The sequence below is a fragment of the Leucopleurus acutus genome (genome assembly GCF_964270905.1).
Source record: "Leucopleurus acutus genome assembly, chromosome: 3".
Lineage (NCBI taxonomy): Eukaryota > Metazoa > Chordata > Mammalia > Artiodactyla > Delphinidae > Leucopleurus > Leucopleurus acutus.
Genome location: NC_139145.1, coordinates 4385725 through 4598902, shown reverse-complemented (window position 1 = coordinate 4598902; position 213178 = coordinate 4385725). Strand labels below are relative to the sequence as shown.

Here is a 213178-nt window from a genome sequence, read left to right as displayed (position 1 = left end):
CGCTGCAGTTGGCCCGGGGGCGGCAGGAGTGGGCCAGGCTGGTCGCAGCCCTCACGCACCCCCTCCCTGGTGTGTGGCCCGTCCCTCCTTCCCCTTCCTCCTCTCTTGGGGGCCTGGACGTGGTTGAAAGCCAAGCTTGGAGCCTTGCTTTCCTCCTCTGTCCACCCCAGCTAATAACTCATCCGGGTGTTAAGCAGAGCACAGGGCCCCAGCCCCACGGCCATTGGCTGGGCTGGCCTCACCACCATTTCCTTATGCCCCCAGCCGCCGAACAGCCATGCAGGTCCCTCCCAGCCCAGGCCCCTCAGCCTCCCCACCTGCCACCCTGAGCCTCTCCACGCTGACACGGCCCCTCGTCCAGCACGCCCTCCAGGGAGTGGGCGCCAGCATCCACGTGCGGCCTGGGACCGGCCACCGGCTCGGGGTCACGTCCGGGCCTAGCTACCCGAGCCTGGACTTGGGGGTCTTTGAGAGAGGGTGGAGATGCCCCACCGGCCCATGGACTGGGAGGGGATGGCCCAAGAGGGCTCTGGGCTCCGAGACCTGCGATCGAAACCCAACACTTGGTTCTTTCCTGGCTCTGTCTTCAGTTTCCCCGCCTGGGAAGTGGGGATGACCGGGTCCCTCCCTCAGAGATGTTCCCTGAAGAGGGAAAATAGCTACACCCCATGGAAGCGCCCTTTCCCTGCCCTCTAGGCGGCGGCCAGGGTCCCCTGCTCCTGCACCAGCCTGGTCTGTCCCTGCGGTGGCTGGCAGGGGGCAGAGCCCACCGTGCTCGGGTCCCCCCCCAGGTCCCCGGCACCCTGCCCCGACCGCGGAGAAGTCAGGTTCCATCCCTGCTGCCTGCCTCTCCCTCCTTCCATGGCTTCCCGCCTGTCCCGCCCCGCAGCAGCCCAGGCAGCAGGGGCGACAGGTTTGAGTTGGTGGCGGGTTGGTAGCGTGGCCCCGTCGTCACCGTAAATAGGGCCTGTGATCGTCATCGGGGCCGCCAAGGGCTGGAGCCAGGAGGACCTGTTCAAGGCCCCGCAGCTGGTCACTTCCCAGCCCCTGCACAGCAGTAGCTTCCAGAATCAGATCTGCCCAGGGCCCCCCTCCCGCCTACACCCTTCCTCAGCCCCCGCTCTCTTGAAGCCCAAACCCTGTGCCGGGTCCAAGGGCCCACGGAGCGGAGGAAGAGCTCATTCACGGCCAGCCAGCCCCAGCCCACTTCCGGGCCTCGGTTTCCCCTCTAGCTCAGGCCAGGGCTGTGCTGCCGCCCACCCAGCCCTTTGGGGGCTGGCGGCCAGCGTTGGAACGGTGCCCCCAGCAACGACGCGGGCCCCCCCAGAATGGGGCAGGAGGGAGCAGCTGCTCACCGGGCTCCAGGCAGCCCCAGACCCCTCAGCCGTTAACAGTACTAAGCTGTGAGGGGCCCGCATCATCCCCACACACAGGCCCCGGGGGCACGGCCCCTGTCCAGTGGATCCAGTTCCCCTGCTTCTCGACCTGGAACCCCACATCCTGCCACAGCAGCCCCGACGTGGGGCAGTGGAGGACCTTTCCAGAGACACTCATCCCCCGCCTCGACGAGGCCACCCCCAGCCCCAGACAGTCTGGACTAGCGAGGGGAGGGGGCGACAGGAGGGCTTTCTGGATGAGGCAGAGAAGGGAGGACCTGGGCATGAAGGGGTCTTTGCAGACGTGCACAGAGGGGAAGGGTGTCCCAGGCAGAGGACAGAGCAAGATCAAAGGCCTGGGGGAGGGCACAGCAGGTGAGCCATACAGGCCTGGGGTCAGTGGTGGGGCACTCCCTCCCCGAGGACCCTAGCCCTGGGGACACTTGCCAGTGGGGACAAAGCTGCAAGGACTGACCCAGCCCTCCAGGCCGGGCCGGGTCTCTGAGCTCTTAGCAAGCCAAGAAAATGTGAGCCATCCAAGTAAGAGAAAAGGAGAAAACCCTTCGAGCCCTTCCCACCTGCCAGCAGGGCCCATTTGTCGATGGTGATGTTGCTGTCATTTTGTGGGCTTGTTGCATCCTGACAACAGCCCCGGGAGTGAGCTCTTGACATTAGTCCTGTTTTACAGATGAGGAAACTGAGGCCCCAAGAGGTGATGTCACAGGGCCTGGCTCACAGCAGGCACTCAGTGTTAGTTCTTTATTTTATTTTATTTATTCTTTTGGCCGCACGGCATGGCATGCGGGATCTTAGTTCCCTGACTAGGGATCAAACCTGCACCCCCTGCACTGGAAGTGCAGAGTCTTAACCACTGGACCGCCAGGGAAGTCCCCAGTGTTAGTTCTTTTATTATTATAGCTATTGTTGGCAAAGAGCATTGTAGACTGTCTCTGAAAGACTTCCCATGTGGTCGCCGTGGGACAAGGGAGGTGTTTTTGCGGCCAAGTGATCTTAAAAGCAAAGTTACACCCTCACAAATTCCTGTAAAAAGTTATGTTGGACGTGGACTGCAGGACACACGACGCTTTCGAGGAGGCCCCACAGGCCTGCCGTTTGCCCCTGCTGGACCTGGAGCCTGGTCCTCTGCCCTCTCACCCCTTTTCACACCCTTCTGCCTTCAGAGTCCATCCTGGGTCTGTCCACATCTCACTCCCTCTGCAGCTCGCACCCAGGTCCGGCCCTGCCTGGACCTGGGTACTCACCCCCATCCTGGTCTCCGGCTCCACCCTCACCCCCAAGTCTGTCCTCCCCACAACAACCAGTGGCAACACCAGAGTCAGGTCATGTCCCCCCTCTGCCCACAGCCCTCCAGGGCTCCCACCTCCCTGGGGATAAAAGCCCAGGTCCTCCCCGCGGCCCACAAGGCCCTGCACGACCTGCCCCGTCCCCTCCCTGCCCTCCCCTCCTCCCTCTCTTCCCCTTGCTCACTCTGCTCCAGACACACGGGCCTCCTGGCTGTTCCTCCAACACGCCAGGCATGGTCTTGCCCCGGGGCCTTTGCACAGGCTGTGACCTCTGCCTGGACATCTCTCCCTGCAGATGTCCCCTACAACTCGCCAACTCACCTCCTTCAGTTCTCAATTCAAATGTCACCTCCTCATTGAAACCTCCCTGACACACCACTGAAATGGTGCCCCACCCAGCCCGCAGCGCCCCACATGCCGTTCACCCTCTTCTCTTTTTGTCCATCACACTTACCAGCTTCCAAATCCCCCATCATCCTCCTGTGTACTGTTTAGTGGAGCATGGGACATATCCTGGTTGTTATACCCTTGGGTCAGCACCCAGCCTGGGAACACAGCAGAGCTCTGTAAATACATGGCCCAGCCCTGCTCTGGGCGGGGTCCCACTCACTTTACCCCCATAGATGACGGCTGCTGGGGGGTGGGGGGAGGCGGGGACAGGTAGGAACCGTCTGTGTTGTGAGGGTCTCGAAGCCAAGACTTACAAGTGTTTACCGAGCACCTACTTGTGTCAGGCAGAGACTTGGGCCTGGGATCCCATCAGCCAGCAAGACCAATGAGGCCCCCGCCTTCCTGGAACTCAGCCTTTGGTCTAAAGGAAGAAATAGTAAAACAGTAAAAAAAAAAAAAAAAAAAAAAAAACAGTAAAATGAGCAAACATGTAAATGAAAAAGAGTGATTTAGACAAAACCGTGCTTCACAGAGAAAACCAAGGTGACGCGAAACCCAGCCAGAGGGAGGAAGGGCCAAAGCCTGGCATGTTCCCAGGTGGACACAGCAAGGCAGGGCAGACACTTTGGAATCCATCCTGCGTCCACCATAGCAGGCGCTTCGGGTCCTGGCCCATCTGAGCACCCTGGAAAGGGCCGCTCCAGGAGGGAGCAGGGGCCCTGAGTGCCTCGGGGCACCCACTGCCGCGCCCACACCGAGGGGAGGGTAGAACGAGCAGGAAGGAGACTGGAGGGTGGAGTCTCGGGAAAGGGAGAGCCGAGGCTTCCTGGCTGGGTTCTGGTGGGGGTGTGAGGCCCCGGCCCACCCTCACCACCCAACCCTCGAAGCCCGAAGCCGGGTTAGTCGTCGCGTCAGGGCTCTGGAAGTGGGCGGCAGAGCTTTGCCCCCTCTCACCCTGTCTGGCTCGACATCCAGGGCTCAGAACCCAGGGGAACCCCCAGTGCCCGGGATACAGACCATCTCCAGCATCCTGGGCCAAAGAGTGACTGCCTGTGGGGAAACTGAGGCACACGGCAGCCACTGGGCTGCCCGGGGGCCTCCAGTAGCTCCCCTCCAGTCACCCACCCTCCATCCCTCCACTCTGGCCCTCCTTGGATTTGGCATCCAGAGAGGTCTGGCTGGGCCCCCAGCCCCGCATTGGCACTCACAGGTCCCTCCTCGGAGCCAGCCACGCCTCCCAGGGCCTTCCCGGAATGCTGGGTGGTCGGCCCAGGTGTGAGGGGCTCAGTCAGGCCTGACCCCAGACCAGCCAACATCTCACCTCTGGGGGCCCCGCGGGCTCCGAACACTCCGGATGCAGAGCAACAAAGGTGTGAGCCGGGAGTGGCCAGGCTCCGGGAGCCGAGGGAGGCTTTCAGCTCAAACGGAGTGGCTGCAGGCAAATCCATGGCCTGGCCTAAAATTCCCCCCACGAACCCACCTTCTTTTAAAGTCCATCCAAATGCCTTTATTTTGCCTTTTTTTTTTTTTCACAGCAGACTTTTTTTTTTTTTTTTTTAACTTTTTGGCCGTGCCTCTCAGCATGTGGGATCTTAGTTCCCTGACCGGGGATCGAACCCATGCCCCCTGCAATGGAAGTGTGGAGTCTTAACCACTGGACCACCAGGGAAGTCCCCATAGAAGTCTTTTTAAAATGTATTTTTTTTTTTTTTTTTTTTTTTGCAGTACGCGGACCTCTCACCGTTGTGGCCTCTCCCGTTGCAGAGCACAGGCTCCGGACGCGCAGGTTCAGCGGCCATGGCTCACGGGCCCAGCCGCTCCGCGGCATGTGGGATCTTCCCGGAATGGGGCACGAACCCATGTCCCCTGCATCGGCAGGCAGACTCTCAACCACTGTGCCACCAGGGAAGCCCTTAAAATGTATTTTGCAAGTTTATTTTTTTTTTCAGTCGGTAAAACAGACTCAGGCCACACAGTATAAAATATACCAAAGGGTGTTCAGGAAAGACACCAGCCACCCAGCCTCCCCAGAGCCTGCCGGCCAGTTTCTTGTTTCTCCTTCCCACAGCGTTTCTCACCCAAACAAGTGCATCTGTGTATTTTTCCTTTCCCCTCACAGAAACCATCACACTGTCAGTCCCTGCTGTTTTGCAGCCCATCTGATTTCCTCCCAACAATAGGTCCCAGATTTCTTTCCATTAAGAAGTGTCTCTGGCCTTTTCACGGCTGTGTAATATTCCCTCCTGTGGCTGAATTGTTATCTGCATTAAAGCACATTCCCTGGTATAAACAGCGATGTGATGCAAAACCTGTAATGAATGTCGCTGTGCATGTGGGTCAATATACTCACACCCTTCCTGAAAATTTTTTTTTTTTTTTTTTCTGGCCGTACCCTGTGGCATGCAGAACTTCCCCAACCAGGGATCGAACCCATGACCTCGTCAGTGGAAGCGCGGAGTCTTAACCAGGACCACCAGGGAAGTCCCTGAAAGTTTTTTTCAGTAATAAACTTGATATTTTTAGAACAGTTTTAGGCTTATAGGAAAATTGAGCAGAAAGCGCAGAGTTCTCATATAGCACCTTGCTCCCCCAGCGGGCACGCACCGTCTCCCCTATTATTACCGTCTCATAGTAGCGTGCTCCATTTGTCACATTTGATGAACTAATATTGGTACATTGTTATAAGCTGAAGTCCATAGTTGGCATCAGGGTTCACTCTTTTTCTTTGGTTATCTAAAGATACGATTTTTTTCTGTTGAAGTATAGTTGATTTACAACGTTGTGTTAGTCTCAGTGTACAGCAGAGTGATTCAGTTATACGTATATATTCGTTTTCATATTCTTTTCCCTTATAGGTTGTTACAAGATACTGAGTATAGTTCCCTGTGCTATACAGTAGGACCTTGTTGTTTATCTGTTTTATATTTAGTAGTGTGTATCTGTTAATCCCAAACTCCTAATTTATCTCTCTTCCCCTTTTCCCTTTGGTAACCATAAGTTTGTTTTCCATGTCTGTGAATCCATTTCTCTTTTGTCAATAAGTTCATTGGCATCATTGTTTTAGATTCCACATATAAATGATATCATATAGTATTTGTCTTTCTCTGTCTGACATGCTTCACTGAGTGTGATCATCTCTAGGTGCATCCACGTTGCTGCAGACGGCATCATTTCGTTCTCTTTTTTTATGGCTGAGCAGTATTCCACTGTATATATGTATATACCGTATCTTCTTTATCCGTTTATCTGTCGATGGACACTTAGGTTGCTCCCGTGTCTTGGCTACTGTAAACAGTGCTGCTATGAACATTGGGATATGGGTTCACACTTGGTGTTGTACATTCTATGGGTTTGGACAGATGTGTGATGACAGGTATCCACCATTGTATCATCATGCACGGTAGTTTCACTGCCCGAAAAATCCTCTGTGCTCTGGCTCCTCAGCCCTCCTTCGGCCACCCCTGGCCGCCACTGATCCCTTTCCTGTCTCTGTAGTTTCGCCTTTTCCAGAATGTCCTGTAGTTGGAATCAAAGTCTGTAGCCTTTTCAGATCAGCTTCTTTCACTTAATAACACGCATTTAAGCTTCCTCCACGACTTGTCATGGCCTGATAGCTCATTTCTTTTTAGCACTGAATAACATTCCCGTTGTCTGGATGTGCCACACTTTGTTTATCCGTGTACCTGCTGAAGGACATCTGAGTCGCTTCCAAGTTTTGGCAATTATGAATAAACCCGCCATACATATTCACGTGCGGGTTTCTGGGTGGACGTCAGTTTTCCACTCCTTTGGGTGAATTCCAAGGAGGGTGAGTGCTGGGTCCTATGGTCAGAGTACGTTTCATTTTGCAAGAAGCCGCCAAACTGCCTTCCAGAGTGGCAGGACCATTTCGCACCCCAGCAGCAATGAACCTGAGTTTTGTTGCTCCACATCCTTGCCAGCATTTGATGTTGTCAGTGTTCCAGATTTGGGGCATTTCAGTGGGTGTGTAGTTGTACCTCATTGTGGTTTGTTCTTTTTAAATTTATTTATTTCATTTATTTATTTTTGGCTGCGTTGGGCCTTCGTTGCTGCACGCGGGGTTTCTCTAGTTGCGGAGAGTGGGGGCTCCTCTTCATTGTGGTACACAGGCTTTTCATTGCAGTGGCTTCTCTTGTTGCGGAGCACGGGCTCTAGGCAGACGGGCTTCAGTAGTTGTGGTGTGTGGGCTCAGTAGTTGTGGCTTGCGGGTTCTAGAGTGCAGGCTCAGTAGTTGTGGCACACAGGCTTAGTTGCTCTGCAGCACATGGGATCTTCCCGGACCAGGGCTTGAACCCGTGTCCCCTGCATGGGCAGGAGGATTCTTCACCACTGCGCCATGAGGGAAGCCCCCTCGTTGTGGTTTTAATTTGCCTAAATGTTTAGATAAACCTTTGTTGAGCCTCCTGTTGGGAGCCAAGCATGGTTCCAACATCTCTTGTACGATTCAGGCTAGGAAGGAGGTGCTAGTGCCTCATTTTGCAGATGGGGAAACCAAGGCTCAGAGAAGGATAGCTGTTTGCCCAGGGTCACACAGCAAATGGGGGTAGAGCCAAGGCCCTGTGACTAACTCCAGAGCACTTCTACCTGCAGCGTCCCAGGCCCTGTGCTGGGCACTAGGGACGTAGCGATGACCAAGACAGACCCAGTCTACCCTCCCAAGGCTCACAGTCCAGTGGTGGATATGGACTCGTGAGCAGGCAGTTATAGCTTGTGCTGACCAGGGCTGTAATGTGGTTGCACAGGCACAGGGCAGGGGGGACCCAGAGGAGGCACCTGACCTGGCCTGGGTGTCCAGGGAGAAAGGGGTGCTGAAGCATGTATAGGAGCTTTCCAGGAGAAGGGCAAAAGAGTGACCCAGGCCAGAGGAACAGCATGGAAGATGGCTCAGAAGTAAGAGAGAAAGGGACGTGGCCAAGAGCACCGACTCTGGTGGGAGAAGGTCCTAGGTTCCAGTCCCAGCTCTGCCACGGGTGGCCAATCAGCCCCTTCTCCTGGCCTCGGTTGCCACTCCACAGCGTAGCTTGGCTGTGAGGATTCAGTAATCCCCATGGGTACCGCACTGGGCCAGGCAGGCACGTGGAGAACCAGAGGGTGGGAGGAAGCCAGGAGGGCCAGAGCAGCACCCCCTCCGCCCCACCCCTGAGCATCTGGAACTTGGGGGTTCCAGGAGGACCTGGCCCGGGTGGTGGTGGAATCAGGTAAAAGCATCCAGAGATGCAGTCCCTGGTCTCCCATCTCAATGCAAAAGGAAATGGCAGGGTGCAGTGGGGGTCTGCTTCCTGCCCCTGCCCCTAATTGGACACTTCCTGCCCCAGGCTGGACCCCTGGTGGGCAGGGACTGCCCCCCACCCCCGCCCCCGCCCTCACTCACCGTCTAGTCCCCATTAGTGAGGCCGCCAGCTGCGGGAGCCTCAGGCCCAGGTGTTCCCTGCCCACACTCTGCCCCAGTGACCATCACTAAAAATGAATAATGGGCGGAGCAGGCAGGACCTGGAGGGGTGGGAGTGGGGAAGACAGGCCCCGACGCTCCTCCCACACCTCCTCCCCCAAGCAGTCCTCCCTCTACTCCAGCCCTGAGGAGCTGGGCAGGAGTCCCCTTCACCACCCAGCGCCTCCTGTGGCTTATCTAACCTCCTCTTAGCCTGCCTGCACGTGTTGGCGAGCTAAAGTTGTCAGATTAAGCAAATAAAAATACAGACGGCCGGTGAAGTTTGAACTCCCAATAAGCAATGAACCACGCAATACGTGGGATATATTTACACTAAGACATGATTAATTTTCTACCTGAAGTTCAGATTCAGCTGGATTCTCTGTGGCAGCCCTTTCCTGATCCTGCCTGGGTGAACAGCAGGCCTCGGCTGGCCTTCCTGTGTTATGGGCAAACACCCGGATGCTGATCCACACTGACCGATCAGAGGGACCCCGGCCCCACGGGACCCTGGGGGCCTCCCTGTCAGGTGTGTCTCCCTCTGAGGTGCTGGACCTGGGGCTCCGGGGGGCCTGGGATCAGGGCCCAGGTGTGGATGGGGGAAGTTGAGGCCGCATCTAGCTGCCAACATATTTGGCATATTTGACATATTTGAATATGTCATATTCAAATGGACATATTTGAAGTGGACATATTTCAAGTGGACATATTTGAATTTGGATGCTGAAATTGTGGCTCTGAAGAGATCCCTGGGGGAGAGGAAAAGGGGGGGGCGTGTGCCCACCACCCCCAAGTACCCACTGCGTGGGGTCTCTGTTGTGTCCCCCAGCCCTCAGCAAGGCTCCGATGGTGAGAGCCCCGTCCCCGGAGCCCAGGTTCGAATCCCAGCCCTGCCCCATGCGAGTTGTGAGAACGCCAAGCGTTCTCTCGGTGCCTCAGTTTCCTCACCTGTAAAATGGGGATTAATAACAATACTGCTAATAATGGTACCAACTGTCGCGGTCATTGAGAGGATTCAATGCATTCATGGAACAGAGGAGCTTGGCCTGGCACAAAGCTAGCGCTCACTGAAGTGATGGCCTGTCCCGGCCTCCCGGCCCAGGAGGGAGGGGTTAAGCGGGAATCGGAGGCTAATTTTAGCCTTGATGACACCACCTGGCCGCCTGCCTTGTCCAAACATCCTCAGCCAAGCATGAGGTTCAAGGCCTCCGCCACCCCCCAGCCTCTGACATCCAAGGAGCCTGTTTATTCATTCCTGTCGGCCAGAGCATTCCTCTCCCGCCCGCTGCCTGCCTGTGCCTGCCGTACGGCTCCCTCCGAGCCCCATGTCGCCCGCCGCGTGTTGCCCAGGGTCAGGACCACCTCACCTGTAGGCCCCTTGGAGACAGCCCGTGGCCAGGGGCAGTCGTGGGTGGGCACAGGGAGAAGGGTGGGCAAGAGTCACTCCTGCTCTACAGTCCAGCGTCCCCCGGAGTCTCTGTTTACAGTTCTCCGAGTAAGAGTCCAAGCTTCGGGCTGTGGGGACTCCCAGCGCCATCATTCGTTCAGCACCTATTTACCGAGTGCCAGGTCCTGCTGGAGACCCAGGCCTTGCCTCCACAGGACTCCCAGTCTTGGGTACGACAATGACAAGCCAGGAAACAGGAGAGTTTTTCCACCGTGCTTAATACTGTTCATTCATTTGTTCATTCGAGGCGTGTTTATTAAGACTGTCCTGTATGTCAGGCACTGTTCAGGGTGCTTGGGGCTCAGCAGGGAACAAAGCAGACCAGGATCCCTCATGGAGCTGACATCCTGGTTGGGGAGAGAGGCAAGAGACAGGAAATCACAGAAATAAGTCAAATACATGGTCCAGTTAAATGGTAGTCATTGTTGTGGAGAAAAATAAAGCGGGAAAGGGGATGGGGAGTGCTGGCAGAGGGCAGTTAGCAATAAAGTGATTTGAGAGGGAGTTATTTGAGGGAACCAGGTGGCTGTCAGGGTGGAGGGAGTTCCAGGCAGCGGGAAGAGCACGTGCAAAGGTCCTGGGGCATGAACAGTGAGGACACGAGTTGGGGGAGATGCAGCAGAACCTGTGGGCTCCGCCTCGGGAATCGGTGGGGGCCGTGAGAAGGTCTGGAGCAGAGGATGAGCCCGATGTGGCCTGACATTCTCTTGTCTGGCTCTCCCCTCGTTCTGAGGTCAATCCCCGGAACTGTCACCCTGCAGGCCGAGGGGCTGGGCCAGGGGCTGCAGCTGGTCTTTTGAGACCCAAGTGGCTGCAGGTGGGATTCCAACTGTAAATGAGGACTTCCGGGACATTTGGAGAGCCTGCACTGGGGGAAATTGCTGCTCTCTGGAGACCGCCAGTAGTGATGGGGGCAGGGGGGTGGGGGAATTCTGGGTACACCTTCCCCACATGGCATCTCCATATGCTTCCTGCAGGGCCGGGCCCGGTGCCCAGGTTGCCAGCATTCCTGGCTAAGTGTTTTGCCAGTGGAGGGACAGGTGTCTTAGAAAATTGGAAAACATCCTCTGACAACAAACCAACAAAATGTGTGCTCTTCTGGCTCCTTGTCCCGACAGATCTTCTCCGAACCGTTTTCTGTCTTGCAAAATACCTTCATTGGCTTTTCTGACCCCGAAACTGCCACACACACTCCACCAGACTTTCCAGGGAGAGAGAAAAGGCCCTTTGTTCCCCGGCCCGCGTAGCCCCTGGAATTCTCTGTCTCGGGCAGCAGCAGTGCACCTAGGCGCTATTGTTTTTTTTCTCACACGGTTTTGCAACAGGCTTTTTTTCCGCTCGACAATAGGTGGCCCTACAGCTTTCATTTCCAAAAATTGGAAAATGAAGCGTGTCCGGCCCGCACCTCCTCAACCCACCACAGGCTGAAATTGAAGCCCCACGAACCCGGCCGGGCTGGGGTGCTGGGGAAGGCAGACCCCAACGTGCCAGGGGGCCCAGGTGAAGAGAGGCTGGGGGCGGGCAGCACAGGGATGCCAGGTTTCTGTCACCTTGAGTTCCCACGCTCCCCTCTGCACACAGCAGCCTCATGCACCATGACGCCAGGCAGGGAGAAGCCATATCCTTTAAAATACCATCAGAGGGGAAACTGAGGCCCGGGACTGTGGGTTTCCAGCCCCTGCCCACAATCCCGCCTTGCAGAGAAGGTGTGGGAGGATAATCACCTGAAGAGGATACCGGCATGGGCTCCGTTTTGCAGATGACACGACTGAGGCCCAGAGAGGCTACGCCACTCACCCAAGGTCACACAGCTGCCGGCCAGAGAGACTCCAAAGCTCCTGGAGTCAAGGGGGCTGAGGCCAGATGGCAGCCCAGCTCCGCCACTTAGGGGCTGCAGGTGGATTCTGATGTTAAATGGGGCCTTCCTGGACACCCCAGAACCTTCTGGGGCTGGGGGAGATTGCTGCTCTGCCAAGGGAGGCTGAGGTGGGCACAGAGGTGAAGTCCAGGCACTCTCTGAGCCTCAGCGGGCACCCGGGGACCCCTGTGATGCCTTTGACTGGAGCCAGGCCCCAGGATGGGGGGTGGGGGCACTGGTGGGTGAGGTGGGCGGCTGCAGTGCCAAGCCCACCAGTGAGCCTGGGCCTGAGCCAGCCTCGCCAGGCCCACGGCTCCCCTGCCACACACACCTCGCACCTGGGGCCCTCCCAACGGGCTGGCTACAAGCCAGGATCTTGGGAGGCAGACGGGGCCCTCAGGGGGCCGGGCCAGGGTTTCCTTGCAGGCTGGGGCAGGGCCAGTGGGTACAGTGTGGTCGCCACCTCCAACTGAGATGATGCCTGGCAGCTGACTACCTCTCTGTCTCCCTCTTTCTGGAAGTTTTTATGAGGCTCAGAGGGGAATGGGAACCCTCCTTGGGCCCCAGCCACCGGGGACGACATCAGGAGACACCAGGGCGCCCCTCCTCGTACCCAAGCGCCATCCCGGTCCCACATCGCACGTGTGGTTCGTCTCTCATCCATCCCAGGCTGGGGCGGTGTTGGGGGCCTCCTCTCGAGCCGCCAGTTGCCCCTTGGCTCACAGCCTGAGGCCCCAGGGAGTGCATTTTCCAGCGGGCTGGCAGCTCCCTCACCCACCAGCCCAGGCTGAGCAACGCGCTAGGGGTCCGGCGTGAGCAGAGGCCAGGGCTGGGGGCGCAGATGGCCCACCTCAACCCCCATGCTGGCCCTCAGGTCAAGCCTGAGGTGGGGGGTCCCTAGGGTCCCCCACTCCTGGCCCTGGCACCAGCCCCTTTCCAGGGAGGCTCCACCTGGCATTGGCCAGGCGAGCCTCCCCCAGAGAGAGTCAGGAAGTCTCTTGTCTCTCTCTGGCTTTAGGCAGGGGGTTCCTCTGGCCCCCAAAGGCTGGACCCCAGGGCCTGGTGTTTGGTCCAGCTACACATCCCGAGGCCAGGAGGCCTTGGTTCAAATCCCAACCCCCTCCATTCCCACCCTGTGCTCCACTTCCCAGCTCTGTGAGGCAGGCAAAAATGTCAACAAAGTCTGAAATGAAATTGTAGGCAGGGGGCTTCCCTGGTGGCGCAGTGGTTGAGAGTCCACCTGCCGATGCAGGGGACACGGGTTCGAGCCCTGGTCCGGGAAGGTCCCGCATGCCGCGGAGCAACTAAGCCCATGCACCACAACTACTGAGCCTGTGCTCTAGAGCACGCGAGCCACAACTGCTGAGCCCACGTGCTGCAACTACTGAAGCCCGCGTACCTGGAGCCACTGCTCCACAACAAGAGAAGCAACCGCAATGAGAAGCCCACGCACCGCAAAGAAGAGTAGCCCCCGCTCACCACAACTAGAGAGAGCCCGCACGCAGCAGGGAAGACTCAACGCAGCCAAAAATATAATTAATTAATTAATTTTTAATATAAAAAAACAAAAATCGTAGGCAGAACAGGTGGATTTGCGGCCATAAAACTAAACGATGGGAGGGACAGTGGCAGGAGGACTCAGAAGGAGGATGTTAGGGGCGGTAGGGGGAATCATCGGGTGAGGACACGGTCAGGTGTGCCCCTCGGCCGCCGGGGGTGATATCTGGGCGGGGCCGGAACTCACTAGGCTGGTCCAGCTGGGGGTTTGGATGGGCAGCAGGTAACCTGTGTTTCAGTTACACACATGGGTTTCATCACCAGTCCCTGTGAAGTGACAGGACTCGCTGCAGGGGTGTGGGTGGGCAGAGTGTCGGTGATCAGGAGCCCCAAATGCCCCCCATGAACCCCAGTCACCAACTTTCCCTTCTCTTCAGTCAGGATCAGGGCTCAGCTGGGACTGGGGCTCGGCCGGGTCGGGGCTCTGCCTGGCTACATTTACTGACCATCCCCGACCCAGCCTCCTGTTGCCTCGTGGAGCCAAGTTCAGGCTGTGACAGGCCTGTGGGAGGCTCAGGCAGGTGGGGTAAGAAAGATCCTCATCTGCGCCCTCCCCCACCCCCGGCTGCCCCTGCCCCAGCCTGCACCCCACCCCTGACCTGGTGACAGATGGCTAGAACTCTGTAGGAGTCTGGGGGTCCTGAGGTGCAGATGTGTGTGGAGACCACCCCCATCACCCAGCTGCCACACAGGGACAAGTGGGTCTGAAGCACAGGGCCCGGAAGCAGGTGGGAGAACAGCACCAGGGCCTCCCTCTGGCTGCAGACCCGGCCCACCAGGAGCTGTCAGACAGAGGCCTCCTGGAATCTTCCTGGCCCGGCCCCAGGGCAGATAAAGGCCCTCCTTGGCTCCTTTGGGGCATCTCAGAGTGCCGTTGAACAGCAACTCTTTCCACAGAGGAACCTTCCTGCTTGGATCCTCCCCTTGACGGGGAGCTCATTCCCTCTAGAGCCAGTAAGGGAGCATTGGCAGTGCTAGCACAGGCCCTGTGTTATATAGGGGGAAATTGAGGCTCTGAGAAGGGCAGTCCCTCTCCTCAGCTCTCTCAGTGAGTAAAAGGCAGGACCAGGGTCCCCACCCAACATAGTTGCAGACAGAGCCAGCCAAACTCTGATCCCAAACGTGGAATAATAGGCAGTGCCCCGCCCACAGCCAGCCCTCCACAAGAGACCTGCTTTGGGGTTTTAAATCCTTGAGATACAGCCCAAGTTCTTTTTTCTTTTATTTTTTTTTAAGTGAATAGAGTTTTTTCTTTTTGTTTTTCGTTTGTTGGTTTTTTACTTTTGGCTGCATTGGGTCTTTGTTGCTGTGCGCGGGCTTTTTCTCTAGTTGCGACGAGTGGGGGCTACTTTTCGTTGCGGTGCATGGGCTTTTCACTGCGGTGGCTTCTCTTGTTGCGCACAGGCTCTAGGCGCGTGGGGTCAGTAGTTGTGGCGTGCAGGCTCTAGAGCGCAGGCTCAGTAGTCGTGGCACGCGGGCTTAGTTGCTCCGCGGCATGTGGGATCTTCCCGGACCAGGGCTCGAACCCGTATCCCCTGCATTGACAGGCGGATTCTGAACCGCTGTGCCACCAGGGAAGCCCCAGCCCAAGTTCTTACTCTCTCTTTCCCACTCTCGTGCTCTCCCGGCTTTTCTGTCCTCATGGGGCTGTCAGCCCAGCAGAGGAAATGACACAGGGTGGCCAAAGCTATGATGGGGGACACCAGGCAGCTGTGGGGGGCCAGAGGAGTGATCTGATTCAGCTCAGGAGACGGGAGGAATCTCGGGAGGCTCCCTGGAGGAGCTCTGCAGGATGACTAGGGATTAACAAGGTGGCCAAGGGCGGGTGGGGGCGAGCAAAGAGTGTTCCTGGCAGAGCAGCTTGTGTAGCTGGAGACCCCGCTGTGTCCTTGAGATTCTGAGTGACCATCTCTGGACCTCAGTTTCCATATAGGCAGGGCGACTGTGTGAAGGCTGAAGGTTTGCCTATCAAGGTTTGGCCTTGGGCTGAGGACACAGTGACCTTCATGAGTTATATTTTAATAAGTCACCAGATAATTCTGCCTGTCAGGAGCGAGCCATGAGCAGCTTTGGGTAAGCCTCCTCTGTAAATGTGCTACCCACCCAATGTAAGTCCACGTGCCCAACGCACAGTGAGGTCAAACAGTACCGAAACATCGTTGGAGTTTGGAGCAGAGAAATGTTTATCGCAGGGCCATGCAAGGAGATGGGTGGCTCGTGCCTTAAAAAGTCCAAACTCGAAGGCTTTCAGCAAAGCACTTCTAAAGGCCAGGTGAGGGAGGGGCGTGGTGTCAGATCCTTTGTTCTTGCATCTGGCCATGTAGGTCACGTCAAGGTCGGGTCACGGTGTTCCTGTAAAGCTCCAAGAAAACAAATGTTATTCTCTGTCAGGTCAGGTCACGGTCAGGCTATTCTGTATATTTCAAGCTATAGGCAACATGCTTTTACAAAAGGTGCAGTCAGTATGTCTAAGCACAGACAACAGGAGCACAGAGTTAAGGTAAAAGGTCAGAACCAAAGGGCTTCCCAGGTGGCGCAGTGGTTGAGAGTCCGCCTGCCGATGCAGGGGACACGGGTTCGAGCCCCGGTCTGGGAAGATCCCACATGCGCGGAGCGGCTGGGCCCGTGAGCCATGGCCGCTGAGCCTGCGCGTCCGGAGCCTGTGCTCCGCAACGGGAGAGGCCACAACAGTGAGAGGCCCGCGTACCGGGGGAAAAAATAAGGTCAGAACTAAAATGGAGTCAGATTTTTCTTTTTAATGCTTTATTGCTATAACTTAGATATTATAAAAGGCACATATCTTGTTGTACAAATCAAAGGTGGTTGTTGCTGTTGTTTTGGCTGCGCCCTATGGCATGTGGGATCTTAGTTCCCCAACCAGGGATCGAACCCGCACCCCCTGCGTTGGAAGTGCAGAGTCTTAACCACTGGACCGCCAGGGAAATCCCGGGTCAGATTTTTTTTTAATCAATACTTTTTTTAATTGAAGTATAGTTGATTTACAGAGTTGTGTTAATTTCTGCTGTACAGCAAAGTGAATCAACGATACAAATATATATGTACATTCTTTTTTTTTAACATTCTTTTCCATTATGGCTTATCATAGGGTATTGAATATAGTTCCCTGTGCTAGACGGTAGGACTTTGTTGTTTACCCAGTCTATATATAAAAGCTTACATCCGCTAACCCTAACCCCCCAGTCCATCCCTCTCCCAACCCACTCCCCTTGGCAACCACAGGTTTGTTCTCTCTGCCCATGAGCCTGTTTCTGTTTCATAGATAGGTTCATTTGTGTCATATTTTAGACTCCACATGCAAGTGAAATCATATGGTGTTTGTATTTCTCTTTCTGACTTACTTCACTTAGTATGATAATCTTTAGTTGCATCCATGTTGCTGCAGATGGCTCTGTTTCATTCTTTTTTATGGCTGAGTAGTATTCCATTGTATATAGGTACCACCTTTTTTAATTAATTATTTTTTTAACATCTTTATGGGAGTATAATTGCTTTACAATGTTGTGTTAGTTTCTGCTGTACAACAAAGTGAATCAGCTATATGTATACATATATCCCCATATCCCTTCCCTCTTGCATCTCCTTTCCACCCTCCCTATCCCACACCTCTAGGTGGTCACAAAGCACCGAGCTGATCTCCCTGTGCTATGTAGCTACCACTTCTTCTTTATCCATTCATCTGCCGATGGACATTTAGGTGGTTTCCATGTCTTGGCTATAGTGAATAGTGCTGCTATGAACATAGAGGTGCATGTATCTTTTCAAAATGGAGTTGTCCAGATATATGCCCAGGAGTGGGATTGCTGGATCATATGGTAATTCCATTTTTAGTTTTTTGAGGAACCTCCACACTGTTTTTCCACAGTGGCTGCACCAACTTACATTCCCACGAACAGTGTAGGAGGTTTCCCTTTTCTCCACACCCTCTCCAGGATTTGTTATTTGTAGACACTTTTTTTTTTTTCCTGAGGTACGTGGGCCTCTCACTGTTGTGGCCTCTCCTGTTGCGGAGCACAGGCTCCGGACACGCAGGCTCAGTGGCCATAGCTCATGGGCCCAGCCGCTCCGCGGCATGTGGGATCCTCCCGGACCGGGGCACAAACCCGTGTCCCCTGCATTGGCAGGCGGGACTCTCAACCACTGCGCCACCAGGGAAGCCCCATTTGTAGACATTTTAATGGTGGCCATTCTGACCGGTGTGAGGTGGTACCTCATTGTAGTTTTGATTTGCATTTCTCTAGTAATCAGTGATGTTGAGCATCTTTTCATGTGCCTATTGGCCATCTGTATTTCTTCTTTGGAGTAATGTTTATTTAGGTCTTCTGCCCATTTTCTGATTCGGTTATTTTGTTGTTGTTGTTGAGTTGTATGAACTGTTTGTGTATTTTGGAGATTAAGCCCTTGTTGGTCGCATCATTTGCAGATATTTTCTCCCAGTCTGTAGGTTGTCTTTTCTTTTTGTTTATGGTTTCCTTTGCTGTGCAAAAGCTTGTAAGTGTGATTAGGTCCCATTTGTTTATTTTTGTTTTTATTTCTTTTGCCTTGGTAGACTGACCTAAGGAAACAGTGGAACAATTTGTCAGGGAATGTTTTGCCTATGCTCTCTTCTAGGAATTTTATGGTGTCATGTCTTATGTTTAAGTCTTTAAGCCATTTTGAGTTTATTTTTGTGTATGGTGTAAGGGTGTGTTCCAACTTCATTAATTTACATGTGGCTGTCCAGCTTTCCCAACACCGCTTGCTGAAGAGATTTTCCCCATTGTATATTCTTACCTCCTTTGTCAAAGATTAATTGACTGTAGGTGTGTGGTTTTATTTCTGGGCTCTCTATTCTGTTCCATTGATCCATATGTCTGTTTGTGTGCCAGTACCACGCTGTTCTGATTACTGTAGCTTTGTAGTATTGTCTGAAGTCTGGGAGGGTTATGCCTTAATATACAGTCAGATTTGTTCTTCCCGGGACTTCCTGGTGGTCCAGTGGTTAGGACTAGGTGCTTCCATTGCAGGGGCATGGGTTTGATCCCTGGTCAGGAAACCAAGATCCCACATGCTGGTGGTGCGGCCAAAAAAAAAGACTTGTTCTTCCCTATTACAAATGGCCTGGGCTTCCCTGGTGGCACAGTGGTTGGGAATCCTCCTGCCAATGCAGGGGACATGGGTTCGAGCCCTGGTCCGGGAAGATCCCACATGCCACAGAGCAACTAAGCCCGCATGCCACAACTACTGAGCCTGTGCTCTAGAGCCCGTGAGCCACAACTACTGAGCCCACGTGCCACAACTGCTGAAGCCCACGTGCCTAGAGCCTGTGCTCCACAACAAGAGAAGCCACTGCAGTGAGAAGCCCACACACTGCAATGAGGAGTAGCCCCCGCTCGCCGCAACTAGAGAAAACCCATGTGCAGCAATGAAGACCCAATGCAGCCAAAAATAAATAAATGTATGTTTAAAAAAGAATCAGTGCATTTAAAAACAAACAAACAGGGTTTCCCTGGTGGCACAGTGGTTGAGAGTCCGCCTGCCGATGCAGGGGACATGGGTTCGTGCCCCGGTCCGGGAAGATCCCACATGCCGCGGAGCGGCTGGGCCCGTGAGCTATGGCCGCTGAGCCTGCGCGTCCGGAGCCTGTGCTCCGCAACGGGAGAGGCCGCAACAGTGAGAGGCCCGCGTACCGCAAAACAATCAAACAAACAAACAAATGCCCTGCCCTGGGGGACCCCAGCCTCCTGGAACCTCTGCCAGCCTGGAACTAACTGGACACTCAGATGGTAGATGTCCAGGCAGCGTGAAGCAGCCTCACAGAAGTGATTTCTCATCTGGGAACAGGGGAATCATGGTACCTGGGAGCTGGAGCTCGGGCTTTGGCCTGCCCGAAACAGCCTCCTCCTCCCCAGCCTCCCTGCATCTGCCCTACTGTCTTCCCTGTCCCCCGGTGGCAGGCTGAAAGAGCATCTCAAAACAGGAGTCTATGTGGTGGTGACTGCTCTGCTGGAAGCTTCCCATGGCTCCCTGTCGCCATTGTGTTAAATATCCATCATTGACCACAGCCGGACGCAGCTCACCGTGGCGTGGTGACCTCATCTCCTACTCCTGAATACTCAGCCTTCCTGGATTTCCTCCAATGCTGCCATTCCTTGCTGCCTCAGGGCCTTTGCACAGGCTGTCCCTTCTGCCTGGAAAGCTCTTTTTTTAAAAAAAAAAACAAAAAAAAAAAACAGACATTTTTGTCTTTTTTGTTTTTTAATTTATTTATTTTATTTATTTTATTTTTGGCTGCGTTGGGTCTCCATTGCTGCACGCGAGCTTTTTCTAGTTGCGGCGAGAGGGGGCCACTCCTCGTTGCGGTGCGGGGCTTCTCATAGCGGTAGCTTCTCCCGTTGCGGAGCTCTGGCTCTAGGCACGCAGTCTTCAGTAGTTGTGGCTCGCGGGCTCTAGAGCGCGGGCTCAGCGGTTGTGGTGCACGGGCTTAGTTGCTCTGTGGCATGTGGGATCTTCCCGGACCAGGGCTTGAACCCGTGTCCCCTGTGTTGGCAGGCAGACTCTCATCCACTGCGCCACCAGGGAAACCCCTGCCTGTAAAGCTCTTGCATCCTCCTTTTTACTTAGAGAATTCTTACGGGGCTTTAGCTCTCAGCTCACACATCTGGGAAGTCCAGACCAGGCCACAGCCTCCTTTTTTGCAATTTATAATTGATGTTTGTTTACAAGTTTCCTCATGGGTTATCTGTCTCACCCACTTGCTTCGTGCAATATCCCTGGGGCCCAACATGTAGCAGGTACACAAGAAATGTTTGCTGACTGAGACGGAAGAGGGGGTGGTATCTGCTGGGAGGGAAAGTAAGAAGCTCGAAATTCTGCTCACCTGCCCCTCCCCATCCTCCACGGAACCCCTGGTGCCCCCACGGAAACCACGTTGAGAACCAGTGGTTTGGGTCAGCCCTTTCCCCTTTATGGATGGGTCAACTTTACGCCCAAAGCCATGCGTGCTTCGAGGCCACAGGGGAGGCCAGAGCGGTGACTCTAGTCCCCAACTTCCTCCACCCCCTCCCTCATCAGGTCTTATGGTGGAGATTAGCAGAGTCCCACCTTTGCTTTTAGATGATGACCCAGCTCATGGGACAGGACACCCTGTGTCATCTGATGGCAGTTGTGGTGGTGTTGGGCTGTGCTGTGCTGCGTCTATAAATAAGTCCATTTCCTTCTCCTCCCTGGTGTTGCCTCATCCACACCCTGGGTGACAAGCTGTGACTCGGCCCTAAACTTCCTAGTCAGCTGCTTGCCATCCTGCACAGTGTCCATCCAGGTAAGGCCTCCTGGGGAAAATGTCCCCTCTCCCAGGAGGCATCGTTGCCCCCTGGGAAGGGCCTGCAGCCTGCTATCCCCGGGGTCTTTCTGGGTACCAGGTGCGCCAGAGGTCTAGCAGGTGTGGGAAGTTCTGATTGATTTGCCAAACCAGGAGGAGCAGCATTTCTCTCCCGGTCTGTTTCTGTCTGTCTCTCTCTCCCTGGCAAAACTCTGGATTAGAACCCCCACTGCTTCCTGGCCCCCATCAGCAACGCAGAGCCGTTCCTCCTTCCCACCCTGTCCCGTGGGAGGAGGACCTGAGATGCAGGGGAACAGGGGGGATTTTGTTTTGTTTTGTTTTTCTGATCTTTGCGGTGTCCTAGCATCATGGCATTTTTCAGTTCCTTTCTAGGAAAAAAATGTCTCCGGTTCCACTTGGGTGGGATCTCAGCCCCCGGCCTCCCACAGCCCCGTTCCTGGATCCTCGCTTCTCAAGGTCCCTGCCAAGGGCCTCCATGCCTCCTAGGAGGAGCCACCATAAACCCAGGACAAACAAACTATATCCATCTTAAGTACATTTCCGCATATTAACCTTTTGTGCACGGCCAAAATCCCTGGCGGCGCAAAGTAGCTTGTGGTCAGAGTTCAGCCTCCATCCCGCTCCTGCTTGGCGCTGTCTCCCCAAAGGCCTGTCTTTTGGGTCTCTTTCCAGAAACTTTGGCATGAACGTGTAATTCCAAATCGCGCTCCCTTTTCATCACACAAGGCCACCTGCCAGCTTCTCCCTTCTGCATTCGGAGGGTTACGCCAGCTCTGCCCAGTAGAAGGAGCCCGCCAGCCATCAGGGTCTTTTTATTTTTATTTCTTTATTTAAAAATTTATTTATTTTATTTATTTATTTTTGGGTCTTCGTTGCTGCACACAGGCTTTCTCTAGTTGCGGCGAGCGGGGGCTACTCCTCGTTGAGGTGCGCGGGCTTCTCGTTGCGGTGGCTTCTTTTGTTTCGGAGCGTGGGCTCTAGGCGCGGGGGCTTCAGTAGTTGTGGCGCACGGGTTCAGTAGTTGTGGCTTGCGGGCTCTAGAGCGCAGGCTCAGTAGTTGTGGTGCACGGGCTTCGTTGCTCTGCGGCATGTGGGATCTTCCCAGACCAGGGCTCGAACCCATGTCCCCTGCATTGGCAGGTGGATGCTTAACCACTGTGCCACCAGGGAAGCCCTATTTTTTATTTTTTAATTTTATTTTTTGGCCACGCCGTGCAGCATGCAGGAGCTTAGTTCCCCAACCAGGGATTGAACCTGTGCCAGGGGCGCGGAGTCTTAACCACTGGACTGCCAGGGAAGTCCCACATTATTTTTTAAACTGTGGCAGAATATATGAGACACAAAACTTGACATTTTAACCCTTTTTAAGGGTGCAGTTCAGTAGCATTAAGTATATTCCCAATGGTGTGCAACCACTGCCAATATTTCCAAAAATTTTTCATCACCCCAAATAGAAACTTTATACCCCAGTAAGCAAAAACTCATTCTCCTTCCAACCCTCCCAGCCCGTGGTAACCGCTAATCTACTGTCTGTCTCTATGAATTTACCTATTCTAGGTATTTCATAGAAGCAGGATCATATAATATGTGTCCTTTTGCATCTGGCTTATTTCACTGAGCCTCGTGTCCTCAAGGTCCATCCCTGGTATAGCGTGTGTCAGAATCTCTCTCCTTAAGGCTGAATAATGTTCCATTGTATGGATGGACCACATTTGTTTATACGCTCATCCTTCGATGGACATCTGGGTTGTTTCCAACTTTTGGCTATTGTGAATCACGTTTCTATGAGCATGGACATACAAATATGTCTTAGAGTCCCTGCTTTTCAGTTCCTTTTGGGTAGATATCCAGGAGTGGAATTGCTGGGTGATATGGAATTATGTGTTCAGCCTTCTGAGGAACCTCCAAACTGATTTCTGCCACATATGTAATTTTCAACTTTTTACCAGACACATTAAAAAGAATAGAAAGGTACCAGTAAAATTAATTTTAATGCTATATCTTATGTCACCCCATACATCCAAAGCATTATCTCAATATGTAATCGACATAGAAAATTACTAATGAGATACTTTACATAGGATATTTTACATTCTTTCTTTCATATGAAATCTTGGCAATCTGGCGTGTATTTTACTCTTTAAGGACGTTTCTATTTGGATGCTAAATTTTCAACGGCTGGAGTGAAAGGGGTAGTGTTTAATTAAAAAAAAAAACTTGTTTTACGTTGTTCAGTTTTTAAATTTACATTTGAAATTTACTGACATTCACAATTTCTGTTCCTCTGTTGCATTAGCCACATGGGGCTAGTGGCCCCCATATTGGATGGTGCAGATTTAGACCCAGCTACTTAATTCTGGAACCTGTTTTTTATCAGGCAGACATAGATTTACCATGAAGTGGATGAAGCTTAAGCTTCAGGGACCCCTAAATAAAGATTACTTTCTGTATCTAAGTCTGGACTCAATTTTCTTTGCCGTTTCTTAGAGAGGCTCCCAAAATATGGAAGTTCAGCTTCCAGAAAACCTGGATCCACCCTGCAGAGCTGTGCCAATACAGTGGCTTTATTCATTTTTTAAAAATTTTATGTTAATTTTATTGGAGTATAGTTGATTTGCAAAGTTGTGTTAGTTTCAGGTGTACAGCAAAGTGATTCCGTTACACATATACATATATTCATTCTTTTTCAGATTCTTCTCTCATATAGGTTATCACAGAATATTGAGTAGAGTTCCCGGTGCTATACAGTAGGTCCTTGTTGGTTATCTATCTCATATATAGTAGTGTGTGTGTGTTCATCCCAAGCTCCTGATTTATCCCTCCCCACCACGTTTCCCCTTTGGTAACCAGAAGTTTATTTTCAGTATCTGTAAGTCTATTTCTAGTTTGTAAATATGTTCATCTGTATCATTTTTAATTAGATTCCACGTATGAGTGATATCACATGATACTTGTCTTTCTCTTTCTGACTTACTTCACTTAGTATGATAGTTTCTAGGTCCATCCATGTTGCTGCAAATGGCATTATTTCATTCTTTTTCATGGCCGAGTAATATTCCATTGTATATATGTACCACATCTTCTTCATCCATTCCTCTGTGAATGGATATTTAGGTTGCTTCCATGTCTTGGCTATTGTAAATAGTACTGCAATGAACACTGGGGTGCGTGTATCTTTTCAGATTATGGTTTTCTCCTGATATATGTCCAGGAGTGGGATTGCTGGATCATATGGTAGTTCTATTTTAAGTTTTTTCAGACAAAGATACCCTAATACCAAAACCAGGCTTTTATTCATTTTTCACAACTGCATAGTATTCCGTTGTCAGAAGGGACCGTAATTCGACCAGTCCCGCATCAATGGACAGGTAGCTTATCCAAAATGCCCTTGTTTTGTTGGCATGTCTGTGGGCATTTGCACCAATCCCTCTGGCCAGAGGGTGAGTGCATTTCAAATAATGAGTCATTATCCCTCATTTCCCTTTTTTAGAAATTCTAGAGCAGCACATGCTGTCCAGTAGAAACAGAACACAAGCCACACGTGTAATTAATATTTTTCTAGTAGCCACGACTTTAAAATGTAAAAGACGCAGGTGAAATTAATTTTAATAATATGCTTTCTTTAACCCAACAGATCCAAAGTAGTATTATTTAAATGTGTAATGAACAGAGGAAGTATTGAGATAATTTTACTGTCTCGTTCTCATCCTAAGTCTTAGAAACCAGGGTGTATTTCACACCCCCAGCACACCTAATTCGGACACTCAGTTTTCGTCGTAGATCCTTGATCTGTAATTAGACTCCATAAAAATGTCTCATTGGAGCAGATTTGCCCTTCCAGGAGGTCCCAAATGTACTGTCAAGTTTTTCCAATCATTGAATTGGCTATCAGAGGCTGTTTTTGGCTTTGCCTTTACTTTTTATCTTGAAGTTGTCTTCGATTTACAGAAGGGAGAACCTTTTTCAAATTTAATTTAGCATTAAAAACTCTGTCCAACACAACAGCTGCATTTCAAGGACTCAAGAGCCACAGGGGTGCACGCGATGGTGCAGATACAGAACATTTCCATGATAGCAGAAAGTTCTAGTGGACAGTGCCAGGCTGTAGATCAGAGCTCCACCTGCAAAGAGGGAGAGGAGTTTGGAATTACATTAAGAGGAGAGAGTTTGGATTCTGGATCGTAAGGGCTGTAGCTGTGTGTATTTGGCCACGAGACATATCTATCGCTCAGAACCTCCGTTTTCTTATCTGTAAAATGGGTGTCTCCAGGGCCGCAGGAAGTGGAGAGGGGCAGGGCCGAAGTCCTAGATTCCGCTCTGGTGGTTGGGGTTTGGAGTCTGGGAGGACTTTGTGACCGCCTGCAGGGACGGAAAGGACCGGGGAGTGGAAAGACATCGGCCAGGCCAAGAGGCCGCCCAGGATCCCCCAGTGCGGGACCAGGGGGGCCATCTTTGGACCCTTATTCCCTGAGCACTTCCTGTGCTCTCCCCATAAACTTGTCAGGCTCTCCGTCACCTCCGGACCTTTGCGTTGGCTGTTTCGTCCACCAGGAATGCCCTTTCCCCCAACTCCTACACTACCTGGTGAGCCCTCAGATAACCTTCCAACGTAATCACATTGTACCTCTCCCAGGCAGAGCCCTGGCTCCAAGCCTCAGCTCCAGGGCACTGGGGAGCATCTTGTAACCAGCTCTGTCTTCTCCCTAGGCTGGGAAAGACTCTGGGAAAGCTGGGAAAGGGCAGGGTCAAGGTCAAGGTGGGACCTGAGAGCCATCGGAATCTATCCCAGGTCCAGAGATCATGTAGCCTAGTGGGTAGGAATAAGTGGACTCTGAAGCTAGATGCTTTTTGTTGGAATTACAGTTCTGCCGTTTTCTTGCATTGAGTCCTTGGCCTCAGTTTTCTCGTCTGTAAAATAGGGATGAGAACAGTGCCTCCTACCTCAGGACTCGTAAAGATGAACTTGGGTGACCTGCATCTGCCCGCTAGGCATGTGTTATTATTTTTGTTAGCAGTGATGCTGTGTTCACTGTCCCCTCCTCCCAGCTCCTCTCTGACCCATGGATCCACCTGGCTGGGCCAAGGTAAAATGTTCCTGCCACCACTGTCTCCCCGGGCTGTTGCTGCAGCTGCTTCTGGCTCCGTGCTTCTCCTCCTACCTGCGTGTGTCCCGAGACAAGCCCACATGGGTCCCCGAATTGGGGGCCCCCTCCCAGGCCACTGCGGGGCCGTCCACCCGCCCGCCTCTGCGTCTCCTGCTGTGGACGTGGCTATTCAACACCCCCAGTGGCTCTGTCCCACTGCTCGGAGATGTGGCCCGGCACAGCCGACTGCCACCTGACTGTCAACCGCAGCGAGTACCCTCGGGCGGATGCGGTCCTTGTGCGTCACCGAAAGGTCAGCTCCAGGCCTAAGGCACAGCTCACGCCTTCCCTGCGGCCCCCCAGCTAGCGCTGGGTCTGGTTCAGCATGGAATCGCCCAGCAACTGCCCCAAACTGAAGGCCCTGGACGGATACTTCATCCTCACTGTGTCCTACCGCCAGGACTCAGATATCTTCACGCTGTACAGCTAGCGTGAGCCATGGCCTGGCCAGCCTGTGGACACACTGGTGAACGTCTCGGCCAAGACCAAGCTGGTGGCCTGGGTGGTGGCCAACTGGAGGGTGGACTCAGTCAGGGTGCAGTCCTATCAGAAGCTGCAGCCTCACCTCCAAATGGATGTGTATGGACGCTCCCACATGCCACTGCCCCAGGAGGTCATGACCAACAGGCTGTCCCAGTACAAGTTTTACCTGGCTTTCAAGAACTCCTTGCACCCTGACTATATCACAGAGAAGCTGTGGAGGAACGCCCTGCAGGCCTGGGCAGTGCCAGTGGTGCTGGGCCCCAGCAGGAGGAACTATGAACAGTTCCTGCCACCTGAAGACTTTCAGAGCCCCAAGGACTTGACCCATTATCTGCTGGCGCTGGTCAAGGACCACACCCTCTACCCGAGCTGCTTCCGCTGGCGGGGGGAGACGCTGCGGCCCAGATCCTTCAGCTGGGGCTTGATGTTCTGTAAGGCCTGCTAGCGGCTGCAACAGAATCCCAACTACCAGACGGTGCCCAGTATCACGTCTTGGTTCACGTGAGCCAGCCAGCCTGGGGCCTGGGCTGCTGGGCATCTGGGGACCTCGGTGGGTGGAGCGCTCCCTTACCTGGGGCTTCCCCTGCTGGGCCCCTCTGCTGCCGGGAATGTTGCTTCCTTGGGACCTCGCTTGCTAGGAGCTTCACCTGCTGGGGGCGGGGTGTCATCTACCAGGGGCTGTGGCTGCTGGGCACCACCAAGACACCCCCTGGGGAACTGGCCTTGGTGCCCCGCCCACTGGTGATGGCTCTGGTGGATGGGCCTGTGAGTACTGCTGCTTTGTCAATGAACCGCCTCGGGGGTATGCAGGTTGGCAATACTGACACCATTTTCAAGGTGGGAATGCTCTGAGGAAACTGGTGTGTCCTCCCTTACTCCAGATCAGCGGTTCTCTGTCCGGGACGATTCTGCTCCCAGGGGACACTTGGAGTGTCTGGGGACATCTGTGGTTGTCACAACCTGGGGGTGGGCTGATAGCATCGAGTGGGAGGGGGCCAGAAATGCTGCTCAACAGCCTACGGTGCCCGGGAGACTGGGGTGCAGAGGGGGTGGGACTGGGGGCGGGGCTGTCTGGGGGTCCACGTGGGGCAGGGCTGGGACAAGGGGACGTTCTACACCTAGCGCAAGGACAGAGGAGGGGCAGGAACTGCTCCCAAAGGAGGGCAAGGGGAGAGGGTGTGACGCGGCGCGTGTGACTCTGAGAGCGGGTGTGACAGGGGACGACCACGTGGGGCTTGGAGTGCGGGTGGGCATGGCCGCGTGTGACTGAACAGGCGGCCCCTGTGTTCTTGCAGGTGACCTTGAGGACGCCCCTCTCTGAGTGTGCCTGACCACTGAGCATGTAAGCATGTGGACCGTGGGTCTGCGTGTGATCCTAAGCCCTGTGTGGGTGGCAGTCTCTGTGCCGTGTGTGTGTGTGTGTGTGTGTGTGTGTGTGTGTGTGTGTGTGTGTGTGTATGTGTGTGTGTGGCGCGCACTGCTGAGAACCCCAGCCTTGGGGTCTGCGGGGGCACCTCTGTTTACATTCCAGTTCTCTGGTGGGATGGGCCAGTGCCCTGTGGTTGGATCTGGGTGGGAGATGGGAAGGCCGAGGTCCCAGGAGGCTGCGTGCACGCGCGCACACACACACACACTCACACTCACACCAAGGCAGCCAAGCTTCAGGGACCACAGACCCGGGCTCCAAGGCCAATTTTCCTGCTGTGTGTCCTGGACTGAGCAACTTCCCTCTCTGAGGCTCAGGGCCTTCTAGGATGGGGAAACTGAGGCTCAGCTTCCCCAGCGTCTGGGAACTCTGGCTTTTCTGCATGGCTGGGCTGAGTCAGCCCAAACAGTGTAGGAATCCACCACCCCAAACCTCAGAGTCAGAAGATTGCGGGGATGGGTGGGGGCCCCAGCCAGCCAGCCTGTTCTGAAATTGCCTTCCAAGCAGGCCACCCACGGTTTGGTACCTGGCTTCCAAGCCCTGCTCTCGGAGCTCCCTGGAAGTCCTGCCTGTTAGCTGACTCCAGTGTCTCCAACTGCAGCCTGGGGGCGTGGCGGGTGCTGGGGAGCAGGGAACTGGGGGTGTTCCTGCCTGACTGGGTGAGACTCCCTGGGGGCAGCTTCTGAATCGAGTCCTCCAGCTTCAGGATGGGGGTTGGGTCTGGGAAGGCCAGAGCGCAGATGTGTGGGAAAAGGGGGGAGGGGGCCAGTGTAGGAGACACAGCAGTAAAGGAGGGAAGGGTCTGTTCTCTGAGAGCCCCGGTCTGGGGTGGGGGGAGGGAAGAGGAGAGACGACTATGCCCTAGGGAAAGCTGTATGGGAAGGGGGAGTTGCGCCTTCGAGACCACCCCCCCCTAGTCTGAGGGGAAGAAGGGGAGAGGTCCACGCCGGCTGGTCTCCCGGGTGCCAGCTCCGTGCTGGGAGCACCCACTCTCTTCCCCGCCCCTCCTCAGCCCGTGCAACCTGCCGACCCCTCCCCGCCAGCTGGGAACGCAATTCCCCGGCGCAGTCCTGGGCTTGCCAGGCATCAAGGTGACACCACAGGCAAATCTAAACACCGCACCGTACTTTTTCCATCCTCCACAGGGGCTTGTCGTAAATTCTCCCTCGGGCTCCGGCCAGAGCTTTTATGGCCCCAGGACCTAGGTCCCTGGGGACCCGGCTCTGCCGCAACAGGCGCCGGTTTCGGGCTGGATGGGGTTGGCGCCCGCCCCAGACCTATCCCCGCAGGGAGATGGGCAGCGAGCTATATTTTTAGCTAGTGAAAGGAGATAGTGGCTCCGAGTTCACCCTGGTGAGAGCTGCCCAGGCCCGAGGAGGCCTGTTGGGTGAGGGAGACCTGGTCCACCTGGACCTCAGTCTTCTCATCTGCACTGTAGTTACACCTTCCCTCCCCAGAAGGACACCTTGCAGGGAGGCGGGGAGGGAAGGGGACCTGTAGAGAGGTGGGAGAGAAGGTCCCTGCCGACATACCCCCATTCACCCCAGTTTCCTTTTTGTACCCCGGAAACAAGACCCTCTTTGCATCTACTTTCCTCTTACCCCTAAGCAAATGGAATCCTTCCACCATCCTGCAGGTGGTACCCGCACCCGTCCCCCTTTTCCCAATGGAGATGGCGCCTCCTCCATGTACGCCCTCATGTGGGCACCCCCCGAGCGCGTAATCACAGCCGGGGCTCGATTTTCCACACTTTATCTTGGTACAGTTATCGCGAGAGTCCTGAGCTCTCGACGGCATTTTCTGTGCATGGGCAGTCTGTCGCGGGGCTTGCCAGGCGGGACGGTGGGTGCTGTCGGGGCGGGGGGCGTGGCCGCCGTCTCGCCAGGCCCGGTGAGGTAGGGTCACACGCAGGCGCACTCGCGCGCCGACAGCTCGTGGACCGTGTGGTAGCGACTGTGCGTGTCCAGGAAGGACACCTCGTCCTCGTAGGCCGTCGGGCGGCAGCAGGGCTGCGCTCGCACCCGCTCTCGCCGCACTCGCCGCCGCTGGCGCAGGCGCCGCAGTCCCAGGTCGTAGACGCGCGCCGCCGCCTCGCACGCGCCTGCGCAGTAGCGGAACAGCACCGTCTCGTCCGACGCGTAGCCCAGGCCCAGCTCGCTCACGCGCACCTCGAGCTCGCGCAGCCCGCACGGCCGGGTCCCCGACCGCGCACGCGCGCGCCGCCGCCGGGGACCCGCCCGACGGCGCGGACCCGGGGACCTCCCGGCCCAGGGCGTCAGTTCGCGAAGCTCCACCGCGTCCGGGGCGCCCTGCAGCAGTGCACGGTCTGCGAGGGGATGGAGAGAATGGGGTGGGGGTCAGTGGGTGGGTGGGTGGCAAGGAGCCCCCTACCCTCGCTGTTCCCTGAGAAAAAGGACCCTTGTGGAGACTCAGAGGTGCTAGTGCACCCTCTCCCGACCACTTATCTTGCTCCAGGATTCCCGCTCATGCACCCTCTCTGGGCGGTGTCGGGGGGTGCATATCCACGCCCGCATGCTGGGTCCCCAGGGCTACTGACACCCTTCTCTGGACCCTGCACCTACGGTGGACTGCTCAGAACCTGGCACATACTGTACCACATTCCAGCCTGCCCCACCTTGAGCTGAGCTGACTCGAGTGTCTGTCTTCCTCTGGACACCCCCTGCCCCCAGCACCCTCTGTGGGCCCCATCCCTATGCAGAGCAGCATGGGATTTTGACCCTTTTCACTGAGCTGCTCTCACCTCATTGTAGAAAAGGGAGGGCTCAGCAGGGGGTGTGGTGACCCAAATCCCTGTTTCTACTCAGCCCCAGCTGCCCCCGCCCCTATGCTGGGCCACCCCCATGTTACAGGTGAGGAAACTGGGCATCCAAAGGGGAAAAGACGTGCCCGAGGCAGGTGCAAGTGGCAGAGAGAGAGAAGCCCAGACAGCAGTTTTGCTTCCATCGTGTGCCCAGGTTTGGCCCAAGTCCGGCCCTCTTCTCCCGCAGCTGCTCGTGCCTGGAGCCATAGATCCCCAGGACCCCACAGTCTACATTTATTTCCCAAGTGGCTGCCCCTGCCGCAGTACTCCTCAGCCCCAGGAGATGAGTGCAGACGTTGCAGTGGCAGGCAGTGTTGACAGTGGGTCTGCAGGCAGGGGGCTCCCAGCCCCTGAGCAGGTGGCAGTCACACTTGCAGTTGGGAGAGGAAATCCTGAGTTTAGCCCGCACCTGCCCCCAAGGCTGGCGCACCTGGCTGTCAAAAGAAATAGCTTCCTGGGAGATCCAAGGGAGAAGGGCTGTCTGTCACCCTGGGCGTGTGTCTGTTCCCACAGGGGGTCTCAGAAAGCAGACAAGCCCAGGTTCGGAGCCTTGCTCTGCCACTGTCAGCCTTGTAGTTTCAGGCAGGTGATGGCCCTGTTCTGTGCCCCAGTTTCCTTATTTGCTCAGTGAGACTTGCAGAGTCCCCACTTTGGCTGGGACTGGGAGGGTGGAAAGGGGTGGGTGGGGGGGCACCGAGCAGCATCTTTTGAGTTCTTCATGCCCAGGGGCAGGAGCAGGGTGGCCGGCACTGCCTGCTCTGGGGTTAGGTTGAACCTGGCTCACTTCTGATGCCTAAAATTCCACCATTTAGTGTGCCCACCCCAAAGGTGTGTATCTAGAGAGTTAACTCAAGGCATTGCTGGTTGAGATACAGATGCCAGATGCCCAGCTAAATGTGAATTTCAAGTAAACAATGTATAATTTTCTAGTATATTATCTGTCCCTGCCTTCCTCCAGCAGGCCTGGCCACGTGCACAGGGTCTGGAACACAAAGAGATGAGGTCCACACCCCCCTGGCCCAAGCCTGAAATTACACCATCAGCGCATTAGTCCCAGGGCCTAGAACATTGGGACTTCAGGGGATCGGGAGCCACTCCCTTCCCCCAGTAGGGCTGCTTCCCGGGACAGGATGCCAGGCAGGCAGGACCCAACCATGGGCTGAGATCCTCCCCGGTGCCTGAAATTCCACCACGGGTGCTTTGCCCCCCGGGCCTGGGGCGCTAGCTTTGGGGGGCACCCCCCGGGTCTCTGGGACTCAGTGTCCTGGGAAGGACTTTGCCGCCTGTAGGGGGGAGCGGCAGGGGCGGAAGTGGAGCCTGCGCCTGAGGCCACCCTTGTCCATTGTGAGGACAAGAAAGAAGGATTGTGTAGGCCGGCAGGGCGGGTGCGGACGTGCACGCAACCCCTACCCACTGGGGGCCACGCCCGCGCCCCGCCCGCGCGGGTGCACATGTGGATGAGCGCGCAAGAAGTCGAGGCCCACGCACCGCCCTGGCCCCACAGAATCTGCAGAGCGCAGGCGCCAGGGGCGAGTGGGTAGCTGCGCCGTGGCAGCCACGCCCGCCGGGGTGGGCGTTTCCATTTTTATACCTCCCAGCTTCTTCCCACGTCGTTCTCTCCCATCCTTCTCTCCTTCTGTGCCTCTCTGTTTCTGTGTCTCTCCCCATTTCTAGGACTCTTCCTATTTCTAGGGGTCTCTCTGTCTCCCTCTCCCCTTGGTCCCTGTCCACCCTGGGAGGTCACTAGGGCCTCGGGTTCGGCCTCCCTCTCCCTCCACCCCCGCGCTGCGCTGCAGTGGCCGCCCAGGCCGAATGCCCAGGTCTAATCTCCATCTGGTCCCCTGGCCCCTCAGGGCTAGAGCCTAATTCCTTGTGACAGCTGAGCCGAGAGACCCCAGTTCCTAGCGGCCATCCCCTCCGACGCCGCAGCCAGGCCGTTGTGGGGATTTGCGCCCTCCCTCCACCCCATCTAAAATAAGCCTCTGTGGCCCTGCTCCACTGCGTGAAATTCCACCATTGTGGCCGCTGCGACGTTGGGGGTATCTGACCCAAGACGGGGGGAGGGCTTACACTGGGCCAGGCGGGCGATTCGAGCGTCCAGGGTGCGAGGCGGCCGGCGCAGCGGAGCAAGCGCGGGTCCGAGGCGGTGGCTGAGGAGCAGGCCTTCCCAACACATCCAGATGGAGAGCACGGAGCTGCAGAGCACCGAGGCCAAGGCCACCGCCTTCCAGCGCTGCATCCTCAGCCTGCGTGCACGGGATGGTCAGCCACACGGCCTCCGTCTGTCTGTCAGGCAACAAATGAACGGGCACGGGGTGCTGGACCAGGCACCGGAGATACAGTGGGGCCCCTGATTTTGAACCACTCCTGCTTAATGATCAATCATAACATAGAAGTGATTCATTCAAGGAACCACTGAACAAGGTTGTGAAGAACGCTGCCAAGGACGGGGTGGGCACTGTGCCAGGGGTAACCTGGGAACCACCCCCATCTGGGGGTCCCAGAGTGCTTTCCTGAGGATTGAGGAAAGTTGAGACCTGAACAAAGGTAGGAGTTGGCCAGGCAGAAGAGAACGGCACCTTAGGCTTAGGCAGGGGAAACAGCCAGTGCAAAGGTCCTGGGCGGTGACCCCAGATGGCCAATCCAGCCGGGAGGCTGGGGTGGCTGGAGCCCAGTGAATTTGGGGACGGAGGTGAGGACATCCCCAGCAGGGGGCACCGTGGGACCATGGCGGCGAGGAGAGGTGGTGCTTCGAATACAGTCCGGGAGGCCAGAGCCCTGGGGTTGAGACATGTTGATGTCCTGGGGGTGACTTCCTGACCTTCTCTGAGCCTAGGTTTCCCCTCCAGACAAACTAATGCCCAGAAGTGGGCAGCAAAGGACTACAGCTCTCCTCGACCCACCTCCAGGCCTTTGCACAAGCGGGTTCTTCCATCCAGAACATTCTCTTCTCCACTGCTTCCCACTCCCATTAAATTTTCAGTCTTAGCTTGGACGGCGGCTCCCTCAGGAAGCCTTCCCTGACTGCTCCAACCCCCCAGCCCCAGGCCGGCGCAGGGGCACTCTCTGGGCCCCCACAATGCCCTAAGCGTCCCCCATTAGGGCACCGATTACTCAGTGTTGTGGCTGCCTAGTCGCGTCGTTCTCGCAGTAGATGTTTAATAACCCAGGCGCACCTCCACACCTCCACCCTATCCGAGAAGCTCCCCGCCACTGAGCGGCCTCCAGCCCGCGTTTACATTTCCCTGCCCGGCTGCCTGGTGTCGGCCCTCGCGGGGCCTGGCGGCCAGCCCGGTGTAAACATTTACACGAAGAGCTGAAAGCCCGGCTGGACGGCGGTCAGCGCCTGGGCTTGGCCGCGGGATGCGGGGCGCCGCCACGCGCGTGTTTCGGGCCGCGCAGCTGGCCAGAGCTGAGCTGAGCAGTTATTTGCGTTCTATTTGCATCTCGTTTGCATGTGATTTGCATGTGGTGACGCGCGGGGGTGGGGTGGAGTGTGGTTAAGAGCAGTAAGGCTGGAACCGTCTCTCCCCCGCCCCATGGATGCAGCGGCACTGGAGCTATGGCAGACAGTAAGTAACAAAGGACACCTATTAAGCGCCTGCTGTGTACCAGACCAGCTGCTGAGACCACGAAGGAGGCATTATAACCTCCATTTTACAGCTGGGGAAACTGAGGCACAAAACAGAGGGGCTCGGCCAAGGGCACAGCTAGGAAAGGATCTGGGATTCACACCCTGGTTCTTTGACATAACACACACCACATGGGGGGGAGCAAATGCTGTGGAGTTATTCCCAGGACCTTACACTATTGGTGGTATTTGATACGCCATTATTATTACTGTTGGGGGTGGTGATGGACAGTGAGCTCCCCGACATGGGAGCATGTAAACAAACCCTGGCCCAGCCTGGAGATCTGAGGACACAGCACAAGTGCAGAGGCCCTGGGACAGGGCCATGCCTGGCTTGTTGAAGGAACCATCAAGGCAGCCCCGTGTGGCTGGAGCAGAGTGAGCGCGGGAGGAGGTGAGGGCAGGGAGGGGATGGGGACAGGTCATGCACGGCCTGTGGGCTGCGGGGAGGAGATTTCATTCTCAAGGTTGTGCAGCAAGCTGAGGTCAGCCCTTGCATTTGTCAGGTGCCCAAACCCACTGCCTTTACTCTTAACGAGCCCCTACTTTATGCCAGATCCCAATCTACAAACTTAATGCGTATTATTAAGTCATTTCAACCTCACGAGTCCTTGTCCCCATTTTACAGATGGGGAAACTGAGACCCGGAGTGGTGAAGTGACTTGCCCAGGGTCACAGAGCTGAGATTAGAACTCTAGTGGCCTCACCCAACCTGGGAAGGGGAGACAGGCAGGGAAACCCACCCAGGCTCAAGACCTCAGGTGGGCAACGCCCTCTCTGGACTCTGCACCCTGCTTGTCCTCACACCCAAGTCTTGGAGTGGCGTGCCTCGGTTTCCCTGTTAGACTGGAACAAGACCTCTGCACAGCGCCGGCCTAAAACAGGGGGCTGAGAGGGTAGATGGGTCTCCAGCCCTGAGATGGCCCGGCCACGGGAGCCCTTGGAGCCGCAGACCCCCCAGAGCCTTGATGGGGGGCAGGAAAGCAGGGGGCCGCTGTTGGAGGGGGCCCGGCAGACATAGCTGATAAGCGTCTGTTAACAATGGGCCTTTCTGTATGGGGGTCACCCAACTGGTTTGTCTCTGGCAGACCTGACAGGGAGCAGGTGTGGTGGAGGGCACAGGGAGGGGACCAGGTGTGCACGATGTGTGTGCTTGTGTCAAGGGGAGGCGGGCACTCACACGGCACACTTGGGGGCTCACCCTCACACCCAGCGTTCCCATGCTTACATACGCTCTGACCCACTCACACACACACCCTCTCACATGTGCCCAAACACTGTTGCACACACATCCTCAGACACTACCCCGCTCACATATTCCGACAGGCTCTTGCACACTCAGATGCCATCCCGCTTACACACTCAGTGTTCGCACACACCCTCAAACACTCACACACCTGAACACCACCACACTCACATGCTAGTGTGTTTCACTTTCACACGTGGGCATTTTATGCACAAACATGATCACCCTCGATCAAGTGCTACCACTCACACTAGCATTTGCACACGTGCACACACACCCTCTGACTTGCACTCAGGAGCTCCCCCAATCACACCCCTTACACTCTCTCGTGCCCGTGGAAGCTCCTGCACACCCTCGATACTCACACTCACACACTCAAGCACCTTCACACTCAGAGATACATTGTCTCTTGCACACTGACACAGAGAATGGGCACACCACACACATGCCTCCTCCAAGCCCTCCTGTGAGCACTTGAACTTGAACTTGTACGTGCACGGGCGTGCCCATCATCACCTGCATCCCGCATTCCAGCCACGTGCACACACACCCGGGGGGCACACACATGAACACGCTGCCAGTGCTGGCGGGCCCCCGGCTGCAAAGATTCTGGGGGGAGAGTGAGAGGCACAGACACAGGCTGCAAGTGTGAAGAAGGGAAGTGGGGGGGGGGCAGAGTGACCCAGGGGAAAGGGCTACTGGTACCCGGCTCAGCCCCACACCTGCTGGCATTTCAGGTGCCACCCATCTGCCCAGACAGGGCCTGGCCCAGGGTCCCCTCCCAACCCAACAATGTCCAGACCCTGGAGAATCCTCACTGCCCAGGGAAGGGGGCACCTCCCTTCCTGGGGGCCAGGCCCGTCTGAAGTGCAGCAAGAGGGATCTGGGATAGACTTCCACTTCTAGCTGGAGGCCACAGAGTGCCCAGGGCTGGGGCAGGGAAGGAGGAGAAACTGAGGCTCAGGGGAGATGAGTAGCCCACAGACACAGCCAGGTGGAAACCTCCAGTTATTCAGAGAGCAGAGAAGTAGGGTTAGGGTGTGTGGGTGTTTCTGGCAGCTTCCTTGATGGTACCAGGAAACACTGCTTATTATCTTGATGTCCCGGCTAAGTTCCAGGGCTCCACCTTTCCATCGAGCTTCCCAGGGAACACCTGCCAGGCATGCCTGTCCATGGGGTCAACAGCCTTTGTCCTGCAGAGCTCCTGACCTCAGGAAGGAAACTACTTCATGCTTGTTCCCAGGAAGAGGAAGGAGGGGAGGGGAACCCTCCTTCCATCCACTCATCTCTCTAGTCTGGGGAGGCCTGGAATCAGGGCCTGGCTCCATCAGGCAAACTCCTACTCATCCTTCAAAGCCCCAGCTCTTAGAGCCCCTCCTCCAGGAAGCCATTCCTGCTCCCCATCTTGCCCCCTCCCAGCCTCAGTTCCCTCCCTCTTGCCCAGTTCTGCCAAAATAGTGTCTGGGTCCACATCTGTCTTTGCTGGACGGTGGAGGTGCTTCTGGAGGGGCACCCTGGGCTGGGTCCTCTGAAGGCAAGGGCGGGCTTTGGTAATTCCATCCACCGTTGCCAGGTGGAGCTGTGGTGCCTCCTTCCACGAGCACCGTTCTTCCTCTGCACTTCACTCCCAGACATGTCTCTGGTCCTCCTATACCTCTGTTTCCCCAACTTCAGAAAGGGCCTGAGGCGGGCTGCCCAGAACTGTGGGAATGACCGGGTGGCTTGTGGGGCTGTCATCACTGCCCACGGGCAGAGCGAGCCAGGCTGGGAAGCCACATGGGCAGCTGTGGGGGCGGCCTGCCCATGTGGGCCAGCCCTGAGGAAGGATACTTCCGAATGCTGTGGCACCTGGGGTGCAGACAGCTGAATCCGCACCCCCATCTGCCTCTTCCTGGCTGGATAACGTGGGAGCAAGCTCCTCCCCCTCTTGGAGCCTCAGTTCCCCATCTGTACAAGGGGCTGCACAGGACACCTTGCTCATCTGGAGGGCCGTTTCATTCAGCGAAGTCCTGCAGGCCTGGCCGATGTCCTGCAGCAGCTAGGCCCCGAGCATCAGACACGTGCTTGCACGCCCTTAATTCCGTTTCCTCCATCAGTGTTACAGGTCTGGGGCTGGCAGCTGGGCCCATTCCCAGGGCAGCCCTGTTCATCTCCTTTCCCCCAGGTGGCCCCAGGGGGTTCCCTAGGGTTCCATTAATGGGGAAACTGAGGCCCCATGAGGGGCGGGACTTGCGCCTCTCTCAAGACAAGATTCAATGGTTCTGCAAAACAAGAAACAAATTCCACAGCCCACAGAAATGTGCCCCCTCCCTTGTAGGGCCCAGGGCCCAGCCCCACCCCATGGTGGGAACCGGGAGGCCGGGGCAGGCGCAAGCTGGCGACGCACATCTGGGGGTAAACCAGGAACATCTGGCTAGCACAGCTGGTTCCGATGTCACATCTGCGGGGGTCGGAGGCCAGCCTGTGGGGCGGCCTCATGGGAGGGTGCAGGCACAGACACCCCCAGCAGAACCTTCCAGGCCTGCCCAAAGGTGGGAGCCCAGCATCTCCTTTTCTTCCCCCAGTCCAGGAGCTGCCTGCTGCCCAATCGCTAGAACCATTGCTGGCTCCCTGCTACTCTGAGAATCAAGTCGCGGGTCCTGAGCTTGCCTTAAGGGGATCTGGGTCTATCTTTGCCAAAGTGAGGCTGAGGGGTGGACATACAGAGAGGGTGATTTCTGGGGAAGACTGTGTTGGCTGCTTTGTGTTAATAATAGTAGTAAAAAAAATTAGCTAATACTAACACTAGCGAACAACACCATTGGTGCTGTTCTGAGCACTTTACATGTAGTGCCTCATAGAAAGGTGTGGACCATTTTATCACCATTTTGTAGACAGAAAAACTGAGGTCCAAAAGACTGAAGTGACTTCCTCAGGGTCCAACAGAGCGTAAATGGCCAAGCTGGGTTTTGAACTCAGGTGGTTGGGCAAACTCCTACTCATCCCTCAAAGCCCCAGCCTCAATGCCCCCTCTTCCACATTCTTGACCACTGTACCATTTGGCCTCCCTAATAACAACAACAAGACCAAGAATAATAACACTAACACCTGGCAGTGTTGGCTATTCCATTTATTTAGTGCCAAGCACTCTGCTAAGTGCTTTCCACATGTTTGATTATCCCCGCAGTCCCTGGAAAAGATGTTATTATTATTATTATTAGCCCCATTTACCACACAGGGAAACTGAGGCTTGGAGAGGTAGAGTGACTCACTCAAGGTCACACAGAAATTAAGTGGCTGAGCTGCAGTTGAACCTGGGTCTGACTCTAAACTTGTTCTCTCAGTGTCTCCACAACCCCAGTAACGAGGGTGATGCTGGGGGGAAAGGGAGAAGCAGGGTCTTGCTGCTTGGGAGGCCAGTGGGGCTGAGATCCAAGGAAGTAAAAGGTTTTCTCAAAGACACACAGCAGAGCAGAAGTAGCAAGTAAACAGATGGCCCACATGGCAGAAAGCCCAGTGTGCCAGGCTGGGTTCTGCTCCCAACATATTCACCCAACACTTATTGAGTGCCTACTGTGTGCTGCACTAGTCAGGGAACTCAGGATGACCAAGGCCAACCTGGGCCCCCATCTTCGCCAAGCTCACCATCCAATCAGGGAGATGGATAATAAAAAAAAAAAGAAAGAAAGAGGGTAATTTAGGGAATTCCCTGGTGGCCCACTGGTTAGGACTCAGCGCTTCCACTGCTGGGGCCCCAGGTTCGATCCCTGGTTGGGGAACCTAAGATCCCGCAAGCCACGCAGCCAAAGAAAGAAAGAAAGAAAAGAAACAAGGTAATTTAGAGGTTGACAGTGCAACAACAGCCCCCAAATAAAACAAGGTGAAGCGATAGTGACTGGTGCTGCTTTTAAGCTGAGTGGTCAAGGAGGGCTTCCCAGAGGAGGCAGCATTTGTGCTGAGCCCACATGAAGATCTAGGAAGAGTGTTCTAGGTGGAGGGAACCACACGAGCAAAGGCTCAGAGGCAGGATGATGGCTTTTCAAGGGGACCGGTGTGACCAGAGCAAACGGCCAGGGGACAGCACAGGGAGATGAGGAAAGATAAGGGGGTGTCCTGTGCCCCGCAGGGTCAGCCCTCCATTCCCCACCAGTGCCTGGAGCCCTCTTCCTGTACCGGCCGCTACTCGGGTGTGTTCTTGGGAAGGCTGGGCCGGGGAGCATGCGTGTGTGTGTGTGTGTGTGTGTGTGTGACAGAGACAGAGAGACGGGTTGATTTCCACACGGCTGAGTCTCACCTCATCCAGCTCTCGCTGGTCTGGGACCGGCCTCGCAGGCATCTGGGGCGGGCAGGGGGCCCTCCCTGGGGGTCAATAACAGGATCAGCCTAATGAGGCCTGGCATGGCTAAGCAGCTGGCATGGGGCCCGGTGGGTGGTGTGAGGGACGTGGGTCCTCCGGGAGTGGCCAGGAGGACACCACACAAAGCTGACCATCTGACAGAAAGGGAAACCAAGGCACAGACCCCAATGCAACTCAAACCCTCACACTGGTTTCCTAGGAACCAGGGGACCTAAGTCACCTCTTCCATGTCCCCAAGTTCAAATTCTGCCTTGGGTCCCTGACGCACTGAGCTCTTTCAGCACGGCCCCTCTCTGGGCCTCGGTTTCCTCAACTGGGATGTGAGATCCACCTGCTGGATTTCTTCCAGGACCAGCCAAAGCCTGAGCTCACTTGGATTTGAAGGGAAGATCTTTCCGCTCCTGAACACCCACGCCGAAGTGTCCCAGGCCCCATTCAGGCTTACTTTGCGGCTGTTACCTCTCCTGAAAGTCCAGGAGGCTGGCTGGCTGGTTTGAAAGCCTCCTGTCCACCCCCTAACCTGCACCCCTGCCCTGCCAAGTGCAGCAGGCACCGGGCCTGTCTTGTTCTCTGCTTCGTCCTACTACACAGCTTGGCACACAGTAGCTTAGGGCTTGGGAATTAATTACATTGAGCATAAGGAAAGATCCCTCCAGCTCGCTCAGCCTCAGTTTTCTCAGCTGCGAAATAGAACCAGCCTCCCATGGCGCCTGCTCAGTTGATGCTCACAGGGCAGAGGGAAGACCCTATCTCCCCTCGAGGGCCCCAGACCCCTCTGCCCCACCTTGGGGGACCAGGAAAATTGCATCTGCAGAGGAATCCCACAGCCTCTCAGCAAAGACGGCTGGGCCCAGGGATGCCAGATGCATTAAAGACCCGTTCCTCTCTCTGTGTTTCCAGCCCCCATCTCTAGGAATCCGTCCTTGAAGGCCCCAGTACAGTTCTCCCTCTGTCAACCTTTCAGAAAAGTCTCTCCCTCCCATGGTCACCCCAGGCACCCTGGATTTTCCAAAATCATCCATGCTATTTCCTGCCTCCAGATCTTTGCATATGCAGTTCCCACCACCTGGAATGCCCTTGCCTTTCCCATTTAGAGAACTCCTACTCATCCTTCATAGCCCCAGCTGCAATGCCCCTCCTCCAGGAAGTCTCCCCTGACCCTCCTACCCTGAGGTAGTGCCTTTGCTCCCCACTCTGGGCTCCACCCTGGATTCAAGTCTGGAAGGACAAGGCCCAGGAGCCTGACATCAAACAGAGTCACGCACATCATCACTGTCCAACAAACATTGGTGGAAACAATGTCTTGATTGTGTCCTTGTGCCTGGCTGCAGACTGTTTGGTTCTCTCTCCTGTTCCAGGCTCTTGAAAGCTATATCCTCTTCTCACCCCCCTGAAAACTAAGGCCTATAACCTGAGGGACAAGCAGTGATGGTGGAATTTCAGACACTGTGCCCAGCTGCAGGGGGGCATGTTTTGTTTTCTTCCCTGCACCCCTGGAACTAGCTCTTTGCAGGTCACTGGGAGCGGCTGCAGAACCCCGAACCTCAGCAGTCCTAGAATGAAGGGTGTGGGGAGGGGCGTCCAAAGGGCCCAAGGCAAGGGGCTGGGGGGTGGGGAGAAGCTGGCAAAGCTGGGAGTCTCCCCCCACTGACATCCGCCTAGACCAGTCACGCCCCATTGGGGCTTCCTCAGCCCGGGGCTCTTAAAGACAAAGAGTGTCATGGAACAGACAGAAAAGGATGCAGGGCGGGGCATAAAGGAGTGAGGAAAGTCAGGGGTCTGGCCTTCCATGCCCCCCACCTAGGCCCCTGGTCCTGCTCCCCAAATCTGGGCTGGTGGCCCAGCCTTGCAGGTAACCACAGGCCCGCTGAGCCAGGCCAGTGGCCCCATGCTATATGGATGCTAGTACTTCTTGGGGAGGGGACCATGGTGACTTCCACCCCTGGGAGAGGCCACTTCTCTCTCCAGTCCCAGCCCACATCTGCCCACTGTCTGCAGCCCCCTCGGCCTAAAGACTGCGAACTGACAAACCGCACCTTCTGGGAGAATTCTGAGACCATCCTGAGCAAGATGCCTTTTGTAAAAAGCGAGGAAGGAAGACAGCCTCCTCTCCTTCAAATCCGGTCTTTGCCGTTAAGCCCCCCCCCCGCCCCCCGCAAAGGGTTTCGCGCCCTCTTGTGGCTAAACAAGCGGCTCCAGGAGCTGAGAGAGCTAGGCCCTTACCGGAGGACACCGTGTCCCCGGCGGCAGCGGCGGCGGCGCGCAGGGAACGCGGCTGGAACGCGCCGCTGACAGATGTTTACTTCTGCGTGCAGCTGGGCCGCGACGGCAGCCCTCCGCCCAGGGTCTGCGGGATCCGGATGCCCCCCGCGGCCCCTTGTAGACCACAAGGCATAAGGGATGTCTGGGTCTCGCCCTCCTAGAGGCTGGGGAGGGGATTCCGGCTGCCCCCGCTTCCACCCCTCTCCAGACGCTCCCAAGGGCGTCCGAGAAGGCAGAAGCGCTCCCGCCTCGTCGGACAGGGAACCCCCCCTCTCCTGGCCAGACCCTGGCTTGGAGAGAAGCTTAAGATCGCCCTCCCGCTCCCCGCGCCCCTGCCACACGCGGACCTGTCGCCCCTTGACCATACCCTCATACACACGCTGGTTCTTGGCTAGAGGCGGGAAACTACCGATCTACCCGGAGTCCCTGGAAGCCCTCCCAATCTCTGTCCCTGGGGCCGGTCCTCCCCCCGTGCCGGTACCGCGCGGGGCCGCCGTCTGCCCTTGCTTACCTGCTCCGGGCGCCCGATTAGCCGTCAGTGGCAGCCGCGCCTGCCGCCCGCGTCGGCCCCAGCCCCTGCCCCTGCCGCCGCGACCGCCATCCGGGCCGCCTGGGCCCGCGGCGCCCGGGGGGCCCCGGGCCGGAGGGGGCGGCCGCGGGGCGGCCGCGGCGCGAGCCGGCCCATGGGGTTCCCCCGGGCTCGCTCAGCCGCGGGCTGCGGCCATCCCCGCCCGGTGGAGGCTGGGGCTGAGGGGGTGCCCTGGACGGCCGGCGGCTCGGAGGGCGCGGGGTGCAGGGGCGCACGGACGGCGCGGGCGGCTTCGGCGCGCGGCGCGGGGCTCCGGGGCGGCGGCGCGAGGGGCCCGGGCGCTCGGAGCGGCTCCACGGCGCTCTGTCCCGCCGCCTCCGCCGCTCCCGCCGCGGACAGCTCGGCCGGCGCGGGGACGGGGGCGGGGCCAGGGGCGGGGCCAGGGGCGGTGGCTCGGATTTCCCGGGACAGGGAGCCGCCCCCGCCCCGTCCCCCCCGACCGAGGGTGCCTGAAGAGCGCAGGTGGCAAGGGTGCGGGGCCACAGCACACCCCTAGACAGCGTTGTCCCCCGGCCCCAGAGACCCCGGCGGCGATCCTTTAGAAAAGCCAGGGCCCCAGAATGCCCCCCTCCGAGGGCCCCTTCCCAGAGGTAAGAGCCACAGCGCCCCTGACACCAGTCCCTCGACCTTCAGCGTCCCCCCCACTCCATTGAGAACCTGGTCTTACTGCCAGACCCCTCCCCCACGTCCTGCCCGGTCCCCTTCCGGAAACAAGTGCCAAAGAAGTCCCCTCACCAAGGAATCCCCTCGGGGGAATCCCCAGGACAGAGTCCCTCCAGATTAAAAGTTTCCCATCCCCGCTCCAAGAACCCCGACGGCGCATCTTCCGTAAATCCGGGACCTCTCAAGACCCCTCCTCAGATCCCCCTTCGCGGAATTAAGAGCCACAACACTCCCCTGGCCGGCGGTAATCATGGCCCACAATTTCCCCGCACCCCACTGAGTACTCTGGGGCCCCTAGTCCCTCCCCAGGTCCTCTTTCAAGAAAGCAAAAGAAGGCCCCTTCCTAAGAAAGTCATTCCAGAGAACTGAGACGCAAAGTTTTCCCCTAAAACAGCAAGTGATACCCTAAGACTGACGACGACGCCCGCTGTCCACAGCGCCCCTCATCAAGTGGCACTTCTCCCTAGTCTGGCGTCCGAGCCAGATCCTGCGGGGGGATACCTTTCCCACCCCCGGCACCCGACGGCGCTCTCCCGAGCACCAAGGCCCAGGGCTGCCCCCAACCCGTCAGCGAGCCCAAACCCACCCCGCCCCCTCCCCGACGGCTCCGCGTTCCCAATGCGCCCCCTAGCGGCCCCCAAGCTGACTCAGGGGCGGGACTGTGGTGGGGTGGGCGGGGCTGGACCCTCCATGGCCCCGCCCCGCCCCGGCCTAGTTACTGGGAAACACCCGCCGCGCAGCCCGGCCCTCGGCCCGCAGCACTTAGGCTCCTGCCCGCGGTGTCCCCGCCGCCGCCCGCGTTCCTGGGGCCGGGAGCTCTGGCTCTCACTCCCGCCGCCTGATTTCTTGGGGCCTCCTCACTCTGACTCAGGCCGTCTGCATTCCTCTGATCCCAGCAGCCTGGGGGTTTGTAAGGGCATTAGGTCTTCCTAAGACCCCCACCCCCACCCCAAAACACACACACACCCGCCAGCGGCCTGTGCAACTTGCATTACTACGCAGTGTACGTGGTGACAGGGGACACTCAGGCAGCATCACCCGCTGTGAGCGGGCTTATGCGGGTGTGGGTCGCGCTGGATGCGTGAGCAGGTTGTAGCCCGATTATGAGTTTGTGGGTGGGTGAGTGGGGGCATGAGGGTGAACGTGTGTCAAAGCGGCAGCGCGCCCGTCACGGTCCAGGCTGGAAAGAACAGGGGTCTGTGCTCGCCTCTCCGTGCCTCGTTTTCCCCATCTGTAACAGCGGGTATTAGCAGTAGATCCTACTAGGGCCGCAGTAAGGATCAGATGAGTTTAGTACGAGTAACCATGCGCTGGAGGTGAGCCAATGCCCAAGCGTCTGTCACTACTGGTGCCGCTAAGGACTCACTGTCAGTGACACGCACACCCTGGCCTGAAGGGAAGGCTGAGGCACTGGTGGCCGTTCACGCACAGACCCCCAAACCTTGTTCTAGGCAGGGTCACACCCAGCACCATCCTCGTTCTCACACATACCCGGACACCCTTCTGAGAACAGCGCCATCCCCATCCCTACACACACACACACACACACACACACACACACACACTTCCTTGTAGAGACACAGACACACGCTTAGCAGCCCACTGGCCCTCAGAGCAGCTCCAGGGGCGACTCCAGGGGACAGGGTAGGATTGCTCCTGCGCACGTGTACACTCGGCGGATCGTTACACACACACACACACACACACACACACACACACACACGCTTTTCACACAAAACCCTCTGACACTCACACTCAACCCCGAGCGCCGGGTGCCCACCCCACAGCCATGCACGCACAGGAATCGAGGAGACCCTGCCGCTGTGCACACTTGGGCGCACACGCACATGCTGGGCTGGTCCGGGAAGCACAGCCCCCCTGTATACACGTAGCCAGACCAGGAGCCCACCCCCACCCGGCCAGCCGCCATGAAGCTGCCACCAGCTGCCCCTTGGCTGCCTCTGTTTGCCCACCCTTCCCCGGCTGGGCTGGGGGCCATGGGAGAGGGGGCGTGCAGACACGTGGGGTGCAGGACACACACATGTGCCCACCATGTGGATGCTCGTAAAACGGTTGCCCTGGTAACAGCGACTTGAAAGACTCGGCTCTTCCTCCGGGGTGGGCAGGGGCAGGGGCGTAGGGGCGGGGCCCCGGGGGGCGAGTAGGACCCATGCCCGCCTTCCACCATGGGGAGACCCGGTCATACTCCGGCCTGGGAGGAGACCCCTCCACACTCAGGGACACACACATTGACCCAGTCACACACGGAGAAGCCTCCCCATCACACTCAGGCCCCCAGAGACCCTGCCTGGCTCGGTGCCGGCCCCACGTGATCACACCAGACACAGGTGTGACGCCCTCGCACACCAGTGTGTCACCTCATACAACCGAGCACCCCGGCTACTCTCTGTCGCCAACCACAGGCTTTGTCACCCCCTGGACAGGTGGTGACAGACGGACACCCTGTCACACTGGCTGACTCACATGGTAGCGGGAACTGGGGCACACACGGGCATGCCCACCTTTGGCCCCCACTCCCGTCAAGGAGCCGTCTGGGCCCAGCTGCCTGGGAGGCGGAGGGGATTCAGGGGCTGGTTCCATTTGCAGGAAACACGGGTATTTACAATGCTTTATTTTTAAACCTTCCTTGTTCCAGACTGGGTCTGCTGTGGGGCAGGGTGGGTGGAACTCAGCCTTGAACCTCCCACGCTGAAAGTGCAGCCCGTGGCCAGGGACTGTGGTCTCCCCAGTGCACGGATGGTGGGGAAGAAGCTCAGCGAAGAGCAGGGGGCACCCAAGGGCCTGTGGCCCCTGGGGCTGATTTGAGCTTGCTGGCCCCAAGGTCAAGGCTGAGGCAGGGGTGGGACAGTGCAGGGGCAGCCAGAACCCAGGCCCCGCCACTTGCCCGCCCCCACCCTGGTGTTTGCCGGGAAATTAGTTCCACTCCTTCACTGCCTCCTCACCCGCCCCCCCAGGTAGCTCCAGGCAACGCCTCTCCTTCCCCAGCGTACTTGGAGCCCATGTGGCATGAAAACCGAGGATCAGAGAGGTCAAGACACTGGCCCAAGGTCGCACAGTAAGGCGGAGATTCATATCTGGGGCTGGATGACTCCAGAACGTTCAGCCATGGCCCCCAGCTGCTCCTCCACCCCTGTCCCTTGGGGGCTGGCCCCCTGCCCTCCCCTGATGGTCACTGCTCCCCAGGGGGAGTGGGGAGTGTTCTGTTCATGTGTGGAGGCCTAGGTGGAGGTTTTGGGAGGCCAGCATCCGCTGGCCAAGACGCAGACTTGGCTGGTGGAGAAGTTTCCATCTTAGCGCCAGGAGCTGGTCCAGGCCCTGCAGGCCCAGGGCTGCACCTCGGGGACCCCTCCAGGGAGCAGCCCCATAGGGGTGGAAGTGGCCCGGCACCCTCTGTGTCCTCTGTCCCTTCAGCTGCCCCCCAACCAGAGCATCACCCCACAATAAGCGCTGGTGGCTGAGCTTTTGCTGATCCTCAGTTTCCCCATCTGTGAAATGGTGCCCAGGGCAGACCCGCGGCTGTGGGAGGTGAGTGTTGTCTTCCCATGGAGACATGAGGGGATCGCCTGGGGTCACTGGGCCAGCTCCGCACAGGGCTGCTGATTACCAGCTAAGAGGCTCCCTGAAACCAGGTTTCGGGGCTCTTGACTTGACAAAGTTATCCTCACCGAGAGCTGGGTGATGCTGAGGGCCCAGAGAGGCCTCAGCCCCTCCAGGGAGCGCAGCTGGACCCCCACACCTAGCTGGGGGTCAGAGCAAGGAGCCGGCCCGACTGGCTGGAATGGGGCCCACGAGGCCTTGGGGGTAGCAGGAAGGAGCTGGCTGGTTCCAGAAGAGGATGGGAAAAGCAAGGTTGGCAGCCATCCCCACAGGGCCATTTGCAGCCGCAGGTCACAGATCGAGGGCCCTGTCCCTGGGGGGGCCCACGTCGGCAAGGCGGGAAAGCCATCAGGCCTGGGGGCAGAGGGGTGGGGAGGTGGGTGGGGTAGGCCTTGGGGTTGGGGGACACCTGAGAGGTGCGGCCCGGGCTGAAGACCTTATGGGAGCTTACAGACCGCCCCCCCGCCCCCGAGAAGCCACAAATGCGTGGACACTATGTGTGTATCCACGCACGCACATACAGTAGACACACAGACACACGCTCACAGACTTAAATACGCACATCGACACGCTGACACACAATTACACACACAGATGTCCCCCAAAGTCAGTCATACTCTGCAAATGCGTATACGCCATCACACACACTCACACGGACACACATAGTACACACGCACACACTCAGATGCGTACGGCAGCCCCAGCCCCCGAGGCTCACAGGTGCCACATACTTCCCAGCACCCCGGCTCTTGTCACCCGCCAGCCTGGCCCTGCCTTCTCTCGTCCTTGGCCCGGGCTGCCCTAATCCTGGTCTCGTGTCCTGAAGCCAGAAGATAAGGGGCAGCTGCAGCCCCAGATAAAGGAGGCGCAGCCACAAATCCGGGGCGGCCCCGGCGGCAACGGGCAAAGAGCCCAGGCCACACCTGCCCTGTGCTTCCCCCCCTATCTGGCCTGGTTGAGAGGGACAGAGAGAGGGCAGGGGAGACAGAGACGTGGAGGGAGAGAGAGACAGAGGGGGGGAGATGCCTGCGGGGGGGCGGGCAGCAGAGAAATGGAGACAGATGCAGAGAGAGAGAAAGATGGAGAGAGACAATACACGGGGAAAAGAGAAATGCAGAGAAAGATATGAGATAGACACACAGAGAGAAGGAAATACAGAAAGAGACCCCCAAAAAACTGAGACAGAAACAGGAAGAATAAAAGAAAGGGACAGAGGCAGGGGGAGCCCCAGTGACTGGGCTGAGTGCCAGTGGCACCTTCCCAAGGCTCTGCCCACCCCCTCCTGGGTGCCTCAGTCTCTCCACCTGCTCGGGGCCCCAGCGCGACCTGCCTCCCTCCTGCTTCCTCAGATCAGCCAAGGTCAGGCATTGGTACGACTCACGCCTGGTTCAGGGTTGGCGGGGGACATCTTTCTCAATGTCCCCACGCTCTCCAGACTGAAACCCGGGAAGTCCTCAGCTTCCTGCCAAATCCTCAGTGAAGGTGGGACCCCCCCACCCAGCAGGTCCTGCCCCCTGTGCCTCAGTTTCCCTAGCTATGACAAGATGCATTCACTCAGCAAATGTTCACTGAGCATCTCCTGTGTGCCAGGCCCGGTGCTGCATGGTGGCAACACAGAGTGACCGGAGCAGACCTGACTCCCACCAGCCCTGGGCTCATAGTTTAATGGGGAAGATCCTCAATGCATCCCTTTTCCAGAGAAGGAGAAGTTGAGAACAGAAGGGTGAGTGGAATGAGCAAGGTGACTGGGTGCAGGGAATAGTGTTCCTGGGAGAGGGAACAGCATGTGCAAAGGCTGGGCGGTAAGACCGGCTCATGGAAGGTCTGGAATGAACTTGGTGCTTGAGTTTAGGGAGTGAGGAGGTGAAGAGGGATGAAGCTGGGGAAGGCAGCAGGGGCTGGATTATGCAGGAAACTTGGGGCTGTGGTACAGGGCTGGGGCAGTAGGGAGCCATGGAAGGATTGGGAGCAGGGGAGGGCCATGGTCAGATCTGTGTTTTAGAAAGAGTTTTGGGAGGCTGGGCTGTTGGGGGCAGGATGGGAGATTGAGGCCTTGGAAGGGGTGTTGGTGGGAGAGGGGATAGACTATAGAGAGACCCTGGAGAGAAAGCCGGGAGGACATGGGGACTGACAGGCTGTTGGGAGAGAGACAGGCAGGGAGGCTGATGCCCAGGTCTCTGGCTAGACGGTGGGGCAGCCCCTGGGCCAGGGGCCTCTTCAGCCCGTGGATTCGGGTAGCATTGGGATGAATACCTGTTCCCTCCACATAAGATCAGAGAGAAGAGTAACGGAGTTAATACATGAAAAGACCTTAGGATGGAGCCTGGCATACAGTAAGTGCTCAAAACTTGTCTAGCTACTAGTAAATGATTAATATTACACCATTATAATAACATAATAAATAATAACAATTAACAGGAATTCCCTGGCGGTCCAGTGGTTAGGACTTGCGCTTTCACTGCTAGGGCCTCAGGTTCAATCCCTGGTTGGGAAACTAAGATTCCGCAAGCCGCGCAGTGCGGCCAAAAAAAAAAAAAAAAAAAAAAGCAATGAATAGTGTGTCACTTATATTAATACCATAGTTGTTAATGGCCAGTCCACAGTCTCCCTTTCTCCCCCTCCCCAGAGGAAGCGTTCCGGGATTGCCTTACACAGAGGAGGCAGGTCATCACAGGGCACAGCCAGGGAGCCCTAGGAGGGTTCTCCTTGGAGGCTGAGGCTCAGAGAGGGGAGGCTCATTCCTGAGGTTGCCCTCTGTGGGCCTCGGTTTCCCCACCTGAACAGTTGTCTCCCCAGAGTGGTCTGGGTGCCCCTGGGATGATGTCAGGGAGACGATGGTAGAACCTCAGGAGGCAATGGGACGGGCACCTCAGGAAGAAGCGAGCTCTCGTCCCTGGAGGTGGGTAAGGGGGGCTGAGTCTCCCAAGGACCGCTGTGGTTGCTTCCAGAGTCCCCGACTCCACTGTTTTATTCCCAGATTGTCCTATAGAGGGCGGCAGAGGCCAGAGATGGAAGACAAGCTGCTCCCTGCCCCCATTCCATTCTCTCCCAGGTCTTGGAAAAGCTGGTGCTGAGCCTGTTGTGGGCTCAGGCAAATCCTTTCCCTCCTCAGGCCTCAGTTTCTCCATCTGTCACTCAAGGAACACAGTCCCTGCCTCACTTCCTGCTCAGGGAAAGCTTTGTCAAGTTTAGCAGTGAAATGCAGGGGGGAGCTAAGGGATTGGTTATTCCCTTTCTGCACTGTGTTCATGTAATTCAAGGCAAATTATAGTAATAAAGTAACAGTAACAATAGTAGTCATTAATATTTGTTGATTGTTACTTATTGAATCCTTACTTTCTAAAAGAGATATTTCTATCAGCCCCATTTTTCTGATGAGGAGACTGAGGCACAGAGCAGTTAAAGGACAAGGTTCTGGACTTCCCTGGTGGAGCAGTGGTTAGGAATCTGCCTGCCAATGCAGGGGACATGGGTTTGATGCCTGGTCCGGGAAGATCCCACATGCCGCGGAGCAACTAAGCCCGTGTGCCACAACTACTGAGCCTGTGCTCTAGCGCCCTCGAGCCACAACTACTGAGCCCACGTGCCACAACTACTGAAGCCCATGCGCCTAGAGCCCGTGCTCCGCAACAAGAGAAGCCACCGCAATGAGAAACCTGTGCACCGCAATGAAGGGTAGCTCCCGCTCGCCTCAACTAGAGAAAGCCCGCGTGCAGCAAAGAAGACCCAACGCAGCCAAAAATAAATAAATTTTATAAATAAAGTTTTAAAAAGGACAATGTTCCGGGACTTCCCTGGTGGTCCAGACTCCGAGCTCCCAATGCAGGGGGCCCAGGTTCGATCCCTGGTCGGGGAACTAGATCCCTCATACATGCTGCAACTAAGAAGCCCATGCCACAACTAAAAGATCCGGCATGCTGCAACTAAAAGATCCTGCATGCCACAATGAAGATCCCTCATGCTGCAACTAAGACCCGGCGCGGCCAAAAATAAATATTTTAGGGAAAAAAAAAAAAAAGGACAATGTTCCCAGATGGTAAGTGAAAGTTCTGGGATTCGAAACTGGCAGGCTGAGTCCAGAGCCCTGAGGTCCCTGTACTACATCAAGGCTCTTTCAGCAACAGGGAGCTTTAGGAGGGTGCAACAGGGCATGGTGGGGACTGTGGAAAATGACTAGATTCTGCTGTCCTTGGCTGTTTGCCCTCCCACTTCCCTCGGGGTAAAATCCCAAGTTCTCCCAAAGGCCCACAAGGCCCTGCAAGACCTACCCCCTTCACCTCCCTGCCCTCACCTCCTCCCTCTTTCCCCCTCCCTCACTCAGCAGCAATCACACAGGGCTCACTGTTTCTGCAACACACCAGGCACGGTCCTGCCTCAGGGCCTTTGCATTGGCTGTTCCCTCAACGTGGAACACTTTTTCCTCTGATATCCCTATTTCTCTCCTTCACTTCTTTCGAAAATACTCAAATGTTACCTTCTCAGTGAAGCTTTCCCTGACCATTCTATTAAGAACTGCAACCACCAAAAATGGCTTTCCCACTTCCCCTTCCCTGCTTCATTACTGTCCGACATACAGTATACCTTACTTATGTATTATGTCCATTGTCTTCACCACTCCTATCTCAGCTTTTAAAGGCAAGGAGTTTTTGGTCTGTTTTATTCACTACTATATCCTTAGCATCTAGGACATCTAGCACACAGGCACTCGATGAGTTATTTGTTGAATGAACGCCCTAAATAAAAGTAGCAGTATTTAAACAATTAAAAACCCCATCAGGAAATCAAAACACTTCTGTGGGCCGATTGTGGCCGGCGGGAAGCCAGTTTCAGAGACCCAAGCGGATTACTGAACGTTCCGGTTCCCGCAAAGGGCTCAGAGGTATAAACGGGACCCGAGGCCCCACCCACTGTTAGGCTCCGCCCAACTGCGTCGACGCGCATACAATGGCGTCACTTGGAGCGACCCAGGCATGCGCATTCCACCAGTAGACCGGGGAAGACACACGCGCGACCCGGAAGGCCTCGCCGCAACACTCCAAAGCGGGTGTGAGGGGGGGCCGATGGCGGAGGGAGCGGTGGAAGCCCCAGCAGAGAGTGGTGGCGGTGGCGACCCAGGAGCCATCGAGCCGGAACGGGGAGTAGCGTCCATTAAACTTCAGTGAGTCGCTGGGTCGGGGGAGCAGTTCACGGAGCCTTCCCGGGACCCGTAGCGCGGCCCGAGCGGCGCATGCCGGGAGCTGGGGCAGCGGCCCAGCGCGGGAAGCTCGCAGGTTCTTCTTCTGTTTGGGCCCTTCCTTCGCTCGCAGGGTCAGCGAGCTCCCGTGGTCGCGCACGTTGGGGACTGTCACATGTGCGAAAGACACCGCGGTCCATGCTGGGGTGGGCGGGGTTTGAGGCGGAGGCCGCAGTGCATGCTGGGAAGTGTAGTCCCAGCATATGGCGGGAAAAGCGCAAGTGCACCTCAGGCCAGCCGAAGTTACAGGCAGGGAATTGTGTCTGAAGTGAGTGCCCGGGGGCATGCTGGGGCTTGTAGGGCTGAAGGGCATGCTAGGAAATGTGGCGGTTCTGGACCCGTTGCAAGGCACGCGGGAACATGTAGTTTCCTTTAGCCTAACATAGCTGGGGGCATTCACACCTCACACCTGTACTTCGTCAGGCTGAGCACTAGGGACCCAGGAACAAAATACGTCCTTCCTGGGATTTCCCTGGTGGTCCAGTGGTAAAGAATCCGCCTTCCGATGTAGGGGACGTGGGCTCCATCCCTGGTGGAGGAACTAAGATCCCACTTGCTGGGGGGCAACAAAGCCCGCGTGCCACAACCACTGAGCTTGTGTGCTGCAAACTGCAGAGCCCATGCGCCCTGGAGTCCGTGCGACACAACTAGAGAGAGAGAAAACCCGCACGCCACAACTAGAGAGAAGCCTGAGCGCCACAATGAAGACCACGCGTGCAGCAACTAAGACCCGACGCAGCCAAAAAATAATAATAAAGAAAATAAACAAAATAGGTCCTCCTTGTGGCCTTGAGGTGCTCCTAGGCTGGCGGCTGGCTAGTTCTAAGTAGTGAGCACCCCATCAGTAAAAGCATGTAATCAGGGACAAGTGTTCTCAGTCCCTTTCCCCAGCATTCATTGAATCTGAGCTCAGGGGAGGGACTTCTTCCACAAGCCCTCCTTTCCCCTGCCCTTCTGCTGGCAGATACCTAACCACCAAGGAGCACTTCCATGAATTCCTGGAAGCCAAAGGGCAGGAGAAGCCCAGCCAGGAAACCGAGGCTGGAGACCCTGCTGGCAATGACCTGGATGAGCCTGAGGCCAAGCGGATCCGGCTGGAGGATGGGCAGACAGAGGACAGGCAGACAGAGGAGGCTGTTGAGCCTGGGGAGCAGCCACAGGCCCAGAAGAGGGCCCGGGGTCAGAACAAATGCCGGCCCCATGTGAAGCCCACCCACTATGACAAGAACAAGCTCTGCCCCTCCCTGGTCCAGGTGAGTGTCATTGTCTCCAGAAAGTCCCAGAGGCCTTGAGTGTGAGCCTCTCTGCCCCCCATTCAATCTTCATGACGTTATGATGTAAGCATCGTTATTGTTTCCATCTTCCAGGTGAAGAAACTGAGGTTTGGTGAGGTTACTGACTTGTCTGAGGACACACAGTCAGGAGGGGAGAGAGCTGAGGTTCAAACCCAGGCTGCCTGGCTGCCTCAGCATCTCCCTGTCCTCCCTCATTGCCTCCCTGTTTCCCTGCAGGAATCCGCCGCTAAGTGTTTCTATGGCGACCGCTGCCGCTTCCTGCACGACGTGGGCCGCTACCTGGAGACCAAGCCAGCTGACCTGGGCCCCCACTGTGTGCTCTTTGAGACCTTCGGCAGGTGCCCCTATGGTGTGACCTGCCGCTTTGCCGGGGCCCATCTGGGGCCCGAGGGCCAGAATCTGGTGAAGGAGGGGTTGGTCCAGGCCCCGCCCATCCGCAATGGCCTGGACAAGGTCCTGCAGCAGCAACTGCGAAAGCGCAAGATCCACTTCAAGCGTGCAGAGCAGGCCCTGCGCCAGCTGAGCAAGGGCCAGCTGCCAGGCCCCACTCCCAAAGCCACTGTCCCCGAGGTGATGGAGGCTGAGGGTGCCCCAGGGCAGGACAACTGTGATGCCCAGCAGGCCCCCCAGGGGCCGGGCACCGTTCCCCCTCCCAGGGGCCCTTTAAGGACCTGCGGGCCCCTGACAGATGAGGATGTAGTAAGGTTGCAGCCCTGTGAGAAGAAGCGGGTACGTGTCATGGGGTTCCTGCAGAGGACACTAGCAATGTTGGGGGCAGATAGAGATGGACACTCACTCCCAGCTCTGGTGGGTCTGGGCTGTGGCAGAGGGGGGCAGTGGGAAAGGCTTCTTGGAAGAGAGGGCATTGGGACTGGGGTTTTGACAGTTGAGTAGAAGTCTCTAGTGGAGGAGAACATGGAGAAAAGAACATTCCTGGTGCAGGGATTGGTTGGCCTGTGCAGAGGCACGGCGGTGAAAGGGATCCAGGCTGACTGGGGCAGATCAAAGCGTGTGGGGCAAAGACCTGGGGAGGCTGGAGGCTTGAGAGGCCTTGAAAGCCACGTTGGAGGATGGAGGTTCATTGTGCATTTTCTTTCCCACCAGCTGGACATCAGTGGCAAACTGTACCTTGCTCCCCTCACCACGGTAGGACCCACAGTGAGGTGGGCCGGGAGCTGGCAGCGTGGTCATCCCAGCAGTACCCACTGCCTCCCCGCCCTGGGGGCTTGAGGCCTGGGAGGGTGTCTGGGGTCCCTGCCTGCCGTGCCCTCACATGTGACTGTGTCCCCTGCTGTCGTCAGTGCGGGAACCTGCCCTTCCGGCGGGTCTGTAAGCGCTTTGGGGCGGATGTGACGTGCGGGGAGATGGCTGTGTGCATCAACCTGCTGCAGGGCCAGACGTCTGAGTGGGCCCTGCTCAAACGCCACCCCTGCGAGGATGTCTTCGGTGTCCAGGTCGGTGCAGCCCCGAGCGAGGGAGGGGGGGAAGGAGGGAGGGAGGAGGGGCTCTCAGCTGCCATGTTTCAGAGCCACGTTCAGGTCTGGGCTCTCCTGGCTCACCTCCCAGACCCCCTGCCTGAGCCACAGGCCAGGTGCCAGCCTGATGCACCTCCAGTAGCTGCTGGCCTTGGCACAGGGCCAGGCAGGGAGGGCCCCTCACCCACTGCCCGGCCACCCGCCACAGCTTGAGGGCGCCTTTCCCGACACCATGACCAAGTGTGCCGAGCTGCTGAACCGCACCATCGAGGTGGATTTCGTGGACATCAACGTCGGCTGCCCCATCGACCTCGTGTACAAGAAGGTACCAGCCGCTCAACCCTGGCGCCCCACGGAGGGCAGAATGTGGGTGGGCGGAGTCCCTGGGGAACCTGTGGGGGCCTGTGGGCCTCGCTTTCCCCATCTGTACAGAGAGGACAGCAGGGGGTGTCGGGCCCAGCCAGAGTCACGCGTTCCTAAGCCCGAACCGCCCGTCTCTCCCAGGGCGGGGGCTGCGCCCTCATGAACCGCTCAGCCAGGTTCCAGCAGATCGTCCGTGGCATGAACCAGGTACAGCCCGAGACACCCTCCGCCGCCGCCACTCCCCGCGGCCTGACCCCGGGCCCCACCAGCCACACCCGTCCCCGCAGGTGCTGGACGTGCCACTGACCGTGAAGCTCCGCACGGGTATCCACGAGCGCACGAATCTGGCCCACCGGCTGCTGCCCGAGCTGCGGGACTGGGGGGCTGCGCTGGTCACGGTGGGTCTCGGGGCACAGCGGGTGTTGGGACTCCCGAGGCGCATCCCTTTCTAACCATTGCCTCCCTTCCTGCCCCTTCCTCCTGGTCTTTGGCTCTCCCTCTATCTCTGTCTCCGTCTGTCTGTCTGTCTGTCTCTCTCAGTCTGTCTCTCCGGGGCTCTCTGGGTCTTCTCTCTCTCTGTCTCTGTCTGATTCTCCGCCCTCTGCCCCTCCCCCCCACCTGGCTGCCTCTCCTCCAGCTCCACGGCCGCTCGCGGGAGCAGCGCTACACCAAGTTGGCCGACTGGCGGTACATCGAGCAGTGCGTGACAGCAGCCAGCCCCATGCCCCTTTTCGGTGGGTCCCCTGCCACCGGAGGCCACGCACCGGGGCCCACCCCTTGCCTGGGCCCCCTCCTGCCCCGATCGGGAATGCTGCTGGGCTGATGAGAACTCCCGAAGCCCCGGCATCCCCACCTGCACGCAGCTCCCTGAGGCCCCAGTCTCTGTCCCTCAGGAAACGGGGACATCTTGTCGTACGAGGACGCCAACCGCGCCATGCAGACTGGTGTCGCTGGGATCATGATCGCCCGGTAAGTGTGCCCGGGGTGGGGATACAAAGAACCAGCCGGGGCTGCCCCTGAGCACCCAGCCTTCAGCTCGGGGAAGGTGAGGGCGCGTCTGAGTTTGTCCCCAACGCCGGTGCCCCCAGCCCGCCTGCCCACCCACTGCTCTGTTATTCCCCGGGCGGGGAGATGTCAGAGGTGGCTGCTTATGGGGCTGAGGCGGGGGACTGGACATTTCTGTAGCTGTGGGCTCAGGGTTGTGGCTTGGAACTCTTGGGCTTTGAAGGTTGTGTGAGCATGACCGGGAGGTTGGGGACCATGGGTTTGGGGGCTGGGGTTCCGCCACCGGCCTGCTGACCACCGCCTACCCGCAGCGGCGCCCTGCTCAAGCCGTGGTTGTTCACGGAGATCAAGGAGCAGCGGCATTGGGACATCTCGTCGTCTGAGCGCCTGGACATCCTGCGGGACTTCGCACACTACGGCCTGGAGCACTGGGGCTCGGACACGCAGGGCGTGGAGAAGACACGCCGCTTCCTCCTTGAGTGGCTCTCCTTCCTGTGCAGGTGGGATCGGGGGGCCGTGGCGGGGTGCCTTGGGGAGGCCCGGCCCAACCCCATCCCCGGCGCCCCCGTCTGCAGGTACGTGCCCGTGGGCCTGCTGGAGCGGCTCCCGCAGAGGATCAATGAGCGGCCGCCCTACTACCTGGGCCGCGACTACCTGGAGACGCTCATGGCCAGCCAGAAGGCGGCCGACTGGATCCGCATCAGGTGCCCGGGAACCACCGAGGCCCTGGGAGATAGTGCACCAGGGAGCCAGCGGTGTGGGGCCAGCTGGGCTGGGGGCCGCCCCGCCCCAGGCCTGACCCTGCTCCCGCCCTCCTCACAGTGAGATGCTGCTGGGACCCGTGCCACCCAATTTCGTCTTCCTGCCCAAGCACAAGGCCAACGCCTACAAGTAGCTGCAGGGGCGGGCGGGGGTGTCTGAGCGCCCAGCGGGCTCCCCAAGGAACGAGAAGGCAATAAATTTTATTCTTTTAAAACCCAGCCCCTTTTGTGACCCTGAGGCTGTCTCATGCCGCCCCACCCCCCCACCCCCCCAGCTTTCCCCCACCATCCCCATCCCCACAACTCCCTCCTTCCTCACTCATTCACCAGCCCCATGCTGGCCACTGCTGGTACCCAGAGGCCTTGACCGCAAACAAACCACCATAGCTCATGAGATGGGGCCTTGGCCTGTGTGGGTTTGGATCAGGGCGGGCTGCCTGGAGGAAGGGGCCTCGGAGCTGTCAGGCAGGCATTGCTGGCAGAGGCGGAAGGCGGCAGACCAGGCCCAGTGTCCACCATGCTCTCTGTGATGCCCATCTCTGGTTGCCTTGGTTTCCCCGTCTGCCCCTGCCCACCGCCCCCTCCCCCCATTACCCGGAACCCTGACCAGTGGGTGGGCCACAGCCTGGAATCCGCTGCCTGGAGTAACCGGAGAAACAGAACTCCGCAGGACTCTGTGCCTCCGCTCTGGGTGGGCTGCCTGAGCTCCCACTTGCTGCCCTCCTGGCCTGCGCAGCCAGGCCCCCGCCTCCCCATGCAGCACCCCAAACACTTCTACGCACCCGCCGCTCCCCAAGAAGGCTTCAGTCCCCAGAGCCTGGACGCCACTGAAGGGCCCGGCAGCCAGCCTGCTTCTGCCTGCACAGAGCCTCTTCCCGTTGTGGGTACGAGGGTGGGGAACACCCATCGGGGCAGGGACCAGGGCTCTGCCCGCCGGCCTCAGGACCCCACCCAGCTGCCTGTTTTTGTCCACAGGTTCCTCCAACGTCTGTCACCCCCCAAACCTGGAGAAAGAGGTGTTTCTAGCTCCTCCAGCAGGTACCGGCCTCCCACCAACCCTTGATGACTGGGGAGTGGGCAGGGGCATCTTGCTCCCACCCCTGACCCTAGGTGGCTCCCGCCTCCGAAGGCAAGGCCTGAATCCCTGTCCTCCAGAGAGACCTCTGGACCAAGGTCTGTGTCCGTCATCCCCTAGCTGGGGCCCTGAAGCCAAAGCCTGTCTCTTGTTCCCCAAACAGGTCTCCCAAAGCCAGGTCGGTGTCCCCGCCCCCCAGATGGGCCCCCAAAGCAAGGCCTGGGTCCCCTGACCTCTACAGAGGGCCCCAAAGGCAAAGCCTACGTCCCTGTTCCCCAAATGGACCCCAAAGTTGGTCCGTGTTCTCCATGCCCCAGACGTACCCCACGGTTTGGACCTCCTCCACCCCAGGCGGGTCCCAGAACTGCCCCTCTCAAGGCCACCCTCCCTGGCCACAGGTTTCCAGATGGCTCCCTGCGGCTGCTTCTTTGACCCCCGCGTCTACCGAATCGAGTGGACCACCACCGACTTCGGCCAGTCGTCCCTGTACAAGCTGGCAGCCAGGGGCCCCGCCTCGCCAGGCACCTACTTCCTGGACGCACAGCACTGCCTCAGGGCCCCGGTGCCGTCCCCACTGTTACCCCACTACCAGCCGACCCCCGTGGGGCCCCAGTACCGCATGCCCTGCTTCCCGCCCAGGGGGCCCGGGCCCGAGGCCCTGGGCTTCGTAGGGGACGGAGTGCCCCCCGCCTTGGTCAAGCAAGGCCTGGCGCCCCTGCTGCCCCCCAAGGAGAGCGAGCTGCCCCCGCTGCTCATCACGCTGCCCGCCGAGGCCACGCTGCCCCCTGGCGCCTATGGCCCTCTCAGGGGCCGCTTGACCCAGCTGGATGGGCCTGGCGAGCCCCTGACCTTCACCTTCAAGGAGCCGCCCCCTGGCGCCGGGCCTGGCCTGCTGTACCCGCCGGGCCCCACCGAGCCCAAGGCGGCCCCGCCGGGGGCAGGCGAGGCCAGGACCCCTGAGGTGGCCAGGGCCTTCACGCCGCCCAAGAAGGTGATGCTCGAGGACGCGATGAAGCTCTTTGACTGCCTGCCGGGCGGCCCCGAGCCCGCCGGGGCCCCATGCAAGTCCCCTGGGCCTGCCCTGCCCAACAGCGGGGGCAGTGGGAACGACTCGTTCAGCGACATCCGCTCATTGCACCTGCCCGACGAGCTGCTGTCCTCGGACTACAGCGTGCCTGAGGTCCTGGATATCGTGTCCGACGTGGACTTCTTTTACAACTTAAAGGCGCTGGACGAGGAGCCGCCGCCCTGCCCGGGGGTGCCCCCCACCGCCAAGCCCGGCAAGAGGAAGGCCGGCAACCCGACTGCCAGGAAGGGGAGGCAGGGCAGCAAGGGCAAGCAGGCTGTGGTCCCCACCAGCGCCACCCCATTGGGGCCCAGGCAGGACCTGGGAGCCGCCCCCCATTAAAGCGGATTTGAGCTGTTTGTGCAGTGTCCGGTCGGTGGCATTCGGGGGCCGTGGGCTGTCCCCTCGCCCGCCCTGTCGTCCAGCGGGCCCCAGGCCACGTGGTGAGGCCCCTCAGGACCCTGGCGCCTTCTGGGTGCCGGGCTTCCAGAGTAGAGACGGGGAGCCCTAGACTTGGGGTTCGGGACAATCCCTCGTCTCCTAGCACCAGAAAATCCAAGTCAGCCGGCAGGGATGGGGGGCTGCTAGGAGGTGGGGAGACACTGCCCGGACTCCTGCACTGCAAGGATTTCACCTCCATGTTTGACGGGGAAAGTCAGGTCTGCCCAGAGATGGGCAGGAACTTGCCTGGAGACACAGCAGCAAGCGGGGTGAGGCCTGGGGAGAGGCCTGCGGGCTGAGCTCGGCCTCAGCCCAGGTGGAGGGGCGGGTGTCGCCGATGGTGAATGGGAAGGCGTCCGCTCGTGTTCACGCGGAGAGCTGGGGGGCCTGGGGTGCAGAGGCAAGTGCTGGGTGGAGGTCTGAGCGTGGGGGCAGGGCAGGCATGTGGGAGACGGTGTCCACCTGGCACACGGGTGACCCAAATGGGCATGCACGTGATGGGGCGTGCAGAGTGCACCTGCAGCAGCGGCATTGGGACATCTCGTCGTTGATGGTCCCCCAGGTGCCTGGAGTCCTGCAGTCCCCCACGGAGCCCCTGCCTCTTCACGTCCCCCCAGCTGGGGGCCAGAGGCCAGGGTGGGCGTGCCTGTCCCAGGATGGGCTTCCAGCCAGGCCCCGGGTGCTGAGTCTCCGCCTCGGGCCCAGCCACACCTGGGTTCTGCTTCCCGGGGTGGGGGCGGGGGGCGGGCACAGGGCGGGCTTGCGGTGGTTTGGGAGCTTCAGTGCTCACACCTGCTCCCTCCTGCCCCAGCTCCTTCCCTCTCCAGTCCACGGAGCTCCCTCCCCCCTGTACCCTGGGCCAGGCTCTCGTCTGCCTTTCGCTTCTGGAGAGCCCAGGGCAGCTGCCAGCCGCACCCTCCCCTGATATACTCCAGGCGACTGAAGGGGGTGAGTCGGTTTCCCAGTGACACCTAAGGAGGTAAGGAGAGATGGACCGCCCCTTGCCTGCCAGAGGAAGGGCCCTCCTGCCCCAGGCCCTGGGCTGGGTCTCGGGGACCTTCCCTGCTGGGGCACCCCGGGTGCTTGACTAGGACCCAGGAGGTGGCCGCGTGTGGGCAGGGGGTCTTGGCTGCCGGCACCACGCCTTGAGCCTGCGGGTCCCAGGGCTCGGAGACCGAGGTGGCCAGCCAGGCTGGGCTGTACCGGGATCATAGCCTGTCTGTGTTGTGAACAGGATGCGGGCCTGGAGGAGCTAGGAGCTCCCTTCCCTCGCTTCCCTCTGAGCCTGCTGTGCCTGCAAACGTGTTAGGGGTATTTTCGAGACAAATATGAAGTACCCCCAAGAAGGGAAGGCCCTGGCAAACGAGGCGGATGCGACAGGATGGGCTTGGTTTTCTTTAAGATTAATGCGGGCCGAGGGTCGTGAAACGAGTATCACCTGACAGCCTAACCCGTCCCGTCCAGAGAGGCGTGGAAGGTGGACCAGGCAGCCCCCGGAGGTGCGGGTGAGGTGACTGCCCACTGCAGTGGGTGTGGGAGTGGAGGTGTTTCTGTTTCTCTTTTTTTTCGCGGTACGCGGGCCTCTCACTGTTGTGGCCTCTCCCGTTGCAGAGCACAGGCTCCAGACGCGCAGGCTCAGCGGCCATGGCTCACGGGCCCAGCCGCTCCACGGCATGTGGGATCTTCCCGGACTGGGGCACGAACCCGTGTCCCCTGATCGGCAGACGGACTCTCAACCACTGCGCCACCAGGGAAGCCCGGGGAGTGGAGGTTTTTAATGACTGGGTGGAGACCGTATTGGGCAATTTTTTTTTTTTTTTGGCCGAGCCACTTGCGGGATCGTAGTTCCCGACCAGGGATTGAACCCAGGCCCCAGGAGTGAAAGCACAGAGTCCTACCACGGGACCGCCAGGGAATTCCCAGTATTGGGCAGTTTAAATGACCGTCAGATGTGTTCTTTTAACCTAAGAGTGATCAGAAAAGTTATTGAGAAAGTTTTCACCAGAATGAGACAGCTGTCCCGTGCCACCTGAGGTTTGAATGAAGTGTGGGAGAGAGAAGTTCTGAACAGATGGATAGACTGATCAAACGTACATATACACGTATGTGTGCATTGTATGCACACCTATATGTGTACTCACATGTGCATATACGTATCTGTACACATGCATACACGCATGTACACGTGTGTGGGCATACATGGTATCTACACGTATGTGTGCACATTATACAGTGCTCGTATGCGACATATACACATTGCCCACGCATGCATGCACATGTGTATATGAACGTGTATTATAGACATGCACACACACATATGTAGATTGCAGATATACATGCGCACACATGCACACATCTGCACATAGGCAATATGCATGCACATGTATACACACAGGCACGCAATGCACACACACACCACACACATGTATGTGTATGCCTTATGCACGTACATGTTATATGCATGTATGTACACATACCTCTGCACACATGTACACGCACGTGTGTGCATCGTATGTATGCATAACACAGGTACGTGTAAAATATGTGCTAGGCTTCCAAATTTTATTCGTGGACATCACAAAACACACGTAAGGGTGTCGGTCTGTGTATATGTCAGGGCTCATCAACAGAGGTGGACCCACCCCCGTCCCCGTCTTCTGCAGCCCCCGCCCTTTTCCTTGGGTCTCATGTTTCTCTAAGAGAACACGTCAAGTGTCCGATGCATCTCTGGGGCTTGCCGATTAGTGCTCCCACCACATGCCGGTGCGGGCTCGTTTCACCAAAAGCTCGTGTTCGCTAGGACTTGGGCTGCCCACCTCCTCACTGTTAACAGCCCACGTAGGTGCCGTAGTTCAAAGGGACTCTGGCGCCAGAATGTTGAGGGGGGCAGGTGGGTGTAGAAAAACCACAAACCATGAGCGATACCCGCTGCTACCGGCTCTCTTACCAAACGCTTTATTTCAAGACAACCCTGCCCCCTCCCTGCCACCCTGCCACCCCACCTCCACGCCCCGGGCGTGCTCAGCACCTGGCCCAGACACACGCACAAGACTTCCTGCATCTCCTGCGCAGCCTGACCCAGAAGCCCTTGACCCTGAGGCCCTGCTCAGTGTGCAGCAGCTCGGGGATCAGGTAGGCCAGCCATACGGACAGCAGGGTGGCCCCCGTGAGCAGGACGATGGTGATCTCAGGCGGGAAGATGGGCAGCGGGAAGGCCCCGTAGACGTAGACGCTGAATGTGGTCTCCAGGTGACAGTAGCTGCGAGGGGCGGGCAGGGAGAGGCCGTGGGGCACCGCCTTTGGGGGGGCCTCACCCTTCACCCCAGCAAACTGGTTTTTCGTTTTTTGTTTTTTTCGGCCACGCTGCTCAGCTTGCGGGGTCTTAGTTCCCCGATCGAGGATCGAACCCAGGTAGGTCCTCAGCAGTGAAAGCACAGAGCCTAACCACTGGACCGCCAGGGAATTCCCCCAGCAAACGTTTTAAAACTCACGGGGACAAGAGCTGGGCCTGGAGCATTGACTCCGGGCACTGAGTTCCATTTATATCCACTTAACTTCTATCCTCTATAACTCTGCAGTCGTCTCTGTATTGTGTTGGCCAAAAAGTTTGTTTGGGTTTTTCCATAACATCTTACATATTTTAGCAGAGGCCATATTTTTCCCCAGGACCCCTGTGGTCCCCTGCTCTGGAGACAAGGGATTCCCACCCCCTCCATGCCCAGGCTCAGTCTGGGGGGCGGGCATCAGAGACCAACAAAGCACTCATCACAGTGGACGCGGAGTGGGGGGCGTGAAGGGGGCCACAAGCGTCCCTCAGGTGGCTGCGAGCAGGTGGGAATGGCAGGATGGAGGGAAGGACACCCAGGTAAGGGGGGGATGTCATTGGGGGCTCTGCTGGAGGCAAGGTACAGGGAGGGCAGGGGATGAGCCTTGCAGGCAGACCCCTCTCTCCCCTGGGCATCCCCACCCCGGTGCCTTCCGCCTGTGGCGTCCCAGAGCTGGTCCAGGGTCTGGGACCTTTAGGGAAGGCAGGGTCTCCCCGCGCTTTTGGAGGTGGACTTTGTGTCCGTCTGGAAGGGATAGGTGATGGGGGAGCGGGGAAGAATGCCGCCCATATTCCCCCTCCCAGTGGGAGACGTTAATGATCTGAACAGCACAGTGGGTGGCGAGTATTGACAGCCAGCTCCTGGGGCAGGGTGGGGCCGGCCTGTAATGAGTGTCGGTTTCCGTGGTGTCAGTACTCCAGCTGCCAGCGGGAAGCCAACCGGCTTGCAAAATCCCTGAATATCTAATGATCAGTGTTTGGGAGCCAGTCTACACCGGCCCCTGCACCCCACCTGTTGGACATGGCATGAGTGTGACTCTGGTCCCTGAGGGCAGGGACAGGGCTGCTGGTCATTGCTGTTCCCCCAGAGGCCCCTGGCACAGGGCGACTCACCTGTAGTATGGATCCACGATGGAAATGAAGAAGATGTAGATGCCGTTTCTCTGGTCGAAAACGACCTTGTTCTCTGTCGGGCCTCCCAGGATCTGATACGGGACTTTGGGCCATCTCAGGGGTGCGTTGTTGTTAGGGTCGTGGCAGCTCACATAATTCTGGGGAGGAGGACAGAGACATGCCTGCTGGCCCCGGGGAGCACCGTGCCAGCCCACAGGTGCTACTGCCGCACACACGGCCCCACCGGTGCCGCCACCCACCAGCGCCCATGGGTGTGAGTCCAGGACCAAGTGCCCGCTGGGCAGGCCAGCCGATTTGTGACTGTGGAGCCCGTGCCCCCTGCAGTGGAATCGCGGACCGCCAGGGAATTCCGCCCCCCTCCCACAAGCAACTGTAAAATGAGGAAGCTCTTCATTTCCCCTTCTTGTGTGGACACAGCTCTCCAGCAAGAGGTAGCATCTGGGCAGAACCCCAAACCTGCTTTCAACAATGTTCTGGGCCCAGAAGCCCGGCGGCCACATGGAGAGCCATGTCCCTAACAGAAGCCTTGTACACGGGTGAGAAGACCTTGATGCCCCTGCACGGGTGGCCTCCGCCAAAGCCATGTGGGGCACAGGAGCTGCCCACCTGAGCCACGGATTTGTGAGAAACAGTAAGTCCCACTGAATTCGGGGCTGATTTGTTTTATAGTGCTGGGTAATGGAAAGAGCTGTCCTGTGTACTACTATGGAGAAGGTTCAAACGTTGTCAGAATCAAAAAGCAAACGTGTCCACGGTGTGTGTGGATGGCCACCTGGATGGGCGTCCTTTGTCCCCAGGCCCTGCTGCCGGGGCCATGGGAATGGATGGAGGGCAAACACCTGACTTCAGCTGTGCCAAACACCTGACTTCACCTGGCCCTCCTCGGATGCGACAACGGCAACAATACTTCCTCTCGGTCGTTGATGGTTCCCCAGGTGCCTGGAGCCCTGCAGTCCCCCACGGAGCCCCTGCCTCTTCACATCCCCCCCAGCACAGTTGTCCCGCTACCCTGGCCCCTCCTCTTGGCCTCTTTGGCAGACACATCCTTAAGTTACCGCGCAACACACAGAAGACTTCCAAACCAACGCCAGCCCTGACTTGTCTCCCTATGTTTTGCTGGCCACTGGGCTCCCCCCTCCTCCTTGGTGGCACCTTGAATTCAGCAGGTGTAGAATGAAGCTGTGTGTGTTTCCCTCCACCGCTAGCTTCATCCCTGAGCCAGCATCTGCCCAGGTGCTCAGGCTGGAAACTGGGGGGCCATGCTTGACGCTTGCCTCCTCTTCCTCCGTCACCAGGTCCTACTTTTCGCGCCCCTGCCTCACACTGAATGTTCGAGTCCCCAACCCCCATTCGTATGTTGAAGCCCCATCCCCCAGTGGGATGGTATTTGGAGGTGGGGCATTGGGAAGTGATAAGGTTTTGATGAGGTCCTGAGGGTTGGGCCCCTATAATGGGATTACTTCCCTTATAAGAAGAGACACCAGAAAACTAAAGCAGGGTCTCGAAGAGATATTTGCACACCCGCGTTCGTAGCAGCACCATTCATAACAGCCAAAAGGTGGAAGCAAGCCAGGTGTTCACTGACAGATCATGGAGAAAAAGTGTGGTCCGTACCCACTAATGGAATGTTATCCAGCCTTAAAAAGGAAGGATATCCTGACCTATGCTACAATGTGGATGAACCTTGAGGACATGATGCTCAGTGAAAGAAGCCAGACACAGGACAAATACTGTGTGCTCCCACTCACAGGAGGTCCCTAGAGAGAGCCACAGAGACAGGAAGTAGATGGTGGGGGCCGGGGGCTGGGGGAGGGGATGGGGAGTGAGTGTTTCATGGGGACAGAGTTTTAGTTTGGGAAGATGAGAAAGTTCTGGAGATGGATGGTGGGGACGGTTGCCCAACTGTGTGAATGTACTTAATGCCACTGAGCTGTGCACTTAAAAATGGTGAAGATGGTCAATTTTATGTTATGCATATTTGACCACAATTAAAATTTTTTAAAAAATCCTTTGGGAGTAAAAGAAAAAAAGCTGGGCTGCATAAAAACTATGTGAAATAAAAAAGGAGACAGCTGCTTTGCCTAACGACCATTTATTTGCCACAGCTAGCTCCACCTCATGGTTTTTAGTGGTTCAGTGGTTCAGTTTTAGCGGTTCAGGGGCTTTTAAACAGCCCGTCCAATGACTGTGCTGGACATGCAGGCATTGTGGCTCTGTCTTGATAGAAAAACCCTCAGGGTTCTACAAAATCGGCCACCAGGGCTGATGGGAAAAAAAAAAGTAATGGGACGATCTCTTCAATTTATGCATGCCACTTTGAACGAGAGGGCTAATAAAAAGAATGCAAATACACCGGCACAGTCAGAAAATAATAACTAAGCAAAGCTCCGTGTGTGGCTTGTTCTTTTTTCTTAAGAAACGGTCAGGGAGGTGGTGTTTGGGTAACCTTGCGAATGCACAAAACGCATTCCCGAGTTGTAGGAGTTACACGCTTTAAAATCGTTCATTATCGGTTATGTGAATTTCACCTCGGTTAAAAAATAAATAAAACCAACGTCACCAACCAAAATACATGACCAAACTCACTCGATGGAATGGGGTGTAAGGAACGGGTGAGGCTGCGGGCTTTTAAGAAAGCAAATACAAAATTAAGGAGCCAGGAGTTCTCGCTGGAACCGGCTTTGGGCGCGAAGAGCGCGCGCGCCCCTGCTGGTGACGTGGCCGCATTGCGCCGTGTTCTTGCCCTTGGCGTTGAGAGGCTGAGGGTGCATGGAAACTAATTAATATGCGCCAGAAGCCCCCCCACCCCCAGAGGAACAATGCGATGTCTTCCTTTCACTGGCACCATAACCTTATTTGTCAATCGTGTACCAACCAACGTTCGTGATAGAAACGCTCGTTGAGCAGAACGGACCGTAAGTATAATCAGCCCCTTAAATAATGGGCATTTGGATGGTTCCAGAATTTTGCGCATCATCAGCAGCGTGCTCCATGAGCGCCTTCGTCCCTACACCTCCGATCGTCTCCGATTCCCTTGGGAGAGAGTCCCAAAGAGTTTGTGCGTCTTACATTTCCATCCCCTGACGCCCCATCCAGGGACTGAATGTCTGCCCTGCACCGCCCCCCCCCCATTCATATGCCGAGACCTACCCCAGAAGCTGATGTATTAGGAGGCGGGGCCTTTGGGAGGTGATTAGGTCCTGGGGGTGGAGCCCTCCTGAAGGAGATTGGCGCCCTTATAAAGGGACCCAGGAGCGCTCCCTCGCCCCTTCTGCCGTGTGAGGACACAGAAGGCACCACCCGGGAACCAGACACCAAATCTGCTGGCTCCTTGATCTTGGACTCAGCCTCCAGAACCGTGAGAAACCAGTGCTGCTGTTACAAGCCACAGGCTCTATGGTGATCTTTACAGCAGCCCGAACAGACCGAGTCGGCCCCCAACACACAGTGGGCCTGACCAGTCGTCGCCTTCTGCGACCTGTTTTGGGAATAATCAGAACGCAGGCCCTACCTCTCGGTCCCAGGCGAAGGGCCCTTTGTCGCCGGCCGTCTTGGCGATGGTGGTCCAGTTCTGCGGCTGGGAACTGCAGAGGGCCATGTCGGCCGTCAGGGAGTACGTGTACGTGAACAGCCCGTTCACCTCCAGCAGGACGTACTCGGCCTCGACCACCTCCTGGAACTTTCCTTCCCTCCACCTGGGACACACCATGCACAGGTGAGGCTGCTGGGGGGCCATCAGGGGTCGGAGAGGCTGGGGGCCCTGATGTGTTGTGAGACCATCTGGGGGTGGTGGGAGGTAGCAGGGCAGGGCCACCCCCACCCCCCACCAGGCTGACACTTCTGGGACAGTCAACGCGGATATGCAGTGGCAGGTGGTGACAGGACGCTGACGGGGTCGGGGTCGGGGACTGGGGGTTGCTTATTTTTTGACACCTGTAAACATTCCAGAGATATACATTTAGGGCGGTGAATTAAGATTTTTCTAAATCCTTATTTGGGGGGGGAATTCCCTGGTGGTCCAGTGGTTAGGGGTCCGGGATTCCACTGCCGCGTACCCGGCTTCCATCCCTGGACGGGGAACTAAGGTACCCGCAAGACACGGGGGCCAAAAAAAAGAAAAACAAAACTTATTTTTGGATGCACGTTTGTCTCCTGCCAGGTTGGGGCTCACACCCCTCCTCTGATGGGACCCTTCCCTTCTTCCTCACCCCAGGCCGGCAGGCACCCCACCACGTGGCAGCTCTGAGTTAGGGGCGTGCCAGGCCCACAGTCTCACCTGGGTGTGGGACTGAGGCCACGAGGAGTTAACACGTGACGTTCTAATGAACCTAAGTGTTGCCACGTGTGAGTGGTTTCTACCACCGTTCAGTCCGTCAACAACTATTTAGTGCAGTGGTCTGCGGGGGGCGGTGTGGGGGTGGGGACGGAATGAAGGAAGACAGAATCCATGGAAGGGGACAGAGCGAGTGACATGGCCTGAAATGTGTCCCCCAAATTCCTGTGTGAAGCCCTAACCCCCGTGTGACTGGATTTGGAGGTGGGGCCTTTAACGAGGCAATCGAAGTTGAGTGAGGTCATAAGGGTGGGCCCTGATGCCACGGGAAGTGGCAGCCTCTGCGGCCAAGGAGAGAGGCCTGGGGGAAGCAGCCTGCCCACACCTTGAACTTGGACTTCCGGCCTCTAGGACTGTGAGAAAGTCAGCGTCTGCTGTTTAAGCTCCCCAGTCTGTGGTGTTTTGTTAAGGCCGCCGAGCTAAGACGGGCAAGGGGAGGGGAATGTGTGAGCTGAGAGCTACGGAGGGAAAAGGCAGGGAGAGGATGCGGCCAGAGCAAAGGGGTGGAGGGGGCTCTGCGGGCCTGTGATGATGGTGAGGGCGGCGGGGGGCTGGCGGGGTGGTGGACTGGGGGGTGGGTCCTCACAGTTCCACCACCGGCTTCCATGGGGTGTCGTAGTAGACGAGGATGGGGCAGCCCAGCTTCTCGTAGTGGTAAGGCACCTCCAGGTCCTCCGTGGCCTTCTGACCCCGGAAGCTGGGGTTGTAGGCTTCCCTGTGGGAGAGCAGGACACAGACACGGGCGAGCTCCCGCCAGGCGCCCGGACGTCCACCCACCCACAGCCCCGCTTCTTCCCTGCACATGGGGTCACGATTGCGGAGGCGTGTCTGAACGGGGGATTCAGAGTTCTGGTCGAAATGACCTTGGGACCCCTGCGGTGGTTGACATTCCGGTCCACTTAGCTGGGCCACAGCACCTCGACTGTGGTCAGATGTGATTCTGGGTGTTTCTGTGAGGCTCTTCTTCGGGGCAGAGGTTAATATTGAAATCAGTAAAGCAGTGCTCTTCCTAATGTGGGTGCAGCTGGAGGCCTGAGTAGAACAGACATGGGCCTCCCCCAGCAAGAAAGAAGTCGGCCTGCAGATGGCCTTGAACTAGAACTGCAACTCTTCCCTGAGCTGCCAGCCCCCAGCCTCCCCCGTCAGACTGTGGACTCACCAGACCTCTACAGTCCGGGAACCAAGTCCTTAAAATCAATCTCTGTCTTTGTCACTCTGTCTCTGTCTCTCTGTGCCTCTTTGTCTCTCTATCTCACACATACATCCTGGGGCTTCTCTCTCTCTGGAGACCCTGACTCACACACTCTCATGCCCCCAGGCTCTCTGGCTGCAGCCTCACTGGTTGGCAAGTCCAGCAGGGCCAGTTTCCGTCTCGGCCCTGGGTCTGGATGGGGGACGGACTCTTGGCTTGTGTTGGAGGGGGGAGGGTCACGTCATATAAGACCCACGAGTGTCTTCCCATGCCAGGGGGCTGGTGGTGTGCACCAGTGTGGGAGGGGCTCTCCGTGCCGCCCTGCAGAGGGGGTCACTTTGGCCGGCCACCCCCTCGTGCCTTGGCTGGACAGTGTCTGGCCAACTCCACTAGCTGGGATGAACAGGGGACCGGGCTCCAGGGGCTGGTGGCAGGCTGGGGAGGGGTCTGAAAGCTGGCCCAGCAGGTGGCAGAGCCTGTGCAGACCTGGGCCAGGGGCCCTGCCACATCACACTGATTCCCCGAAGGCCCAGCCGCCTTCCCTACCTGTCTGCTTGCTTCCCCGGATTCCCTGTGGGCTGGATATCAATTGGCAGGGTATCCATTTTAAAACGATTCTTATTTTCCTTTCTTCAAAAAAAATTTGTTTGCTTTTCCATTACGGTTTAAAAATGATTCTTGGGACTTCCCTGGAGGTCCAGTGGTTAAGACTCTGAGCTTCCACTGCAGGGGGTTTCGATCCCTGGTGGGGGAACTAAGATTCCGCATGCTGGCGCGGTGCGGCCAAATACATAAATAAAAATTTAAATAATGATTCTTGATTCGCCTTTGGCTCCTGTGTGTGTGTTGGCGGTGGGGGGGGGGCTCACCTCTCAATGACGTAGCTATAGTTGTCCTGAAGGGCCACGGGGTCGAGGATGCCATTGTAACAGGCTGAGATTTCACTGCGAGCAACAAAAGATGGTGAGAAGCTGCCTGAACCCATGCGGGACCGAAGAATTGTGAATTGTTCCCTTTGACATATGTTATCTCCCCATTGGTTGGATTTTGAGCCCTTTCTTACCTTCTGGTTCTCCAAGATGCTCCAGGCTCATCTTTTTTTTTTTTTCGGTACGCGGGCCCTCACTGTTGTGGCCTCTCCCGTTGCGGAGCACAGACTCCGGACGCGCAGGCTCAACGGCCATGGCTCACAGGCCCAGCAAATCCGCGGCATGTGGGATCTTCCCGGACCGGGGCACGAGCCCGCGTCCCCTGCCTCGGCAGGCGGACTCCCAACCACTGCGCCACCAGGGAACCCCCTCCAGGCTCATCTTGAATCTTCCCTGCCTGGCCTAGAATCAGCCATTTCGCCAAGGAGCCCTAATTCCTTGTATTGGAGAATGATGTTACACATGGAGATGTGGGAGCTGGGTGTCCTGACTTTTGAGACAATCGTTTCCCTGTTTTTCTTTGTACTGTTGCCATCTGTGCATGTATCCTTAAGCAACATGCAGTCCTGCCTTGGTATCTGCAGGGGGTTGGTCCAGGATCTGCCGCAGATAACACAATCTGAGGATGCTCAGGTCCCATAGTGGGGGCCTCTGTATCCTCGGGTTCCACGGCCACAGATTCAACCAACCACGAACTTAAACACCATCCGCCCTTGGCTGGTTGAATCCGCGGATGCGGAACCTGCAGATACAAGGGCTGACTGTAGTTTATTTTTGCCTGATTTTGGATTTTTTTTTTCTGTGCCACCCAGCTTGGGGGATCTTAGTTCCCCAACCAGGGATGGAACCTGTGCCCCTTGCAGTGGAAGTGCAGAGTCCTAACCACTGGACTGCCAGGGAATGCCCCTGATTTTGGACTTTTAAGACTAGAATCATGCTGGGTATTCTTTTGATTCCATGCCCACGTTTGTACGATCCATCCAGGCAATTCTGCCCCGTTCGTTTTCACTGCTGTGACATTCTGTTGTATCAAAACCCTGCACTGGGTTTACCCATCTTTCTGTCGATGGACATTTCAGCTGGCCTGCTTCCAGCTTGGAGCTATTCAGAATAATGCTGCTGAGAACATTCTGGAACCTAGATCAGTGCATGAGTGTAATTGCTGGTGGAAAGAAGTGCTTTCCAAAGCAGCCAAAAGATGTACACGCCCACCAGCAATGTCTGGGGGTTCCTGAGGCTGCCAGGGGGTTCCCATCCTTATGGTACTACTTTCCAGGCTTTGTCAATTCTGCCATGCTCGTGCTGAATATCGGTCTCTAACGTAGCTTTCATTTTCATTTTCCTATGAAATTGACCACTTTTTCAACACCTTTTCGTGTTTATCAGCCTTTCCCCCCCTATTTTGGAAGTGCCTGCTCAAGCCTTTTGCCCATTTTTTTCTTTTTTTTTTTTCTGATTCGTAGGAATTCTTTATAAATTCTGGATACAAGTCCTTTTTTAGTTACACGTGTGGCAAATACCTTTCCCAGTCTCTTTATGGCAGCAGCTTTGAAAATATTGTTTTAAAGACTTTCCTGCCCATATGTTCTAAATACTGATAACATCATTTATTGACTCAATAAAGCGTTTCCCTTTTGGGGGGAGAATCTGGTAAAACCATCAGTTGACTTTATTATTGCCCCATGCAGTGGAGCGTTGAGGCTGGCTCTTACTAGCTCCGAGAGCCAGCTGTTATATCCTCAGGAGTTTCATGAGCCGGTAGAGACTCACTTTGGTAGTGATCTATAGGCTCCATGGGAGCATTTACACCACGGGAACTGGCAAATGCTACAAATCCGGGCTCCCCCAGAACTGGCTGTCGCCCATTTGCTGGCCCACCACCGCCTGAAGGGGAGAACGTGTGGCAGTTTGGCCAGTCTTCAGGGGTTCTTCCTTTCTTTTTCTTGGTTTCTCATGGCTGCGTTCTCCGCAGTAACTATGGATCCTGGAGGCAAAGTTCCTCAAATTTTCAGCAGGCGATTAAACCCAAAATCTCTGAGCAGTTTTATAAATTTATTTATTTATTTTTGGCTGCATTGGATCTTCGTTGCTGTGCACGGGCTTTCTCTAGTTGCGACAAGCGGGGGCTACTCTTTTTTGAGGTGCGCGGGCTTCTTATTGCGGTGGCTTCTCTTGTTGCAGAGCACGGGCTCTAGGCACACGGGATTCAGTAGTTGTGGCACGCGGGCTCCGTAGTTGTGGCTCGCGGGCTCTAGAGCGCAGGCTCAGTAGTTGTGGCGCACGGGCTGAGTTGCTTCGCAGCATGTGGGATCTTCCCGGACCAGGGCTCGAACCCGTGTCCCCTGCATTGGCAGGCGGATTCCTAACCACTGTACCAACAGGGAAGCCCTCTCTGAGCAATTTTAATCAAAATGAGGAACTCAGGGACTAAAAGGGAGAAAGGGAATGAGCAAAGGATGAGGGAGCAGGGAGAGCATGTAAATTTCACCAAGTCGGTGTGGAGGAGGCAGCTACCCCACTGTAGACTCTAACTTAATCTGTTAGGATTAATTCTTGAGCTGTTCGTTATGGAAATGTTAAATATATGTAAAAGCAGACAGAGTAGTGTCGCCCGACTTTAGCAGTTGTGAAGCAATGGTGACCATCTCATCCAGTCCCCACTCCCCACCTCGCCACCCCCCACTTCTCCCCTCCCCACCCCATATCGACATACTCACTTCTGAATGACGATCTTCTTCTCCAGGTCACAACCGACTGAAATGAGGGCCGTCTGCAGCGGCGGGGGGATGTGGGGTGGAGAGACAAGGAGGGGATGAGGATGCTGACCCCGGTCAGCGAGGGCACCATGAAAGCCCACGAGGGGGCGCACTTGACGCAGCCGGGACCAGAAACCCTGCGCCTGGGTCGCAATGCGGTGTCCAGGTGCCTGGGACTCACAGAGTCAAACCCTAAGAGCCTGCCTGATCTATGGGGCACCGCTAAGGTCCCGCCATCTGATCACCCCCAGCTAGTACACCTGCTCCGAGGTTGGGGAGTCCTGAGGCACAGCCCTGGGGGAAGACGATGGGGAAGGGGCGGTGACCTTGGCAACCAGGGCAGAATCACCTCCATTTCCAGATCCTGAGTGTGAGCTTAGCCAGCCCCTAGGGGACAAGCCAGCCAAGCCCTGCTGTCATCAGTCTTAACACTAAGGACAAAGAGTATGGGACAGGGGCTTCCCTGGTGGCGCAGTGGTTGAGAGTCCGCCTGCCGATGCAGGGGACGCGGGTTCGTGCCCCGGTCCGGGAAGATCCCACATGCCGTGGAGCGGCTGGGCCCGTGAGCCATGGCCGCTGAGCCTGCGCGTCCGGAGCCTGTGCTCCGCAACGGGAGAGGCCACCACAGTGAGAGGCCCGCGTACCGCAAAAAAAAAAAAAAAAAAGAGTATGGGACAGCAAAAGTTTTGGTCATACCAGTGGCTTAAGATCCAAGCATGAAATTTCTTTGTTGGCTATGTCCAGAGTGATGGTTGATATCGTGGGTCTCTTTATGCTGCAAGGCAATGGGAGTGTGTGTTATTGCAGTGAAAAGCGTCGACAACCCCCCCATTCATTTATCTGTCCTTCCACCCATCCATCCACCCATCCATCCACCCATCCATCCACCCCATCCCCCCATCCATTTCTCCATTCATTCATTCATCTGTTCATCCAGTCGGTCCAGAATATTGATCAAGAACATCTGCTCACACATGGTGGCGCCACCCTCCCTCTAGTTTCTACCACTTCTTGAGTCAGTTTTGTTAAGTTAGATATAATTACTTATTGAAAAGAGCATCTGAGCCCCAGTTTTATTATCACCTAGCTGCATATAATGTTTTCTCATTGTTCTTTGAACAGGTTCGGTACCCATGCTTTTATTTTCATTTTTCATTCCTATTGTTCATTCTAATTCTGTCTTTTCTCCATCAGGATTGCGGTGTCTTCTGAAGAACCAGCTTTATCTTACGTCTTGACTCTATGCTGTCTTTTTGTTCTGTTTAATACATTCCATATTGTATCATGGTTCATTCCCTTCCCATAATTTCTTTTTGTTGTCCCCCTAGGTCCTTATGTTAAATATTTAGTTTATTTATCACTAGGTCCATTTTTTCTCCTCATAATAAAAGTGCTTGGGCTATACATTTTTTCTCTGAATATATTTGAGCTGAATTCTTTGATTCAGAGGTTATTTACACGGTGTTTCTTTTACATATATATATAATTTTTTGAGAAACTACCATTTGTAAAGAGTTTTTAAAAACATTTATTTTATTGAAGTATAGTTAATTTACAAAGTTGTGTTAATTTCTGCTGTACAGCAAAGTGATTCAGTTATACATATATATATATATTGTTTTAAAAAATTTTTATTTTATTTATTTATTTTTGGCTGCGTTGGGTCTTTGTTGCTGCGCGCGGGCTTTCTCTAGTTGCCACGAGCCGGCTTCTCACTGCGGTGGCTTCTCTTGTTGTAGAGCACAGGCTCTAGGCATGCGGACTTCAGTAGTTGTGGCTCGCGGGCTCTAGAGCGAGGGCTCAGTAGTTGCGGTGCATGGGCTTAGTTGCTCCGCGGCATGTGGGATCTTCCCAGACCAGGGCTTGAACCCATGTCCCCTGCATTGGCAGGCATATTCTTAACCACTGCGCCACCGGGGAAGCCCTGTATATATATTCTTTTTCAGATTCTTTTCCATTATGGTTTATCACAGGATATTGAATATAGTTCCCTGGGCTATACAGTAGGACCTGGTTGTTTACCCGTCCTATATTATAATAGTTTGCACCTGCTAACCTCAAACTCCCAACCCATCCCTCCCCCACCTCCCCCTTCCCCTTTGCAACCGCAAGTCTGTTCTCTATATCTGAGTCTGTTTCTATTTCGTAAATAAGTCCATTTGTGTCACAGTTTAGAGTCTACAGATAAGTGATGTCATATGGTATTTGTCTCCCTGTAAGAGTTTAATCGTTCTTGCCTTACTGTCCTTGGAGTGGGGGAGTCTGGGTCTCGGCCCTGATTCCTTGGCTCCTGCTAAGGGGACACCCTGGGGCCACCCACCGCTACCATCCGGTGATGACGTACCTGGAGGTGAAGTTGGGGTCAGCCCTGCCCCAGTGTTGCTGCTGCCTCAGTGAAATGTTCTGCGGAAGCAAGAGAGAAAATGCAACTGCATCAGTGGAGCAGCCCCGGGTGGTCCCGCAATCAGGGCTCAGGAGAGACGGAGGGCAGGATGGGGGTGTTGGGAGGAGGAACCCGGGAGCCACCCAGCCTGCCTCTGGGTCTAAGCCCGTGAAAGGCTTCTGGAAGCTCATGGGAATGACCCCCCTGCTCCAAGCTCCCTGCCTTTGTCCCGGGGACCCACAGCGGGGCGTGACTTACTTTCCCCTCCTACGTAGCTGTGATGTGACATGGTCTGATCCAAAGAGTCTGTTGTGGTCTGGGGTCAAGTCCCAACTCCCTGCTGTGACTGCGAGGCCTGGCTCTGCCCTATGGATCCCCCAGACCCGTATTTGGCCAAGACCCTCCCGGTGGCCCTGGCTTGCCTCCTGATTCCAGGGTTTACCCAGATAACTCAGGTCTCACGCCCTCCCCGGGTGGGTCAGGCTCCCCCCCACTTCCTCCTTGCCCCTTCTGTGTGACACCTGACGCCCTCACTCTCTGGGGGACTGCGGCCTGCCTGGGGTGGGGGAGGGGCAGGGTCTGTGTCCCCTCAAAATTCTGCAGCACCTTATCTGGGTGTGTGTAAGGAAGGGAAGCAGGAAGGAGGTCCGACGAGGGACACCCTGAGGGGGCTGGACCTGGCTGGCCCAGTGGGTCAAGGCCGAGCCCCTCTCCTGTTGATCCGAGTTTGAGGGGGGGGAGGGGCGACCTCACCAGCCTGTGTTTGGTGTTCCCATCGTAGGTGTAGCCGTCCTCGTAGATGACAGCCTGCAGCCCCAGGGAATGGGGGTTGCTCACCATTACCTGGGGGCGGGATGGGAGACACACGCTCTGTACGGCACCAGCAGGCCAGCAGGCGCGGCGGGAGCAGCTGGGGGCGCACCCACAGGTGACCCCGGTCCCCCTTCAAACTGAAGACTCAGCTTGCTCTGCAAACGCAGCTGCCGGCTCCATCCCCAGATGCACCCCCCCCACCCCTTGTCATCTACACCCCCTAACTGTGGCTCTGAGTCCCGTTGTGCAGACAGCCTGGGGTTGCAACCCTGCAAGACCCAGAACTGTCCCTGGTGCGCGGAGGGGCCCGTCCTGCGGGGGGCGGGGGGTAAGGGGGGGTGATGAGAGAGCACAAGGCAAGAGCCAGCCTGGCGCCCCCTCGCAGGCCCTGGTCCCAGCTGGCTAGACATCCCCTTGCATCCTTACACTGGTCCACCCCCCTGTTTTCAGCTCGATTGTTTGCACCCAAGGGTCCAGGCTTGGACACGTGGGTTTCAGCTCCAGGAACGCGCACTGTTTTTCAGGCATCCCCTCCAGGAGGGAAGCCGGCGCTGGCTGAGCTGAGAGGGAGGAAAGGGCATTTTTGGAAAGGTTCTGGGGCAGCTCCGAAGGAGGGTGGAGAGCCGGCACAGAGGTAGTGGGAGAGGAGGCTGGGCCGGCAGGTGCACAGCCACGGCCAGGCATGTGAACCCTGGTGAGGAAGAAGGGGAGTTTCTAGGGGCTTCCTGGGTGAGCGTGTCTTCCGGGGGGATGCCAGAGAATTTCCAGAGCCTGGGAATTGTGGGCACAGGACGTGAGGCCAAGGCTGCTAGGGATGCCAGGTGTCAGAAACACTTGTCTAACAGATAAAGCATGCTTACTAGTGGGACTGGTGATGTGCTGGGCCGGGGTATCATGAGGGCCGTCAACTCCAACTCACTGTTCATATCAATGGTGTACATTTTATTTTCAAATTCTCCCTGCAGAAGTTCCACCTAGTTAGAAATGCAAAAAAAAAAAAAAAAAAAATCCATCAGTCAGTCATTCAATCCATCAAATCAAGCCTCTGTTCCCCAAACTACAGGGCAAGTGGTCAGTGGCAGGAGGGGGCTCCCCAGGGATGGAACCTTCCAGTCTCTCGGGCGCAGCAGCCTGGGCTGTCACTCAAGCCACTGTCTTCCCCGTTAGACCCTGCACCCGCAGAAGACCCTCAAGGTTCCCCCCACCCCCGGACACAGCCCCTCTTCTCTCCCGAAGTACCCTGGCCCCTCCACTCCCCACCTGACTTCTTGCAGTAATTGCCTGCTTGCGTTTCTTCCTAGAATTATTGCCAAGCGTGCATCCCTAGATGATATAATTTTTCTGTTGGCGAACATTTTGTCTTTTTAAGTCTCTTTCAATCCACAGCTTCCCCCCCTCCCTTATCATTTTCATTTCTAGGCATCTTTGAAGAACCCAGACCGTGGGACCTGTAGATTTCCCACTGTCTGGGTTTTCCTGGGGCAGATGGACACACGTTCCTACGTGCTCCGCCTTTTTGGCAGATTGGTGGCTGGATCCATCAGATGACGGTGGGATCGAGTTGGCAAGACCCAGCAGGTGAATGATATTCCGTAGGTGGCACGTAATGGCCCGCTGTCTCTCTTTTCCGATGCTGGGGTTGCCACAGGGCTATACCTTATCATTTTGTTTTCATATATTCACCGGAATAATTTTATAAAGAGACCCTTTCCCTGTGCTGACCCATTACAAGGGTGTGAAGGAGAGGAGGAGAAATGCTTGCATCTTGCCTTTTATCCTCTTTTTGTTGTTGTTGCTGCGCGCGGGCTCTCTCTAGTTGCAGAGAGCGGGGGCTACTCTTCGTTGCGGTGCGTGGGCTTCTCATTGTGGTGGCTTCTCTTGTTGCAGAGCACGGGCTCTAGGCGTGTGGGCTTCAGTAGTTGTGGCTCGCGGGCCCTAGAGCGCAGGCTCAGTAGTTGCAGCGCATGGGCTTAGTTGCTCTGCGGCATGTGGGATCTTCCCAGACCAGGGCTCAAACCCGTGTCCCCTGCATTGGCAGGCGGATTCTTAACCACTGCGCCGCCACCTCGTAAGCCCTATTTATCCCATTTTTAAGACAGTGGGTTGGTTGCCTGCCGTGCTAGGAGGGGAACCAATAAGTTGCTTCTGATTCCAGGTCTGGGGTTGGCAAGGAATGACAAGGTTAACTGAAATGTCCTGTCCTGGCAACAGGACTCATGATTGCCCGTGTGCATCCTGGTCTCCTGGTGAAGGTGGTGTCTGCCAGGCTATTTACCCCGTCCAGACTCTATTCTTTTCTTTTTTTTTTTTTTAAATTTATTTATTTTTGGCTGTGTTGGGTCTTCGTTTCTGTGCGAGGGCTTTCTCTAGCTGTGGTGAGCGGGGGCCACTCTTCATCGCGGTGCGTGGGCCTCTCACTGTCGCGGCCTCTCTTGTTGGGGAGCACAGGCTCCAGACGCGCAGGCTCAGTAGTTGTGGCTCACGGGCCTAGTTGCTCCGCGGCATGTGGGATCCTCCCAGACCAGGGCTCGAACCCACGTTCCCTGCATTGGGAGGCGGATTCTCAACCACTGTGCCACCAGGGAAGCCCCAGACTTTATGCTTTAAAAGCAAATCGCTAAGGCCAGTCCACACTCAGGCAGGGGGCATTCAACACCACCTCCTGGAGGGGAGAGTATGCACTTATGTTATTTGGAACTCTTCTGTGATGGAGAGGTGTCTCCCATCCGTTTATTTATTCAGTCATTTATTTACATCGGTATGGACTTGTGTATATTTATTTTATACTTTAGCTTATTATCCAATACTGTGTTATTTTTGTGACTCACAACTATTTCAGCTTTCACCCATAGGCTCTCGATAGGCTACATAGTCGCTTTGTCTTTTTTGGTGGGGAAACACTACTTGCTAACGCCATCTTTCTCAGAACAGTTTCAGTGGCCAAATATTTGCATAAAAGCCTTGCTGTGGCTTCCTCTCTCTCTCTCTCTCTCTCATTCTCTCTTTCTTTCATTTTCCTGCACTTTGCATAAAACCAGCAATTCCCAGACATGCCAGACATGTGATTTCAAAGACCCACAGGAAAATGCTCAGGGCTGGGGATTGACATGTTACTGTGGCAAGAAAAGAAAATAAGAAAAAACCCTGTTCCCATCGATTAGCACCATCATCTCATAAAAGGACGTTTTAGACAAAGTGTGTTTTATCGATAAACTGTACGTGGCACAGTTGCCTTTCTTTTAGTTTTCATTTCACTGATCACCATGGACTCAAAGACCCTTTGGAAATGGACACTCTAACATCTTTCTGGAAATGAATCCATAGAGTCATGACCACATACTTTGCAGACATCAACCTGGAGTTGGGGATCCATGAGAATTGCCTGGATGTTCACGGGGCACTTCTGGAAATCAAAAGCTGGTGAGGTTGAGTCAGGGAGCGGGGTCAGTATCTCAAGCATGCCCACGTCAGTGAACATCAGGACCGCCTCTTCGGACCAGATGTTTTGGTCTGCAAACTAAGAGAAAAATGACTTCTGAGATCAGCTCATTCACATTCTTTTTTGAGGATTTAACTTTTCTCTTATGATTCATATTTAAAGAAGGTAGACCAAAAAAAAAAAAAAAAAGAAACCCAAACCCTAAGAAACCAAAAAACCAAGCAAAGTCATAAGTACACTTTGTTGAGGCACCTACTCTTCAGGTGTAAAACTAATTGAAATTACTGTTATGTTATCACTATTGCTATTAAAAATACTACTACTATTTTAATAACTAGAGCAATTTCTTCAGAAAAAGGATCAGAGAAAAGAAAAAGAAGAAGAAAAAGGATCAGACATTTGAGAGGAAGACCGTTATTCCTTACCAACCGGGTAGCGCCGGGATTTGACCTACTTTGATTAGAGAACTTGACAGGATTCCCAGGCTTCCATAGTATAAATTACTCTCCTGAGTTAAAACGGCCAGTTCATTTTCATCTAGGGAAAACCAAAGAAGACGGAACAAAAATTGAAACAAGGGTTGTTTCCATGGACAAAAATGTAAAATATATTGAATATCAAAATTAGAAAATTACCCCAAATTCCATCATACAGACCAGGGGTCAGCAAATTTCTTCTTTAAAGGACGAGATGGGGACTTCCCTGGTGGCGCAGTGGTTAAGAATCCACCTGCCAATGCATGGGATGTGGGTTTGATCCCTGGTCAGGGAACTAAGATCCCACAGGACGCAGGGCAACGAAGCCTGCGTGCCACAACTACAGAGCTCGCGCGCCTCAACTAGAGAGTCTGAGTGCCACAAACCACAGAGTCCACGTGCTCTGGAGCCTGCGCACCACAACGCAAGATCCCATGTGCCTCAACGAAAGATCCCGCGTGCCGCAACAAGGAGCCGACACAGCCAAAACGGTCAATCATTCAATCAATCAATAGAAAATAAATAAAATAAAAAAGACAAGGAAGTTTTCAGAAGAAGCAAGGTTTGGGGCTCTACTGACACCTGGGGCAGGACGGTTCTTCGTGGGGGGGCCGTCGTGGCCACAGTGGGGTGTGGAGCAGCAGCCCCAGCCTCCACCCAGAAGATACCAGGAGCCCCCCGAGTCGTGATGACTACACATGCCTCCAGACACTGCCCAGTGTCCCCAGGCTGAGAGCCAGCGGTTAGATGGAGAAAAGGGATCCCTCAGGGCAGCGGTAAGCTATGGGATGAGATTCCAGATACACAAACCTGAATGCAATCCTTGCAAGTTTGGACTCTATTCTTTAGAAAATAAGGAACCAATCCAGCAATCCCACTCCTGGGCATATATCCAGAAAAGGTGAAAACGCTAATTCAAAAAGATACATGCGCCCCGATGTTCACTATTTACAGCAGTCAAGACATGGAAGCAACCTAAACATCCATCAACAGATGAATGAACAAAGAAGATGGTCATATATGTATATACAATGGAATATTACTCAGCCATGAAAAAAGAGTGAAATAATGCCATTTGCAGCAACACGGATGGACCTAGAGGTTATCATATTAAGTGAAGTAAGTCAGAGAAAGACAAATATCATATGATACCATTTACATGTGGAATCTAAAAAAATGATACTGATGAACTTATTTACAAAATAGACTCACAGACATAGAGAACAAACTTATGGTTACCAAAGGGGAAAAGGCGGAGGGATAAATTAGGAATTTGGGATTAACAGATACACACTACTATATATAAAATAGATAATCAACAAAGACCTATTGTATAGTACAGGGAACTATACTCAATATATTATAATAACCTGTAATGGAAAAGAATCTGAAAAAGAATATATATATTCAGTTATATATATAGATATGAAACTGAATCCCTTTGCTGTACACCTGAAACATTGTAAATCAACTATACTTCAATAAAAAAATAAAAATTTTAAAAAAGAAAATAAGGAACCATTAAAGATTCTAGACATGGGAAGTGATGTGTACTCATGGTTTTAAAAAAAAAAAGAGGGGCTTCCCCGGTGGCGCAGTGGTTGAGAGTCCGCCTGCCGATGCAGTGGACACGGGTTCGTGCCCTGGTCTGGGAAGATCCCACATGCCGCGGAGCGGCTGGGCCCGTGAGCCATGGCCGCTGAGCCTGCGCGTCCGGAGCCTGTGCTCCGCAACGGGAGAGGCCACAACAGTGAGAGGCCCACGTACTGCAAAAAAAAAAATAGGAGGGAGAAGACAACCCATAGAATGGGAGAGAATATATCTCTGATATATATTCTCATCCCATCTCTGATAAGGGACTTGTATCCAGAATATATAATAATTCAGTAATAAAAAGACCAACAGCCCAATCAAAAAATAAGTAAAAGATCTAAATGGACATTTCTCCAGAAAAGATATACAAATGGCCAATAAGCATGTGAAGAGACCCTCAACGTCGTTAGTCAGTAGGGAAATGCAAATCGAGCCCACAATGAGATACCACTTCACAGCCACCAGGACGGCTCTAGTGAAAAAGACAGAAAGCCAAGTATGGGTGAGGATGTGTGGAAATTGGAAAGGACTAATACTGTGTGGTCCCACTCACAGGAGGTCCCTAGAGGAGTCACATCCATAGAGACAGGAAGTAGGATGGTGGGGGTTGGGGGAGGGGGATGGGGAGTTCGTGTTTAATGGGGCAGTTTCAGTTACACACGATGAATACATTCTAGAGATCGGCTGGACCACATTGTGCGTATACTTAAAACTGTATTGTGCACTTAAAAATGTGTTCAGAGGGTAGATCTCATGTTAAGTGTTGTTACCACAATAAAAAAGAAAATGATGGGTAATGGAAAAGGCAAACAGTAGAATGACTCACACGATAATACGATACCATTTACATAAAAAACAACCACAACATCTAGCCCCCTACCAAGTTATTACAATAATATTAACCGTATTCCTTATGCTGTATATCACATCCTTGCGACTCATCACTTCATAACATAGGCAAATGTCAAATCACTATGTAGTACACCTGAAACCAATATAATAGTGTATATCAACTCTATTTCAATAAATGAAAAGAAAAAATGGGGGAAAAAGGGGAAAAAAAAGCAACCACAACAAGCTACACAGATGACGCTGTACATTTTCAGCAGGTCCATATTTAATATAGGTTGTGAGGCTTTCAACTGGCTAAAAAGATACTTTCCAGATTCCTAACAGTGATGACCTTTAGGAAGCCAAAGAGGGGCCTGGATTCAAAAAGCTCGTCAAAGGGACTTTAATTATAGTTGTAATGTTTAAAAAAAAACAAACTTTTAAAGGACCATGCATCACTGGCATAATTATAAATTACTTTTTTTTTTTTTTTTTTTTTGCGGTATGCGGGCCTCTCACTGCTGTGGCCTCTCCCGTTGCGGAGCGCGGCCATGGCTCACGGGCCCAGCCACTCCGCGGCATGTGGGATCTTCCCGGACTAGGGCACGAACCCGCGTCCCCTGAATCGGCAGGCGGACTCTCAACCACTGCGCCACCAGGGAAGCCCCTATAAATTACTTTTATATCATTACTTTCTATCATGATAAATTAACGTTTAACAGATAAACGGACATAGACAGTAGGAGGTAACTCAGTGATGGGCAAACAGGGAAATATGGGATCTTAAAAGTTACACGGGTGGGACTTCCCTGGTGTCACAGAGGATAAGACCCTGCGCTTCCAATGCAGGGGGCCCGGGTTGGATCCCTGGTCAGGGAACTAGATCCCACATGCATGCTGCAACTGAGAGTTCGCATGCCACAACTAAGGAGCCTGTGAGCCACAACTAAGGAGCCTGCCTGCCACAACTAAGACCTGGAGCAACCAAATAAAAAAATAAATAAATACTTAAAAAAAATTACAGGGGACTTCGCTGGCGGTCCAGTGGTTAAGACTCTGTGCTTCCACTGCAGGGGGTACGGGTTCGATCCCTGGACAGGGAAGATCCCACATGCCATGCTGTGTGGCCAAAAAAAAAAAAAAAAGAAAGGTCACATGACTCCACAGTTTGCTGCACAATTTGCCTCAAATAGTGAGGAGCATGTGAGGAGCAAAATTACACTGGTGGGTTTCATTTTACCTGACTGAACCAGCGGCAGGAGAGCAGCAGGACAACAATTCACTGGCAAAGAACTCCTGGGGGTGCCATCTGTCATGGGCTGAATTGTGTCCCCTCCAAACAAGATATGTTGAAGCCCTAACCCCCAGGACCTCCCCAGGATGTGGCCTGATTTGGAGCCAGGGTCTTTACACAGGTGATACGGTTAAGGTGAGGTCATTCGGGTCGGCCCTACTCCAATAGGGCTGGCGTCCTTGTAAAAAGGGGAAATTTGGACACAGGCATACACAGAGGGAAGATGATGGGAGGGCACAAGGGGAAGACGGCCGTCTGCAAGCCGACGGGAGAGGCCTCCGAAGGAACTGGCCCTGCCAACACCTTGACCTCAGACTCCTGGCCTCCAGAACTGGGAGACAATAAATGTCTGTTCTAATTCGCCCAGTTTGGGGTGCTTTGTCAGAGCAGCCCCAGCAAACGATATCCAACTGACATTCCATTTCACTGTGAAAGGGCACAAAAGTTTCTGCTCTGAGTTCCAGAATGTGTGATAACCGTATTTTGTTTCTGTTTTGGCCAGGCTGGATCTAGGGGGTCAGAGGTGAATAAGTCAGGTCTAAAGCACTTCTAGAAAGCTACCCTCAGGCCGGGCACGCACTGGCAGCAACGCTGTGGATGGTGATGTTGGCTTCAGAGATGGAAGAATACAAGATGTGTCGTCCTTCTCGCACATGGACAGGGTTGACCAGCTGACCTAGGAGATGACAGAGCAAATCGCGAGACATGAGCACGTATTAGGCACGGGATCCCCCGCTGCCCACCTGGCCCCTCGGTTTACGACTCAGATGATAAAGAATCAAGGAAAATGCAGCCGTGAGATGCAATGCTGTAAAACATCACATAGAATTCATTAGGTTTAAGAAAATGCGACACCGCCGCCCCCCGCCCAATCTTCTTGATGTGAGAGCTCTGAGGAATGGACTGGATACCAGGTGAACTGCAGGATGCCTTTTACTATACAGGTAACATGTAATCAGAACTTTCTTTCTGAAATGCCCCCCACCCACCCCCCGTGGCCAGGCCAGCCCTAAGCCCTTTTCTTGCATTGGAAGGAAACAGCTGTGTTCAGGTGGCTGACTGGTACTAGGGGGCGTGCTGCAATTGTGGTGCTCTGGCAGCCACTTGTGCCCAGAGGTCCCTGACAGCACCTCCTCCTGGGGGGGGCTGCCTTTTGCTCTTCTCCTTACTTGGGCTGGTAGGCTGGGGCTCATGTGTCTAGGCCTCAAAACAAGATCTGCAGTTCCTGGACTTGGCCCCTCTGCCCTAGGCGTCCAGTGACTTTCAGAACCTGCCTTCAGGGCCTAAATATCCCAGGAGGAGGGAAATGGGGGTTGGGGGGTCGAAGTGAGGATGGCAAAGGGACAATGGGCTTGTCGTCATCCACTCAGGTCAGGGAGAGAAAAACATGACCGCTTGTGCTTGCCCACCCTGAGCCTGGGCCTCGCTCACCTGCGTTTCGGGAAACCAGCAGGCTCTTCTCAAACCAGAAGATCAGGATGCCTTTCTGGCCCGGGGCAATAAGGATGTCAAGGGTCCCGTTGTAGTCAAAGGGCAGCCCGAAACTGCGGTTCAGGGGGTGGTCTGAGTAGCTGAACATGGCCTGAGCGAAGAATATTGAATCTTGAATCTTGAGTAAGAAAAGAAATGACCGCAATAGAACTGTGTGAGTCCATGTGCTTTGTCACTGGAACTTTCTTCAGACCTTATTACCTAGTCCGGTGGTTCTCAGCTTGGGGTGATTCTGCCCCCAGGGGACACTGGACAGAGTCTGGGCTCATCTGTGGATGTCATGACTTGCGGGGCTCCTGGTATCGAATAAGTGGGGGCAGGTTGGCTGCTCTACACCCCACAGCACCCGGGATGGGCCCTCATGACAAAGGACACCCCCGCGGTGCTGAGAGCCCTCTCTCTCCTTCTGCTCTGCCACGCCCACGTTGGTGCCCTTGTACCTGGATTATTATTCAAGCTGATTTCCCAGGGCTGGTCCCCAGATTCTTTTCTTTCTTTCTTTCTTTTTTTTTTTTTTTTTTGGCCATGTCCTGTGGCTTACGGGATCTTAATTCCACGGTCAGGGATCAAACCCGGCCCTGGCAGTGAAAACGCAGAGTCCTAACCATTGGACCGCCAGGGAATTCTGCACCCGCCCCAACCCCCGCCCCCACCGATTCTTTCCCTAACAGCCTTTTGTGCCTTGTGACCCTCTAAGGTCTCGCTCTTAAGTAAAGTCTAAATTACTCTCCGTGGTTCTCAAAGTTCTCTCTCATCTGCTCTTTTTTTTAAAATTAAAGTATAGTTGATTTACAATGTTACAATAGTTTCTGGTGTATAGCAAAGTGATTCAGTTATATATAAATTCCTTTTCAGGTTCTTTTCTATCATCTGTTCTTTACGGAAGACCTCTGACAGCACTACACAAGGATGGAATTAAAAAACCCAACACTGGGGCCTCCCTGGTGGTGCAGTGGTTAGGAACCCGCCTGCCACTGCAGGGGACCCGGGTTCGAGCCCTGGTCCGGGAAGATCCCACATGCTGCGGAGCAACTAAGCCCGTGTACCACAACTACTGAGCCCCCATGCCACAACTACTGAAGCCCATGCGTCTAGAGCCTGTGCTCCGCAACAAGAGAAGCCACTGCAATGAGAAGCCCGCGCACCGCAACGAAGAGTAGCTCCGCTCTCCTCAACTAGAGAAAACCTGCGTGCAGCAACGAAGACCCAACGTAGCCAAAAATAAATAAAATTTATATATTAAAAAAAACCCAACACTGACACTGGTTCATAAGTGAGTCCCACCAAGTTACTGGCAGCCGTTTTCCAGAAGATGCACCGTGGCGGAGGGAGAGATTTTCCCCAGGGTGGCTTGCCGAGTGCCTCCAAGTTTGCAGCAGATGTACGTGGTTTGCAGGATCCTAGTTCCCCGACCACGGATGGAACACGTGGCCCCAGCAGTGAAAGTGCCGAGTCCTAACCACTGGACCACCAGGGAGTTCCCTGGGTGGCTTTCTAAGTGCTCCTGGGGCGAGGAGAGAAGCTTAGCGGGTCAGGGCCACAGTGGACTGTGCACGGGCTGCTGACCTTGACTCGCCCCGCCCCCACTGCGGCCGCAGGGGCCAGACCCACCCATCCTCACTAGGCGCTAAGGGACCGTGAGTGAATGTGAGTCCGCAGCCCCCAGCCCACGCCTGCTCAGCGACGGATTGGCTGCCTGCCGGTCCCTGGAGCCTGAGAGGCACCATCTCAGCAGAGCTGCCAGGGGTCCGAGTAGCCAATTAAGACAACGAGCCAAACACTAGAGTGCATTCCGCTTTTAATTGCTCCCTGCGGTGGCCTAAGAGCCCAGGCCAGAGAAAACGCCAAGGGCCCCTGTTCGTCCCTCCGCAACGGAACCGCGGAGGGTCCCCTGGGTCAGCGCAGGGGTGGGGTTCATTTCCCTGTGTGGGGAGCCCCAGTCAAAAGGCGCCTGCAGGGACTTCCCTGACGGTCCAGCGGTTTAGGAATCCGTGCTTCTACTGCAGGGTGCGCGGTTCGATCCCTGATCTGGCTGGGGAACTAAGATCTCGCATGCCGCATGGTGTGGCCAAAAAACAAACAAACAAACAAGCAAAAAAAAAAAAAAAAAAAAACCACCCCGGGCCTCGGCCTCGGGAGGTGGAAGGACCAGGAACTGAAAAGTACTGAGTCAGAGAGCCGGGAAGTGGCTCCAGGCTTCCCCCTCCTCCCTCCCTCAGGAGTCAGAGGTCTGAAGACCAAGCCTGGGCTGGGAATGCAGAGATGCGCGGAGCCTGCCTGACCGGAGGCAGGAGTCCTTGACCACAACGCCTTCAGAGCCTGCCCGTGCATCGTGCCCCGGGTGTGGAGTGGGGAGGGCAGCTCCCCCAACCTCCGCCCCCATGCCCTCCAGGTAGAGCCTTGTGACTGCCTGTGGTCAGATCTGGGAAACCGTGCACAGGTTGTAACCAGAGCCGGACTCCTCAGCCACCTCTACATTCTTGGGATTTCCAGAGTCTGGGAGTGTCTCATTCACCAGGCGCCCTGGCAGTGCGAGCTCATGAGGGGACTCTGGATGGGGGTCTGGGCCCCCCGTGTGGTTAGAGGGTGGGGCTTTCAGCCACCAGGTAGCAGCCCAGCCTCTGGGAGCTTCCTGATGGTGGGTCTCCCCCAAACTTCAGAGTGGCACACCTTGCTTACAAATTTTGCAACACGGGGGTACTGACTGTACTTTAATCTTTGCCTGACTTAATATTTTTTCTTCAGATGCACTTTGCATGGACTGATTCCTCTTCTTAACTTAGTCTTATCCTAAATGGTACCTGTGAAGTCACAGTTTTCATGTCCCGATTTTCTGAATCCACGTGAAAATAATTGTTAACGAAAGGGTTGACATGAGGCATTTAAAATGGTCTTGGGTGCCACCAGTGACACATGCACCACACCTTGTATTTTATCCCTTAGTGCCCAGCACCTCCTAGACCCTACTTAAATATTGCTGAGTGCATGCCTGAATGAGCTAATGAATGGGGGGAGAGAGAGATGGTGGGTGTGTGGGTGGGTGGAAGGGTATATGGATGAATAGGTAGCTGGGTGGATGGATGGTTGAGTAGATGGATGAATGGATGGATGTGTGGATGGGTGGGTGGATGGATGTGTGGATGGATGGATGGATGGAGGGATAAGCAGGTTAGTGGATGGGTGGATGGATGGATAAGTAGGTTGATGGATGGATGAGTAGGTGGGTAGATAGGTGGATGGATAAATAGATAAATGGAAGGATGAATAGATGGATGGATGGGTGGATGGATGAGTAGATGGGTGGGTAGGTGGGTTGGTGGATGGATGGATGGATTAATGAATAAGTAGGTTAATGGATGGATGGATGGATGATGGATGAGTAGGTAGGTAGATGGAAGGATGGGTGGGTGGGTGGATAAATAGATAAATGGAAGAATGGATAGATCGATAGATGCATATGTGGATGGATGAGTAGGTGGGTCAATGAGTGGGTGGATGGATACATGGATGGACAGGTGAATGAAAAGCTAGATGGATTTCAGATATGAAAATCTTAAGTGTGTGAGTTTTGACAAAAACCTGGCTTGGGGTAAGGGTCACTGAAGTGGTTCTTCCCAGTCCAAAAGGTACTCACCTTCCGTTGGTCAACGAGAAGCAGCCCAACCTGTGAGAGGGAGTAGAAGTAGAAGATCCCGCCCAAGGAACCGACTAGTTCTGCCTACGAAACAAACAAAATATAAGTAAGTCATAAACATGTGCTTAATTCTAAATTTAACTCTAGATTATCCAGTAAGCTAAAAGGAAGGAAAGTCTTTTTCTTTTTAACAATATTGTGATCTGTTTTCCCTCTGTAAAAATGTAGCATGTAGGGCAGAACTTTGAATGAAGTCGGCTTTGCCTGGGCTGATAGGGGAAGTGGTGTGACCCACACTGTGAGGTGCCCACCTAGGTCCCTCACTCCTGCCTAGGTTCCTCATTCCTGATCTTTGGCTGGTCAGCAAAGTGCCCACGAGCAGGCAAGTTGGAGCATGAGGCCAAGGACCTCAACCTAGGGACAGTGGGACAGATTGCCATGGCAACCCAGCTGGCTCCCTCCAGACACTTTTCAGGTAAGAGAGAAAGACCATCTTATTTAAGCCTCTGTTATTTGGTTGTGTGTGTGTGTGTCGGGGTGGGGAGTATTTCTATTATATACAGTGTCCTCCCCCAATTCATAGGTTGAAACCCTAACCCCATGTCTTCGTCTGTTAGGGCTGCTATAACAAAATACCATAGACTGGGAGGCTTATAACAACAGTGCCCTCCTTTATAAGGGCACTAATCTCATTCATAAGGGCTCCACCCTCATGACCTAAGCACCTCCCAAAGGCCCCCATCTCCTAATACATCACATCAGGCATTAGGATTTCAACATATGAATTTCCGGGGGGGACACAAACATTCAGACCATAGCACCCCCAAAATGATGGTATTTGGAGGTATGGTCTTTCGGTAGCAATTAAGTTTACTAAGCCCTAATCCAGGAAAACCTCATCTTAACTAATTACATCTACAAAAATCCTATTTCCAAGAAAGGTGACATTCTGAGGTTTCAGGGTGGACATGAATTTTAGGGGGACACATGTCCAACCCAGTCCAGTTCTCTCATCTGTAAGATGGGGATGCTGGTGGTACCTGATGTTGTAATCCATGTGCAGCCTTTACTATGGCACAAGTTTTCCCATGAACCGTGCTGTCTCCTTTGCTAACTTCCTAATCTCCCTAGCCAGCTGCTCTGACCTGAAATTCTTCCCTACGCTCCCATCCGCTGGACTCTTCGAGAGAGAAGAGTCCTTGCTCGCCACAGACAGCTAATTACTCCTATCCCACAGGACACATTTTTCTGTTTGTTCATTTTCTTACCAAATTGAACATACCTGTCTTTCCTGGGAATATTTCTGAAATCTGTATCCCCGGGTATTTGAGAAATAGATATTGGCCTGAGATATCTGATCTCCACGCAAATAAGCAAAAACCGAGTTACTTATATCCTGGAAGAACACACAAATAAAACAGTCTCTTTAAAAGGAGACAGAAGGTGGGGGGGCGGCGGCTGGGGAGATGTTCTTTAAACAGATAAATCAGTTCTGGAGGTCTAATGCACAGCACAGTGATCACAGACAACAATACCGTATTAGAAACTTCAAAGTTCCTGAGAAACTAGATCTTGTTTCCACAACAGAAAAGCAATGATAATTTTGTGACACGACAGGATGGTAATCATACCGCAACATGTAAATTTAGCAAATCAACACATTGTATACCTTAACTTTACACAGTGTGGTATATCAGTGACATCTCAATCTAAAAAGCAGGGAGGACAGATGCCAGTGATAACATGCCTGGGCATTTAACCCAGAGAGATGAAAACTTATGTCCACACAAACACCTGTACATGAACATTTATAGTGGCTTTATTTGCACCAGCCAAAAAGTGGAAACAACCCAATGCTGGCACACCCACCACTGTGGAAAAGAGCAGACTAGACATATACGTGACAAATCAGATGAGTCTCCTGAGAACTTTGCTCAGAAAAGCTAGTCCCCAAAGGGTTCATATTGAATGATCCCGTTTATACGACATTCTTGACATGATAAAATTAGAGAGATGGAGAACACGTTAGTGGTTGCCAGGGTTTAGGGCAGGGCACAGAGGTATGGAGAGTTTTGGGGCCATGAATCAGTTCAGTGTTTTCCTTTGTTTCTTTTTTTGTGTGTGTGGTACACGGGCCTCTCACTGTTGTGGCCTCTCCCGCTGCGGAGCACAGGCTCCGGATGCGCAGGCTCAGCGGCCATGGCTCACGGGCCTAGCCGCTCCGCGGCATGTGGGATCCTCCGAGACCGGGGCACGAACCTGTGTCCGCTGCATCGGCAGGCGGACTCTCAACCACTGCGCCACCAGGGAAGCCCCAGTTCAGTGTTTTGATGGCAATAGCGGTTCTCTGACTTCAGGCAGTTGTATCCATGTCAATTTCCTGTTTGTATCACTATAGTTATGTAAGATGTAACCACTGGGGGAAACTGGGTGAGGGATACATGGGACTCTGTATTATTTTTTTCAACTTCCTGTACATCTATAATGATTTCAGAATAACAGGTTTTAAAAAAAGAAGATAGATGGATATATTCACAGTGTGTCAGCCAGATGATCCCAGGAGCTCCAGAGCCCTCCCAGGGGCTCTCAGTCCTCTTCTGAACCCTGGGAGATAACATGGCCTGAGTCCTGAGTCCATCACTGTCCCAGCCCTCAAGGCTTACACTTTTTTTTTTTTTCTGCTTCGCTGCATGGCATGCGGTATCTTAGTTCCCTGACCAGGGATCAAACCCGTGACCCCTGCAGTGGAAGCATGGAGTCCTAACCGCTGGACCGCCAGGGAAGTCCCTACACTGTCTTTATTTCCATTCATAATTAGCTCACAGCAGAGTAAAAAATGAGATACAACACATGGTACTCACCATGCAAAAGGAATTTCCACTGTAACAACAGTTGTCACCAGAAATATGTGAAACAGGGTGTTCTACACCTGAAAGGAAAAGGGAATTGAAATGCTCTCTGAGTTCCCTGAACGTTCAGAGAGAAGGTTAGAGCAGGGCTTCTCATCCTCCACACTGACATCTGGGGCCAGATTGTTCTCAGCTGAAGGGGCTCCTGGGCACTGTAGGATGTTTTGCAGCATCCCTGCTTCTACTGACTTATTTAACTTATTAAATTAGTTATATAATGATTTATTTAACCAGTGGAACTCTACTGCAGTCTTTTTTTTTAAGGTTTTCTTAAGCTTTAGATCACAAAGCATCCTTTTTTTTTAATTAAATTTTTTTTTTTTTAATTTATGGCATGTAGGATCTTAGTTCCTGACCAGGGGTGGAACATGTGACCCCTGCAGTGAAAGCACGGAGTCTTTTTTTTTTTTCCAAATAGAATTTATTTATTTAGGCTGTGTCAGATCTTAGTTGTGGCATGAGGGATCTTAGCTGTGGCATGCAAACTCTTAGTTGCAGCATGTGAACTCTTTTTAGTTGTGGCATGCATGTGGGCTCTAGTTCCTCGACCAGGGATTGAACCTGGGCCCCCTGCATTGGGAGCTTGAAGTCTTACCCACTGGACCTCCAGGGAAGTACCTCTCCTCTAGTCTTGACAACCAAAAATGTCTTCAGACATTGCCAAGTGTCATCTGGCGGGTGAGGGGCAGAATTGTCCCTTGTTAAGAACCACTGGTTTGGGGTCTTCCTTGGTGGTGCAGTGGTTAGGAATCTGCCTGACAATGCAGGGGACACGGGTTCGATCCCTGGTCCGGGAAGATCCCACCTGCCGCAGAGCAACTAAGCCTGTGCGCCACAACTACTGAACCTGCGCTCTAGAGCCCGTGCTCCGCAACAAGAGAAGCCACCGCAATGAGAAGCCCACGCACCGCAACGAAGAGTAGCCCCCACTCGTCGCGACTAGAGAGAGCCTGTGTGCAGCAACGAAGACCCAACGCAGCCAAAAATAATAAATAAATAAATAACATTTTTTTAAAAAGAGAGAAAAGATAAAACTTGAAAAAAGAAAGAGCCCACAAGCCATGCAGGGCGGGGGGAAAATATATTTAAAAAAAAACCCCACTGCTTTGGCAGAAACTCTTTTAGGACTCTGCCAAAATTGCAGGAAGGGTGCCCTTCTCTTAGCAAGGCATTCTTTGATTCTGTTTTAAAAGGAGAAGCTTCAAAAAAAAAAAAAAAAGAAAAAAAAGGAGAAGCTTCAGCTCCAAAGAAAATACACACGTGGCCAACAAGCACATGAAAAGATGCTCAACATCACTAATCATTAGGGAGATGCAAAGCAAAACCACAGTGAGATACTGTCCCACACCCATTAGGATGGCTACCATGACAGAAACAGAAAACAAGCTCCAGCGACAATGTAAAACAATTGGAAACCTTGCACACTGGTGGTGGGAATGCAAAATGGTTCAGGCAGTGTGGAAAACAGTGTGGAGGTTCCTCACAAAATGGAAAATATGATCCAGCCAATTCCACTTCTGGGTACACACCCACCAAAAACTAATAGCAGGGACTCAAGGAGACATCTGTGTACACAGGTTCAAACTGGCATTATTCACAATAGCTAAAACATAGAAGCAGCTGAGTGTCCATTGACAGATAAATAGATAAGAAAATGTGGTCCATTCATACAATAGAATACTATTCAGCATTAAAAAGGAAGGAAATTCTTTTTTATATATAAATGTATTTATTTTATTTATTTTTGGCTGCATTGGTTGCTGTGCGCGGGCTTTCTCTAGTTGGGGCGAGCAGGGGCTACTCTTCGTTGCGGCACGTGGGCTTCTCATTGCAGTGGTTTCTCTTGTTGCAGAGCACGGGCTCTAGAGCGCACGCTCAGTAGTTGTGGCACGTGGGCTTCAGTAGTTGTGGCGCGCGGGCTTCAGTAGTTGTGGCTCGTGGGCTTCAGTAGTTGTGCACGTGGGCTTCAGTAGTTGTGCACGTGGGCTTCAGTAGTTGTGGCGCGCGGGCTTCAGTAGTTGTGGCTTGTGGGCTCTAGAGCGCAGGCTCAGTAGTTGTGGCACATGGGCTTAGTTGCTCCACGGCATGTGGGATCTTCCCGGACCAGGGATCGAACCCGTGTCCCCTGCATTGGCAGGCAGATTCTTAACCACTGCGTCATCAGGGAAGTCCCCAAAAGGAAGGAAATTCTGACACACGTTACAACATGGAAGAACCTTGAGGACATTATGCTCAGTGAAGTATGATCCCAATACTATATGATCCCACTCATTTGAGGTCCCTGGAGGAGACACATTCATAGAGACAAAGTAGAATTGTGGGTGCAGGGCTGGGGAGGAGGATGGGGAGTTAGCTGTTGGGATGCTAGTAAACAAATTGATGGAGAGAAGAGGAAGGACAGAGAGTAGACTGACTTACGTTACAAGGAGCCCTGATGGTTCCTTCGTAAGTTAAATATAGAATTTCCATCTGACCCAGCAATTCCACTCCTAGGTATCTACCCAAGAGAATTGAAAACATGTATCCACACAAAAACTTGTACACAGGTGTTCACAGCGGCACTATTCACCACGGACCAAAGGGGGAAACGACCTCAATGTCCACCAGATGATGAACGGATACACAGAAGTGGTCAATCCACCAATGGAGTGTTACTCAGCCATAAGAAGGAAGACCTCCTAATACACGCTACGACACGGATGAACCTCAGAAACGTGATGCTCGGTGAGAGAACCCAGAGGAAAAAGGCCACGTGTTGTGTGATTCCATTTATATGAAACATCCAGAACAGGCACAAATGGAGAGCGGGTGAGCGGTTGCCAGGGGCTGGGGGAGGGGGAGGGGGAGGGACCGTGAATGAGGACGGGGTTTCCTTTCGGGGGGATGACGATGTTCTGGTACTCAACAGTGGTGACTTTTGCACAACCTTGCGAATGTACTAAATGCCATTGAACTGTACACTTGAAAATGGTTAAAATGGTGACTTGTATGCCCCTCCCCCCCAGAAAGGGAAAAGAGCCTTGAATTGTGAGAGAGAGAAAAGAATTGGACTGGAAGATTAGGAGGGGCACTGGGAGAGGATTGGGGCGTGAAGGAAAAGCCCACCAACATGGTTGAAGTTTGGAGGAAGAGAGAGGAAGGTGGCGAGGAGGGAGAGATTTTAGGCAGTGTAGCTGTGGGTGGGAAGATCTGTAAAGAGTAGGTCAACTGATGTCTTGGAGGCAGATGCATGTTTGGGGTGGATATGACCAATTGATGAGACGGTTATAAGACTGGCCCCCGGGGACTTCCTTGGTGGTCCAGCAGTTAAGACTCTGCGCTCCCAGTGCAGGGGGCCAGGGTTTGATCCCTGGTCAGAGAACTAGATCCCACATTGCAACTAAGAGTCCATGTGCCGCAACTAAAAGATCCCGAATGTCAAACTAAAACCTGGCTCGGCCAAATAAATAGATGAATATTAACAACAACAACAAAAAGACTGGCCCCCAGGCAGCCCAGCTTTACTTGCGTTATCCATTCTCTGTGGCCCATTCATGCTGTGTTTACCACAATCCTCGATGGAAACACTCAGTCCCCCCCCTGTGGGATGGGGGTTCAGGCCAATTTTTATTGAATTTTAAAGGACAACGTAGGGAATTCCCTGGTGGTCCAGTGGTTAGGACTCAACGCTTTCACTGCCCAGGTTCAATCCCTGCTTGGGGAATTAAGATTCTGCAAGCCACTTGGTGCAGCAGAAAAAAAACAACAACCAGACAATGTAATGTCCAGGGGCTGGGACTTCCCTGGTGGTCCAGTGGCTAAGACTTCACGCTCCCAATGCAGGGGGCTCAGGTTCGATCCCTGGTCAGGGAACTAGAGCCCACATGCCACAACTAAGAGCCCACATGCTGCAACTAAGAGTTCGCATGCCGCAACTAAAAGATCCTGCATGCCAGCAACTAAAGATCCCACCCGCCTCAATGAAGATCCCACACGCGTCAGCAAAGATCCCGCGTGCTGCAGCTAAGACTTGACGCAGCCAAATAAATAAATAAATAGTTTAAAAAAAAGTCCAGGGGCTGACATCCAAGTAGCTGCATCGTCTGTTCTTCTGAGCCTTTTCTCTGATGTTGGTCAAATGCAAACAAGAGTAAAAAATACAGAATACGCATACCTGTAGATGCATTCCAGGAATTGGCTTCATAATCATAAACATAGACTTTTCGATTCACTACTAACAGCAATACTGAACCAGCAAAATGTGCTGATGTTACTTCTGGTATGCCAACCTAAGAGTAATGACATATACGATATCAGTATGTACATCTCTTCGGACATCGATTCGGAAAGCAGTACTTCTAGACACGCATCCATGGAACATTCATTCCAGCAAGAGTTCTTTGGGTCCTAGATATCGGGAACTATGTATCTTGGGGATTAGCTGAAAGCAAAACGGGGAGGTCGAAATTGGTGTTTGGTGCCCTTGGATAGCTAAATTTGCTCCATCTCCTTCTCCTGTGTCAAAACCTTCTCTGAGGATAGGTCCACTGACGAAGACTCCATGCTCCCAATCCAGGGGGCCCGGGTTCGATCCCTGGTCGGGGAACTAGATCCTGCATGCCACAACTAAGAAATCTGCATGCCGCCATGAAGATCCCAAGTGCTGCAACTAAGACCCAGCACAGCCTACATAAATAAATATTAAAAAAAAACTTCTCTGAGGATAAAGGCTACAGCACAGATGACGAATCATAAGCATAACTGATAAATGTGTCACTTATGAGAGAAACTGGTATTTTAGCAGATGGCGGAAGCTTCTGGAGCATAGGTGCTGTCAAATTTCTCAAGATAGTTCCTGAGAGGGTACAGGTTTTTCTGTTTTGGTTGAGGGCAATTTGGGGAGGCCCTGAAATCAGTGTATGTGATCTATCACACAACCAATTATAAGGAGCTCTTGCAAGAACTCTGGTTCTTTTTTCAGGGGGAAAAAAAGCACCTGTTTTGGTAGTAAAGGCAGAATAGAATCAAGCCTTCTTTTCGCTTAGAAATTGCTCTCAATGTCTTTAAGAGGCACATCGTAAAATAAGCCCCCAAACTAACAAAAACAGACTAGCGTGGTGTTTTCTGAACTATATCTAACCCTAAGTACTACTTATCTCAAGCATCCCTCGGATGGTTCAGCAAAATAACTACCTGCATTGACGTAGGGATGGAAAATGGAAGGACACTACTCTCAAAGCCATTCTTTGTGAGAAAAACTTGTCTTCTGAAATAAACAATAAAAGGGTTCAATTAGGACAATCTCACACAAGAAAAGAAAAAAGACAACGGCAGACATTCTAAAACTGTTCTGTTCAAATGAAATTCTTTTCTTAACAAGGAACCATTTTGCCTCTATCTATCTATCATCTATTTATTTATTTTATTATTTCTTTTGATGTTGGGGTAGGAGTTTATTAATTAATTAATTTATTTTTGGCTGTGTTGGGTCACATTGGTCACGTTTCTGTACGAGGGCTTTCTCCAGTTGTGGCAAGCGGGGGCCACTCTTCATCGCGGTGCGCGGGCCTCTCACTGTCGTGGCCTCTCTTGTTGCGGGGCACAGACTCCAGACGCGCAGGTTCAGTAGTTGCGGCGCACGGGCCCAGTTGCTCTGTGGCATGTGGGATCCTCCCAGACCAGGGCTCGAACCCGTGTCCCCTGCATTAGCAGGCAGATTCTCAACCACTGCGCCATCAGGGAAGCCCCGATCATCTATTTATTTTTGTGTGAGTAATCCTCTATAGCCTGGATATTTGACTTCTTGAAATAACATTATTTGAAAAGTGTGACCATGTCAAAAATAAAATTATATAAAATGTGCATTAAGTGACAGCTTGTTTTGCTCAGGGCGAACTTCAGTTTTGTCCTTTATTTTACTCTGATCCCACTAAAGTAAAGCTTTCAGACCAGGAATGTGTATGTATAAAAGAAACAGTATGCTACCTTATGCAGGGAACTTTTAAGAAGCAAAAGGCCATCCATGAACATGGTACATCGCTTCCTTATCCAGATCTCCTTCTCTTGCCCCCTCCAGAAGAATGTTATGGTTTGAGGCAGACAGGAGTTCCTGAGTTAATTCCTATGCATTTTAAAGTTTTTGGGACTTCCTTGGTGGTCCAGTGGTTAAGAATCCGTCTTGCAGTGCAGGGGACACTGGTTCGATCCCTGGTCGGGGAACTAAGATCCCACCTGCTGTGGGGAAACTAAGCCCACGTACCACAACTAGAGAGCCCGCATGCCGCAACTAGAGAGCCCATGTGCCACAACTAGAGAGAAGCCCGCACACCACAACGAAGAGCCCGTGTGCCACAACTAAGACCTGACGCAGCCAAAAAATAAATAAATAGATATTTAAAAATAAAGCTTTTTTTGCTACTGTGAATGGCACCATTCATAACTGCCTTATGTCAAGCATCTGTGACAAGCTACACGTAATTATTTTAGCTACTTGTGTGTCTCTTCACCTGTCATTCCTTAACTCTACCCCAACTGTGGACTCCCTGTAGGCCAGCATCTAGCAACACAGGACAGAGCCGTCTCTTTTAATGTTTGTGGAATCGAAGAATGAGGGCAAACGTAATGTTTTAATAATAATAATAAAAAAGTAGCAATATCTTACCCTAGATACAGGGCTATGTTTTTCTTACAAGGATGCTTCATCAAGCGAGTTGTCCCAGATGAAAAATACAGGTGGTCCTAGAGAGAGAGTCACAAAATCTTAATCCTATCAATGCTCATAAACGCCTGATGAAAACAGTTTCCTAACGTGTAACACTGAAAATGTAAAGGTGAAATCTGAATTAGGCAGGTGGACGGCATCTAAGTCATTTTCCTCTTTTTTAAAAATAATTAATTTTATTTTTGGCTGCCTTGGGTCTTTGTTCCTGCGTGCAGGCTTTCTCTAGTTGTGGTGAGCGGGGGCTACTCTTCATTGCAGTGAATGAGCTTCTCATTGCCGTGGCTTTTCTTGTTGTGGAGCACCGGCTTCAGTAGTTGTGGCACGCAGGCTCAGTAGCTGTGGCTCGTGGGCTCTAGAGCGCAGGCTCAGTAGTTGTGGCGCACGGGCTTGTTGCTCCACAGCATGGGGGAATCTTCCTGGACCAGACAGCTTGGCAGGCAGATTCTTAACCACCGTACCACCAGGGAAGCCCATTTTCCTCTTTTGATATTATCCTCTGGTTCTGTCAGAGGTCACCAATGGGGAAAGCTGGGTGAGAGGGACCTGGGACATCTCGGCACTGTTTTGCAGCGCGCTGTGAATCTATAATTATGTCAAAATAAAAAGTCTAAAAAGACTCACAGGATAATGATTCATATCACATCCCCTCTGTGTATATGTTACTTATTTACAGATTACTTATTGAGAGGCCAGAGGCCAAAAAAAAAAGTTAGAAACCAGTCACTTGATTATTTAGCAATGCTGACACCACTTCTGAAATAACACAATGTCAATAGGAAAAACACTTGAGCTGACAAAATATTTTTTTCTTCATGCCTTTTAGGCACATGCAGGTGAAAGGAAGTTTCCTGCTGCACTGTGTCATGTAAACAAAGTAAGTTTGCTTCCTATGTCACTCTGCATTTAAAAAGTCCTATCGGATAGAACGCTGGATAAAAACTCAGGTGATCTGAGTTCTAAACCCAGCTGCAGCTCTTGTCTTTGTTCAGGCTACTTCTCTCAATTAGCTTTTTTTTTTTTTTTTTCCAGTACGTGGGCCTCTCACTGTTGTGGCCTCTCCCGTTGCGGAGCACAGGCTCCGGACGCTCAGGCTCAGCGGCCATGGCTCACGGGCCCAGCCACTCCGCGGCATGTGGGATCCTCCCGGACCGGGGCACAAACCCGTGTTCCCTGCATCGGCAGGCAGACTCTCAACCACTGCGCCACCAGGGAAGCCCTCAATTAGCTTTTTAGTGACATGCGAAAGGTTAATGCCTATTTCAAAAGGCAATGGTAAGGATTAGATGAAGTAATGTTCTATGCCGGACACAACACTGGCACCCAAGAAATACTAGGAAGTATTAATTCTGATCCAGCGATTAGATAAAAGTGAAGAATGAATGTTAACTGTGGAGCCACGTACCCCTTGAATTTGCTCTCTGACGTGAAACACCTTTCCTGTCCTCACCGTACGAATACTAGAGGTAAGAGATAAGAAAACATCTGTCAATGTTTATGAAACAGTTGGCATGACTCCTACCAGGTTGCCTCTGGGTTAACGGTGCAGTAGCTGTTCTTGAAGCTTTTAGGGTTATGGGAGCCCCTGGAAAATCTGATGAAACAGTGGACCCTCCTCTCCTAGAAACAGACATATGTATATGCAAAAATGGAGATGTGGTTCCTGAGAGCTCGTTAAGCTCATTTGCAGACCCCAGATTAGGCAACTGAGGAGTGCCTACTGCCAGATTTTGTTTTTTGTCTGTGGGGTGGGGAGGTGTTGGTGGCTGGGAGAATGTTGCTCCAGTTTACAGCAGGTTCTCAATCTTGGATGTGAGTCAGAAGCACCTGGTGGGGGGATGTGTGCCTGATAGACTGTAGATTGCTGGGCCACACTGCTGAGTCTTTGGTTCAGCAGATCCAGGGAACGGCAGTTCTAACAAATTCCCGGGTAATGCTGCTGCTGTTGGCCCAGGACCACTCTCTGAGAACCAGTGTGGGAAACGGGAGAATTGGATGTGACCAATCTTTGCAGACTTTGAGACACATCCTGCTAGTAAATCTTGCTGGACAGTCCCACTCCCCACTCCCTTATTAAGGGCAAGTGTATCGTTAATTTTGCTGGGTCTGTTTTCACGTCTATAGAATAAGGTTAAGGAATCACTTCGCCATGAAACTCGTTGTAAAGATCAAATGAGGCCATGCAACAGAAATGCATTCTCTATTTCTTCAGCAAACAGGGCCCTGCAGAGTGTGACAGCTCATTCCAGGCAGGAGTTCCCTGAGGGTGGGAACTGGGCTTTAGCATCTGTCCCGTGCCCACGGCACCGCGTGTACAGTATTTACTAATCTAACATTTACTGAAATCCAAAAATGTTCTGGGCAAGCAGTGAATAACAGAAAACACTCTATACCTTCATGGAGCTAAGAGCCTAGTGACAGCAACAGACAAGAAAAAATTTGCGACGAGTAACAGAATTTAGTGATTGATAGGAAAAAGCAGCTATAGGGAGGAGAGGGTCTTTAGGTGAGGAAGTGTACTGTTTGTCAGCATCTGAATAATCAGGAAGAAGTCATGGAGAAAATCTGGAAGCAAAGCGTTCCAGGCAGAGGGAGAAGCAGGCACCAAGTCTCCCCCGTTAGCGAGTTTGGCAAGTTCAAGGGACCGGTGGCTGGGAGCAGTGATTCAGGGGCGGGCAGGGGCCACATCAGTGGTTGTCACATCCCTAGGGGACCCTTGGTAATGTCTAGAGACATTTGATTGATGGTCAAGTCTGGAGAAGAAGGTACTACTGGCATCGAGTGGGTGGAGGCCAAGGATGCTGCTCAGTATCCTACCATGTACAGGACGGTCCCACCCCAGAGAATGATCAGGCCCTAAATGTCAGCAGCGCCGCTGAGGAACCCTGCGCCAGATACGGCGCGAGGAAATTGGGTTTTATTCCGGGTGCCACAGGGAAGGGGAATGACGAGATCAGATTCGTTTATAAACAACCCCTCTGGCTGCCAGGATGGACAGGAGGGCACAGCCTACGGTGATGGCGGTGAAGGTCGCTTGAAGGCATCGGAATTGGGCCAAAGTCTTGAAGTGGCAATGGGAGGACTTGGTGATGAGCTGGAGGCGGTGGGGTGAGAGAAAGGGTGGGTATCAAGTTCGCTTCCTAGAGTAAACTGGGAAGCCTCAATAAGGTTGGGGAGCGGAGCATCTTTCCTGGATTCCGCGCAGGGATGAGCCTGCCCCCTCCCGACCCCTGGCAGCACCCCAGGCCCGGGAGGGCGGCCCCACCGGCACAGCGGCTGAGCCCTGGCCAGCGGGCAGAGCCGCAAGGTAGTCGCCGCCACCAGCATTAACAGCAGCATCTCACACTACCCGCCGCCGCTACCACACAGTTCCTCAACTGCCGCGGGTATTTGCTTCACAGCCTGGGCATGCGCAGTCTGCCGCGGAGCCTGGGCAAGCGCGCCTTGTTCCCCAAGAAGCCTGAATCCGCCCACCTCAACAAGCCCCCAGCGCCTGGGCACGCGCACACTGCCGCCCTTGGGCTGTCTACAGTTTGAGCACGGGCTTAGCGTCTCTCGGGAAGCCCGAATCCACCAACCGTGGCGCGCGCCAGAGCTTGAGCTTGCGCGTGTCATTCACATTCCTAAGCCCAAGTGTTTGGACCGGGCTGCCCACACGTTCCCAAAGCTGCGCTTGCAGGCACAGCTGCTCTCTTTCTAGGGGCCATCACGCGTGCCCACAGCCCTCCCCGCGATCCGAAGGAGCCTATCGGAAAAGGTGAATGCAACGAGGGAGCTGGAACGCTTCCGGCTCTACTTCGCGTAGGCCCCGCCTCCACTCTTCCAAGTCCCGCCTCTGCAGCCGTCCGTTTCCGGCCACCCCTCCCTCGGGCACGCAGGCACGCTCCGGCCGTCACGTACGCCCCAGCCCGGCCCGCGGAAATGATGCAAGTCCCGCGCGCCGCCAGGATGGCCGGGCTATGGCGGCGGGTGCAGGCTACGTGCGGCTGTGGGGAGCTGCGAGGTGTTGGGCGCTTCGGCGGCCGCTGCTGGCTGCCGCCGGGGGGCGGGTCCCGACTGCGGCCAGAGCTTGGTTGCCCAGAGGCCGGCGGGCCTGCGACGCCTCTCCTCCCTGGGCGCTGCGGGGCCAAGGCCCCGCCGCCGCGGGCCACTGGCGGGGACTTCGGGATGCCAACAACCGCAGCGGCGGCGGCGCATTCTCGGGCGGCGAGGATGCCTCCGAGGGCGGCGCGGAGGACGGGGCCTCGGGCGTGGGGGGCAGCGCGGGCGGCGGGGAAAGCCCTGTCATAACGGCGCTGACGCCCATGATGATACCGGACGTATTCCCGCACCTGCCGCTCATCGCCGTTACGCGCAACCCAGTGTTCCCGCGCTTTATCAAGATTGTCGAGGTAATGAGAGCCCCCGCCTTGGCCTCCGTTTCCCCCACGTCTGCAAGCTGAGGGTTGGACCGAGGGATCGCTCAGCACCCTCATGCCTCACAACTTGAAAACGTTCGAGTCTTAGTTTTCTCACTACTAGTGAACTCGAGCCAGTTTCCGCCCCCTTTCAGATCCCTTCAGGAGAGTTGAGTCCAACGAGCTTAGGATTGTCCACTTAACAGTCCTAGTCGTAGAAATTCGGTGCCGGGAAAGATCAGGACAGTCTTGCCACGCGGTTACTTTTCTGCTGGTCTTGGTAAATGTTTTGTGACAGTCTCCCCCAGGGCGGTCTGCCTTCTGGTTAAGAGCCCCTTTGGGATCCGGATTCATTCCTTCCTTAAATGTTTCTTGAGGTCACGTGCTAGGTACGGTTCCAAGTGTTAGGGATACAGCCCTGAACAAAACGGACACACTTTCCTGCCTTTGGAGCTTAGGTTCCAGCGGGATTCGAGAGGTAATAAGCAAGGCTAGTAAGTAAATTATGGACTGGAAGGCTGTGAGTACTGCAGGAGATGATAGAGCGAGGGATTGTCCAGGAGTCTTAGGAGGAACATGGCATAAGGATGTTCCCAGGGGTTTATTCATTCATTTATTCAGTAGGGTGTTCTTGTTCCCGTGTAGCCGGCTGAGGATTCAGCAGAACAAGTCAGACACAGCCCCTCTGCCTAAGAAACTTATGTTCTGGTGCAAGAGACAGTAAAGATCTTTTCAGACTAAGAGCCACGGGGTGTGGGGTGGTGCAAATGGACCAGCGTGATGTAATAGAGAGAAAGCAGCAGGAGTGTAAGGAGCTTGAGTTTTTTAATGATGTGGAAATGAGTCCGTGGAGGAGAAGCGTTATCTCTTAACTGTCTAAGCAAGGTCATACAATGAGTCAGCTCTGCATTCACCCTCCAGCCTCTACCCTCACTCTCTAGTCTCTGCTGAATAAATCTCAGCGATCCCCTGGAAAGGGAAAGGACGGTACAGAGGGACAGCATTTAGCCAGTGTGGGGGGCAGAAGGAGCCCCCTCCACCTCCTCTCCAGCACTGTGACTGTGTGCGTCCGAGCTGCCCTTCCAAGGGCCTTCTCTGATGTTCTGTAGTGGTTACTGGCAGGCCCCAGGGCCGGACCCTGTGGGATCATATCCTGGCCCCTCCACCCCTAGCTCCATAACCTTGGGCAAGCTGTTCCTCTGGGCCTCCATTGTCTCATCTGTGAAATGGGCGTAGTAACAGTACCTCATTTCTTAGAGCTGTGATGGGAGGTAAATGAGGTCATGTCTAAAGGCCTCAGAACCGTGCCTGTGCTTGATACGCCTTCATAAGAAGCAGCTGCTGTTACCCATGTGGTGCGCTTTCGACACCTCAGAAACGAGCCCTGGGGGTCTCTTCTCCATACTTGACGCCCCCAACCCCAGCTGTCCTCTCTATCCTCCCCTCCCAGGCCCCTAGGGCCAGGATGTTCAGCAGGTACGGCCCCCTCAGCCCCTCAAAGTGGAAGATGCCCCCTGTCCCCAGTGCCCAAGTAGAGACAGGATTCTTCCAAGAGATTCTGTGTGCCAATCTAGGGCTAGCCAGGAGGGTTACATGAGATGCTGCGGGTAGTGTGAGACTGGCATGTGGAACTCGCATGTGGTATTCCTGTTGCTGTTACTTTATAAATAACGTAAAAGGGATCCCACCAGAGGGAAGGACAGGTGCTAAGATGCAACGGTCAGCTGTTAGCCAAGGAGAAAGTTGGAGCTCCCAGGGGACCCAATAAGTGTTTCTGAACCTGTTAGCCAAGCTCTAATTACTCTTGATTTGGTAGTTGACACTGCATGTGGCTAACTTGCCCCAGTGGCGTCTCTCCTTATTAGTGGCCTCTGAGTTTAGACCAGTGGCTCTTAATTTTGGGTGGGTCATGTAACCCTCCTGATGGATGTCATGGACCTTTGTTCTGGGGAGAATGCATTTAGAGTGTCAGGAATTCCCATACCGGTGGTCATGGAGTTAAAACGCTGCTTCTCAAAGCCGGGTTCCTGGACCAGCAGCCATCAGCTGGGAGTCTGCTTGAAGTGCAGACTCTCAGGCCTGCTTCAGCCCTCCCAAATCAGAAACTCCAGGGGTGGGGCCCAGCCATCTGTTTTAAGAAGCCCTCCAGGGAGTTCTGACTTGTGCCAAAGTTTGAGGGCCATTAAGTTTTTAGTTAGAGTCTGGTCTAGGAATTAACACAGGCTTGAAGGAAATCATTTGAGCCCTAAGGACACCTGTGCTCCTCCCTATCAGCTGTTTCCTACGAAACATTAGTCCTCTACCTGCCAATGGAATGACAGGAGAATGTGCTGTGATGGGCGGTGGGTTTCGATGATCAATGAATAGGATATAGATGTGATTGGGATATACTTTCCATGAAAATTGGAGGAAATTACCAGCCTGTGGGGTGTGTCACATTTGGATTACGCACATTTACTTTTGTCCTCCCAAAAAGCAAAGCAGAGAGTTGAGATTTTCAAGCCAAGGCATTTCGCCACAGAAACAGCTCTTGAAATTGGATGTGGAATCAGTTTCTTGGTACCGGCCGTTTGTCTCCTTTTAGTTTTTTTTAGGAAGAGGGAAAAACTAAGGAATGCAGCTCTTCAATACTGCCCGTCCTTTTTTTTTTTTTTTTCTTTCGGTTCAGAGGTTCCTGGACCGTGTTGGTTAGTCCTGGATCAGATTAGCACACCCCTAGAGAGTATTAGAGAAAACGCTAGAGCTGCTGTCAAAGCGTCAGCTAGAAAGCCTACTCTGCGTTTCACCTTGGGGTCATTGTCATGCTAGGTTAAAAATAAGAAGTTGGTTGAGCTGCTGAGAAGGAAAGTCCGCCTTGCCCAGCCGTATGCCGGCGTCTTTCTAAAGAAAGATGACAAGTAAGTGTAATTTTTCCTTCACTCCTTTGTTGAAGCTGCCCTGGATTGTAGCTCACCACAGAGCCTGCTCCGTAGAGTAGCCTGGACCTCTGGCTCCTGACCTGAAAGAAACCAAGTCAGACCTCCGGGGGATGAGGCCGAGAGCTGAGCATCCCTTTTCAGTCTGGGCTGAAGACTCTGCCCCAGACCCTGGGCTTCATGCGTGGTCCAGGTGCGGGGAAGCTAACCTTGGGGACCCCTGGTGTTAGGCCAGGGTGAGGCTGCTTCAGAGCAGCCTTAGATGCGGGGGCTCTGGGCACATCTACCTGGACTGCAGGTAGGAATGAGTTCCACTTCCAAGTCAGAAGGTGTGTTCTACGCAGGCTCCATAAGAAGAGGTGTGGAGTGGAATCCAGATTCCATCTGGCCCCGCCTGCCTGTATGCGGTGACCCTCAGGGGCGGCCCAGAGCACCTGTAGGAGCAAGGAGGTCAAGGCCAGGAGGAGTGTTTCTCTTCTCTCTCTTTTCAAGAGAGCCAGAGCACCTGTGCCCATGTTCCTTTGTGTCCCTTCTCCCTCAGCAACGAGTCTGACGTGGTCGAGAGCCTGGACGAGATCTACCACACGGGGACGTTTGTCCAGATCCACGAGATGCAGGACCTTGGGGACAAGCTGCGCATGATCGTCATGGGACACAGAAGGTGCGGGAGCCCAAGTGCACGGGGTGGGGTGGGAAGAGTGGCCTGGGGCGCCGCAGGTTCCAGCACCGACCTGCCCTTCTCGGTCACCGCAGTGACCAGGCCAAAGCTGGAGGTGGAAACCACCCCCACCAGCTTCTCAGAGCCGCTCTGCTTAAGCGGCAGTCTGGGTGGTCAGTGAGAAGCCATTTCTCACACCCGTTAGTCCAAAAAGCACCACGAGACAGGAGATAGCACGTTGCCTCATGGTTCACGTCTGGGTGTCAGCACGCCTTCCCCCTGGTACCTGCATCTGCGTCTCCATTCAGCTTGGCATGTTGGGCTTTTTGTTTTTTGTTTTTCCTGGCTGCACCATGCAGCTTGCGGGATCTTAGTTCCTGGACCAGGGATCGAACCCATGCCCCCTGTAGTGGAAGCACGGAGTCTTAACCACTGGACGCCCATAGAAGTCCAGGTTGCGGTTCTTTACTCAGCCAGTCTACCTCTACCTCCTCTGCCGAAGGGCTTCATATGGCATTTGCAAGCCCAGTCTAACCCGCTGTATTGTTACGGCTAATTAAGAAAAACCTACATGATCAGCTGGGTTGAAGCTGGAAGAAATGAACGTGTTCATTTCTTTTCACGTGTTCCAAGGAGCATTGGCCTCCCAAGATGAGATGCTTGTCAAAGGTGTCCTGTGATCACAGACATGTGGGAGACATTTCAGACTCACCAACCGTTAAGGTCGTAGTGTTTGGAAAAGCTTCTTACTGCAGATGCCCGTTGGTGTTTGTTGACTCGAGAGCCCTTCATCCTTTCCTCTCACGGAGACTTTTTCTGTGTCAGCCGGCAGCTTCCCCAGAGCACACCGGGGAAACGGTCCCGGCCGGCAGCGCTTCTGTGGACAGTCCTGGTGGCGTCCCCGCTGCGCCTTGCCCCCATGCCTGTGTTCATCTGCTCGCGTTAGAGTCTGTTTTAGGGAAGAGGCTGTTCCTTTGTCTCCTGGGAGGATTCATAGCTCAGAAAGAACAGGATAAGATACAACCAAAATTAATAAAGATGGTGCAGCTACTCACTGCCCTGCTAACCTGCAGGGTGCCTTGGAGAACGAGTCCTGCTGAGTCCTGAGGCCAGGCCACCTCGGTGTTCACCGAGTGCCGACCTCCTTTTCTCTGTGCATCTTGCTGGTGTCCGCCGCCACTGAGTCCGCGTCCCCGCTAGCGCTCAGGCCTGCTCTCTAAGGGCGGTACTGTTGTTAGTTACCCCGTGTGGCAGAAAAGAGCCAACACGTCACTGAACACCGGGCGCCTGGTGTCTGCCAGGCCCTCGGGTGTGAGCGGAGTAGCCGGCGAGGGGCCCAACTTGGGGAGCCCGCCCCCTGCATGGGGAAAACAGGTCACCAGCTAAATTCTGACAGTGGCGGGTACTTTGGGGTGAAAATGACGATGGATGGGGGGTGGGGTGGGTGTGTGCGCAGGTGGGGCTGGACTTCATGTGGAGTGGTTGGGGAGGACCTCAGTGGAGGCGCCCTTGAACCTGGAGCTGAATCTTGTGCAGGAGCCACTGTGTGGTGAGCTGGAGGCCGGGGGAAGGGCAGGCGGAGTCCCTGATGGGCCCCAGAGCGCGGGCTGCCACTGGCGTCCTCGTTCCTGGAGGACAGCGGATGTTGGTGTGGGAAACAATGGATGGGTTGGCTGGAGTCCAGGGGCAGAGGGCCTGCTGGTCTTGGGTTCTGAGACAGCAGCTCCCCTCTTCCCACCAGCCCTGGTGGCTGCAGGGGCCTGGGCCCAGCGAGCCCTTGTGTCATCAGCACCGCAGAGTGTTGTGGCCGGCAGGACGCCCCCCTTCTCCCCAGCCTCGGTGGCTTCACCTCCTCTTCCCCGTCTTCAGGGTTCACATCAACAGGCAGCTGGAGGTGGAGCCGGAGGAGCCCGAGGGCGAGAACAGGCAGAAGCTACGCAGGAAGCCGAAGCGGGGCAAGAAGGACGCGGAGGAGGACGGCGGCGCCAGGCGGCAGCTGCAAGTGGTGATGGAGCCGGAGCCCAGCCCCGCTGGTGAGGTGCTCATGGTGGAGGTGGAGAACGTCGCCCACGAGGACTTCCAGGTCACGGAGGAGGTGAAGGTGAGTGCGCATGGGGGCAGAGCACCCTCTTCCTCCAGGAGGCCTGGGAGGAGCTGGCGCTGGCGTCGGGAAGGTCGGAAGTGCGCTGGAGCCTTGGCTGCTGTGAAGGAACCGGGTCCTGGCTCCTCCTCCCGGGCCCCGGGCTGGGGGAGTGGGCAGGGCACATGTAGCTGGTTCTGTGACCCGTGCTTCCAAGACGGGAAAGAGCCTCTGGCCACCTTGACCCCAAGCCTAGGCTGGCCTGCCTTCTTCTCCATAGCATGGCGAGCCAGCTCTCGAGAGGGTGTCGGGAAATGTCCTTCCACCGTCCTTCTCATGTAGGTTATGGGCAGGGTGACCTGCCTCCAACGGGGAGAGGTGAAGAAGAAAGGCAAGGCAGGTGGAAGGCTCCTCGGGTGCTCCCGCACCCGGTGTCCTTGGCCTCCCCAAGGGGAACACCACCTTGGCATAGCTGACAGCTTTGGTCTGAGCCTGGGGTGGGTTCTGACCTCGGTGGGAAGGAGTGCCACAATCCATTGGTGATGTCTGCTGCGGGCGCTGCAAGGGGCCCGGGGCCGGCAGTTGCCTCCGTGGGGCCCTCCAGAGCAGCTCTGCCGGGGAGAACTTTCCACGTGCTGAATGCATTCTGTGACTCTGCACCATTCGGCCCCTGTGACTGTTGAGCACTTGACCCGTGGCTGCTGCGACTGAGGAACAGAACGTCTAATTGTATCTCATTTCAACTCACTTCAATGTGAGCAGCGCCTGGTGGCTGCTGTCCTGGGCAGCCCAGCCTTAGTATTTCCTTGAAGGCTCTCGTCTGGGGGGAGGGGAGGGGAGTGGGGAGCTCGGAGCGTGCCTGTCCCTCTTGGCGCGCATGCCATGCAGGCCCACCAGCTGGCCTGTTCTGGTTCCTTCTACAAAGGTCATCCCAGGCAGATCAGGGACAAACCCATTAACCAGAGACCGGTGGATCACACTGAAAAAGCCCAGCAGTGGTGGCTCTTGCTTCATGGCGGCAGTGCCCTGAGCAGAGTGCCAAGTGCCGGGACCTGTGGCCTCTGGAAATGAGGTGCAGGATTTATGCCATAAACTGTGTCCAGTGATCCTGCCGGGAGTGTCACTGGGCTCACTGTGGCGGCAGCGAAGGCAAAAAGGACAGCAATACCTGTGGCATCCATAGCGGAGCCAGCTGGGGCGAGGTTCTGGGGGGGACAGACCTCGAGCCCCTTCTCCCCACCCAAGATGGCTCGTTCTAAGGTCGAGGTTCAGAGCGGTCCATGGAGACAGGGTTGGTTTAGTTTTTGCTCTTGGGTCCTGAGTCCCTGTGACTTGTGAACTGGGACTCCGCTCCTGGGCCTCTGGGGCCGTCCTTGGCTGGGCCGGGTGGGAGGGGCTCCAGGGCCACAGGCCGCTCTGGTTCCAGTGACCCACGTGGCCTCCCTGCTTGCCAGGCCCTGACGGCGGAGATCGTGAAGACCATCCGGGACATCATTGCCTTGAACCCGCTCTACAGGTTGGTCTCCTGTCTCCTGACGAGGCCAGGCTGGGCCTGTCTGGCTGCTTGTCCTCATTGAGATCCCGGCTGGGCTTGGGGACTGCCTAGCCTCTGAGGGGGGAGCCGCTTCCCTCCCAGCAGGGAGGCCCCGGGGCGGGCGGGAGGTTGGAGGGGGCACAGCCTACCTGGCCCCGGCTCTCTCGTCATCAGCCAGGTAGGGGGAAGGCATCTCAGGAGGGCTGCTGGATGGCTGCCAGGGTGACTTATGTCTGGGCGTTGGGGCGTTAGTCCCACTCCAGGATGGGCCACAGCCCAGTGAGGACCATGGCGGTCCCGGTGGCCCGTGGCAGCATCTCCGTCCCTTCCAGAGAGTCTGTGCTGCAGATGATGCAGGCCGGCCACAGGGTGGTGGACAACCCCATCTACCTGAGCGACATGGGCGCCGCGCTAACTGGGGCCGAGTCCCACGAGCTGCAGGACGTCCTGGAGGAGACCAATGTGAGTGCGGCCTTCCCGCCTGGCTGCTGTCCTGGGCTCCGGCGTTGGGGTGGGTTCACGTTAGCCCACGTCCTTCTGACCACGTCAGGCCCCTCGTTCTTGGTAGCGGCCGCGTGGTGTCCCACTGGGCGGCGCCCGTCAGTGGGTGGCGTGTTTGGGTTGTCGCCAGTCTCGTCGTTATGAGCAGCACCTCTGCCAGTGTCCTGGTCCACACGGCCTGCAGACCTGTGGAGTGTGGCTGGAGCACTGGGCTTGCTGGGGCAGAGCGTGTGCCCCTCTCGGATTTGGGGAGGCGTGGCCTGTCCACCTGCCCTGGTTCGCGCTCCCTCCCCACTGCCCCTCCGCACAGATGGCCATCCTCTTACATCTTCCCTTTCTTGGCAGATTCCCAAGCGGCTGTATAAGGCCCTGTCCCTCCTCAAGAAGGAGTTTGAGCTGAGCAAGCTGCAGCAGCGCCTGGGCCGGGAGGTGAGCGGCAGGGCGGGGCCCCAGTGCGCAAGAGAGTCTCTGCTGTGAGGCTGCGCTCCCCCTCGGGGCTGGGAACCTGTGCGAAAATGTCAAACTGGTGCGAGCAGCTGAGTGCAGAGTGAGAGGTCCCGGGACCCTCCTGACCACTGAAGGAGCCCGGGGGGAAATGCTAGAAATTGGGAGCCAGCTTGGGAGAGGTCGAAAGCTGTTTCCGCAGACTCAGCTGTTGGAGGCCCACCTTCCCAACTGGGCAAACGCATGGACTGCCTGGATTGTTGGTTACTTAACGTTTTCCAGATTTAACTCACTTTTATCACTTAGTTGTTGTTGTTGTTTTTTTTTGAATTTTTATTGGAGTGTAGTTGATTTACGATGTTGTGTTAGATTCTGCTGTACATCAAAGTGAGTCAGTTATATGTACGCATATATCCACTCTTTTTTAGATTCTTTTGCCATAGAGGCTGTTATAGCACTTAGGTTTTTTTTTAATGAATTTATTTATTTTCGGCTGCGTTGGGTCTTTGTTGCTGCACGTGGGCTTTTCTCTAGTTGCGGCGAGTGGGGGCTACTCTTTGTGGCGGTGCACGGGCTTCTCATTGTGGTGGCTTCTTTTGTTGCAGAACGCGGGCTTCAGTAGTTGTGTCTCGCGGGCTCTAGAGTGCAGGCTCAGTAGTTGTGGCACATGGGCTTAGTTGCTCCATGGCTTGTGGGATCGTCCCAGACCAGGGCTTGAACCCATGTCTCCTGCATTGGCAGGCAGATTCTTAATCATTGTGCCACCAGGGAAGCCCTCACTTAATTTTTATGTTAGGGAAAATATTCGTATCGTATTTATTTTATTTAAAATATTTATTTATTTGGTTGCTCCAGGCCTTAGTTGCAGCAGGCAGGCTCCTTAGTTGTGGCTCTTAGCCTCCTTAGTTGTGGCATGTGGGCTCCTTAGTTGTGGCATGCGAACTCTTAGTTGCGGCAGGCATGAGGGATCTAGTTCCCTGGCCAGGGATCAAACCTGGGCCCTCTGCATTGGGAGCGCAGAGTTTTTAACCACCGTGCCACCAGGAAAATCTCTTGTATCATATCTTTAATTGAAAAAGCCACTAGGCAGCTCTCACATGCAAGGGCACAGGACAGCAGGTCACTGGGCGGGCGTCGATGCTGACCTAGGGCCCTGAGCCCGTGTCCTGCTGTTCCGGCTGTTAGAGGGAGCGTGGCACCCCTTTGATTAACGTGGGGGACACACTGGCATCAGGCCCAGCTTTTCCTGGTCGTAACCAGGATTGAAGGGTGGATCACTTCCTCCCCTGGAATAAGGTGTTACTTATCGTGAGGCCCGTGACCAGGAGGACTTAGGGTGGGACGTGGGGGAAATCGGAGGCTGGGTGCCCTGGGTTTCTCTCCCATGTCCTGAGGAAGCAGCAGGCCCGCCCTGGGCTGCGTCCCCTCTGCTCTGACGGCGGCTTCTGGGCCCTGCAGGTGGAGGAGAAGATCAAGCAGACGCACCGCAAGTACCTGCTGCAGGAGCAGCTGAAGATCATCAAGAAGGAGCTGGGCCTGGAGAAGGACGACAAGGACGCCATCGAGGAGAAGTTCCGCGAGCGGCTGAAGGAGCTCGTGGTCCCCAGGCATGTCATGGACGTGGTGGATGAGGAGCTGAGCAAGCTGGGCCTGCTGGACAACCACTCCTCCGAGTTCAAGTGAGTGCAGGGGGCCCCTCTCGTTCCCCGGCCTCGGGAAAGCTGGGCATCTGACTGGGGTCCCTGGAAAGCCAGGAGGGTGGGCCCCTCATGCATGTTTCGGTCACGGTGGGTGTCCATCCCCTCGTATCGCCCCTGTGCGGGCCGTGTCTCTGTCGCCCCTGTTTCACAGATGAGGGAGTCGAGGCTTGGAGAAGTTACATCAGTTCCCTTGCCTCTGGGCTGGCAGATGGAGACAGGGATTTGAAGCCAGTGCCACCAGTCAGGACCAGGAGTCCCCAGGGCCATTGCTCCAAGGCCGCCCCCTCCCCTGGCCTCCCTCTGGCGGCTTTGAGAGTCAGCCAGGAAACAAGCGTCTTCCTGGGGCCCTGGCCTTGCCCGGCGGGTGTTGTCCTATGCACACGGGCTAGGGGTCGGGGCCCCGTGGGATGCTTCTGGCTCTGCCCGTAGCCCAGGCCTGGGCGTTGCTCCGGGGTGGCTCGTGGGACAGCTCCTCAGAGGGAGGATCTGAGCGGGCCTGCAGCACCGGACCCTCCCGGGCTGCTGGGCCGGGCCTCTCTCTGGCTCAGGGTGTCTGGGGAAGGTTGGTCTCTTTGCACGAGGACCCTGGGAGATGCTGGTTGCCCCGGACGCCGCAGGCCTCCCCACCAGAGATGCCCCCAGCTCCTCTCCTGGGGCAGTGAGTGCGCTTCCCACACCGACGTCAGGGTGACCACACGCTTAGTCCCTTGGAACGTCACAGACTCATGTAGTGGTCTGGAGGCAGAGGCCCTCCCGTCTGGTGTGGTGGGCAGGACAGGCTCCTTCTGGAGGCTCTGGGGAAACTCTGTCTCCAGACTTTTCAGTTTCTCGGAAATGTTCCATGGCTCCTGGCCCTTCCTCCATCTTCTGAGCACGTCACTCCAGCCTCTGCTTCTGCCGTCTGCCTCGCCTCTTCCTCTGACCTCCCTGCCTCCTCCTTATCAGGCCCTTTGTGAGGGGCGCCTCTGTCCCTGGGTGCACAGCCCTCGGCCTGGAGTCACGCTCCAGGCCTCAGTTTCCCCACTTGCCCTCATCAGGTTGTCCCTCCCCCATCCTACCCGCTGGCCCCTCCTGTGCTGTGGGACCCTGAGCCGGCCCCATGCTCGCAGAGTCTCTGGTCTGGGAAGCAAATGTAGCCCTTGTGCCAGGAACTGCACCCATACAGGCAGACCTCGGGGACACCGCGGGTTCGGTTCATAGCAAAAAAGCGAATCACATGAATTTTCTTGGTTTCCCTTCGTGTAAAAGTTATGTTCACGCTCTACTGTAGTCTGTTAAGTGTGCAGTTGCATTATGTATAAAAAAAGACAACGTATATACCTTTATTAAAAAGTACTTTATTGCTAAGACGACCATCACCTGACAAGGCACGGTTACCACAAACCTTCAAGGTGTAAAACGCGCGGTAGGCGAGGCGTGTCTGCACCGCGCCGGGAGTGGGGCAGGCCAGGCTGGGCCGGCTTCTCAGGGCAGTTCGGGCCGCAGCTGACACTTGGTATAGTTCTCACATCGGGCACGTGGGTCCCAGCACTGTGGATGTATGGAGTGGGGTTCGGGCGGCTCACCGGGCCCGCTCACCGGCTCTTGTCTGTCCTGTGGCAGCGTCACCCGCAACTACCTGGACTGGCTGACGTCCATCCCGTGGGGCAAGTACAGCGACGAGAACCTGGACCTGTCCCGGGCCCAGGCGGTGCTGGAGGAGGACCACTATGGGATGGAGGATGTCAAGAAGCGCATCCTGGTGAGGCTCGGCCACCCGCCCTCCCCGGGCCCACACCCACCCCCCCACTCGTGTGCGGGGCACCTGGCCGAGCTCTGAGAGGCGGCGGCCATCGTGTCTGGATCTGTGAGGGTGGCGGGGGCCTTGGGGCCCGGGAGCCAGGACTCCCCCTGTGTGGTGGGGGAAACCCAGGGGAGCTCCCTGGAGAATCTGGGGGTCTGGGGGGGGCTTGGCTGGGCCAAGGCTGGTGTGGGGTCAGCAGGGGCCAAGGAGGGTGAGGGATGGAGGGGCCCAGCCGGAGGGACCGGGGTTGGAGTGGCTCGGAGGTGTTGGGGCCGCCCAGGCCCGCCTGCCCGCTCCAGGGAGCTCACGGTTTCCCCAGGGGGATAAAAATTGTGCTCGTGATAGGAGGAAATGAGGGCCAGAGGTGTCTGGCTGAGAGCGGGTGGACCGGCGGGGAGAGAGGACACTGTGATCCAGGTGGGGAGCTGCCGGGTGGGCCTGGCATCGGGGTCACCCAGAGTCCGTCACCCGCGTCCCCTTGCCGCCTGCTCGTCCTGTTGGTGCCATAGGCTGTCCCTCCTGTGTCAAATGACAGTCCAATCAGCTCGGCCCCTCTGGGTCAGGCCCTGTCCCTTCTCGCAGCCCCAGATGCCTGGACGATGGGGAGGCTCAGGCCCGGCGGGGGCCCTTGCCCTGTGGAAAGGGCAGTGCTGTCTCACGGGGTCCTCCTGCCTCTGCCTGCAGGAATTCATTGCCGTCAGCCAGCTCCGGGCGTCAACCCAGGGCAAGATCCTCTGCTTCTACGGTCCCCCAGGTGTGGGCAAGACCAGCATCGCCCGCTCCATCGCCCGGGCCCTGAACCGCGAGTACTTCCGTTTCAGCGTCGGGGGCATGACGGACGTGGCCGAGATCAAGGGGCACAGGTTGGCCCGGCCCCTCCCCCTCGGGGCTCACCCCGCCTCCCATCAGCCTTCCTTCTCTTGGGTCTTTTCCTACCCTGTGGCGTGATGGTGGCAGGCAGCAAACTCCACTCACGCTGGAATAGGTAACTGAAAAGTCAGCATGTCCAATCTGACGTCAGGCCTGGCTCAGTCCAGGTGCTTAAAAACCTCGGATCAAATTGGATCAAAACCTCAGCCTCTCAACCACTGGAAAGGCCTCTCGGCCAGGCTGTCAGCAGACGGCCCCCTGGTTCCAGCTTCCATCCCACCAGCTCAGCACCCCGCACCCCGGCAACACTGGCCGCAGGCCCGGGGACTGGGGACTAGAGTGGGAGGTGAGACGGTCTCCCCAGTGAGGCCTCGGCACCTGTCTTTGTTCTTGCCTCCCTTGTCAGGCCCAGAGTGGGGCTGGCATCCCCTGTGCGCAGGCTCTGACAGCCACCTGGCCCGTGCGTGGTGTCCTTCTGTGGGACATTAAGGGTGTTGTGTTCTGGGGCTTCCCGCCACGCTGGCCTCCGCAGAGGGTGGTTTTTTGAAAAGCCTCGGTGAGACACAAGTGCAGTGGGTACACAAGTGTCTGTTCCAAGTCGGCCATGCATTTCTATCCTGTAGTGTCCAAAGAAGGTTTAAATCTGCGTTTAAAAGTTACTTTTCTGGCTTTTCTAAAAGCACGGACAGTTCTGGGCACCAGGGTTCACAGGCCTTCCTGGCAGCAACGCTCCAGAGCTGGGCTGCCCGCTGGGCAGGGTGCAAGCACCCCAGTCTGCTGCAGCCCCCCTTCACTCCTGGCTCTCTCGAGTCCCCTGGACGGTGGCCAGTCTCGAGACCTCCCCAGCCCGGAGCCCGGTGTTAGCTCCAGGGGTTTGGAGAAGGGAGCCGGAGCCTTGTGGGGCCCGGGTGGGGGTCAGGAGGGGACGAGGCCGGCACAGCCTTGGGGGCGGGGTCACTGGGAGGCCTGCAGGCTGGAATGGTGCAGGTGTGCCCGGGAGCTACGGTCTGAGCTGGGAGGTGCAGCAGGATGGAGGTAGAGGAGTTGGAGGCAGATGCAGAGCCGGGCCCTGGTTCAGGAAGGACAGGGAGCTGCAGACCAGCACCATGTGCTGGAGTTTCTAAACAGGCACAGGAGATCTGTGATGCTGGGGGTGAGTCATTGGGGAAAGGGCACCCAGCAGCGTGCGAGCAGGTGGGCGTTCTGTGCTGCTGTTGGTCTAGGGACAGGGAATTGACTGCTGTTATACTGGTGACAGCCAAACCCTCCTCTGCCCACGGCCCTCCAGGGCTCCCACCTCCCTCAGGTTAAAGCCCAAGTCCTCCCTGTGGGCCACAAGGCCCTGCACGACCTGCCCCGTCCCCTCCCTGCCTTCCCCTCCTCCCTCTCTCCCCCTCGCTCACTCTGCTCCAGACACATGGGCCTCCTCACTGTTCCTCCAACACACCAGGCACGGTGCTGCCCCAGGGCCTTTGCACGGGTTGTGCCCTCCGCCTGGAATGCCCCTCCCCCAGACATCCATGTGGCTCCCCCTCACCTCCTCTGCTTGTAGCCTTTCCTGAAGATGTTCCTTATCTCTTCCTTAAAATACTGCCTCACCCTCAAAGTGGCGTTCCCGATCCCCCATGCCTGCTTTTCTTTATCGCAGATACGAACGAAGTCTTTCGTACCTTGTGATTTTCTCCTCTGCCTGGTTTGTGGTCTGTCTGCCCTGCTGGGCCTTAGCTCACAGCACTGGACTCATGTCTGTTTTCCTAAGAATGCCAGGCAGGCACCTGCAGCCAAACTGGGCAGACAAGTAGGCTCTCAGGAAACACTCCTGAAAGGACGTGCCAGCTGGGGCCGGGCCCTGGGCCTGGTGACCCTGAGGCCAAAGGACCCAGGCGTGGGGGATGTTCCTGCCGCAGGCCCTGGCTGCTCCCTTTCCCTCTCCTTCTGTTGGATAGGGCAATGCCAGCTGGGTTTTGCCGTCTGGATAGGAGGTGCTGGCTAGCGGGAAGAGTCTGAGTGAGACTTGGCTGTTAATCTGTCTCCCGCCCTGAGCCTGAGCTGGGGGAGCACGTTGACAGCCCCAGAACTTGGGACCGTTACGCTGTCAGGATGACCCAGTGCTCTACCCACCTGCACAGTGCGGAAGCATTTATCCTCTGCCGGGGCCACGCTGTGTGCGTCTCCCTGTGTCTCCTCTGGGCGGCCTTGGAAGGCATGTGGTGATCCCGCAGCTCCAGGGGAGCTGGGCCTTGGGCGCCAGTGTGGCTACCCCAGGCGCTGGGGCACCGACCGCCCCGCTGTGCCCTCTTCCGCAGGCGGACGTATGTGGGCGCCATGCCTGGCAAGATCATCCAGTGCCTGAAGAAGACCAAGACGGAGAACCCCCTGGTTCTGATAGACGAGGTGGGTGGGGCCTGAGGGCTGGGCCCTGGCTGGGCTCATACCCTTCCCTGAGGTTGGACGTGGCCCCTGGGCCTTCCTGGCCCACAGCTGCAGGCGGCCCTGATCAGACGGAGTCTGTGTTCAAGGTGAAACTGTGGCCCCCTGCGGCTTCCATGGTGCCTGAGTCACTGTGGGCGGCCTTGTTGCAGCCGGCTGTCTCATGACACCGGCCCCTCCCGCCCTGGAGGACCTGGTCTCTGCCCGTGGCCACACGGTCAGCCCAGCCCTCCTGCTCTGGGCTTCCCTAGCCCCAACCCCCAGTGGTCTGGTCTCCTGCTGGGGTGTCCGGCGAGCGGGCGCTGGGGGAGGACAAGGGGCTAACACCCGCCGCCCCCTGCTGCCCCTTCAGGTGGACAAGATTGGCCGGGGCTACCAGGGGGACCCCTCGTCAGCACTGCTCGAGCTGCTGGACCCTGAGCAGAATGCAAACTTCCTGGACCACTACCTGGACGTGCCTGTGGACTTGTCCAAGGTGCGTGTCCCACCCGGGGCCTGGGCCAATGGGGAGAGTCCGGACGCCCCGTCCTACCGCACCTCGCTGCCGCCTCCCCTAGGTGCTGTTCATCTGCACGGCCAACATCACCGAGACCATCCCAGAGCCGCTGCGGGACCGGATGGAGATGATCAACGTGTCGGGCTACGTGGCCCAGGAGAAGCTCGCCATCGCAGAGGTAAGGCGGCCCCACTGGCCCGGCCCTGGGGAGGGGTGCCCCGCCGCCACTTGGGCTCAGGAAATATCCGAGTGCCCACTAGGTGCCAGGCCCTTAACCGGAGCTAGGGGTGCAACCCGCAGATCCTGCTCTGGGGCTCCCGAGCCAGGAGGAGACAGACGGATGTGGACGGGATCTGCCCGTGTGGTGTGATTGCAAGACACGGACGACACCAAGGCGGGGGTTCGGGGGGCTCCCCACCCCAACCAGCTGTCAGCCGAGGGTCTTACGATTCAGTGCAGTTCTGACACTACCCACCTGGAAACAGCATCAGACCCCAGGTTCAGGGCTCAGACCAAAGCACTGCCCCCACTTTGGATGCCAGCCCCCAAGTCCCTGGCTGCTCTTACTTTAGACTGACTGGGTATAAACCGGGGGTTCCACAGCCCCCTCCTCGGTTTGATCATTTGCTGGAACAGTCTACAGAACTCAGGAAGACAAGAGTTTTTACTTACTGTTACCAGTTTATTATAAAGGATACAACTAGGGAACAGCCAAAACAGACTCCTGGGGCAAGGTGTGGGGAAGGGCCCATTACTAGGCATGGTTGACTGGATGACTGATTGCATCATTGGTCACTGGTGATTAGCTCCCCTCCCTGGGGGCTGAGGGTGGGGTGAAAGTTCTATCCCTCCAGTCCCTTGGTTCCTCTGGCCACCAGCCCCCATCCAGCTATGCTAATGATCACTTCTTGAAAGGGGCTTCTTGTGAATAAGAAAGGATGCTCCTCTCGTGCCTGTCACTGAGGAAATTCCAAGCGTCTTAGAATCGCTTGTGCAGGGAATTGGGGCCAAAGACCCAATATGTATTTCTTGTTACAATCCCAGGCCGTAGAACAAGAGCAAGGAAAGACACTCCGTGAGCACAGTGCTGAAGGTAACACGACCCCACCCTGGCCTTCAGGGCCCAGCACTGTCTTGGGGTTGTGAGTTCAGCTCTGACAGTAAGTTACCCCTTGAGTTGCCCCGCTGCCTTGTGGTCACGCACCATGGCCGGTGTCGTGCCAGGTCAGTAACGGCTGTGGGCGCGAGAGTGAGGCTGCTGTCCGTCTACCCACCAGCCGTGCTTCCCCGGGTTATGGGACTGCCTCCCTGGGCTTTCCTGGGCCCAGGGTCCCCCGGGATGCGGGCTTCTGTCTGCATCTCTATTTGTAGGAAAGCGCTTCCCGGGCTGGTGGGATCCTTCCCTTTTCCTGGCGCCCGGGCGTGTGCGGTGCTTTACTAGCCTGCAGTCAGTCAGGGGAGAGCCGGATTTCCCTTCCAGAGGGCTCGAGTTCCTGATACAGTGTTTTCTTTCCAGAGAGGGCTTTAGTGCATCTTGTCCCCTTTTGCATCCCCTGGGGGGTGGGAGGCGAGGAAGAGGAGCTCTTGGCTGGGGCGGTCGCAGGGGTACTGGGACTCCCCGTCACTCCCCTTGTCCCCCAGCAGCCTGGACACTCGACCAGGCAGAGGTGGGGCAGGCTTGGCGGTGTGGGTGGAGGGGTTCCTTCAAACCCTTGAAGGGACAGCAGGAGGCACACGAGGGCTTTGGGACACTTCTGCCCTGCAGTCAGTGCTCAGGACTGCTCAGACTCCACTGACTGCTGTGCGACAGGGGTGGTGCTGGGCCCCGAGTGACCCTGGAGCCTCTGACCTGCTCCGCATCCCCACCTGCTCTGTGCAGTGGTCACGTAACCGGTCTCTGTATGAGGAGGAAGTCTGGGGGTTCAAGGAGGCCTTCCTGGAGGAAGAGGCAGCTAAGATGAGCCTTGGGAGCACGTGGAGGTGGCAGGCCGGGCGCCTGCAGGTCCTAGGCCCACCGTTCAGGATCCTGGCACTTGCTGGGCTCTCTCCCTGGATACTCTGCCACCCCCTCCTGGCCTTGCTGGCTCTCCTCCCTTCAGGTCTCGGCTCAGGTGTGGTCCGGGAGCAGCCTCCCCTCACACACTCTGCTGAATGGCCCCCAGCTACCCCCGGGGACAGGGGCTCCACGGGGCAGGCCCAGGGTCTACCTCAGTGACCTCATTTACCCAGCCAGGGGTCTTTGGAGGGGTGGGCAGGGGCCACGGGAGAGGCCCTTGGGGTCCTGATGGCGACTCTCCTCCCTGGCAGCAGTACCTGGTGCCTCAGGCCCGTGCCCAGTGTGGCCTGGACGAGAGCAAGGCCACACTGTCATCGGACGTGCTGACCCTCCTCATCAAGCAGTACTGCCGGGAGAGCGGCGTCCGCAACCTGCAGAAGCAGGTGGAGAAGGTGAGCCTGCCTGGCTGGCGGCGGAGGGACACATGCTGTCTGAGTGCACTCACAGCAGGTCCCTAGGGGAGTCACAGCCACAGACAGGAAGTAGATGGTGGGGCTGGGGAGGCAGTGTTTAATCAGGACAGAGTTTCAGTTTGGGAAGGTAAGAAAGTTCTAGAGGGGATGGCTGGACACCAGTGCAAATGCACTTCCTGCCACTGAGCTGTACGCTTAAAGATGGTTAAGATGGTTTTAGGTCACGTGTACTTTATCACAACTGTAAAAAATTAAAGGCAGGTGGAGGAGAGTTGGGGGCAGGGGGTGGGGGCTGCTTCTGTGGCCTGGCTGCCCCCCAGCCTGCTGCGTCCACACAGGTGTTGCGAAAGGCAGCCTACAAGATTGTCAGCGGCGAGGCTGAGTTCGTGGAGGTGACGCCGGAGAACCTGCAGGACTTCGTGGGGAAGCCAGTGTTCACAGTGGAGCGCATGTACGACATGACGCCTCCCGGCGTGGCCATGGGCCTGGCCTGGACCGCCATGGGTGAGTGGCCTGCGCTAGAGCAGGCAGCGCCGGGGGCTCTGCACATCCCTGTGGTCGTCTGTCCCCCGTACAGGTGGGAGCCCTCACTGCAGGCTGCTCTGAACGCCCTCTCCACTGGTGGGCGGGGTGCAGTGAGGCCAGGGGACCAGGGCTCATCAGGGACGATGGGCCCGCGAGGTGGCAGCAGTGCCCCCGTGAGCTTTCTTTGGGCTCGTGGTTTTCAGGTTTGCCTGAAGGACAGCCCTTCACAGCACGAGACCCTGTCGCCTGGGGGGGCCACCACCCAGTGGGGGAGGAGGGCCAGGCAGCTCTGGGGAGAAGGGTCCGAGGGGCTTCCTGTCCAGGCGACGTGGCTCAGCCCACCCTCACTGGGGACGCTGGGTCTGGGAGCTACAAGGGCGGGGGGCGGGGGCGGCTCGGGGCCTGTGTAGCAGGCAGGGTTGGGTGCGGTCCTGGGGGGCAGGGCACAGAGGAGGCAGGCTCTGAGCCACTTGTTATCTGCTGACTGATTTGGGCTGCACTGAGAGGAACTGCACGGGAGGAGGGAGCTTGGCACCAGCAGGCTCTGCGCCGCGGGCAAGTAGAGCGCGGAGGCCCAGCACAGAGATCGTTCTCAGGTTTTCATGTAACCTGGTCCCCGCAGATGGATCTGCTGCCCCGAGGTGGCTGCAGGGACAGTGCAGGCACTGAGGTGTGAGGGAGGGATGAGAAGGCTCTAGGCTGGGATGAGCCAGGGAAGGGACGGTGAGGGGCGTCCCATCACTGGGGATGAGGGTGAGGGTGTGGCGGGAGCGGCCATCCAGGAGTCTGAGGCATCCTGGGCTCATGGGCTCTGCCCTCGGTTCCTCAGGAGGCTCCACGCTGTTTGTCGAGACGTCCCTGAGGCGGCCGCGTGACAGCAAGGGGGACAAGGACGGGAGCCTGGAGGTTACAGGCCAGCTGGGGGAGGTGATGAAGGAGAGCGCCCGCATCGCCTACACCTTCGCCAGGGCCTTCCTGATGCGGTACGACCCCACCAACGAGTACCTGGTGACCTCGCACATCCACCTGCATGTGCCTGAGGTGAGGCTGGACCTGCGCCCATGCCCCACACCCGCCACCTGGCAGCCGCCTGCCCACCAGCCTGTCTCCCCCCCCAGGGCGCCACCCCCAAGGATGGCCCGAGCGCTGGCTGCACCATTGTCACGGCCCTGCTGTCCCTGGCTCTGGACCGGCCGGTACGGCAGAACCTGGCCATGACGGGTGAGGTCTCCCTCACGGGTAAGGTCCTGCCTGTGGGAGGCATCAAGGAGAAGACCATTGCGGTGAGTGTCCCGTGTGATAGCGCACAGCCATCATTCACATGTCAGGGCTAACACCCCCAGGCGAGAAGAGTGACAGGCCCATTTTACAGAAGGGGAAAGTGAGGCCCAGCGGGCATGGGATCTGGATCTGCCTGGCCTGGATCCCCTGCTGAACTGACTGCCTAGCTGCCCCTCCCTCCACAGTGGTTCTCAGCCTTTTCAGCCCTCATCTCAGCCCTTCAGGGATGAGTAGGGTCTCCTGCTTCCTCGCCCCCGCCCCGTGGCCTAGCACTGAGACCTGTGGGTGCAGGAGAGGCTGGAGGAGCAAGGCTTAGGCACTGCAGGTGGACAGAGGGCCCAGAGCCCAGCGTCTCACTGGGTGTGCTGTAGGTTTGACTGTGGTGGATGGCGGGGGGGGGGGGGGGTTGTGCTTCCCAGTGTTGGGAGCCCCCCGAGCTCCTGGCAGCACCCCAGTCTCTCTCACCTGAGCCCCCAGGCCTCTCCCTGTCTACCTCAAACGGACCGCAGCCCCAACTGCCCACAGGGAGGGGCTCCCGTGATAGGGACACCCAGGCAAGGTGTGTGGGAGGCTCTCTGCACCTTGCTTTCCCGTCTTGCAAAGTGAGAGGTTCAGTGAGTCACTGCATGCTATCCCTAGAGCAACACATGGTGACACATGGGGACCCTTGTCCACCAAGGGGCAGAGTCAGGCTGAGGGACAGCAGCTCAGAGGCCCCAGGTGCGACAGGGCATGTGGCAGTCTTCAGTTCCTGTGCATTTTTAGGTGCCAGACCTCTAAATGTAAAGCAGTGGGTGGTGATTAATCCCAGAAACCATGGACCTCATAATTCCTGTATTTCCAGATACCTTTGGGGGTGGGGAGAGCCTCTGGGGTGACACCACACCAGAAGAGGCCTGGGTTCCTGCTGCCAAGCTACTGGAACAGAGGCTGGTGACGTCACCTTGGGCCTCAGTTTCCTCAGCAGGGTGGCCACTGGAAACCTGGCTCCATGCCCAGCCCTCTCCTACCTCCCACACTGACCTGACTGCCCCCCCAATCCCAGGCCAAGCGTGCTGGAGTGACGTGCATCATCCTGCCAACCGAGAACAAGAAGGATTTCTACGACCTGGCAGCCTTCATCACCGAGGGCCTGGAGGTGCACTTCGTGGAGCACTACCGCGAGATCTTCAACATCGCCTTCCCCGAGGAGCAGGCCGAGGCCCTGGCTGTGGAGCGGTGACGCCGGCTCTGGGCACTGCAGGCACCGCTGGGCCCGCCGGGGCTGGAACTGCGCCCAGGGGAGAGGCTCCAGGCAGCTGGGCCACAGGAAGCTCAGGAGAGGCCTGGAGCCCGACCTCAATCATGGCTTAATCACTGACTATTTAATTATGATTAAAAGCCGTTTCCAGTACTGCTTGGTTGGCTGTGGCTTCTTTCTGTGCTCACCACCCTGCCTGTCACCAAGGTGCCCAGGGACACGTGTGCCCCAGCAGATGGCACCCCCCCTTCCCACTGGCAGCACAGACACCCCAAGTTTCTGGAAAAGTTTTATTGTGCACAGAGGGGAAGGGCTCAGTCCTTCTTGGCTGCCGCCTTCCTCATGGCGGCCAGGACATTGCTGAGCTCCTCTCTCTTCCTCTTGGCACGGATGTGTGTCCCCACCTGCCGGGCAAGGAGGGCCGTGAGCCTAAGCCCGAAGTCCCACCCCGGCCCTAACAGGGGTCCTACCTACCCTTTTCTTGATGAACTTGAGGGCCCGCTTGTCCTTGGAGACCTTGAGCAGCTCCATGGCCCGCCGCTCATAAGGGGCAAAGCCGCACACCTCCCGGATCATGTCCCGCACGAACTTGGTGTGCTTGGTGAGGCGCTGCGGGAGAAGGGAGGCGTCAGGGCGGGGCTCGGAGGGGGTCTCCGGGTGGAGTGTGGTATGTCTGCTAACAAGGGAAGCCCAAATCCTCCCCAGTCCCCAATCTTATCAACATTAAGGTGGCACGTCACACCCGGCCTTTGCACAGGGTGTTCCCCGGGCCCAGAACCCTCTCGCCCTGGACACAAGCTGGGCACCGTGGAGTCGGGGCCGCTTCATGAAGAAATATATAAACCCCCATGAGCCTACGACTCCTCAACCTGACACACAAGGAATCCGCTTTCCCTCCACATTCCAACCCCGATCCAGAAACCCTTCTACTCGGCAAACTCCTGCTCATGCGTCAAAATTCGCTCCCAATTCGCTCCTGCCCCAGCTTCCGAATCCACGGGCCAGGTGGGTCCCATTACTTAGCCCCGGCGGGCGTTCGCCGCGCAGGCGCGTAACCGGCATCTTCACTCTGCTCTGCGCAAGCCTGACACCCCCTTTCTTCCGTTTAAGACACCAGGGCTGGACTTCCCTGGTGGCGCAGTGGTTGAGAGTCCGCCTGCCGATGCAGGGGACACGGGTTCGTGCCCCGGGCCGGGAAGATCCCACATGCCGCGGAGCGGCTGGGCCCGTGAGCCATGGCCGCTGAGCCTGCGCGTCCGGAGCCTGTGCTCCGCAACGGGAGAGGCCACGGCAGTGAGAGGCCCGCGTACCGCAAACAAACAAACAAGACACCAGGGCTCCCCACTGCCCAAGGCTCCCCACTGCCCTCGGGACTCGACTCCCGACTGCGCTCCCGGCACTCACCCCACGGCGGCGGCTGTGCCTCGGCTTGCTCACGTTCTTGGTCACCTTGTGGCCCTTGTTGAGGCCCACGGCCATGGGGTAGCGCAGAGCCATGGCTGCGGACAGGGGTGGGGAGAGAGGGGTGGAGGTGAGTCCCAGCTCGGTCCCCGCCGCCCGGAACCCCGCGCCTCGGCTCCCCCGGGCTTGCTCGCTGCACCCAACCATACCCCCGAGCTGCACTGGAGCCCCAAGGGTCCGGATGGCAGCTGATGGTACTCGCGCTGGGCTTCACTAACCTGCTGCTCCTTAATGGCTGCCGCGGCGGAAGGGCCTCAAACGCGCCGAACTCTGGGATTTCTACCGACCCGCGGGCGGCGCGGGCCAGAGAGGCAGGAATGTCGCGGGCTCCCCCTGGCGGCTGGAGGCGTCCCTGTGGGCCCCCTGAGCATGCGCGCTTATCCTCACGGGCCCAAACCAGTAGTCGGACCGGGTGGGCGTGGCTGTGGCTGCGGTGTCTCCCTCCGCGCGTGGGTTGAGAGGTGAAATCCAACCTGTGCCGCCAGCTGGCTGTCCCAGCGCCAGAGACTTCAGCTCCCACTGCTCGAATTTCTCCATTTATAGAATGATGACAACAATAGTACCTATTCCAAACTGTTTGAGCAAGATATGATAACTGGCACAAACTAAAATTTCCACAATCGGAGAAATTGGTTTTACTATACATGAAGCCAAGCTCTGGGCTAGAGCTAAGGAAAGCGTTGCGATATAGTGCCCCCTGGTGGCACTTGATATAACTTGATGGAATTTTAGGTGCAGGGATAGGCGGCGTGGTGGGAACAAAAAAAATACTCTTTTTTTCTGGTTTTTATCTTTCAATCCTATTTATTTCCAAGAGACAGTATGAATTTGAGGCTGGTCTGTGTGGGGTTAGCCCTTGGATCACCTGCTAATCTTGGAGGCTTGGACAGCCAACAGGAACTAGTTTTTTTTTTAAAAAAAACCATCTTTATTGGAGTATAGTTGCTTTACATTGTTGTGTTAGTTTCTGCTGTATAACAAAGTGAATCAGCTATACTTATATCCCCATAGCCCCCCCTTCCGTCTCCCTCCCACCCTCCCTATCCCACCCGTAGCTAGCTGTTTATAACATTGTTTCATTCTTCAAAACATTGTTTTGTTTTAATAACATTGCTTTCATTTAGTTTTTATCTTTACAGTTGCTTTTTCTTTATGCGAGCACTGCTGGTTTACCATTTTAAGGAAAGTGTCAATTTTTAATTCATTAATCTAAATACCAGTGATGTGCAGGTGCAGCCCACACGTTGCCTTAAAGAGGGACAGTCTGGTGTCAGAATCCCAGCTTCTGTCTCTGACTTCCCGTCTATGTTTCCCCACCCATAAAATGGTAACAATGGTAGCACTAACCTCTGGTTGTGAAGATGTCATGAATGTCAAGTGCGCAGCGCCTGATGCAGGCTATCATTATTGGTGCACAAACCACGTTCTTCGTGCTGCAAATATAGCCTTTGGCCCACAATCGGTCACACTTCCTTCCATCCCTGACTTCCTGGATGACGTCCATCTGTCTCTCAGCCTCCGTTTCTCCACCTGTGAAATGAAGGTGAGAGTTCTGGCACCAATACACACATCCCTCTTCACCTCCTGCCACCAGCAAACTGGAAGGACCAAGGAGTCTGAACAGATGTGCAAGGGAAGAAAGCTTTTTATTATCAAATAGGAGGCTGGATCCAGCCCAGAACACATTCTTTTCCTCTTCCCCCTCCTCAGACCCCACCATCAATTCGACAGCTTCGAGGGCTCCCCTGCTCGGGAAAATGGCTGGGGGATGCTCCAAGGCTGAGAGTGGAAAGAACAAATCAGGGACGCAGTGGTTTCAGGTCGCAAATAGAGAGGGTTCCAAGGGTGGCTCAGTAGTGTTGTGACCTGCTTGATGTGGCCAGGGCCCTGAGGCAAGTCACATAGCCTCTCTGAGCCTCAGTTTGCTCATCTGCAAAATGGAAGCAGCAATCATGTCATCAATGACAGCTGAGAAGACTGAGGTAATTAATTGCCTTCCAAGTCCCTGACAAGATGCCAGGCACGCCCCGAGTTCTGACTGCTTTCAGGTGCTGGTAGTTTTTCTCAGGTTTACTTTTCTGTCTTGATGACTTTCTTTTGGCCCTCGGCCACCTGCTCAGAGGTGTCTGTCCGGGCTCCAGGACGATTGGCTGGAGGGTCTTCTGGGAAGACGAAGGGGCATTAAGCCCAGGAGCTCAGGCAGCAGCGGGGGTCGTGATGTTGAGCTCCTGGCGGATGAACCAGGCCCTTGGCTGTGGCATCCAGCCGCGAAGCAGGCAGAGCAGATGGAAGCGCCACGGGTAGAAGACGCCGGAGGCACGCGTGGCGCTGCCACGAATCACAGCCAGGGCTGCCCTGGGCCCTGGGGCCGCCTTGGCCCTTGTGACGCCCCTGGGGACAGGAGGGTGCGGTGGGGACTGTGGCTACGGCTGAGCGGCCCCCCACACCCCCTCCCCGCTCAGCCTGGCCCCGGCTCGCGTCCTGGGCCTCACCTAACTCCCTCGGCGGCCGAGGCGCGATCCTGGAGGCCCAGGACGCACATGGTGATGGCGACGTTCACGTCCTGCACGTCCAGCTCCCGCCGGAGAGAGCCGAAGAAGCTATCCAGCGCGAACTTGGCCGCCGAGTAGGGGCTGGAGAAGGACGTGGGCACGCGGCCTGGGGGCGCCGGAGGGCAGTGGCTGAGCGGCCACACGCCGCTGCTCCTCCTCCGGGAAGCCTTCCTGCCCACTCCAGGCTCGCCCCCATCGGCCCCATGGCTTCCCCACTCCCCGCCCCGCGTACACGCACCTAGCAACGAGGACACCACCACCAGGGAGCCCTTACTGTCAGTCAGACTCGGCAGCGCCAACGAAGTCAGTTGCACGTAACTCAGGAAATTCACCTGGAGGTGGCGACTGCGAGTCACCGGGCGGAGGAGGAACCGAAGGCCAGAAGGGGCAGGGGCGGAGCCTAGAGCCTGGGGGCGGGGCCTTGGTATGTAGGGGCGGGGCTCGAGGACTGGGGCAGAGTTCCGAATGGACGAGGGGGAACACCAGCCTGGGGCTGAGCCAAGGTCAAGAGGGCGGAGCCTGGAACCAGGAAAGTTGGGGTCTGGAGCTGGGAAGGGCAGGGCCCGAGAGGGGAATGGTGAGAGGGTGGAGTCTGGCGGGAGGGCGGAACCGGGGCCGCGGAGGGGAGGAGAACCTGCATGAGCCAGCGTGTCGCCTGGGCGCTGCGGCCCCGCGTGCCTGCTGGGGCGGCGCCGAGGTGGTTCATCACCAGGTAGTCCAGCCCTCCTGGCCCGGAGAGGCCCATCAGCTCGGAGCTGTCCTTAAGGCTCCGCCCCCCGCGCCCTATGAGACACCACCCATAGCCCTGCCCCCTGAACTAGCGATGCTCCGGCCAGAGCATTGACACAATGAGCTCTGACCCAGGTAGCGCCCCAACTAAGATCAGAGACCCCGCCCTACTCCCTAACCAGGCTTCATCCCTGATCTAATGAGGCCCGGTCCAGAGTTCCACCCACTGGATGCCATGAGGCGCCACCCCTAGCCTTGCCCCCGGACCCATAAATCTCCGCCCTCAGACGGCCGTTACTACCACACCCCCGCCCCAATTTGGGTCGTGCCCCTAAGGCCTAGGCCAAGGTCCCAGACTCCAGGCCCCGCCCCTCACCCAGCTTGTCCAGCGCAAACTGCACCACGCGCTCGGGCACCTCAGGGGAGGCCATGTCCGCAGCGATGTAGAAGACCTTGGGAGCGCCCAGCTTCCGGCAGTTCCCTACCACCTGGGGGGGCCAGAGCTGCCCGTGGGCCCCACCACCCCAGCTGGCCCCCCTCCACCTGCCGGCCCTAAAGGGGCCCCAGCCTGAAGCCCTTCCCCTGCTATGAGCCTCAGGTTCCATTCAACATCATGTCTGAAGCGTTACCACTGGGGTAGCAAACTGGCGCCCATGGGCCAGAATAGGGGACATTTTGCTTGTTCAACCATCAACATTTAAAACGCAGATTTCAAATAAATCTTGAGATTTCTGGCCTCTTGAAATTTTGGAAGGTTCATCCCCAGGAGCTGCACATTTCCTTGAAATAACACTGGGCTGTTGCTAAGAAGGGTCTACCCAACCCGCTTTTGAACTTGAGAACCCTAGCTATCCACACAGCCTTTGGTTACTATCAGTACTCCTATTTAGTGAGGAACAGTCCTTGCTTTACAACTGTCTTACTGATTCAACCCCACATCACAACCCAGGAGAAGGTCCTTTTATTGTCTCTGATTTACAAATGAGGAAACTAAGCCTCAGAGAGATTAAGTGACTTACCCAAGGCCACACAGGAAGCCTGAATGTTTGCAGGGATTCAAACCCAGGCCCTGTTCCCCGCCCCCCCCCCCCAATTAAACTTGAGATGGAATGTCTCACCTTCTGCAGGAGAGCCTCGGTGTGGGCAGTGAGCACCAGGTGGGAGCCCAGGCGCGCGTAGTGATATGCCAGCTCCTCCCCGACGCCCACGCTGGCTCCAGTCAGCAGCACACGGGCTCCCTGGAGGCTGGCTGGCAGCGAGTAGGGGTGGTCAGCTTGGGGGATGGACAGGGCAGCCAGAACGTTCCTCCCACCCCCACCCCCAGGCGCTCACCTGGGTCAAAGTTGTCATCCCAATAATAGGCAAAGAACAGGGCTCCCAGCCCCACGAGCAGCAGCACCTTCATGGCCCTCCCTGGGTCTGCAGCAGGAGAGAGGGGGGGCCGGCACAGGCCTGGCCCACAGTCGCACCCCAGTCACACCCATTTCCCCAACGGCGTCTTTGTTCGAAGAGCCAGCGGTGATGCCCCTGGCCCTGCCCCCTCTTCTCCATCTGCAGAGCCACCACCTGGTCCAGGTCATCATCTAGCTCACCTGAACCACTGCAGCAATCTTCTTCCCCTACTGAAAACCCTGCCCGTTTCACTTAGAACAAAAGCCTTGGTGACCAAAAAGGGTCTGCTTGGACCAGCCCCTCTTGCTCACTCTGCTTTGCCACACCAGCCTCTTCACTGTTCATTGGAACCAGCCACTCACCATCCTGCCTCAGGGCCTTTGCATTGGCTGTTCCCTCTACGAGGTTGTATTTTGTATTCCCAAATACAACCCAATGGCTTGCTCTTTCAAGTCTTGGCTGGAAAAATCACCTCCTCAGAGGGCACTTCCGGGCCTCCTCCTCTAAAGCACCTCTGTTCCTGGTCACCCCCTCTCTCTTACCTGTAGAACTTTTCTCCTTCTCAGCACTTGTCATCCCCTGAAATCATCTTGATGATTTGTTACCTGTTCAGGATCCCTCTCTCCCCTTAGACTCAGCTCCATGAGGGCAGAAAGGAAATGGAAACCTGCTTCTGTTTTGCTCCCTTTTGGATCTTCCGTGCCCTGAACTGCCAGACATGCAGTAGGTACTCAACAGATAGACTGACCCAGAGTGATATGAGGAATGTGGGAGGTGAGAGGTGGGGGAGCCCAGAAAGATAACTCTGTCTGGAGACACCCAGAAGGAATCGGACACTCAGGACTGGCTTGGAGATGGAGGTGCCCGTGTCATCAGGGTTAAGATGTGACTTCAGCTGGGGGAGCCGATTTACTTGTTCCAGGGAGAAGGTGAAAGATATAAACAGGCCAGGTGATTAAAGTTAAGGGGGTCATGGATCTTCCCTGAAAAGGGCACAAGCCCATCACATCTTAGGGTTTCAATCCTCTGAACTGCATGGGGCAAAGAGGAGAGGCCATAGGGATCTTTGTCCAAAAACATCTGAGATGTCCCTTCCTGCTCCAAACCCTCCCAGGGCTCAGCACTGCCCCAGATGGAGACCACACCCTCCTCACCTCAGCCCACGAGACCCAGCAGGTCTGGCCTCGGCTCTCTGTCCATCCTCATCTTCCCCACTTCCTATCCATGAATCTATCAGTTCTCAGAAAAGTGAACTCCTCGCCCTAACCCAGTCACGCCAGCGTCCCCTCAGCAGGGAACACTCTCCCACCTCTCCCCACTTCCAGGGAAAGCCCTGAAGCCCCACAGCTCAACATTCTCCTCAAACTGGCCCTGACCATAGTTCCCTCGCGGGGGTTGGCTGGCAAGCTGGGTGGGTGAGTGGGCGGATAGATGAATGGATGGATGAAACAGCCAGGCTCTGAAGGGGGAGGAAAGGAGGAAACCCGATCCTCGCAGAACCCACCGGCCCCCTGACCTCGCCGGGCCTCAGTTTCCCCTCTGAACAAAGGGGGCGTGCGACTCACTGCACTCTCCCAATCGCGAACTCACCCACTCAGGCCTCAGTTTGTCCCGCTGTCCAGCGGGGCTGGGGTCCGGGCCTGGGAGTCACGCGTGCGCCCCTCTACCCTCACTTCACCACTGCGTCCGCCAGGCTCCGACCGCGCCCCCTCCTGTAGGGTCTGACTCACGCGACTCCGAGCCCACCTCCTCGGGGGGAGGGGCTATACTGTGGGGACTCCGCTCCCAGGCGTTGCCGGGCAACAGCCTCCCGCCTAGCTCTCCTCTGGCCTCAACCACTGACCTGATCACGTGACTAAAGGCCCGCCTTTCTCGTACGAATCAGCCCTCGTGTTGCCGTGACAACCGGCTTTCAGGCACTCTCTTCCTGTGCCTGGGGCCTTAGTCCCCCGCGCCGGCGCGGGAGACGACATCTTCTGGGTCCCCCTGAGGCCCCACTCTTGTCACCCGATTCCTCTTTCCCTCGCCTCACGAGGGCCGTGCCGCCCCCGACTGCATTTCCCAGGAGGCTTGGCGGCTAAACGAGCCGTCCGGCGCCTCACGTGACTTGCCGACTACTTTTCCCAGACAGCTTTGCGGCGGCTGGGCCCTGAGGACTAAGCTTCGCACGGTTGTTCTGCAGTGGGACCGCAACCTCTTTCTGTTGTCTCGGTGCCGAGACTCCGACTCCCGGAGGCCTTTGCGGCTGACAAGCGACTACGCCTCCCAGAGGCCTCTGCGACGCCGCGACCGGAAGTGACGGGCGAGCCGAGTGTCCTTGCGCGCGGAGCGGAGCGGTCATGGTATCCGGAGTGTGGTCGCTGATGAGGTTCGTGGGGCCACCAGGAGGGGCCCAAGCCCCCAAGAATGTTCCCTTCTGCGAGCACCCTCCATCTGGTTTGCTCCCGATCGGCTTTTCGGCGCCCGTAGTGTCAGGTCTCCCGTGTCTGTCCAGACAGGGTGGAGCTTCTCGCCCCCCTCCCGCTTCCTAGCGAGTCCGTGCCTTTCCCACTCTGTACCCGAGACCCCTCCGAGCCTCAGCTGCCCGCTCTGTAATATGGGAGTGCCGCACGTCTTTGTTGGGAGGTTAATGCGCACCCAGAGCTGCGTATGACAGGAAATGACCAGGGACACTTAGAAAACCCCCGCGGGTTCCTCGCGGAGCATCCCTCGGGGCTGGAAGGTAGAAGGTGGTCAGGAGTCTTAAGTCTTCACTGTTCCCTGCCCTCTGCGGGATCTTGAGTGACACTGTTTCTCTCCAGGCTTCAGTTTACCAGTTAAATGGAGCTGAGTCTCCCTGCACGCCTTAAATTAAGTGCTGTGGGTCGGGCACGCCTCTGGGCTCCCAAAATGCCCTGTGCTTCCCGCATTAGCTGCCTGGCTTCAGGTGTGTCACTCTTTGGACTGTGGGCACGCCCCTCCCCCTAGGGGTCTAACCCTCACCCCCATACTCGCGGGCCTAGACCCGGGAGGTGGCCAGCAGAATCTGCTGAGCTGCTGTGGTTCCTTTCTCTGCCTGCAGGTTCCTCATCAAGGGCAGTGTGGCTGGGGGCGCTGTCTACCTGGTGTACGACCAGGAGCTGCTGGGGCCCAGCGACAAGAGCCAGGCGGTCCTTCAGAAAGCTGAGGAGGTGGTCCCTACCGCCGTGTACCAGTTCAGCCAGTACGTGTGCGAGCAGACAGGCCTGAAGATACCCCAGGTACTCTGAGCTTGGATTGAGGCTACGGCTCTGCGGGAGCAGGGGCGTCAGCTCTGGGGTGGTCTTTGATCCCCGGTCCCTCCAGCCCTGCTTGGCTTTCTCCACACTGGGGCATGTGCTGCTCTCCCTGCCTGTGAGGGAGGCGCGGGCTGCCAGGCCTTCCCCTTTCACTAGCCCCTTCTTCCCCTCTCTTCCCAGCTCCCAGCCCCTCCAAAGTTTAACTTTCACATCCGCGAGTCCTGGAATTCAGGTAGGCCTTGGTCCGTCTGCTTGCAGGAGAGTGGCCCCAGGTACTTCCCACCTCCCTTCCTGGCCATGCCTTTCCATCACTCTCCTTCCTGCTCTGTGTGCACCTGCTGCTCCCGCCTCCCTGCCCCGCTGCCCCCAACGGATCTGAAAGAGAAAAGGGAGTGGAGATTCCAGGGAGGTGGGAGCAATATGTGGCCTCCACCTGTTTCCCTGCATGGAATTGACAGAGCCGGAAGTGGTGCCTCTCAAACTCTCTGCTGAAAGCGCTGGGCCCTCCTTCCCCACAGGCATCATCACGGTGATGTCCGCTCTGTCTGTGGCCCCCTCCAAGGCCTGGGAGTACTCCAAGGAGGGCTGGGAATACCTGAAGGAGCGAACCAAGTAGCCTGTCAAGAGGAAGCTGCCTGCCCCAGGCGGGAACAGGGGCCGGGGCGCCATGGACGCCAGACTGGGACCCCACTCCTAGGGCAGCTCCCGGCCTTGCCGGCCCAATAAAGGACTTGGAAGTGTTCCCCGATCCGTGTGCTGGCCCCCGGGGCGTGGGCTTCTGGCTCCTGGGGGCTCTTCAGGGCCTGACCTTCACCGAAGGCCAAGGTTCACCCCTTTGTATCTGGGCCCTGCCCACTGGTGGGCCCTCGACCTTGTATGGTGAGTGGGAGCAGAGCACTGCCCTGGGGCTCAGGGCCCATCTGGGTCTGGGGTCTTCTCAGTTCTTGGAGGGCTGAGCACAGGGTGGGGCAATCTGGGGTAAGGGCTGGTCTACACAGCTGCGAGCCCCCAGAGCCACTGATTGTCCTGCTCGGCTCACTGATCTGCCCGCCTAGTCTAGTCCCTGTTCTCCTGCCCTCACCTGGTTTCCACTCTCATTCCACCCTCTCCCCACAACCTAGGGATTCCTGGGGAGCACAGACCTGGCGGTCATGGCCGTGCAGGGAGTCTCCCTGGCCCACAAGGGCCCTGTTTTCCAGATGTTCCCTGCTCCCCTGGGAAGCCGTCTCTGACACCCGCTGTGTCAGCTGCTTGGTGACCTAAATGTCTCTCCGTCCAGCTGGAGCTCTGGGGAGGGTGGGCCCTTGAGATGCTCCCTGTGAGATCCCCAGCACCCAGTCACAAAGCATCCCACCATGGTGATGGCAGGAGGAAACCTCTGCCCCAGACAGGGTAGGAGGTGGGCTTGGGTGGGAGCCAATGACTGGCCCAGGAAGCTACCCTGGGAACAGGGAGGAGGCCTGGGTAATGGTGCCCCGAGCTGGCACAGGATCCTCTGTTCCCAAGAGTTCCGGAGTTCATGTCAGTTGGTTTAGGGGATAGAACTCATCCAGGGACATGACTCAGGAGGGGACGGCACTGTTACAGATGAGGGAAGCAGAGACCAGAGGCCGGGGCATTTCCCAGGCTTGCCTGGGAGCACAAGCCAGCACGTGTCCATCCATCCATCTGGCCAGGGAGGAGTGGGGAGGGCAGGGTGCTTGGGGAGGGAGAGCCCTGAGTGACCTGTGCCACCCTGGTCTCCAGGAATGGTCTCCAGGTGGGGTCTCCCATGTCCTGTGTGTCACCTGAAAGCCACCTGGGCCCCTGTGGAGGTGGGAGCGGGTCTATGATGAGGGTGGGATGGGTGGGGCCTGGGGCCAACCTTGATCCTCTGCTGCCGAGGAGGGAGCTGGTGCTGGCCATTTCGGAGGCTGAGGGCACATCCTGAGTTCAAGGACAAGCCCTGTGAGCTGTCCCAGCCTGACTCTCCGTCCACAGAGCCCTTCCAGCAGCCCCGTGGGCCCATTTTTCACAGATGGAGAATACAGGAGGGGTTTGTGCTCAGGGCGCAGGGAGCTGGGGTGGTGCCATGTGCTCCACGAGGCTCCCTGAAGCCTCAAAGGAAGCCAGTCTTTGAGCTGCCCTGGGGACATGGGTGTGTGTGTGTGCGTGCGCGCGCGCATTTTCTAGCACTGAAACCAGTCTATGGTCACTGGCCCAGGGTTGGCCATGGGCTCTGCTTGACCCCATGGCTTTCCCGCTGTCCACACAGACCAAGCTGACAGCCTGGAGACCAGTGCTGCTCTTGCCTCTGTGTCTCCTCATCCAGTCAGACCCCTATTCCTCTCCATCGACTTGTTTTTGTTGCCAGTGATCACCTCCCTGCTGACCCCACCTCCGGGCCTGCCCCCTTCCATCTGTTTCCGAGACCATGTCTGAGGACGTCACCCCCTGTTCAAACACCTGCAGCTCCCCCTGCCCTCCCTGTGAGCCCAGACTCCTCAGGGGCCCTGCCTCCCCTCAGTCCTTGGATATGCCAGCCCAGTGGCCCTCAGTTCCCAGAACACAGCTGGCTTTCCCGCCAGCTTTTGCCCACAACTTTGCAGCCCCTCATTAGGCCATCCTTCCTCCTGGCTGACCCCTGTTCATCCTGCCCCCAGCTGAGATGCCCCCTCATTTGGGAAGCCTCCCCTGTCCCCTTCCTCAAGTGCCCTCTCTGGGCTTCCTCAGTGCCCTGTGGGTGCCCCATCACAGCGCCCAACACCTTGGGGCAGATTTCCACAGCTTGGCATCGCTGATATCAGGAAGGATAAATCCGTGTTGGGGCCACCCCAGGGACGGGGTGTTGAGCAGCATCCCTGCCTCCAACCCCCAAAATGCCAGCGGTGCCTCCTTACCCACCACGTATGACAACCGCAAATGTCTCCTGGTGCTGCCAGTTGTCTTCGCGGGACAGAATCACCTCGTGGTTGGACGTCCAACATGGGTCTCAGTGGGCTGAAATCCAGGTGTGGGCATGGCTGGGCATGTGGGCAACGCGGGGAAGAATCCGTTTCCTGCCTTTCCCAGCTCCTAGAGGCCACTGTGATCCTTGGCTGGCGTCCCTTCCTCTGTCCTCACAGCCAGCAGTGCGGTCTTCCGCTGTCGTGTCCCCTTCTTGCCCTTCTCCCTATTTCCCTTACAAGGACCCACCTGGGTAACCCCAGATACCATGTGAAGGTTCTTAATTTAGTCCTGTCTGCAGGTCCGTCTTGCCACGTGCGGTATAAATTTACAGGGATTAGGAGGGGGATGTGCCTGGCCTGGTGGAGGAGGTGTATTCAGCCAACAGGTGGAAAGGCCTGGTCCTGTGTCTGTCTTCCCTTGTCTGGGCCCTGGGGGAACAGGGGCCCGGTTAGCCTTGGTTGTTGGTACATCTCAGCCTTCAGACAGGGCCAGACCCTTCTTGAGTGTGAGACGGAGCCAAGCGGCAGGCCTCTGAGCACTATTCCCCTAATAGGGGGGCCTGCCCCCAGCTCCATCCATACAGACCCAGGGCCCCTAGAGACAAGGAACACAGCTGACCTGGGGGGGTGGCACTGTCCCCCCGAAGCCACCCCTGGAGTCCAGGCAGCACTTGAACCCTGAACACACCTGCACCTTATATGGGGTGAGGCCCCCCCGCCCCGACTCCGACTCCTCTTTCCTGGCAACTCTCCTTCCACTCCGGCCCCTGCCACTCCCCGAGGTGGACTTCATCACCTGGTGTCCAACAGCTCTTCTGCTCCTCTCACGGCACACGTGGTCATCTCTCCTCCCCACGAGGATGCAATCCCACTCACGAGGTCCCTAGAGGAGTCAGATTCAAAGACAGAAAGTAGGTGGTGGGGGCCAGGGGGCTGGGGACTGAGTGTTTGATGGGGACAGAGTTTTAGTTTGGGAAGAAAGAAAAGTTCTGGAGATGGACGCTGAGAATGTACATAATGCCACTGAACTCTACCCTTAAATGGTTAAAATGGTCAATTTCATGTTACGTGTATTTTACCACACAAAACAGCCCGTTCAGCAAGGGTGTCATACATGGAGGCAAAATGTGGGCGATTGGAACAAACATCTGAGGTATGCCACAAGGCCCATGAGGAAGGCCAGACGGCTGAGACACACGACCCAGACGGGTCCTATGAACTCCGGGCCCGGGCTCACGCAGGCTGGAAGGTGTGTGCTGCTGGCAAAGTGCTTCTGGAAAACCCAACAGTCCCCGAAAGCTGCCCCTTTCCATCCTCCTTCCCTGAAAGAAGAGCTGTGGCTTAGCACTTACGAGTATAATTTCATTTTACTTAAAGACGTGAAAATAAAAAGACACGACGCTTTAAATAAAGGGTATGTGAACAGAAACACATTTATTACAAAAAAACCAAAAAAAACAAAAAACAAATTCACATTGTATTGAGCTACAATATGGCAGCAGATAAAAAAAAAAATTATTGTACACAGTTTAAGGGAACTCTTAACAGAACATATTCTTGTTGCCACGTGACATAACACAGGAGCCCAAGCACTTAGTAGCGGCGAGTGAAGCGGGCGTCGTTGGGTCGGCTCCCCCGGTTCTGGCCCCCGAAGCCGCCACGAGGGATCACGTGGCCCCGAGAGGCCCCCCCGGGGGCAAAGCTGCCGCGCCTGAAACAAAGGCAAATTATTTTTCACTCAGTGGTCTCTGCCCTGTGCCTGTGCTCTCTGGGGCCTCCTTCCTTTTAGCAGCAGTGACACCCGCCCAAGCACACAGCACCTTCACTGACGCGAGCCCACAAGCAAAGACAAGACCGGTGACAATGCGCCTTACCCTGACATGCCTCCCCGGTTCATCATGTGACCTGGCCCCGAGTGACCAGACATACTTCTCTCACCGCCTGGAAAACAAGGAACACTTTTCACACAGCGCCTCCAGGCACAGGACATCAAGTTCAGAGGACACGGGGCTCAGACAACTCCAGTTCCTTTCTTGAGCCACAGGTCCGTCCGTGGAGGATGTGTGAGCACACAGATTGCACACACCCACTCTCCTTGCTAAGTCACGGTGAAGAGGAGCTATGGCACCTGTGGCACACCTCCTGTGCCAGACCTCACCCACTCACCCACCCAGGCCGTAAGGAGCAAGGCCACACGCTAGGGAGAGCAGAGAAAGTTGCTCCCGCCCTCACGAGCAGCGCCCGACGTACAGCAGGGGCAACCCCAGCTTCCCGGATGCTTCTCCACCGAGACAGATGCGCCTTGGCCAAGGGCCAGTCCTCACCTTGCCACCTCCTATGGTCCCTGTCCATCATGCCTCCGTCAGCAGCGCCCTGCCACGCACGGTCATCCTCCATTCTTCGGCTGTGGTCCCCCCACTCACGTCTGCCCCTTGGAGAAAGACATCTCTGATTTGGATTGCCCCCACCTCTGCCCTCCAGGAGAGCAATGGCACTGGGTTTGAGAGAGTGCGTTTAGCACTTTGTGACCCCAGCCCTTTGAGCAACGGGGGCTGCGGGGGAACGGAAGTGGCACTCGATCCGATGCTGCTCAGAGAACTCAGAGGCAGCCTGGGCCGTGGCGAGTGCGCTGGGCCCGCACTCAGCTTATGCCCAAGACCAGGGGTCCTCAGCCAGACACACCAATCCTGCCAGCTGGGTGAGAGGCCCCGGCGGGCACCATGGGACGTGAGACACAAACCTGGGGGGAGGAGGCAGCCCCCGGCCCTCGCTCATCCTCTTGTCAGAGCTGTATCCGCCCCACCCATCACGGGAATCCCGTCCGTGGCGCTCTGGTCCTCCGTGGCGTTCGGGGTAATGCTGGACATTAAAGGGTCAAAACAAAAGAAGGCCTCAGTACAACCCTGGATCCCAGGGCCTTTGGAGCAACAAGTTAATAATGACAAGGACGATGACGCAGACAGGAGCCCCTGCAGGCCCAAGACAGTGCCGGCAGGCCTTCTTTACACTGTCTGGGGCCACACAGAGCCTTTCAGCTGGCACAACACGGCCGCACCCCCGAAGTCTGCTCAAGGCCTGAGGAGGAGCAGTGCTCATGGAGCCCAAGACCAAATTAGGTTCTCCCTAATCAGAAGGCAGAGATTCAGGCACCAATGGACTGAAGCGTGCTGGGGCTGAGTGACTGCCCCACACCAGGAACGGACCACGCTGTGCCAGGTGCCTGTGCTCAGAATATTATCAGGGAGCCACCAGAGCAGAAGAGCCACCAGGGATCCTTTGACATGATTCACTCCGGGGCCTGGCATCCTGTCCTGCTTTGTCCAGACACGACTCCTTGGCAGCCCAGCGGCTTACTCAGTGGCAATGGCCATGTGAACTGCTTGGCCGGCACAGACCCCAGGAGGATGAAAGAGGACACCTCATACTCTAGCCCCTTTCCCTTCAACCCAAGCCCGTCCCTGCCGACTGCAAGAAGGCCCAGGCTGACTTTCACGGAGCTGGCGAGGTGGCTCTGGCTCCACAGCCCTGTTCTCTTGTTGTTCCACAAACCTGATCTGTGGCTTTGGGGCTTTTGCCCCCGGACTATGGTCTAACTGAGAAGGAAGGAGAAAGGCATCCTGGTAACGAAGCCCCTTGGGGTCCCGCCCCAGCGGCCCTGTCCCCGTCTGCATCCACGGGAATCTCCTGGGCCAGGGCAGGTACACAGTGGCTCCACATGGGAGCCCTGACTTCGTGGCCCTTGGCGCACTGGGCAGCACCGCTGCCTGCTCCCCACGGCCGCTCGTCCCCAAATGTGTGCCCACACCGCCCTAAACACAACAAAAGGGGGTCAATCTTACAAGATGGACAAAATAGAACATTGTTCCTTCAAGGGGCAAAATCACAAGCCAACGTGTCCAGGAAAGTCAGTGCTGGCAAATGTAACAAGGGCTCTCAAACGGGATTCCGGAAGTAGTTCTATGAACAACCTTCAAAGTGCACTGACTTTAAAAAAATTATAGCTCATGCTTTACACAGCTTCATTTAATTTTGGACAAACATTTAAGAATGACCTTTTATCAATAGCCTTCTGAAGACTAATCAGACAAACATTTAAAGGATAGAAGTTCATCTCAGCAAGACCTAGTTATTTAAAGCCCATTCCCATCTCTCCCTGGTGTTTTAAAATTTAACCAACATTCTCCTGTCTAACAACCCACCCACCCACGGACCAGTCCAACAAGGCCCTGAGGCCTGTGCTGGTTTTCCCTTTCTGTGTCAGATGTCACCATTTGCCGTTCGGGGCAGCAGTTGTGTCTTACTTGTGATTATGGATGTGAGAACACAAACACTCCTCTCAGTCAGGAGAGCACTACCTAATCAGATGAGAATAGCTATCCATGATCAAGAGCAACACGGCAGGACTGGGCAAACACTTGCCGCAGACACGTATGTCATCTCATTTAACCCCCCACTCCACCTCACCCTCCCTCCCCTCCTTTCACAGCTGGAGAAACAGGCTCAGCAGAAGTGGTGGCACCGCGATGTGACCCTGGTCCTGATTCTGGAGCCTGGACATTTAACCACTGTGCTCAACGTCTCCACCAAAGGAAACCCATGACACTAGGGGTATATTTAGCTGCATGGGAGATTTAGGCCTGGGAGCAGAGAAACAGGAATCCCGTGAGGGTCATGGAATTGCTCCTGAGGTGGCAGCGAACTCCTCAGATGCAGTCAAGGAGCTTAGCCATTCCCAGCCATGTTCTCAGGCATGGAGGAAGGATAGGACTGAACGTCGGTGCTGTAGTCAGGGAGAAGACCGACCCACGGGGCAGCGATTCTGCCAGAACGATGCCCTGACCACAACTTTCCCTCATCCCTCTGATTCTCCAAGGAAACCCACTAAGAAGTCAAGGCTCTTTGGGGAAGTTCTCAATCTAAATGTAAGATAGGAAAAAAGGAGAAAACTGAGCTTGTTTTCTAATGTGTTCATCCTGCAAAAAGAAAACGTGTGGGCCTGATTCAGTTGCTTCCGGAGGCTCAGCGGGGGCGGGTTAACCCTGCGACCATTGACACTCCAGGTGCACTCGGGCTCCGTGACATGAGGCATCGCGTCTAGTCAGTGCTGTGGGTCACAAGGCACTTCCCAACAGAGCCTGCCAGACTCATGCAAGGCTCTCCAGCACTTTAGTACCGGTGTTGTCACTAAGGTGTATAGAACCTTAGGGTCAAAGCCAAACAAGGCTTCAGAATACTTGTTTGAATTTTGGGCCAGCACAAAGCACAAGCTATTCACACGGTCATCCCACAGAACGTTGCAGGTGCCGCACTCCCTTACTCGTTCTTCCTCTAACTCAGGTGGAGGAGGAAGAAGGCAGACAAAGGGAAGAGAACCAACTGTACAGGGAAAACTGTGGCTACAATCACAGCTTCTGACTTACCTGTCCTTCTCTTTCTCCCATGATTGACCTTGAACCTTCTCTCCTGAAAAAAGCAATTTAAATGAAAGCATAAGGAGAAAGATAGGTTGGTTAAGACCCCGAACGGAAAACATTTCCACTTGAACCCAGGTAATTCACACACACTCTGCTGGTTCAAGTGGGCTGGCTACCTAGAAGCCTAGAGCCTAGAAGAGCCACTCGAGCTCTTTGTCATTAAGAATGAACCAGGACAGGGACTTCCCCGGTGGTCCAGTGGTTAAGACTTTGCCTTCCAATGAAGGGGCCTAGGGTTTGACCCTTGGTTGGGGAGCTAAGAAAGATCCCATGGCTCGGGGCCGAAAAATGAAAACGTAAAACAGAAGCAATATTGTAATAAATTCAATAAAGATTTTAAAAATGATCCACATTAAAAAAAAGAAAAGAATGAACCAAGACAAAGAAAACATGCATCAAGCAAGCAGGGTCAGTGGCTGACCTGTCGACTGAGTGGTCAGGGTAGCGTCCCCGGTCCCTGTGGTCAAAGTCGTGGAAGCGGTCCTGGCGGTTGAAGTCAGAATGGTAACGCTCATCCAGGGCGGCCCGCTTAGCTTCTGGCCAGTAAGCATCATCTCGCCTAGGAGAGGAAGCAAGAAAGAGGACGTGCATTTCCCCCTCCAAATAGATTACCTTTGCGGAAGCTGGTAAACTTGACCCTCCCACTGCCCCTATCACTTCACAGAACAAGAAGGAACTTTATCATTAGCGCCCACATGAGCTGAGAGCGCCTGGAGGGGTGACGTGGGATGTGACTGAAGGGCTCCGTTCTGTCTTACCCCACATGCCCCTTGTCCCCCACAGAAAAGCTCAGGTCTCCCTGTAGGAGGGGATCAGTGAAGTGGGTGTCAGCAGATCCCCTCTGGGAACCTCTCACGGCCATGAGGGTCGGCCAGTCTACCAGGACAATTAGTACACTGCTGTCCTTTTATCCCAATGCAGACTTGACCCAGCAGACACCAGGTGGGGAGGACTTTCAGTAGCACTTGAAATATACTGGTTCAAAAACATTTCTGGCTCTCCCCTCAGTATCTTGTAAAATGCATAAAAAGTCCTAAGACACCTTAAAGGCCCTTTACAGAAGTCTCAGTGTTACATTACACAGGGACCTCTCTAACCCATGCCAGTAGAAAGAAGATTAAAACAAAGGAACAAACACACACCACCCGGCAGTCTCCCCCAAGACACCATGCATGTGGAAAAGCTCTGATAGGATCATTGCTAGGATTATCACCCCAGACTCCTGACAGCAGGACCTGAGACAGGCCTTTCACTGGTGGTTAGCGTTTTAGTATTCGTATGGCACATCAGCATGTCTGGGGAATTAAAACCAATCTCATTAACAGAATGAACCAACACAAATTACTGCAATGATTACAAAACCTGGAAGGTGCCCAGAAGGAGGTGCTGGCTGCGTGCCCAGCCCCACGTGTTATGTGCTGCTCTGGGTGTCTGAACTCCTTCCTGGGGGAGGGGGCGGTGGTCTGTGCTGGGACCTGAACCTAATGATTTAATAAGCACCACTTTATCCAACCATTTCTCCACCGATCTCAAACTATCTCAGGTTCCCAGATGAAGTACAGAATACCAAATTTGACTGTAACAAGTACTTGTGCTTCCTTTCAAGTAAAAATCGTTGTGTTAACAGGACTCTGGGGACCACGGCACAATTCTAAACACCAGGGGCCACCTCAGGGGTGGCGGCTAGGAGTGGCGTGGCTTACCGCCCGTCGTCGTAGGGCCTCCGCACGGCGGGCCGCCGCTCCTGCTCATAGCGCAGCTCCTGTTGGCGCCGCAGCTCCTCGCGCTCGTGGTGGATGCGCTCCTGCTCGCGCCTGCGCTCGTGCTCCACGCGCATGCGCTCGCGCTCCAGCCGCTCGCGCTCCAGCCGCTCGCGCTCCAGGCGATGTCTGTGGAAAGCCAGCCTCTCGCGGGCGATGAGCAGCCGCTTGCGCTCCTCCCGCTCCAGCTGTGCCTGCATGCACTGCTCTCGCTCACTGCGCTCACGCACCCTGGAGGCAAAGAGTAGACGCTGCAAGGGCCTAGGGGCCGCAGCAGCGCCCAGTACCGAGGTCCTCTCCCAGCAGGGGGAGCTATGGATGGAGCCACGGCTCCGCCCCGGGGTGGGATGGGGGGCCCGGGCTGCAGATACATTTAGCAACAAGCAAGGGCCAGCGGCCGCTGGGTGGTGGACGCAGCCCGGCTGTGCAGGACCCCGCCAAGGCTGAGGGCACTGACAGCCCTGCTTTTGCAGGTGATACTGATGGTGCCCAGCGTGCTTCCCTCCAGTCTCCGTGTACAGCTGCCAGGTTGTCTCCTGTCTATCCTCTGCTCTGTGTTTAGACACATAATCATACCAGCAGAAATGTCTAATTTTGCCTTACTTTGTGTCTGCGTCTTAGAAAAAAATGGCTGCAGCTTCCTTGCTTTCAGGCACCATGTCCTGGACCCTGTGCGTCCCCACCTCTACAGATGTACGGCATGCTTTTGGGAAGGAGCCCATGGAGTGAGAGGCCACAGTTTACATGACCACTCGCAGACGTGGGCCTTCTGGTTGTTCCCAGCCTCAGGGAAATGGCCACCCCGCCCCATTTTCTTAGCACAGGTTCCTCTCAGGCAAGTTGGGGGAAGTGGCATTGCTCGGTCTGCAACACCAGGATTCAGAAGCCCATGCTACCTCGGGACCGCTCTCCAGGCTGCTGTGCCCCCCGGACAGGTCACTCCCACCACTACAAGCATCTGTCTCCCCCCACTGTAATTCAGATCAAAATAATAGATGGAAAACCAGTCTCACTGCTGTTTTCACCTGCATGTCCCTGATGCCTGGTGAGGCTGAACGACGTTTCATGTTTCATGACCATATGTACACAGCCCCTTCTGTCCATCTTCTATCGGGTTATTTTTTATCTATTTCAAAACACCTTTACCACCATCTGTCACACATCTTTGCACTTTCTCTTTGGTCTTTCGTTGTAGAGAAATTTTAATTTACTCTACCTCTCCTTTATAAATTTTCAGTCCTTTCAAAATCTCAAACTCATAAATATATTTACTTTTGCATTACACGCATAACTAATTTTTATGTTTTTCAGCCAGCAGTTTATGTTGACAATTTGTAGTGATGTGAGCCAGAGATCCAAAGGACTGTCCGAAGGCACAGCCAAGTGACCTGAAGCCATTCTGGGGCGAGCCCCGTCCTTTTCTCAGTAGTGGGAAATGTCACTTTTATCATGTTAAACTCCCACACGCACATGGGTCAGTTCTACTCATTTGCTAATTACTTCACCAAAACCGCACTTTTTCTTTGCCCACGGCCGTTCCCTTTCCAGCACAAAGTTCTGCACGGCGTACTACAGAAAACAGTGCTCCTGCCCCCTTTCTCAGTCTCATTCTGCTAGCCTTTTTTTTTTTTTTTTTTGCAGTACGCGGGCCTCTCACTGTTGTGGCCTCCCCCGTTGCGGAGCACAGGCTCCAGACGCGCAGGCTCAGCGGCCATGGCTCACGGGCCCAGCGGCTCTGCGGCATGTGGGATCTTCCCGGACCGGGGCACGAACCCGTGTCCCCTGCATCGACAGGCGGACTCTCAACCACTGCGCCACCAGGGAAGCCCTCTGCTACCCTTTTTACTAATGGTTCTTATTTTTTAAACTACATTTTAAATTTTTTTTCTTGATAGGAAACATTAACTGTCACTCAACGTGATCGACGTCATTTCTGTTTAGTTTTTAAAAATTATGAGGACCTTGTCTTGGACTTATTTAAGGATGAGGACCTCTCAGCTCTCTCATTGGGTCTGTCCCACTGTTTTTCCCTATTCACAGCTTCTGGAGCAAATTTGCTATGTTCTGTTAACTAGCACTACTGTCCCAGGAAAGCATTCCATCTCCCTGCCATTGCTACCTCCCAGAATCTTCAAAATATCTGCCTGAGAAAACAGTTTGAAAAAAGTCACAGAAGAAAGCCAGTGCACAGGAAGTCTGTGAACTAAAAGCCAAAGGAGCAGAGGTTTAAAGCAATATTCCACCCACAGGGGACTTGGAAAATATCCTCCCAGGACAGAGTTATCACCATTCAACGGCAACACCCAAACCAGCCCACATTCCTGGATTCTGACTCACCTGCGGGACTCTGAGTCTCGTGACTTCCTCGACTCTTTGACTTTATCAAAGGACACAACAGACCGCTTCTCCCTGCTGGCCGATTTGCGATCCTGGCTCTTGGAAACCTGGTTCACCAAGAAACATTGAAAAGTTAAGGTAGAAACAACAACAGGAAGAATCAGGTGTGTCCAGGTCCAAGCATCCAAGATCAGAAGTGAAGATGAACGTTTAACGAAACAATCAGATAACAAAGCCTTCTCTCCTAAGGAACTTCATGTTTGCTTATCGTAATTCAGAGTCACAGACTGTCATTACCATTTAATGCTAAAATATGACTCATCGAGTTCTTTCACTAGTCAAATGGAAACGAGTATCTTACCAGAAACTTTTTGTAAGATAAAAAAGTATTTTTTTTCACTTTGTCTTTTGCGTCCCAAACACATTCTTTAATATTAAACATGTGGCGATGCCCAATTGAGACTGCTTCTGGTATGTTTGAGGATTCCTTATTTGTGCCGACTGCATTAATTTTTGAGATCTACCCGCCTCAGCCCTCAAATTCACACTTCCAATTTGCCATTCTACATCATTTATTATAAAGTAAGGGGAAACCGCTCTAACACAGTAAAATATTTGCACAAACACAGGCAGACTGAAATGCCATAATAGAAATGTCAGCTTGCAAATAAATGGTCCACAACATTCAGAAGCTTAAACGGTTTATCTTCTGGGCAGCACAGGTTAACATGGCAGGCCTGAGGCTGGTGTTAGAGAACTTGGCATTCAGAGTGTCCCTAGTCAACAGTTAACTGGCAAAGGTGGTTCACTGTGCCCAGACCATGCAAACGATGATTTCTGCTGAAAACCTGCTCTCCTTCGGTACTTGCCTGGAGAGGGGCCTACGTGACCAGCCCCAGTAAAAACCCTGGGAGCTGAGGCTACAACGGGCCTCCCTGGGCAGAAGTATCACCCTCAAGCGGCTGCACTGTCGCTGTTGCGGGAGCCATCACGGGAGGGAGAACACAAAGGAGCCTGCAGGGTCCCCTCCACACTCCCCACACCTGTCTTTCCCCGCCTGCCCAGCTGTGTATCCTCTCTGCATCACTGAAGCCAATCTTGACTGTGACTACAACTATGTGCTGAGTCCAGGGGGGCCCCCAGTGGATCTCAGAATGTGGATAGCCTTGGGGACCTGGACCCACATCCATCAAAGCTGTAAGCCTGTCAAAAGTTGAACGTATGAATATCAACAGCTACCCATGACCCCAGTGGCAGGCAGAGTGAAGTGGTAAGAACCTAAGACTGGCACTCTGTGGATTCCGTGTTCTGTGGAGCACCTGCAAGGAGTCAGAGTATGGACTGGCTGTAAAGGCGGGCCGGAAGGCTGGCTGGGTCACACAGGGGTTTAGGAATGCACGATGAGAGCTGCTGAAACTTCCAGGCTGGCAAGGAAAATGGACTACTGTACCCTGATTCAGGCAAACAAAGCCAACCACTCCCATAACTAAATTTGAAAATTAGTTACAAAAGATGAAAAAGCAACAATTCTTATCATACAAACTATGAAGCAAAGCTTTTAAACTTTCCCATTTTTAAAGTTCAAAAAAACCTACATTTTGAAAAGGCTGACAACTTTTCTCAAGCTCAAGAAGCCCCTAAAACACACATAGGAACGTCAGAGGAAATAAATACCCTAGGTGGGAAAGGAACACTCACTCTGTCTTTGGATCCTGATGTTTTGACACTGATAACAGGTACACCTTTAGATTTATCCATCACCACAGTCCGCTCAGTTCCTCGACTTCCTACAGGAAGAAAGGAGCAAGATAAGAAGCGGCACCTCCAAATGAGGAACAACACTCAACTCCATAGAAAACAAATGTAGTTTGTGTTGCCAACTAACCACACCAGCTAGGAAGAGAACACAAGGTGAAATCTCCCATACCCATTGGTCAGCTACCTGATTTTGTGGTTCGAGATCGTTCTGAAGGGCCAGGTTTCTGATCATCCTGATCTTTGCTCTTTTCTCCACTTCCATCTTCACTCTTTTTAGCATCATCTTTTCTGTCGGGCTTCTCTTCTCTCTTAAGGTTTGCAGATCTAAAAATAACACCCCAGACACAAGTGGGTGAGAAGAGATATTGAGGGAAAAAGCCAGCGATGATGACAGGACTCTTGCAATGAGCACCAAGTGATGAGGAGGCTGCCTCTAAGGCATCAACAGGATGGAGAACAAGGAGCCTGCCAAGGGACTGGAGTCATCTCCCAGGACTAGTGGTGAAACCGTCCTCAACGAATGCAAAAAAGTAAAGGGGGCGAGGGCCTCACAGCCTTCCCCATCCGTGGAAAACGTGAAGGACGTGAAATGAAGAAAAGGGTCACCTTGGCCACAATCCCCTCGGGAAGAGTAATACCTGTCAGCATTGCTAGACTTCTCTTTTTTCCCCTCCCCTTCTCTTTTGTCAGAAGTTTTCTTCCCAGCAGGTTCATTTTTTGCCTGAAAAAGAGAATCAGGTGGAAGTATTACCTTATTTCCTAACATGGTCACATCCCGGGAAGATAACAGCCCCTTACTTTTTCCACTGAGATCATTTTCCCGTGGAGCTCTGTTTTGTGCAGGTGGTTAATGCATTTTGTGGCCTCTTCCGCGGTGGACATGGTAACAAAGCCGTAGCAGCGAGCTCCAGGACTCCGGGCGTTGGTCACAACCTTGGCGCCCACCACCTTGAAGGAAAGCACACAAATATGGCTCGGACACGAAGCCCGCCCACAGATCCCGACACTGCGGTTCATGCTGCGCCCCCCCGCCCCCCACCAGAGACACTGAGGACAGGTGGACAAGTAGCAGGTAGAGGCTGGGGAGGGTAATGCTCCTGTCTGGCTGCTCCTCCTCCATCCTGCCTGCTCCTCTAGGGCACCAGGATGACAGCGTGGACGACAGAGAAAGTGAAGCAGAAGGCAGAGTCCGGCCAGCATGCCATTAACACTATGTAAAATTTGTAAAGCAACGTTTCTGAATATGCAGTCATCTACGTGGCCAGTGACGTAGGAAAACACATCTACAGAAGGAGCGACAGGACAGGTTCATAAAGAGCGCTCTGTAATGAAGAGCCCATCCTACTACTAACAAAAATTCAAGGAGATGTTTTAGGCACTACAGATACATCCTTATATGCTACTTAACTCTCCCAACAACCTCAGTAAGCTGAAGTTAGGAACACCCTTTTATGGCAGAAGGCACCACAGCTCAGGAGAGGTCCCACTGGAACCAGTGGCCATGGCCAGTATTCAGACTCACTGTGCCACATGGAGTCTTACCCCAAAAGGAAGGTTTCAGAGTGGTCTGGTCCCTTATTCGAGCCAGCAATGAACCCAAGACACTGCAGGCTCCAGCCTGACACTTCCCTGCTGAGAGCAGCTATCTGCTTTGAGGGCCACAGCAGAATCAAGAAAAGGTTCCCACCTTGTATTATTGAGGCCCAGGGAGTCGTGAGTCATTTTGAGAAACATGTCAAGTTTAGTCTTCCTTGTTAGCTCCTGAACGTCAACAACCAAGGTAAATGACGTTGGTTTTCTCAGTTATCATTGCTGAACCCTTACTACGAACACGAGCCTGTGCTAAGTCTCACTTGGCCAAGGCTGACTGAGAGACAAGGAGGCACAGGTGCAGCGGTTTATCTGGAAGTGAGTCCAGGAAGCATAGGGAGGAAGGGGGAGAGGGAGGGGGAGAATGAGGAGGGACTAAAGGCAACACACGGGGGACTGCAGTTGGCACCCAGGCGGGGAGGTGGCCCACCTGGGCATCACGGCCACCCCTGCCGGGCTGAGGACGGAGGGAGACAGGCAGGGGTGGCAGAGAAGAGGGGGCCAGAGCTACCCAGCTGGGGGTGAAAGCAGGTGGGCAGAGGCAGGGCACCATCAGCTCTGCTCCAGTTACACACGCCATCGTAAGGAGGCAGCAACTTTGAGGGCCCCCAGGTGACGAGATGAGGTTCACACGGGAGAGGCGACATGCCCTGGCCACACAACTCTGAGCGGCAGAGCTGGGGCCCATAGCTGTCCACACCAGCCTGGCTCCCCAGATCTTGTCTGTAGCCGTATCTACAGCTTCATTCTGTAATCACCACCATCTCACGAAAATGCTACCAGCACCTTCCCACCCTGCCCTCTGCTCCACCCTCCACAGCCCTCCCTGGATTTAAGGCCTAAAGCCAGAGAAATGGATTCAGGAAGCTATCAAGTGGTGTGGTGGCTTGGGGGCCGGGGAAAGGTGAGAAATACAAAGTGGACGTGGGCTCTGGGAACTCCCACTGGGCTTGCATCTCTCCCCTTGTGGGGGCGGACCCGCCACGAGCAATGTGAGCAAATGTGAAGTCAAAGAGCGGCACGGTCACTCAAAGTCCTCACTGCGTGGGGACAATGATCTGCGCGTAGAAGCCATACTGCATGGGCTTAAAAATATCATCCCCGGTCTTACCTTCCCATACTTGCTGAAAAGATTCTTCAAATCTGTAGCTCTGGTGGTAGAAGAAAGTCCACTAACCCAGAAATTCCTACCACAACTGCTACGACCTATCACAAAAAAAGTTCAGGTAAAAAACACGACACCAACAAAATCCTGAGTCTCATTCCAAACCAGACACTTTCCCTTCTTGTCCCAGATGCCAGCAGTACCCAAAGCCAGCTGGGGTGTGGGGCCCTGCCCACTGTCCTTACACAAGCTCTGCGCACTAGGCAGACGGGACCACTGGCAACGCCATTACTATGGCGAGTCAGGGGCTGCTCAGCCCGTGGGAGAGTCCCTTAGCTACCACATGGCATCATCCAATCCAGTGAGGTGACTTTGGAATGTAAGACAGGTGCTATCAGTGTGGAACCACAGAGCAAAACCTACCCCTGGTTTTTGTTCTTCTTAGAACACTGATTAAGGAGGAACCTGGACCAGCAAAACTACTTCTCAATCAGTGAATCAATAAAGGGCTCTGGTGTTGATAAATCCGTAATACCAGGGAAAGTGCCCCCCACTGCCCCAAGGTATCTGAAACTCAAAGCATTTTCTCCATCTGCAAGTGTCACCATGGCTAAGGAGGTTGCAAATCAGAGGGTCAGTCAGAATGGAGGAGCTCAAAGCCCTCTGGCAAAATCAAGCATGAGCATCAAATCGATGTGTCAACTCTGCCCTGCAACCCAGAACCTGCAGTGAGGAGCAGGGGACAGAGTGGAGAAAAGGCTTCAAGACGGGCTCACAGGCACATGTGAGGCAGAAATGGGTGTGGACAGCCCAGAACCAAACACCCGCCACCGTGGGGGCCAAACATGCTCTTGGGGACGATGCCACGCTGACCTACCCTTTTCCTCTTTGGAAAGCCTTTTGGTATCCAAGTCATCTTCGACAGAACTAGAGACAAAAGACAATGTCACTCCAGAAGGAAGAAGCAGACAGGAAACAAACTCAAAATTATAAAATACGTGCTGAGGTTGCATACCTACCCGAAATTTAGTTCTGAAAAAATGATACCCCGACAAACGTGTATTGGAAATCTGACCTAACCATAAGATTTCAGACCCACAGGAGTTAATTAATTCTGCTGGGCTAAAGATAATTAGGAAGAATTAAAGAAAACAACCATGATAGGTTGAGAAAAGAAAAAAGATTATGTAATCAGCTTAAAATAAACAAAGAGAAATAAAACATTCTTTAGAAGTAAACTACAATTGCATCAGTCTGGCTGGCCAATTGCAGAAACAACAGCTTATGTGTGTCATTAAACGACCAATGAAAAGGAGATAGCGTCTGGTCTAAAACTGAGAAAAAACAAACCTCATTTTCTGATCAGCGCCCTCACTGGCTGAGGACTCTTTAGGAGCCGGAGGGACTTCATTACAAGCTTCAAAAGCAAACTTCTTCACGTCTTCTTTGCTATCCCTGGGGTCTGGGCTTGAGGCTTCCGGGGGCGCTTCCGAGGCCTCCTCGCTACAGGCTTCCGTGTGCTCTGAGGCTTTACTACTCTGCTCAACTGGCTTCTCTAGCCCTACAGGCTCACAGTCCGTCCTCTCGCCATCGCCTGTCTGCTCCACGGGCTCCCTTTTCACTACCGCTAACAGGGTGTCTGCCTTGCTCGACTGAGCTTGTGCTGTTGACTCGCTGGCCAAATCTAAATCACCCTCCTCCGGATGGGCGCTGTCAAAAAGGTCCTCTTCCTCCGCAAGCTTTCTGTCTGGCCCCACGCTACTTGTTTCCTGTGCAAATGGCTGCTCCAGCTCGGAACCTTCTTCTTTTACTGGCTCAGATTTACAAGTTTCCCCCAAAATGTCGAGTATTTTCTCATTTTCTACGGATTTAACAGGAATAGAATGGCACAAGGTTTAATTACCAGGGAAATAAAGCAATCACAAATGTGGAACTGGCACGGCTGCCACACTAACACGAAGAGAACTGCTAGCTACACAGAGATTGGAAAACCCGCGGGTACACAAAGTTACACTGGTTACACTACCTGCGCTCCAACCGCCTGCGAGAGCAAGCCTCTACGCTACATGGAAGAGAAAAGCATCCCAGAGATTTAACCCCCATAACCTTCTGGCTGATTCTTGACAGTCTTCATTCTGTCGTCGTTTATATATGACTCTTCCAAATTTAGCTTCCAAAGTCCAAGTTGCTTAACTGAATGTATCACCATTCACTGAACAGCTCAATTTCCAAATTTCTTTGAATTTCTTTTAACAGAACAGTCCAACATGAAAACCAGAATCTCTTCCATCGGTGCTCTGAGATATTTGCAGTCCAGAAAGTGAACAGTTATTTGTTTGGAATTCTCATGAAGAAACTCCTCTTCTGGAATCCAGTTACGTCTCAATGTTTTAAACCGTATCTCCCTACCACTGCCTGCACTGCCTGAATTAAAAACCACAAAGTTAAGATACTGCCCAATATCACAAGATCTGTTCTGTGGGGTACAGAGGTATTTGCTCTCGAGAGGCATGCAAACTCTCTCTATATACGTTTAAGTGCCGTGTACATTTAAAAAGGCATGAGACAGTTTCATCTCACCAATACATTTTGCGAAATGAGAAGTTAGCCACTTTCACAGATCTGGTGATATGGCTGGGTTTCCAATCTCTATGATCCTGGTATGTTCTGGATCGTAAACCTTTAGAACAATGTATACTACAGTAAGGTAACTTTTTAAAATTAAAGAATTCAAATTAGAGAAGGTGGAAAACTAGAATGATTCCAAACCCCGTTGCTAAGTTTTTCATTTAACAGTACCTGGCTCCAAGGATGGCTCTTCAATTTCCTGCAACAAAAAATATAAATAAGATTGTGCCAGATGGATGAAACCTAGAATTTATTTACACCAAAAACTGTAATAACTAAGAAGGGAATTTTAAAAACACAGACAAGGGACCTCACAAATACAACAGGTGGAGAACCTGCTCGTTCTGGGCAAGAGCCCACACAGCTGGCATCCCACCTCATTCACCTTGGCCCCAAGCCCCACAGCCCAGGATGCTCTCAAAGGGCCTGGTTTATTACTGTGTTGTTTGCTTTGCTGCACTTCCCAGCGCCTGGCAACATTTTATCACTTTTAATGGTGATGAACCCATCACATGCTTGTCTGTCCCTCTAAATTGTCTTAAACACTGCCCTGGAGGGCAGTGTTTTCATTTTTTCTATCTTTAGTGCCTAGTAGAGTGCCTGACACATATCAGATAATCAATTTTCACTTAATTAATATAGCATTAGTTTCCAAAAATTGAAAAGATCGAGGGAAAGAAGGCACAGGTGGCTTGACCTCTGCTCTTTGAATGGTCATACCACCCCTGCCCACCTGGTCAACTGAGCCCTCTCCAGTGTTACAGATGCCTGCTTCTTTATCTCTTCTAAACAACAACCCACCAGGCAGCCCTAATTCCTAAATATCCCTCCAACCCTTCCCAGGAAGCCCTGTCAAGTCACACCATTGTTATTCCTTGCCGACAGTAGCGCTGGTTTTACCACCCCCATTCCCACCTCCCTCTCCAGCAGGGCCATCTGCACCTCACCCCACCCCGACCAAGTCCTACACATCCCTCGGCATTTAGCTTAGGGGCCACCTCGTCATAGAGAGGCTGCCCAACTAAAGGAAGGGATTTTCTCTCAATATGTGGCCCCTGACCCCTACGTTCCCTCTGCACAAACTACAATATTCTGGAATTCCAGCCAACGCTGATAAGCACTGTCTAGGTTCCAGGCACAAATTCAAGCACCTTACTATATATATATTAACCAATTATCACACAGCCCTAGCAGGTTGGTACTATTACTATCATCCTTCTTTTCACAGATTAGGAGACAGGCACAGAGTGGCTGACAAACTTCCTCAAGGACACACAGCAAAGCCAAGATTTAAGCAAAGGCTATGTGACTGAGAGTCTGTTTATCAGTCCAGGCCTCAACTCATCGCTCTGTTTACACAGGAAGGATGGAGACCAACCTTTCTTCTCATGCATCTGACACAGCACAGGTGCTTAGCATATAAGTTACATGGACGTGAATGGTTTGCAACTTCCACTGGGCACTGACCTGCCATTCTGGGGAGCCCTAGGAAACTGTTCACTTTCATAATAGTTTCATTTATTTGTAATCAATTCTTTTTCATTTCATGCTGGGAATCAAAGATTCTACACTGAAGGAAACAATCATTTTAGGCAGAACAATTCTCTCCTGACTTTCCCTAGAGAAAAACGCATATGTTTCTATTTGTCTCTGAGAGGGGCTATATATAAGCAAGCGTCTGGTTAGGATAATACATACAGGAGTCTTTGACCTACAGAGACACTCAAGAAAATGACAAGACCTGCTCCTCCTTTCCCTTCTGAGTCAGGAACAGGTTGTGTCACTTTGCAGCTGGAGAGAGACATCAGCCCTAAAGGTGAATGGGGTTTCACCAAGTTTCCTTGAGATTTGCACCCTCAAGGCCGGGGTTCTGGCTTGTTAATAACAAACCTTGCTCCTGCCTGGCAGAAGCAAGTGAAGATCTTGTCTGAAAGGTGATTTCCAATTAAGCAGCATAGGTGACATTATTAAAACAAACAAAAAACAAGGACTGGCATAAGCTGACTGGCAGTCAGCTTACTTATGACTGGCCTAAGTATTTTCATTTCCTCACAAAACTTTCTACCGAAAATTAGCTACCCAGCTTTATTCCAACAGTTTACATCTACAGGCTAGCAGAAAAAGGAAAAGGAAACTCAAGATCCACATTTATGCAAACCATACCTGAAAGTTAGGCCACATCTCATTTGTTCTCATGTAAGATTTAACTTCTACACAGATGGTCGTCAAACAGCCAAGATGATGTAGTTATCAAAAGAAATCTGTGTACTTTCTGAGAAAAACTTCCCAAAGGCAGAACCAGAACCCCTGAGAATCCATCTTTCTTCCCAGCTGTGAGGTCAGCGCTCTGGTCACCCCCTTGCATCCTCATCCGTGCCCCATTCGTCTCTCCTGAGGAGGGGGTGTCCCCCCTGCTGTCTCATGTCTCATCTAATAGTCTTTCTGCAGAGGATGTCATCCAGAACAGACCCGACAGGCTGCCCTTCTCCCACCCATCAAATTAACAAGAATCCCGCAAACACACCCTCCTCTCTGCTGCAGGGACGCCACAGTGCTTGGAAGGGAAGCCAAGACGATGAGCCCTTTTCAATAGGCATGTCATATTAGGGGAATGTGGAAAGCAAAACCCCCTCTACAGAAGCCAACAAAGGAAATAAACTTTGCAATGACTTTTAGTTGGGACTGCCATACCATATTGGAAGTCGTTTCCAGAGACTGTGGTCTAATGTTTGATTCTAAAATTACTGAGACATACAACAATTTACCTGTAATATAGCGAAGTCAGATGATGAAGTATCTAAATTGTTTATAGTTTCTTTGTCCTCTACCTGTAAAATAAATGGAGAATAAAATTTATTACATCAATAATAAGGTAACATAATGGTACATCCATAGAGTGAAAACCTACAGCCATGAAAAGTCACTTAAGATGAAATTCTAAACACAGTGCAGGAATCAAAAAAGCATTATATTGTGATTCCACCTCAAATAAAAGAAATGTACATAAACATATACCTGCAGACAGACTAGGAGACCCACTAAAATGGTATCAGTTTGGGTTTCAAGATGCAAGCCAAACAAAGAAAAACAAAAGTCTAAGTTAAGCAAAAAAAAGCACAACTGGGCAGTACATGGGCTCTCCTGGTAGACTGGACCACCAGGTTTGGGGCTGTTCTTCCAGGAACACCATCTAGAATCATGCTGCAGAGTGGGTTCTTGGATTTCCATGGCCACCACAGCTTCCCGAGCCTGGATGCTACTGCCATTGGGACTGCTGCTGCTAGGGAGGCTACTGCCCACATGGGAAGGGCTTCTCCGGGAACCCTGCCACTCAGCATCATCAACTTCCAAACTGAGTGTGGGGACAGGAGCATAGGACTGGCAAAGCCCAGGTGACCCAACACTGCCCCACCTGCAGGGCAAGAGTAACTGGTATGTTGAGCTTCTCCTCTATGAGGTGGGCTCTGTCCATAAGGCAAGGGATTCCCCAAATATAGAAAGGGGGTTCATAAAATCATTGTTGTGTGACCTAACATAATTTAGATTGTTTGTTATAAAGCCCTGAACGTTGGTTTATTTTTTTGGGGGGGGGGAGATAGTTTCAAAATATTTTATAATTAGCATGTATTGCTATTACCTTTACTTGACTAGGAAACTACCTTGCACCACTCCTTCCTTCCCCTGACACAGCCATCTCAAGACATTCTACACATGCTCACAAGAGCATGGGCACACATGCATGTGAAAGACCGTCTCTCCTTTCTCTGTCTCCATGATTAGTAGCACATTATTCTGTTCCCTGCCTTACTTTTGCTGCCATCTTGGAGATTATTCTAGTTCATATAAATAAACTTAGTTCATTGAGATGGTATATAAAAGTAGTAACTTTATCACCGGAAGGAGTAATAAATGTTATAGTAACAGCAGCAATAACCTTACTGCCGCTTGCTATACAATAGGTGCTGCTCTAAGCTGGGGGTCAAGGGCCAGATAGTGAATATTTTAGGCTTTGTAGGCCAGACAGTCTCTGTCATGAATTTTCTACTCTGCTGTTGTATCCAGAAATCAGCCACAGACAATTGTCACAAATAGGTGTGGCTGTGTTCCAATAAATTTTTGGCCAGCTTGATGACTTTTGCTCTAAATTAGCAATAAGCATTCATCTATTTAGTCCTCCTCAAACCTACTATTTTTGCAAATGAGGCCCAGAAAGATTAAGTAAATTAGCCAAGGTCACACAGCAAGTTAAGTGGCAGACCTCTAGTCAATGCTGTTAACTCTTAAACAACTGCTTCCACTAAACCATGGTTACTTAACAATTACTGATAGACATTTAGGCGTTTCCAAGCTTTTGTTACTGAATATATTATTTTCTAATCACAGGGAATAAAACAGCCTTAAGGAAAAGCAGCCAATAAGGAAGGGTTTCACTGCTCTCGTGTTTCTGGTACTCCTTTTTAGGAAGCCAGTGAATGAGACTCATCAAAAGATGAAACAATTGCATACCCTATCTGTGTCAAAATGACCCAATCGTTTCTCAAACCCCCCCCCACCCCTTTCAAAGATGACAATCTGCTTCCTCTAAGGGTATTGAGGATCAGTTCCAAAAGAAAATGCAAACACATTCCAAGGAACAGCATGGGTGGACCAGCAGAGAACAGGGCTTCCTTCCCCCGGGAGTACTGGAGTACTCGGGAGACACTCCACAAAAGATCTGAGGAGGACTACGAAAACAAGGTGCCCCCTAGGACCAAGCCCTAGGATTTCCTACAAAGACGCCTCATGGCTTCTATTTTTCATTGCCTCTTCTGGCTACCCGAGAAACGTTCATCCTCACAGAAATGACACAATCCAGTAAATTTAACGGCACTGAGATAATGTGGTGTATGCGTTAAGTACATGGACTCTGGAATTAGACTGGTCTTAATTCTTATTCTCATATGACCTATATATTGTCTGGAGATATTTCTTTACCTTTTTACTCCCCAATTTCCCCAATTGGAAAACGGGCATAACAGCATCTATATATCACACTGTTGTTCAAAGGATTAAATGAAATAATGCCTAATGTCTGGCAGACAAAGTTCAATAAATAATGCCCACCATAACTGCATCTAACAAGAAAAAAAACCTAAGGCTTTAAAAACAACATCAAAGTCAGTGTTAAAGATTGACTAGGCGAGGGCTTCCCTGCTGGCGCAGAGGTTGAGAGTTCACCTGCCAATGCAGGGGACACGGGTTCGTGGCCCGGTCTGGGAAGATCCCACATGCCGCGGAGCGGCTGGGCCTGGGAGCCATGGCTGCTGCGCCTGCGCATCCGGAGCCTGTGCTCTGCAACGGGAGAGGCCACAACAGTGAGAGGCCCGCGTACGGCAAAAATAAAAAAATAAAAAAAAAGATTGACTTAGGTGAGTACCAATTGGTTGACAGCAAAAGACCAACTTTGAACCTCTGTTTTGGTATTTTCAAGGCATCCCAGGTGTTACACCACAGACCAATCTCCTATAATAAACAGGAAGATCTACAATAGTATCCTCAAAAGGCTTAACACCGCATGATACAAATGGAGAGCATATACTCGCGTTCCTCACAAGACACTATTTTTCAATGAAGCAAAGTGTGTTTTTCAGACTCATCTGATTTTTACATGTGAATGGATTAGCCACCATTCTACTCAACTGACATTAAAAGAACTTAAGTCCAAATATAAAACTTATCAACTATTAAGCTATTTGAGGAATTGTTACGTTTAGGGTACACTGTAGAGACACTGCCGAGTTACCTACAGCATGTTCTTGAAGCGGCTCAGGAAGCTCCTTCATTTCTCCCTCGACTAGCTCTCTACTATCAGACAGGGACTCCGGGAGATTATCAGCATCGTCGTCGTCCACACAATCTGCAACACTTCCATTATCGATTTCTGCTTCATCCAACACACTGATATCCATCATGTCGATGTCCTGCAAGTTCTCCAAAGTGGTCTCAACATCCTCCTGTGACAAACAAAATACCACCATCAGATGACTGTCATGGGTCCATGCACGGAGCTGATTCACTGACAAGGCTGCACATACCTGTCCATCCCCAGAATTTTCCTCTAGCCCGTTATCTTCCACACCCTCTTCTTCTGGTTTGCGCCCTGGAGGAATAATTTACAGCATGAGATCATCGATATGCACTTTCCAGACGTGACAACTTGCACTTTTATAGGCCCTAAGGACTACAGAAATAAGACAACCTATAACATCCGTGGCACTTCTCCATTTAGGAACACCATAATCCAGGAATGATAAGGCCATTCTGCATAAGGCAGCCCCTCTACTACCCCCAAGTAGAAGTGGTTCTGTTCTTATCAACTGGCTGTGGAAGTATGAGGAGCCTGAAATGGATTCTTAATAAGGTGGAGGTAGACTAGACCTTTTCCAGGCCTGCCCTTCTTGTTAAGTGGCTTTGGTTATGGGGAGAAGAGTATCTTATACAAATGTGCTGCTTTGGGGACTTCCCTAGCAGTCCAGTGGTTAGGATTCCGCACTTTCACTGCCCACGGCCTGGGTTCAATCCCTGGTTGGGGAACTAAGACCCTGCAAGCTGTGTGCTGTGACAAAAAGAAAAAAAAAGAAAAAGGAAAAAAAAGGGGCGGGGAGAGAAAAAGTGCTGCTTAAAAAAAAAAAATCTATCTATTTACATGGCTGTGTTGGGTCTCAGTTGCAGCACGTGGGATCTTCGTTGCTGCGTGTAGGACCTTCGTTGCGGCATGCAGGATCTTTAGCTGCGGCAGGAGAACTCCTAGTGGCAGCATGTGGGATCTAGTTTCCTGAACAGGGATCAAACCCGGGCCGCCTGCATTGGGAGTGAGGAGTCTTAGCCACTGCACCACCAGGGAAGTCCCTGTGCTGCTTTTTAGTTAAGGAACGTGGAACACGTTTTCCCACAGAGACAATGACATAAAAGGAAAACATAAAAAAGCAAACAGAAAGTAAAAGCCTTTCACAATTTTACCATCTAGAGTTAGCCCTCGAGCTATCATACAGTGGCATATATTGATAAGATATCCTCCCATACTGTGCTATATATATACGTGTACTTCGCTTTTAAAAATGGCACTGTACTGTCATTTTATAATCTTTTCACTTAATGTATTGTGAACATCTTTCTATACTTTCGTAGCATTATATGGAGACACCGTCATTGAAGTAAGTAATACCTACGCATGGAGATTTAAGAAAATGCTTATAAAATGAACATTCTGGTAATTCTTTTTTTGCATCCAGGTAATTGTCGTATTAGGACATATTTCTATAAATGGCATAGTTGGGACAAAGAGTATGTACATTTTAAAGTCTTTTATTAAAAAGAAACACCCCACATATTATCGTGATACCCTAGAGGAAGAGTATTACAATCCATAGTTCCATCAACAGTGACTCAAAGTACCAATTTTTCTGAATCTTTATTAAAATCAGCTATTTCTTTACCCACGTCAACGTGCTAGGCAAAAAAGGAATACTTGTTTTAAACCTGAATTTATCAGATCACTGCTTAGGTTGCATTTTTTGGTCAATCATTCGCACCTTTGTAAAAATTTCTCATTTATACCCTTTCCCCAATTAAAAAACCTCTGTTCCATTTCTCCTCATTTTTAATTTGCATGTCATAAACACAACACATTTTCTCCCAGCTCTTCACCAATCTTTTAGTTTTGTTTTTGGGTTCTGGGTAAATTTTACTTTCATGCAGCCAAAGCTATTAATCGGTTTTTATGTGTAAATGGTTTTTACCTTCATGTTTAGAAGCCCATCTCCACACCAAGACCACACAAATATTCACCTATATTTAGTTCTTTTCCGATTTCATTTTAACATTTGATTCTTTCAGTTTCCTGCTGAGTAAGACTATTTTACAAATGCCTCTTCCATCTGGAAACTGATTTCCCAACACCATTTACTAATCTTTCCCCCCCACTGATCTGAAATGTTGGTCTATGGAAAGAGGTGCTAATCAGCCACCTGTCCCTAGCTGCACAACCTCAGGAGGACTCACTTCCTGCGACGACTATTTCCCCAAAGCAAAGATCAATTTCTTAAGACTACTAAGTATTTTTCAAGTAATATAAAAGAACTAGACATTAATTTGCCTGTATTTAATGATTAATCTCGTAAGTGTATAAAGAATCTGTGTGTGCGGGGAGCTCAACCCTAATCATTTATACCATCATTCAGACGTTAAAAAAACCTCTCTCAAGGGTGAGAATTTTCTTATAACATGTGTTACTTAATTCTTCCACATTCTAATTTCACTCATGTTCTCAGGAATATCTTATTTAGGAACACAGGGAATTGTGACACTAATACTAGAATGCAATACATTGCGTGCAAGTCGCCTTGGTGGCTGACTGGGAACCCCAATACCATTTTATAATATTCCTATGGCAAAACATGCCTTGAGCTTCAAAAATGTCTGGAACTCAACCCAGTGGTCTTTGTAAATATGCCAGGAAGATACACTAGCAACGTTTCCACAGACTTACTGTATTTGATAAAGTTGGTTACCATTCTAGAACATGCACATTGGTTTTTGTCCAACTCCGCTGAATTACTACTAGGAAAAAATCTAAGTAGACTACCACAAACTTGCCACCCTTTATACTGTCCTTCTCCCTTTCACAAGAAAGGCAGCAGGTTTTCATCTGGCAGACTCAGATCTCACGACCTACTGTTCTCCTGAGCAATAAGCAGTTACACTGCAGCTCAAATCCCTTCCACAGGAGAACTCTCCCAGCTAAATGACCTGACCAGAAATGTCAAGAGAATATGCAGTTCTAAGAACGTTTAGTCTTCAATATAGAAAGCACACCCCTACTGGGATGCTTATCAACAATCGCCTACTTTGGGGGGAAGTAGGTTTGGGGAAAGATACCCTACTTTCCAAAGATGAAAAACAGCGTGTCTAAACGAATCCAAAATTAATGTGAATGAAAAATATTACTCTGGCAAAAACTAAAGCGACTGTTTTTGGTACTAAGGGAAAAGGTACCCCTCAAAGCCTTCTTCTGCAGAGTAAAATGCCTCCAATGTTCGCAGTCTCCAAACTACAGGCCTCGCTCAGTGCTTGTCTCCATAACCTGCTCCCAGCCCCCTCGCCTGGGATTCTGGTTTCTTCTCCCTGTTAAGCTTCTGCTTTGGCAATTACGTCCAACTCACCTGTTATACCACCTCCCTGGACTTCTGCTGGGATATGCCCCCAGTATCCCGTGTGGCCTGCTGCATGTGGAAAGGCCAATATTTTTAAAAATTTGCTTGACTACATAAATACATCCACACAATTACACAAATACACTCATTAAAAGATTCACACCATTGGGACGTCCTTGGTGGCTCAGCGGTTAAGAACCCGCCTGCCAATGCAGGGGATATGGGTTCGAGCCCTGGTCTGGGAAGATCCCACATGCCACGGAGCAGCCAAGCCCGTGCGCCACAACTACTTAGCCTGCGTGCTACAACTACTGAAGCCTGCGTGCCCAGAGCCTGCGCTCTGAAACAAGAGAAGCCACTGCAATGTGAAGGCTGTGCACCACAACGAAGAGTAACCCCTGCTCGACGCAACTAGAGAAAGCCCGTGCGCAGCAACGAAGACCCAACGCAGCAAAAAATAAATAAAATAAATAAATCCACACCATTTATTAATAAAAGATCCACCCTCATAAATACATGAAAAAAACTAGTCTCCCTTCTCCCCATTGCACTTCTAAAAGGTAACCATTGTTACCAGCTTGATGGTCCTTCAAAACATTTTCTTGGGGATTTACACACATATATCATTCAAATGGAAATAAACTTGTTATGTAATGGAATCATATTGTCTATACATTCTGTAACTTGCTTTTGTTACTCAATAAAGGCCTTGGAATAGTTTCTTGTGCTATATATTGACTCACTTCCATCTTTTATTCCATATTATGGAGTTCCTTGGTTTAGTTAACCTCCCAAAGCAGCTTTATTAATTTACCATCTCCAATAACTACCCATTTCCTCACACCCTTGCCAATGTGGGATATTGAGAATTGTGTAAATTTTTACCAGTGTAACAGGCAAAAATGATATCTCACTATTTTTATTTGCTTTCCTTCAGTTACCAGCAAGGGAATTTTTTTCCCTTGTATATAGGCCTTGTTTGTTTTTTCTTTCATCTGTGAACTGCCTATTCATAATCTCTGTTGTTCTTTGTCAACTGGATTGTCTATTTTATTAATTTGTAGGAATATTTAATGCTTTCTGGATGCTTACATGCTGTAATATTTTCTCCCAGTTGTTGTATCTTACTTATGGTATCTTTTATTAAGAGAGGCTTAAAATTTTCAAGTAGCCAAATTTATTTTTCTTTATAGTTTCTGTTTTTTAAGTCTCATTTCAGGCCTTCCTTACCACTATATTACAAAAATACTATTCTAGTTGGAATTTCTATTTTGCATAGAAGAAGGTTAATAGAGATTTTCCCTACCACCAGATAGCCGACTGTTCCAACATTGTTTACTGAAAAATCCTTAGTGCTTCCTTTATAATGAACAAATCCTTAAACTCCCCACTCTGTTTCAATATCTTATCGTTAAAACGAGAGCAAGTATGCAACACTGTTTTTCAATTTTAGCTATTCTTGTGTATTTTGTTTTTGATTAATTTTAGAACAGACAAATCTCAAAGTTTCTTTTAGGTTACTTTGGGGGGAATTGAGAACTTTATATCAAGTCACCACATCTAGGAAAACCTTCTCAAAATTAGTCATGTCACGCTACTAGAATATTTCCTTTTAGCTTTACTTACTTTTTAAGAACAGTATATCTATTTTTAATGGCTTCTGGCAATAACTTGCTTAAGTCTTTGACTTGTGGATGATCTATCAATGCCACCTCAAAAACGCAAAAGAATCAAGTGATGAACAATTATAACTAGCTAGTGAGTTTTTCAGGTGCACTGTTCATATTAGCCAGAGCTTTATTTTTTTGTGGCAACGTTGTTCAGCTTGCGGGATCTTAGTCCCCCGACCAGGGATCGAACCCCAGCCCTTGGCAGTGAGAGCACAGAGTCCTAACCACTGGACCGCCAGGGAATTCCCATATTTTTTTCTCATTTCTTAAGCTGTCATTGGCTTATTTCAGATTGCTTTACCATTATTTAATTTCATGAGGCACACTGAGACCAAAAGACCTTACAGACCCAGCACTGGCCAAGGAGTTGACATCCCAGTAGCAAAGAGTACAACAGCACGCTCCACAAAAAGGAAGGAGGGCACCTGGAAGAAATGCCTGATTCCCAGTGTGGGGCAGGGTAAGCAACAGACACTGGAACACTGTCTTGTGCCAGAAAGTAAGTGTTCAAAGAATGAAGTGATCATGTCAAAAAGACACAGGAGCCAGCCTGAAGGACTCTCATTGGGACAATCTGAACATCAAAATAAATAATAATCATAAAGGCTTACTTATCACCTACTGAATAAAATAGGAATCTCTAAGTTCACACTGGTAAGTGGGGGAGAAGGGCAAGCTACCTCTTATGGCAGAAAACCAACTACCAAAGATGGAATGATAAATTTAGAAAATCACCACTGGACGAGACTCAGTGAATGCTGACACTAGTGGAGGGTGAAACGGATATTTATAAGTCACAAAGTATGTTCCCCATAGATACAATTACAAAGAGTAAAACAGTTAACTTTCCAGTGGAGAAACCCAACCAATACCACCTCAAGTCAGTTACACAAATGGTCAGGATGTGCCTCTAAGGAGGTTAACTGAGAAAAGTAACACTTCCGGTGGTATTTCTGACAAAAGTGTATAATTTGAACCTAATCACGAGGGGAAAAAAAACAAAACAAACCAAACCAAAAAAACCTAAATTGAAAAACAGGCTTCAAAATAAGTGGTCTGTGCTCTTCAAAAAATGGTAATGTCACAAATACAAAGAAAGTCTTAGGAACTGTTGCAGATTAAAGGAAACTGAAAAGACGTGACAACTGAAAGCTATGAAAAGACCCTAGATTTTTTCTTCTTTTGAGTTATGAAGAACATTATTGGAACAAATGGCTAAATCTAAATAAGGTCTAAGCTTAGATTACAGTATTATATTAACATTAATTTCTTGATTTTGGTAATTACGTATGATTACATAATGTCCCTGCTTTTAGAAAATACTGCGGTCTCTAGGGGCAAAGGGGCACATACATGCAACTTATTCTCAAACAGTTCAGGGGGAAAAAAATATATATATATTACATTTATTTTATCTCTCTCTTTCTTTCTCTCTCTCCCTCTCCACCCCCCTCTTTCTTTCTTTCTCTCTCTCTCCCTGCTCCTTACCTGTCCTGAGAAAGAAAAGGATAAAACAAATGTAATAAAATGCTAACATTTGGGGAATCTGGATGAGGATATATGAGAATTCCTTGTATTATTCTTGCATCTTTTCTAAGTATGAAATTATGTCTCCTAAAAAAAATATACGTTGTACATTCATTTTCAAATTTTTGTGTGGATCTATGCTTTCATTTATTTTGGCTAAAGAAACAGGAGTGGAATAATTGGGTTGTATTTTAGTTGAAGTTTCAATTTTGTAAGTATGTGCCAATTTTTTTCCCCAAATAGCATCATTTTACATACTCTACAGCAGTGTATGGGAGTTTGTTTTTCTATATCTTTGCTATTTTAGTAGTTGTTTTCTAGCATTTCTAGTCATTTTAATTTTATTTTCTTTGATAGCTAATGACAAGCATTTTTTGATGTGGTCACTGGCCATTTATTTATATTCTCTTGTGAAGTATCTGTTCAAAATTTTGCCAATTATTAAAATGCATTTGATGGTTATTCTAAAAAAAAGAAAGAAATTATATCAAAAGAAACAAAGACAATCCAGCAACACAGAATCAGGCAACAGCTTAAAAAGCAAAGATGCTGACTTTGCTTTTCTAGTTAAATTATTTTGCTGATAATTATTTTAAAAGATTCTGCTAAACAAAGTATTGGTGTGAAACTACTTTGGGGGGATGCTGAGATTACTTGAGGTGTGCTTTCTAGGATTCTGATTAAAATAATCAGATTTCAAACCACTTTGAGTTTGTTCAAACAGGGGAGATGAAAAAATTATTTTCAGTTAAAATCATGATAAAATCTAATAAGATAGTTGTAAATAATTCAGAACTTATAGACTTGCCCTATTAAATATCAATATGTACTGTAAAACTCCAGAATAGAATCACACCAAGCATAAGAAACCAGACACAAAAGAGTTTGTATTGGGAATTCCCTGGCAGTCCAGTGGTTAGGACTCCATGGTCTCACTGCTGAGGGCCCGGGTTCAATCCCTGGTCAGGGAACTAAGACCCCACAAGCCGTGCGGTGCTGCCAACAAAATAAAAAAAATTGTATTAAATGGGTCTATTTCACTTGAAGCTCTAGAACAGGCAAAACTAATCTATGGTCAAAGTAATCACATATTCTCCCCCCCCTTCGAGGGACAGGCAGGGACTATGACTGGGCAAGGGCACGAGGAGTCTGATAGGAATGTTCCATATTTTGATCCCTCATTATCTCACATCATATGCAAAAATAAACTCCAAATGAACTCAAAATAAAACCATAAATACCACTCCAAAATGCGGAATGATTTAAAAAATAATTTTAAAGCAAAGGACAGCCTTTTAAAATACAACATAAAATCTAGAACCCGTATAAAATGACTGCGTTGCCTGTGTTAAAGATTGAAACTTTAAAGACCAAAACACCACAAACTAGTTAAGTCAAATGAGAGACAGGGAAAAAGCAACTGTGACATTTTATAGAGAAAGAGCCCTCAAGAGTCAATAAGACCAACAACCCAGCAGAAAAACGGGCAAAGGGCATGAAAAGGCAATTCAGAAAATACAGATGGCCAATCATCAGAAACTGTCTAATCTGTGAAGAAATGTAAATGGAAACTATACCTGTGGAAAAATTCAAATAAATACAATGAAATACTTTTCTTCTATATATAAGACAACATTAAAAAAAAGATAATATTCAGCATTGAGAATTTAAAGAAATTGGCACCCTCTCCCACCCCCTATGCTGCCAGATATTAACCCGTACAGCCTGTTGGAGAGCTATTTGTTAGTAGCTATTTTTAAAATAAAATGCACATATCTTTTGACCCCGGAATTCTACTTCTAATAAGTTAACAAAAACATATTCCTTCAGCAGAGATAGCTCTGGTTCACGGCTGTGCTGAAAACTGGAACAAACCCCAACCGTCTAGTAATAAGACTGACGAGCTCAACTGTGGTACAACCATACGAAGGACTACTCAGCTGTTAAAAGAATGAGTTTTTTTTATTTTCAGCACTATCGAAAAATGTCAACATGCTAAATGAAAAAAAACAAATTAGAGAATATGGTGTGTAGTAGAGCCAATTTTTTTAAAGGAAAGACAAAGGCACACAGGTGTGTGCACATCTTTCTGCATTTTTAGATGACTGCAGACACATAGATAAGTCTGGGAAAATATGCCCACACTTTTAATAATGGGTTGCCTCCTGAATGGAAAGGAATTTCAACACTTTACTTAATGCACATTTGTATTTCCAAAGACCTTAACACAAGCATTTCTTCTTCTGTTAAAAAGAAAAAGAAAGCAAAAAGGATATCCACAGGCTCTACTTTTTTCCAGTCTATAACTGTCTTTCTCTGTTGATTTTTCAGCACTCTTTGCCTTGGCAAAAACACTGACTTGGGCAAAACCAAAAATGCTCGATGAACTGTGGACCACAGAGGTGACTTCATTCCAAAGTGAGGTCACTGACTGCTGTTCTCCCAGAGCTTATATACCCCAGAGCATGGTTGATACTGGTGCCAGACATTTCACACCCAATTCTTCACCACTGACCAGGTAAAAATATTTTGTTTTATTTTGGGGCCTGAGCAATAAAACCTCCAATTACCAAGAGAACTTTCAGGACAGCCCAAATGCCCAGTTTTAGCTAATTCTTTCTTAAAACAGTAGTTGAATGTCACTGAATTCCATTAGTAACTCAATGAATAAATACTAAGCAGGAAGAAAGACAAGGAAGACGCAGCCCCTGTCCTCAACAACCTGATTGTGACACAAGGCAGAATGAGACGTAAGCATTAAAACTCAGGCCATGGCATCACAGAGGACCTAAGGAGAGAAGACCTGCTGTTGGTGGGATCAGAAGTTGTCTCTTGATGAACTAGGACTTGAATGCAGACAAATGGGGAAGAGGAGTGGGTAGAACATATAAGCTAAGGCCCAGAGAGCCAAGAGAGTAAACCACATGTTTGGGACCTGATTAAAGGTATATGTAACAGAGGAAGGTGGTGTGGGAGGAAGCAGGGAAGGGAAGATTTGGGGCAGATGGTGAAGGTCATTAATGCCACGTGGAATCTGGCTTTTATGCAGTATGCAGTTTTCGAAAGCAATGTCTGTAAAAGTGACAACTCTGTTTTGGCCAGGCAGTATTTAAAAGGGAAGTTATTTTGCACAAGTCAGGTTAATAGGAGACTCAAGTAATTCTAAACACTCTCTACTTAAAGAAGGTTAAGAGTCTGGATGAGCAACGGCTGCTGAGAAACCTACAGAGGAAAATAAGTAGAGGTGTAAGTACCTCTTCCATCCTCTGAATTCCCAAGAACCATGGAAACAAAAATACAGTGGAGGGATCTTGAAAGAAAATGCAAACCTTCATTCAAGGTCCTTCTGATTCACAGGGCAGTCCACAAGCACATTAGCAAAAGAAGTCAGTTCTGAAAAACGTTCCTAACATTAGCAATGCTTATAAAATCCTCCATACCTTTGCTGGATCTCTTTGATGTCTTCTTATTTCCTTCAGAGGTAATTTCAATTTCATCAGGATTACCCCCCTCATCTTCAATTGCCTAGAGAGAAGGTAAAAAAAGTTCACCCAAAAAGGCAGCACACAGATTTGACTTTCACAGAAGCTTCAGGGTGCTGATCTGGAAAAGGCCTCTCCCCACCTGTTCATTCGTTCTTTTTCTACCAATGTAGAAAAAGCTCTCAAAATGTAGAGCAAGCAAGTGCTCTGGATTTAGACGGATTCTACCAGATCTTAGCTGTGTGGTCTCAGGCAGGCTTATTTAATCCCTGTGAGTTTATTTTTTACTCTGGAACATGGGGCTAATAAATGTTCTTACCCTGGAAAGCTGTCATGAGAATTCGTATTATCCATGTAAAGCAAGCACTCACCAAACATTAGGGTTATTTTTAACATTATCACCAAAATCTGATTGATCCTATTCCTGGGCCCAAAAGAACTCAAAAAAGGGAAAGGCACACTCTCTAGTTACCTATGACTTCACTCAACAATGGGCTGTTCGACCCTCCCTGATCCCCTCTCCACGCCACACCTGTACTAGGCACCGTCTGTACAGAATACTAACACTCACTGCCTGAGTTCCTGCTGTGTGTGGCACGGTATGGGATGTGACACGTACTACCTCATCCCTTCACAATCATCTCTGACTGACTCCAGAGGCCTTGCCGTCAACCACTAGGGGGCCTGCTTCATCGGATACAGAATTATAAGGATCTCTTGGCAAGTCCCGCCTCCCCATCCCAAGAGCCTGTCCTTCACTTGAGCAGCCCCCACTTATGCTCTGCACTGTGCCAGGCACCAAGGAGGCACTCAGGAGAAAAAACAACAACAACAAAACAAACAGGACTGAGCGTGTCAATACTGATATCCATAGACACTGGGCTTCACAGTTAGGTTTTACTGAAAACCCTGTTTTTACTGGACTCTCAAACTCTGTTTAAACCCATTTCAAATGTTGTTTTATATGTAAACAGTTTCAGAAGTCTCGAAGATTATGAGGAGTTTCCTAGCTTGGAAAAGTCTAAATTCAGAATGCAGCGTGGAGGCTCCACATCTAACCTGTACCAGGAACAAAGAAACCTCTCCCTTCTCTCTGAAGCCAGAACCAGAAGGAAGAACTGGAGTTATGCCCTGGCATCAAGGAAAGCACAAACATAAAGTCTTTCACTCTCTTCCTGGAGACAGAAGATTCTGGAACATCACCAGGAGAATCCAAAAACTACCCCAGACAGAAGGTGTACCAGTTTGCCCCTCAGTGTGTCTCCTCTAGGTGTAGTGTTCACAGGGTCATCCCTAGGGGGGACTGTAGGCTACGAGTCATCCTTACAGACCTTGCCAAATTACACTTGGTGTTTTGCCCCCACCTTTCCCTCCTTTGCCCTTCCTAAAAAAAAAAACTAGATAACGGAAGTACAAGAGAAGAACATCAGTACTTCCAGACTTGCTTGGGCAGGGTAGCAGATGGGTATATATGCTAATGGTTTTTATGTATTTTGAGCACATCGCTAAGAAACTGAAAAGAAGGAAGAAGGGATGGGTTTGTCCCCTCAGAGACGTTAGTGATGGAAGATCACACCAGTCTCAACCCCCGCCTGACGGGAAGGTTCAATACCATCCTATCAGCATTGCAGGCGTGTGGACTATCTGGGGGAATAAAGGCTAAAGCCCCCCAATTTGACTTTGTTGATAGGAGGCCTTGTGGCTACTAACAACATGGATCACATGTCCCCGGGTGCCAACCCTCACCCTCCTTGCATCTTCTCCAGGTAAACATCTCAGTGGATGAACCGCCTGCCCCGTCTGGGTCAAGGAAGTTAGTAACCATAGTGAAAGAAAACAGACTCAAGTTAGAAAGGCCCAACTGACTCGGAGCAAATAACTCACTACTCTCAAGCCTGAGTTTCCTCATCCAGGTAATAGGAAATAATCCTTACTTCCTCTAAACAGCAATTAATAAGTAAAACTCTGATCCTCTGTTGTTAGGGAGGCCGGAGGGTAGAATGAGTGACAAACCGCACTGTCTCGGGGCTGGGGGACAGGTAACAAGGCTTAGCGAGTACACAGGAGAAGTCCCCATGCAAGAGTCGCTAGGCGGCAAAAAGAAAGAAGCCACCAGAACAAGGCAAGCACAGGGGAAGCAGAAGGGCACAAACACTTACTTAACTCCCTGCTCTTCGCAGAACCCTCGAGGTAGGGGGTTAAAACCCCCTGTTTGCAAATACCAAGCGGTGGCACAGAGAAAAAAGTGAAACGTGACAGCGATCGCACCTCGAGTGTTTACATGCGCTGGGCAACACGCCAAGCCCGTTTCATGCCATTTTACTTAATCCTAACGCGAAAACACTATTATTTTCTTCTACTGGACACAAGGAGAAATAGGCCCAGAAGGGATTAAATGTCTTCCACGCTCAAGATCGTGCAGATCTGACGGAGCCTTTAGAACCTCCCCAAGTCTGTTTCATTTCTGGTGGTTATTACAAATAGCACTTTTCCCTCCAGGCTAAATCCCCAAGCCCGTACTGGCAAATCCCTAAGCCGTTTCCCCATTCCCCCCCGCCCTTTGAGTATTCCCTCGATATGGTTACTTTAAAAATTAATCCCCTATTCAAGGCTTCTGGGCCCTAACGGATCAAGAAGCATCTCTCTTCCCAGAGGACGCCCCCGCGGCCGACACGGGCTCAGAAAATCGGCCGGCCTCGGTTCAAATCCCGACCTCCTCACCCCGGCCGAGTGACCTTGGCCGAGTCCCCTAACGCCGCGGAGGAAGCGAGGATTTCAGGGTTCCGCGACCACTTTCAGAGGCCGGAATGCAACGAGCCGAAGAAAGCCCTTGAAAAGCAGGAGCTGATGCGGATAACACAAGCACTCGGCCGATGCACCCGTCACCCCCAGCCTCCCCCGTTCGCGTCGAGATTTTCTTTTTCTTGTTCCCGCCCCGATGCGGCGCTGGGCCCGGCGGGGCTCGAAGCTCCCGCCGGGGCCTGGGAGGAGCCGGGAGAAGCCCGGGGCGCCAGGCCCGGCGCAGGCCGCAAACGGGGCCGGGGGCGGACCCCGACGCCAGAAGGCCCCCGTCGCGGCCGCGAGGGTCCCCCGACCCACCTCCTGCCCACCCCCAGAGCCCCGGCTCTACCTTTTTAAGCCGCTCCATCAAAACGCTCTTGTTGCCGCTCGAGTCCAGGTTCCGTTTCCTCAGCTCCGCCCGCAGATCGATCACCCTCAAGTCGCTGAGGCGCCGCGTCCCGGTCTCCGACGACGCGGAGCTCAGAGCCGCTGCGCCCGCCGCACCCGAATCGCCTAGGCCTGACAGAGTCTCCGCCATTCCAGGGACCCTGGCTCCGCCGCCCACTTCACAGAAAACCGGGCCGGATTTATCTCGGCTCCCAGCACAAAATGGCGCCGCTTGCGAAGAAACCGCTCCAGCCGCCCCGGCGCGCCTCGCTTCTGCGCAGGCGTACACGGCGTGGGTTCGACGCTCCCGGTCGCGTCTGCCCATGCGTGGTGAGAGCCTTGGGCGGGAGGGAGCGGTGTGTGTGGTGAGGGGGGATACGCGCAGGCGCGTGTCGTCTCGCCGGCCTCCCGCCGCGAACTGCCTGGACACATGCGTACTGCGGTTACGGCGCCTGCGCGTTGTGGCTGGACACGTGCGGTTGGTTGGCGCGCGAGCCCGCTTGCTGCTAAGAGCCCTGATCCGGGCGGCGCGCATGCGCGGCCGGAAAACGGGGCGGGAGGAAGGGAGTGCGTTTTCCTCTCAGGCGGCGCCATTTTGTGCTCAGAGAAGCTACAGCCGCCGGCGGTGTGTGGAATAGGTGGCAGAGACGGGAAACCCGGGATGGCGGAGACTCTGGCAGGGTCCGGTGACTCGGGTTCTGGCACAGCCGCTGTCGTCTCGGGCGCCTCAGAGGTCGGGACGCGGCGGCTCAGTGACTTGCGGGTGATCGATTTGCGGGCGGAGCTGAAGAAGCGGAACCTGGACACGGGCGGCAACAAGAGCGTCCTGATGGAGCGGCTCAAGAAGGTGAGGCGGCCCGGGGCCCCGGGGTGGCGCCTGAGGCCGGGGCACGCCCCCGCGCGGGCCTGTCGCCGTGACTCCCCCGGGCGGGGCGCCCCCGGTCCGCTTCTCTCGTGGCCGATCCCGGCCCGAGCTGTCAGGCCCCTGGGGCTCCGGCTGTGTGACCTTGGCCCGTCGCCGCCCCTCGCTGTGCTTTGCCTCCCCCTTTCCCTCCCGTCGGTCGCCTCCGGTGCGCTGAAAGCCCGTTTTAGCCGCAGGGTGGCCCCTGGACCCTTCCCGGGGCTGTGTGACCTTGGACAAGTGCCGTCCCCTCCCCGCGCCTCAGTTTTGTCCCCTGCGGAGCGGATGATTGAAGAGCCTTTGATGTTTCCCGGGAAGGGCGGGGGGACTGTGCTTGTTCTTGCCTCAGGACCTTGCTCTTAGCGTGCCTTCCACCGGGCTGCTCGTCTGCCAGGTCTCCATCTGGCTGGGGCTTTGTTGTCATTTTGGGCCTGTCTGAGATGTCGCCACCCTGCCCACCCTTCCTAAGTGTTGTTGTACCTCCGTGACTCCCTGTGTCGCACCATTCTCTCTTTCTTGTCCCACCTCGTAGCACTCAACACACAGTTGGGTACCGGGCGTTGGGGGGAGGTGTCATCGCCTTGATGGGAACAGGCTCTTGAGAGTAGGGCCCTTGTGAGTTGAGCGCGGAGTCCCCAGGCACGCGAAAGGCACTGTCGCCTGGAACCACCATCTGCCCTCTACCCAGTTCGTTCAGTGTTCTTCCTCCGCCGAGGTCAAAGGTGGCCTGTGGAACAGCGCGCAGCCCTCTCTGCCCGTGCCAGACCAAGTGCAGCCTCTCTTGTGTGTTGCATCGTTGACTTAAAGTGGAGGTAGTTTGGAGGTTAGGGACCATTTCGGGACTCGTCACAGACTCTGTGGAGCCCCACCTCACACATCTCTTTGTCTTTTGGGTGGGGGGGCCTCTGCGGAGAGAACCGAGTGACGCTGGGTTCTTCCTGTGGCTTTGGGGCTGGCAGCCCAGATAACCAGAACCAGAGTTGCTCTTTGCAAGAAAAGGTTTGCGCTTGTTCGCTGGGAAGTTGTTACCTAGGAAGAACAGTGTCTGTCCTGCAGCTCTTAGCCACGTTGTAAAATTTGTCTCTTCCCAATAGGCGGTTAAGGAAGAAGGTCAAGATCCTGATGAAATTGGCGTCGCGTTGGAAGCCACGAGCAAGAGGACGACAAAGAAATGCGTTAAAGGTATCCGCCTGAACTTGTTGCTGCTTGAGGCCTCTGCCTTGAGAGGACTTGCGTAGAGGACTGGTGGTTTAGCATTCTTCCTGCCCTCCAGGTCGGGAGAGCGGCCCTTATTCTTCTCCGTCTAACAGTTAGGCTTGCTTTTCCACCACCTAACGTGTAAGGATGTCAGGGTGCTGGGGAGGAGTAGCCAGGTAAAATTAAAATACGTACTGAAAACCTCACGGTTCTTGTCGTTGGGATTAAAAAAGAACTAGAGTAAGGCACTCTCTGGAAGCTGCCCCAACTGGTCTGAGCAACCAAATGCACCTGCTTGGCTTCCTTCCTAGTTCAAAAAACTACACCTTAAACCAAGGAAAATGACACCAACCAGAGATCCAACAGAACCCAGCTTCTCTGGGGTCCAGAATAGATTGTCGGAGTATTTGCACCCAGCCCATTTTAACACTTATTTTTTTTTTTTAATCAAGATATAATTCACATACTGTAAAATTCTCATATTATTTAAAGCGTATAATGCTGTGCTTTTCAGTATATTTACAAGGGTATGCAACCATCACCACTCTCTAATTCTAAAATATTTTTATCACCCCAAGAGAAATCCCCCATGCCCATTAGCAGTCAGTTCCCATGTCCGCCGCCCCCCTCCCCCCCCCCGGCAATATCTAATTGAGGTTTTTTCTCTAAGGATTTGCCTATTCTGGACATTTCATATAAATAGAATCATATAACATGTGGCTTCTTGTGTCTGGTATCTTTCACTGAGCATAATGTTTTTAAGGTTTATCCATGGTGTAACATACATCAGTGCTCCATTTTTTATGGCTGATAGCACTTATTTTGGGGAGGATTTACTTCCATAAAACTTCGGAACCTCATTAGCTGTCGCTCTCATTATCGGATTTTATTGTGGTAAGGACAGTGTAATTTGAAACTCCCACATGACAGGCTTATTTTCTTGAAGGTTGCTGCACAAAAATTCTCACAGCTGTATGTGTCCCATTCACCTAAAGAAGTGCTCAATTCAGGCAATGGGAGACAGCTGCTTAGAAAGTAAAATGAAATGACCTTGTAGCATTTTCAACAACTTCAGTTTATGTTTTTAACAGCTGTTTTAGCAGAACAACTTTTCCAGAACTCATCTGTTTAAATCTTGTGCACGTGTTTTGAAAAGTTAAATTTTTGAGTTAGGTTACATAAGGAATTGAAGTCTAAAACATTGGTGTGTGTTTACTGCTTGTGAAACTGTCTGTATTTCAGCTATAAACACTGACCGTCCAAACAAATACAGATCGTGAGGGATGGGTCTGTAGCAGGAAACATACAAATACCTCTTTGTACTTTGCCATCAAGTTACCAGTGATCTGAAAGTTTGGTTTTGAATAGTTGACACAACTTGATAATCGTTTAGAACTTTTTTTGTGTAGATGCTCATTTAAAACCGTGAGGTTCAAGCCCTACTAATCAAAACGTTCTTGGCTTCTATGGGGATCTTTGAATCATTAGAAAAACTAAACCTGAGCTGAGTGCTTCAAATAGACGTCTGAATGTCTGGGTTAAAGCATAAGTCAAATCAAAGCTACTTGGAGTTAGCATTTTGTCAGAAAAGCCTCGATAATAGTTACTTCCATTGGTGTAAAGAGAGTGTTTGTACCAGTACAGGTAGCTGTTGCTGGGATTTCGGATTTAAAAGGCACTGGTCCCTTCCCCTTCAAGGAAGAAACAGGTGGGTGAGGTCCTGGGGCAGAGGATAGCTCCTGCAAATTGTAGAGTTGGTGTGTCCTTTGGAGGCGTGTGGGCACATGGTTAATTATATGAAGTGCTAGGTCCTCATGGTGGCCTGGTTGAAATTAGGTCCTTGAGATTAATAGGAATCAACCAGTTGGTTTCCAGAGTCTGCCACAAAGTTGGACTAAATCTGGGAATTCATGAGTAACCACTGCCTTTCAAAAGTGAAAAGTAGCTGAATTTTTTAAGTTTCATTGTAAGTAGGAACAGGGGTCCTTTACCCAGCTGATCTAAATGCGCAAAATTGCTGAAAACTGTGGGTGCGTTTTGAAAGATTAAAATTTTGAATGAGGTTACATTTGGGGTTAAAATTTGATTTTCTGGTGTCTGTGCCTGTCTGCTGTCCCGTTCCCCTCCACCCTTCAGCTTTTAGTCAGCCAAGAGCAGGCCCTTGGGATTTGGGTGTAGCCTGTCTGCCCAGCATTTGTCTCATTGTCACTCCCACTTAGGGTGCTTTTTGATGAGGCTTTTTGGGCTGCCTCTCTTCTATTTACATTCTTTGTGGGTACTGCAGGCTACTATTTGAGGCCTAGAAATTGGGTGCAATTATCAAACATTTTTAAACAGCATATTTTAAAAGGATATTCAGGGTTTAGATATAATGGGAGGTGGTACAGCTGAGTTTTTGAGTCGCAGCTTTGGAGCAGAGCGAAATTCTTGCATCAAATTCAGATAATAAACCTGCTAGCATTGTGGGGAGTATTAAATAATGCGAAGAGCACGGTGCCCAACGTGTAATAAAACTATATTTTTTGAGTAATCACTGATAATAATGGCAAACGAGATAACAAGTGTAGACATTGCAGTTGGCATCTTTAATCAAAGATTGAGGTTTCTTCAGACTCACAGAGAGAACAGACTTGTGGTTGGGGGGCGGGGGAGGTTAGGGGAGGGATGGAATGGGAATTTGGGGTTAACAGATGCAGTGTATCATATACAGGATGGATGAACAACAGGTCCTAACGTATAGCCCAGGGAGCTGTATGCAATGTCCTGTGATAAACCATAATGGAAAAGAATATGAAAAAGAAGGTATATGTATAACTGAATCACTTTGCTGTTACAGCAAAATCAATAAATCAACTAAACTTCAATAAAATAAAGATTGAGGTTTCTTGCGTTTAATTTTCTCTTTTTAAAAAATTATAGAAGTGAAAATGAAAGTAGCTCTTACTGCTCAGTGTTTTAACCGCAGTTGATGGATTGCCTTAGCCATATCCATTTGTATGTTCTACCACTGCGTCTTCACACTTGCGTGTATAAAATATCCACGTGCATTTTAATGAGTAGATCTATGTGGTAACTTTGTGGACATTTTTCCGTATCATTAAATGGTCTTTAAAGGCATAATTTTTTCTTTTTCAAGTTGCAAAGTGTGTGGTATGCCACAGGGTTTTGCAGACTCGGCACTGTTGGCAATTTGAATTGAGTGCTTTGTGGTAGGGTGCTGTCCTGTGTGTTACCGTGTGCTGCACAGCATCCCTGGCCACTGTCCACTACATGCTAGTAGCACTGCCAGTCATAACACCAAAATGTCTTCAAACATCGCCGCACTACAGCCCACGCCCGCCCTGACTCCCCATACTGGCATCCCACATTTGAGCATAACATGCCATAATTTGCTTCCCTTTGGGATATTTAGTCTGTATGCACTCCATAGAATAAGTAACCTTTGTTTTGAATTCCTTGTCAGACATTTTAGTGCACATCCTAAGGGGAATTCCAGGATGAAGGTATGTATATTTTTAAGGCTGTTGTTACATAGGGAGCCCAAAGATTTTACCTTTCTGAGTCTAGAAGTTTCCACTCTCCTTCCCTTGCAGCCCCATTAAGAATACCTAACATAACTCTCAATAGTCCCTTTGCGTTCACAGAACTCAGGGTGAAAATTGACTTTATGGTAGCCTTTGCCTTTTTGCCTTGAGCAAAAAAAGAGTTCCTGGGCTGAAGAATGACGGAAGGCAGGGGGCCTGCTTACAGTGGGTGGAGTGAAGGGGAACCAGCAGGTCCGTCGTTGGGCTCGCTCTCTTAGGTTGCAGTTCTTTGGGTGCTATATGGACATTACATTTTTTAATTTACTCATTGGGAAATGCCTATGTTTATCCTTTGCTCATTTTTCTTTAGGGATGTTAGTCTTAGTTTGGAGTGGTTTTGAAATCTTTTGAAGCTTTTGAATATTTTGTGCAAAGTCAAAATACTTTGATAGTGTTACAGAAATCCTAGATTTTTATGTTCCAGTTGAGACAGAACTATACATGATAGAAGAACAGGCACATTTAGCTTCCCTATAACATGTTCTCACCAAGATTGAGCTGTGTCATCCTGCATAAACTAATTATGAGGCCAGAACCTGAATGTTGTCTGATTGAAAAATTATTCTGTAATTAGGACAAAAGACGGAGGAGGAAGGCACAGAAGACAATGGCCTGGAAGAAGATTCCAGAGACGGGCAGGTATGTGGCATCACAGCCGAGATGGCGGCAGGAGCTCCGCATTCTGGTCCGCCTGGTCGCTGACACCTTTCGTTCCTCATTACAGGAGGACATGGAAGCAAGTTTGGAGAGTTTGCAGAATATTGACATGATGGACGTTAACGTGTTAGAAGAAACCGAAGTCGAGAATAGCGGTGCTCCAGACTTCGGGGAGGATGGCGCTGACAGCATTCTCGAGTCCCTATGCGAGAGCAAAGACTACGTGGCTGTGCAGCTGAGGGAGCTCCCAGCTCAGTTCACAGGACACTCTGTAGGTAACGCAGATGCAGTACAGCGCGCTGCAGCCCTGGGGCTCCTCGCTGCTTATGTGCTCTTTGTCAGAGCCAGAGCACGCAGCTAAATCACCAGTCACCATAAACAAACACTTAATTCGGTGTCTAAACCTTGAGGTAAATTATATCCATTTAAACTCCACATAGGTCAGATGTTAATTAACGGATAACTTTTCTGTATGTTGGAGGATATTTTTATAATTGGGTAGGAGACACTTCTCTTAGCATAAGTTACAGAATGAGAGGTTGACACTGTAGATAAAAAGTATTTTCCTTAAAAAGAAAAAGGGTTTAAAAAAAACTATAGAAAGGTAAGAAAAAACCAGTTCATAATCTCGCCATCCAGATAATCCTGTTGATATTTTAAAGATGTATTCCATATATAAATTTAGACAGTTATATTAAAAAGATGTGAAATACAGTGAAGAAAAGTATTTGTCCCCCCAGAAGAACCCCTCCAATTAAAGGAATCCACTATTAACTTCTCGTGTATAAGGGAGGGCTTTAATTCTGTTGCCGGTGTCGCTTTCCCAGCTTCTCACTTGTCATCTGTTGCCATAGAGCTCTCTCGTAGCCCTCCTAGAACTTATTGCCAGTTTAATCTCACCACCTTGGCGTGCCCAGTCATCTTAGTTTGGTTTTATTTAAGGCATTCTAGCTTTAAATTGGAAGGAAAAGTGCCCTTGTAGGACTGAACTTTAAACCTTAAAGGTCAAAAGTCACAAATTTCACGTTATCACCACAGCTCAGCCTAGGTTAGGCAGTGAGCTTTGATTTGTCCTCTCAGTGAGATTCTGTTGTGTGTGAATTATTTCCATAGAATGGACTTGGCTTCTAACTTCTTGGTTAATGGAAACATCCAAACCCAGAAAAAGAAAAAAGTACGTGGGGAGGAGTATTTTTATATTTCACTTAAAAAGTTAAAAGGTTTTCTAACTTAATAACCTTTAGGATACCAGGTTTTTTTTGTATAGTAGATAATAAAAAGAGAGAACAGTCAAGTTAAATGTTTGTTTTATACAAAGTACTCTAGAAGAAAGTGCCCAGTTATTGTTATTTTATCTTTTTTTTTTTTGGCGAAGCTGCGTGGTTTGCGGGATCTTAGTTCCCTGACCAGGGATCAAACCCGTGCCCTTGGCACTGAAAGTGTGGAGTTCTAACCACTGGACTGCCAGGGAATTCCCTATTGTTATTTGAAAAGCATCGCTACCAAGTGAAATCGGAGGAGTGCAAAAGTTCATTTTCCTTTTGAGTTCAGCTTTGGAAATTCTGTGGCTGGGTGGTGTATGCTGACCACTAGTGTGTGGAAACTGCCTGGGAAATGAATTTGCTCGTTCATTCATTTGGCCAGTGTGGACAGAGCGCCAGCCCTCTGTGAGCCTCTGTCAGAGTTGCTGGTACCACCTAGTCCTGGAGTGGGCCTGGGGGCCGGGAGGCAGGTGATAAACTGAATACTGTAGCCCCCCCCCCCCACTCACCCATGGATTTGCTTTCTGAGGTTTCAGTTACCCACAGTCAACCGGGTCTAAAAATATTAAATGAAATAAACTTCCTAAGTTTTTAATCGCATACCGTTCTGAGTAGCGTGCAAAACCTTGCGCCATCCTGCCGGGACGGGAATTATCCCTTTGTCCAGTTATCCATGCTATATATGTTACCTGCCTGCCAGTGTAGGAAAAAACACAGTGTATGTGGGGTCTGGCGCTGGCTGAAGTTTTAGACATCCATTGGGGCTTTGCGAGCATATCCCTTGTGGGTAAGGGGGGCTGCTGTGATTCAGCAGTGGGCTTGCAGATGGCGGTAGGCATTGTGCAGGAAATAGATGTGTAGGTGGCCTGGAAACTGGTGAGGTGTAGGCCTTGGCATTCATAATTCTGTCTCCACAAAGTAGTCTTGCATTTTGTCTTTCAGGTAGATGGGGAGGGCTTTGAGAACACTCTGGATGCTTCAACATTGGACTTCAAAGTGCCTCCGGTAGGTTACTACCTGGTTCTGTGGCTGGAAAGCTGACATGAGTGGTTAATTTTCCATAGTGGAAAAGAGTGTGGGTGTGGGTGTGTGAACAATTCATTGAGCATCGGTCCTGAGCTGGGTGCTGGAGATAAGAGGTTGAGCCAAATTGTCAGTGTCAGGGTTTGCAGCCTAGTGGGCGTGGTGTTTATGACCAGTGAGTGTAACTAGAAAGTAGAAGTTTGGGTGATTGAGTTACAAAACCATGAGAGGGCTTCCCAGAGGAAGTCCTTTGTGTTCAAATTGAGGTCTGACAGGCCAGTCGAGGTAGCCAGGTGAAGGGGAAGAAGACTCTGGGGCAGGAGGGGGTGGTGCATTGTAGGGATGGAGAACGCAGGGCGGGGGTGGGGCTGCAGAGACAGGTGGGTCTGACTGCCAGTGTCCAGGAGCCTTTGTCTTCCGTCCAGGGGGAGTTAGGGAGAGGTGTTCAGCAGGGTGGAGAAGTCTTTTGTTGATACAGTTCTGCGTTGGGAGAAATACATTTTTTTCAAATCCGGTGTGATGTGTAAAGCAGCGGCCATGTGTGTGACCTCTGCCTGGACCATGGGAGTCGTTGCCAGCTGCAGAGCCCAACTCCAAGGGGGGAATGGGATGGGCTAATATTATTGCTACCTGTCTGCTTTTGCTGGGGAGAAACCAACACAGTGAACTTGTCATTGAATTATTGTAGAATGGAATACTTTGTTTTGAGTGGAGAAACTTGTTTGGAACAAGCATTTATTCATACTTGATTGAAAGTTGTATCTGCTAGGGGAATTTGTCCGATTTTTAAAGTGTTTTGTGGATTTTCTTTGTCTTTCCTTTTCAATAGGATATTGAAGAACCTCTATTGGAGCCAGGTACTGATAAGAGAGACACAACAGTTATGGTTTGAAAGTTTTCCCACTGTATTTTTTAAGCTGTCTATATATTTTAAGTTGTTTATGGTGTTGTAAATTATTTTAATGGTGGACAATCCAGATCGTACAAGGATCAGAGATTGGAAACCCATTCATATCACCAGATCTGTGGAAGTACCGTTCTGGTTTCTGGAGGTCAAATACATTTGGTGAGATGTAGTGATTACTTTCATCTCTCTAACCACGTACAGTGGCATTTAAGTAATTCCCCCCAACCCCACGATTCTTCCATGTGTTTCTACACATGAAACAGATCTTGTGATATTTGCTGCAGTCATTTTGATTAATGCAGTTAAGGCAGGATAAAGCAGTGGTCAGGGCACTTATAGCCTGAGAAGTGACTGGATTCCAGAAGAGGAAACAGTTTTCTTCATGAAAATTTCCAACGTGTTGTTCCCCTTCTGGACTGCGTTTATCTCCTGCCGGCGGAAGTTTCTGGTTTTCCTGTTGGACTGTTCCGTTCAAAGAATTTCAAAGAAATTTGGAAATTGAGCTGTCCTTGAATGGTGGTTGCGTTCGATTGAACACCTTGGACATTGGAAAAATAAGTCGAAGACCCAGACTTGAACAGAAGCATGAAGACTGTCGAGAAGCAGCCACACGGTTGTAGGTGTTTAAACCTGTGGGGCCTTTTCTCTTCCACGTAGCGTAGAGGCTTGCTCTCGCAGGCGGTTGGAGCGCAGGTAGTGTAACCAGTGTAACTTTGTGTACCCGCGGGTTTTCCAATCTCTGTGTAGCTAGCAGTTCTCTTCGTGTTAGTGTGGCAGCCGTGCCAGTTCCACATTTGTGATTGCTTTATTTCCCTGGTAATTAAACCTTGTGCCATTCTATTCCTGTTAAATCCGTAGAAAATGAGAAAATACTCGACATTTTGGGGGAAACTTGTAAATCTGAGCCAGTAAAAGAAGAAGGTTCCGAGCTGGAGCAGCCATTTGCACAGGAAACAAGTAGCGTGGGGCCAGACAGAAAGCTTGCGGAGGAAGAGGACCTTTTTGACAGCGCCCATCCGGAGGAGGGTGATTTAGATTTGGCCAGCGAGTCAACAGCACAAGCTCAGTCGAGCAAGGCAGACACCCTGTTAGCGGTAGTGAAAAGGGAGCCCGTGGAGCAGACAGGCGATGGCGAGAGGACGGACTGTGAGCCTGTAGGGCTAGAGAAGCCAGTTGAGCAGAGTAGTAAAGCCTCAGAGCACACGGAAGCCTGTAGCGAGGAGGCCTCGGAAGCGCCCCCGGAAGCCTCAAGCCCAGACCCCAGGGATAGCAAAGAAGACGTGAAGAAGTTTGCTTTTGAAGCTTGTAATGAAGTCCCTCCGGCTCCTAAAGAGTCCTCAGCCAGTGAGGGCGCTGATCAGAAAATGAGGTTTGTTTTTTCTCAGTTTTAGACCAGACGCTATCTCCTTTTCATTGGTCGTTTAATGACACACATAAGCTGTTGTTTCTGCAATTGGCCAGCCAGACTGATGCAATTGTAGTTTACTTCTAAAGTTTTATTTCTCTTTGTGTATTTTTAATGGGTGATTTCAATTCCTTTTGTTTTTCTCAACCTACTCTGGTTGTGCTCTTAAATTGTTAAGTGTTATCTTCAGCTAAATCGAATTGACTTTTAAGAATCTGCCATTGTATTTGGGGGGTCAGATTTCCAATATAAGCTTGTAAAGGTGCTGTTAAAATTTTATTTCAGACTAATTTTCTGGTAGGTATTCAGTTTTAGCACATATCATACTTTGATTTAGTTGTCTTTCATTTTATGCCTGTACGAGTAACATTAACTTTTGTCTCTAGCTCTTTTAAGGAAGAAAAAGATATAAAGCCAATCATTAAAGATGAAAAAGGTATGATTTAATTTACATGGCAGGGAGCCATCTACGGATCCCTTATTTTGGGAGGGAGGGGCCTGCAAGTATCCACAGTTTGGATACAGTAGTTGGTTTTATTATGGATTACTGGAATTAATCATCTAATGGTATCTTGAGAGACTAGTTTTAAATGTTGATGAGCTTCTGTATTTTATGCCTTTGTTGTGATTATTGCTTATGGAATAGTGAAAGTCCTATTACAGGACAGGTCCACCTATGGAATAATAGAATTTTAGAAAATGCTATCTTGGTTGAGAGCTGATCATTGAAGCCATTTCAGTTTGTAACTGACAAGACGTGATGATTCCTCGAGTAAGAAAACTCAGTGTCTGTGATCCAGATTTTTCGTCTTCTGTCCAGTTTGTTGGCGGTAATTAAATTCTTGACTCAGAGGAGTCGAGACTGGATTTAATCAGGGTTTAAGAGAGGGCTACATCTTAGGAGGAATGGTCGAGCTTACTGTTATGCCTTGAGGTAAAGCATAATCATCTCCCTCCTGCTTCAGGTCGAATCAGCAGTAGTTCTGGAAGGAATCTGTGGGTCAGTGGACTGTCTTCCACAACTCGAGCGACAGATCTGAAGAACCTTTTCAGCAAATATGGAAAGGTACACTCCCTTTGACTTTCTGTCATTGTGCCTTGATTCGGCATTAAAATATAATAAATCTAAGAGTTTAGAAACTTCATACTCGCTGTTAATTGTATTGGTTCTTGTTTCTGGTTGGGGGAAAACAAACAAGAACCAAAACTCCAAGGTGGGGGACCCAGCCAGTGGTGGGTAGTAAGCCTTGTTTCCTGGTTGAGAGTGGATGGCAGGCAGAGTAGACAGCTTGTAGAACGCTGCTCAGAGAAGGTATGTAAAAGCTACAGTCTACATGTCCCTGCTGTGCTTCCAACTTCTCTTGAACAAACTATCTTTTAGCCAGTACAAAACTTGAAGCTGGCATGATGAGGTTTATTCCCTTAACGGTAAGTGAAGAGTTGGTCTCCATGTATCGTCTACCATCTAAAGTATATAGTTTGAGAATTGGAACAGGACAGTGGCTTAAAAATGAATCAACTGGGGACTTCCCTGGCGGTCCAGTGGTTAGGACTCCACCGCTTTCACTGCCGGGGGCGTGGGTTTGATCCCTGGTTGGGGAACTAAGATCCCACAAGCCACGTGACCAAAAATTAAAAAAAAATAAAGTTAATTAAAAAGTTTTTTTTTTTAATATATCAACTGATATATTGGTCATGGGAGCAGGAGGAAAGTAATACAGTTCAGAAGCCTTCTGAGGAACATTTAAGAATGATCCTGTTGTCTTGGAACTAGGTAGTGAAATAGTCTTATCAGAAGCCGTAACGACTGCCCTGGCCTGCTGGGGGCCTGTGGGGAGTGACCCTCAGGAGAGAAGTAGGCGAGGTACCGCTCAGCGGCAGCAAGTTGCAGGGATTCCAGGCAGAGGTTTGGCATCTGTGTCATCCTGGCTGCCCAGGTCATTCCTTGGCTCAGGTCCTTGTTCCCCAATTAAGTGTTAGTGAAGGGGTTAGGGAATGAGCAGACAGGACCCAGAAGAAGCATTCCAAAGGGTGTAGAACACTATTAAGCCCTAACCTATTCAGTCACTTATTTAGAATCAGGCACTGATTGTAAAGCCAAAGCAAACAGATACAAGGGTATTGACATCATAGATCTTACATTGGTGGAAGATCGCTTAAGAAATAAATACATAACGTGTTATGATAAGTATATTGAAGGTTACAGTGTGCCATCAGTGTGTGGTAGGAAGGCCTGATTTAGATTTGGGAAGTAGGTTCAGCAGTCGTCGCTGAGGAAGTGACATTTAGGCCAAGGGCTGCGTGATTAGTTTGCCTGGCCCTCGGAGCTCAGCTCTGGACCAGAGCAACAGGACCTAGGAAGGCCCCGCAGCGGGACAAGGCTCTGGAAGTGGATGAGCAGACAAAGGCTTCTGTGAGGAGCTTGATAGCAGGGGATGGGAAGCAGGGGAAGGGCACAGACAGGAACATGGGAGCTTTTTGTGGTATCTGCTCTCACTTAGGTTTATCTGTCATCGGAAGTGATGCCCTTATAAGGATAATGTTTGATGGAAAGGTCAAATGACCCCATGATTAGCTCAGCCCTCTCATTGAGGAGAGGGAAGAAGGCAAAGCTTCGTCTCTGATATGCAAACTGACATCTGTATCCATCTCAGCAGAGGCTCTGGCCCTGTATGGGGTGCTTTGGACAGATCGGGGCTTTCTTCAGGCAGAAGTGAAAATGTCAAGGTCTGCAGGGATCCTAGGGAGCATGTATCCCCCTCACCATCTCACAGTTGGGTACACTGAGGTCCAGAGAGAGGAGAGCACTTGTTCACGTTGACCCACTGAGTTCAGAGGAGGTCACAGCCAGAAGCCATGGCTCCTGTGCCTCAGGCTTTTTGTATATCCCAATCCTCACGTCTTTGAATGTCCTCTGGGAACGTTTGCATTTAACGGAAGCACTGGTATGGTAGGGTTTAAATCTGTGCTCTTGCTCTGTGTTTTGTATATGTCCTGTTTCTTCTTGGATTCCTTGTACCTGATTGCTTTTTTCTTTTTGATATGGACCATTTTTAAAGTCTTCATTGAATTTGTTACTGTATTGTTTCTGTTTTATGTTTTGGTTTTTTGGCTGCGAGGCATGTGGGATTTTAGCTCCCTGACCAGGGATCGAACCCACACCCCCGATTTGGGAGGTGAAGTCTTTTTTTAAAACATTTTAAAACGTTTAGGTGTTTTTAAATTTATTTTTGGCTGTGTTGGGTCTTCGTTGCTGCGCGTGGGCTTTTCTCTAGTTGTGGCAAGTGGGGGCTACTCTTCATTGTGGTGTGTGGGCTTATTGTGGTGGCTTCTCTTGTTGCAGAGCACAGGCTCTAGGTGCGCAGGCTTCAGTAGTTGCAGCACGCGGGCTTAGTTGCTCCGCGGCTTGTGGGATCTTCTCAGACCAGCAATCAAATCTGTGTCCCCGGCGTTGGCAGGTGGATTCTTAACCACGGAGCCAGCAGGGGAGTCCCTGGAAGGCGAAGTCTTAACCACTGGACTGCCAGGGAAGTCCCTGTTTATCTGCTTGATTTTGCATTGCATAGTTTTTTTTATGATTTCTGCCTTACTAGCTATATCTAGTCTATGTAACTAGTTTCTATTTTAGTTCCTTGAGGTGTAAACTTGGGTGGTTTATTGGAGATTTTTCTTGTTTCTTGATGTAGGCATTTATTTCTGTGAACTTTCCCCTTAGATTGCTTTTGCTGCATCTCATAATTTTGGTGTGTTGTATTTCCAGGTTCATTTGTCTCGAGGTGTTGTTTGATTTATCACAGTCTATCTCCCAGTGACTTCATTATACCAGTTCCCAAGTAGTATGAGAGCCTTACAGCAGTGCACTGCCATTTTCTCCTCCAGGCTTTGTGACGTTATCTTACGTTTTACTTCTATTTAATAAAGCACACAGTGCATTATTGGCTTTTTTTTGGTGAGTTGTTTTGTTTTTAAAGAAAAGTGGGTTTTTAGTTACTCATGTGTATTTACCATTTTGGGGTGCTCTTTTCTTCCTTCTTGTTTGTCCACGTTCTCCCTGGGTATTGTTTTCCTTCCTCCTTAAACATGTCTTGTAGTGCAGCATTGTGGACGGTGAATTCTCATGGCATATGCATGCCTGAGAAAGCTGTTGCTTTGCCTTTGTCTTGCTGGGTATAGAATTCAAGGTTGGCTGCTCTCCTCCAGGTGGCATAGCCACTCTGCTCCTTCTCGCTTGCGTCCTCTCCAGCCAGCCGGCTGTCATTCTCACCTTTGCTCCTTAGTGTCCGTGCGTCTTGTCTTCCTCTGGCTGCCTTCACGATTTCGCTTTACCACCGGTTAAGTTTGCTGCTGCTGCGCTTTGGTCTCGTCGGCGAAGTTTTTTTCCTGTGCTCCGTGCCCATGAGGACATACTGCTGTTGCTCTGGTTCGTTTTTGTTTTTTCTTAGTTTCATTTCAAATGGTTTTTCAAATGGTTTTTCTCTTCAAGTTCCCTAATTTTTTCTTTTGTCATGTCTGTCCTCAGGCCCATCTGGTGTAGTCTTTTTCAGAAATTCGGTTTGGGTATTTTTAAACATCTTCCATGTGCTTACCTGACGTGCTCAGTTGTTGCTCTGCCTTCTGGAACGTACAGGATACGGCCCTCCTTGTTCACTAGTTCTGTCATTGTGACATTTCTATTGACTTTGTCCTTTTCTGTGCTAGAGCCCTGTTTTCCTGCCCCTTGGCTAGCTAGCCTCGTTGTCTTTGATGCCACGTGATAACTTTCACCTTGTTGGGTGCTGGTCCTTCCTGTGTCCCCATAAATGTCTTTGCGTGTTTGCTGGGTCACAGTTCAGTCACTTGCTCCTTCTGAGGCTTGTTGTTAGGCTTCACCAGTCAGGCTAGGGCAGCCTTTAACTCTGGCCAGCTTTGTCCACTCCTGAGTACTCGGCCTCATGTCCCCGGGAATTACAGGCTCTTCCACTCTGGCTGGTGGGGTCACTCTGGTAACAGTGAACCGTTTATGGTCCTGAGTGAGCCCAGGGGATTGTTCCCTCTGCCCGTTACTGGTGGGTGTCTGTCTAGCCTGGGTGGTCACCTCACACAAGTGCACGGTTGTGGGCAGCCCTCTCCTCTGTGGTATTCTGATTGCTTGCTGCCTTCATCTCCTCTGACTCTGAGCTCTGTCTGTTCAGGGATGCTGCCCCTCACTCCCTCCTCCCTGTTGCTGGCTGGAACTTCTAGGTGGTGTGCCAGGGCAGTCATAGGAGACACCCCTCGGGCGTTACCCCCTTGCAGGGGTCACCATCCTATGCGGCCTGCTGTCCAGTGTCTGAAAACCCTTGTTGCCCACATTTCCTCCGGGTTTTTAGTTTCAGGCGGCAGGAGGGTAACTGCTTGGTACTCTGTCCTGGCTGGAAGCGGAAGCCCTCTCTGCATCACATCAGAGCTGTTCTCAGCCCGGACCTGCACGAATTGGGGTGCGTTTCTGAGTCAGCATCCCCGTAGCTTTCCATGGGAACAGTCGAATTGGAGAAAAAGGTCTGAGTGGGAAGGACTTTTGATTAATTAACAGGTCGTGGTTAATGAAGTCTGTCTTTAGCTTTTCTTGTTTGTATTTTGTCACTGTGAGGGCTGATCTTAGAAGCAGTTGTATTTTGATAGGTCAGGATTTATTAGAATCACTTTAATAACTTGTTACGAAGAACAACAATTTTCAGAGCAGTAAAAACAAGTGGAAATGATTCTGATGATCAGTTAACTGCTAGCAGTTCTTGATACGTAGTGTGGTTATTTGCATGAGAAAATAAGAGTACCCTTTTCTCACAAAGGTTGTTGGAGCCAAAGTGGTGACCAATGCCCGCAGTCCCGGGGCCCGATGCTACGGGTTTGTCACCATGTCAACGTCCGATGAGGCCACAAAGTGTATCAGCCATCTCCACAGAACTGAGCTTCATGGAAGAATGATCTCTGTTGAGAAGGTGAGGCTGTTCTTGCTGCTGTAACTCAGAGCTCACAGGCCAGAAGACCTGGTCCCTAACCTGTTTCTGTCTGTGTTGTATTTTAGGCCAAAAACGAACCTGCTGGGAAAAAGCTGTCTGACAGAAAAGAATGTGAAGTGAAGAAGGAAAAATTGTCTAATGTTGACAGACATCATTCTGTGGAGATCAAAGTTGAAAAGTAAAGTGCTTTTTTAAAACCTTTCTCTTCAGAGGAGGGCAGGTGGCAGCCACAGGGTCACCAGCTCCTTATTTACATCTTGGGTGGTTTTTGGCATCTTGCTGCCGCTTAGTATTTATGTCCAAGCAAGTTAGTAATCTGTTGAAAAAATAACACAGACTGAAAGATGTTTGAACAACACGGGTTTGAACTGCTCAGGTCCGCTCACACGGGCAGTTTTTTCAGGAGTAAATACTACAGTACTACAGGTGCAGAGTTGGTTGAACCTGCAGGTGTGGAACCGCGGATAGGGAGAGCCGATTATGAAGTTACATGTGGATTTTCGACTGTGGAGGGTCGGCTCCCCAATCCCCATGCTTTTCAAGGGTCAGCTGTATTTTTACTTCATTCTTGACATTCTAAGCTCTTGCATGGCCTCTCAAACCTTGGAATCATTTCCTGGTCCACATTGATCCTTGTAAATCTTGTATTTTATCACAGCAACTGCAGAAGCCCAGCTTTGCAAAGACAGTTTCATCCAAAGGAATGTAGCCTGATCTAATATCGAAACGAGTGACCACAAGCTAGTAGTTGACGTGTTGTCTGGCAGATAGTATTTCTTTGTTTCCCTCAGAAATTTAAAATATCCCAGGGCAGTTGTGAGTTCACCCATCCTGGTGTACCTTGGCACCATAGTTTGGGAACCACAGGTCTGAGAGACTACCTTTATAAAGGAGGTGATTTGCATCTTTAATCAAGATGAAAACAGGGACAGATCTTTCAAAAGCAAGCATTTCCCATTGATACTTTTATCAAAATTGTAGGTTTATCTTTTTTGAGAAGGTAGACTTTGTTGACGGGCCTGACAGGGTGCTATTCTCAGAATGCATAGTTGATGTTGAGTTTGTATTGTCAGCACAGGTTATTTTCATTTCTAGGTCCACTCACACCCTAAAAATTGAATCTTGCTGAGAATGTCAGTCTCACTGTAATTCAGTTTTTCTGTTTTTTTTTTAAACGTAAGAAAATTTATAGTTAAATAAACATGACTGTGGGCATTACATTCATAAGTTAAACTTGGTTTTTGTTTTTGTTTTCTGCGGTATGCGGGCCTCTCACTGTTGTGGCCTCTCCCGTTGCGGAGCACAGGCTCCGGACGCGCAGGCTCAGCGGCCATGGCTCACGGGCCCAGCCGCTCCGCGGCATGTGGGATCCTCCCGGACCGGGGCACGAACCCGTGTCCCCTGCATCGGCAGGCTGACTCTCAACCACTGCGCCATCAGGGAAGCCCTAAACTTGGTTTTTAAAGATGTACTTAGCCATCTTCGTTGTAGCCAAATTGGAATTTGTAAACCCAGGAGAAATGCATGTCAGATTAGCTTTTTTGTATTTAGGGGTGAGATCGTAATTTTATTGGCAGCTTCTCCAAAGAGACACATCCTGTTGATAGTGCTAAAAACCTGTACTGGGGGAACATGGGGAGCTCTTGGGAGTTCTTGGTGTTCTTAGCACCTCGAGATGCATTTCATATGTTGATTTTCTGATCACAAAAGTGAGATATGTTTATGGGGAAAGGAAGGGGGTGTAATCACTAGTTAGCGTGTGTGGTTTCCGCAGCCCCTGGAACGATGCTGTGAGGTCTGTGCTCTGTGTGGAAGGAGAGACAGCTCAGAAAGGAGCAGCGCCGGGCCTGAGGCGAGCAGGGGGTGGCTACCCCAGCGCAGGGCTGCTTAATTGGGTGATGAGCTTAAAATGAAACCAGACTGCTTTCAAGTGGTTTGTGTAGGAGGCTGAGCGTTTTAAAGTTCGTTTTTAATCTTACTCTCTTCTTCATTGAACACCCTCATTTGACCTTTTGTGGGTTTTTTTTTTTTTTGGCTGCATTGGGTCTTTGTTGCTGCCTGGGCTTTCTCCAGTTGCGGAGAGCGGGGGCTACCCTTTGTTGTGGTGTGTGGGTTTCTCATTGCGGTGGCTTCTCTTATTGCGGAGCACAGGCTCTAGGCGCGTGGGCTTCAGTAGTTGTGGCATGTTGGCTCAGTAGTTATGGCTCACAGGCTCTAGAGCACAGGCTCAGTAGTTGTGGCTCATGGGCTTAGTTGCTCCGCGGCATGTGGGATCTTCTTGGACCAGGACTTGAACCTGTGTCCCCTGCATTGGCAGGGGGATTCTTAACCACTGCGCCACTGGGGATGTCCCTGACCTTTCGTTTTTAAGAATTTCTAGGTTTGGTAGTCAGCTTAAGTGACATAGAGAAGCTTTTCCTAAAGAGGTTGCTTGTCTTGGATGAGTTTTTATGTAATTGCCATTTGGAAAGTACACACAGATGTCAAGCATAATCCCACTACCCAGGGCTGACACTTTTGGTATCTATTCTTCTGGTCTTTTTTTCCCTATGTATATATTTTTTAGAAATTGCTTTTTAGGGAGTTCCCTGGCAGTCTAGTGGTTAGGACTCTGTGCTTTCATTGCCGAGGGCCCAGGTTCAAAACCTGGTTGGGGAATTAAGATCCTATAAGCTGCATGGCGCAGCAAAAAAAAAAAGAAAGAAATTGGTTTTTAACTTAGTTAGTGTTATCAAGAAGTCCATTTGTGTCTAGGAGTCCAGAACAAGTAGGAAGGGTCTCCTTTCAAGATATTTTGTAAGGCTACTGGGAGGGAGAGGGTGCTGCCCCGGAACAGTGGAAAAGGCACGTCAGAGATGGTTTCTGGGGTTTATTTGCAGTCAGGTGGTGAGCGGAAGCAGTCTCTAATCTGTCAGAAGAGAAGCGGGTAAATAACAGTGGGCTGTGGTTCAGCAGTCGAAAGGACCCAGATCTGTGCGTGTGTCCACACAACCCAACCGGCAGGGCATGCGGTGAAAGGCATTGTAGAGCAGCACACGAGGACTGTCTCACTGTGTCAGTCTTAAGAAACCTAGAGCATCACTGTAGGGCATCGTGGTTACGGGAATATGCGAGTGAAGCCAGGAGAGGTGGAGCCACACAATTGACAGTAAAGGCACTGGTGGTGGCTGTCACAGGGATGGAGACTGTCACAGGGGTGGCTGTGTCCAGAGTGTTTTGTGTCGTAAAGGGAAAGCAGTATGTTACAAACATTTACAGTTTTCAGTTCTGATAGACACCATCAGTTATTATTTTGTTTCATTTTGAAATTGAATATTTCTCAAAATAGATACAGTTTTAAAGCGTCATGCTGTGGAAGTTTAGGAGGGAGGAAGTGTGAGCTGAGGGGCATCTGGGAGAGGTTTCCTCGGCCACCCCGAGCTCTGCCTGGGTGGTGGGAAGAGAGGGCAGGTGGTGCTTGTTAGCGGACCCCATAGGGCCTGGATTTCCCATCCTGGACCCTGCCACGCAATGGGCATTTTGTAAGTGTGGAGTTTAACTCCGGGGACAAGCAGCAGTAGGGAATGTGGGAGACACGTTTGAATGGCAGCGACGATTTGTTTGACTGCTTAGCATGAGACTGCCTTCAGTTGAAATGGCACCAGCAGTTTCCATATTTGCTGGCACCTCACGTGCCATTTTGCCTCCCCCAAAGCGTGCGGAAATTACCAGGTGCGGTGGGGGGCTGGTCTGGGTGGGGGGCCCAGGGCTTCCTGCAGCAGGCACCGCCCCTCCTTGTACTGTACCTCCATTCTGTCTTATACTCTGCTTTTTGGAAAAAGTGTTTTTCCCTATAAAACTTGAAAGTAATATTCTACGCATACAAGATGAAACATTTGAAGTTAGTTTTTAACAAGCTTTCCTGTATAATTGGAGTGTTTCTCATGTCTGCTTCTGGGCCTCTTTACACACTGGTACATCTGGCATTTTGGGGAGACACCCCACGAGCCTGTAGTTTCATCTGGCATGTTTTTAGATGTGGCAGGTAACTTAAGTGGGAAGGGGCTGTATCTAAAGAGGGTATTATCATTACCACAGTTTTCAAATAATTTTTTCCCTCCAACTGGCAGCGGGCGGGTTTGCTTTGTGTAGAAGTCTGAGTGTGAGCTACTCCTGTGAGAATCTCAGGACCTCAAGTGTGATCACCATGTTTCTAAACAGAACTGTAATTAAGAAGGAAGAGAAGATGGAGAAGAAGGAGGAAAGAAAACCTGAAAACATTAAAAAGGAAGAAAAAGATGAAGATGAGCTGAAACCAGGAGCAGCCAATCGGTCCCGAGTCACCAGATCAGGTGATGAGAGTCTGTGGAGTGTTCACGAGAAGGGAAGAGGCGGCAAGGGCGGCAGGCGGGTTGCATGGAGTGAGGGCCCAGCAGGCTTGGTGCCTTTTGCTGAGCTGTTCTGTGTGCAGGAAGCTCTTAGAGGACAGCCTCCGGTGATGAAATGGCCAAAAGGGGTTTCTCCACAACATCAGAAATCTGTAGTTTTTCTGGTCGGGATCTGTGTTTATTGGTGGCTCAGTGACCTGGGTGTTGGCTTTTCCTGAGTCTCCGGTAGAATAGAATGTGGGAGTTGCAAGAGCGAGGTGTCCTGGTTCCTGTGACTAATTCCATGCAGTTCTGCACGTATGTCATCGAGTTTTTCCTGCATTTGTGTTAAAATCAGATAAAGTAAAAAAAAAAAAAAGAAAAAGAAAAAAATGTAGAGAAAACTAAAACCTCAGAGCATCTATACCCATTATAAAAGTTTATTGTGCAATGCACCTTCAGGTTTGCATGAGACTCCACAGAAAGTTTTGTGGGGAAAAGTGAAACCAGTGCGCTCCCCCCCACACACATATGCCCTCCACTCCCTTTAAAACAGAAACAACCCAACCCTCTGGAACCTTGGAATTTGGTACGGCACATTACAAGTTACATCTCAAGTGTTTGGAGTAATTTACCAGCAGTCTCAAGAGCACTGTGTTTTTAGAATGTTCCTTCAGTATTGTAAATCTCCGTAAATCAGTAATTGTTCCGGTGGTTAGAGCCTGCTTACCATTTCATTGAGGGGAAAATCAGTTTGGAAGCCTTTATTGCAGTAGATGAATGAGGAGAGCCCACCTGTCTCGCGGGGCCCTCCGAGCTGGCAGGCCGTGTCTGACTCAGCACAGGGGCCTGGGTTTTGCAGAGCTCTCCAGAACCTGTGGGAGGAATGCACGTCGAAGTGCATGATCCCTGGAGCCACTGGGGTTTAGCGTGGGGGTGAAGGAGGCCTGAGTGTGGGACGTGTTTGTGCCCACGTTGCAGAATGCAGTTTAATTCCCGTTTACGCCGTAAGGTGTGAACAGATCACACCACTTCATTCCAGACGAGCAAAGGCCTGTTGGGGTGCCCCGTCCACCTCAGACCTGCTGTTGCCATGTGGGCGTCACTGACCTCACGTCACAGAGGGGAGAGAGATGGGACGCCGAGGCTCCAGAGCTTATCAGCAGTCATTGGAGGGCGTGTCCAGAACCCCCGGTTGGTGGGGCTGCTGCCTGCGGTCAGGAGCTGGGGGGGGGTCAGCATGATTTCGTAAGTGGCTGTGTTTTCTCCTGAAGGAAGCAGAGGCATGGAACGAACAGTTGTGATGGATAAATCGAAAGGGGAGCCTGTCATTAGTGTGAAAACCACAAGCAGGTCAAAGGAGAGAGTAAGTATCGCTTCTGCCCTCTCAAGTCTAGCTAGTTCTGATGGTGGTTTAACAACCACTCGGATTTGCAGTATAAGAACAACGTTGTTTCACCTTTGAAGTGTTAAGAAAAAGAACTCAAAAGGCGTATTAACTATTTAGAGTATATGTACAGGCACGAACTAGGTTCTGAAACTTATTTCAAAACAATACTTAACTGTGTTTGCTCCCCATAAATGTGTTGACCCTTTGCCGGTCCTGTTAGGTTATAGGTTATACTGTTTTCTAGAAGGAGAATTGATTCACAAGTTGGATGGAATGGGCAAGACCCAGGGCTTGTCAAGTTGGAAGGCAGGTTCTACTCTTTGTTTAATCTAATAGTACTTTATTTATTTTCTTTAGTTTTTCTAGTCTCCTATTAAATTAACCAAAAAGAAAAGTAGAGTCCACCCTAAAACAGGTGTCTTCCATGTTATCAGAGAATGAGCTCCATCGCTTCTGTGGGCCATGCTGCTGGACAAGCTAGTTGCTTGTCCATTTTGCTGCTTCTACTCTGGAAAACAAAACCCTCTGCATCCAGCTGAAGGTTCTAACTAAAAGGTTAATGAGGAGAGTAATGCTGTGTTAGTGAGTGCAGAGCTAACAGTATTCATCCAAGAACACTTTGTGGTCTTGAGACTTAATTTTGAAATGAACATTGGGATTCTATAAAGCAGCAGTTCCTAATGCTGTTTTTCCTCTGGGCTATAGGAAAATCATAAAATACAGAGAAATCTAGAGAAGAAAACCCAAAAAGGCCTATAATGTTACCACCCAAATAACTCTGATGTTAAAACAGTAACTAATAACGCAGGCCTGATTAGAACATACATGTAGCATAGAAAGATACAAGGTAAGCGAAGCAGAAGCCTGTGCTCTGCATGGGCTCCCCTCAAAGGGCATTACACATGCGGCACATGTGTCTACACTCTGAAACGCCATGGGGAAAGGGTCTTCCCATAACTTGGCTGCTGTACACCTCTTTGTATGTGATGTCTTGGAGAGCTTTGTGTATTGAGACATACAGTTCTGCTTTTTCTAGTTTTAAAAAAATGTTTTTAAAATTTGAAATAATTACAGATTCACAGGAAATTGAGGCCCAGGAACCCGTCACCTGGTCTCATCCAGTGGCTCCATCTCGTGTAACTGTGTAGCACAGTCACAGAGCCAGGAGGGTGGCATAGAGGGTGTGAACAGTGCTAGGACATTTTGTCACCCGTGTAGATTTGTGTCCCATCACCACAGTCCAGATGCAGAACTAGTCCATCAGCACAAAGATCTCCTCCTTGGTATCCCTTTATTGTCACACCCACCCCACCAGCCCATCCCCAGCGCCGGGAAACCTCTAACCTGTCTTACATCACCAGCATGTTGTCGTTGTGAGCAAGTGTATAAATGGAATCGTGCAACTGTGACCTTGAGATTGGCCTTTTCCCTCAGCGTGATGTCCCTGAAATCCATCCAGGTGGTGGTGTGTGTCCTTTTCCTTGTAAAGCTCGTATCATTTCAGCTTACGGATGCACCTTGATCATTTTTAACCAGTCCCCTGGTGACGGACGTTTGGTTGTTTCCACATCCCCTATTGAAAATGGCTGTAGTGCAACATTTGCGTGCACGCCTGTTGGCAGTGTTGGTCCAAAGCCGCCAGGATGTTGTTCATTGTGATAGATACTATCAGAGTGCCCTTCAGAAAGGTTATAGAGGATACTTAGGTTCACTGAGTGTGTAGCGTGTGCTGGGCTGCTAGGAAGTGGCCGAGGCCAGGCTTGAACTTGGAGTCGGATTCGGCACCTCCACTGCCATGCTGGCCTCCCCAGAAGATCACATCCGTACCTCGGAACATAGGGCATCTGCCCTTCCTCACTCCAGTCTGCAGTGTGTGTGATCAGACTCTCAGCTCTGCCCATCTTGAGGGTAATGGCGATGTTTTGGGTTGCAGATCTGTCCCTGTAATGAGGGTGTCCTCTGTGTCCCCCTCCTTTGCCTATCTTTCTTTTGGATTGCTTTGTCTTTCATTGACCTTTTTGCCCCTTAGTGAGCGAATTAAGAAAATAAGCTGAGGAGCTTTTGAATAGTGTCTCCCAGGCCCCCCTTCCCTGGAGATTCTGAGGTGGCGGGTCTGCAGGAGGCCCTGGGTTCTGAGCTACGTAAAAACTTCTGGGAGAGTCTGCTTGTGGCCAGTTTGGGAGTCCCAGCCTTTGAGAGCCTCAGAAATGGGTATTGGCTGTCATTGTTTCCTGTCTTCTCCCAGAAATGTAAGAGCATAGAAGTTGCCCACTGGTACTTTCTGCCTTACTGGCAGTGCTGTTTTACATTCAAGTGCCTTTGGTTGGTTCTGTTTTGAGGCCACCTGCCTGAGGCCTGAGCCAATAGCTGAGAAGTGAAAAACGCAGCCCCTCCTCCAGCTGTCTGTCTAGACAGCTGCTTTGACAGCTTCCCCAGTGAACGAAGGGGTTGCTGCGGGCATCGAGCGCACATGCCCTGTGCCTCTGGGGAGCCTCGTTTTGCTTTAGATAATGCAGAGCGCTTGGCTCTGCTGCTGCAGAAAAACTGCTGAGGTTTCACCCCACCTTTTTTCTGCCATTAATGCCCTTTGAAAGCAAGACTCTAGCAGCGTAACTCAGATGGCGGTGTGAGGCGGCCTGTGCTGGGGCCTCCCTGTAAACTACGTGGGATTGAAGGATCTTAGTCTAGTCCAGATGTGCATACTCCACTTGCGTCGTGCATCTGTTGTCAGCATTTTCCTAACATTAATAAACCAATTTTGGTAAACAGAGCTCAAAGAGTCAGGATCGCAAATCGGAAAGCAAAGAGAAGAGAGACATCTTGTCCTTTGACAAAATCAAAGAGCAAAGGGAACGAGAGCGCCAGAGGCAGCGGGAACGGGAAATCCGAGAGACAGAGAGGCGGCGGTGAGTGGGGGCTGAGCGAGGCCGGCGGGTCCGTGGTCTCCTCTTGGGAGGGTTGCTCTTCCTCCTAAGCGAGTCGCCTGTGTGGCTGTGGCTCACTGGCCTCCTAGTGTGTTTCCTCTGAGAGCGAAAGGCGGGGGCGTTCACACTGGCCCATGGTAGTCCCGTGACATTTCATCAGAGCCCGTTCCTGCTCGGCAGCATCTCCTCTGGCTGAAGTTGCACCCTGGACCAGGTAGCAAGCGGACCCACGCTGCCTGTGGCTTTGGTAGAGGGTCTCCAGGGTTGAGGCCTCAGTTTTTGCCGCCAAACCCTTCCACGTGAATTAGATCAACATGGCAGCCCAGGAACAGGCTGGCCTGTTAGAGCTGTGATTCACATCTTTGCTCCTGAGACGTCTGCGTTTCGTGGCGTTTTCAGGCAGCAGTGGTCCCACAGCAATTCTGTGCCCCTTTGCTGAGGAGATGGTTTGTTGAAGCAGGCTTCACACCAGGTTGTCTAGAGCTCCCTCGTCATTTTCCCTTAAACGTCACCCAGTGAAGTTGTGATACTGCAGTGTTTGGGAAACTTTCTTGAGCTAAGGCAGATCATGTAGAAACTTCTCCAGTTTGCTTTTCCAAAACAGTGTGATTTCAGCCTCTGCATATGGGGTTTAGCAAGTAAAAATTTCTTGATCATTTGGAGATGTTTTGCTTCCAGCTGGCTTGCCCTTGGTTTGGACCCTTCCCAGGCACCGTGGGAGGGTGTGAAGAGAGCAGAATGGGTTTCCCCAGTCCCCGCTCAGCTCCTGGTGTGCGGTGGCTGATAAATGAGACCACCGTCCCCTTCGCTGGTGACTGGCCTTCTCCTTTCCCCACCCCTCTTAGGTCCCTTCAAAATGACGTGCTTATTAAAAATACAGCCTTGGGCTTCCCTGGTGGCGCAGTGGTTGAGAGTTCGCCTGCCGATGCAGGGGACGCGGGTTCGTGCCCCAGTCCGGGAAGATCCCACATGCCGTGGAGCGGCTGGGCCTGTGAGCCATGGCCGCTGAGCCTGCGCTTCTGGAGCCTGTGCTCCGCAACGGGAGAGGCCACAACAGTGAGAGGCCCGCGTACCGCAAAAAAAAAAAAAAAAAAAAATACAGCCTTTTAGAGGGGAGGGGTGACAAAAAGACAGTGTTGATTGTCCCTCTTCAGGGAAAGCTACTGTCATCCGTATCTCCAGGGTTTTCTCCGTGCCCAGCAGCTTCAGAGTGGCAATTATCCTTTGCTTTTCTTACTTTCCTGACCTTTATTTAGCTATGGCTTTGTTTTGGTGCTCTTTGAGCCAGGTCCTCCTGGTCTGGACCTGAGGCTCTGTGTCTGCTCGTCATCACCCCCTCCCTCCCAGCTCACCCCAGCTTTGCTGTTAGGAGAAAGGGAAAGTGTGGAGATTGGGGTTTCTGGCCGATCGAGCAGCTCAGGGAGCCGGTTAGTGCCTGCCGCCTAGTAGCTAGCAGGGGGCAGCCAGGCCCGGGGTGAGCCAGTTCCCATCCGGGAGCTGGAAGGTTCCAGACTCCTTCGGAGGACGACGTCTCGATGGCCGGGCGCCACCACGTTGGGAAGTCAGGGCGGCCTTCCTGTGTTCCCCCAGAGAGCGTGAGCAGCGTGAGAGGGAGCAGCGCCTCGACGCCCTCCACGAGGGGAAGGAGAAGGCTCGGCTGCAGCGGGAGCGCCTGCAGCTCGAGCGCCAGCGGCAGCGGTTGGAGCGGGAGCGGCTGGAACGGGAGCGGCTGGAACGGGAGCGCGAGCGCGTGGAGCGGGAGCGCCGGAAGGAGCAGGAGCGCATCCAGCGGGAGCGCGAGGAGCTGCGGCACCAGCAGGAGCAGTTGCGCTACGAGCAGGAGCGGCGGTCGGTGCTCAGGAGGCCCTACGACGTTGGGCGGTAAGGCCCCCGGCCCAGAGCGGGGGGATGGGGCGCTTCCCCTGACGTTGAAAGAGCCACCCCGCTCCTGTCCACCTTAGCGTAGGGAGTCGGAGGTGTTTCAGACAGAATCTGGGCCTCTGGACGCTTGGGCAGGGCTCCTTGCTGCCACCTCTGTGGCCAGTGCAGCGTTTTTTCCCCACCCGAGTTATTCTTCAGAGAATCTTGATTGTTGCCACTTGCTGAAGGGTTTGATGCTTTCGCCTAGGCCGTCCCGTTATTCGCACTGTGGCCCCTGGTGGAGCATGACCACTGTCTAGTGGGTAGGAGACAACCAAGCATGCGTTATGCCGCATTCACTGCCGTCTCCGTCAGGCTCGTGTGTCCTCCTAGAGGGAGAGGCTGGGTGCTGTGGAGAAGGAGATTGCCTTCCCACTCAGAAAGTAGGTTTATTGCTCTCCAGCTTCTCTGAGCGGCTTAATTGATGGTCACCCATCACCCCACCACCTGTGAGCCTAATTTTCTGGTAAAAATCGGGAAGAAGATAATTGGATACCATCCCGAGTTGTATATAGTTGGCCATCACCCGATCTAATTCCCTTCGCTTCTGCAAAAGCTCAGAGGGAGGTTCAGGTTAGCATAGCAGACAAGGAGGTGAGAACGTGGTGACTCGGAACCTCATTCCAGGAGAATCAAAGATTTCATTGCACTTGCATCTGAGCTCATGTGGGGATCAAGGTATTAACAGCCTTGTGACACAGTTAGCTCACAGCGGTTCTTTTTTCAGGATTGTCAGATGAGAATGCCAGTATGCCTTTTGGCAGTTTGGGGGATTTTAATTTATCAAATCAAAGCGATAATGATTGAATGTTTAGATTTTAGCCCTGCGGGACATTTTAAATGATACTGGGTCTGGAGAGAGAGCTCCCCTCCCCACTTCTGCCCTCTTTCTTTTTATCCTCATTCTCTTTCATAAATGAAATTTGCATTCTTTTTAAAATAAAAAAACAGGCGAGATGACGCCTATTGGCCAGAGGGAAAGCGCATGGCCATGGAGGACAGATATCGCCCAGACTTCCCTCGGCCCGATCACCGTTTCCACGACTTTGACCACCGTGACCGGGGCCAGTACCAGGAGCACGTGGCTGACAGGTCAGTGCCCCACCCCACTCCTGCAGCAGGGATCGGTCTCCGTCTGTTCTCTTAATGTCTGGTGCACTCGTGAGGTTCCTAGTGGGTGCCTCTGACCGTCACACGTGGGATTTAGAAACAGACCTTGAGCAGGACGTTGGGATCGGTGGTCATGTACGGCATCCTGGCTTTGTCTAGGGGGAAGGCACTTCGGAGCACGTTTCATGCACTGTCCTCTTAGAACGGATGGGCCCTGTGCAGGACCTGAACCTCAGCTTCCCCCATGCTCAGCTCTCTTGGGGGTGGCCCCGGGCTCTGGGTTTCACAGCTCCCTGTGGGGTCTCCACGGCCACACTTCTCCCTGTCTCTCCCACTGGCACAAGCTGCTCTGGAGCACCGGGCTTTGAGGAGGGTGTGGCCCGGCCTCCTTGTTCACACAGATGAGAAAGCAGTTTAGAGAAAGGCCATGACCCACCTGAGCAATCTGCGGGGGTCACTGACTGGCATGGGGTTGCGTCAGCCCACGTGAAGAGAGCTGACTGCGGAATGTGACAGAGGTCCTGTTAGGCCTACTTTGTGTTTCGAGGGTCTGGGTGGGTTATTTTTCTTTTGCCAGTGCCTTTTTAATGAAGACTATATCTCGTTTTTTAGAAAAGCAGCCCTCGATTTTTCCAGTTTAAGAATTCTCTCTTTAGGTTTCTCATCATGCTCCCCTGAGCTGCATATCCTTGAGCCATTTCCCTGCTCATTAGCTCTGGGAAGGAAGAGCTGGGGGGGTGGGGGTGGGGAAGACAGGCTGAGAAGCAGCTGGTTTAATTAATTATGGCCGGAATTGGTTTCAGATGTGGCGTGAGTCATGCGTGTTGGGTCAGACTAGAGGTTAGGGACCTGCCGAAGCTTATTACCTGACTTGTCATCAGGCCACAGATAAAATTATAGGCATTAGCTTCATGGTGTGGGACCCCTCTAAGGGATTTTAGTTCAGTAAAACCTTCGTTCCCACCTTCTTAGGATCCCACTTCACTCCTACCCCCAGAGGAAGCTGCAAGGCAGTTTTTTTTCAGGCCAGTAAATTATAATTCTCATGTGGTAAAAGGGGATAAGTACTCTAACTGTGGAACTCTTCTGTGTGGTCTGCAGCAGTGTTGTATAGAGCCATCAGCTGCCTTTGGAATGAGACATTTCTTTTTTGCAGGAGGGAAGGTTCAAGGTCAGTGATGGGAGAGCGAGACGGGCAGGTGAGTAAAAGCCAGATAGCAGGCCAGGGGCGTGCCTGCTTCTGTGGGGTGGGTGGGGCGTGGAGATGTCAGTTCTGGCCGGTGAGTAGATGTGCACAGAAATGATTGGTTAGTGAGTCTGTGTTTTGTATTTTATTTTATTTATTTATTTAATTAATTAAGTTTTTGTCTGCATTGGGTCTTCATTGCTGTGAAGTAGCGGGGGCTACTCTTCATTGCGGTGCGCGGGCTTCTCATTGCGGTGGCTTCTCTTGTTGTGGAGCATGGGCTCTAGGCACGCGGGCTTCAGTAGTTATGGTGCGTGGGCTCAGTAGCTGTGGCTCACAGGCTCTAGATCGCAGGCTCAGTAGTTGTGGCACACAGGCTTAGTTGCTCCACAGCATGTGGGATCTTCCCGGACCAGGGCCCGAACCCATGTCCCATGCATTAGCAGGCAGATTCTTAACCACTGCGCCACTAGGGAAGTCTCGAGTCTGGAGTCTGTTTTTTAACACAGGTAGGGTTTGTTTTTCGTTTTATTCAGTAGAAACTAATTGAAGAGATACTAGGTTGCCTACATGTTTGGAGTGCCTTGAGTCTAGGCACTGTGGGATGTCCCAGCGGGGGCTTAGCGGCCTGGTAGGGGGTCATTTAGGTCATGTTTTGGGGCATTCCTCTGTGTCGGGTACTGGGATGGGTCCCCGTGTCTCATAGTCTGCAGGTTCCCTGTGAGAGGTGCCTAGGGTGTCAGCTCAGAGAACAGAGGAGGCCTCCACGAGAAAGGTGGGGGACGGCATCAGAATCATGGCTTTTTAAAACAGGGGTGTGGGTTTTGAGAGAGTGCTATATTCTCTCTTGCTCCCCAGGTGTGCTGGCTTCCTGAGCACTGACTTGGTTGGCCAGGGGTACTAAGCCGTTCCTGCCTTCAGTACTTTCCTCCAGGCCTCCACAGTAGTATGAGCAGAGAGGGCTCTGAGGGCGCTGGCCTGCCCTAGGGGTGTGGGGAGGGCCCTCCTGTCTCCAGCAAGGAGCAGGTGCCCTGACTCTTCAGGGAAGGCGGGTCTGAGTGACTCTTCTCAGTGGACCCCGAAGCATGGGGCTCTCCACGCTCATGGGTGGGAGGGCCCACTGCTGGCCCTTCGTGTGGCACCAGTGATGGAGCTTTAGCGGCGCTTGGGGTTCTCAAGGAGGGGGTCAGGAAGTGCCCGAAGGGGCCTGGGCAGGTCCTCGTGGGTGGCTGGGGTGCTGAGCCACACCCCAGCGCGCTGAGGCAGGGTCTGCAGGTTTCCGAGACCCAGAAGGTAGGCCTGCCGCGAGCTTGTCTGGGAGCCATGTGACTGGAGTCGCCCTGTCCCTCTTGTGCCTTCCAGCACTACTCAGACGACCGCCACGGCCACGGAGGACCACCAGAGCGCCATGGCCGCGACTCCCGAGACGGCTGGGGTGGCTACGGCTCCGACAAGAGGATGAGCGAGGGCCGGGGGCTGCCTCCTCCCCCCAGGTTAGCGGGCAGGCCACAGAGGGGCTGGGCATCACTGTCCTCACCGGGTGACAGGTTGGCTTCTCTGAAAGTGAACTGGGCGTGTGTACGTGCCAGGTCGCCTGGAACAGCTCCTCCTGGCCCTGTGTGGGCTCTGCCTGCTGAAGGCGGCAGCCCTGAAGCCGTCTAAGGCTTGTCCCCATCAGTAGTAGAGAAGCTTTACCCCACCCCACCCCTGAAGTTGTCTTTAGGTGTTTGTAAGGCCGGTGTCACGGCTACCACAAGTTTCTGCTGCACCTCTAGGTGGGTTTTCGGGTGTTGATCAAAGACTGGAGTGCCAGTGTGATAGATGAGAGTGTTCTTTCCTGAGCGACCTACTTAGCACTGGGTCCTTTCATGTCGTTTAGTCCTATTTGCGTTAAGTTTAAATGGGCGAGCTCCTGCACTGACAACAGGCTGCACTGTGCAGCGTCACCGTGTGACTGGGGGGCTGTCACCTGAGACCATAGGCGTTGCACGCACTGAGGTGCACTCACCCTTGCAGACAGGTGTGGGGGGTCTGCTGGCTTCCTGGTCCTGGGCCTCGGAGTGGTGGTCACCGGCGGGCAGTGCCCTCGTCCTTCCACACCCAGCCTGGGGCCGGGAGGCTTTCCTGTAGGCCTCCAGGGGCTGTTGGCACCTGCACGTGGGTACCATGTTTGGATTTTCATCTCCCGGGGTTTCTGTCTGAAACCGTTTTTAAACAGCTTTTTTGAGATATAATTCACATGCTGTGCAGTTCACTCATTTAAAGTGTGCAATTTGATGGCTTTCAGTTAGTTCATAGAGTTGTGCATCCATCACCACAGTCCATTTCAGAGCATTTCTATCACCCCCAAAAGAAACCCCCATTAGCAGTCACTCCCCATCCCCCTGGCAACCACTAACCCACTTCTTTCCCTGTGGATTTGCCTGTTCTGGATGTTTCACATGAGTTGGAATCACACAGTGTGTTGTGTTGCCTTTTATGTCTGGCTTCGCTCACTGAGCATCGTGTTCTCAAGGTGCATCCTTGTTGTAGCGAGTGTCAGTGCTTCATCCCTTTTCAAGGCTGATTAATATTCCAGTATGTGGATGGACCACATTTTGTTTATCCATTCATTAGTTGATGGACACTTTGGTGGTTTCCACTTCGGGGCTGTTACGGAATCATGCTGCTAAGAACACTGGTGTATGAGTTTTCGTGTTAACGCATGTTTACCGGTCTCTTGGTTAGACACCTCGGAGTGGAATCTCTGGGTCATACGGTCGCTCTGTGTTTAAGCTTTGAAGGAACCACTACACTGTTCTCCAACGAGGCTGCACCATTTTACATTCCCACCAGCCCATTGTGAGAATCCCTGTTTCTGCACACCTTCACCAACACTCGTCCTTGTCTTTTAGATAATAGCCGTCCTAATGAGGGTGAGGTGGTTGTGATGGTAGCTGTGCTGAACACCTACTTGTATGCTTACTGGCCAAGTGTGTATCTTTGAGGAAGTGTCTGTTGCCATTCTTTGCCCACTTCTCTCAGAAACCCTTGACAGTGGGGCACGAGCCCCCAGAGCCCCCATGTCACAGCCTCACGTTAGAGGCACAGTGGGACCATTGTGTACCTGCCTTTCGTTTTGGCAAAGGGGTGGCCGTGACTGGGCGGAGCACAGCCAGAGGCTGGAGGAGCATCAGGAGCGCGCCTGGCCGGGCACAGTGGATGCGGGCACGGCGGGCCGGGAGCACTTGCGGTGGCAAGGTATGGGTTCACCCCTGCCTGCGGGTCGGGAGGGCCTCCAGGGGAGGGACAGCCACAGTCCCAGCATGCTCCAGAGGGCCAGCTTTTCCAGGGCTTCCAAGTGCAGACTCTTTCTTCTCTTCCAGGTGGTGAGAGGGGCCTGTCTGGGCCCTCGGGGCCAGGGCATGTGGCAAGTCGGGGTGGAATATCGGGGTAAGAAGTACTGTCCGCGGATAAAATTGATTTGTTCCCACTTCTCACTTCCTCTCCCTTTCTGCATGCTTGATCCACTTTCGGGGTCGAATGCTTTGAGAACAAACCCCCAAAGCAGCTCTTGGCAACTTATGCAGCTAACGCTCTTGCCCGGAATGCGACCCGTGGTTATGATTTTCCTCACCTGGAAAAAGCCAAGGGGCTCTAAAGGCCACAGAGCCCTATGCTGCAACGTGACACAGTGAGAACACAGGTGCTTCCGGGGCCAAACGTGTGCCTTTGTTCCTAGGCGAGGCGGCTTTGCACACGGCGGGCACGCCCAGGCTCACGTGGTGCCCTCCGGAGGCCTCGAGGGTGGAGGAGTGGCCGGCCAGGACCGGGGCAGCAGAGGTCCGCACCCCGCCCCCCACCCATACCCCCACTTCACCCGCCGCTACTAGAGCCCACCCACCCCGCGTGTCCTGGTAGGCAGGCAGACGTACTGTCGAGTCTATTAGCCAGAGTTACCTTGAACTTGTGGAATCTTTTAAGAAACAGAAGCAAATCCTGCCACCGTGTTGTAGCTTAATACAATGTGAATCCACTTATTTTTTCTTTTTTTTTTAAAATAAATGTGTTCTTGTTCTGCCATTTGTAAGACAGGGTTTCTGTTAACGAGGCATTCCATTTTCCGTTAATAAAAGTTTATGGTTCGCAGCTGTGTGTGTGTCTCAGTGATGACAGAGCAGAGAGCAGTGTCAGCCCTCGGCGGCACTGCTTTTGTTTGGGTAGCAGAGGCCGGCTCGTGTTCCTGAATTCTCACAGCTCTCAATGAAGTGGGGCTGTGCACCTCCCCATCTTACAGGTGAGGAAATGGCTGCGGGGTCAGATCATTTGTCCAGAGTCCGAGAGCTTGTAGGTGGCAGGGCTGGGATGGGAATTAGGAATTCTTCCCTGAGGGGAGGTGTGTGTACATCGGGGGGGCCCTGGGACCAGCACTTCACCTCTTCTGCTGGGGTGCCTGGGGATGTCCATCCAGTGGTGGTGTGCGTTTTGGGGGCCTGGCTGGGGATGGGGCAGACCCTGCCTGGTGTGAGCCCAGCTATATCCCATCCGCCCGTTTTTCTGGAAATGCAAATTCATAGGTGAAGTCTCATTTGTGATTATAAGCAGCAGCAGTCTTCTTCATTAAAGACCGCTGTGTGGCCAGAGGGGCCATCTCTGTTCCTCTGGAAGGATCGTGGCTGCCCACGCAGAGCTGATGTCGGGACACGGAATGGGTGACTGCAGGCTTGTTGGGGCAGAAGCCATGAATGAGGTGGCCTGGTGGCCACAAGACTGATCTGGGACCTGCGCAGGGCCTGGGGTCAAGAGGGACGCTGGTTTCCCGCGAATCTCAGCCCTGGACCAGCGTGGTCTGGATTGGCATGTGAAGAGTTAACCCATGTGCCGCCTGCTGGCAACCTGATTCCCTCCCTCCCCTCCGTAACTAGGACAGCCACCCCACAGGCCCCAGAACAATTGCCAATTCTCCTGGAGTTCCCTGTGTTCCTGCTGGGGTGTTTAGTTTGAAAAGAGCAATCTGAAAACCCTGCCCAGCTTGCCGAGGAAGCCGGCCCTCGAGTCCTGTCTGCTTGAATTGCCCAAATAAACACCTCATGCGCTTCCTTCACCGCAGGGGCTTTTAGAGTCATTTTCCAATGACAGGTTGACAGGACGACGTCTCCACGGTGCAGTCGGGGCCAGTGTGGCATGTTTTCTCCTGCATGGAGAGCTTCATCTCCCCACCCCACAAGCTAGTCTAGAAATTGGGGTCCGGGTGTCCCAAGTTGGCCAAGAGAAGCCAGATTCGACTTGGGGTTGAGGGTGAGACCGGTTGTCAGATCTTGTCACAAGATAGGAGCAAGTCCTGAAGTGCAGAGCCAGGGCTTGACCAGGGCACTGCCGCCCAGCTGGCCCGAGGGGACCCCGGGAAGCGTGGAGGGGGTGGGCCAGTCCCCCCGGACAGCCTGTGGGGAGAGACAAGCCCTTTCCTCATTAGCTGGGCCTAACACCAGTCTCTGTTTTACATGGACAACATTGATTGGCCACGGCTGCCGTACACGGCACGACAGACTGGGTGATATAAACAAGGGAAATTTATCCTCTCCCAGTTCCAGAGGCCAGGAGTGCTTGATCAGGTGTCAGCAGGGCTAGTTCCTTCTGAGGCTGGGGGGGCGGGGGTGGGGGCGGAGGGTAGGGAGGGGGATCTGTTCTAGGTCCTCTCCCAAACTCTGGTGGCAGCTGGCAGTCTTTGGCATCCTTGACTTGTACGTCCATTACCCCGTCTCTATCTCCTTCACCCAGCCTTCTCCCTGTGTGTGTGTCTGCGTCTGAATTTCAGACTGGATTTAGGGCCCACCCTACTGACCTCATTTGAACTTGATTACCTCGGTACAGGCCTTGTCTTCAAATACAGTCACATCCCAAGGTCCTGGGGGCCAGGACCTCAACATGTGAATTTGGAGGGGGACACAGTTTACATACATACAGATTTTTCAGGAGTGCAACTTCTGGATAAATTGAGGGAAAACGGCTTGTCATTTAGTCCAGAACCTTACCAAGAGTTGTTCACCGTTTCTGTGAACAGACCTGCGGGGTCTAAACACCTCCCCTGCTGCTTCTGTCTGAGATTAAACGTCTGAATAGACCCATGCGTCTGAGCACTTCATCTTGTACATGATATAACCGGGGCTTGTGCCCCAGCGTTGACAGGCTAAATTAGACAGCACTTATCAGACATTATTTTCTTTTTATTTCTTCTGCTTGTATCTGATAGAGCATCATATGGTTGGGTTGCTGGTTGTTTTGTTTTTTTTAACTGTTATTAGGTTATATTCAGATTTTTATTTCAGGAGAGAAAAGGGAGGTGGAAGAAAAGATTTGTTATAAAAAGTATCTGCTAATGGACACTTGGGTGGTTTCCACCTTTTGGCTCCTATGAATCATGCTGCTATAAAGACAAGTTTGCCTGTAGGTCTTTGCACAGCTCTTTTCTATCCTCCTGGGTGTATACCTGGGAGTGAAATTCCTGGCTTATATGGCAATTCTATGTTTAACTTTTGAGGAACCACCAGGCTGTTTTCCACAGCGTCTGCCCCATCTTACATTCTCACCAGCCCTGCACGAGGGTTCCAAGTGTCTACATCTTCACCAACACATGTCTTCTGGGTGTGTTTGTTTTCTTATATAATAGCCATCCTAATGGGTGTGTAGTAGTATGGATAAACAAATTGTGGTCCAACCATACAGTGGAATATTAGCCTTCAAAAGGAAGGAGGTTCTGACACCTGCTACAACAGGGATGAACCTTGACATGGTGCTCAGTGAGAGAAACCAGAAACAAGGACAAATACTGATTCCATTCATAGGAGGTCCCTAGAGGAGTCCCATCCATAGAGACAGCAGGTAGATGGTGGGGGCTGGGGGAGCGGATGGGGAGTCAGTGTTCAATGGGGACAGAATTTCAGTTTGGGGAGATGAGAAAGTTCTGGAGATGGATGGTGGGGATGCTTGCACAACAATGTGAATGTGCTTAATGCCACTGAGTTGTGCACTTAAAAATGGTTAAGATGCTAAATTTTCTAAAATATGTTATTGAAGTATAGTTGACTTAACAATACTGTGTTAATTTCTGCTGTACAGCAAAGTGATTCAGTTATGTATATTCCTTTTCATATTCTTTTCCATTATGGTTTGCCACAGGATATTGAGTATAGTCCCTGTACTATACAGTAGGACCTTGATGTTTATCCATCCTGTATATAATAGTTTCCATCTGCTAACCCCAACTCCCAGCCCACTCCTCCTCCCCTTGGCAACCACAAGTCTGTTCTCTATGTCTGTGAGTCTGTTTCTGTTTCGCAGATAGGTTCAGGTGTGGCATATTTTAGATTCCACATGTAAGCGATATCATATATTTGTCTTTCTTTTTCTGACTGACTTCACTTAGTGTGATAGTCGCTAGGTCCATCCATGTTGTTGCTGCAGATGGCATTATTTCATTCTTTTTTATGGTTGAGTAATACTCCTTTGTGTATATATGTACCACATCTTCTTTATCCATTCATCTGTCAGTGGGCATTTAGGTACTTTCCATGTCTTGGCTATTGTGAATTGTGCTGCTGTGAACGAATGTAGGGGTGCATGTATAAGATGGCAAATTTTTATGTTACGTGTATTTTGCCACAATTTTAAAAAATGTTTTAAAGGTTGAGGTGGGGGCTGTTCGGTGTCATAGGAGTGAGAGCCACTGGAGTAGCCTCGGGTGATGGCTTGGAATCCAACCTACCTATCTGCCCAAGGGGAGTTAATAGTTCCTCCCTGCTTTGGCTTCCTTAACTGGAAATATGATAGTATTTACCATAGAGGGTCTTTGCAAAGATTAAATTAGCTGATATACATAAAAAAGCTCAGAATTGCTCCTGGCATACAGTAAGTGCTCAATACGTGTTGGCAGGCCCTGGGAGGCCTGCAGGAAGAGGGCCTAGGGTGCTCGTGCTTTCCGGGAGACCTGTAAGATGTTTTGAGGCCTGGGGAGGAAGAGCTAAGAAACGATCGGCTCCAAAAATACAAAGAGAAAACTGCAACATCAGAATGAATACCTTATCAAATGTCTCCACATTTACAAAAAATGTGTCAGCTTCGTCAACTGCTAAATTTTGTATTCATAAAGATTTCATTACATTTCAAAACAGTTCCTAGGTTAAATTTTCTCACTATGCAGGAATTCCCAAGCCTGCATGGTGATTGCCAGTCTCAAATTGCATGCGTTAACTCTTAGTTAAATAATTTCAAATGCAAGGGTCTAAAAAGACTTTCGAGTTTTTTAAAGTACAGCCACAAAGTTGTCAGTTCGTGGGGATGTGGTGCTTTTTAACTGGTTTGCAGGTTGAGGGACGGGGTCTCTACTGAGTTCTCCCAGTGCTGCCCCACCCCCATCCTCCAGAGGTTAGACCATCCCTACTTCGGTCACACGGTTCACAGGATCAAAAAACCAGAAAATCAAGACATGGTTGGTTAATACACCTGGAATGTGGGAGACACATAGTAAATGCTTATCGAATCTACGGGAAGGAGAAAGAAAGAACACAAAAATTCTGTATCTTCAAGTTTTCAGAACACTATTCCTCATCTGGCCTATTGGGTCTTACAGGACCTGGCAGAAAATTCCCCTAGTTTAGAATGTCTGACGGGACACCAAATCTTGTAGTGCCTTCAGTAAACACCAGGTGGCAGATGATCCCTGCTGAGATTGAGAGGGAGCGCTGCAAAAGCTGGGACGTGTGCAGTAGTAAGGCTGCTGTTCCTGAGGAAGGACAAAGGAACACCTCTAGCAAGAGTTACCTGGGGGTGGAGGGAGGTGCTTGTTTATTTTTAATTTTAAAAAAAATTTTTGGCCGCGCCACGCAGCTTGCGGGATCTTAGTTCCCTGACCAGGGATTGAACCCGGGCCCTGGCAGTGAAAGCGCTGAGTCCTAACCACTGGACCACCAGGGAATTCCCCAGGAGGTCCTTGTTTAAAATTCAGGTTCCCAGGCCCCAAATTCTGATCTACTGATCTGATTCAGGCCCTCCCTCCAGTCACTCCTGGGATGCTGACTGTTGAGAAGAGGTTTCCAGGGGATCTTCACCGCGGCCCTGTCAGGGAGGCCCCCATGCGGGCCAGGTGATTTATGTGAGATCAAGCCAGGCTGGAGAATAAATAATCCCAGCTCAGCCCTTCGCCACCTGGATGACGTTGAGCCAGTTACTTTGAACACCTGAGTTTTCTCATTGTAAAATGGACAGGGGGATTTCTGAGGACACAAGGAGATGGAGCATTTAAAGTGCTTTGCGGGACGTCCCTCGTGGTCCAGTGGTTAAGACTCCGTGCTTCACTGCAGGGGGTACAGGTTCGATCCCTGGTCAGGGAACTAAGACCCCACACGCTGCGAGACATGGCCAGCAAATAAATAAAATTCAAATTGCTTTGTACAGTACCCAGCATCTAGTGGGTGCTTAGCCAATGATTGTGGTTGCAGTTCATTCTCCTAGAAGAGCCAGGTCTACACTGGGGCCTTCTGCCTCCTTGCAGACTTGGAGAAGGAGTCGGAGCGGCCCCCATTCCCACCACAGATGTGATCTATAATGTTGCATTAACAGTTTTTCAAACAAGAGGCGCTGTTTGGGCCTCTGCAAAGCTGCACGCTGCGGGGTTAAGTGCCAGCAGCCACTGATGGTGCCTCGCAGCTGCTTCCAATCCTGCAGTCAGACCCACCTCGTGCCAACCAGCCGTGAAACTGCCGGGCGCCCCACATACTCAGCCACAGAAACCTCACATTGGCCCCCCGTGGGGAGGCTCGTAAAACGCACTGAAGCTTCCTCTGCTTGGATGCTGCCAGCCACGGTGGACCAAATATTTACAGACTCGGCTGAAATGAGACCCAGCAGGGCAGGTTTCACAGGTGGCCCAGAAAAAGTCCCCTCACCCCCTGTCCTTGGGAAAACAGGGCACAGAGTGACAAGCAGCCCATTAGGCCAAGGCCCACACCCCCAGCAAGGCAAGATGGGAGAGCTGGGCTCAAGAGAGCTTATCTGTTTAGAGCCAAAGGCATTTCCTGTGTGTCAGGTTCTGTGCCAGGGACACAGCAGTGACCATGACTGAGACAGATCTGCTCTTTGGAGCCCAAGGGAGGGTTTCAAGCAGGAGGTGGAGTGCGCCTGGCTTCCTGAAGGAGGTGACTGGAAGGGCATTCCAGGAGAGGGAACAGAATGTGCAGGAGCCCCCAGGAAGGAACAGGTGCAGCACCTTGGAGGAACTCAGCAAGCAGGAATGTGGGTGACTTGGGGTCAGAGTGGTCTCCAAAGTCCTGGGCAGGTCAGGGATCAGGCCACCAGCCCACAGGCCATGGCATGTTTCAGCAGGGTTCAAAGGTGTCCATCACTGTCTCTCCCTGGGCCCTTCCTTGCTTGGGGGTCCAAATATTCACTGTCCCTGCCCCCCACCCACCATGCAACCAGCACTTTCTGCCTCTGGGGAGCCCGCAGCCGCCAGCCCTGTGGAAGGTGAGCTCATGGCCAGGTTATCTGGACAAAGATAACAGCAGGGGAACCCCGTGCAGCCTGCAGGCATGGGGTCCCCTCCACAAGGACCAGAATATAGGAAGTAGGAGCAGGCAGGCTACAAAGCTGATGAAGTTGGTCATCACTCTCCACCTGGACTGAGTCATGAATGGCAGGAAGTGCCAAGATGCCATGGGGGGACAGGGCACAGGGGATGTCGCTAATGGGGGGGTAGCTCAGTTATAGACGAAGAGGTGGGGGGAAGGGTGGGAGAGAGAGGGAGACAAAGAGATGGAGAGATACAAAAGAAACAGAGCCGTAGAGACACAGACACAGAAGGAAAAAGAGGCAGCAAAGCACAGAGAAGAGACAGAGACTGAAACACAGAGAAATAGAGACACACAGACTCAGAGAGAGATAAAGCTGACACGGATGGATACCCCGGGACCCACAGACCCGCAGAGATGTTGAGCCACGGGGGCTGCTATGCCCCTTGTGCCCACCGGATGGCGCCAGAGAGCCACACGCTGCACCGCAGCCGTCCCTGCCTGGCGCTTCCTGCAGCCCGAGTCCCTTTCTCTCTGCCTGCGGTTCCTCTATTGCTCCACTGCCGCCTTAGCGGGAGGCCCTGGACCCCAGAGTGGAGACGGAGGTGGAGGTTGGAATAGGGACTTCTGCAGG

The 213178-nt window shown here is 52.9% G+C and overlaps 10 protein-coding genes and 1 pseudogene across 13 annotated transcripts; 6 read left to right on the top strand and 5 right to left on the bottom strand.

Moving 5' to 3' along the window:
- Window positions 1-25780: 25780 nt before the first annotated feature.
- LOC309959754 (3-galactosyl-N-acetylglucosaminide 4-alpha-L-fucosyltransferase FUT3-like) lies at window positions 25781-26852 on the top strand (annotated as a pseudogene). The gene has a single exon. The product of its transcript is annotated as a 3-galactosyl-N-acetylglucosaminide 4-alpha-L-fucosyltransferase FUT3-like (transcript).
- A 2674-nt stretch (window positions 26853-29526) lies between these two features.
- On the bottom strand, window positions 29527-42775 carry NRTN (neurturin). Its single transcript, XM_082835465.1, has 3 exons — window positions 42581-42775; window positions 32665-32880; window positions 29527-30099 (listed from the first exon to the last, which is right to left on the bottom strand). Exons 2-3 carry the CDS (start codon window positions 32831-32833, stop codon window positions 29675-29677), a joined length of 594 nt encoding a protein of 197 aa, XP_082691591.1. The 5' UTR covers window positions 32834-32880; window positions 42581-42775; the 3' UTR covers window positions 29527-29674.
- A 9203-nt stretch (window positions 42776-51978) lies between these two features.
- DUS3L (dihydrouridine synthase 3 like) lies at window positions 51979-57277 on the top strand. Its single transcript, XM_082835165.1, has 13 exons — window positions 51979-52097; window positions 53137-53425; window positions 53684-54196; window positions 54572-54613; window positions 54769-54921; window positions 55151-55267; window positions 55447-55512; window positions 55593-55703; window positions 55943-56039; window positions 56199-56274; window positions 56622-56810; window positions 56886-57014; window positions 57133-57277. Exons 1-13 carry the CDS (start codon window positions 52000-52002, stop codon window positions 57203-57205), a joined length of 1953 nt encoding a protein of 650 aa, XP_082691291.1. The 5' UTR covers window positions 51979-51999; the 3' UTR covers window positions 57206-57277.
- Window positions 57278-57810: 533 nt separating this feature from the next.
- Window positions 57811-59554, top strand: PRR22 (proline rich 22; the record flags this gene model as incomplete). The annotated part of the gene is made up of 3 exons (XM_082835092.1): window positions 57811-57955; window positions 58047-58109; window positions 58545-59554. Exons 1-3 carry the CDS (start codon window positions 57826-57828, stop codon window positions 59552-59554), a joined length of 1203 nt encoding a protein of 400 aa, XP_082691218.1. The 5' UTR covers window positions 57811-57825.
- Window positions 59555-59867: 313 nt separating this feature from the next.
- On the bottom strand, window positions 59868-102221 carry CATSPERD (cation channel sperm associated auxiliary subunit delta; the record flags this gene model as incomplete). The annotated part of the gene is made up of 23 exons (XM_082836499.1): window positions 59868-59899; window positions 62701-62912; window positions 64092-64249; window positions 67624-67807; window positions 69032-69160; window positions 70507-70581; window positions 73284-73336; window positions 74019-74097; window positions 75667-75725; window positions 76459-76548; window positions 77379-77492; window positions 79859-80035; window positions 80412-80494; window positions 84732-84827; window positions 85583-85733; window positions 89277-89360; window positions 90559-90672; window positions 92138-92205; window positions 96339-96453; window positions 97358-97430; window positions 98826-98902; window positions 100288-100342; window positions 102148-102221. The coding sequence occupies 23 exons, from the start codon at window positions 102219-102221 to the stop codon at window positions 59868-59870; spliced, it is 2352 nt and encodes a 783-aa protein (XP_082692625.1).
- Window positions 102222-102827: 606 nt separating this feature from the next.
- Window positions 102828-124348, top strand: LONP1 (lon peptidase 1, mitochondrial). Its single transcript, XM_082834906.1, has 18 exons — window positions 102828-103273; window positions 106088-106176; window positions 106736-106855; window positions 108722-108953; window positions 110387-110448; window positions 110799-110928; window positions 111313-111396; window positions 112870-113090; window positions 114714-114852; window positions 115579-115757; window positions 118071-118158; window positions 118547-118669; window positions 118752-118868; window positions 120998-121138; window positions 121498-121663; window positions 122514-122725; window positions 122803-122967; window positions 124011-124348. The coding sequence occupies exons 1-18, from the start codon at window positions 102842-102844 to the stop codon at window positions 124185-124187; spliced, it is 2877 nt and encodes a 958-aa protein (XP_082691032.1). The 5' UTR covers window positions 102828-102841; the 3' UTR covers window positions 124188-124348.
- Window positions 124349-124481: 133 nt separating this feature from the next.
- RPL36 (ribosomal protein L36) lies at window positions 124482-125970 on the bottom strand. Of its 2 annotated transcripts, none has more exons than XM_082837459.1 (4): window positions 125885-125970; window positions 125610-125704; window positions 124680-124814; window positions 124482-124609 (listed from the first exon to the last, which is right to left on the bottom strand). In XM_082837459.1, the coding sequence occupies exons 2-4, from the start codon at window positions 125700-125702 to the stop codon at window positions 124520-124522; spliced, it is 318 nt and encodes a 105-aa protein (XP_082693585.1). In that variant the 5' UTR covers window positions 125703-125704; window positions 125885-125970; the 3' UTR covers window positions 124482-124519. The 2 variants fall into 2 exon arrangements, with proteins under 2 accessions (XP_082693585.1, XP_082693586.1); XM_082837460.1 differs by having other exon boundaries at window positions 125816-125898.
- A 1891-nt stretch (window positions 125971-127861) lies between these two features.
- Window positions 127862-130367, bottom strand: HSD11B1L (hydroxysteroid 11-beta dehydrogenase 1 like; the record flags this gene model as incomplete). The annotated part of the gene is made up of 7 exons (XM_082835464.1): window positions 130280-130367; window positions 130066-130196; window positions 129324-129435; window positions 128853-128944; window positions 128457-128550; window positions 128159-128324; window positions 127862-128057 (listed from the first exon to the last, which is right to left on the bottom strand). Exons 1-7 carry the CDS (start codon window positions 130350-130352, stop codon window positions 127862-127864), a joined length of 864 nt encoding a protein of 287 aa, XP_082691590.1. The 5' UTR covers window positions 130353-130367.
- Window positions 130368-132457: 2090 nt separating this feature from the next.
- Window positions 132458-134330, top strand: MICOS13 (mitochondrial contact site and cristae organizing system subunit 13). Its single transcript, XM_082837308.1, has 4 exons — window positions 132458-132707; window positions 133401-133578; window positions 133777-133828; window positions 134115-134330. Exons 1-4 carry the CDS (start codon window positions 132679-132681, stop codon window positions 134210-134212), a joined length of 357 nt encoding a protein of 118 aa, XP_082693434.1. The 5' UTR covers window positions 132458-132678; the 3' UTR covers window positions 134213-134330.
- Window positions 134331-137925: 3595 nt separating this feature from the next.
- SAFB (scaffold attachment factor B) lies at window positions 137926-172456 on the bottom strand. Of its 2 annotated transcripts, none has more exons than XM_082837260.1 (21): window positions 172176-172456; window positions 169004-169088; window positions 159250-159314; window positions 158962-159168; window positions 155941-156003; window positions 153347-153374; window positions 151898-152408; window positions 151425-151474; window positions 150554-150648; window positions 148651-148800; window positions 148491-148573; window positions 148037-148176; window positions 147793-147881; window positions 146095-146201; window positions 143701-143988; window positions 142419-142556; window positions 141944-141986; window positions 139264-139382; window positions 138848-138954; window positions 138398-138464; window positions 137926-138234 (listed from the first exon to the last, which is right to left on the bottom strand). In XM_082837260.1, the coding sequence occupies exons 1-21, from the start codon at window positions 172362-172364 to the stop codon at window positions 138117-138119; spliced, it is 2742 nt and encodes a 913-aa protein (XP_082693386.1). In that variant the 5' UTR covers window positions 172365-172456; the 3' UTR covers window positions 137926-138116. The 2 variants fall into 2 exon arrangements, with proteins under 2 accessions (XP_082693386.1, XP_082693387.1); XM_082837261.1 differs by having other exon boundaries at window positions 138848-138948.
- Window positions 172457-172834: 378 nt separating this feature from the next.
- On the top strand, window positions 172835-206036 carry SAFB2 (scaffold attachment factor B2). Its single transcript, XM_082836823.1, has 21 exons — window positions 172835-173060; window positions 174209-174296; window positions 178470-178534; window positions 178620-178827; window positions 180761-180819; window positions 181667-181694; window positions 182603-183113; window positions 183536-183585; window positions 184115-184215; window positions 188957-189106; window positions 189193-189305; window positions 193328-193458; window positions 194748-194839; window positions 197633-197769; window positions 199378-199668; window positions 200659-200799; window positions 201974-202016; window positions 203366-203496; window positions 205131-205243; window positions 205369-205435; window positions 205725-206036. The coding sequence occupies exons 1-21, from the start codon at window positions 172875-172877 to the stop codon at window positions 205873-205875; spliced, it is 2856 nt and encodes a 951-aa protein (XP_082692949.1). The 5' UTR covers window positions 172835-172874; the 3' UTR covers window positions 205876-206036.
- Window positions 206037-213178: the final 7142 nt, after the last annotated feature.

Bases quoted from the DNA above. Each gene is read 5' to 3' on its own strand.
- NRTN (XM_082835465.1), bottom strand. From the start codon at position 32,833: ATGCAGCGCTGGAAGGCGGTGGCCTTGGCCTCGGTGCTCTGCAGCTCC. The intron at 30,100-32,664 runs GTAAGCCCTCCC...ATCCCCTCGCAG, and splicing joins AATCGCCCGCCTGGCCCAGT to ACCGTGCACTGCTGCAGGGC.
- DUS3L (XM_082835165.1), top strand. From the start codon at position 52,000: ATGGCGGAGGGAGCGGTGGAAGCCCCAGCAGAGAGTGGTGGCGGTGGC. The intron at 54,614-54,768 runs GTAGGACCCACA...TGCTGTCGTCAG, and splicing joins ACCTTGCTCCCCTCACCACG to TGCGGGAACCTGCCCTTCCG. The intron at 56,275-56,621 runs GTAAGTGTGCCC...GCCTACCCGCAG, and splicing joins GCTGGGATCATGATCGCCCG to CGGCGCCCTGCTCAAGCCGT.
- LONP1 (XM_082834906.1), top strand. From the start codon at position 102,842: ATGGCGGCGGGTGCAGGCTACGTGCGGCTGTGGGGAGCTGCGAGGTGT. The intron at 106,177-106,735 runs GTAAGTGTAATT...CTTCTCCCTCAG, and splicing joins TTTCTAAAGAAAGATGACAA to CAACGAGTCTGACGTGGTCG. The intron at 121,664-122,513 runs GTGAGTGGCCTG...TCGGTTCCTCAG, and splicing joins CCTGGCCTGGACCGCCATGG to GAGGCTCCACGCTGTTTGTC.
- RPL36 (XM_082837459.1), bottom strand. From the start codon at position 125,702: ATGGCTCTGCGCTACCCCATGGCCGTGGGCCTCAACAAGGGCCACAAG. The intron at 124,815-125,609 runs GTGAGTGCCGGG...CTTCTCCCGCAG, and splicing joins GGCACAGCCGCCGCCGTGGG to CGCCTCACCAAGCACACCAA. The intron at 124,610-124,679 runs GTAGGTAGGACC...CTTGCCCGGCAG, and splicing joins TCAAGTTCATCAAGAAAAGG to GTGGGGACACACATCCGTGC.
- MICOS13 (XM_082837308.1), top strand. From the start codon at position 132,679: ATGGTATCCGGAGTGTGGTCGCTGATGAG. The intron at 133,579-133,776 runs GTACTCTGAGCT...CTCTCTTCCCAG, and splicing joins CAGGCCTGAAGATACCCCAG to CTCCCAGCCCCTCCAAAGTT. The intron at 133,829-134,114 runs GTAGGCCTTGGT...CCTTCCCCACAG, and splicing joins CCGCGAGTCCTGGAATTCAG to GCATCATCACGGTGATGTCC.
- SAFB (XM_082837260.1), bottom strand. From the start codon at position 172,364: ATGGCGGAGACTCTGTCAGGCCTAGGCGATTCGGGTGCGGCGGGCGCA. The intron at 142,557-143,700 runs GTAAGCCACGCC...TTCCTCTCCTAG, and splicing joins AGGCCCTACGACGACGGGCG to GCGAGATGATGCTTACTGGC. The intron at 139,383-141,943 runs GTAAGTCAGAAG...TTTAATGTCCAG, and splicing joins TGGGAGAAAGAGAAGGACAG to CATTACCCCGAACGCCACGG.
- SAFB2 (XM_082836823.1), top strand. From the start codon at position 172,875: ATGGCGGAGACTCTGGCAGGGTCCGGTGACTCGGGTTCTGGCACAGCC. The intron at 199,669-200,658 runs GTAAGGCCCCCG...ATAAAAAAACAG, and splicing joins AGGCCCTACGACGTTGGGCG to GCGAGATGACGCCTATTGGC. The intron at 203,497-205,130 runs GTTAGCGGGCAG...GTTTTGGCAAAG, and splicing joins GGGCTGCCTCCTCCCCCCAG to GGGTGGCCGTGACTGGGCGG.